Here is a 288,358-nt window from a genome sequence, read left to right on the forward strand (position 1 = left end):
GCAGTAGCTGCAAGGCAGGCTGGGAAAGCTAGTGCCTGGCCTTATCAGCCTGGACAGTGGGATATGATAAATGAGCACAGTTTTGTAAAATCATGGATATTCAATGATGCCAAACCTGAATCCCTGAAAAGGGTTAGTTGAGCTCATCATCTTCGGCGTAAGCAGCGAGGGTAGTAGGCTATTTTAGAAAGTGCTCTGCCCTTCATGCTTACAAATAAAAGTTTTCATCCTTATGTGTCAGTTTTCTGGAAAATTCATTGCATAGAACCTCTCATGCTCCAACAATTCCATTTCAATTAGGTGGTATTATTGTAAGTGACTAGCTTGTTCTACCAACTGGCCAATCATACCAAAGACATCCTGGTAAGTGACTGTAGATTTTTGAGCTTTGACAAATTTACGTGGTCTGGTTGATTCGTAAACAGTCTTAATGCATAGCTTTTAAGGCCTCTCTATTTTTTCCTTTCTCTTGATTTTTATAGCAGAGTAGAGAAAAAATGGACAAAAACTGAAATTTAAGTAATGCCCAGACAGTTTTGCTCTGGGCAGAGTACTGGTGGGATGAGACCCTCGAGACTCACGGTTTCAGAGAGTTTGGGGCTTATTCTTGAGCAGCTGAGTAAAATACATCCATTTTTCCTGTGATTCTTGGATCCCCATTATCAAGTTGACAGAACCGTTGTGTTTTAGAGAAGGAAGGCACTTCAGAAGTTCAGAAATAGTTATACTTTCTAAACGAGTGATTAATAGAACATTAACAATGCCTAATATTTATATAATCTTTAACATTTTTTCTTCCTATTGAGGAAACTGTGGCCCAGATGACTCATTTAAAGTCATAGGTCATTATTGGCACAAGATCATAGAGTGCATGGCCACACTGCTCTGCCCCTGTCTTGCTAGGATACTTAACAAGCATCACAGTTGTGGTGACTTCTCTGCCCTTTCTCTCATTTCCCTGTTGTGTTCTACTGGGAAATTCATTTAAGAAGCAGAAACACTATGACCCAAATCATATTTAATCATGAATCAGTGTCACAGTGGCCTCCTGGCAGGTGAAACTTCTTTGCTTCTAACGTTTACAAATGCACTGGCCGGAATAAATGAAGCTCGGACGGGCCCATACAATCACGTTTAGTTATCTTCTTGACCTCATCTTGGAAAATATTATAAAGCCATGTTTTCTAAGTATTGTGTACAAGGAACGTGTAGGATATAAGATTTCCATCAAAAAAGCACCCCAACCATCTTTAAACAATTGATGTTCAAATATGAACTGTCTGCTTAGGATCATAAATATTTACAAGGCTGACATTTGATTATTTTTTATGAAAGTAAAGAAAACACTTAAGCTGCCATTTTTGGAGAGGAATTTGCTTTTGCTTTTTGGAGATAAATGTGTGTGTGGTACCCTTTGTTACTGATGGTCTCATTGGTAACTTTTAGGAAACTTCCGTCTTGAGGCAGACACAAATGTCATCAGTGTCTTGGAAACGTGCTGGTTTAAGCTCCTTGAAGGTCAGCTGAATATATTACACATTTGCGTAGACCCTGCAGCACTTAGCACTCTATCTAGGTAGAAAAAATATTTGTTGAGCCCCTTCTATGGCCCAGGCCCCGTGCTGTGCTCTGGGAACAGCATTGAGTGAAACACATTCCCAAACTCTCAGACTTCAGGGACATCAGCCTCCAACTATGCCCCATGCAATTCCTTATCAAAGTCAACAAAGTAGTGAAAGCCATTTTCCTCTGGTCATAACTCCACTAGCAGCATATAGTATAGATGACTGAGATGGAGTTTTCATTATCATTATCATCAGGTGCATCACTGAGCGCTTATTATGCACCTTATTTCCTACAGCCACTCGATAATTCTACAAAGAAAGTACTGTCGGTTACATTCCCATCTTGCAGATCACGATCAGATACATAACTGTGCCAAAGTTACAGAGCTAGTAAACGGAAGAACTGAACTGAAACCCAGGTGGTCTGACTTCTAAGTCTATCGTTATTAGCTGCTGTACCACACTACCTCCCATTTTACCCACTGTATCCTCTATTCAACCATTGACTAGCTGCTCTTGTCAATATCTGGCCAAGTATTTGCATGCCTACTGTGTTTTCTTCTCTCCTTTGTGTTGTGTTTGGATGTTCAGTTGCAGAGGAGGCCGGGAGAAGGTTGGACAGGAGAGGTAGGTGAGAAACGGATCTCCTCAAGGCTCAGCTGGAGAAGCCTTGATCTAGAGATCGGCTTCTCCTTTGGATGGGACACAGCAATTTTAAAGGAGCATCATGATGAAGAATGAAAAACCGGGGGTGTGCTGGAACCAGCTGCTACTGGCTGGTTTCCCAACTCTGCATTCAGTAACTTCATGGTGGTAGTTTGAAATTGGCTGTGGTAGGAGTATTTGCACCATGGAAATCAGTAAACTCTGCAGATCCCCAGCACCCTGCCCCCAGCCAGTAGTTAAACATTTTACCAGCACACTCTTGGAGGACTGAAAGTCACCAAAAGTCAGTTTAGATTCAATTCCTTCCCAGTCAGCAGTCTATCGCTGCCCTGGAGCCTGGATCCCAGATCCCAGCCTCAGTTAACACCTGGGACCGCCAAGATTTCTTTTCCCCTTCTTAATCAGCTCTGCTCTCCTCTGCCTTCTGAAATTCCGTTCTGAAGGTGACTCCATCCTTCCCCATCTCCATCCCAATGCTTCAGCCCACTTCTGGACTCTCCTCTGGACTGTGGTAACACCTTCCTAACTTGTGCCTCTGGACTAAGTCTTGCCCTGTCTAGCAATTGTCAACCCCCTGCTTAACCAGTGCGCGGTGATCTTTCTAAAACACAAGTTTGGTCTATTGCTGGTCACCTCCTTTGAAAGGAAGACCTTAGCTTGTTGTTGAAGACGTTTCAGAATCTGTTTCTTCCCTTTCTATCCAGCTTCATCTTGGGCTGCTCCCTCTATTCCACCTTACATTTTAGTTCATGGAACTCTGCTGCTGGAAGGGGTCACTCTGAGTCCCCAGAGGATTTTGTGCAGACTCTGATAATCACAGTCATCCCATTATGTTGAAATTTGTGTATTCCTGTATCTTCCTCTGGTCCGTAGGGTCCTTAAGTGCCAGGAAGATGTCTGCCTCAACTTAGTCACTATGGTAAATACCTATTGATTTGTTTACTCATTACCACTCCTTCACCTTTTTTGGGAACTGCTCATCTCGTGTTTACTCCTACTGCATTTCTGTGGTTCTGTGCAGCAGCCTTTTTGAATCCCTAGCCAAAATGCTATAAGACCTTGGTTCAAGATGGACCAAGCAGCGTCTTCCCTGATATCTTGGAACTGGAAGACAGCGAGAGCAAAAGAGAGAGCAAAGGAAGGGAGAGCAAGCTCCCTTTCTTGATGCCTGGAATGTAAGATGTAAAAATGCGATAACTGCTGGCAGCCATATTCTGACGTGTCGATCAAGGTTACAGGGACCCAGTCTTCAGTGGAAGACACGACCTGCTGAAGTATAGCAAAGCATGGATGAGAGACTGGGAAAGAGGATTACTGGTTGTGTTCTGTTCTCGAGGCTGGACTGCCCTTAAAGTACTGTGATATCTCAGCATCTTTCCAGTAAAGAGCCCTGTTTGCTTAAGCTAGATTGGGTTGGAATTCTCTAGCAACCTCTATGAGGTAGACAGAATAACGCCTGTCTCAAGAAACCCACATCCTAATCCCCACAATCTATGAACAATTTACATTAATAGCAAAGGGGGATTGAAGATTAGTAGATCAAAGTTGCTAATCAACTGACTTTAAGATAGGGTGATTATCCTGGATTATATATGGACACAGTATAATCACAAGCACCCTTAAGAGTGGAAGAGGGAGGCAGCAAAGGAGGTCAGAGTGACGTGTTATGACAAGGGCTTGAATGGGTGTTGCCGACTTTGGAGGTGGAGGAAGGGGCACGAGGAAGGCAGGCGGCCCCTAGAAGCTGGAAAAGGCAATGGAACAGATTCTTCCCTGGAGCCTCCAGAGGGAGCGCAGGCCTGCAAGTCTTGAGTTTAGCCCAGGGAGACCCTTGCTGGACTTCTGATGCACAGAACTGTAAGACAACACACTTGTGCTGTTTTTTTTTTTTTTCTTTTTACTTTTTATTAAGATTATGATAGTTTACAACCTCGTGAAATTTCAGTTGTACATTATTGTTAGTCATGTTGTAGGTGCACCACTTCACCCTTTGTGGCCTCCCCTCACCCCCCCCTTTCCCCTGGTAACCACCCATCAGTTCTCTTTGTCTACATAGTTAACTTACACCTATGAGTGGAGTCATACAGAGTTCGTCTTTCTCTATCTGGCTTATTTCACTTAACATAATATCCTCAAGGTCCATCCATGTTGTTGTGAATGGGACTATTTTATCTTTTTTTATGGCTGAGTAGTATTCCATTGTGTATATATGCCATATTTTCTTTATCCAATCATCAGTTGGTGGACACTTAGGTTGCTTCCACATCTTGGCTATTGTAAATAATGCTGCAATGAACATAGGGTACATGGGACTTTTGGAATTGCTGATTTCAAGTTGTTTGGATAAATACCCAGTAGTGGGATGGCTGGGTCGTATGATATTTCTATTTTAATTTTTTGAGAAATCTCCATACTATTTTCCATAGTGGCTGCACCAGTTTGCATTCCCACCAGCAGTGTGTGAGGGTTCCTCTTTCTCCACAACTTCTCCAACATTTGTCACTTTTTGTTTTGGTTATTTTTGCCATTCTAACAGGTGTAAGGTGACATCTTAGTGTAGTTTTGATTTGCATTTCCCTGATGATTAGTGATGATGAGCATCTTTTCATGTGTCTATTGGCCACCCATATATCTTTTTTTGAGAAATGTCTGTTCGTGTCCCCTGCCCATTTTTTGATCGGGTGGTTTGATTTTTTGTTGTTGAGCTGTGTGAGTTCATTATATATTATGGAGATTAACCCTTTGTCAGATACATAACTTGTAAATATTTTTTCCCAATGAGTGGGTTGTTTTTTTGTTTCAATCCTGTTTTCCCTTGCCTTGAAGAAGCTCTTTAGTCTGATGAAGTCCCATTTGTTTATTCTTTCTATTGTTTCCCTTGTCTGAGAAGATCCTTTTGATACTGATGTCAAAGAGTGTACTGCCTATATTTTCTTCTAGAAGCCTTATGGTTTCAGGTCTAATCTTTAGGTCTTTGATCCATCTTGAGTTTATTTTTGTGAATGGTGAAAAAGAATGGTCAATTTTCATTCTTTTACATGTGGCTGTCCAGTTTTCCCAGCACCATTTGTTGAAAAGACTTTCTTTTCTCCATTGTATGCCCTCAGCTCCTTTGTTGAAGATTAGCTGTCCATAGATGTGTGGGTTTTTTTCTGGGCTTTCAATTCTGTTCCATTGATCTGTGCATCTGTTTTTGTACCAGTAGCATGCTGTTTTAATTACTGTAGCTTTGTAGCATGTTTTGAAGTCAGGGGTTGTGATGCCTCCAGCTTTGTTCTTTTTTCTCAGGATTGCTTTAGCAATTCGGGGTCTTTTGTTGCCTCATATGAATTTTAGGATCCTTTGTTCTATTTCTGTAAAGAATGTCATTGGGATTCTGATTGGGATAATGTTGAATCTGTAGATTGCTTTAGGTAGTATGGACATTTTAACTATGTTTATTCTTCCAACCCATGTGCACAGAATGTCTTTCCATCTCTTTATGTCGTCATCAATTTCTTTCAGGAAAGTCTTGTAGTTTTCGTTGTATAGGTCTTTCACTTCCTTGGTTAAATTTGCCCCAAGGTATTTTATTCTTTTTGTTGCGATTGTGAATGGGATTGTGTTCTTGAGTTCTTTTTCTGTTAGTTCATTGTTAGAGTCTAGAAATGCTACTGATTTATGTACGTTGACTTTATACCCTGCAACTTTGCTGTAGTTGTTGATTATTTCTAATAGTTTTCCAATAGATTCTTTGGGGTTTTCTATATATAAGATCATGTCATCTGCAAACAGCAAGAGTTTCGCTTCTTCATTGCCTGTTTGGATTCTTTTTATTTCTTTTTCCTGCCGAATTGCTCTGGCCAAAACCTCCAGTACTATATTGAATAAGAGTGGTGAGAGTGGACACCCTTGTCTTGTTCCTGTTCTCAGAGGGATGGCTTTCAGTTTTTGCCCTTTGAGTATGATGTTGGAGTGGGTTTGTCATCTGTGGCCTTTATTATGTTGAGGTACTTTCCTTCTATACCCATTTTATTGAGAGTTTTTACCATAAATTGATGTTGGATTTTCTCAAATGCTTTCTCTGCATCTATTGAGATGATCATGTAGTTTTTGTTTCTCATTTTATTAATGTAGTGTATCACGTTGATTGACTTGTGGATGTTGAACTATCATTGTGTCCCTGGTATAAATCCCACTTGATCGTGGTGTATAATCTTTTTAATGTATTGCTGTATTCGGTTTGCCAAAACTTTGTTGAGGATTTTTGCATCTATGTTCAGCAGTGAAACTGGCCCGTAGTTTTCCTTCTTTGTGTTGTCCTTGTCTGGTTTTGGGATCAGGGTGATGTTGGCTTCATAGAATATGTTAGGGAGTACTCCATCTTCCTCAATTTTCTGGAACAGTTTGTGAAGGATAGGTATTAAATCTTCTTTGAATGTTTGGTAGAATTCTCCAGAGAAGCTGTCTGGTCCTGGACTTTTATTTTTGGGGAGGGTTTTGATCACTGTTTCAACTTTTTCACTTGTGTTTCGTTTATTCAGATTCTCTATTTCTTCCTGCTTTAGTTTTGGGGAAGTTGTAAGAGTCTAAGAATTTATCCATTTCTTCTAGGTTGTCCAATTTGTTGGCATATAGTTTTTCATAGTATTCTATTATGATCTTTTGTATTTCTGCGGTATGTGTTGTGATTTCTCCTCTCTCATTTCTAATTTTATTTGAGTCTTCTCTCTTTTTTTCTTGGTGAGTCTGGCTAAGGGTTTGTTTATTTTTTCAAAGAACCAATTCTTTGTTTCATTGATCCTTTCTACTGTCTTTTTTGTTTCAATTTCATTTATTTCTGCTCTAATTTTTATTATTTCCCTCCTTCTGCTGACTTTGGGCTTTGTTTGTTCTTCTTTTTCAAATTCTGTTAGGTGTCATTTGATTACTTATCTGAGATTTTTCTTGTTTATTGAGGTGAGCCTGTATTGCAATGAATTTCCCTCTTGGGACCGCTTTTGTTGTGTCCCAAATGAGTTGATATGGCGTGTTTTCATTTTCATTTGTCTCCAGGTAGTATTTGATTTCTTCTTTAATTTCTTCAATGATCCATTGTTTGTTCAGTAGCATGTTGTTTAGTCTCCACATTTTTGCCCCTTTCCCATCTTTATTTTTGTAGTTGATTTCTAGTTTTGTAGCATTATGGTCAGAAAAGATGCTTGATATTATTTTAACACTCTTGAATTTGTTGAGGCTTGCTTTGTTTCCCAAGATATGGTCTATCTTTGGGAATGTTACATGTGCACCTGAGAAGAATGTGTAACCTGCTGTTTTTGGATGGAGTGTTCTATATATATCTATTAAGTCCATCTGGTCTAGTTTTTCATTTAACTCTGAAATTTCCTTGTTGACTTTCTGTCTGGATGATCTATCCATTGGTGTTAGTGGGGTATTGAGGTCCCCTACTATTATTGTATTGTTGATATCTCCTTTTAGTTTTGTTAATAGTTGCTTTACATACTTTGGTGCTCCTGTATTGGGTGCATATATATTTATAAGTGTTATGTCTTCATGGTGGAATGTCCCTTTTATCATTATAAACTGCCCCGCTATGTCTCTCTTTATCTGTTTTGCTTTGAAGTCTACTTTGTCTGATATAAGTATGGTGACACCTGCTTTCTTATGTTCCTTATTAGCTTGGAGTATCGTCTTCTATCCCTTCACTCTGAGTCTGTGTTTGTCTTTGGGGCTGAGGTGTATTTCCTGGAGGCAGCGTATTGTTGGTCTTGTTCTTTAATCCATCCTGCCACACTGTGTCTTTTGATTGGAGAGTTCAATCCATTTACATTTAGAGTGATTACTGAAATGTGGGGGCCTAATGCTGCCATTTTATCACTTGTTTTCCAGTTCTCTTGCATTTCCTTTGTTTCTCATCCCATGATTTTTGGACTACCAATTCAAGTAGGTAGTTTTCTATATTGGCTTTCTTCTTATATGTAATTTGTGTCTTTATTCTTGTTATTTGTTTAGTGGTTACCATGTGGTTTATATAAAACATCTCATAGTGCACCTACAACATGATTAACAATAATGTACAACTGAAATTTCACAAGGTTGTAAACTATCATAATCTTAATAAAAAATTAGAAAAAAACACAAAACATCTCATAGATGAGATAGTCCATTTTCTGATAGCCTCTTATTTCCTTCAATTAAGCCTTTCCATCCCATTCCTCTTCCCCTTGTAGGTGGTTATTGTCAGATTTTTTTTTTCCCCTTCCTTCTTGTGTTGTGAGTTTGTGGTTAAAACGACAAGATTGTATTTATTCTTCGTGTTTCCCTTCCTTTTATCTTTAATGTTATACTTAGCTTTTGCTAACCTGTTCTGATGGAGAGCTGCAACTTTCTGATTTTCTCTTTCTACTTATCTTCTTTGCTCTGGGTTTTGTAACCCCTTTCCTTTTTTTGTTTTTTCAGGTGTGAGGGTCTTCCTGAGCATTTCTTGTAGGGGAGGTCTTGTGGCGATGAACTCCCTTAACTTTTATTTATCTGGGAAAGTTTTTATTTCTCCATCATATTTGAAGGATATTTTCACTGGATAGAGTATTCTTGGCTAAAGTTTTTGTCCTTCAGAGTTTTGAATATATCATTCCACTCTCTTCTAGCCTGTAAGGTATCTGCTGAGAAATCTACTGACAGCCTTATGGGGGTTCCTTTGTAGGTTATTTTCTTCTGCCTTGTTGCCCTTAGTATTTTCTCTTTGTCGTTGCCTTTTGCAAGCTTCACTACTATATGCCTTGAGGTTGGTCTTTTTATATTGATAAAGTTTGGAGATCTATTAGCTTCTATCACATGGAGTTCCATCTCTCTCCCCAGGTTCTCCCCTGAGAAGTTCTCAGCCATTACTTCTTTGAACAGGCTTTCTGCCCCCTTCTCCTTCTCTTCTCCCTCTGGGATACCTATAATCCTTATGTTGCATTTCCTAATTGAGTCAGATATTTCTCGGAGAGTTTCTTTGTTTCTTTTTAGTCTTAGTTCTCTCTCTTCGTCTATCTGCAGCATTTCTATATTCCTATCTTCCAAATTGCTAATTCTTTCTTCCATATTATTGAACCTACTGTTCAGAGAGTCCAGATTTTTCTTAATCTCCTCCATTGTGCTCTTCATCTCTGACATTTTTGATTGGTTCTTCTTTATAGTATCAAGCTCTTTTGTGACATAGCTCCTGAACTCGTTGAGTTGTCTATCTGTATTCTCTTTTAACTCATTGAGTTTTTTAATGATGGCTATTTTGAATTCATTGTCATTTAGGTTATAGATTTCAGTATCTTCAGGATTGTTTTCTGGGTACTTGTCATTTTCCTTCTGTTCTGGAGATTTAATATATTTTTTCATACTGCTTTATGGCATGTATTTGTGCCTCCACATAGAGATAGAGTTTAGTTACTGCTTCCACTTGCTTCCTTTGGAGGGAGTGGACAGCGGCTATGTAATCTGCACTGACCAGGATCCCTGTCAGCTGTTGCTGACCAGATTTGGGCCCTTCCTCATGATCACAGTGGCCCTGTGGGGTCTCTCATCAGCTGTGGGGACAATTGCAACAGGGCCTCTGGTTGCTGGTGCCTACTGTCACAGACCACCTAGACACATTCCTCCCTTAGGGTCTGCATCAGTGTTATGGGCTTTCACAGCAGCCAGGAGCAGGTTCATCTAGACTCACAGCTCTGTCACCATCAGGGCCCACAAGGTCTCACTTGTTCACTATGGGCCGCAGCAGAGCTATGGGTATCTACTGCAGTCTGTGGTTAGCTCACCCAGCTGTGCTACTTCTGCCCCAGGGCCTTCCAGCCTTGTGATTGCCCAGCAGGGCCTCTCCACTAATGCTGCACAGAGGCTTTCCCTGTCACTACTGTGGGACCGTGGATTTTCCCCCTGGACCATGGTGCAGTCTCGCTGGGACTCCAACTTGCCACCGCCCACTCACATGGTCCCTCTGGGTCTCCCTTGCCCCCTCTGGGCCACAGCAGGACTTTGTGTGTTAGAGGTGGCTGGCAGATTGCTGTGCCAGCTAGGCTCCTTTTGCCCCAGGGCCTCCTAGCGTTCTGAATGCTAGGCAGGGCCTCTCCACTAAGGCTGAGGAGGGGCTTTCCCTGCAGCTGCTGTGGGACTGTGGATTTTCCCACTGGGCTAAGGAGCAATCGTGGGGGGGCTTAGGTAGAGCTGTAGTCACCTGTTTCCACTGTCGTGCTGCCGAAGTGTGAGCACACCCGCCCTTGGTGCCATGGCAATGTTATGAGCATATCAGCCGGTAGAAAGTCACTTGCAGGAACTAGGTTGTCTGAGGGTCAGAGAGTTTTCACCTATCTCCACCTCCTCCCTGGGGGATGTCCGTCCACCTTCCGATATATAGCAGCACGAGTCTCTCAGGGGTCCTGAGATGCTGTGTGGATATCCTTTGTCGACCAATGAATGTCCAATTAGTTGTAGTTCAAAGGGAGAGAGACAAAGAAAACTGCTCACTCCACCATGCTGCTCACATCACCCACTTGTGCTGTTTTAAGCTACCAAGTCTGTTACAGCAACAATAGAACATTCATACTCTCTAGCAACCTTACAATCACTGAGAACATCTCTACTCTCAACATCTCAAACTTTAAAATTCCTTTCTCTGTCCATTTTTACTCAGTGGTCTTAGCAAATTCCTTAACTATTTTCTACATTCTTCAGTCTCTGCCTCCACACACATGTATTTCATTTTCCTCCAAATTATGCAAATCTTCCAGCAGAGTTGCTGGAAAATGGAACAGTATCCCCAGTAGAGTAGCAATAGTAGACGTTGTTTTTACTATTATCGTTCCAAAGGGATTTCTTACCTCGACAGAACCTAGAAAAATGCTCCTCTCATGAGCAGCTCCTTAAATGAAAATGAAACGTTTGTGAAATGAAAAATTTGTGAATTGAAAGTATGCTGACAAAAACCCGAAGAACAATTCCTTATAATTTATGGCAAGTTTTAATTAAGGAAAACTTTAAAAATATTACTTAAAACTGGTCAAACCCCCATTTTTATTTAAAATTACAAAACAGCCTCAGCATTTATACCTATAGCCTGCTTATTTCTTTTTGAGAACTCAAATGTTTGATCTTTATCCTTCTTCTCTGGCTTTTCATCTTTAAATATAAAATATATTGGTTTCAGTCTTATGGTCTTTCGATGACAACCTGAAAACTATCTATATTTCTTAAAAGATAAAATGAACCCAACAGCACACACAAATTGTTTAATAAGGAAATGCTCCTAATTTATATTCAGCTGATCAAGTTGTGTGTCTTAAGACCTTCATATTGATTTTAATTTTATTTTCTTCAATATTTTAAATGAACAAGACACCCCATAGCTCAAGAGGTTTAGTAGCCATTCCTTCTCTGGAGTTTTTATTGCCTCCCCAAGTCTATCTATAAGATCTTTGTCATTAGTGTGGGACTGTCACATTAAGAGCTTGTGGGAACTCAGAATGTAATTAAATGTTGTAAACAGCAACTAAAGTTTTAAAGTGAAATGAGCATTTTGTTTACATTTAATTCAGAGCTCTGCGTGAGCATGCTACAAATGGGATTAGGTTAATTTGCCTGGGTTTTAATTAACAGACCACAGAAATGAATGTGCATATAGTGAAGTTTGTAGCCAGGCTTGGGAGCTGGAGCTCAAATCTCAGTTTGATGTAACTAGTGATCTTAAGCAAATGGCTTGACACTCCTTTTCTCTGTTATTTATTTTTTTTAATTGTGGAATGCTTAAAATATACAGAATAATAGAGCAAACTCACCACCCAGCTTTAACAAAGCTTAACATGTTGCCATATTTGCTATGGAGTTTTTTGGTAAGAAATAAAACATTTCACATCTATGTAAACAACATGTCTCCCCTCTTCTTCCATCCTGTTTCTCTCCTTCTCTCTAAAGAATAACTTGTGTCACATAGTTGGTGAGTGTCATTCTTATGCTTTAAATAATTAACCTTTCATGTTTTTAAACTTTGCACAAATAGTATCCTACTGAGCATATAGTTTTTCAACTTTCTTGTTTTATGTGACATTTTGTTTTGGAGGCTTATCCATGTGGATATAGCTCTTGTTCATTCATTTGAAATGCTTTGCCACTTTCTATTATGTAAATATATGATGGTTTGTTTTTCCATTCTCCTATCAGTGGCTTTGAAATTGTGTCCAGTTCTTCACTTTTAGAAACAATCCTGTGGCAGGCATTTTTATACATGAACTTGAGGGAGAGGTTTTCTAGATTAGACATGAAACTGTTAGGATTTAGCGCATATACATTGTGAAACTTCCCCAGTCTTGTCATGTTGCTCTCCAAAATGACTGGCACAGCAGCCATGTGGAAAAGCCCTGTTTCTCCGATTCGCACTGTTTCCATGGTCCCCAAGATCACTGCTTGGTTTGGCGATTTTCCAGAAGGACTTACAGAGCTCAGAAATAGTTTTGACTCATGGCTATGGCTTATTACAGTGAAAGAATACAAAACAGGATTAACAAATGCAAAAGGCACATGGGGTCAAGCCTGGGGAGACCAGGTGTGAGCTTCCAGAAGTCCTCTCCCAATGGAGTTGGACAGGACGGGCTTGTTCCTCGTCAACTAACTGCAGCAACACGTGTGAAGTGTTTTCTGCCCAGGGGAAGCTTATTTGAGCCTAAGGGTCTGGAGATTTTACTGGAGGTTGGTCATACTTACAGTATTGCCTGTGACTCACTGTAGTTACTGAAACTCCAGACCTGCAGAAGGAAAGTAGCTGTTTACCATAGATCATGCTGTCGCACGAATTATCTAAACAAGCCAGGACAGCATGGGTAAGGTGTATAAAATGCCCTTCTCAGGTAGTAGCATAAGGAATATTCCAATAGCCCAGGTCCCAGGAGCCAGCCAAGTGCCCTCCCGAGAATGTACAAGATTTGAGCAATTGAGCCTGTGGAGCTAATTTTTCTACACACTTGCCAACCGGATATTTCCATTTTAAACTTTTAGCAATTTGATGAGTATGAAATAGAATCTCACTAGTATTTTAATTTTCATTTTCTTGATTATAAGTGTGGCTGAGTTAGTTTCCTCGTCTGTGAATTGTGTGTTCCTATTCAGTACCCTTTTTTTCCATTAGGATTTTTGTCCTTTCCTTATTGACTTGCAATTCTTTCCACATTTTGAATATTAGTCCTCAGTTGGATGTGAGTTGCAAGTATCTTCGCCCCAGCTGTAAGTTGTCTTTCCTTTATGTTCCTAGGTTTTTAAAAGTTATTTTCTATGAACTAGTGTTTCATGTTATTGAATGATTTTTCCTCATTCATTGGTGTATTAGTTTCTTGTGGCTGCTGTGACAAATGACCACAAACTGGATCACTCAAAACAATAGAAATTTCTTCCCTCACAGCTCTAGAGGCCAGAAGTCTGAAATAAAGGTGTCAGCAGGATTGATTCCTTCTAGAGGCTGTAAGGGAGAATTCATTCCAGGCTCTCTTCTAGCTTCTGGTATCTGCCACAATCATTGACATTCCTTGGCTGGTAGCTGCATTGCTCCAATCATGGCATCTATCTTCATATCACCTTCTTCTCTGTCTCTGTGTGTCTCTTGTCTTATTGTTGAATTTAGGGCCCACCCAGACAATCCAGGATGATTTCCTCATCTCAAAATCCTTAACAATTATATATGCAAAGACACCTTTTCCAAATAAAGTAACATTCATAGGCTTGGGGATTAGGACAAGGATGTATCTCTTTGGGGGTGACCATGCAGCCCACTACAACTGAGATAATCCTATCATTCTCTCCTTTAATCTATTAATGTAGTAGATTATATTTACAGATAGTCTAATGCTGAACCATCCTTGCAGTCATAGGATTGATCCTAGTTGACCTTAATGTTTTAACAGTGTGTGTGTGCATATGCACGCATGCATGTGTGTGTGTATAATGGAGCCAAATTCAATTTCCTTATATTTTATTTAGCATTTTTGCATCTGTGTTCATAAAGAAGATTAGGCTATGATTTATTTTCTTGCCTAGTTTTGATTTCAAGGAGCCTTCCTTCTTTTTCTACTCCCTGGAATAGTTTGTGTAAGGCAGGGAAACATGGCTGTCAAACCCACTTGAATTTAGTAGGACTCAGTTTCCTCATAGGTCAAATGAGGATAATGCTGGTACCAACTCTGGGGATGGTTGAGAAGATTTAGTGAGATAAGGCTTGTGGTGAAGGGCTAGGCACACGGTGAGTACTCAGTATGGTTGGCTATTCATACTGAAGGTGACATCTGTTTTGAAGAACATGTGACTTTGCCATTGTTGATGCCTCCTGAAATTGTCCTCTCTTGAGATTTCTCTGATGTCAGCCCAAGCTCGCAGTGAGAGGCATCTGGTTTAGAGGAGAGAACACTGGACTAGAGTCAGAAAACCTGGCACAATCCTTTTTCACCTGGATAATTTTGATCAAAACACTTATCCCTTTTTTTTTCCTGCTTTTGGACAGTTTTCTTTTCTGTTTTCAAGCAGTTTTGTCTCTATTGCTCTTTGTATAGGATCAGCATGCGTATTAACAAAAAGTTCCAGAGAGATTCTCTTTTACAAAAATAGGTCTAAATCCCACAAAATGTTCCTGAGAGGCATTCCTGCTCTTTGCACCTTTGTCCATCCTCTTTCTGCCAGAAGAAAAAGGCTCATAAGTCACGTTGTCCGCCTCCACTCAATTCCATCCACTCAAGTAAAAGGACTTACCTTATCCGAAGGTGACAAGGAACTTTGTCCATTAGTGGACTGAGCAGATTTGATTTGTCTTTCAAAAGTGTTCAAGTTGATTAAGAACAATATTTAATGACTAATAGGAGTTACTGTTTATTGAGATCTTATGCCACTCCAGGCACCCTGTTGAGGTCACTACATGGATCCCACCAGCCCTCTGAGTTGGGTACCTTCTCATCTTCATTTTATTGGTTGGAACACCAACACTTGGAGGGATAAAATAACTTGCCCAAGGCCACAGAAATGTAGGCATTTATCTAATCGTTAAATTTATTCCCATACCCTGACCAGCCACAGACTCACGAAAGAGTAGCTGATGGAGATCCCAGAAGATCTCATTCAGAGAAGAGGAGACTAGGATCCCAGGGCATCTCTGAGCAGCCAGTGTGGTGAACTGGGGTCTGATCAGAGGGTGGCTGGAACAGAATGAGTTCCACTGGGTGAGTGACTTTTTTTTGTTTTTAAACAAAATATATGAAAACGTTCAAAGTTGAAAAGTTGCATTTGAGGTTATGATCATTTAATATATTCATGTTACTAAAACTGTTATGCTGGAAGTGGTTTCTTTTTGTGTTATAAAGGTTTAACTTTATATAAGCCAATGTGATTGTTACTCAATGTGATTTTTAACTCTTAAAAAAAAGGTGGAGATGTATACAATTGTTAACAATGCCATGAAGGCACTTCCTTTCTCCTAAGGCAAAGTAAATTTCTTATCAGAATATCTGGCTAGCCCTGTAATTTAAATTAAAGTAAAATTTTGGAGAAACAGCAAAAAAACCCCACAAAACTATTTACTGATTTCCATTTACTGTGTATCATTCACCTTGCAGAGCGCTCTTATATACATTAACTCTCTTGATCTGGGTGTCAGTGCTAAAGAAATATAGACAACTGAGCTCACCCAAAAGGATCACAAGTTCCGGTGATATGTCCCAAATAGTCATTGCTCTACTCAAAAAAAAAAAAAAAAAATGGAAGAAGCAGTGATAAAAAGATGAGCATACTCTCAGTAAAACATGAGGGAAGACCTGACCACAGCTAACTTGGTTAGAAATTGGACCCATACAGCGACAGCGATTGTGCAGCCTGCTCCAAAGGTCAACAGAACCTTTGCTGGTGTTTCCCAAAGCTCTGAGGACTGATTAATGGGCTTCATTAGCCAGTGTAATTGGGGGTTATGAGAGCTGCACCTTCTCCCCTGATGGGAGTGACAGGCACCAACTCAAATGCACGGAGCAGCCCTGTTATTAATGAGACTCACAAAAGTTTTAAGGCACTTTGAAAAATTACGACCCAAGTCTTATCTGGGTTGGTTAAAAGAGAAATGAAAACAAATAGAATTGTCAGATTGGGTAGCTCTTTACAACTGGTACATGAGAATTCAGAAAAAGACACTGTCTCAGTCACGAAGACTTTCCTGTTCAATTTCTTAACAATGGTGATGAGGAAAATAAATATGAAAGGAACGGCTGAGTAATGATGTATGCCACCTCGAAGCCATTTCATCACAGGGTGTCAGAATGTCGGGGAGCCTGGCAGAATTGCTTTTGGAAGGCAGTTCTTCAAGGAGCCAGGACATTTTTTTTTTTTTTGGATTTGTCTTTTTTTTTTTTTATTAAGGTTATGAAAGTTAACATCCTTGTGAAATTACGGTTGTACATCATTATTAGTCATGTTGTAGGTACACCACTTCACCCCTAGTGCCCTCCCCTCACCCTCCTTTCCCCTGGCAACCACTGATCAGTTCTCTTTGTCCATATGTTAACTACCACCTATGAGTGGAGTCATACAGAGTTCTTCTTTCTCTGTCTGGCTTATTTCACTCAACATAATACCCTCAAGGTCTATCCATGTTGTTGTGAATGGGACGACTTTGTCCTTTTTTATGGCTGAGTAGTATTCCATTGTATATATATACCACACCTTCTTTATCCAATCATCAGTTGCTGGGCACTTAGGGTGGTTCCACATCTTAAGGAGCCAGGACATTTTAATTAATATTTGTTTAAAATAGCACCTTGCACTTAACTAACCTAATTTCTGGGATCACGTCTTTGGCCTTTCAGAGAGACCTACTCAGAATTTCTTTGGGATCAATGCTACGATATATGTTCTGATCAGAGTTGGTCTCATAAGTGTTTGTTGAATGACTCTAAGATTTTGGAGGTTGTAGACCATGTCAGATTTGGTTCTATATTCCCATATGATTGAGAAAAGTTTGCTGAATGGAAACTTAGTCTAGATTGCTTTCTGTATCTGAGACAGGGCCTAGGCACTATATGGCATACAAAGATGCAGAAGATGTGGGTCTTGCCCTTAATGTCACATGACACTGCCATTTGGTTGGCTGGTTGGTCATGGCTGCCTGGAGTGCCGTGTTGAGAGAAACGTTGAGACCTACTCTGGGATCTAGTGGGAAAAACACTATAATCAAATATAACATCTGCCATGGGTGAGTGGGGAGGAAGATGGCACAGAGTGACATATTTTCATCACTGGTGCAAAAAGAGTAAATAAACATAGTACGCTATAGCAAGTGTCAAGGAGCATAGGAACTATGTAAATAATATAATCATGTGTTGCTTAACCACCGGGACACATTCTGAGAAATGCGTCATCATTGTGCAAACATCACAGAGTGCACTTACCCAAACCTAGATGGTATAGCCTGCTACACACCTAGCCTATGTGGTACTAATCTTATGGGACCACTGTGGTATATGTGGTCCATGGTTGACCAAAACGTGATATGCGGTGCATGGCTGTGCTCAGTGGTAGTTCCAATGAGGGTGCTAATACCTTCCACCTTCAGGGCCAGTGGTTGTCCTGGACTATTATGGACACCCTGCCTGCACGTCTTGGGAAAGAAGGCAAACACCATGGAGCGGCTCAGGTACACGTGACAGCAGCTGGTCTGTGGAGATGCTCCCGAGAGCCAGGCAGAATGACATTGTGGTCACCTTGTAACTGTCCATACACTCGCTTCCCAATGCTGGCAAGCCCCTACCCTCCTTGGTCTTTGGAAACTATATAGAATTTGTCACAGAAAAGCTTGCCTTTTAGAATCAGATGAAGAGGTTTTGTTTCTTATACCCAAAATGCAGCTTCGAGAAGGCCTTCAGGTTTGTTAATGTGGCCAGATTACAGACTGTGTGCACTGAAAAGCTTACCGTGCCATCGGCATATGAATTCATAATAAGACTGATGTTAAATCATAATATAATTAGTTTTTAAAAATGCCATGAGGCCTATATACATGCTGAAATTTAAGTGGCTTCTTGTTGGATTTTAAAATTTCTTCTCTCTCTCCCTGCTTTGCTGGTACCCTGGGTATGTACTTATTTTGCTCGTTGGATAATCCAGTCCCGGCTGTGACCCTCCCTCGCAGACAGGCAGGGGGGTGGCAGGACGAAGACCAGAGCTGTGTGGCATTCTTGTAGCCATGCCCATAGTTACTCCATGTTTTAGCTGTTCTAACTCCAGTCTCTGAAAAATATACTTTAAGTCTAAAAATTCTTACTGATGCTGTTCCCAATGTCTTTTTTGCTCTGCCCTCACAGAAGGCAAAGGGCTCTTTAGCAGAACTGACAGAACAGGATCAGAGGCCATGCTCAGCACCCAGGATGAGCTGTAATTCATCCTGACACCTCTGCTTCAGGAGAGTTGAGGCTGCCAGAGAGGGGCATCTCCTGGCTGGCCAGCAGGCTTCTTGGTGCTGCCCCCTCCCTGCATTAAAGCCATCTTGAGTCCTCATAGGGCCCTCAGCAGCCAGCCTGCTAGGTTGAAAGTAGGCATTGGGGAAATTCCTCGGCTCTAAATAATTCCAGTTGTAACACTCTGAAAAGACAGATTTCTCCCTGTAGGTATCAGCAAATATAAAAAGTTAGTTCCATCTGCCACCGCATCCTTGAATAAAGAGGTCATTAGTAGCCAGCACTTCTCACATGCACCCATGGAAGACCAGAATGTCTGTGATGTCAGGTGAATATTCATCCAGAGAAGAGAGGCTGGAGGGCTGGAGGGAGGTCCTCTGACTTCTTGTCTTCCCAAGTGATGTCAAAAAACCTGTCTTGGCTTATCTGTTCATTAAGAAAACTTGTGGCTGAGACACATTCGTTCTGACTATCAGGCTCAAAACACATTTCTTGCCTACGTCTTGCTCTAGGCTGGACATTGGGATTTCAAAGACAGCTTCTGTCCTAGCCAAGGCCCAGTCCGATAACGAGAAAGACACACAAACCAACAGGTATAACTCAGCATGATAAGGGCTGTCCTGGTGGAATATACCCTGGAGCCATCGTTTACTCTCTATCTTAATTCACAATCTATTCAACAGGAAGTCCTGATAAAATTCTCTGCTCAAAATCCTCTGATGTGTCCCTATTTCACTTGTTGTAAAAACCCAACGTCCTCAGAATGGCCAACCAGTCTGCCACACTTGGTCCCCGTGGCCTCTCTGATCACTGCATCTTGCTCACTTACTCTCCTCCAGCCAAACGAGTCTCCTGCCACTCTCTGTGGCTCAGCCTGGAATGTTCCTTCCTCACATGAGTAACTCCCCCTCCTCCCTCAACTTTGTGCTCAGATGTCACCTACTCAACGAGGTCTGCCCTGACTCCCTATTTTAAATTAGAAGGCTCCTCCCCATCCCCATGCTCCGGATCCCTGAGCATGATCTATGCTTTCCTGCTTAACTATCCGCTCTATTTTCCTCACGGCATTCCTCACTGTCCAGCATACCATATTTCATGTACCTATTATGTTTGCTGTCTGTGGATCCAAGTTGAAGTGCAACCTCCACATGGCAAGACTTTTGTCTGTTGGTGCCTGGGTGTATCCCAGGGCCTAGAATGGTGCTTGGCACATGGTAGACTCTCTGTGAATATTTCCTGGATGAATGAGTGATTGCATGAATGTGTTACCGAACTAGGTGCTTTTTCGCCCGCCGCCCAGAAAGCCAAACACTGAGACGACGAGATTGCAGCAGAGAGAGGGTTTAATCACAAGGCAGCCATGCGAGCAAGTGAGAGCATGAGTCTCAAATCCGCTTCTCCAAAAATAGGGGCTCAGGGATATTTATGGGATGGGGGAAGGAGGTCTGAAATGTGGAGGGAGGTGATTGGAGGAGAGATAATTGATGATCTGCGAAAGCGTAGTCGGACTTCATGCCTCTTCATAAGACCCATGTTCACAAAATGGCAGTGTTAGCATGATCTGAGGGTGGAATTTTTAGCCTCTTGACGTCAAAAGGTCGTCTATTGGATATTTGCATGATGAGGTGGTGGTCTCAACCGGCCTGGAGTGGGCAAAGGGGTTCTAATTCCTGAAAAACAGCTGGAACACCCATTACCATGGTGACCCAGGCTCCAGGAGATGTTACCTATAGGAGCCTAGTGGGAGTCAGACAGCATATTGCCTAAACAGCACAGTTAACAATGGGTGGGTTAAACAGCTAAAAGCTAAATCAGTAATTGCAAAAAGGAAAAAACCCTTTAGTTCCTAGCTACTTAATCATCAATGGCTAACTCTCTGCCAGTTTCCAATGAGCGCATGAATGAGTGCATAAATGCACACTTTGCTGTGGGAACAGGGAGTGACTATCACAAGGGACCGGTGTGGATGTCTGAAAGGTTTCAATCATGAGGCTGCGACTTCTGAGCTGGGGGTTGTACGGGCAGCTGGAGCGTGAGGGGGGAGAACAGGTGGGCTGCGTCTCGAGCAGTGGGAACAGCACTCAGTAAGGCACAGGGGCCTGAAAAGGAAAATTGAAGCGCACGCACTTGTTACCATGACAGTTTTGTGACATCTAAGTATGCCTGTCCTGCCACCTCTTTATCTTAAATGATGCGTTCTATTTTTCTAGATTCTGAAGTTTTGTAGGCTTCGTTGAATCTGGGTCAAAATTCCTTTGGTTTGCAATACTGCTCTGAAAAGCAAATTCTTATCAGGAGATTGAAATTTGAAACTCGAAAATGGGGGGTATTCTCACCCATTCCAGACAGATTCCTAAGGTATTTGAAAGCATAAATCGATACATCTAAACCTGTGTAGTTAGACACGCAGAGACTCAGATTTATTAGTATTGATTTTCACAGGGAAAGAGAATGAAAATGTCAGTTAAGATGGCTGGTTATTGGTAGATGTCTCCCCACCGCAACCTGATGTCGTTTAGGGAGCGGAAGCTGGTTGAATTTGACGATGTCCAGTCTGCATGTCCAAGGAAGGTGACAAGATGACGTATGAAGTGTTGGCTGGGTGTTTCACTCTATGGGACTCAAATATTGTAGATGAAATGATACCATCCAAATTTATTCAGAACTCTAAAGAAACAAATAAAAACTCAGGAATTCTATGCATGAGATTTAAAAAACAACAATAAAACCCAGTCAAGCTGGGGTGTGGCATAGTAGAAAAAGCACTAGATCTTGAGATCTACACCCAAAGTTAGAATCCTGGCTCCACCCCTGGGACCTTGACCACATTTCTGCACTTTTCTGAGTCCAGGTTGTCTCGGTTACAAACAGTGGGTGTGTTGTCTAAAAAGACCCCACACAGGCACTCAAAAATTGTTAGTGAAATCAGAATCTGAAAGTTATGATTCAGGCAGACACGCATGAACATTTTGTAAATAAAAAAGAAGCTAAATCTAGAAAATATTAGTCAACATGATGGAATGCAAAGATTACAGAAAGAGATGACAGTAACTAGAGAACACCATTTTATATTTTCTAATGTTATGGATGAAGTTAGTATTCATTACTACAACACTGATTCACTTGGGATTGAAAAGGGCTGCCATATGCCTGGCCATGGGAACAGAGTCATAATTCATTACTGTTAAAATAAAATCATTAGGATGACATATTGCCAACATAAGGAACACAGTCACAAAGCTCTAGAAAAATAAACAGTTCATGAGTGAGCTTCCATTGGTAGGAATGCTTGAGTGATTATGACATTGTGGCTCATTCTTTATCCTAAACTTGTCACCAGACATTGGATGAAGAAAATGAGAAGGGGAAAGGTTATATTTAGCAAGAAAAGACAGGAGCACTGTGCCCCTAACTGACCTGCTAGTCATAATCTCTTTGCTGCACAACTTGTCCTTATCTTTGGCTGACCACTATCCAAACTCCTTTTGGTATTTGAGGACTCCCCCACCTTCTGTGGCTTGGAAGGGGGCAGGGTCTACTGGGAGAGGATGACAGAGCCACATCCTCCCTCTTGAAGCCCCCAGTGACAGAGAATAATCTCTGGTTCCATCTGCTTCCCCGGGGTATGGGACAAAGCCATTCATGGCTGAACAGGGTTTGAGAAACATTTTTTTGGGTGCTTGGGGTGGGCAAGACACCTGTATTGACACGGAAGTGTGAAGCCCCATGCTGGATTTAGAGAATGAAGTACATTGGTTTCTGAGTGTGACTTGTAAGGGAATGATTGACAAGATTTGAGCATAAAAAGAGGTAGATAATGCAAATGAAAGTGCTTTGCAAACTGTAAAGTACTAGAAAAATGTTGGCTTTTTAAAATTTTCTATCTTCTAGGTTAATCTCCATACTATATAAAGAACTTACACAACTCAACAACAAAAAATCAAACAACCCAATCAAAAAATGGACAGGGGACATGAACATACATTTCTCCAAAGAAAATATACAGATGGCCAATAGGCACATGAGAAGATGCTCATCATCACTGATCATCAGGGAAATGCAAATCAAAACTACACTAAGATATCACCTTACACCTGTTAGAATGGCAAAAATAACCAAAACAAAGAGTAACAAATGTTAGAGAGGTTGTGGAGAAAAAGGAACCCTCATACACTGCTGGTGGGAATGCAAACTAGTGCAGCCACTATGGAAAACAGTGTGGAGATTTCTCAAAAAATTAAAAATAGAAATACCTTATGACCCAGCCATCCTACTATTAGGTATTTATCTAAAGAACTTGAAATCGGCAATTCCAAAAGTCCCATGCACCCCTATGCTCATCGCAGCATTATTCACAATAGCCAAGACGTGGAAGCAACCTAAGTGCCCATCAACCGATGATTGGATAAAGAAGATATGGCATATTTATACAATGTAATACTACTCAGCCATAAAAAAAGGATAAAATAGTCCCATTCACAAAAACATGGAAGGACCTTGAGGGTATTATGTTAAGCGAAATAAGCCAGATAGAGAAAGATGACTCTGTATGACTCCACTCACAGGTGGAAGTTAAACATGTAGACAAAGAGAACAGATTAGTGGTTACCAGGGGAAACGAGGGATGGGGGGTGGGCACAAAGAGTGAAGTGGTGCACCTACAACATGACTGACAATAATGTACAACTGAAATTTCACAAGGTTGTAAACTATCATAATCTCAATAAAAAGTTAAAAAAAAACATTTCTACCTTCTAGGGCTATTTATAGACTAAATGAGACGAGATGTGCCTGGAGTTGCTTTGTGGATGATGTCCAGTGCTGGTAAACATGCAGAATGGAGAACTTCCTCAGCTCAGAGGAGGATGGCCAATTGGTGCTGCTGTTTGGAGAGCCATTTGTCAGCCTTTAGAGAAAGTGAACACGCACAGACTCTACGACCCAGCAATTCCACTTCGAGGGAAATTTCCAACCTGCAAAAAGAGACTTGTATAAGGATGTTTATCGCAGCATCGTTTGTGACAACGAAGGGTTGGAAATAAGATAAATGACCAGCAGTAAGAGGAATTGATAAATATGGTAAATGCGTAAAATTGGACATCATACAGCAGTTAAAAATAATCATCTATCTACTGATCAAGCCCAATAAAAAGCCAACAGAAAAAAAAAAAGACAACTCAGTCACTTCACCAAATGGTCAATAAACAAACAAAAAGATTTTCAAGTTTATTGGCTATCAAGGAAATTCAAATTAAAGCCATATTTTATAGCTACAACATTGGTGCAAGTTTAATCCCGACCCTCTTGAGATTTTGAGAAGTTCAGAGCCGCTGGAACACTTACCCTCTGTTGGCGGGAAAGCCAATTGCTGACATCACTTTGGACAACAATTTGGCATCCTCTAGTGAAGTTGGAGACGTGCGTGCTCCTAACCCAGCAATTCCGCTTTGTGGCATGGAGAAACTCCTGCACAGATGTTTTAGAACTTTCATACCAGCTTTGCAATAGTAAAAAACTGGAAACATCCCGAATTTCTGAGGATGGGGAATAGACAAATAATGATGCATGGTTATAAAAATGCATATATAGCAGTTAAAGACATCTGCAGGAATGAATCTCACATACATAATGTTAAATTTTAAAAAATTGCATAAGAATACATATAATTCCATTTATGTAAAGTTTAAAAGCATGCAAAAGTAAACAACATATTATTTAGGAGTATATGACATATATTGCAAAATCAGTAATGAAAAGTAAGGAAATAATAAGCAAAAATTTGGGATATGGTTACCTATTGGGGGAGGGAGGTTGGTTGGATGGGGGGGCGCCTTGGGTTTCCATGGCAGCGGCAATATAACAGCAGGCTGTGCATCACAGGTGTTCATTTTACTGTTAATCTCAATGCTCCTTATATATATTAACATCAATAAATCTTAAACATGTAACACCGAGTGAAAAAAGTAAAAGGTCAAATGACACACCCAACACAATCCTGTTTGCAGAAGAAAAAAATAACACACACTAATAAAGTGTTGTTAAGGATGCCTCTAGATATAAAGTCGTACAGAGAGCTGTACATTAAATACTTGAGAGTGTGTACATATAGTGAGATGGGAATGGCATTAAGAATTTGGTGAATGGAAAAAAATAAATAAAATTTTGACATATTAAAGGTAAAAGTGGGGCTGTTTGTGGACTCTTGAGGATAATCTGTCACAAACTGACCTGAGGTGATTAGATTAACCACATCACTCTAATTCTATGCATCTGAAATCCCAAAGGAAAAGAAAGATTGCTTTGCAAACTAGAATAGTCAAAAGGGAGTGTTAATTCTTAAAAAGTGTTTTGCATGTTGGTGGGTTGAGGGTGACACCATGCGTGTATAAGCTATTTGTTCATTTGTCTTGAATCCTTAGTCATCAATCTGTCATAAACCGACATGCATACTTAATTTCCTTCTCATCTCTTTTAAGACAGCAGAGTTGATTCAAAACAGAGCTCTTTTCTTGGTTTTATTGTCAACAAAACCACCAGCATTAGGAGCCATGGTCTACGTTGGTTTTGCCTCCTCTTAGCACAATCCAACATTTTTCCAATTAAAATTTCTCTCAGATACGTCCGTTCTCTCTGTCATCTCAGACCCCCAGCCATCACACCCAAACTGCTGACTTGGCCTCTTTGCTGTTTACTCTGATTATAGCTGCTCTATTCCCAAATCAATCACTCTCAGTCTGGTCAAAGATTCAACATCACTATCTTCATTCTATAGAACTGTAGAATAATTTAATAATAACCAAAGGGATAAGGCAGGAAACTGGAAAAAACACATTATAACAATTAGAAAGAAAAAAATGTGTCCTTATTTTCAGAAGGTATTATTTATCCAGAAAACCCTGGGGAATTAATTGGAAAACTATTAGAATAGGACAATTCATTCAACGAGTGGGCCAGAGACAAAATAAATATCAAAGGCTTCCCTAGGTGCCAGCAATACATTAGTAAAGAAGCATGATGGGAGGGAAATGCCATTCATGATTTGCTGAGGATGCGAAGTTCCCTTGTCTGAGCCCAGAATGTCACAAGGTCTCTCATGAAAATAATCCCATCTACTTTGGGCCCTCAGCCTCTACCCCTGGGCTGGATCCCTTCCAAAGGACTTGGGGAGGGCAGATGCCATAGCAACTCCTCCACTGTCCTTGACATTTTTCTGACAACACTTAAGAGCTCAGCCGTGCGTCCACACAGAAACCTTTAATGTTCTCCCTCCCAATGCAGTTTCAGCTCCTCAGAATTGCATTTCCAGCCACTTCGCTGATTCAGTAAGGCTCTGTATTTGCATCACTAAAAGGTCCATTTGGCTGGTTTACCCAGGAAAATGGAACAGTCTCCTCAAATGGACTATTGAAATCTTCTCCTCCTGCCAGGCAGAATGACTTATTTAGAGCTCTCCAATGAAAGATTTGTTTTTCTTTTCTTTTTTTTTTTTAGCCTAAATGTTTCAAAAAGCAGTTGTTCTGGGCAAAATTCTCTATGATGATAGAAGCTTAAAAGTCATGGCTTCTGGGGGTAGGGGTTCAGTGGAGAGGGGCAAGAGAGGATTTTCTGGGGTGATGGAAGTGTTCTCCATTTTGTTTTGGGTGGTGGTTTCACAGGTGTATACAATTGTCCAAAACCACTGAGGAGAGCACTTTGGATCCGCACATTTTATTGCATGTAAATCATGCCTCAACTTAAAAATAGCCATAGTTCTCAAAAGTTAGGGTGCATCAGTATTGCTGCAGGCTTCCTAATAATGCAGACATTTAACTCCAGAGATTCAGAGTCAGTGGACCTTGGGTGGGGTCGAGGAAGCTGCGTTTTTCAGAAACACTTCCAGATAATTCTTTCACCGCCCTATGGGAAGCACTGACAGCCTCTGAGTCCCCACCCCAAGCATGATTCTTGACGTATAAGCCTCAGGTGCGCTGGCTTCATTTACTCACTGTATCCCTAAACCTGCTGGGCACCGATCCACCCAGAAGCTTCTATGGGTTTATTCTAAAGACACAGGCCTAGAGTCATTGGCCACCTCTACTCTGGGCAGAACAGAAGCACAGCCTTAGCTAAGTTAGAGGAACTGAGTTGTCTGCAGGAAAGATCATGTCGACTTGCCTTAAATTTCCAGAAAATGCTGAGGTCTCAGCAGGTGTCCCTCCGTCCTTCTATTCTCTGTTCTGGGATGACTTGTTACATAGTAACACATGACTAATAGAGAGCCCTAGTAGAATGGCTTGGGCTTCTGGGGATACACAGCCTTTAGTTTTACTTTACAAACTTTTCCTCTTCCCAAGACGTGTATGATTCCCCTAGAGGAGTGGGTTGAGAGTAACTTAACCCCTGTTTTTCCAAAGAACCCAAACATTATTTCATAGTTTCTGTGGGTCAGGAATTATTGAGCAGCGGAGATGGATGGTTCTGGCTTAGCGTCTTTCATGAGTCACAAGGCTGTATCAAGATGTCAGCCAGAGATGTAGTCATCTGAAGGCTTGACTGGGGCTGGAGGATTCACTGCCAAGATGGCGCACTCACAAGGCTGTTGGCAGGAGGCCTCACTTCCCCACTGTGTGGACCTCTCTCCAAGGTGCTTGAGTAAGCACAACATGGCAGCTGGCTTCCTCTTAGAGCAAGTGATCCAAGAGAGAACAGCAAAGAAAAAGCCATACTATCTTTGGTGACATAGTCTCGAAAGTCACGCACCATCACTTCCACCACGTTCTATTTGTTAGAGGTGAATTACTAAGTACAGCCCACACTCTCTAGGGGAGGTGAACTGGGCTTCGTTTCTTGAAGGGAAGAGTATCAAAGAATTTGTGGACATATTCGAAAACCAGCACCAGGATCTCATTCCCTCCTCCCTCCCCCACAAAGAGACAAAGAGAGAAATATAAAAGAGGAAGAAGTTTACCTACCGTTTAGAGAGGTAAACATCTGAATTAATTAGCCTTTATTTGCTACACTTGTTATAATATGAGTCAATAAACCCCCTTATTGTTAAAGACATTTTGAGTTAGGTTTTCTGTCCCCACAGCTGAAAAACCTCCTTTTGCTACAGAATGCAACTGGGGCTCATCGTGCAAGTGGCCAGGAAGGATGGAGGTCAGCGAGGCAAGACCCTGGTGCTCAGGAGAGGTGACCCCATCCCCAGCCCAAGGGAATGCATCATGATTCATCTAAATCCAGCTGTGGTAACTCCATTCCCCTTGTCAACTCGTTGGCTTAGGTCAGTGGTTCTCAAACTTGAGCAACAGAATCAGCCTCACCTCTGAATTTCTGATTCAGTAGGTCCAGGGTGGGCCAAGAAATTGCATTTCTAACAAGATCTCAGGTGCTGCTCTTGCTGCTGGTCTAAGGACCACACTTTGAGAACCACTCAATTGGGCCAATGAAATGATAGAGGGGGCAGTCTTCTTTGTAGCCCCTGGAGAAGACTTCCTAGATCTCAAAGAGATCCAGAAAAGAGGCAGGGTTTTGTTTGTTTGCTTGCTTCTGGATGTTAGTGTGTGCCAATGCGCTGCCAGGAGCCATCTTGTGACCGTGAAGGGGGTGAGCCAACAAGCTAAAGTTGGCAGAGCAGAAAGATGGTGAGAACCTGGGCCTGTGATGATGTCATGGAGTTTCTGAACTGACCAGCCCTGAAGCTTTTTCCAGGCAGACTTGTATTGTGAGATATTAAGTTTCCTTACTGATCAAGTCATAGGAGTTAGGTTTCCTGTTTTCCCAGCCAGAAAAAAAATCCCAAGCTCATGCATATACAAAATTTTAAGTTTATAATGCATCTTGACACACCATCTTCCAACAAGCTGTACCAATTTACACTCCCTCCAGTAGAGTGTCAGAGTGCTGGCTTCCCTACACCCTTGTCAACACTGGATAATAGCATTCTAAAAATCTGTACTAGTTTGACAGGTGAAAAATGATGTCCCGGTCTGAATTTTCATTTCCGTGATTGCTGGTGAGATTGAGGATGTTTTAATACTCATTCTTCTTGAGGCAGATGCAGCGTCGACAACAAGAGACTGAGCTATAAACATAATGTCTCTATGATAATCACCATTCATTACTTTTGCTTACTCAGGTGGGACTGAAAATATGTGGCTTAGGTTGTTAACTCTGATGCAAGCTTGGGGCCGATGTTGCACTTGGCAATAGCTGTGTTTGGGCAGAGGCTTCAAATCTGTTCCGATAACCAGCAAAAAGAAGAGCCCCATCCCCAAGTTTTATCTTCTCCCCTTTGGATCTTGTTAGCTTGAGAAATGTGCTTCTGTGGCTGCCATTTCTCTCCTCACCAAAGCAGTCAAGAGTACAAACTGTGCTGACAAAGGTTTTCTTTTGGACAATGCATTAAAAATTCATCCTAAAAGCAAGGGGAAATCCTCAGACACTTCATTGCTTCATAAAGCAAACTGCAGTGGGTGACTAAGGCCAGCACACGTCTGCTTGAAGATCATTACTGGCAGCAGGCGATTTGTATCCAACATTACTTCTAGCATCATATATTAGCGTGATTGAGCTTTAGAGACAGTATTTCTGACCGGGATAGTGGGGCCTGGAAGTTGATACAGTTTCTGCCAATTCTCCAAAACAAAACATTGTCAGGATTCTTGCTCAAAGTCTGTTCCTGTTGTAGTTTTTGCTATTTATGTTTGCAATTGGAGACAGCTTGATGAATAAAAAATTGCCTAAGAAATGTGGTTCTTTATCAGAGAGGCCAAGATGTCAGATTGAATATGCCACAGTGAGGGCATAAATTGTGTTTTCTGTATTAATCTCACACACACACACATACACACTGCCTGGCATGCTCTCAGTGCTCAAAACCATTCATTGAAGGAAGGAACGAAAGTACATGGGCTTATCTCTGGCCATTGCCATTCTCTTATTGATCTGTAGTATGATGAACTCTGTTATGGACACAACTGGAGTGAAGCTCCCTGGCTTGTCAAATAATTGAGTTCTTGAGATTTTTCCATATGCTATTGGATCTCTAGTCTAACAAAAAGAATGATATTGGGGTGTTCCCCCCCCCCCCCCCCCCACATCCCCCCGCCCCTTGTGAACAAAGCCTAGTTGGTGGGCTGTTTCAACAAAGCCCGTGGGATGCTGCTTACTGCTTTTATCATGATGGAGAACCTGGATATCACCTGTGCAAATCAAAAACCTCTGATGTGCTAAGACTTGTGGAGTGACTGTGTCTGTCATGGGTGACTCACATTGACCAAACACACAAAGGCTGAATTATAGAAGCAGAAGTCTTCATTAATTTACCCTGAAGAGTGTTATTGTGAAGGGGGACCAGACAATTGAATTGTGTGGCCAGAATGTCCTCTAGGTGAAGGCCCAATGAGAAGCGAAATGGTCATCAGAAAAGTAGTTTGTCAATAAGAAAGTTAAAGACAGACATGTCAGGAAGAGGAAGGTCATCTGTAGAGCATATAGATATGGGAGAGCATGTCGTGCTTGAAAAGCTAGTTATTCTGGTATTAGTGGTGAGTGAAGGGCCAGGATAGGAGAGCGGGAAATGAAGCTGAGAGACGTAGGCAGGGGCCAGATCCTGAATGAGGGTACTATCTGCAAAAATTGGGAGTTTCTTCCCTGCTCCTCCTCCCCACAGAAAGAAATTCCTTTATTTCTGTATTTTATTAAAGTGATACATGTTCATTACAAAAGGCATAGACAAGCAACAAGAACCAAAAATTACCAACCATGCCTTCCAACCAAAGATGACCAATCTGAAGCCTTGATACTTCTTCTTCTACGTATGAGCAATAAAATGCTATTTTCTAATTAACGTTTTCACTTAACAATATATCCCAAACATATTTTGTATGTCAATTTACAGATTTCTGCCACATCTCGTAAAATGATAGAAAGTATCCCTATGTATGTACTGACCAAAATGAATGGTGGTCATGTAAGTTATTATAACCTTTTCCTACTACAAATAATGCTGTGATAAATCACCTTTTGCATATATCTTTGGCATACAATTGCTGATTTCCAAGGACAAATTTCCATAAATGAGGTTGGTATGTCAAAAGGCAGGAACAGAGTTCAGACTTTGTGCCATTTCCAAACCTTTTCCAACATTTTCTCTGGAATCTCCTTGCAGCACAGAATATAAACACATTCCGAGAGCTGAGTCCAAAATGCTCATCAAGGTACAACGTTATTTTAAAGTCTTGGGTTTCAACTTAAAGTTTTATATAACTTTTGCAAATAACTCCTTGGTATACACACACTTAAAATTTTCCCTCTCCAATCTTTGAGTCGAATTGTAGCTTCAGGAAGACGTGCTGTGTTTATTCTGTAGCTTCCTGCCGCTCTTGGCACAACTCAGTCCCTGTTGGGGGTGGGGGGTGTAGCCCCATGTTAAAAGCCTGGTGAGGATGCTGAGGAGCCCCTGGAGGATTTCCACCGGGCAGCTATGTCATCAGGTGATCAGATGGGCAGGCAGAGGGAGGCATCGGAAGGCTCTGAGGCAGGAGGCTTGGGACTGGGATACTGACAGAGTGAAGGGGAGCTGTGCTGAGGCTGAGTTGGGGTGATGGTGGTGGAAGTAGAGAAGAGGGATGGAAAGAGGGAGATAGAATTGTCAGGCGCTGCCTAACTGGTTATGAAGGATGAGGGACAGTGAGGAATCTAGGATGACACGCACATTTCCTTTTAAAAAAAAAAAAATGTATGTTCCCTTTTTAATTTTTTTATTTTTTTTGGTGAGGAAGATTGTCACAGAGCTAACATCTGTGCCAGTCTTCCTCCTTTTTGTGTGTGGGAGGCTGCCACAGCATGGCTTGATGAGAAATGCGTAGGTCCACGCCCAGGATCCAAACCTGCAGACCCCAGGCCACCAAAGTGGAGCATGTGAACTTAACCACTACACCACCAGCCAGCCCCATATGTTTCCCTTTTCAATCTGACAAATGATCAAGTGTGAATGATATTCCCATCATGTTTCCTGTTTTGCTTTGACCAACAGAGAGCTCTAAGGTCGGTTAATGGTCAGTAACAGTGTTTGTATTACTTGTGGTGCTTGTCTTGGCTGGTTTTGACTGTCTGTTTCTAGAAGACATCTCTGCTGTACAACTGGAACCATGCAGTGATTAGTTGTAGGTAAATAATAAATAAATACGACGCGGCTCTTAATCTAGGCAAGTCCTTTCCACTGGTGACATGATCCCTAGAGGGAGAGGACCAAGGAAGCATTTAGCTTAAAGCCAGATGTACTGGGTGTGGAAGTGCTTGTGAACGGAATGGACAGACCCCTAATCTCAGATAAACTGGCATGACTTTTTAAAGTATTTAAACTTTTTTTTTCTGCTTTTCTCCCCAAATCCCCCCAGTACATAGTTGTATATATTTTAGTTGTGGGTCCTTCTAGTTGTGGAATGTGGGACTCCGCCTCAGCATGGCCTGACAAGCCGTACGATGTCCGTGCCCAGGATCTGAACCAGAGAAACCCTGGGCTTCCAAAGCGGAGAGCATGAACTTAACCACTGGGCCACAGGGCCAGCCCCTAAAGTATTTAAACTTTTAAAACTTAATTCAGCCAAGCAACTCTTTCCCCTGCCCACCCTGTATACTGTTACCAAATTGCCAGTTTTACTAACTTCTGACACTTTAAAATTTATCAGATAAACTCACTGGAAATCTGCATTTAGTCCTAATCTTATTTTATTTTAAAAAGAAACTTGGAATTGGTGTTCTGGAAGCTTTCAGATTTCTTTTGATTTGATTTGATTCTTGTGGGGTGGCCCTCTCATCTACTTGTGTCTTTTTAAACTTCATCTTTTCCTTTTCTCTTTTCTTTTCTTCACTCCTGCAGACAGAAAGGAAGGCCGCGGCTTGGCGCTGGGGTGCTGGAAGCCTGAGACTTGGGGAAGCGGCCGCTTGTCCTGAGGCAGGCACGGGAGCCTTATTCTTTGTTTCCTTTTATTAAAAAATGTTTTCTCCTTAATGTTATTCTGGATCTTATTTTCAAAATTGCAAAAAAGTAAATTGGATTTCCTCCAGTGAGCATAGAAAAAGACGACTCTCCTCCCTCCCGCCCCCCTCCCTTCCCCCCCTTCCCCCCCTTCCCCCCTCTTCCTCATTTCTCATGATGCCTGCAACGCTTGCCCTTTGATCTTTCACGTTTTCTGACCAGGAGACGGACTGCTCGATTTTTAAGAACACTGTGTGTGCCCCGAAGGAAAGGTCAGTCCCAGCCACTCAACCTTCTATGAGCTTCCCCATGACCGGCTGTGTTTTTTGCTGGGCTCCTTTGGGTAAGATTGTCGTGATACCTGAAATTGGCACTAGTCATGCCTGTTAATCCAAATGGGGAGAATCAGCTTATTATCTGTAAACATGCTCTCTGTGCCTGGTCCCCAAGGGTTAAAGAGGAGACTTTCTAGAAAATGTCGATCATTGCTCAGATGATCTACATACTGATGTATTGATAGCTACAAAGGAAGAACTTTTTATGCCTCTTAGAGGTTTCTGAGGAGCATGGACAGCAACGAAGGTGACATAAAGAGAAGGTTTTCGCTGTAAGCTTTGACCAAACTGAGGAAGTTAAAATTTCGTGAAAAAGTATTTGGAAATTACGCTATCTTTTGGGTCTTTCATAAAACTTAGTTACCTGACGTTGTGCTTCTATTGATTCAATTATGTGTCTCTCTGGGATGGAGAGACTAAACATATAATAAATGTAACAAATTTTTAAAAATTACCTGAAGTAGTCTGTCCTGGTTAGGACGGTATATACTTATTATAAGGGTCTCTGGAGTCATTCTGTTTATAAATTTATCTTCCAGTTATTTAATTCCTTAAAACCATAGAAAAACATCATGTAAACTGGTAAAGCTTCCTAAATATTGCCTTGTTACAATTAGTTCTTTTCATTAGTTACTTTAGTTATTTCACTTAGTTTATTCATTTAATTATTTAGTTATTTCATTAGTTATTTTCTGGATCAAGTGGAAATAATTAAATAATTATTTAACAATTTAAATAATCACTTCGAAGAAATTACTCCAGATTATTTTTTTAAAAAAACAAAAACCTCTGATTATTTGGACCATTCCCTGACCGAGCAAAAAGGATTCCAAGTTCATTCTGGAGAGCGAAGGCAGGCAAACCACTTGGTTTTCTTCTAGGCAGATCCCAGGCAAAAATAGATTTAGATTGTGTCTGTACCAGCACACTTTTTTTGCAGATGAAAAGGACCTACGTAAATACCGGTTCAAAGGAGTGAAAGCAGGGATGTTAGTTTGTTTCTGAGACAATCTCAGTGTGTTGAGTATCAATTGAACCCAAAGAAGGTGTCATTCATTGCCTGGTGGGAGGTTGAAGGAGAATAAGCCCCTGGAAAGTGACGGAGGAAGAGGCTGGTGACATTTCTTTGATTTTGTGGGAGTCTGGAGGTGGGAGTTATACCCAGGCATGCCCTGTTGTAGGCATTTGCCAGTTTACACTCTCATGTTGCAGTGACTCTCCAGCAAAACTAAGCATGGGCAAGTGTTATTATTAAAGCCAATTAAATCCCTCCGAATTGTGGCTTATCCTGGGCCTTATCTAACAGAATGATCATCATAAAGTCTGGAGAAAACAAATAGATGAGGATTAGGTAAGCAAGGAGTTCTACTGATTTTTTTTTTCGCTTTAAAATCAAGCCCTCTCACATCCCAGAATTATTGTCTCACTGCACTTTGAGTCTTAGTCGTACTGCGCAATTGCAGTCCCACCGTGTTCTTCGTGGAGAAGCAGGAACTGATTTTCTCGTCTGGTTCTTTCTTTGAATCACATTTGCCAAAGTAATTAAACAAGAGGTTAATGAACTCCGAATGCCCTGCTGCACCACGGTCCCAGCTTAGACAGGGAATAGCATAGTTTTTCTCTTTTTGCATCTCAATATGGCAAAATCACTGATATCTGAGGGATGGGCAGAGAGCAGATTAATTTTCCAGGCTCTAAACAATAACTACATAATGGTTTGAAACGAAAATGCAAGTTACATATCATCATTAAAACAAAAAAAAGGGAGACAATGAACCCAAAACCATCATCCATAAAAAAGTAATTTAAAATGTCCACTTAAAATATAGCCAGTTTGGGGAGGAAATGAGCAGGAAAAGGGTTTTGGAGCTAACACATTTTTGTTGTTGTTGAGGTATAATTGACATGCAACATTATATTAGTTTCAGGTATACAACAGAATGATTCGATGTTTGTATATATTGTGAAATGATCACCACAAGAAGTCTGGTTAACATCCATCACCATATATAGTTACAGAATTTTTTTATTGTGATGAGGACTTTTAGATCTACTCTCTTAGCAACTTTCTAATATACAATACAGTTTTATTAACTATAGTCACCATGCTGTATGGAGCAAACACATGAAAAAATTATGTCGTATCACATTATGTATATATATGTGCACGTGAGTATAAATGGATGCCTGGGTCACATATATGTCGTGCATATATACATATGTGTAAAGTTACATATATATTCGCAAAAATGAATTAAATGGAGGGAGTGGTTAACTAGATTAATTTTTATGATCCATGTAGCTTGTCAAATAATTCACTTGGCTGGATTATGGCATGGGGGAAGTTTTGAAATGGGTTGTTGGGTTCTGCTAAGCCTGTGATGTGGGTAATTTTATGTGTCAACTTGGCTAGGCCATAGTACCCAGTTATTTAATCAAACACTAAGTGTTGTTGTGAAAGTATTTTGTAGACATGTCATAAAGGAGGTTACCTTCCATAATGTGGGTGGGCCTCATCCAATCAGCTGAAGGTCTTAAGAGCGAAAACTGAGGTTTCCCAGAGAAAAGGTTCTGACTCAAGACTGCAGGATCGGGGCTGGCCCGGTGGTGCAGTAGTTAAGTTCGTACATCCTGCTTCAGCGGCCCAGGGTTCGTCTGTTTGGATCCCAGGTGTGAACCTCCACACCACTAGTCAAGCCATGCTGTGGTAGGCGTCCCACATATAAAGTAGAGGAAGATGGGCACAGATGTTAGCTCAGGGCCAATCTTCCTTAGCAAAAAGTGGAGGATTGGTGGCAGAAGTTAGCTCAGGGATAATCTTCCTCAAAAAAAAGAAAAAAAGAAAAGACCGCAGCATCGGTTCCTGCCTGAGTATCCAGCCTGCCGGCCCTATGAATCTCAGGCCTGCCAGGTGCCACCATCACAGAAGCCAATTCTTTAAAATAAACCTCTGCATATTCTATAAACACACGTATGTGTATTTATATCTCTCCTACTGGCTCTGTTTCTCTGGAGAGCCCTGGTTGATACAGTCTCAAGTAGGCTTCCATATACCGGATAGTTATAATCTTCCTTGTACATTTCCTGGTTTAAATCTGAATTTCCAACGACCTCACTTCATTCAAATTTAAATTATTTTAAGTTAATTTAAACATTAAAATATGGATGGAATTCTGAAGAAGGGTTTTATTAGGGGAGAAAGTAGCTGAGATAACACAATGAAAGTCCATACCGTACTTTTTCTTCAGAGGTCCAAATTTGGGGTTGGTTTTCTTCAAAGTTTACTTTCTGATATAGAAACGCAGAGCAGGCACTTCTGTGGTTATGTGGCTAAGGAGCTCTTAGACTTTCCATGCATAATATTCAAGGGAAATATGATGTGGTCAGTTTTCTTTCAAGAGAAAATAGTCAGGGGGTTCGACTTCTAGGGGTTTTGAATTCTTTGGTATGAGGCATTAAACAAAAACCTTTTCTCTACTCACAACTTTGACACCAAATGTGTGGGTTTTCCACACCAAGCAATTCTCCACTTCTCTGGGGACACCAAATGGGTGTCCCACAATTTAACTGAATTCTGGCATTAACTGCCCAACATTAGTGCAGACCCCACAGGTTAAGAGCTCAGTCCCACAGGACTGTCCCTCACTTCAGATGCCAATTGCAAATAGTGGGTCCCCAGGTTACCCACATTTCTGTCTGATTTGGCTACAAATTAGGAGTTCCCATGACCCCCTCCTAAGATTCAATAATTTGCTATAACTGCTCACAGAACCCAGGGAAAAACGATATTTACTATTACTGGTTTATAATAAAGGGTATTACAAAGGACACTAATGAACAGCCAGATGAAGAGGTACAGAGGGACAGGTCCAGAAGGGTCCCAAGTGCAGGAGCTTCTGTCCCTACAGAGTTTGGGGCACGCCACCCTCCCAGCAACTGGATGCATTTACCAGCCTGGAAGCTCTCCAAATGCCTTCATTTAGGGATTTTCATGGAGATTCCATTATATAGATGTGCTTGATGAAATCGACCATTGGTGATTAACTCAATCTCCAGCCCGTCTCCCTCCCTGGAGGTCAGGAGGTGAGGCTGAAAGTTCCAACCCCCTACTCACATGGTTGGTTCCTCTGGCGACCAGACCCCTTCCTGTAGTTACCAAACTCGTTCCTATAGCCCGTGACTCAGTACCTTCCAAGAGTTTTAGGAGCTCTGTGCTAGGAACCAGGGATGCAGACCAAATCTGTATTTCTTAGCATATGACTATATCACAGTGATAGTTTTAAATTTGCTACCACTACTAAAAAAAAAAAAAAATCTTACTAGAAGTGATCTGACTGAAGACTAGATGACATTTTAAATAAATGTGCTAATCACTGTCAGCAAGGGTCTGCCGTTGACCTTGCTGCAGACTTGCAGGTGAGGAGCTTGAGCAGGTCTGCAGCAACGGTCAGGGAGTCCTGGACACCCTACCCTCCCTTCTCCCCAGAGGAGGAGGGGCCCCTCTGGAGGGTGAGTTGGGAGAAGGACCAGGTGTCTCTTGGAATTGTCTGCCTGCAGGGAGGGTATGTTCCGCCTGCCCTGCCCTCTCCTGGGTGGTAAGGGGCCTCCACAATGCAGAAAGCAAGCAGTCGCTCTGGGCAGCCTGTGTCCTTCTAGAGTAAAGGATTAGGAGCCTCATAGGCACGGGAAAGCCACGCCATCCAGCCCAGCCTTCACAGTAAGACAGTGCAGCAGAGCTGACATTTTGACCCTGCCTGTTGGTTATCTGGGTCTTATTTCTCAATTAGTTCCTAACTCCAGAAGAGAAGAAAAGAAATGTCATCCATTAGCTCCCTGAAGGCCCAACAATATCGGCAGTTTTGAGCACTGCCTCAGACGGGGTTCTGACTAAGCAGAAACCAGCCTGGTTAATTGCAGCAGAAAAGGAATGTATGGGAAGGAGATCAGGAAGCAAAACAGGAAGGCTGGAAACCTACACTCAGGTTACAGCCTGGAACAGGGGGAGCTGGTCACCGCCTCTTCCAGCCTGGTTAGAGTCCCCTGATGCCCACTGGCCCAGAGGCCCAGGATTAGGCTGTTGCCCCTGGAGCTGGGATGCAACCACAGTCACCGGGAGGATGGACTCTGTTCTGCCTGCTCCTTTTCTGCTTCCCTCATTCCTGAATGGGACTGGGGCATCCAAGTGGGGAGTGGGTGAGCTTAAGTTCCCCTTCTGCTCCCTCAGGGACAGCGGGAGCAAGGGAGTAGCCTTTCGGGCTTGACTTCCGCAGCCCCAAAGGTCCTTGCATCCACCAATCCTCAAAGAAGAGCATTAGAAAAAATCAACAAAGGGGCTGGCCTGGTGGTATAGTGGTTAAGTTCATGTGGCCTGGGGTCTGCATGTTTGGATCCCGGATGCAGACCTGTACACCACTTGTCAAGCCAAGCTGCAGTGGTGTCCCAAATACTACAGGAAGATTGGCACAGATGTTAGCTCAGGGCCAATCTTCCTCTTAAAAAAAAAAAAAATCAATGGAGAGAAATCAGCAAACTTTCCCCACCAGGGCTGTGTTACTGCATTTAATCTCCATAGCTGCTATCATTACACCCATTTTACAGATTAAGACATTGAGCTTTAGACCAGTTATATACCTTACCAATGGCCACACAGCTAAAGACTGGATTTTTTTTTTAAAAAAAAAGGTAGATTCAAACCCAGATTTGTCTGAGGTCAAAGCTCAAGCACTGACCTGCTCCTCCACCCTCCCCTGTCATCTTCATTTTCATTTGGGATATTTAGAGAGACCCATTACTGTGATGACAGCCCCCCTGGTCTCGGGGTCTGCAGAACAATGTCAGACTCGAGCAGCTCATCCCCTAAAGGCTTTCCAACATTTTTTTTTAACTTGGCAACAGCATCTTCTCACCAGATATGTTACGTAATCTCTTAATGTTAACCTGAGGATGTGTGCACATTTTTTGGTTTTGGATTAAATGTGTTCTCTCCTCTTTGTTGCTGAGTTTTTGATGTTCACCCAATGCTAAGAGCTTGCCATTCAGTGCAGTGAGATGAGGTGATTAGAAACTAAATCAAAGTCTAACCGCATCCACCCCAGAAAATCTCATCATCGCAAGAAGGCTTCTCCCAGGCCCCGAAGCCCCTCCTTCTTGTCTTCTCCTGCTGTGCTTTTATTGCATGTCTGATAAATTCTGATCATGTCAGAAAGCTTGCAGGTCTGAAAACTTATTAGATGGAAAGAGTTTTGTTTAATTAATTCCCCTGAAAGATAAAATAGTGTTAATTGAAAAAAAACTCCTCATTCTGCATTTGCCTGATTTTGGCCCATCACTGTGTTTTTGGAATTGAGGACGACGCAGGTAAAGCCTGTGTGGGAGGCATCCGGGGCACAGGTTGCAAGGTTTACTCTCTGAGGAGGCCCGATGTATCACCCTCCCCACCTCTGAATGAAGAGGACGTGTCTGCCTGATCAAATGTTAGTATTTTCAGCCAGAAGGTGAGTGACTCCTCCGCCCACATCACCTGCTTAGTTTGGACCACTGAGCACAGCAATGACCGTTTCACAGAGCTGTGCCCCCATGGGGGTTCCAGAGAGCGTCGCCTTGCAGCTGTGCTTCTTGAAGCCGATTTCGCTGGCGAACTGCATCAGAATCCCTGGGTGTCTGTCAAAATGCAGATTCTGGGGCCCGCCCATACAGCTGAATCAAAATTCCTGCTTTTGCACAAGTTCCCAAGGAGATTTGATGCCCATGAGAGTTTCAGAATGAGTTCCACTCATCAGTCAGTAAAGCTCTTGTGGTTTCATCATCCAGCACATCTCTCTCCGACTGGGCTGAAATGTATTATTTTAGGGTAATTTTCCTGGGATATCAATGCTTAATGATGATTCCCCTTAAACATTTTCCCCTTTGAATGCAATTTCGTAGAGCCAGTTGAATGATCTGCGTTCACGTAATTATCTAGAAGTCAGCCTCCCATTCTCTCCTTGGAGATGGATGTGGGTGAGAAATTGTGAGGGAAAACCCGCTGCTCTCCATCTCCAGTGGCTGCCTTTCACATATGAGAGTTCTGCTGAATGCTCAGCACCTTGGTGTGGAGAGCGCACGCTCATTTTATTCCCATTGTGTGTGGATTGCGACGTCTTTTCTTTGCAAGCTCCTTTCGTTTCCTGTACGAGGCTGCCTAGTTTGAGCCTCCTTAGCACCTAAAAGCCCAAATCCTGCAGTTTGTATGTAATTCCCATATTCATTTAATATGAGATTCGATTTATTTCAATGTAATATGCATGTATTGTGTATCTACGATATGTAAGCATGCTAGGCTGGAAGGGAAGAGGATGGAATAGATACAAAGGTAACTAAAAGGAGGTCCTTGCTCTCTAGGAGCTGTGGACCAGCTGGGAGAGACATCATTCAACAGCTGCTTATAGTGCAAGGGAATATAGTGCAAGACAGCAGTGAGTAGAGGTACAAGCAACCCTGGAGGAGAGATTCATCCACAGAGGAGGGGAAGGCTGCCAGGAGGCAGGGTCATGGCTGCAAGATGAAAGGGAACAAGGGGTCCAGAAGTCTAATGGGACCACAAAGGGACAGCAGGAGGGATGACAAGTGTGGTAAGCACTCTGTGCTTAAAAGATGTCTGTTGGTATTTGTGTCACAGGTTTTAGCTTGTACCTTTGAAGCTAGTGGAGATCAATGGGCCTTGAAAAGCTCAGTACCTGGAACTCAAGTTTGTTAAACGGCCACCAGTCAGCCTGTGGCCAGCTGGTCTCAGATCTTCTCTCTCATTGTCGTCAGCAGCAAGCATGCTGCCCACAAACTCCAAGTGCCGACAAAGGGGGCGAGAAAAGCAATGCTCCCAAACCCGATTTAATCACACGCCAGCTTAACCCCGTCATTTGCCATAAACCAGACGAATTATCTAAAAATCACGTGACCCCCCGTCAAGCACTCTGTGAGCACCGCTTGGAGCCAGCGTGGCAGGCTGTGCTCTGGAGCTGCAGAAGCGACGTGGAGTCATTTCTGCCTCCAGAGCCTGGGGAGGCTGGAGTCACACCTGGTGACACCACACATGCCCTTCCAGTTACAAACAATGATGCCTGCAACCTCTAGTTGCTTGATGCTTGTCAGATGTCCTTTCCGCTTCCTGGGACTTATGTGCTCAGCTTTTTGTTGCGAAGTTTCTAGGTTTATTTTCTATCTCCTTTGTGGTTAAAAGGTTCATTAACAGAAGTGCAAATTCCATGATCCATGTAAATGGCGTGTTCATCTGGAAAGTAACCAAACCACACCAGACTGCATAGAAATCCATTTCTGCAAGCCCAGCAATGACACTGTCATGCGTTGGTTGGGGCTGGCTCTGTAAGTCTGCGATGTGTCTAACCTGTGCAAGGTAGACTACAGGTGCTCACCTTTGCCAGTGCCAAGCATTTTCAGACCTTACAATATGCTTGTTTTCATTAAGAATCCTTTGATTGCAAGCAACAGGGACCCAAGTAAAACTTATTCAAGTTAAAAATGAATGCAGGAACTAGGAATAGAAGTAAATCAACTCAACCTAATAAAGGTCATATATGAAAGGCTCACAGCGGACATCCTAGAAAATGGGGAAAGCTCGAAAGCTGTCCCTCTAAGATCAGGAACAAGATAAGTATGCCTGCTTTCACCATTTCTGTTCGACGTTGTACTAGGAGTCCTAACCAGTTCAATTAGCAAAATAAACAAATAAAAAGCATCTGGATTGGAAAGGAAAAATAAAATTATCTCTGTTTGCAGACAACATGAGCTTATATGTAGAAAACCCTAAGGACCACACACACACCTGTTAGAACTAATAAACACACTGAGCACAGTTACAGGATACAGAATCAACACATGAAAATCGGTTGAATTTCTATACATTTCCAATGAACAACCCTAAAAGGAAATTAAGAAAACAATTCCATTTACAATAGCATCAAAAAGAATAAAATACTTCGGAATAAACTTAACCAAGGAGGTGAAAGACACACTGAAAACTACAAAACTTTGTTGAAAGAAGTTAAGAGACACAAATAAAGGGAAAGACAACCCATGTTCATGGATTGGAAGACAATATTGTTAAGATGTCAGTACTCCCCAAAGAGATCCACAGATTCAATGCAATCTCTATGAAAATCCCAATGGTGGTTTCTTTTTGTTTTCTGCAGAAATAGAAAAATCCACCCTAAATTTTATATGGAATCTCAAGGGGCTTTGAAAAGCCAAAACAATCTTGAAGAAGAACAAAGTTGGAGATCTCACACATCCTTATTTAAACAAAAAAAGGTATTGATTTTTTTTTTTTTACAAAGCTATAGTAATCAAAATAGCACGGTACCGGCACAAAGACAGACATGCAGACCAATGCGATAGAACAGAGGCCAAAAATAAACCCTCACATACATAGTCAAATGATTTTCAACAAGGCCGCCAAGACCATGCAATGGGGGAAACTGTATACTCAAAGTGTACAGCGTACAGTGTACTGTACACTTAAAAATGATCAAGATGGTAAATTTTATGTTACATGTTTTTCACTACAATTAAAAACAAGCAAATGCAAAATTAATGCATTGGCTTATATGATACAGAATTCAGGGGTAGATCTGGGCTTTCAGATAATGGCCTTGGGGCTTTTTCTCTACCTCCAGCTCCACTTCCTCTGTGTTGCTTTTTCTCACACTAGCCCTTTCCACGTGGCAGTGAAACCTGTCAGTGGCATCTCTGAGCTTACATGGTCCTTGTGTCTTCCAATCTCAAGCATGTGAAATATCATAGGAAGACTCTGATTGGTTCTGTTTGGGTCACATGACATCCTTGTGACTGGTCACTGCGAGTGGGGAAAGCAGATCTGGGTCACCCCTACCACGAAGGAGGTGAGGCTGACCACAAGGCCACTGGAACTACAGAGCAGGAGAGAAAGGACGTTCTCCCACAAGAAGTGGTGTGGTCTAGATAACCTAAGCTCTCCGGAATGCTTGGGTTCTGTCTTCCAGAATAACAGGCACTTCCGCCGTTTGAGGAAGGGTGTGAGCACTTTGCCTGAGGTGTGGAGACCAGCATTCTTCCACCTCCACCACCCTCCTTTTTAAAGCAACTTCAGCCTGCCAGAGGGTCTCCAGGCTCACAGCACATCTGCTTCACAGACGAGAGGGGTTTCTACCGCAGGTTCCTGCACTCGCTTTGAAATCAGGTGTGGCTCTGAAGAGGGCAGGACAGGAGCGCTTCTGAGGGTCCAGCTGGTTTCTCAGCTTCAGTTCTGTTAACCTAATGCTACCCCAAGGGACACTGAATAATACCCTCCAGTCTTACACATAGCTGCTTAATTTCCATTTGGGAGATTTATGTGTGAGGTTGGGCACATTATCACTCTTGTGCGGGCGCTCTGCAGTGTTTGTGGATTAAGATTGATTACATGGGCAGCCACCTACACAAATTGCTTAAAAGTTGTTAATTTGTGGTTGGCATTAACACGTTAGATGGATGTCATGAGATACAAATCAGAAAGAACTATCAGCTCATTTCAGGGAGGATGGGGACACGGTGCTCCTAGCATTTCTGTGTGATGGAGCACCGACGGAAGGGTTTCTCTCAGTGTGGACCCCTCCACCACCTGCTCCCCAGGAACCTGAGGGATTGGTTTAACATGCAGATTCCTGAGACTGATCCAGATAAACTGAGTCAGACTCTCTGGGGATGGGACCCAGGAATCTGTATTTTTATCAAGCTCCCCAGTGGAGTGTGAGGGCCCTGCTGTGAAGTGTCCCTCTGCTGTCCTGTGGCTGTTTCACAGGATGGCAAATGCAAGAGGAGGCTTTCTGGTCACTAAGATATCTGTGCCTCACCAAGAAGTTGCTTTGCTGGGTGCACAGCCAGGCAATTGCGAAATCAAGGAGTGAGGAAGGACAGAGAGGTTCTTTAGTGGACAAGCAAACCTGACAACACGGGAGGACCTGGCCAGCACTGCTCAGTGTTAATTTTGTAGCTGATGGGTGACCAGAGGCTTGGACTCTGCTGTATCCTGGGGTCCTCCAATCAGGTCCAGGGGGCGGAGCCAGCAAGCCTGGCGTTCATTAGAGCTGTGAGGCTCAGGCCTGAGGGTGGAGCACGATCATCTGGAGGACTTGTTGAACCAGAGTCCTGGGCCCACCTCCAAAGATCTCAATTAGGTAAGTCTCTGGGGAGGGGCTGGAACAAAAGGCTGGGCCCGGGTGCGGGGTGGGGATGCGACTTCCTGTGAAGGGAACAGAGCTCTTGCTCTCAAACACGATGCCTCTTCCTTGGGTGGAATAAGGGAAGAAAACACCTTTGTCCTCTACCCCTAGATTCTCTGGCTAGGGCCCTGGAAATTGAACTGACAAGAGAAGATTAACAAGAGAAGAACAGAGTTTATAACATGTGCACTGTGCATCCATGTGGGAGAAACTCGGTGATGAGTAACTCAGAGGGGTGGTTAGAACTTGGGCTTATATAGCATCCTAGCAAAGAACAGCAAATGTGTAGAGAAGTGGCAAGATAAAGGAAAACGGTTTTAGGTTTCCAAGGGTGGTGTTGGGGAAGTGGGAGAATTCCACGCCCCCCCCACCAACTTCCCCTAAGGTTCTTATGGCTGGTCAAATAATTAAAAAGGCAAGTTAGCAGAAGAAAGTCAAACAAAGTTTAATAACATGTATACATGGGCGAAACTCAGGAAAAACTGAGTACCTCAGCCATCTGGCCAAGGCAGCCTGTTGAAATATCTTCAGCTACAGACAAGGAGGATGTTGGGGTAGTGATTTGGGATTTCAGAGGGGGAGAAATTTACGTGGAGATGGAACGCAAATGTTTGTTAAACAGGTTTTGCTGGGCCAAAAAATGGGTTTGTTGGTGTCTTTCTACCATACCTACTTTACATTTTCCTATAGCTATCATATGGTGTGAGCTCCTTCCTGGGACAGGCCTTCTGTGCTAAATTCTTTTAGGCAGTTTGAGGGAGGAAGGTCAAATGTTTTTCCTGAGTCTTCTGAGCCTTTATTGTCTCCAGTTTGAAATAATCCACATGCCAGAGTGGTGTATCTTGGGGCGGCCTGCCGAGAACCCCATCAGTGGGAAGCTGTGGGAAGGCAAATTTATGGGGAAACTGATACGAAATAAGGGTTATTAGTAAGGTTTGTTACGTAGCTTCTTCTTGGTGCCATCTTTGGGCTGATAAGAGTCTAGAGTTATTTCCCGTGATTAAGAGTCTGAGCCGCTTTTAGGCAAATGAGGGAGAAGGCAGAGAGTTTTTTGGCATTTGCTGCTTTCTCAATTGTCTTCCTCTCAAAAAAATCCTTCTGCCAAAGTGGCATATTCTGATCCCCTAGAGGGGCCTTGCTCACTCGCGCGCTCTGGCACCATCTGTGGGTTTTCTCTCTTGGATCTCCTTGTGGCTAGAAATGACCTGCTGTCTCTTCTTAAGCTGAGCATCTCTCCCTGTGTTCCTTGCTCCTTAAGGGGTTGTGTCTAGACTGGATTTCTGGAGCAGATGACATTAAAGGACATACCAGAGCTCATATTCTGCGTGGGTTTTAGACCTTGGAGAGATCTTAGCAATCATCTCCAGGGTCATGCTCCTGCACCGTTCAATCTTTTCTGTTGATTCCAGACATTGCTAATTGATCTCTGCATCCCCCCCACAAGGCTCAGATGCAGCCTCACAGTCCTTTTCAATACAACGCTGAGTTTTGATTGATTTAGAGTGAAGCTTGTTTATACCCTAGATCTAACAGAACTTTAGCTTTTACTTATGGAGATGTGGAGGCTCAGGGAGGGGAGGTGACTTGCTCAAGGTCAGAGCTAGGGCTAGGAATACCAGTACCCTGGCTCTAAGCCGAAGTTTTTTCTTACCTTAGTAAATGGTCAGTTTTTAAGAGTATTTTACAGAAATCTTGGAATTGGAGCATAAATTTTAATAGCTAAAATATAAATTGTATGGAATATAATCTTTTTCCTATATACCTGAAAATCTCTTAAGTATTATGGAAATTATAAAGAACTGAGTATGTAAATAGCCATTGTTAAGTGGTAAATCTAAACTATGACAACCCGTTAACTTCTAAGAATGATTGGCAGATTAGTAGATTTTGCACAATCTATGATTTAGGGTTGTAAACTGTGGTTCACTTATTTCTTTGAAAAAAGAGGAATGAGATAGCTTAATTTGCAAATACTCAAGTACCTGGCATTTGCAAAGAGTGGAGAATGTGTCACTTAGTTGAACCCCTATCTTCCACATCATTTGGATGTGCAAAAAGCACCTAATGAGTGTGCTTGCTGTTATTCCCATTGAATTTACAGCTCTCACATTGGGGAGCTGCGCTGTTGTAACCATTAACCAAAAGGATACAGTGTCATGACCAAAATGGCAAAATGGTTAAATCCAACATAGAAAGCAGAGGTCTTAGAGAGACCTCTCGTTCCTAACGCAGTCCCATGGGCTTCTGGTTCTCACTGAAGGCCGCTTTTTCTACTCTGGATCACTATTACACATCAGGAGGAAGAACTGAGAATAAACCCAGTGGAGGTTATTCCCACAGGAGGAGGCAGGAAGTTGTAGCTGAGAATCCTGCCATATGCTTACTGTCGGCTCCTCTGCCAGAAGCACAATTCTCCATCCTCGTTTCATCTCTTCCCCTCCACCTCCTTCTCTCTCTGTAGTTATTTCTTTGCCAAGCCCTCAAGCTAGATTAACTTATAGCTTTAATAATGTGGTGAGGAGGGGCTGGCCCCGTGGCTGAGTGGTTAAGTTCACGCGCTCCGCTGCAGGCGGCCCAGTGTTTCGTTGGTTCGAATCCTGGGCGCGGACATGGCACTGCTCATCAAACCACACTGAGGCAGCGTCCCACATGCCACAACTAGAAGGACCCACAACAAAGAATATACAACTATGTACCGGGGGGCTTTGGGGAGAAAAAATAAAAAATCTTTAAAAAAAAAAAAAAATAATAATGTGGTGAGGAACCTGGAGTTATTTTTCCCGGAGAAGGTGTATAAAGTAGGCTGCATAATTTCATCGGTGTTTCCCCAGAAGCAGCCCACCTGCTTGCTCATCATTGCTTTTGGAATTTCAGCCCATGCATTGAAAAAGTGCTTGGATTAATTTTAACTTCAGGGGCAAGTAGTCTATAAAATGCACGTGTGTTGCTTTTTGGTTGAAAGTGGTAAGAACAGGAGAAAACTAGAAAATGGGGTGGAAATGTTCTAGAAAATTAACTTAAAGTCAATCTGTTAAAAATTCTGTGGGACTATTAAGATACAGTTTCCCAAGGCAACTTCTGAATAAGAAAAAATAGAACAGATTCTATCAATTTGAAAAAAGAATCTTCTTGTTGAAGAAAACATAATTTCTGACTTTATTTTCATTTATTCTTAGCTTTCGAAAAAAAGGCCATATACATGGCATTATATGTATATGTATGAAATCCCTCAGTGTGTGTAAATATATATATATATATATACCCTGAGAGATCAACTGGGAAAAATTTGCAGGCCAGGACAATCAAGATCTTACAGATAGTCTGTTAGGATTTTAAATTCACATATTGAAGAGACATATTAATAAATGTAAGTGGATTCTTTATTTGGGCTTGAGGACATTGGAAAGAATTTTGAATGAACATTGTGATATGGAACCTCTCAATCAAATACGATCTAACAGGGATTGAGGTTATTTATCTTGATTTGGCTGAGTACTAACTCCTTTTCATCTCTGGTTGTGTTGGGAACAAGGTCGAAGGGTAACCACGTCCTTATGGGATATTTACAGTAACCTTCAGGTACAACCTTCATTCGGGAAACTGTACTTCTTCTGCTCTTTAGATTGAATTCAGACTTGCTCTGAACTGAGCACTCAATAGCCCCATAATGTATGAATTGGTTTATGCCTTACAAATTGCTTACCCATCTGTTATAGCCTTGGATCTTTCCGCAATTCTAATTCATGTGATGCAGCAGTTATGTTTTCTCTCCATGATACAGATGAGGAAACAGTGCTGCAGAGGACGTGGTAACTGTTCAGCATGAAGCAGCCATAGTGGCAAAGCTGGACACGGAATCCAGGGCATCACCACATTTGTTTGTTGGCATTGAGTATTGAGTGCATGCCCTAGGCAGGGCGCTGGGCTGGGCACAGGGGCCAAAGGCAACAGAAATAGTCCTTGGCTACAAGGAGCTCTCCACAAGAGAGAAGTTCACAGTTCACAAACCATATGAAACTATGGGATTAGGGAAGGTTTGCTGATTGATTCTGTCCAAGGGAAGCTGAAGGTCCCATAATACTCCCAGAGTGATCTCACAGCTGGGGGTTTTTGATGAGCGAGATGGATGGGGTGGGGAGTCAGAGGACAGAGGGCTAAGGAAGGGAGATGCAAGAAGACATGAATAGTCCAATGTGGCTCAACCCACAGCTTTGTGCCTTTCAAACACTTTTATTCATCAAAAGATGAAACCATTGTTGAAATCTGGGGGTTTTTTGTTGCCACTCCAAACGATACAATGAACTGGAAATCCCTAAGAATTGGAATTTCTTATTGACTACAGAAAGATTAATTCTGATGAGGCCAAGCTGTGCGGTTAGACTCCTAGCTCTTATTGACACTGTCAAGGAGGAAAGCTTGTCTCTTTGCAAAGTTTCAGTTCAGTTTTTGCATTATTTTCTTTGACATTAAAAGGTAAAATCAATCCAAGAAGAATATTGGCAAACTCAGCCTGTCCTTTTTATTAGTACATCAGTTTGAATAATATGTATTTACCGATTGTTTTGTGACAGGACCACAAAAAAGTTATAAATGATTATTTAAAATTGTAATGAAACCGTCATCCAGTTTTTTTGGTTCAATATCCCCTGAGCAGCAGGTGATAAAATTCAAAAGATGGGCGTACGCACTTTTTCTGGGCTCTGCTGGAATGATTAATGGTTTGGCCTTGATTTGAATTGGGAAAGTGGTAGAAGGCAAGATCAATGATGGGTGAACTTGGACTTCATGACTGTGGAACAATCGGTAAATTCAGCGCTGCTCTCTGAACATATATGAAGGCAGAGGGAGGTGGCAGAGAGTGAGGAAGGCATGGTTTGGGCGAGGGGCCCCCTACACGCAAATGGTGCTTGCTGTGACAATGTCTTCTAATTGTTCGATACTACTACATGAGCTCCTGGCCTTATTAGAAACTTCATTAATTTTTCTGGTTACAAAAGTATATATCCTCACTGTTAAATATTCACGTATTATGAAATGTCTGACTTGCGAAGTAAGAATTCACTGGAATTACGTCTCCTCTCCCTCATCTCAGAAAAAACACTAATAGTTGGGTATTCTTGCAATTGTTTCTGTGCTCATTCTACCACTTATTTATCTATTAACAGAGAAAAGATCAAGTAACGTATTTTGAGCTTGATTTCTAACTTAATATCCCTATGCATTAAAAAAAACCAAAACCAAACCTAGGTGGGCCTGGCCTGTTGCCCCTGTATCCGCTGTCTTCCAGTAAGGCCTCTTTCAGATGCCAAAATAGCATCCTTCCAGGATTAGTGTTTTCCTCACCTGGGGTCACTTAACAGCTCTGGGCGTGAGACGGGAAGCTCGCTCAGGGCTGGCTTTTTCTTGCTGTGTGTGCCTGGTGCGGGGGGGGGACCTTGCCTGAGCTTTTTCTGAGTCTTCCTGCTCAAGGAGACTGAATAGTGGAATCGATCAGAATATGCGTTCTGGAATTGGTGGCGTCCAAGTGTCTTAACCTCAGTAAGCCTCGGTTTCCCTGTCTGTAAATGGAGGTAACAATAACACATTATAAGAGTACATTATAAAATTGCACTTGTGAAGACTGAGAGAAATCCTTTCTGTAAAACGCTTAGCCCAGCGCCTGTGACCCTGCAAGCTCCCAGTAAATGACAGTCTATGCCCTCTCACTAGGTGCGCAGGCCCAGGAGGACAGGGACTGGCTGTCTCTTTCCTGCTATATCCTGAGTGCTGGGCCCACAGAAGATTCCCAATAAATGTCTGTTGAAGGGCTGAGTTCCCACTGGTTGCCTCCATTGACCCCACTGACCAGGGGTCCTTCAAGACCCCTTCAAGACCAGGCCAGTCCTTCAAGCTGGAAGGAGAATCCAGAAAGGAGTTGGAAGGTCAAAGAAAAGTTATTAACCAGCTCTCCGGAAGTACTAACCCGGGTGGAAGAGTCAGAGCTTGCAGACAAAAGCGGGAAGCTTCTATGCAGGTCCTGCTGGAGGAGGGCCACAAGGGGCTGGGGACAAATCTGTGGAAGTCTCTTCTCTCTGTCTGAGGTGGGCCTGCATGTGCTGTTGGTCAGTAAGTTGGCATCTGGGAAGAAGGCCAAGCTGGAACCCACTAGCACTTCAGCCTGTTTTCACCTTGCCTAACCATGACAACCTCCTGGAACTGATGGCTGTGTCTTGGCTCCCAGATGGCAGATCTTCGGCAGATTCCTCCTCTGGCCAACTCTCCACCAGATCCATAAACGTGGTCCCAGCTCAGCCCAGCTGACTCAGTTAATGAACCACTATCTGAATCTGCTTCCTTGTCTCTGTCAGAATAAAACACAGCACTTCAGACATGAAGCTGCTAATGAATCCTGTGGCTTTTTGCTGGGACATTCAGAATAGGTTCCAACCGCCAGCTATACTGTGCCAGATCTCTTTACCCCTGTGTGTGGAGGGGCCCATTGCCCAGGATGGATATGCACAGAGGTCCATTGTGTGGGGCCAACGTCTCCGAGTGTAATGATGCTGAAGCTGATTAGCTGTTGTAGCAGGCAAGGTCTTCTGGGATTTCTCTAGTCTATAATTGGCTTTTACTGTTGTGGGTTCTGTGAGTGTCAGAAATAATGAGGTGACATTTGGCTCTGACATGGCATCATTAGAGGACTGGTAATGCAGATTATGAACATGCATTCATATAAGGAAGAATAATAAATCAAGTGGAAAAGTGCTTGAGAAGTAATGAGGGTCATGTCCAAATATATACTCTTTTGATGGATATTAACGCCAGCAATTAATAATTCATGGGCCTGTCCCCAGGGGCTCATAGGCCCTCAGTGAAAATGTTTCTCAGGCCCTCGGAAAAACCCATGGGGAGGGTCTTCGTTAGGAAGTCTGAAGATCATTTGTGCCGGGGTTGGAGGGGATGGGGATGCTGGTTAGTCCATCAGGTGTGGGAGGCAGGGCGTCATGGCCGCGCTTTCCAAAGTAGAATTATCCTGAGCACAGTGTTATATGCCTCCACACGATTCCAGGGATATTTTAGTGTTTTTAAAAAATTATTTAGCAATTTGTAACAGTCGTTAAATTACTATGACTTATGAGTGAGTGGCATTTCCCTCCTAAGAAACACTGCGAGCTATATATTTACCACACTGAGGAACAAACCAATGCAAATGTTTGTCTCTGGCTGTAGAAGTCCTTTTCTCATGCCCAGGCTATTTATGAGAGTTTACACAGCTCTGCTCATTATCAACTTCAGAACTTTTAGCGCCATTGTTCATTGTCAGCAGGTAGGGAAGGGAAGGTGGGGAGCAATGTTTGTGGGTTGCCTGTTATGTTCCACCTTTTTCCTACAAATAGGTAGTTGGAATGTCAACCCAGATCTAGTAGTTTCAAACATCATATCTTTTACTTTAACTTCCCACCCCAAGCCAAGCTATTTAGCACCCCAATGACGGCCACATATCACATGCTTTTGGGGAAGGGTGGGATGTTTGCCAGTGCTGGCCCCTGCCTGTCCTTGTCTGCCACCATCTGTCCCAGCATATCTTTTTCTGTCTCTGTCTTTATCTTTGCCCACTTTATCTGAAACTCTCCCCTTAGCTAAAAAAATACATATATATTTTTTTAATATTGAAGGATAACATACATACAGAAAAGTGCCCAGATCATAAGCCCTCGGCTCAGAGAGTCTCATAAACTCCAATCAGCTCCCTCGAAGCCCCTTTATGTCCCTTCTAATCCCTGCCTCTCCCTGAGGACAGCCGTTCCCTGCGTTCTACAGCATAGATGCATTTGCCTGTTTTTGTAGTTTATGTGAATGGAATCGTAGCTTCTTTCACTCGACATTTTGTTTGTGAGGCTTATCCACCTGTGTGTAGTGGTAAACTGCCCGTTCTCACGGTGGGCACTATTTCATTGTATGGATATACTGCAGTTTATTTATCCATTCTGCTGTCAATGGGCATGGAATAGTTTCCAATTTGGGGCTGTTATAGAAAGTGCTCCTGGGAACATTCCAGAAGAAACATTCTGTTAAGCATATGTGCATATTTCTGTCGTGTGTAACATAGAAGAAGAAATGTTGGCTTCCCATTACTTTAATTGTAAATTTTACCCATCCTTCAACCATCTCAATCTTCGCTGAAATGAAAAGGGAGACTTACTGATGCTTAGGCCATAAACTCGAGTGTACAAGAAATATCAGTTTATTTTTTTTATTCAAACAATTTTTAGGTCCAAGTCCTCATATTACCAGGGTGGGGGAATCCCATACTAGCCATTTTGGTTGTGACCAGAGCCAGGAAAGGGAAAGGGTCTCTAGCCATGGTTTGTCCCTCTGCTGACCAGGTCGTCACTCAGACCAAAGGGTTGTTCTGTGCTATGCTTGGGGCACAGAGTTGTGGGAAGGCTGGGACCCTCAATGCCTCTGACCATACCCTTCAAGGTCCTCCCTGGGTCTGACTGTCTCTCCGCCGGGGTCCCGGATCCCTGCCGCTCTCCTTCCCATCTCAGGGGAATCTCTTCCTGGAAAGGAAGACCATCACCACGTCACGCTGCTTCCTGGAGCCCCTCTGCCTCTTCCTCAAACTCGGATCAATTTGGTGGGCTCAGGATTTGGGAAAACACAAGCCAAGAAGTATTTCAGGCTGGTTGCTCTTTGTCCTGGCATATTCCTCCCCTGAAGCAATGAAACACAGAATCTGCAACCTGCTTCACTGGGGAAAGGCCACAATTCAAGAGAAAGAAAGAGTCATCTCCAAGTGTCACAGTCTTTACTGGTTAACATGTTGGGAGGGTGGTGGCCAGGGGCACATGTGACATGTGCGGTCACACTTGACACAAGCTGCTGGCTTAAGGGGCCACCTGGCCATAGTGATTTCTCTTTTATGGGACTCTTGTGACCCCTGTTTGTCCTCTCCCAGGAAGTGGGGAAAGGGGTCTCTGGTGGAGAGAAGGGAAGCATGAGAGGCCAAGAGTGAAGAAAGGGGTGAATGGAGGCTGTTCGGGGCACATGGACACGGAGAGGTTCTCAGGGAGAAGACACAGCTGTTAAAATAGAAGTTTCCAATCCAGGACACATGCTAAAATGGCTGAAACATTGACAGAGCGAGAGCACCATGTCCTAAGAGACGCCAGCACACTCTCATGGTGGGAAAACACTCACCCTGCATAGATTTCCTGGGCCTTCTGGTACAAAGTACCACAGGCTGGGTGGCTTAAAGCAACAGAATGTATTTATCCTCTCACAGTTCCGGTGTCTGGAAGTGCGAAACCAAGGTGTCATTAGGGCTGGGCTCCCTCTGAAGGCTCCAGGGCAGAATCCTTCCTTGCCTCTCCCAGCTTCTCGTGGTTGCCAGCAGTCCTTGGTGTTCTTTGGTTTGTAGATGCATCACACCGATTTCTGCCTCTATCTTCACGTGGCTATCTTCCCTCTGTATGTGTCTGTGTTTTCTATTCTTTTAAGTATACTAGTCATTGGATTAGACCTCATTTTAACTAATTACATCTGCAAAGACACTATTTCCGAATAAGGTCATATATATATATATATATACAGTAAGGTATTGGCTCACGCGATTGTGGGATTATGGGTGCTGAGAAGTCTCACAATCTGCCATCTTCAAGCTACAGACCCGTGAAAGCTGGTGGTGTAGTTTGAAGGGCTGAGAGCTATGGGGCTGTTTATAGGGCCGTTGGTAAATTTGGTCCAAGTCTGAAGGCCTGAGAACCAGGAGCGCTGAGGGCAGGAAAAGATCAATACCCCAGTCTAAACAGTCAGGCAGAGGGAGGGTGAATCCAACTTTCCTCCCCCTTTTTGTTCTGTTCATGCCCTCAGTGGAGTGAATGATGCACCTGCATTGAGGAGGCCAGTCTGCTTTACTCAGTCCACCAAAGCAAGTGCTGAGGTCCCTCTCACAGACTCACCCAGGCCCAGTCAAGCTGACACATAAAATTCACCGTCACAGAGGCTATTTATAAAGATGTGGACAGGGTTAAGAGAAACACCAAGGGATAGTGCAGGACCCTGGAGATGACCCTACCATCAAGGCATGAGGGGCAGTTGCTGGAACCCAGAAACAGGAGCAGAAGCTAGAGGAGAGGGTCTCCCAACAGGAGCTGTAGCCTTTGGTAGAGGTACCCAGGCAAACTGCAGAGACCAGGAATGAGCCAAGGGACATAGATACTCCAGCTTTGCTTTCTTCACTCCCTCTGTGTCCTGAGAGTGCCTCTCTTGGCAGGACCCAGTGGAATTCCAGTGGATGCTGTCCACTGAGGGGCCTCCAGCACACAGTGCGGGGTGGAGGACGGAGGAGGGTCGAACTGGAGCGGTCAGTGGAAACTATCCGGATGTAAAGCTGAGGTTCCTCTGCTGGTGTGAGGGTGGGGTGAGGAGGGCTTGCCTTGCCAGCATCCCTGGCTGAGGAGGAACAAGCCCAGAGAGTGGGAGGAAGTCCATGCCCCTGAAAAAGCCCATTTGCAATGAATGAGCTACAGTTCATTACAGGGCAATCTCTGATGTTCAATCAGCAGAATGAGCTTTGCTCTTTCCGTGGAAGGAAAAGGAATCTAGACCTTTTTGGATGCAGACTTAAGAAAACACCAAAATCTTATAGTCACAACTGGTTTTGCCAAGAGTTGGGACAATCCTAGAACGGAGAGTGACAAAGACACTCAAAAGATAACTGCTATGATATTATATAAGTAATTCAAGCCGTTCTACCTCAGATTGGATCTAATAATTTAAATAGTTTAAATAGATATTGATTTAATTTAAATTATCCTGATAATTAACTGAAATTTTCTCCTCAAAGAATAGTTTCCCTTTTTTGTATAAAATATCTCGCTTATGAGAAATGGAATTAAATCAGATTTTTCAGTAACATGGCACATCATTTTATTTCCTTTTCGCCTTTTGACAAATGAACTCAAAGATGACATACATAGATGTATTTTTTTTTGCTCAGACATTTAAAATACATTTTTCCTTGTGTAAGTCAAACGAAAAATGACATATTAATTTGTGTAATGAGATTTATTGAGGTTTCTGGAGCTGTTAGGAGTTTTCAAATATGTACTTAAAAAGTGCTGGGTCATTTCTGTGATTTATTGTGAGGGAATGTAGAAATACAAGTTGAGGTGCCCATTAAGAGTAGATTTGAGTCCTATAATCTGGAAATTATTCAGTTCTTCATACTCCATAATATGTCACATTAGCTGGCAGTATAGAGCCATTACGATAGCAACATAGATTTGAGCAGTAATGGAAATACACTCACAGGAAAGGTAAAAGAACAAGATCCGCTTCTCACGGATCCTCGAGCCACTTGGAGCCAGCTAATGCTTTAGTAGTCTCCCTCATCCACGGTTTCAGTTATCCCTGGCCAACCAGGGCCTGAAAATATTAAATGAAAAATTCCAGAAATGAACAATTCATAAGTTTTAAATTGCATGTTGTTCTGAGTAGCGTGATGAAATCTTGCACCATCCTGCTCCCTCCACGCAGGACGTGAGTCAGCCCTCGCCCAGTGTGCCCAAGCTGTGCACGCTACCCATCTGTTAGTCACTGAGTAGCTGCCTGGGTTATCAGATCGACTGTCAGGGTTGGAAGCATCATTGTGCTTGTGTTCAAGTCACCCTTAGTTCATTTAATAATGGCCACAAGGTGGGAGAGTAGTGATGCTGGCAATTCAGGTATGCCGAAGAGAAGCCCTAAAGTGCTTTCTTTAAGTGGAAAGGTGAAAGTTCTTGACTTAAGAAGGACAGGAAAAACATTGTATGCTGAGGTTGCTAAGATCTATGGTAACTTTTATTACAACATATTGTTATAGTTGTTTTATTTTGTTACTAGTTACTGTTGTTAGTCTTTTACTCTGCCTAATTTATAAACTAAAAAACATAGTATATATAGGGCTCAATATTATCTGCAGCTTCAGGCATCCCCTGGGGGTTTTGGAATGTATCCCTCAGGGATAAGGAGGGTCTCCTGTATTGGCATATTTTTAAAAATTTGAATAATGAGATTATAAGATTTTTAAAATATTGGTTTCTGAGTACTACTTTAAAATACCATTTCTTATAAAATGTTTTAAAATGTAAGCATTCAAAATAGCCAGATGGGGCTATTTTTTTCCTCTTCCATTTTGAAGATAACTAGGGGGGGTTGTGAAATGTACATGGTAAAGAAGTCCCTAGTAGAGTGAGTCAGGGACACTCTCGTCTGCCCCTCTGGAGTTGGATGGATGCTATAAGGAATTGGCGGCTCCATCTATAGAAGGTGTGTGGGAACATAACACAGGGTGGAGTGTGAAGACTGATGAGTCTTTTGCTAGAATATGAACAGCGAGGAGAAAGAATTTTGTCCTGAGGGTAACTAAAGCTCTAATAGTCTGCTGGCTCTCAGTTCAGTTCAGTCTTCATCGTGTTGGTCATGGGAGCGCTGTTCCCCCAGCTGAGGTCTGCTGAGATGAATCTGCTTTTCCACGTTCTTTGTTGTGGATGAAGCAATGGGTAAAGCAATGCAGAAACTGACGAAGCACCCTGGGATAATTACGGATTCCTCACTCCCGGTACCTGGTTCCAAGACATCTAAAGAGTGGAGCTCTCGGGACCCAAACTCTGCTGGGTCTGGAGCACAAATTTAATAGCATAATACAATGGCTGGTTGGTTTAAAAAGAATCCTTGGTATTATGATATATTTTTTCTTTTTCCAGAGGATTTGAGGTAATAAAATATGTTGACTTCCTCCTGGAAGTAGGGAGCATCTAGGCAGTCGTTCATGACCTTAGATGCATGTTAGTGTCATCTAAAGACCTTTTGATAAATAAAAATCAACGCTCAGCCACCTCCCCAAACCTACTGAATGAGAATCACTTGGGAGAAAGGCTTGACTGTCCTGGACTGAGAAGGCGAGGTGGGGTGTCTCCCAGTCCTTTCCCTCAAGTCTAGGGTCCCCAAATTATTTCTCCATAATTCACCTTCTAACAAACTACTCCCAGGAGGCCAGCCTGTCTACAAAAAGAAACAGGTGATATGACTTTATCTGTTTGAGGATAAAGCCCACCAACTGAAAGCCAAGCTAGAAACAGTGCCTTGCTCCCACCCGTATTGCCACTGGGAGTTTCTTTTATCTGCTCTGGTCTTCCTTCCTTAGCTCTCCCACCTGTCTGACCTCTGGACCAGCTAATAAGCCATTAGAGTTGTAGGAAGAAAAACCTGACATTTATTCCAAAAAATTAGAATGAGGGGCAAAATGGATATAGTCTTTTGTAAATATGCCATTGAAAAAGAAGCTACCCAAAGCCCATTTGTTTACTGTCTGATAGAGGTCGTTCAGGTCAATGCTGGATGAGCCAGTATGAAGGCCAAGGGGCTCTAACGGAACTTTATGGGCATCAGTCTTTTCTTTCCAGTTGGATTTGACAAGTTGGAAAAGGGAAAGTGTGTCATAAACATAATGAGATTCTGAACATCCAAGTGTTTTTTGTGCAATTGTTTCTAAAAGGGAAATGTTTATTGCTTCCTTATCAACTCACTTGTGAGCTGACCATGCATAGCAGTTTCTGTGGGATAATGATTAACATGAGTCAAAAGCGTAAAGAATGTTCTGTTTTCAGATATTAGCACTTTGGCGGGCTTTGCCATTCTTGTATAATATTAATTTGTCTGTGTGTATTCAGGCAGGACAATGCCATTTCATAGTTTCAGCTTTCTTTTTATATAAAATCACACAAATCAGTTTCAGTATTTCAAACATAGCCAATTTTTCCTTTCATCTTTGGCTGTTTTTGAATTTAGAGTCTTCAGAGTGAAAGGTGTTTCCTTAATATAAATTTTCCTAAATTATTTCATGAAGTTGAGGGCCTAATATAATTTCTGAACTTCACACAATTAATCCATTCTTCCTACTGCTATACTAAGATTGAAGAGGTTTCAGTTACTTAAAGAAATGTTGTCATTTTAATGAGATGCATTGTCTCATACAAAGTTCCATCCTCCACAGGCTTCTCTACCATGTTTATGACTAAACTTATTGTGCTTATTTCAACTCTGACAGTGTTCTAAGGGTATATTCAATTCTGCCATTAACAATATACTGATTGATATGAGGGTTGTCTCCACTTATCTGATCACTCAATAAATATTTATTGAGCATTTATCAAGTGCCAGCTTCTGTTCTAGTCCAAGGTTCCTGCTTTCATGGAGTTTCCAGCAACGGAGCCTTGTGTAGCCACTTCTTGATACATGGTGATGTTTTGGGTATGGGGTGTCAGAGAGTATGAAGATTTTATACGTTGATGGGTCCTGCCAAAATACTATATATCTAACTCTAGATTGTGTCTTTTAAAAATTCTGAAATTTTGTTTCTATGCAGAAAGAGTCATTTCTTTCCCAGAATCCTCTCTCCTGTGGACCCAGGTGAAAGTGATTATATTTTAATCGGAAATGCTGGAAGAATCATTGAAGTCTTAATGGAAGAGATCTTTGGTCAAGGGAACACTGATGGAATTTCTCCCTTGTCTTTTGGCTCCTTTCCTTTCTCGGCAGACATAATGTAAACTATTCAAAGAACCATCATTCTGAGGCTTCCTCGGGCTCTGAAGTGTCTGGCGACTGATGGAGGTCTCCAATGAAACCTGACGTCTTTCCGCAACTCCCAGGGGAGGGAGGGATAGTTTAACAACTAGGGGTCCGTTGGCTTCTCAGCAGCAGTTTCACCTGGCTTTCCCAGGTTGTGTTGCGGGATAAGCCTGCTCTGGAAGCAGGAAAACAGCTTCAGAGGAAGATCTTGTTAGGAAATCTCCCTGGATAGACAGATAGACTATAGAGCATTAGTTTAAATCAGACCTGTGATTTCTGATGCAATGTCTTTATTTTGCTAAGTGGTCTCTGATTTCATGTATAACTGTTTTCAGTGCCTCTGGAAATAAAGCAGAGTAATTGTTGGAATCAACACCTACTATGAATACAAAGAAACCAGGGTGGGTTTAAGAATGTTGGCACCAGGTCCTCCATCAACCTGGGTCTCAGTTCTCTAATCCCTTTTTCTTAGGAGTTCCTGGGAACCTCTGCTCGGGGGTGAGAGTGATACTGGCTACAGAGAGAAGGGGGCATGTTATACGGGAGAAGACGGTCAAATGAATAGGAGCCCCAAAGTCAGAGTCTTGAGTTCAAATACCAGGATGGGCACTTACCAATTATGTGACTGTAGGCACATTACTACCTCCCCAGGTCTCAGTTTCCTCATCTGTAAAGCTGGGTAATAATACTGTACTCCACAGGGCTGTTGTGGGGCGTATCCAAATTCCTAGGCACACAATTGGCATTCAGATGTGGGTTTGGTTCACTATGTTTAGCTACAGGAGGACTGACTAGGCTAAGAGTAGAAAAGCTGAGAGACCTAAGTAGGTGATTTCCTCGGTGTATAATCCACAATGACACACACTGCTGGAGTCATACTGACCCAGGTCTGAAATGCTGGGCTACACTCTGGGCTATGATTTCCCCAATGTGGACTTTGGCCAAGTCATCTAACATCTCTGAGCCACTCATCTTCGGTCAGTCAAAAGGAGCTAATAATGGCAACCACATCTGAAGGGTGTTTATGAGAATTCAGTGAGAGAATACCCGGAGGGTGTTTTTCACTGAGCCTGGCATGCAGAGAGAGCTCAATAAATGGTAGCCATCATCCCTCAGCAACATTCTCATCATCATTGCTCTTACCCCCTTTTCTTTTTACTTCCTTCTGAATTACTTGAGTTTTAGTTGAACGGCTTCGTGCCCATTTGGCATAGTGAATGAGGAAAAAAGAGGTCCTTTTCTCTTTTGTTGACATCATGTCTCTCTCTTCAACCAGTGCCTGGAGAGGCAGCCAAACATGTTGAGTAATTTTCTCAGAAGAGACATTACCTGTGCTGAAATGGAAATCGTTATTCTTGGCAGAGGTCCTCCAACGTTCCCATGGACAGATCAACGCAAAGGACTTCAATGAACAGTTTAATATAAGTTGCTTGGGGAGCACTTTCAACTAGTATCAGTGAGGGGCAGGTCCATGCAGTTTGTTCACTCACTGTCCTTGTAGCTGCAGTGGTCGCCCTACTGAGATTATTCTATGACAAGTTGGATGACCAGTAACACTTTCCTTTACACAACCCCTAAGACAAGTGGTCTCCTCCTCCTCTTTGGTGCAGGATACTGGAATTTCAATAAGGGGGCATATGAACAAATACAAAGGCATGGTTTACTCATCATTCATTCATTCAACGAATGTTTACTGTGTACCTGTTATGTGCCAGGCACTGATGGAGGTCATGGGAATGCAATAATGAGGAAGAAATACGGTGCCTGCTGTATGGAGCCTACAGTGTAGTAAGTGGGAAACATGCATCAAATAATCTTACAATGAAACATTACAAAGGAAACAACAATAAGTGCTAAAGAGGAGAGGGACATGGTACCGGATGCCTGACCTATTCAGATCTACTATTCATGGCAAGGAGATCTGACCCATGTTCCAGGAACTGAGAAAAGGCCAGTTGGTGTGGCAGTGAGTGAGGAGGGCACAAGTCAAGATGAGTCTGAAGAGGAGGCACTCATATAGGCTGTGCAGAGCCCGGGAGGCATTGCCAAGAATTTCTATTTTTATTCCAATACCAATAGGAAACTGTTCCAAGGTTTTAAGTATGGGTGTTTGTGTATGTACAGATGTGTGTGTTACACGTGATTTGATTTCCATTTTGAAAGAACCTCTTGGCTGCAGTGTGGGAGGGGGCTGGGATGGAAATGGGGGCGCAGTTAGGAAACCAGTGAGAGATGGTGGAAAATTGGACTGAGATGGTGGTGGAAACACCTTGACCTTTGAATGCAGTTCAGGAGATAAACTTGACAAGATGTAGTTTAGGATTTAGAAATAGAGGTGGAAGGGTGACATTTAAGTTCCTGACTTGTAGGACAGGGTGGACAGCGAGCCATTCCCTGAGATGGGAAACACTGGGAAAGAATCAGGTGGCCAAGGGAGATGGGTGGAGATGGGGTGTGGAAAATCATGAGGTATTCCTTACAACACTGTCTGGGCCTTGCCTGTATGCATCCTGTAGCTCACCTCCACGCAAGGAAGAAGCTATTCTTGAATTTTGTGCCACCAGCACCTCTGGGAACAAGCTTTCAGATTTCTTCATTTAACACCACCTAGTTGCTACGTTTCCTTACTCATCAGGGAACTCAATTCAACCTTTGAAAGTAATGCGATTTTATCTAGATCAAGTGTAAGTCAATTTTACTCTCTCTTTGGTAATAAATAACCATATCAATAGCCACCATTCCTTGAAGGCCACTGTGCTAGGTGCTTAACATTTGCAACTTTACCTAAGCTTAGTTCTACGTCAGACCACCAGCAAACAATGAGCCTAGTTCTGGTTCAGTAGTCAAGGAATTAATTGATTAAACAGACACTCCTTGCCAGGAAACTACACTGCTATGCTTGGCCCTTGGGATATAAAGGAGAAAAGGACATGAATCTGTCCTTAGAGTGGGGTGAGGGAAGAAGGAAGAGACGTGGAAACAAATGAGTTGGTGCTGGGTTAGGTTATTACGTCAAGGGTCAGTACAGGAGACCTGTTTCCTTGGCAGGGAAGGTGGTTGGCTTGAAGAGGTCCCTATTCATTTCTTTTTTTCTTTTTTTACTTTCATATCAGTTTATTGAGGCAAGATGATTCGTTTAACAGAATGGAATATAGAACATCTATCAATATAACAGCATGGCTGTTTTGAAAAATTCTTTACAAATGCCATAGAATAATAATAATTACAACAGTTTGCAACTTCTCTGGTCATCAAACTATTCCAGGCTCTCTACTGAGCTTATTATCCTTCCTAAGCCTCATATAAACTCTATAATTTGGCTATTATTATGGTATTGTTATGAGGTGACTGAGACGCAAAGAATTAAGTGATTTTCCAAAACCATACAGCAAGTGGAAGGTGAAGTTCAGATTTAAACGCATGTCTGTCTGACCCTAAATCCCATGCTCCATTATTTGGGAAATTAATTACTCTGTTTCAAAAGAGGGAATAAAAGTTTGTTTTTTCCTTGATTAGTTATGCAGGATAATGCTACCACTTTCATCTCCCTAAATTCCACAGCAGTATGGGTAAGAATGTGAATATCATTGATGAATGTATCATTAATTAAAACAGATCTTTGATTACCTGGATCAGTTTTCTCTCTTCCAACAGTGGGAGTGTTAGGGGTGAGTGTGGGTTACAGGGGCTTCAGCATACCAAAGGAACAGGAATCCTTCAGTATCTTATTGAGATCTTTATTTCTTCATATGGCTTTGAGTTACTCTAGTGTCCTTTCAGTTTCACCCTGAAGGATTCCCTTGAGCATTTCTTGCAGGGCAGGTCTAGTGGTAACAAACTTCTTCACCTTTTACTTATCTGGGAATGTCTTAATTTCTCCCTCACTTTTGAAGGATCATTTTGCTGGATATAGGATTCTTGGTTGACAGGTTTTTAAAAAATTTTAGCACTTTGAATATATTGGCCCACTCCTTCTTGCCTCCATGTTTCTGATGAGAAATGTGCTGATAAACTTATTGAGAATCCCTTGTTTGTGATGATTCATGTCTCTTGCAGCTTTCTGGATTATACTTTTGTCTTCATCTTTTGAAAGTTTGATTACAGTGTGTCTCAGTGTGAGTCTCTTTGGGTTCATCTAACTTGAAGTTTGTGGAGCTTCTTGGTGTTTATATTCATGTTTTTGATCAAATTTGGGAAATTTTCATCCACTATTTCTTCACATATTCTCTCTGTCCCTTTCTCTGTCTCTCCTTCTGAGACTCCCACAGTGCGTATGTTGGTCCACTTGACGGTGTCCCACAGTCCCTTAGGTTCTGCTCACCTTCCTTCAGTCTTTTTCTTTCTGATCCTCAGACTTGATAATTTCCATTGTCCTATCTTCAAGTGCGCTGACTCTTCTGCCTACTAAAATCTGTTTTTAAATCCCTCTAGTGAATTTTTCATTTCAGTTATTGTACTTTTCAGCTACAGAATTCCTTTTTAGGTTTTCTATCTCTTTATTAATATTTCCCTTGTATTCATACATCATTTTCTTGACACTCTCCACATCTTTCTTCAGATCTTTGAGCATCTTTAAGACAGTTGTTTTAAAGTCTTTGTCTAGTAGGTCTGCCACCAGTTCTTTTTCAGGGACAGTTTCTGTTGGTTTATTTTTTTCCTTTGAATGGGCCATACTTTCCTGTTTCTTTGTATGCCTTGTGATGTTGTTGTTGTTGAAAACTAGACATTTGACTCTCGTAAGATGGTAACTCTGGAAATTAGATTCACTTCCTTCCCCCAGGGTTTACTGTTTTTTTGTTACTGTTTTGTTTTTGTTATTGTTATAATTTTATTGTTATTATTATTATTTTGGTTTATTGCTTTGTTTGTCATAGGCTTTCTCTATGCCAAGGATCAGCCTGAAGTGTAAACTTGAGGTCTTCTCAGTTATTTTCTGAGCCTGCACCTTTCCCAGGGCATGTGTGACCACATTTTCTAATTTTTCCTGTATATGCAGTTGCTTTTGAGTGTCTTAGTCTTCAATGTCTGGCTCCTAAAAGGAGAAAAAGAGAAAAACTAAGGGAGAAAAAGGGTACTGGCCATTTAAGTCCTCTGGAAGTTACTTCAGCCAGACGGGAGGGCTTGCAACAGTGAAAGGAGAGGCAACAACAATGGCTGCCCACCTCTTTGTCTGCACCTCTGTGACCAGAGCAATAGTCAGCAATTGGAGCACAGATCCCTGATATTTGGAGGACAGCTCCTTTTTGCCCACCCTGGCTCCTACAAGCTTGTGCAAGCTGCTCCAGGAAGAGGCGCACAGCTGCCTGCCATGTGGCTGAGAGGTAGGGGATGGGTAGCTGCTACTGAGCTGAAATCAACAGAAATTAACCACAATTTATTATTCAAGCCTTCCTTTGGAAGTAGCAAGCCTTCAACAGACTCGAGAGTTCCAAAATAGTTACATCAGACAGATTCTGCCAGTGCAATTGCTGTCTAGGTGGGGAGACAGATTCTTGGTGTTTCCTACTCTGCCGTTTTCCCTGTCCCTATTCATATTTATGATCATCTGACCTGAGGATGTGCCAACTCTACTCTGTTGCAACCAATTGGAGATTCACACCACTGTCCTTAAGTGACCATCCATGTGTCTCTTCCAGAAGCCTCGATAGCAGTTGCTGTGTGCTAGGCCACAGTTCCTGGCTTGAAGAAATGATTTGGCAAGGAGGACAGACATACCAAGACCTGGCTATTGGCAGAATGAAGTAATACAAGGAGTAGATTCTGGATTTCAGAGAAGAAGGGATTAACCTACAGGGAGGATTGGAGCAGGCTTCCTGGAGGAGGTGGTGCTTGCTTTGGGGCTTGAGGGATGAGTAAGAGTTCAGGAGGTAGAGAGGATGAGGGAAGGACATTTTGGGCACAGAAATAGAAGTCAACGTGGAGGGTATGTTTGGGGAAGGACAGATGGCTGGGAGCTGCTGGAATGCAGGGCACATGGACAGGGGAGTAGTGAGAAGAGGCAGATTAGAAAGGACCAGATAGTGGAGGCCCTCCTATGCTAAGGAGTTTGGATTTGATTCTGCTGATGGCCAGGGCGGTGACAGTTTTCTGAGAAAGGGAGTGGGAAGATAGTTCCCATAACTTAGAAAAAATGACTCAGATGGTAAGGTGAGGAATGGTTTGGAAAGGTGAGATTTTAGAGGCAAATTTAAACAGCTGTTATGGGTTGAATTGTGTCCCCAAAAAGTTATGTTAAAGCCCTAAGCCCCAGCACCTGTGAATGTGATCTTATTTAGAAATAGGATCTTTGCAAATGTGATCAAGTTAAGATGAGGTCATTAGAGTGGGTCCTAATCCAATGTGTCCCTGTAAAAAGAGAGAAATTTGGATGCAGAGACACACAGGGAGACGGCCACGTGACAAGGATGGAGCCAGAGATTGGAGCCATGCACCTGCCAGCCGAGGATTGTTGGCGACATGAGAAGCAAGCTGAGGGAAAGGCATGGAGTAGATTATCCCCAAAGCCTTTGAGCGACTACCTTCCTGCCAACGGCTTGATGTCAGACTCTGGCCTCCAGAGCTGCGAGAGAACCCATTTCTGTTGTTTTAGCCCCAGGTGGTGGCATTTGTTACAGCAGCCACAGGAAACTGATAGGCAGCCTTCAATAGTTCCTGAAAGCCAGCTAGTCTGGGATGCATCCTTAGAGTCTTCACAGAGAGGTGGTGTCCAACCAAAGGGAGAATTCAAAACTCAAACTTTCTTGGTCAAAGGAGGGTGTGAGGACCTTCAACAGCACAGGCAAGTCCTCATGAGCTGCGCTGCTGCCAGTGTGGGAGCCATGGTCACCTTCTGCGTCTGCAGAGTGGATGGAGCGGCTCTCAGGAGGGAGGCTGGGAGAGAGGGAGCAGCCAGACACAAGACAGCCACGCGCCCGCTGAAACCCCAGCTCACACCTGGAGCGCTAAGACTTGCAATGGAAACGGCAGAAGTTCTGACATCCTCCGGCTGCTTCTGAGACAATAGCCTGAGGGTTGGTCTCTCTGACAACTAAATTTGAGTCAGTTTGCCATTTGCCTCACATGGTGGGGCTGCTGGTGGAGGGAGAAGGAAGCTTCTCATCCTAGCTTTGGGTAAGCTGCTGCCTCCACCTGTCACTGGCTGCAGTGACAGGTTAAAAATGGAAGCGAGAACCTCACTCCATAATTAAAGCATGCAAATCAGAGCAACAAAGGGATGCCATTGTTCACCCATCAAATTGGAAAAAAATTAAATTGAGTGTTGTTGGGGGCAGCAGAGGAAGGTGGTGGGTGCCAGGCAATCTCAGAATGTTGGTGGGAGTGGCAATGTTTGCAGCCCCTTAGGAGGAAAATCTGGCAATGTCTGTCTAAATATGTAATGCACATACACGCTCCTAGACAGTGTAGGTAAGTTTCTATACTGGTACAAATTTACCCTATGGTTATGCTGCGCTGATTTATATGTGCAAGGATGCTCATTGTAGCACTGCTTGTAATGGAAAACAAATAGAAATAAAAAATAAAATAACTGGAAACCACTTGTGATAGTTAATTTTATGTATCAACCTGACTAGACTAAGGGATGCCCAGATAGCTGGTAAAACATTATTTCCGGGTGTGTCTGTGAGAGTGTTTCTGGAAGACAATAGCATTTGAATTGGTAGAGTGAGTAAAGATTGCCCTCACTGAGGCAGGCGGGCATTTCCCAATCCATTGAGGGCCTGAATAGAACAAAACGTGGAGGAAGGGTGAATTTGCTCTCTGCTTAAGCTGGGACATCCACCTTCTCCTGTCCTCAGACATTGGTGCTCCTGGTTCTTGGACCTTCGGTCTCAGACCAGGTCTTACACCATTGGCTCTCCTGGTTCTTAGGCCTTTGAATTTAGATTGGAAATACACTACTAGCTTTCCTGGGCCTCCAGCGTGCAGACAGCAGGTTATGGGACTTCTCTGTCTCCATAATCACACGAGCCAATCCTTTGTAATAAATCTCTTTCTACACATCTAGCTATCTATATATTCTATTGGTTCTCTTTCTATGGAGAACCCTGACTAATACACAACCTATTTTTCAGTAGGAGATGGAATAATTTTATTATTCACATCTATACAATGAATTACTAAAGTGAGTTGGGATACTTATTCTGACGCAACTGCTCTGCTGGATGGAGTGTAACTCACTCAGTACAATCACTTTGGGAAACTACTGTTAAGACCAAACAAATGCAGACCGTCTAACCCAGCAGGTCCACTCCTGCGTGTATAATCTACAGATACACATGTGATCACCAAAAGACGTGAGGATGTTTCTAACAGCTCTGTGTACAATAGCCCAACTAGAAACAATCCAAATATCTAAAAATTATAGATTGGATCAATAAAGTATGGCATAGCCATAAAATTGGAATACTATACAGCAATGAAAATGAAAAAAACTACTGCTCCAAGTAGCAACGTAGGTAAATCTCACAAACATAATGTTGAGTAAAAGAAGTCAGACAGAAAAGAGAGTGTAATAGTACATACTGCATGATTCCAGGTCTCTGAAGCTCGAAATCAGGCAACACTATGACAGAAGGCCGGGTGGGGGTGACATTTGTTGGGGGTAAGTAATGACTGGGATGAGGGATGAGGGAGCTTCTAGGGTACTGGTGGTATTCTATTTCTTGATATAGTGGTGATTACTTGAAGTATTCACTTGGAAAATCATCCAGCTCTACACCGATGATTTTGGCACTTTATATATGTAATACTTCAATTAAAAATTTACTTAAAAATATGCACAACTCAATAACAAAAAAGAACAAACAACCCAGTTCAAAAATGAGCCAAGAACTGGAATAGACATTTCTCTAAAGAAGACATGTAAATGTCCGGTACACACATGAACAGCTACTCAGTGCCACTAATCATGAGGGAGATGCAGATCAAAACCACACTGAGACACAACTTCACACACACTAGGACGGCTATTATCAAAAAATGGAAAATAGTGATTGTTGGTGAGGATGTGGAGAAATTGGAACTCTTGTACAATCCTGGTGGGAAGGTAAAATTGTGCAGCCACTGTAGAAAATGGTTTGGTGGTTCCTCAAAAGGTTAAACATAGAATTCTCATATGACCCAGCACTTCTGCTTCTAGGTATATGCCCAAAGAAATTAACAGCAAGAACTCAACAATACTTGTACACCAACAGCCAAAAGGTGGAAGCAACCCAAATGCCCACCGATGAATGAATGGATAAACGAAATGTGGTCTATCCACACAATGGAATATTAATCAGCCATAAAAATGAACGAAGTCCTGATAGATGCTACAGCATGGGTGAACCTTGACAACATTATGCTAAGTGAAATAGGCCAGACACAAGAGGATATATATTGTGTGATTCCACTTGCAGACAAATTTACAGAGATAGGAAGCAGGATGGAGGTTACCAGGAGCTGAGGGTAGGGAAGAACGGGGAGTGACCATTCAATGGGGATGGAGTCTCAGTTGGGGATGATGAAAAGTTTTGGAAGTGCATAGAGGTGATGGTTGCACATGGTTATACATTTAACATTGTGAGTGTACTTAACGTCACTGAATTGTACTCTTAAAATGGTAATTTTTATGTTACGTATATTTTACCACAATAAAAAAGTAAAATAAAGTATAAATAAAAAATAAAGATCGATGTGATATGAAATGGCCAATATACATTAAAGGCAAAATCAAGAACAGCATACATATATAACATAACCCTAATTGGATATTTTTAAAACATATGCAAATATATGCAGTTATACACATTGATATTTTACTGGCAGGAAATGTTGATGATGGTTATCTTTGCAGAGGACTGGAAATAGTGAGGAGAGTGAATGGTCCTTTTTTATTTTAACCCATTTTCTGTCTAGTTTGAGGTCTTCTTTCCGCACCCTGTGAATACCTTGTCTTTATTAAAATAATGGTAATACAATGTGGGAGGAGGGCAGCTGGAGGAAGTTCCCTTGGACTCATTTTCTCACATTTGCAGGCCAGTCCTCTGCGGAGGAGTCCTGAGCCCAGGGTGGGAAACAAGCCCAGCAGAGCCTCTGGCTCACATAACCCTGGTCTCTCCAGGGTCACATGACAGGGGGTCGGGGTGGGGGTCAGGCTGACAGCTGAAGTTACATCCTGATATAAGCAAAGCCTGTTAGCCTGGAGCTCCAGTTTATGGAGACCCAGTCCATTTCATTTTAAAGGCCAAATTATAGAATTATTCATCTTTGTTTTATGTAGTCATTTCGGTAATAGATAAAAGGGCACCATACATTTACTGAGCCACCTTCCCCAGGAGCGGGAGAGAGAGAGAGAGAGAGAGAGAAAACCAGTTATGTCTTTGAACAATCATCTGTTGTATATTTAATGCCTGCAAATCACTGATGCTAGCAGAGTCAAGTTTCCTGGAGGAAACACCGCACGTTCCTAGATGTGTTTTGGACTTTCCAGAGGTTTAATGGAGCTGTTTACATTAGGATCACTGTGAGGTGCAGTCAGCATTCCATCTAACCGGTGACAACTGTGACAACAGAGCAGGGCCCTGATGTCCCCTAACTGCTTTCTTGGTGGAAAACAAATTCCGTGGGCCTGAGCTGTTTGGTTCAAGGAACTGTTTGCTAAAGTGCATCATGACCTAGCAAGAAAGAAATCCCCCATTTTCCTAGAAATTCAAGGAACACGGTGTCAGTTGTGTTGAAGAAAAGGAGCTTTTCGAGGGTTTCACACTGTCAAGTGTCCCCAAGAGACGTGAGACAGACACCACTCCAAAACCTCAAGGACAGGGTGTTACTGAAACACCTGATCACTAAGAAGTTTCTAATTGATTCAAAAGTTTAATTTCCTTTTGGAGGAGCGTTGATGATTTTAAAAATTAAAATTTGATTAGGTAGGAAAAGAAGCAAGGTTTTCAACAGTAGATTTCAAAGCTGAGTTTGGAAAGGGCAAGAAAAATCTTTTTATCGCTTAAACAGAAACTCTTCATTAAACTCAATCAAGGGTATTTCCAAACATAATTTTGCCCGTGTTCTATGACACAGTAAATCTCTGGGGTATGACGGTGTAGCTTCCCTGAACGATCTCACTATAGAGTTAATTCCAGCAAGATCCTCCTGTAGACTCCAGCCTTAGTTCCATGGGATGCTTCGGTTATGATGGTTAATAAAAGAGCTGGCATCTGCTGAAAATCCAGGTTGCAGCCAACGCTTAGATGTGGGGCTTATTCTATTAGGAACGAGGTGCTTTTTCATTTCATTTGAGGAGGCATAAACTCCAAATAATTATCACTTCTCCAATTCCACTCGACAAAGAGGGGGTCTAAGCATCATTAATTCCTTTGGTGGATGCACTGTGGCACCAGCCCTGTGATGAGCATGTTTGGAATTCATCTGAATGTAACATGGCATCCTTGTCACTTAGCATTGGTTAATCTCCTCTCTCAAAATCAGAAGCCCCCGGGTACAATTTTTATGAAAACGTGTAACACCGAGGGAATGGACTCAGCATCTCCATTTGGGTGGAGACAGGAAGATGGCACAAACCAAATTTCTGTGATGCTGTGCATCTCAGTGGAAGCCCCAAGTGCAGCCTCAGAAGAGCAACATCCCATCCTTACGAATGAAGTCAGCATGAGATGGGAAGAAGGCGCTTGATAACTCGGGCTGGTGAGAGGGCAGACAGACGCTCCTGCTAACCAGGCCTCCCTGGCTTTCCTTGCTGGAGCTTTGATATCTGGAGTTGATCTTATCTATGAGGAGAATAACACAATGGGCCTATTAGCAAATATAAATTAGACTAATGTGCTAATGACTGTCTGCCAGTTCTTTTAGGAATTATACCAAGACAGACATAGTGTATCCTTTTTGTAGTAGAATAATCTGGAGGCAAATTATGATTCATTTTCATGTGCAGTTTCATCAACCATGAGGTTTCTTCCCCCTTATGCACCTGATAAGCTGTAATTTGCATCATTTCCTTGTTTTTATTAGCCTTGTTTTACTTTAGACTGAGCAGTTTTGTTTGTTCAACGACTCAACATTTTCCCAAGGAAGGAAGACGGAAGAGCAGACACTTCTGAGGTTTAGATCCACGGGCATCAAGACATGGATGAAGCCCATCATTCCCCGTCAGGCAGTCCCCTGAGATCATCCTTCTCCATCTTACCCCCGTACCTTTGCACATGCTGGTGTCCTGAACAGCCTGTCCTCACTTTGCACGCCTGGAAACTCTGCTCTTCTTTCAGATGTTTCCCCTGTGAAGCCTTCCCTGCTCTTCCTAGACATCGATTCATTCAGAACATGTTTGAAATTATGTAACAGGCACTTGCTGAGGCCCTGGGAATACCATGGCGGATAGAGCAGACCCAGCACCTGCCCTTCTGGAACTTAGAGTTTAGTGCAGGTGTAAGACAAAAAAAATAAGTACATAAATAAACACAAATGATTTAAAAGGTGGTCGGTTATACTAAGATAACCAGGGCTGGCCTGGTGGTGCAGTGGTTAAGTTCACACGTTCCACTTCTCGGCGGCCCGGGGTTCACCAGTTCGGATCCTGGGTGCGGACGTGGCACCGCTTGGCAAAAGCCATGCTGTGGTAGACGTCCCACATATAAAGTAGAGGAAGATGGGCACGGATGTTAGCTCAGGGCCAGTCTTCCTCAGCAAATAGAGGAGGATTGGCAGATGTTAGCTCAGGGCTAATCTGCTTCTTCAAAACGAGATAACCACATGCTAAGGGAGGAACTCATAGGTAAGGGAGTGAGAGGGGTGTCTCTTTGAGGAGGTGACTTGTAATCTGACCCTTGGAAGATGCCAGCCACCCAAGACCGGGGAAGAGCATTTCAGAACCTGTGACAGCAGGAGGAAGGAGCTTGGCAAGTTTGAGGACTGAGGGAAACCAGCAGGACTGGGGAGAGCACAGATTAAGAGCTCCCTGTCTGTGCCCTCAAACCTCTTGTGCATACTCCTGAAACAGGGTGTGTTAGAGTTCCCTAAGTCGGTGTCCGCACGTCTGTCTCCTGTCTCTGTGTTCTAATCTGCAGTGTGGTCATCTGCAGTGACCAGCTCTTGTTCCAGCCTGGGCACAGCAGGGACGCAGCACACTTCAGAACAGAGGAGTCAGTGACCCAGTGTCCTGTCTGTGCTGGGTACTCGTTATGTGCCTCCTTACAAGCTGTTACTTATAAAGGATGCCGTGGGGTTCGCAGATCCTCTGGGCGATGGCATCCATGGGCAGTGGTGCCACAGCTTCTGATTGCTGGGATCTTCTCTGGTACTCTCAGCAGGCACAGAAATGCCCAGACTGTGTTCCGTGGCTGGTGTGTTGACATTTCCACCCGCAATCCTTGCTCTAGTTGATTCTGGTTGCTTGGATAACTTTGCAGCAACTTTGGCTTCATGCTGGAAATGAATTCCATAGACAGTGATGTAGCGACATAGATATTGCAGGCTTCGGGGCCAGAACAGAAACACGAGATCATCAATCCAGGCTTCTCATTTTATGAGGACCAGAGGGTAAAGTGACTTCTCCAAGGTCACAGGATGAGGGAATGGCAGGAAGGAGACGAGCACCTGGAGCCCTAGGCTCCCAGCCCTTGCTACTTCCACTGTTCACCTGGTCTCCAATTAAGCCTCAACTCTCCGTGTTCCCCCTATATAAAGGGGCAGGAGAGCGGGGTGAGAGCACGGGCTCTGGAGTCAGGCTGCGTGGCTGCAGAGCCCAGCTTCACGGCCTATGCTTGACTGCAACATTGAGCAATGCCTCAGTTTCCCTACCTACAAAATGGATAACAGCTAAATTTATCATTTAGTGCAGTGATAAGTAAATAAAATAATGCATGCAAAGAACCTGGCCCTTAGTAAGAGTTTCATACATGTCAGCTGTTATTATCCTTTCTCCAAACACTATTCTGGAGACAGTCAGCACAGGCTCAGCACATATTTTCAACAATCCTTTCCTCTATTTATGCATTTGTTTTTTTTCTATTAGTTACTGAAAATGACATTTCAGCTAAAACCCAGAGATGAACTTTATTTCTCCATCTCTCCTGGGGCAAGTGTCTCTACTGCTGGAAAAATTATAAATCCCAAGCTATTGTTTCCTTATTACATTTTAGGAAACAACACACAATGCTTATGATGCTTCTTGCCTAACACCGACTGACAGTGTTGGCAGGAAGCTTATTATGATGAGAGAAGTTAATTATTCATGCACAAGCAATGCAAATAGCGTGGAGGAGAAGGAGCCTCTACGGGGAGAAAAATGGCTTGAACTGTGGTCTTGAAGATGAAATTATGACTAAGACTAGGGATTTACATGCATAAAATTCATCCTTGGAAAGAGAAATGGAGAAAATGCAACTGGAAATGAAAAAGTTCGAAAAGGCTTCAGTTGTCTAGATAAAACGCTAAGCCTTATATCTTATATTTATCAGGTGCTTGATAAGGGTTTAAAGGGATGGATAGATGGGTGGATAGTAGCGGCTCGATGGACAGATGGGGGACGGGGACAGGTGGTGGGGTGGACAGCCGGATGCGTAGGTGGACGGGTGGATTTTTGAGTGAGTAGATGGATGAACGGACAGATGGATGAAGGATGGATAGATGGAGATGTGGGTAGGTTGGTAGGTGTATTAAAACAAAAGGTTCACCTGATTTTTGACATTAACTCACCTGGAGCTCCACCATCCTGGCTGTGATACTGGCCAACATACCTTGTCAATTGCTGGAGTGACCTGCAAAGGAGGCTGGGATGACCATTGGGTCCCCACCTTCCCCCAGGAGAGAGAGCATCAGGCTTCCTCATGCTTCATGCCCCACGCCATGGTGTGTCTCAGTCATCACTAGACGTGCAGGCCTCCCGGGCGAACATCACCACAGTGACACTTCTGGCAAAACACTGTCATTTGACCCAGTTGTCCATCTCTCCTACCTTCCAAGCTTTGCCCCCGCACCATTTGGGGACTGGGGTTACCATCAGCAAAGTTCCGTACAGCATCAACCTCTTCTCCAAATGATTCTTCCCCCTTCTTCTACCAGCAGAATTAAGCTGTGCCCTGAGTATCTGCCTTCCCCTATAGCCCTCTCAGGAGTGGGCTATTGTTTTCACGCCACATTTCTTGGAGCCCAGAGAAGGGTTAGGTGCCTTCTTTCCTCCCATTGCTGGCTCTGCCCTCCTCTCTTCAATATTCCAGCTTCTCTCCAACACCACCCTCAAGCCACCGTAATCCGGGGCACCCTGGCTGCCCGTCATCACCATAATCATCTTCTGATTCCGGTTCTTCTCTTTATGCTCCCTCATTCATTGCAGGTTTTAGCATCTAATCATCACAGAGAACACTTGAATAGTATTTTTTATGCGCCAGACACTGTTCCAAGTGCTTGCTATACTAACTTATCTTCTCAACAACTCTCTAAGGTAAGTACTATAATTATCCCCATTTTAAAGATGGGGAAACTGGGGCACAGACAAAGAAATGTGTCCAAGGTGATGCATTGCTAGTAATTGGTGGAGCCAGGATTTGAACTCTGGTGGTCTTGCTCATTTTCTTATACTCTGACACTTTGGTCATAATTCTTACTGATTTCAACATCTTCTAGAGTAGTGCTGTCCAATAGACACTTCCATCACTCCTACTTGACTAGTGTCACCTACTTCAACAATTTTCAACATGATCCACACTTTCTAAGCATGTACCTTGCTGTGTTTTTACGGCCCAATACCCCTGATGTCCATACTTCTCGTCTAGCTTAGAGATGAGATGACCCATCACTACCATTATGCCTTACAGAGGTGTTTGACTGTGTAGGTAGTGACATTTAGGCCTTGGGGCCCCCACTTGCAGGGGTTCCATCCAAGGCCCTTGGAGAGATCCTAGGAAGGTCACAAGGTCACGTGCTATTGCAAAATGTGCAAAAGTGAGATATTAAACCGCAGTCAGTTAGAATAACTGTCTCTTTCTACTCAAACTTCCCCTGTGTTGCACGTCTTTTCATTGGGTAGGGTTGGAGCGGCCACATGCAGCGTTGGGATGTGACTAAGGGGAAGGTGAGTTGGGGATGCATCTATTTGGGGCCAGTGGGATAACATGTATCTACAGTTAGGATATTATAGCTGTCCTCCTGTAGAAGTGGCTTCCAGGAGTATTCCTACTGCCTGCTGTGCTGACTTACCCATCTGCAGGACACAAGAGGCCAAGGCCCAAGGTCATATCGAGACATGAGCATGTCCCATAGTAGTCTGCACCGGCGCATATAGTAATGAGGGAGAGCTAAGCTTTGAAATGTGTGGACCCAGAAGCTAGTCTGTGGGAATTGCTCACAGATGCCTTGGAAGAAGGAATGGCCCCAGTGATGCAACATTTACAATTATAAATACACTATGTACTTTAGGATGGGCACGATGTATAGCAGAATCTGTCAATCTTCTGTATTTGTAGCTTAAAACCTGTAGCAGTATTACAAACAGTAAGTATATCTGTATGAAGTCACGTGTTTTATTTCCCGAACTATCAATAGGAAAAAAAAAAAAGTCAATCAACCTTGTTAGAGGAAAGATTTAATTATCTTTCTAGTCTCCATATAGAAAATAACACAAAATTCTTGTCACATGACTAGGCAAAAAAAGGCAGGAAAGAAAGTAATATAAAGTTGTGTTGGGCAGCTAATTAATAGAAAATCATGTTATTTTTCTGGATTTTGCAATGTCTGTGGTGATGAGTTTTAAAATTTACTTATTATGATTTATTTTTTCATTCTAAAAAATATTCACTTTTGTATTTAATTTTATATTTGTGATTTTGTAAGCTTTTTCTTAAACAGGGCACCCCAAAGTGTTTACATTTCAGGCCCCCAAAATCTGGATTCTTCGTGATGCCAAAGCATAAATCTTAACTCTCTGGTCCCCCTCCTCCCTTCTTCACACAATATCCCAGCCCGAGTTAAACCAGACCCCCTGTTTGCTGACGCTGAAGCATCCGAATGTGGCTGGAAGAAGATATATAACTGAGATGGTGGTTTCTGATCTCTAAATGGGCACCCGGCACAGCTCCAGCGCATGCTCTGTGTTCTCGGTAAAGCCACCGTCCCACGCTTCTGGATGACTCTGACACACCTTCGCTTTCCTCAAACCTCCAGCACTTTCCCCTGCCCACTTCCTTAGCTGACGATCTCTGTTCTTATCTCACTGAGGTTAGATGAGAACCGCCCCTCTTCCTGCATCTCCCACCCCGTCTCCTCTGTACTCTTCTCTCTCCCCACCTCTCCCTCCTGGTCACAGTGGAACTGTGAGTGTTGCTCTCTGAGGCAGCCCCTCCACCTGGGCATCAGCCCCTCCACCTGGGCACCAGCCCCATCCCTTCCGGAAGATGCAAAGATCCGTGAGAGTGACAGGTGCTGTGGGCATCCCATTCCCCTTAGCCCACCCTGGAGGCCACCGGGGACAGTTCTTTTCCATGTCAACAGCCTCCTGGCTCTCTGCCCAAGGGTGTCACTTGGCGAGGGGTGTGGGGCCGATCTGGAAGGGCCCAGCAGCCTTCAGTCAATAGGGGATGGGAGCGGATGGGTAAATGCTCCAGCGTCCTCACCCTCCCTGGAGAAATTCTGATTCTCAGAGTCCCCAGCTGGACTGATCCCCGTGTCCATAGGAGTTAATGCCACTCTATGACCTTTCTTCCCTTCCTGGTCTCACTGTCTCATGCCCTTACTGTGTTTCTTGGGATCCACTTCCCCAGTAAACTGCTTTTACCTAAATCTCTGCTTAGGGTCTCAGTCTTCAAGCTGGATCCCAAACCCACCGGGTTCTTATCTACCCGAGTACTTATCTCCTGTACCACCACCGCCTCAGTCCGAACTGCCTCCACCTTGCAACTGTAACACTGTTTTAGCCTCTCACTTTCTCCCTATTTGCTTCCACGTTCACCCCACGGAGTCTATTCTACACAGAGCAGCCAGAGTGGTCTTGATCTTTAAGCGCATGATTCCTATCATGTGAGTCCCCTGCTAAAATCGTTGGACAATTGCCTATCAAACGTAGATAAAGTGCAAGCAAGTCATCACGGCCGCTTCCATCTCATGCCCTCTCCCCCTCACCTGAGCTCGGTTCTCACGAGTCTTGGCTCTTGAATAGGCCAAGCTCGCTCCTGCCCCAGACCCTCCGCTTCAGATCCTCCGCCTCCAGGCCCTCCTATGGCTCACCCTCTGCATGAATTAAATCTCCACTCAGGTGTTACCTCCTTAGAAACGTCATCCCTCTGCGATAGAAGGAATAATGGTCCCTAAAGATGGAACATCCTAATCCCCAGAACCTGTGAACATTTCCTTTATGTGGCACAGAGAGACTTCTGTAATTAAATTAAGGATCTTGAGATGGAGCTATCCTGAGTTATTTGGGTGTGCCAATGTAATCACAATATGTAATCCTTATAAGAGGGAGGCAGGAGGATCAGGGTGAGAAAAGGCAATATAATGAGACAGAAAGAGAGAGAGACAGGAAAACGCTAGCTTCCTTTGTTTGAAGATGGAGCATGGGGTCAGGAGCCAAGGAATACAGTCAGCCTCTGGAAGCTAGAAAAGCAAGGAAATGGATTCTCCCTTAGAGCCTCGGGATGGAATACAGCTCAGCCAACATCTTGATTTTAGGGCTTCTGCCTCACAGAAATGTAAGAGAACAAATTTGTGTTCGTTTAAGCCGACGTGTGTGATAATTCGTTACAGCAGCAATGGAAACTAGCACACCCTCCATGAATGTTTGCCCTGTGCTTTCTCCCCAGCACTGATCACAATCTGATCAGCGACACTTACGATTTCTTTGTTTACTTGCTTGTTCCCTGTGACCCCCATGGGAACGTAAGCTGCAGGAGGGCAAGGACTCTGTGCTGGTCACCACTCTACTCCCAGGAGCTGGTCTGAGGCTTTGCACAGTCTGCGTGGTCATACGAGTGGTTCTGCCGATCCGAGGCCTGACACTACCTGTTGAATGCATGATGAAGACTGTTACCATTATTACCCACATTACCATCAAAACTTTCTTACTTTACCTACAGACAGACTGCGGTCCCTCCCTCAGCTGCACCTGCATTTGAGTGGTTTTTCTCCCCAGCAGTGGTATGTTTGCCCTAAAACATCCCTACCTGCCACCTGATCTCATGGGATCAATGGCACTGGCTTGGGTCTTTTGCTTGCCAGGACCCATTCAGGTTACCCCCTGGAATAGGGATGATTATAAGTATACTTCCCAGTTACAAAGACAAATCGGTGGTAGGATTGGGCCTCCTAGGGAGACCAGGAAGCCATTTGGGTTCCACTGTCATTCTCGAGGTCACTAGAGGTCCCCCACTCGAAGTGGCCATTCATCACTCTCTTTTCTGGGAGTTCAACCCTCATAGTATCAACGCTTTATGCCTATTTTTGCTACTAGGGTGAATTTCTTCTGTCCTATCGTTTCTGCTTCCTCACAGCTCCTGTGCCGCTCCTGGTTCCTCCACCTTATGTTTACTACGCTTTGCCTCTCAGAGAGGAGTAGATGCTTGATTTGCATACACCAAGTTGGTACCTTGTTGTTGCCAACAATGAAGGAAATGCAGGTTTTGTAGGTTTGCAATGTAAATTCCTCTTGATCAAATTAACACATAAGTTAGCGCGGCTGTGAACTGAACACCCAGCAGTTTACATTGGGAGTCAGAAATTTACCAAGTCATTTCCTCATTAAAGGAGAAATCACCTTGAACAGCCACCACAGGCTTGGTGAAATTAGCATTTTAAAACAATTACACACATTCTTTCATCTTTTATGCTGTTATAGACGTTAATGGAGTAAACATAGATTGGAAAAAAGTTAGTAAAATATGAAAGGGAGAAATTAGGCAGACTGCTAATCCTTTAGCAGAATTAAACACAGATGCCTCAAAGGTATTTCTGGGCTGGTTTACAGAAAATAGCTAAATAATTAATTCACTTTATGTAGCCTCTTGTGGCAGCAAATGCCGCGTCTCTTTAAAATGTTCTAACATTTGTTTCTGAGTTTCTCTGGAAAGTTACACGAGGAAGGGCTTTTAGGTGGCAGTGTCCAAATTCTCCAAAACATTTTCGCCCTGTCTGAGGAGAGAAAACTGTCTTGGTGGACTGGACGGCAAGCCCTGGCTGTCGGGGGGCGTGCAAGGTCAAGGAGGAGGGAGCAGATTGCCATCACTCTGGCTTCTTGGGGGAAACCTCTCCCAGTGACAGAAGCAGGAAGATGTGTTGAGTCTGTGAAACTGTCAGCTTGGTTCTGGAAATGTGGGTCCTTAGGTGGGGAACTAAAAGAGTCATCAAAAGCAATCCTGGGGAGCGTGTGGGGCCCCATGCCTGAACTGAATCATTTACTTGGCGCAATGCATTCATACATCAACAATGTTTCTTAGCACCTTTTGTGGACCTGGTGCTGTGCTGGGTGCGGGGGTGATTTGGTGGTCAGCACGCCAGACCTGGGCCCTGCCCTTTGGGGCCTGCCTTCTAATGGGATAATAACTGAACACGAAGACACGTTTTGAGAAGGGCTGAGGAAAAAACTGTGTTATGATGGAGATCAGCAGAGGAGACCTACTTGTTGTATTTAAGTTGAAACCTGGAGATGAGATGGGCAAAGGGGAGATGTGGGGCCATTTCTAGTGGAGGGATGGATTTGAGTAGGGGATGGGGAGAGCTCAGTGCCTTCCAGGTGCTGGGGAAGGTCGGTGTGGCTGGGGTAGAGCAGCCAAGGAAGGGAGAGTGTAGGGGAAGAAAAACTTTTCCTCTACCCTCTTAGGTTCAGTGGCTGGGGCCTGTGAATTTAGCTGACAAAAAACAGATTAACAGGAGAAAAAGAATACAAATTTTGTTAATATTTTATGTGCACAGAAGTTTACAGGAAAGAAGTGAAACTCAAAGAACTGGTTAGACTTGGGACCTTATATACCATTTTAACAAAAGAAAGGGGGTGTGTGTTAAATAAATGGCAAGAAAGTGACTAGGAAATATATGAGGGGAACTCATGGAAGATAAAGGTTATTTTAGTAAAATGTGTTTATGCAGATTCATCTTGGTACTGACTCTATCTCTGGTGATAAGGGTTGTACTCCTCTTCCTGGTATGGGAGAGGGGGGCACCTTCGCAAAGGGAAGTTTATGCCCTGCTTTTAGGCAGAAAATGAGGGGTAAGAGAACTCTTCCTGCATCTGTTGATTTTCAAATCCTTCAGCTCAGAATAATCCTTGTTCCAAAGTGGCCTACTTTGAGGTGGGATATCCTGATCCTCTTCAAGATGCACAGATGGTGGGGGCAGAGGGTAGAGGCCATACCATGGAGGGTTTGTGGGCCATGGTAAGGTCTTTGGGTTTTATTAAAGATTTGATGGGAGGGGCCATGGGAGGGTTTTAAGCAAGGGAGTGACATAATCTCATTTACATTTTAAAAATTTGCTCTGGTGTCTTTGTGGAGAATAATCATCCGGCTCCTCTCTGCTTGGGAAGTAAGCTTGGACACGGGGTGTCTCTCCTCCCATAAATGGAAGCTAGTGTGAAGTCAGCCAGTCAGCAGAGAGCAGTGGGGGTCCATGGGGGGCGGCCTCTGCCCATGGCTGCTAGAGGCATAAGCTGGGCAGGGTGCCCACTGCAGTGACCACTGCTGAAACCAAGTCCAGAGGAAACTCAGAAGGAGGGAAGAAGTCAGGTGTTACCACAGGGCGGACTCTGCCTTAGCCCTCTGCTGGTATGCTTCCAGTCACCCTACTGGAGAGAGAGCCATAGGTCAGGTGACTACCATGGGGTCACAGAGAGCACCAGCGGCTCTGGAAGAGGTGAAGGGAAAATAGCTTCCCTCAGTTCTCGACATTAGGAGCCCAGGGGAAAAACGCTGAGGCCAAAATGATGGAGACCTACAGCGAGAGGGCAGCGGTAGCCCTCCCACCTGACGGACCAGCGCCATGGCCAACTCACCATCTGTATCCAATACTCCACCCCCCACTCCCAGTCCTGAGGGAGAAGGGGAAATGGCTGCTAGAACAAGGCAGGAGTAGTGTGGAGAGTGGACGTTGGGACTACTGATCTCTGTTAGAAGCCAGAGGCTCCACTCTGAATCAGAGAATGCACCGGAAGTCTGAGGGCCTCCCCACGGCAAAGGGGTTAGTTTACACCTTTGAAGGGGGAGCCCAAGGGCAAGACTTTGAATAAAAGTACAAAGGAAGAGCAGAGCAGAATCACCCGCCCAACTCCCCTGCCGCAGGGGCAGCTCTGCTTACTCCTTTCCCTTCTCAGGAAACCAGAAATAAAGAGAGGACACAGCATTTTCAGTCCTCAAACTGAATCTCTAAGGGGAAAGTAAACAGGTCTCAAGAAAGATTAGAAAAGGGTTATGGATGGTTTACTTGCTCTATGGTGAAAGGCAAGATCTTAATCGTTCCGAGTAAATGAAAAGAAACAACATGGAAAACTATGTAAAAACACTAGAGAAGAGATAAATGGAGGGAAGGACAGAGCTTGCAAAAGAAGGAAGAGAAAGAGGTAAAAGACAATTCCAGCAAATGCTTTGCTAAACAGAAGAACTTAATGAAACAAGAGCTTAAAGAAGAGATGAAAAATATTAGCAGATATTAGATAATATATAAGGAAGATCTTGAACTTAAACAAAATAACGAAACAGCAAGAAAGAGAATAGACATGGCTGGAAACTAAAGGAGGAAGCTAGAATAAAAGGCAGAGGTAATCATAATGAATGCAGAGGACAAAACCAAAGGCATTAAAACAGAATGATCCAACTCGAGGATAACTGGTGTCCTTGACAGAGAATCCAACACATGGAACAGAAAGAATATTCAAAGATATATTGTACAAAACCCTCTTTTCCTAAAATAGAGGCTCTCCTGATCAAAAGGCAGTATTGAGATCATTGTATCATTTTTTATTGCTGAACAAGAAGGATACAGAATGATCAATACTAAGATACATCCCAATAAAGATAATAATATGCAAAAGGAAAGAAAATGTTCTTCAGGTATCTAAGGGGCACAGCAGGTCACATTTGAGGGTGGAGCTTGGGCAGGAACAGATAAATGGGGACAAGGTGCAGAAGAGCCAGTGATGAGCGCTGAACTCATGGTGACACACAGAAAGAGCCAGCCTGCGCACCACAGCTGCACAAGGCAAATGTCATAAACCTTTAAAACGTCGTCAATACCATGACAACAACAAGAATAACAATATTGCAAATTAAAATTAGGGCTGTATTTATGTGGAGAGATGAGAGGAAGGATAAATAAATGTTTTCATTCATAGGGTTCAGTAGATCTATCAAATATTAGTAAGTCAACTAACAGAGAGGTTCAAGCATATCAGAGATGTATAAATATTACCAGTTGAAGAACTGAAAGCACATGAAGAAAACTTTTCAAACAGAAGGAAAAGCAATGTTCTCTAAATAAGATTGAGAAAAGACAACCCACATAACCAGAGAAAGCACCGAAAATTTAAAAAGAAACACAAAGACAAAAGAAGATGACAGAATGAGGCAAAACGTACAGTCATGCATTCCTTAGTAACAGGGATGTGTTCTGAGAAATGCATCGTTAGATGATTTCATCATTGTGCGAACATCATAGAGTGTACTCACACAAACCTAGACGGTATAGCCTACTCACCCCTAGGCTACATGGTACTAATCTTATGTGATCACCATCATAAATACAGTCTGTTGTTGACTGAAATGTCATTGTGTGGTGCATGATGGTACCTGTAACTATGAAAGAGTTAGTCACGTTCACCAAAATAAGAAGACTTCAGTCTCCAGTTTTTAAGAGTTCAAATTCTGAATGAAAAACATTCAAAACAAGCAGTTTGATAAAGTTAAAAGCAAAGGGCTGGACAAAGACATATTAAGCAAATATTAACAAACGGTAATAAGATCACACAAGGTTGAATACAAGGCCAAGGATTAAAATAAAGCAAAAGTGGCACTTTAATGTGATAAAGGATATTATCCACAATGAGACCATAGTGATCATCTGTGTAGATCTTCAGATTCTGGGGTAAACAGAATAATGGCCCCCCAAAGATATCCATGTACAATTCCTGGAACCTTTAATTATGTGACCATGACAAAAGGGACTTTATGTATGTGTTTAAGTGGAGGATCTTGAGATGGGAGATTATCCTGGATTGTCCAAGTGGGCCCAATGTAATCACCAGGGTCCTCATAAGTGAAGGAGGGAAGCAGGGGAGTCAGAGAGTGAGATATGATGATGAAGCTGAAGTCAGAGAAATGCAACTTCTGACTTTGACGATGGAAGAGATAACTAGCCACGGAATGTGGGCAGCCTCTGGAAGCAAGGAAGGTAAGAAGATCGATTCTCCCCAGAGTCACCAGAAGAAATGTAGCCCTCCCAACACCTTGATTTTAGCCCAGTGAGTCTTCTGACCTCCAGAACTGTAAGAGATACATTGTATTCTTCAAGCCACTAAGTTTGTGGTAATTTGCTACAACAGCAACAGGGAGCTAATACATGTACCAAATAACAAAGCGTCAAATTATGTAAAGAATAAAGGGCAAGGAATACAGGGAGAAATACAGAGAAACATAAAAGAGACTTTCACTTACTCCTGTTAACATAGCAAATTGGCCCATAGATTGCTAGCTGCTCTTCAGAATCTGTGCTCTCATCTTCTTCCCAAGTACACGACTAGACTACATTTCCCAGCTTCCTTTGTAGCTAGATATGGCCATGTGACTGGGTTCCAGCTAATGTGATATAAGACATTTCTGGGCCAAGACTTTTAAGAAGCTCACTCTCCCTCCTCTTCTGCCAAGAAGATGATGAGCCCTTGGGAGATGGAGGAGCCTCAAGTGAAAGGAGCTGAGTCCTCGAATCTCTGCCTGGAGGAGAAGCACTTTATGACCAGGACATTTTATGATCGTGAGAAATAAACTTCTAGTTCACTTGAGACCTTGTATATTTGATACAGTAGTCTAGTTTAGGAATTAGGTAATATAGAAAAGAATATATTTAAGAACTTAAAAGATCTGATAATTATAATTGATAAGGTCAATCTAATATACCCCTTATTTTCAAGTAGTCTTTTCACATTTACAAAAATTGACCAGATAATAGGTCATGGAAAACATCTCCATAAATTCGATTAAGTCAAAAGTATAAGGCTACTTTTTCTAACCACTATGCAGTAAAACAAAAGTAACAGACAAAAAAATAGGCCTTCTCTTTTCTTCCCAATCTGAGCACCTTCATAAAAAAAGAAGAGATTTCTTAAATTACCGTTTTATCTTTCTTTTCGTACTTTTCAAATACATATTTGAAATTTCTTACTTGATTCTTATATTATTTCTTAGGGATTGGGGCAAAACTGTATGGGCAGAAATCAGATTGGGTATTGCCAGGACCTGGGGCTGGAGGAAGGAGACGACTTACAAAAAGGCATGAGGAAAGTTTTTGGGGTGATGAAAATGTCCTGTGTCTCAGTTGTAGTGATGGATGCATGGTCTCATCCAAACTCTCTAAACTATATACCCAAAAAAGGTGAATTTTACTGTATGTAAATTATACCTTAATAAACTTGAATTTAAAAAAAAAAGTAAATTGAGGTTTTATGGGCCATAAAAGAATGCACTATTTTCTTCTTCTTTTTTTGTATCTAAACCACACTAATAAATGTTATTTCAAATGCCAGTTTGAAGGGAGATGTGCACTGAATCATCCCGTTTCAATCTGGCTGTGTCATACTGGGAATTTCCACGGCAAGTTGGAAAATCATCCATTATATCAAGATCCATGAGGACGCTGCAGTGTCAATATCCGGGCTCTACTGCAAAATCCTCACGTCAGGGAACATCTGGTTGTTCTCTGGTTTGAAGAGAGAGGCAAATCACGTCTGCGGAAACACATTGCAAATGCGAGCTTCAGCAGAAGGAGAGAAACCCTTCAGGGCACATCGGGAGACTGGCGCCAGCGCCAAGTTCTGCATCCACCTCCTTTCTGTAAGCCATGTCAGTGTGCAGGAGGCTGTCCCTGAAAAGCAATCGTCCTGGTGCTTGTTATCTAGAACTTTCTAAAAGTGGACCATTTTACTTTAGAAGAGAATGTCAACGAGGGTTGAAATAAAGTTTCAACCAATATTTAGCAAATATGACTTCTCTCTCTCCCCTGGCCCATTTGAATACAATATGGACCCAATATGAGGACGCCACAATAGTAGTCAGTGCTTTGAAGGGCCCTGTTCTGATGCAATGGAAATGGTGTGAGGTGGCATTCTAGACCTTCCATTGCCCGGGCCCTGCTGGCCTCTCCAGTGCCATCTCCTCCCAGTGCCACATCAATCATTGCCCATGCTTGAGCAAGCCCATCTGCTCCTTTCAAATCCCCATGCATTCATTCATGCTTTTCCCTTTGCTTCCTCATCTTTCTCTGCCTAGATACTCTTACTCATCCCTCTGTCTCCTCCAGGAAGCCTTCCCAGAATCTCCTGACTAAGCTAAAAAACTCTAACTTTTGTATTTATAGCTCCCTGTGCATATGACTCTCTTTATCACTCACCAGATGCTGTTGAAATTGTGCGCCCATGTCAATCTCCTAAACTGGACTAGAAGTTCCAAGAAGGCGAGGTCTCTGTGTCATTGGCCTTCATCCTCCAGGCCTTAACTACAGGGAATGGCTCTCATCAGGGGCTCGAAGACCTGGCTGAACTGAAAGGGGAAGTGCTTCCCTCCTCGCTCCCACATTCATTGCTCTCTTCCTCTCTCCTTGCTGATCACGTAGGCTGGGCACAGAGTACCAGGTGCGGGTCACAGATGTTGCTGAGACAGGAGAGGAGGGCCGGGGTCAGGACACCAAGGGAGGGGCAATAATTAAGACATCATTTTATTTAGGCAACTAAAAATTCAACCAACCAAAAATGATTTTGCCTTCCCCTATGTTAAACTAATCTAGTTCAGAATCTGGGAAAGAAAACCAAAACCACATGGCCAATTCAGCACGCACAGCAGAGAGAGGAGCGATTCCAGCGGAAAGCTTCATCTTATTACCAGGTAAGGCTGTGAACGCGCCCGTATCTCATGTGTAGATCAGCTGAGTTTCTTTCCTCCTGAGCTGTGAGACTAAGGGGTTGAGGAGGACACTTTACCTTGCTTCCCTGTGAGGGAAAAGAAGACTGTGCACAAGGAAAATGAAACTACACTGATGTGTCTAAGGCAGGCCCAAAGTCAAATGGTGGACACACAGGCAGGTGTCCTGACCCCTGGACGAAGCTCAAATGCCGAGTCAGGAATAAGCCAGAAGTTAGAATCCGAGAGCCACTGCCCCGAGGGAATGACGAGGCAAATCTGGGCAAGCTAGAAATTCTAGGACGGCGGCCCAGATCAAGCTGTGTGGCCGGTAGGGTTTCCGCTGGGTGGGGCCTCTTGGAGCCCCGTGGGATACTCCCAGGGGGACTTCTGTTTATAGTGATGGCACACGCTCTTTTACCTTTCTCTTTCAATGTGAAGTTTTTGATTTTTAAAAAAATCACAGCAATATGTGACTATATTTTCATTATTAAAATTCAAACATTTCAGATTGTGTAAAGTCAGAATCTTCTTTCTTCTCTCCCTCCTCCTAGGAAATCACGGATAAAAATTTGCTAAATGTTTTTTCAAAACATTCCCAACATTTCAAAACATGCGTTTATATCTGTTGTGTTACGTGTGTGTGTTGTGTGCATACGTGCACAGCTTCAGTTTCTTTTCTTTTTAAAATATATAGATAGGATCGCTCTGTACATAGTAAAGTGATCGCTTTGTTTCACTTGGCGCTATGTCTTATAGCTGTTTACAAGCCATTGCATCTTGATCAAAATCATTTAAAAAAATTGTTTCAGAATATTGCACACAATATGGTAGTACCAAAATGTATTTAATCCATTTCTCTTTTTTTTCTTTTTGAGGAAGATTAGCCCTGAGCTAACATCTGCTACCAATCCTCCTCTTTTTGCTGAGGAAGATTGGCCCTGAGCTAACATCCATGCCCATCTTCCTCTACTTTATATGTGGGACACCTACCACAGCATGGCTTGATGACTGGTGTTAGGTCCGCACCTGGGATCTGAACCAGCGAACCCTAGGCCGCTGAAGCGGAGTGTGAGTACTTAACTGCCACACCTCCTGGCTGGCCCCTAATCCATTGCCCTATTGATAAACATTTGTTTTCTTATTGTTCTATTTTGGGTTGTTTCAATAGCTACCTTTCTTCTACACATTCCTCTCTAAAGATATGCAAGTATATTGGTAGGAAAGAGTTCATAGTGAAACTGCTGTGTGGAAAAGTGGATATGTTTCACAGTCTGCACGTTGTTTATAGATAGCACGCATCCTGCAAATTGGCTTCCAAAAAGCTTTCTGCTCCTGCCTCGGTACGTACCCTGCCTGCTTCTCCACAGCATCACAGAGACGTGATTCCGACCCTGAGCTCTGACGCTGTGTTCAGCCTGTCTGCTGTGTTTCCAGTGTCACCACTAGATTATCTGATGAATGACCCTCTTCTCCCACTAACTCCCACTCGCACTCCACACTGTCACTTCAATGTGTCACTTCCACAGGCAGGTGTCCCCGACGCTCTGTGCTAGCTTTGATCTCTCAATCAGGTGCTCGCATCCTGGCCTGCACTTCTTTGCACTTCCGTAGGGGTTAAATAATTATTTGTTTAACGCTTGCCTTCCACCCTAGACGCTAAGCTCCACTCATTCGTTCATTCTCATATTTATTCATTCCTTCCTTCGAAACGCTGACTGACAGATCGAGTGCCAGTCTAGCGTAGAGGTTGGGAGCCCAGATGCTGGAATCATACTTCCTGGTTCAAAAACCAACTTCGTCTCTTATGAACTCTGTGACCAAGTGACGCAACCTCTCTATGCCTCTATTGTACGTACTTCATAGGCTTGGAGGGGTGAGTAATTGGAAGATCACACATAAAACACTCCAGAGGGCAGGCGTGTAGTAAGCGCTAGGTAAATTTTATCTACTATGTCTTATGCCAGGCAGTGTGCCAGGTGCTGGGGATCCAGCAGGGAAAAAGATAAAGAACTATCAAAAGATCAGGATAATTTCACGTCAGTTCTTAAGGAAATGAATGCAGGGTGAGGTAGGAAGGGGAGACTCCTGTATGATAATGTGGTCTGGGGAGGCCTCCCTGTAATGGGGTCTTGTGAACTGAGCCTAGAGGGATAGCAGAGGCACGAGTTCTACGAAGAGTTGGGAGAAGAGCATTTTAGGCAGAGGAAACAAGTGCAAATGTCCTGGGGTAGGAACATAGTGTGTAAGAACAGAGCCCATGTGATGGGAGAATGGAGAGCAAAGGTGAGAGGTCAATCGCAGGTCCTGTTCACCATGGTGTCCCAGTGCCCAGTATAGAGCATATCACTGGGTAGGTAGCCAACAAAGTCATCCAATAAATGATTGAGTGATGAATGGTTGAATTAGTGAAGAAAGGAAGGGATGATTTAAAAGAGTTGGAGGCTTTCTTCTGCTCTCAGGTACCATCTGCCCATTTTCATTCACTCCAGCCTTCTGGAGGAGAAGCGGATGAGCATGGTCTTTGGCATTTTCACCAGTTAGAGGGTGGGAGAGGTGAGTAGATATCTTAGTCTGGGTAGGATTTGAAGGCCCCTCAGATCTCTCATGGCACCTACAGACGGCTGTTCCTGCCAAGAAACTGAGATCTATCTAGAAGGAATTTTTGTGGATCACGTGCACAGTAAAGGTATTTCAATGAGGCAAGCCTGGAAGGGTTTTTGCGAAAACCTCCCATTTCCAATAGTGACGTCATTTGCCCTACAGCGAAATGCAGCACTCAGAGTTCAACCACCCGCGTTGCTTATTGTTCCAAGATGGCCGGCGGTTTCTGCCCACTGACTGGGTCCTGACGCTGAGTGTCCACCCATGCACGAACACGTGTGGCCCAGTGCCCACAAAGGGACCCACTCTACAAACTTCGCACTGGTCTAACCCTCTGGTTTGGTGTGATTGCCTAAGGCAGCAGAATAGTAAGATTTACTATCCATGGAAAAGAGAAATGAAGTCCAAGTCAGCAGAAACATAAGATGTGGAACCTGGTGAGCCGGGATAGAACAAAGCTACCAGCATTGGTTTAGCACTTTAGCTTTTCCAAACTGTTTCAAGCGTAGACTGTCTTATTTGTTCTCATGACCACCCTCAAATCAGAAACCTAGCTTACTGGTGGCAGTGATCCTGGGCCAATTTGGTATTCTATCATAAATTACAATGCATTGGACAATCCAACCTTCAGAGCCACTTTATTTGTCTAGGTAGTTTTAGGGGACAATTGAACATATCCATATTTATCTATTTATAAGAGAAGCCCATTTTATAAAAAATATATTCCCTTCTTCACTCACATATTCAAAACCTGTTTTGAACCAACTGCATGCCAGGGCAAAGTTTTCGATTTTCACAAATCCTGAACTCGTGGGATGAAAATGAAAGAGGCTTCCCCGTTCATATTTCCCAGCCTTCAGAGTCTTTTTATCCTGTGGCTGGCTTCACGGGAGGAGCCCTCCAAAGAAAGTACACCCCCTGGGGCTGAGCTGGCCTTTTTGTTTCATGAAATCATTTACACCAGGGTGATCTTGTTCATGAAACTTTCCAAAGTTGAAGGGCAAGGTTGCCATGGCAACTAGTGTAAATGGACAACTCCTGTGACTGTGATGAGCTGCTGCCTGGAATGTTCCTCCCACTGGAGGCTGCCTCTGCATCTTAGGACTTTCTCCTAAAAGCAACAGGGAGCCTCTGGGGGTTTCTAAGTCAGAGGGGCAGGCTTGGCTCTGCTTTTGGAGCTGGGAAGGATAGCTGGCAGGCTTCTGTCCTAATGAAAATGAATCATGATGCAAGCCTGGGTGAGGAAGTGTGGCCAGGAATGGAGAGCAGTGGGTGCATTGGGAGGTAGAATTACGAGGACTTGGTGTTTGTTAGCTATGGGTGGGAGATGAAGCAGCTTTTCAAATGCAGAGGAGTCAAGATGACTCCCCGATTTCTTGCTTGTACAACAGGATGGAGAAGGGTGCCTTGAATCCGAGATGTTGCATAAACGAGGAGGAATGAGTTTGTGGGACAAAAGGCAGAGTTGAACTCTGCACACATGGAGTGTGAGGAGTCTGCAGGAGGAGTCAAGCTGGATGTCCCGGAGCTCACACCAGGCCAGCAAGCCCCAAGGAAGAATGTGCTTCTCCAGTGAGTCTGGAGTCAGCTGGTCTGTGCTTGCATCTCAGCCACACGCCTTACTAACCATATCACTCATGGTTCTGTAGATGAGCACTGAAGCCCAGGGGCACATGAGTGGATGAGACAGTCTAGTGCGGGAGACATATAGTGAACATGTGACCAGGATGTGACTAGCTCCCATTTTGAGAAATGGATGCAAAGAAGTCGGAGTGTTTCACAGTGGCTGGTGTGGGTGAGTAGGTGGTGGTGTGACATTACACAGGGTGGTGAGGGATGACATTTAAAATCAAGTCGGAAGAATGACAGACCTTGGGCAAGTGACATAGTCCCCTGGAGCCTCGGGTTCAGCATCTGCAGGTGGGAATGACGGTGCTTTCTTTACTGATCACATGATACCATCCATCAAAGCAACTTTAAGCTCCATAAATAGCAGGAAACAGTGGAGGAGTGGGAAGGTTTGGGCTCTGTCCCAAAGTCCTTGATGGCACCAGAAAGAGAGAAGGGCATTTACTGACTGCCTAGTAGTTTCCTTAGAATCAGAGGCCCTGGCTTGGTGAAGGGGTCAGGCCTCCCACTCAGACTCTGGTCCCAAACTCCATGGCATCAAGGACTGAGGGCTTGCCGGAAGGAGGGCGGGGGCGGAGGTCTTGGCTGCACTTCGCTTTATGGCCACTAGAGGGCTCACAGATCACAAACTTTTCCTCCAATAACTCTCCTATGTTCTTTTTTGACAGTTTCATTGAACGGGACCGTCCCGTCACTTCACGTTGGAAATTACTATTTAATTATGCAAGATCGTCAGACAATTATAAGCTCTTCTATAATAGCTAAACATTAATTTTAGCATCTTAATTTTATAAATGTTTAAATGTGTTTCTCATGCAGAGCTATTCAAATGCAGATGATTAAATCAAATGATTGCGTTTATAATTTTCTGGAGGTTTTTCCTTTGAAATTAAATTTCCCCATTAAAAGTTTCCTTTTGCTGTCACCCTCAATCAGCTGTTGAGTTCACGTTCACGGTGGTAATTGTCCTCTCCCCACCGTATGCTTGTTTGTGCCTTGGTTTCAGCTGCTAGATTCATTAGGCACCAGGCATGTGCAGAGAGTCCTGCTTAATGATTTATTGTTTGACCCTCCAGTGTGGAGCTGGAAATAAGCAAAAAGATGAATCTACAATAATGGGAGTTTTGGGAGCTGGGCAAAGCGCATCATTGTGTGATAGAGTTCACGCTGAGATTTTCACATCGCCACAAACATGGGCGGAGACATTGGGATGCAGCTCCAGCCTTTGCTCGGAAGGAAAAAAAAATTCCCTAGTCGTGGTGGCTCCTTCTGTTGAGAGGAGGTCAGTAGACGGTCATGAACTTGCCCCTCTAGAGAATACTTTCCCGCTGTTCCTCTGAGCACGGGTCATGCGAAGAGCGGTGTGCTCAAGGTGGTCATCAGGCAGAGAGGTTTCCAGCCCACTGACTCTGAGAGCAGTCAGTCATCGTCACTGGCCACCACACATCCATCACTTGTAATAAGAACCTCGTCATCTGGATGGGATTGGGACCTCAAGGTCTTAGAGCCCTCGCGAGTAGAGGGAGCCTTTTCACAAGGCTGAGGATGCTGACCTCAAGGAAGACGACTTTGAGGGTGGATGTCTTTAAAGCTAAACCATCTCATGAAAGAGGCACATTGGTTCCCCTCTATTTTGGATGTCTTGCCAGTGGTTTTAATTCTTCTGTATCCAGGCTAACTGGTCCTCAGCTCTGTCGCCCTGGCACAGGGGCATATTTGTTCAAGTTGGCCTCAGTAGCTGTCATAGCTGTCGTGGATGTGGGAGGAGCAGGGAGGGCATCCTGCATTCCTGTGAATCTTGGTGGCAGAGAGGATTCTGCCAGAGATTCTAGAAGCTGAACGAAACCTTGTCCCTGGCCCAGACTCAACCAATCTGATGCCTCTACCTGAGGTTGTGACACACCAGTGAAGGGACACTGAGAAGTAACTCCCAGCCAATGGTAGCTGAGTCAGGGACAGGGCACAGTCTAGGGTCCAAGGACAGTGTCCTATTGAGATTGTCCTTAAGATATGACCACCGTGTATTTTCTGCTGCTTGGATCGCGATCATTCTTGCTTATTTTTGTTTTTTGAGTCTGGTTCTTTGTCTTTTCTGTTGATATGATAAAATCCATCCAAAGAATTGCTTTTTAAGTCGGCTGACTTCGGTTTCTGTTCTTTACACCCAAGACCCTTGTTGTAGCTACTACAGAGCAGCTCATCTGCATTTCTCAGTTCGTCTTTTCTCATCCGAGATTGAGTTTTCTTTTTCTGCATCTGCTGTGGGACCCACATTTCACCCTTTTTTTGTCTCTTGCAAATCATTTCCAGAAGCCAAAACCACAACACTTTCCCAGCACTCAATGAGCCTCCCGGCCAACATCCACTCCCCGCCTGTCCCTGGATAGCTGTTCATCCTCAGGCCTCCATACTTCCTCTTTCTAGAAACACAGCGCTTGGGAGGTGGATTTTCAAATAAGAGGCCCTGGGTTCCACTCTAGCCTCTGCTATTTACTTCTGTGGTATTTTGGGCCCAATTTTTAATTTCTTTGTATCTCAAATTTCTCATCTGAAAAATGGGCATCCTAATATCTAGCTCCTACAGTTGTGCTGGGAATTAAATTCATGAAGACATGTAGAGTGCCTAGGAATAGTGAGGGCTCCATAACAATAGCTATTATTATCATTGCCTTGTGGATTTGTTATGAGGATTAACTGAGGTGATGGATGTAACATGTTCAGCATAGTTCCTGGCACATAGTAGGTGCTCAGTGGTGGTTAACTACTATCCTCCTCCATTTAATGGCCTCTCTCATCCTTCAGATCTGGTTCAAGTCACCTCTGTGCGAAATGTCCTGACCTTACTTGCTATTCGTTGATTTAGCCCAAAGGAGCGAGAGGGAAGAAAAATGAAGAGATGAAGCTTTGGGTTAGAAATTCAGAGGAGTTAGAAAAAGAACCTGCCCATCACCTCGCGCTCCCTTCTGCCGATGGCATTTCCATTTGGACAGCCCTGTGATTCCAGTGGAATGGGAAAAATCAATTAGCGGGTACTCGTTATTGTAAGATCAAACCCCTGTCCTTGGTGAGCACGCTGGTTTTCTGGGGTTTGTGTTTGTTTCTCTGATTCCTTCTTGCTTATTGTCATTTTGTTTCCTTCTCTCTCATTTGGTTTGAGTACAGTTTTGGTTGGAAAATTCCAGCCTGTGTCGGAGGATGTGAGGGAAAGGTTTGTGTCCAGGGACAGGAGAGAAGCACATTTTCAAGGCCAGGCCATGGTGACCGCAGGAGGGCTAGATGCAGGGCCTGGGGAGGGCTGGGATGGGAAAGAGCTGGGATGGGCCTGGAAACGGTCCCACTCGCCTTCCTCATCCCTGCCCCGTCCACCCTGTTCGCCTTGCTACCCGGGCCCTCCCCTCTCCATTCTCTTCAAACACTTCCTTGGCTGGAGGACACTCTGGCTGGAAGTGTCTATTGAAATATCATCTCTACATTCTAGGGATCTTCAAAGCCAGGAATGTTGATGCTCTAGGCTAATAGTGGGCCAGTGGGAGGAAGAGTTGGGGCCAGCAGGCACGGATTTTGAGCAAGATGGCTTCGGTCTGCAACCTTTGCCTGGATACCCTCTGAGCTGCTGAGTTAGAACGCCTCTTCTGTCTTAGAATTCCCACCTGTGACTTATACACAATCCTTTCCATTTTTAAAAATATTCCTTATCAAATGCTATTGTGCCCATAAAGATAATAACAGTTGTAATACCAGCACAAACATATCTTAAGCATTTGTCATATTCTGTGCACTGTCAACATTCTGGATGTGTTTCTCTCTTTCAATCCAGGTCACACCCTATATATTAGCTCTTTTTTTTAAAGTTTACATTAGGTCTTATTATTCTCTTTTTGCAGATAAGGAAACTGAAGTTTAGAGAGGAAAAATGACTTGCCCAAGGCCACGCAGACAGATTTGATCCCAGCTAATCTCTTGGAAATCTAATTCATGGCAAGGAATTGACATAAAATTTTTACTATGGTATGTACTATATTTGGTTATTTTTTCTAGATCAGTTTTCTCAAATTTGGAGGGCTTGTTAAAACACAGACTACTGGGCCTTATTCCACATCTAAATTCAGTAGCTCTGGGGTGGGCAGAGCCTGTGCATTTCAAACAAGTTTTCAGGTGATGCTGCTGCTGGTCCAGAGACCACATGCTGAGAACCACGGTTCCAGACCGGCAGCACTAATGATGGTGTGTTGACTGGAAAGATTCAACTATAAAGACTTTGTCAATTTAGACTCAACTTGTAGAGATTTTCCGATCACATGACTAGGGGTAAGATGCCAATTTGCACAAAAATGATGAGGTCTTTGCAGTGAATCAGTAACACACATGGTTATCAAGAAGAGGTTTATGGGGCCGGCCCCACGGCGGAGTGGTTAAGTTTGCGTGCTCCACTTCAGCAGCCCAGGGTTTTTCCAGTTCGGATCCTGGGCACAGACCTAGCACCGCTCATCAAGCCATGCTGAGGCAGCGTCCCACACAGCAGAACCAGAAGGACCTACAACTGGAATATACAACTATGTACTGGGGGGCGTTGGGGAGAAGAAGAAGAAGAAAAAAGAAAAAAAAGGAAGATTGGACACAGATGTTAGTTCAGCTGTCAATTTTTTTTTTTTAAAAAAAGAAGAGGTTTACACTGTGAGAAAACAAACCACCCTTTGGCACTCAAAGGTGTGCTAAGGACAAAGCGATACTTTATCCACAGGTTGTTTCCCTAAGAGGAATCGCAAATTCTGCCCTTTGTGTCATTAAATAACATTGACCCACAAAATAAGAAAGTTCCTCATTTTATAGTTCTCTTTCAGTTCCAATTATGTCAATGAGAAAGCTTCCGTTTTGTGCTATTTCCTTTAAGACCTCTCAAAAATGCTCTTTCAACAAAGAGAGCGTAAGTCTCAGCACAGGACAGAGTAACCAAAATTTAACACACTGTTTCTTTTTATTGATGTGCTTTATTTTCCCATTAATGCATATGTACCGTATTTAAACAGCTCGGCACAAATTATGAAGACAGACCGCCTTGGCTTGAGTGGACTCTGCCATGTACCAGCTGTGTGACTGTGGGCAAAGTTCTGAACCTCTCTGTGCTTCAGTTGCCCCAGTTTTAAATGAGGATAAAAATAGTCTCTGCTTCAATACTGTTATAAGGACGAAATGAGCTAATTTTTATAAAGCACTTAGAAGATTGTCTTCAACAGAGAAGGTGCTGTATAAGTACTTGTAAATATATAAATGAGTAAATAATTCACAGAGGTATGAAAAGTATTGTCTTAAGGCAATTAAAGGGCAGAGAGGGCTCCTGGACACCTGAGGCTACCCTGCCTGCTCTGCCCGTGCCAGACGTTGCCGATCCCTGACGTCATGTCCCCCACCTAGCTTTCCCCTGGCCGCAGCCCTCAAGGCATCCGCAAGCCATTGCTGAGACTTAGCACTCCAGACAAACAGCCATTTGCCAACCCTGGTCCAACCACTCCGCCGGACCTGAGATGGGGCCTCAGGTTGACTGAGGTGTGGACCGGCAGCAGCTCTGGTCAGAGGGACCCCCCTGGGGGTGAGGCCAGTCAAGGTCGCTGAAGGTCGGCAGTTGAGGTTCTGGCACCAGATTGGCCATGACTTTTTGTCCTTGTTCACTAAGGGTCCCGAGGGAGCAGTGCTCCACTGTCCCCTCCAAAGCCAACCAATGGGAGTATCTAAGGATATTGGAAGTGGAGATGTTGGGCCGTGAGGCACATGGTATGGGGCACCTGGGGTGGGAGTGGGGGCCGTGGAGTCAGGCCCTGGGCCCAGGTGTCAGCTCCTCCCTAGCCAGCCTTTTGACACGCAACCCTACTGACCAAAATCAAGCTTCGTCTTATCCAGCATCTTGCCTCAGTCAGGCCTTCCCTCAGTTACCAGGGACCTTATTTAATAAGAAACAGATCCAGGCCCAGCATTCCCAGAGATTCTGATTCAGGGGGCATCTGCATCTTTAATAAGCGTATTTGTGATTCTGATACAGACAGTTCGTGGAACACACGGAAATTCTGCTTCCGTCTCTTTTTAAAGGGGGATGTTCCTTTGTTTTTATTGTTTTAGAATCTTCTGTGTAATTCTTTGCTGGCACAAAAGTCCCTTTTGAAAGGAAGAAAATGAAAAAATGCTGCCAGATAGATGTGACTGATGGCATTAAAATGAAGAATGAATTTTAATGTGTAGAGAGCTTCAAAAACACCATCACTTTCCTCGTTTGACCTTTTCATTCATTGCATATTATGAAATATTATATAAATTTTGCTCTTAGGTTATTAGCAGAAAAGTTATGTGTGCCTAAAATCTTTAGTTAAAAAAAATCAGAGCTTTTATTATTCTGTATTGAAAAGTTCAACCCAATGTGAGCTCTCTTGCCAAATTTTTGAAATAGGAAGCCTGAAGTGTTAGGGTATTATAACCTAGTTTTGTTTTACTTTTTTCCACCAATTTCTTTTTTTGAATTTTCTTTTTTCACCCATTTTGCCCAACCCTCACCCCCTGCCTCTGATAACCACCAATCTGTTCTCTATATCTGTGAGCTTGGTTTGTTTTTTTGCTTTTTTGTTTTTTTCAGATTCCACATATAAGAGAAATCATATAGTATTTGTCTTTCTCTGTCTGACTTATTTCACTCAGCATAATGCCCTCGAGGTGCATCCATGTTGTTGCAAACAGCAAGATTTCATTCCTTTTTATGGCTGAATGATATTCCATTGTATATATGTTATGATTTCTTTGTCAATTCATCTATCCATGGACACTTAGGCTGTTTCCATATCTTGGCTATTGTAAATAATACTGCAATGAACATGGGGGTGCAGAAATATTTTTCAAATAGTGTTTTTGTTTTCTTCAGATAAATACCCAGAAGTGAATTGCTGGATTGTATGGTAGTTCCGGTTTTAATTTTTTGAGGACCCTCCATATGTACTGTTTTCCATAGTCCCCCAACTTCTTACATCCAGTGGAGTCTACCTCCTGCTGCTTCCAAGCTAAAAGAAGTCAGTTGGCAAGGAAGAACACCTTGTCAGCCACAGAAAAGAGGAGGTGAAGATGCAGATGAGAATTAAAATGGTAAACAATACGAGCCTAGAGGGATGCTGTGCGTCATTGCTGTGCTTGGTTCTTTGGTTGATGTAAAGACATCAAGATGGGAAATTCTTCCAGCAGGGGATTTTTTTTTATTGTGGTAAAACATAGATAACGTAAAATTTACTGTTCAAACCATTTTTAAGTGTACAGGTTTGTGGCACTAAGTACATTCACATCGTCGTACAACGGTCACCACCATCCACCTCCAGAACAATTTTATCTTCCCAAACTGAAACTCCATACCCATTAAACACTCATTTCCCATTGTCCCCTCCCCCTAGCTCCTGGCAACCACACTCCTACTCTCTGTCTCTGCAAATTTGACTATTCCAGGCACCTCAGGTAAGTGGAATCACACAAGACTTGTTATTTTGTTGCTTATTTCACTCAGCATCATTTCCTCAGGGTTCATCCACGTTGTAGCATGTGTCAGCATTTCCTTCTTTTTAAGGCTGAAGAATATTCCATTGTATGTTTAGACCGGTTTTTGTTTATCCACTCATCCATCAGTGGACATTTGGGTTGCTTCCATGGTTTAGCTATTGTGAGTAATGCTGCCATGAACATTGGTGTACAAGTCCTCCAGCAGGGCATTTTAATAATAAAAAGCAATGACCGTGTCTCACCTCCTCCTGCCAAGTCTGGTCTGATATTCCAGAGCTGGCAAGGGACTGCCTGTTGCTTGAGTGACACTCAACAGATGCGCTGAGTGAATGGCTAAACTCCCAGAATCACTGGCCAATCTCTTCAAAATTTCTCTCGAGGCTGATTTTCTCATGCAGTCCATCAACTTAGAAGTTCTCACTTTTTCCTCTACAAGGAGACACTGAACAAATCCTGTAGACAGAGTTAATTTTTTAATTGAGGAAGACCTAAAAATTCCATCAGATGATTTGAAACCACAGAAAATAATGATAATGCTCATAACGATGATGGGGATGGAAATGATATGATGTCAGCTTCAAGCTTTTGCATTAAATGTTGCTCCCCGTCTGCATGTTGCATTTGCTTTGTTTACACTGTGCAATTGCAGAGTTAGCTAAACCATGGAGGAGCAGAAGAGAACACCTGGTGAATTTTGTTTGATGTTCAAGTGAGAGGCATTTGCTGCTTCTAATTGTCTGACAGACTGATAATGTTGTGGATACGAGAGTCACTGGGTAGCAGTGACCTGCAGCACAGAGTCCGGGCTGGTTTCTGAGCAACTTGTAGGAATTTTCCCCTCCAAATGCCAATTAATCTATGGGAACAAGAAGCCAGATGAGAATCGTAGTAGTGTATACCTCCTATCTCCAAGGCTGTGTCTTAAGGGAATGGTTATCAACCTATTCCCTTTGAAGGGTGGTTTTTCAAAGTTGTAGAGCTCTCTGGAGTGCTGGTGGGTGGTCAGACCAGAGCACCTGCTTTAAAGGATACTTTTTCCTTCCGGTCCTGCCCTGTTCAGGATGCTGCAGCCTCGCTCCTCCCTTTAAAACTGGCTGGCAGAAGCCCTCCCAGGCGGCACATCCCAGGAGGCTGGGCTGTTTTCAAATTCAGTTTTTGCAAAGGGCTTTGAAGATAAGAGGAGGTGCCTTCTCTTCATGTTGCTCTCCTCATAATTTAATCTGGTCTTGCGACCTCTCCCTAAACCCAGCCTTCTGCCTGCAGGATCCCTGGAGCTGTCAGCTGAGAGGATGCAGTGCCAGGTGTGGCTTTGCTAATCCTCCAAGAGGCTGCACAGCCTTCCTCCCAGAATGATCCCATTGGCCCTTCAACCATTTCTCCTCCTCAGCTCTGAGCTCACATAGCTGGCTTCGAGCTTCTGTAACGAGGAACCTAACACCTTTACCCAGCTCTGCCAGGGTACAGGTAACCCTGATCATAGAAATAGACTCTTCTGAAGTGCAAACCTGGACATCACTCAGGATTCTTGTTGGAAGTCTTTCCGAAACCACGTGCATCCTTACCTTCCTTTTAAAAGAGGAGGTGCTGGCCAGAACTGAACCTTTATGTGATTACGCGTGTTGGGTATTCATCACGAGGCTGAGCGGTACCACAGTGAGACTGCTTCTGTCGCCCCGAATGCTGACACGCAGCTGCCGCATGTCTCTCCGGCATTTTCTGTTTCTAATCTGCCATGGGATAGAAAATAGAATAACCAATTAGTTAACACTACGCATGAAAATGAATAAGACTGAAATTTGATGGAGTGATAAAGGGCAAAGACTTTGAAGGCAGATAGCTCTGGGTTCGAGAACTGAATCTATAGTTTATTGGATGACATCACAGGCTAGCTATATAATTTCTCCAAGCCTCTGCTTCCCCATCTGTAAAATGGGGATGGGAAGAGTACCTGTTTCATGGGGCTGGTGTGAGGATAGCAGCAGGTGTTGCAGGCAAGGTGTCTGGCACACTAAACTAAGCTGTTATTAAAATCGATGGAGAAAGGGTGGGGGCTAGCAGATACAGCTCATGCCCCAGCCATACCCCTAGGTATCCACATCTCTTGCGTAACGGTATCCCACCTCCAGCTGCAAACACCTGCAGCTTTTTGCTGAGGGCTCTCTCTGGTCATCTACATCTGCTTAGCTGGAGTTGAGCGAAGGCCAGAAATGCCCAGAAATATTCCCTTGGCTTCCCAGGAGTGACTTTCAACTACCGACAGACAGTAGTTGGTGGATGAGAACGTGGCTCCTGGGCGGGGGTGCAGGCAGGTGGGGGTGACTCTGAGACCCTCTCTGTGGAGGTCCCCAGCAGGACTACCCACAGTGGTCACCTGCTGGATAAGGCTCTCGGCCCTTCCCTGACTCATTTTCTCACTCTCCTCCAGGGCTTCCGGCAGTCACTTCCTAAATAAGCTATGAGCGTCAGACCCTCATCTTGGGGTTGGCCTCTGGAAGAACCCAGACTCAGTGTTGTTGTGACTGATGGATGCTGCCTGTTTTCCTCCAGCATCCCATTTACTTCTAATTGTTGTTTGGATTGCATGAAACATAAAAACATTCTGTCTTCACCCAGGTACATAGTCACAAATTCTAACAATGGATTTTTAGGAGCTCACTTTGCAATCACGGTATATATTCTTCAGTTAAACTTCCAGAAGCATGAGAGATGGGGAGCAATTGTTTTCAGAACTGAGTCATTAACAGGAACTAATAACCACTTGTTGGGGGAGGTCATCAAGAGGATGTGACTGCCGGTTGACCTGTGTACTGGACCCGGGCAATCAGAGGTTCCTCACCTCACCGCTGGCCTTGGGATGTATGTTCGGCCCACGGTGCCCACAGTGGGAGCCGTTTTCTAGGACACAGCCTCGAGAGAGCAATGTATTTTTGGGACCATCAGGGCAGCACAGATGACTGAAAACAGCTAGGGCCTCCATCTAAACTTCTAAGGTTCTGAAGGGCCGAAGCGGAGATCTACTCATCTTGCAGCACCCAAGACAAGCCTCATAAGTAGGTTCCTTTGCTTATTAAACCTGCCACCCACCAATCAGGAGTGGCTGCCTGTTTCTTCAGTCTCTCCTCGTCCTCTGTGAATGGGGGCCAGTTTCAGATTTTGCCCACGAAGCTCCCACGGTTTCAAACCAACACCACTTCCATTCTAGAAATCTTGGTCAAGCAAGAAGCAGCAGAACCTTTCTAGAAAAGCAGAACCAGCCTCCAGCATGCAGTACTATCTTGACGGGACAGCTGCAAAATTTGCATGGTGTGAATGCCTGTACATTCACCTGTCGTTGCACAGCTGACTCTTTCAATGGGACAAGGGCATGCACTGGGCAGACAGTGGTGTCCTCATTTGTGCATTTGATGCAATGAAATGTGCAGAGGCCAGAATGTTTTAAAGCAACCAGCGCAGAGTGGAATAGTCCTAATCACCAGCACCTTCCTGTGAAGGTCAGACCTACGCAGAGAGGGAAGATGAGTTTTTCCCAAAGTTTGCACAGAAATGAGCTTATAAGGCTGCACCAGTTCACGCGCTGGCAGTCTTGGATGTGTTAAGATTTAGCATGCCACTCAGGTACGGGATGTTCTTTTTTATTACAGTTTTTGAAGTGGTTAAAATATATTTTAAAACAACACCCATTTGACTACAACCCTTGAAGCAGAGCCAGGTTTGAAACCAGCACACTCTGGCACGCAGCCTGCAGAAATGCCAGCCTCTTCCTCCTTCAGTGTGTAATACCTGCTGCTCCCTTTCCCAAGCGCTGGCCACGTGCCATGAGTGGTACTCAGCGCTTACATGCGTCATCTCACTGGGCGCCCCAAATGCTCCACGAGGCACCTATAATTACCATCACCATTTTATAGAGACGAAGCACAGAGAGGTTGGATTGCTCGCCCAAAGTTGCACAGTGAAGGAGGGACAGAGCTGGGGTTCAAACGCAGGTCTCTCTGACTCCAAAGGCTTCAAGACCACATCCCTGATGGGCCTAATTGCAAAGTGCATGCTCTTCCTCCTTCACTTCACAAATTTATTAACTGTTCCTAGTGGCACAGATGAGGAAAGACTGAAGCGGGGGGGGGGGGGGCTTAATCCTCTTGGAATAGAGTGTCTTTTTGTCTACACAATGCTGGTAGGACTCGGTAAAAACTGGTGAAGAATCATGTACAATCATGTTCCCTATTTTAAAAACAAGCTGTTCGATGTGTAGAATATACAGCATCTGTCTCCCACAGAGGTCCAACGTCCCCAGATTTTTATCTTGTTACCAATAATTCCTTGGAACTGTAAGTGTGTGCAATAAAAACAGTGTACTTGTCGCTCGCGCAGGTCTCCCTCCTGTGGGGGGTTTCAGTTAGTGACCAGGGGCCGATCCACTCACCTGCTCACCACCTCCCCAGGGCACCTGCTGTGGAGATGGCTCTTAGTGACTAAAGGGATAGTTGGCTGCCCTACCTGGTGGGCCCACTGAGACCTTGGCTTATTGTTAATCACCTGCTTCAACTCCGGGACAAAACTGAAGACAATCTTCCAGGTTGTTGACATCTCCATTTTGCTTTTTCTCCGTGTAGATTAAAGATGATGTTGGTGTTTAGATCTAATGATGAGGATCTTGAAAGGGAGGGAGGACTGTTGCCTTACTACCTGGACAAAGGTTGGGAAGAGGAGAGACATGGCACCCATTCTCATTAACACCCTTTGCATAGAGATGGGGAAAACATCTTGTGAATATCACTTATTACTCAAGTGTCAGAACATCTTGTGTCCTGGAAAGTTATAAAACAGACCTGAGAATTGAATAAGGAGATGAACTTCTGGTAAAAGGGGAAAGGGCCAGCTTTGTCCTGGTGACATCACTCTCTCCTGCTGTCCACCACTGACAATTCCTGGTCAGGCAGACGATCACTACAGGCCAAGGAGGGAGTGAGTCACTCCGGAATGGAATTTTATTCTGCCGTTGATGGATGCACAGAACAGCCACTCTCAACTATTCGTCCAGAGTCTGTACCATGTAATAAGCACTTAGTCATTAGCTCCTTGCTCTGTGGGTGTTGATCTTGCTTTCCTAATTAAACCCTGTAGCCTCTATACCTTCTGGGTCTCCCACATATCCCTCAACAGCACTTGGCCCATGGTAGATATTTGGCAAACACTCTGTGATTGATATAAGAGATTTTAATGATTCAATCAGGTCTCAATGACAGAAAATCCCAAGCAAACTGTCTTAAACAAAACAGGGAATGTAGTAGCTTATATTACTGGGAAGTCCGAGTCTTACTTGCTTCAGGCATAGCTTGTCTCAGGGCCTCACACAATGTTAATGGGTCTGATTTCTCCAAATCTCCTCTCTGCTCTCCTTAATTTTCAGCATCTGTGTAAAGACAAGATGCCAGCTTCTGAGAGTCAAATAAAAATTTTGTACCCTCTTATCAGAAAAATAAACACATACCCCAAACTTTACAAACAATTTATGAGGGTTTTATGCAGCCCCTAAAATCTCAACATTCTACATATATCATGATTAGAGAACTCCACAGCTTTGGGAGTGATATTTGGAGAAGCTGGTTAGTAGAAAGTCAGACAAGGTAAGCTTTACTTCCAGGAGGGAGGCAGTTTTAAATTCCGTGTCTTAAAAGACTGCACATCTACAGGGCAATAGCTTTGGAAATCCAGAGGCTGTGCTGTTGGTCACCAGCAGTGCTGTTAGGGGGCCCCTGTGTCAAAGTGTACGTATCCGTCACTGCTCTAATCACATTGTCCCCTGCAATAGACCCTTTTCAATGTCTTTGAGGGAGAATAAAGAGTGGCAAGACTTTTTCAGAAGTTGGGCTCAAGGTGCCATCTTAATGTATATATCAACTTGCAAAACTCATCAATGTCACCTGCACCTTGCTAGAAAGCAACATGTGTTGTGTGCTTTAAGATCAAGAGGCAAATGGACTTTCAGAAAGGTGGGTTAGCAGGAACAGGCACAGCTGCTGGATGGAGGTGTGGACCCAATTCTTCCCTGAAATCCTTGTTTGGACAAAGGAAGAGATGAGCAAAACAAAATCAGGTAATACCATATTTAGAAGATTCTACCAATGCTTGAGTCTCACTCATTTATTTGTTCATATGACAAATAATATTTACCTAGCACCTACTCTGTGCCAGGTATTTTTCTAGGGGAAGACTTGCCCTTTAGTCCTGCTCTGCAACTGACCATCTAAGTGGTCTGGGTGAGCCATGTAACTGCTTGAGCTTTATCTTCCCAAAAAGATGGATATAACAACAACGACAACAACAACAACAAGAATAATACATTCTCTTCTACATGAGCTCCCAGCGAGGATCAAAGGAGGTAATGTGTGAAAGAGTGTGCTGTAAACAGCAAATTGACATTTGAAAGAGAAGACATCATTGTTAATAAACAGCCTAAGGTATGACTCCACTTGGGAGAATTTGCTCTTTAAAAAGGGATCTTTGAAGAGGAAAGACCTTCATTGCTACACGAACGAAGCTATAACAGTGAAATGATAGCTTTAGCAAGGGGGACGAGCGTAAGAGGCGCTGCCCAACTCTCCATCAACTGTGCTGCACCTCCTCCTGGGGCCCCTGCAGGGCGGGCTCTGCAGACGACTTCATTGCCAGAATCGTGGTTATGGCCTGGAGCATCCTGATTCACAAAGGAGAACATTTTTCTTTTCGTTGGTGGAAATTTTTTACAGCACTCATAAGGCAAGAGGTGGTGCTGAGGAAAAAGGACTGACCAGATGAACAGCCTGGTGTCCTTTGGGGATGGGAAGATGTAGGTGGGGAGATGTGTGGAGCTGTCCTTGCCTTCTTCTGAAGGTCAAAAGGCGACCCACACATGATGATACCAGGAGGAAGATTTCTGGCTATGAAGGCTAAGAACTTGAAAACAAATGAAGAGTTGTCCCAAAAGAATGGGCTGGAAGGATCGAGCTCACAAGTCAGATGGCATCAGTGCTCAGGGAAACAACTTTTACTGTTATCTGAGGGCCTCCTCGCAGAGAGCATTTGAGCATCTTCCAAATATTTCCTGGAAGCGACCTTTCAGTTTGGGTCTTTGAAAGACAACAACAGCATTTTCTGCTGAGTGCGTCTGACCCCGTGGCAGGCAGAACACTTGGACAAATTGACGACTTGGTATGGTTTGCTTGGGAGATCCCATGGAGAATTTCCTTCAAATCTTGTGACCTATTTTTTTCTTTTGTTCTTCCTCTTTTTTTAAAAAATTGAGATATAACTTGCACACAATGAAATACACAGACTAAAGGTATACAGTTGGATGGATGCTGACAAATGCATGAACCCATGTAACCAGCATCTCAATTAAGGACAGAATATTTCTAATACCTCAGAAAGTTCTCTTGGGCCACTTTCTCATCTCCACCCAGAGGTAACCACCTTTTCGCTTTCTGTCACCATAGCCTAGTTTTGCCTCTTCTAGAAGCTCATATAAATGGAATCATATGGTATGCTCTCTTTTATGTCTGTTTTCTTTTGCTCAAAGTTATGCTTTTGAGATTTATTCATGTGTTTGCATGCATTAATAGCTCGTGCTTTTCTATTATTGAGTAGTATTCCATTGTAGAAATACTCCACAATTTATCTATTCTTCTGTTAACGAACATTTGGGTTGTTTCCAATATTTTGTTATTATGAATAAAGCTGCTATAAACATTTGTACGAGTCCCTTAGTGTTGGGAAGCACAGAGTAGGACCCCAAAGAGATGGGTGGAGAAAAAGAAAAGAATCGAGTGGACCCACACAAATTGTCAGTTTTTGACAAAGCTGTCAAGGCAATTCAATGCCTTGAAATTGAATACTCCAGAAAAGAGAGTATTCTGAAGAAATGATGCTGGAGCAACTGGATATCCTATGAAAAGAAGAACCTCAGCTTCTACTTCATGCCACATGCAAAAATTGATTTGAGATGTAACATACACCTAAATATAAAAGCTAATATTACAAAGCTTCTAGAAGAAAATGTAGGAGAAAAGCTGCACAAATGTGGAGTAGGCAAAGATTTCTTAGGACCAAAAGGAACAACCGTAAAGGAGGAAATTGATAAATTGGACTTCATCAAAATTAAACATGTGTGCTCTCCAAAAGGCACTGTTAAGAAAAGGCAAAGCTAAGGCACAAATGGAGAGAAGATGTTCTTAATATGCATAACTAACAAAGGACTAGGATTCAGAATATATTAAAAATTCCTTCCAATCAATAATGAAAAACAAAAATCCAATTTTAAAAATAGGCAACAGACATGCATAGGTACTTCACAAAAAAGATGAAAGAATGGCCACAACGCACATGGAAAGATGCTCAACATCATCAGCCATCTGGGAAACATAAATAAAAATCACAATAAGATTTCACCCAAGATGCAGCTGGGTGCCATAAAAAGAGCACTGGACTGTGAATGATGGACTTGGGTTCGAGTCCCACGCCTGGTCCTCCTCTGCCTCCCTGGGGGTCTCGGCAAGGCCCTGGACTTCTGACAAGGGAAGGAGCACAACAAGCTGTGCACTAAGTACAAAGCCTTCTTAATCTTTATTTTTTTTCTTTTTTACTAATGTTGCAGTATTCTAATTTGTGCCACGTCATCTCTGACAATGAGAATCCTGTTGGTGGCTCCCACAAGTAGATTTCTCTGGACGAAGTGAAAGAAGTGATGCTCTGACTTTTCATAGGGTGAATTTGAAAATAATAGACAAAATCCTGCTAGGAAAGAAAGTTCCTACCTTAAAGCTTTCTAAGATATGAAGTAGCATTTTCCCCTGAAGCCTTCACTAATTCATACGTTTTCTCCTTTGAGGGCATAACAACGACTCTAAAGATATGAAAGGGTTAAATCACTTTCATTGTGCTTCACGTCTTTCCCGGAAGGAAGTAGGAGAATTAACTTTTATTATGTGGAATTTGGCTTAATAGCACTTCACTGCTGGATCTACAGTGCTATATCCTCAGAGGTCTTATAAATATTACTACTTGAAAGAAGGTAAAAGAACTGAGAATACTTAGCTTGGAAAAGAGAAGTCCCTCCACCTCACCCCTCCATCTCCATCTCTCTCTCTCTCTTTCCAGTTGTCAAAAAGTTAAAGGGCTATAATTTGGAAGGATAGGCATTAAATTTATTCTGTGTGGTCCATGAAGCACAATTCAGACCCATAGATGTAGGCTACAGGCAAGTCTCTTTCTACTCAAACAACAATAGATCTTTCCAGAAATGGAATGAGCAGTGAGTTCGTTCCTTGGAGGTGTTCAAGAAGACAGATATGCATTGAGACCATTATGGAAGATGTTCATGGACCAAGTTGAACTTGACGATGCCTTCTGAAATTCCTCTTGGACCCTTGGGTATTTTAGGCACATCAGCAAGTTTGTACCGGGCGACCACAGCCGGAAGCCGGGATGTGCGGGTTTCTGTAGGTAAGGGCCACCACGCTGGCTGCCTGTTGCCAGGTCATACTCTTAGAACAGCCAGGTAGGTGTCACTGAGATCCTAAATATAACTTTTGGAAATGAGATTACAAGAAACTGTCGCAAAGTTGGGTCCTCCAAAGGTGGCTTCAGTTTTTGGAAATAGCCAAGTCTAGTCAATATGAAATCATCATCCTGAACAATACTGTTTGGGGATTAAAAAAAAAAAATCCAACAGCAGAGGTATGGCTCCGGGGGGGTAAGGGTGGTTTTCTCTGCATGCCCATAAGCTCAATATGAAATATGAGAGATTTTCCCAAAGTGGTGCTTTGAAAATGTGTGCAGCCACAAAAGCACTGGGAGAAGCTGTACTCATTTGAGTGTCTGCATCTAAAGTGATTTTTCAAAGATCAGCCTCACTCTGTACAGTCACGGTGCTCGTCATGTCTAGGCAAGGAATGAGAGAGTGTTTCTGAGGCTGCTAGAACCTCTGACCCGTGCGTGCTTCCCTAGAGAACACACCACATTCCATGGGAGTCTCAGGAAGACCCAGCAGGGGCTGCCAAGCTGGGCACCTGGTGCTCTGGCTGGACTTCTTTATCTAACCTGTTTCTACTTCTTCAGGCCCTTGTCATTTATCTGCTGGGGGAGCAACACGGCACTTTCGGAGGGCTCTGTTATTTGGCTCACGTTCACAGCTGGACAGCTGCTGAAGCCAGCTATGTCCAAACCCTGCAGGTGGCTTCCTGCTTTGTGGGATTTGTGACACCGAGGATGCTGTCTCCAGTCCCTTTCAGGGGAAACAGAGCCTGTCTGCCCTTCAAGAGGGACCTGCCTTAAATTATAAATTCTTCTCTTAGAGACAGCCCACGCAATATCCTGATCCAGCTTTAGATAATGAATGAGGCTAGAGCTTTCCCTTGACAGCTGACGTTGATAAATGGGAAAGGAGATCATTAGGGCTGTGACAGAGTAGCTAAAAGGAGTGAAGAAGAAAGAGACTGGGCAGCTGAGGATGGGCCTCAGGGTGACATCACAGCTTTGTTTAAAGGAAGTCCTGCAAATCTGTATTGACAAAGGCAGAAGCGGGGCAGCCTTATCATGGGGGACCCAGAATAACCGTTTCACTGGTGAAAGATCCTGTGGTTGAACAAGAACTCAGGGAGGCACGCTAGTTGTCTTCAGTCTGCACAGTTGTGGCATGGAAGGGGGTATCCTCGCCCTTAACTGTCTGCTCCGCATAAAACATCTTCTCTACTCCAAGGCATCTGCCCTCTATTTTACGGGTTCACCTTTCCTGTTCTCAGCTTAGGGGCTGTGGGTGAAGGTTCCACTTCCAGCTTAGGAATGAAGCCTGTGACCCAGGCCTGAAACAATCAACCCATCATGATTCCCTGGCCACAGTGATTGGTTCAGGGCTGGGCAGTGCCAGCTGACATTCAATGACACTTTGGCTGGGAGTGTTGGGATCAAGGTAGAGGTCTCTCCCACCAGATTTGACTCTGAGGGCAGGCAAAGCTGGAATTCTTGCAGCCATCTTGCAACTGCCAGGAATCTGAGACTGAAGGCAGAGCAGAAAGGTGGAAAGAACCAAGTCCTGATGATGTTGCTTGGACCCTGAGTCCAGCTGTGCCTGAAGCCTGATCTTACCTTGGACTTTTCAATTCCTTTTTCTTAAATAAGTTTGGGTTGAGCCATCTGCTGCTCGCCACCACAGAAATTTCAACTGTATCAGTTCTGTGCAGCTGGTGGGCAGGGGTGGAAGGAGGTGGGGCAGGACTAACACATGGATAAAAGTTGCAGGATGGTGTGTTGAAATTCCCTGTAACGAAGAGCTTTCAACAGGAGTTTCAAAGTCACTTCTTAATGACTACAGTAATGAAGTCACATGCCCTGTCAAACTCCCTCTCTAGGTATCTCTAATACAAGCAAGAAATGATAAACTTAATGTGGCACAAAGACTCTAATTCTATGATCTTAATAACAGACCCTGGTGGGCAGGACATCCACAGCTAGGTCCCCAGCACAAACTTAACCTTGGTTTGCCCCTCTGCTCTGAGAGTGAGTTCAACCCATTATGCTGTCTAAACCCCTTCCCATCTTCCACCTCCTGCACCTATGCTCTGCCCTTTCCCAGACTTTCCTCCATTTCTGCCTTCTTACTTTGCCTTACAAGAGCTCATTCTCCTCTACAAGGCCACCCCAGACCAAACGAATGACTCCAGCTTCTGACCTCTGAGAGATCCGGTTTTCCGAAACACTTCTTTGGACTTATCAATACTGCTGTCCATCGTTCCGTCATGTTTCTTCATGATTCTTTGGTTTCCCATCTTCTTGAGGGCACATACAGACGATGAGTCCTAGCACCCAGGGCACAGCTTTGCGCAGGCTGTGCTCAGTTGCTGCTCATGGTAAGTGATGTTTTAATGTCAAGGGCTCTTGTTAGTACCCCCTTCTGAAATATGGACACCTGACAGTCTCCAACCTAGGGATTAGAGTCCACCAGGTGGACTATGGGCTCTCCTACACCCCTTTCTCAACCCATGGGAGGACAGTTGCATCCAGGGTAGTTGCAGGGCCCAAGACACAGAGGAGACAGACCCACACCTCCTCCCTCCAAGCCTTCCCATTCCACCCACATCTGACACCCCACTGCCTGATGAGATATAGTCATTCATTCATTCACCAAATACTCACCAGGCACAGTGTGCCAGGCAGCAGGTATACAGTGATGAGCAAACCAGAGCAGTTGCTGTCTGTGGTGCTTCCAGCATGGAGTCCCTTCCACACAGAGCCAGGATAGTTCCTCCTCTGCCTGCCTCTCTTCCTAGACCCTGAGCTGTCTTGGCTCAGGAATCTTGGACTGCTACATGTCCCTTTGGAAGTAGGGTCTGTCTGCCCTTTGCTGAGAGAAGCCCTCCTCCTAAGATCTTCTTTCTACCTACCCCGTTTTGTCCAAGACTGAGCTATGGCTCCTCATTCCCAGAAACTACCTTCTAATTCCCCCTGCTGACAAAACCCAGGAGAGATCTGGGCTCCCCAGGGACAACCTAATGGTCACGGTTAATGGGAATTTTGCACCTTGAATGTCCATTTGGTTTAAATTAGTAAAGCTGAGAAGTTCAAATTCTGAGAAATATAGACAATCCTGACAGGTGATGGGAAAGCAAAGCCAAGCCCTGGCTGGGCTCTGGCTTGAGGTCATGACCCCAAGGTCACCGGTGAGGGTCCAGCCTTGGGCTCTGAACCCTGAGGAGGATGAGGCTCCTGGCTCTAAGGCCCTACCCGCAGCCTGGCCGCCTCAGGCGCTGATGACTGAACGCTGTGTCAGGCACGAACGACCTGATCCCCTCCGCGAGCAGGGACCGTGCCAGTCTCTTTTTTCACATTTCACACCGCAGCAGTCCAAAGCTGCGGGGGCTGGGAGGGATCCCGTCCCCAGGGGCCACCTGGCGCTGGTGGCATGGCGGGGAGCCAATCTCGCCTTTGCCCTCAGTCTGTGCCAGGACTCTGGAGCCTGATTGACACTTCCCGAGGGCAAAGCGAAGCCTGCGAGTGATCTCGGGGGAACGGCCTAAAAAAAAACGACTTTCAGGTTGGAAAGGTGGAGGGAGGACAGAAACGGGGGGGGGGGGACGCTGCTCGGCAAGAACAGAGGGTGTGAGGGCGGCCTGGAGTCTAAGAGAATCCCCGAAGCGCTCCTCCACTACAAGCCCACGTGCGTGTGGCAGCAAGCGAGAGACCGGAGGCCGAGCGAGGAGACGCGGAGGGGCCGCGGGCAGAGCCCCAGCGAGCGCGCTGCCCGGGCGCCGAGCCCGGGGGCCGCCCACTGGCGGGGGGCGGGGAGCGGGGAGCGCGCAGGGAGGCGCGGCGGCGGCGGGGCTTCCCCGGGCTTCCCCTCCCCGCGCCGTGGGCGCCCGGCTCGGGTCCAGGGCGCGGGGGCGGCGCCGGCGCGAGGGAGCCGGGAGTCCCGATGCGCCCCCGGCTGGGCGCCGGGACGCGGGGCCGGGAGCGTGGGGAGCGGCCGGCGCGGCGTCCGGGAGCCCCGGGGCCGGAGGCGGGAGGTTTGGGCTGAGCCCTCCCCGCCGCCAGCCCGCCCCAGCCCGGCGCCCCGCCTCCCGCCCCCGCCCGCGGCTGGAGCGCGCCTCCCTCGCCGCCCCGGGTCTGGCGAGCCGGCGCCAGCGGAGCTGCGGGAGCCGCGGAGAGCACCAGGCGCCGCCACCGCGGGAGCTGCTCCGGCCGCACCATGCGGGAGCTGGCCATCGAGATCGGGGTCCGAGCCCTGCTCTTTGGGGTCTTCGTGTAAGTAGTGGCGCGCCGCGGGCGGGGACGCATGGACGCGGGGACCCACGGACCGATCGTCTCTGTGCCCCAACTTTGTTTGCGCCACCGCGTCCCGCTGGGGCCTGGATTCGAGGTCTCCTACCTGCCCAGTGCCCGGGATGTGTCCTGCGGGACCAAGAGAGACCCCCCCTCGATCCCCTTCCGGGACCCTGGGCACGACGGGACCTGCGCGCGCCGGGCTGAGACCTGCTCCCGCCACCCCCATCGTGCCGGGGAGCGGGTCCGGCAGTCGCTCGGGTCCCCTCGCCTGCGGCTTTCGTCCGCTCCGCACTACCTGCCCGGGGATTCAAGGCTGCTCCCTGGACGCGGACGCGCACCCTGGGGAAGTTTCTCTTTGTGTGATCTTCGAGCCCGCTGTTTGCAATCTTTGCCTCTGGTCCCATCTCCCATTGCCCACCCCTGCCTAGGCCAGGGCCAGGCTCGGTCTCCTGCCGTGTCTCTGGCTTTGGCGCCGGGGGTCCTGGTGAGCGTTTTCCCAGGAGGCATTTGCGGTACTTCTCCAGCTGGAAAACTGTTGCTGCGGAGGCTCTGGAAGTCGGGGTGGGGTGGGGGGCGCAGCCTGGGATGTGGGCTCCATACGCCCTGGAGCTCTGCGCGGAATCCATGTCCGCTTGGGGTGCAGGCGGAGACTGTATGGGGGCAGCAGCGAAATGCCCCGGGCTCTGAGCGGCTGGTACCTGGAAATAGCGATCTTGGAAAGAGGAGGGGGCCCTGGCGCAGCTTCTTTCAAAGATGTCTGAGCCCCAGGGCGCCCCGGGGACCCGCTGCCCACCTGCCTCCCACGGCCCCAAGCAGCAAGGAGCTGTGGCGTCTCTGTCATTCAGATCCAAACCCAGAACACCAGCTTAGACCCACTCCACAGCCCCCTGTGATCTGTCACCTAGGCGCCCACACCTCCACTTTTCCCTCCGTTAGCCGGTCAGGTTTTCTCTCCCCCTCTGCCCATGGCTGTTTTCAGACACATGTAAAATATTAAAGTTGCATGAACTTGCTGGATTCGCCGGTTTTTTTTTTTTGTCTTTTTGAAAAGCCCACTGAGCCGTTCCAAACAGGAGGCCCCTCTCTGGATTTCTGCCCCAAATCCGGAGTCATTGATGGCAGGTGGGAGGCTGTGAGATGACTTCTGTTCCGTGCAGCCAGGATGCACACATGGAAAGAAATGCCCTTTCTTGCATGTTTTCTTTGCTAGGGATTAAATTCATCCAGAGTATTTATTCACGCCATCAGAAAGGGCCGTCATCTCCCCCAGATGCAGGCAAGCCCCCTCTCCCAGCTTTGACTAAACACTAGTGTTATTCAGTGGGAAGAAGGAACGAGAACAACTTGAGTTGGGTCTTGATGCATTTGGGAAAACAGAAAACACTTTCCCCGCTGCTCACGCTATTTCTCTGCGTTTAGAATATAGGTTAAAACTAGTGATTGCCGTGTGATCAGATGGGGTCTGTTTTCAGTTGGCAGATAGGCCAAGCCACATTAATTATTATGTGATAGAAATGATAAAATAGTGTTCAGTGTGTCGTAGAATTTGACGTTTGTGGGGTGAGCGTTTCTGTGAGTAATGCTGAAATACAGTGGGGGAGGCTCTTAGGCTGCCTGGTTTGATTGCTGCTGGGAATTGTCAGATAAAAAAAGGGTCCAAAAGTATGTAAATATTTATACTGTTTTCCAATTTCGCTTCAACTATCCCTGCAAACATTTACAAGATGTTTACAAATATATAATGGTCTGTGCAGTGGATTTGAAAATCTGACAATTACCGTTCTCTGTGCTTCTTGCTTCCTCTAAGGATGTTGTATAAAAACCAGACGGGTAGTTTATATTCTTTTCTCCAAACTTCCCCTTTGTGTTAATTACTTAATTGGGGATCTGCTGTCACCCAAAGAGAAATGCTTGGGCATTGATGGCATTTTTGGATGATTTCCTGCTTTCATATCAAATTGGGAATATTAACAGTATGTCCAACTTGTGGCTCTTTTACCGGCAAAGACCAGCCTTGGTATCAGTGCGAGACTCCCTGCGTGGGAATTTTGGATGCCCAGAGGCAGATAACGACTTCTCCAAGGACCGCTGGGAGCGCGGAGATACAGATGACCGTTTGTTTTCTCAGATAAGCTTCTGGCGAGATGACAGAGGCTGACTTTTCCGGGAAATTTTTGCCAGCACTGATGTGATGGCAAGATTCAGTGGCTTGTACCCACCTCTGCCCATGAAGCTGGTGGTCTCAGCAGCAGGGCACCCCCTGGGCAGGTGTAGAAAGTCCCTCTGGACAAGCTGAATCCCGTTTCTTTGCTGCTGGGTCCAACATAACTGACATAATTCATCATGAGGTTCTGCTTGGTATTTCTACCCTATTTCTCAGGATAAGAGAATAGTCTTTTTGGGGGGAGTTACTTTACTTCTTTGCAAACTTGTGCCTCTGGGGGAGCATCAGCTGTGGATGCACCTGTTCTCTGACCACATTTGCTCTGCATGAAGGCAGGAATCCCACCACCCGATGCCCATATGCTCCCTTAGGTTCAAAGTTAGGGCTAACGAAATGCATTTTGGACCCATAGGTAGTAGGGATGTAAGCTTTCCTTTGCTGTCTTAAGGAACCAGTTCTCTATTTGTAGACCAGATTTGGTGCTGAGGTTTTCTGATTCAGGATTCCAAGAGGATGCTCTCCCAGCAACCCCCATAGGTCACCCAAGAGGTGCTCCATACCTTTTGGACAATTCTACCTAAGAAGCTCAAATCACTGGGAGGAAAGTTAGTAATGAGTAATGCAAATCAGGGCTGGCACATAAAGTTTAACCTGACAGGAAATAAATTGGTTAGAGGAACCCAGTGTTTAGGAAGAATCAAAGTACCGTGTGTAGCTGTGAGGTTGCATTTAGCGCTGTGAAGCCTGTGGGCCCAGAGGCCCCTTTGCTCTTCCTTCTGGACTGTAGGCAGAGCAGGGAGAGGAGCGCCAGTGTGCTTCCTCCATCCTGCTGCCACCCAAGGCTCCGTCAGAGATTCTGTGGGCCTTTCTGCAAATGCCAAGCCAGCGCTGGACCTTGTTGAGCAAGCGCATGGAAAGAAGGTGGCCTGTCACAGCCCCACAGATGGATGGTATATTACTACTACGTTACTTCCACTTTCACTATTATCCCAATACGATAGCTACCAGGTATTGAGAGCTTACTTGCTATGTGCCAGGCACTAATGAAGATGATCACATATACCATTTAACCCTTATACGCACCCGATGGAGGGGGGATATTGATATTTCTGCTCATGGATGAAGAAACTGAAGCATGGACAGATTAAGGAAATGTCCAAGTCACCAGGCTAATGAGGGCAGATCTCAGATCTAAATCTAGATGCTCTGACTGTCATCTGGACTCTCGTTCACCTTGCTGTACTCCTTTAGAAAAAAATAGCAGCCAGCGTTGGTCAGCCGAGGGCTTACTGTATGCCAAAGGTATTCTGTGGGATTTCTCCTTTAGTCCTTGTCTCACTTGAGGGTGCACTCTTCATTCTCTTCACAAATAAAGAAACCAAGGTGTGAAAAGGTCAAGTAACTTGCCTGAAGGTACTCAGCTAGCAGGAGGTGTCACCTGGATTCAAACAGGCAATCCACCCCCTGTCCCAAAGCCACCAGCCACTGAGATGGAATGTGTCCTGCCAGGCTTCCAGACTAGAATGAAAGTGACCACATCCTAGAAGTGATCCCCTTATGTGACCTCCCCAGAAGCAAAAGCACGGCCTGGAGTAATGTGTGGGAAGAGATGTCACTCTAGTTCTCAAGTCAGACTCTTAGGATGACACCTCAACAGTGGAGGTGGCAGTTGTGGCTCACGTTCCCTGAGAGATGGGATTAGGGCATGCTCCAGACTTTGAGGGGTCTTTCTTAGGTCTTTGGAGCCCAGAGGGCAAGATGTGGTGAGTAAATTGCTGGTAGGAGCATAAGTGATAGTATTAAAGAACGAGTGGCATGCTCCTTTCTCTCGCAGCTGTTGGCCATTGCCCTCCACAACATCTGTTAAATTGGAAAACCCTTTATTTACAGCATTGTGGAAATGACCCTGGAAATAGGATGAGGATCTGAAATGCTGACTCGGGGAAGGTGATCTGCCTATTTCACTTGTGAGGCTGGGGTCCTCAGCTCCTCCCTCCATCCATCCGTCCCTCCCTCCCTCCTTCTCTCTCTCTCCCTGCCTGTGGCTCCTGGAGGCTCCATGCCTGGGATGTCCCTCCAGGGGCTGTGGGTCTGCTCAGGATGCCGGGCTGCTCAGGTAACAGATTTGCCTCACTGTAGATCAGTCCAGCATCCTTGGTTGAGCTTCCTATGCAGGCGGCCTGTGCCAGGTGCTGGGGATGATCGGAGAAGGAAAACTGGGGGCCTCCACGGAGCTCACAGTCTGGCAGAGCAAGCACACAGTGCACCATTATTTGCTGTCTTACCCCATGCCATCACTGGTTTTGAAAGTTTTGCCTCCAAACATTTCTTTTTCATCATTCATCCAGTTGACAGATGCTTGTTTGCGGCACCTTCTAGGTGCCTGTGCTTGTAGGAGTTCTTTCCCTTCATTAGTGAACTTCGGTTGGTGCAATTCCAAACAGACTCAGGGAGCCTTGCTGCTTTAGCTGGTCCAGGTGACTTGCTTGAGGGCGCTGGCTGTCAGGTCGATGTTTGGAATAGTGACAGTAACTAACATCTTTCATTATTGCCCCTAGGATTCCAGTCTAGGACTCCAGGTTGGGGACAGTAGTTGGAGCATAGTGCTCCATTTTACTGAGAAGGAGGGGTTAATTAGTCCTGGGAGGGATGAGAAGGAGGAGACAGGTGCCAGGGAAGCCTGCCCAGAGCTGACAGCTCACCTGAGTCTTGAGCATTCAATGGCAGGTATAGAGGGCCTGGCCCGAGGACATTCCTGCAGATGGAGTGTCCTAGAGCAAAATCCTGGAGGCCCGGAGGCACATTTTGGGTGGGAATCAGGTCACCAGGTGTGACTTCAGCAGAGAGTGTGGGTTTTGGGAGGGGGTGGTAAGAGTGGCAGGAAATGAGCATGGGACAGGAATGTGGAAGCTCTCAGTGCCCTGCTGGGAAGCCTGCCCGCTCCCTTGGAGGCACTAACTGGGGAGCCCAGGAGATTTGGAACAAAAAATCACAGTGATCAGATACTTGCCCAGCAGTGTATAATGTACTCCCGTGTAATGGAAGACGATGGGCTTTGGAGATTGACAGGTCTGTGTTTGGGTTTTGACTCTGTGATTAACTAGCAAGTTGCCTGAAATCTCTGAACCTGAGTTTCTCCATGTGGGAAATACTTAACTTCATTGGGTTTTATTAGATAAGGTGCTTTAGGTGCCTGTGGTATATATAGCAAAAATTAGGTGTCTTCTCTGCACCCGTGACTCCCTCTTCATATACGTAGTGTCTAAGAATGTCGGTGTAGCGAAGTCGTCGTGACCATAGTCTTTGGCATCAGGTTGCTGGGCACTGAATCCTGGCTTTGCTACTTTTCAGCTGTGTGAGCTTTTTGGGAAAGCATTTATCCAGCTTAAGTCCTTCTTTCCCTATCTGTTCGATGGGAATGTTAACAGTATCCATGAATGTAAGGCTGGTGAGTAGAGTATTCAGCTCATTGTGGGTGCTCAGCAAATGGTCATGTTATTATCTTTTTATTGAGATGAGTCCACAATGTACACTAAAGAGAAAAGCCACAGTAGCTAATGATACTTTATGATTTACTACAAGATTTCAATAAAAGAATAAACTCCTTTAAATATATTGCAAATGATTCCTTTTAGCCCCCAAAGTGAGGTATGTACCTTGCCGTGAGTTCGTTCCCTGAGCCGTACCTGCACAGAGCAGCGTGGATGGCTCGCTGTCTGATGGAGGGGCTGATCGCAGCCCTGCAGTGTCTCAGTGGTGACTTCAACTGCTGGCCGTTTACAACAGTGATTCTGGGACATCGAATCAAAAGTGTTATCAGCTTAACTCCGTTAGATAATGTAGATGGAAAATGCTGTGTTCGCATCATTTTCTTCTGAGTCTGTTCGTCATACAGAGTTCCGTTGGAAGCCTGGTACAGGGAGTTCTTGTCATCAGACACCCGTTCTGCCCCGATTGGTTCATGCTGGACCAAGTGTGCCCAGTTCTTCTCCCCTCCCTGGAAAGGCTTCTGCCTTGTCATCTGATAAATGGAGCATCCTTCTGTTTGAAATATTATTTGCCGCTGTAAAATGAGTTGACTGCACCCAGAATTCTGAACATTGATGATGTTTTTCCACAGGAAGATAAATGCTTATAACCCTACAAAAGGAGATGGTTAGTTTTATAAGTTGTGGCTAAAGTTATCTCAATTACTTATAAAGATTATGCCTTTTATGACCCACACAAGGCTCATAAAAGCTCCCAGCCTCTATTTTTCTCTGATAGTGTTTTTAAATATGAAAATCATCTTAGTAATATTGCTTCTGTAAAAATTATAACATTGGTGTTCTGTGGATGAATTAGAGACGCTGGTTCACAGTGAGGAGGTGAATTCATACCGGACCATGCCCGCCAGCGTGTCCTCCTCATTCAGCTAAAGGCTCAAAGGTGTTAAGGAGGGGCTTGGAGATGCCCGGGACGGGCGAGCAGGAAGCTGAGACTGTGGGGCGGCTTCATCACAGTCTTTCAGTGTGTGACTGTGAAAAATTGTCCCGCAGACGTGAGGGACTAGCTGTTATTCTGTCTCCACTGAAGACAAGGGAAGAAGAAACGGGGTCAGAATCTGCTGGAGCATTTAGGTTGGTTTTCAGAAAGGTAGCAGTCTGCCAATCGATGCCAGATGTTTCTTTCTGCTCTACCAGCGGGTTTTAAAAATCTGTTTTTATTGAAGGATTCTTTTGAATCAAATGAAATTGCTATTTGACTATTTTGACCTACAAAAACGGGAATTTAGTTTAAACTAAAAATAACGTACACAAAGTGTACGATTCATAACGGTACAACTGCCCAGAATACCCTCTCCCTGCCAGTCCCCCTCCACCACCCCTGAGGGTCTCCCCCACCCTGACTTCTAACACCATTTTTGAACTCTGTGTAGACGGAATCGTGCAGTGTGCACTCCTGTGTGTGTCAGTGGAATCATACAGTGTGCTGTCGTGTGTGTGACTTTTTGTTCGGTGTTTTTTTGAGATTCATCCGTGTTGGGCACAGTTGTAGTTTGTTAATTGTCACTGTTGTAGAGCATTTCGTTGTGTGATTGTACCTCTTTAATTACTCATTTTACTCTTTATCGATGTTTGGATTATTTACTGCTTTTGCCTATTAAGCAAAATACTGCTATTGTTTTCTAGTGAACATATTTTGAATTTCTGTTGAGTATAAACCTAGGAGTGGAAATGCTGGGTTATTCATCTGAGGTTTTTAAAGAAGGATTTGGCTTCTCTTTGTCCAGCTATAATTCTGAAAGAGAGGTCTAGTCTGTATGCTGCTTTAATCCGGATCTGTTGAACAGCTACTTTGTGTAAAGCGGCGGTGGGCCTGGCGAATGACTCGAGGAAGCCCAGAGCTGGGTCTGCACGCTGCAGGAGGGCGGGTCGGGTGGCACCGCGGTCCACTTGTGCGCACTGACTGCTGAGTGTAAAGAGGTGCCCTGGCTTCCTCCTCTGTAAGATCGAAACTACAATGTCACCTCCAGGGGGGCTGTAAAGATGAAGGGCTGTAATGTGTGACAGGTGCCTAGTTCAAAGCTGGCACATAGTGGGCATCAAAGTACTGCCCTTTCCTTCCTTCCTCTCCCTTCCCTCTGGTGGGGAGGTGGAGATCTGGATCAATCAGAAGATTCCTAATTTCACAATGTAATAACAATGCGAGTGCAGTTCTCAGTACCACAGGAGAGCTGAGTCTTGAACTAGGATTTAGAAAGTTGGGGGAAGGCATTCTAAATAGTTGTCCAAGAAGCCTCTGGGAAAAAGAAATGGCCAATGTGTATATATGGGTAGGTATCTTTTAATTGACCTATGCCTCCACCTTGGGTCTAGGTAAGAAGGGAGGTGGAGGAAGGAAAGGAGACAAGCTTTAACACTCGGTCCGTGACAGCTTTGTACCAGGCAGCTGTCACACGTTCAACGATTTAATCTTTGTAACCCACCAGGAGGTGATATTGGCGTCCTCGTTTACAGAGTTAAGAGTTAATGCTCCTCATATACAAAGAGCTCTTACCAATCAATAAGAAAAGAGAAGAGCTCTTCAAAAGAAAAATGGGCAGTGGATAGGAACAGGGAACTAATAAATACAAGTAACTTCAAAACACCTTTAAATGGGTGATTTCCATAGAGATGCAATATATGCATCTGAAAACGACGAAATAACATTAAGTGTAGATTTGCACAAGCTTTTTCTGTGCTGTAGTGAAGGACTGTGCAGCCATTGAAATTAGTTATATAGATAACCGGTGACTTGGGAAGATATCCATAAACTGTTGTTGAGAGATGAAAAGCAGGTTACAAAAGTGAGATAATGCTACTTTCATGTGGTAAGGTAATAAAATCAGTTTGTGTCTGTGTCTGTAAGAAAAATAGCCATAAAGATACACAGTGACATCTTAATGGTTATTTCAGGCTGATGGGATTATATAATATTTGCCTTTTTCTTTATGCTGTTTATTGTTAAGTTATCTTACAGTAAACATTTATTACTTTCATATCTAATCAGAAAAATCAATATAGATGTTTCCCGTTATGGGGGGAAAAAAGGGAAGCTAATGAAATATCCTTAGTTAGAACTCTTGATGATTCTTTTGTGATTGCTTTAGAAATATCTGAAGTGGGAATGTGTTAAAAATCAATCTTTCTATGTTTTATATCAACTAACATTTAAAGAAAAGTCAGGAAGTAAGGATTAACACCCAGGATGCGCAGGGTTTTGGTGAAACAGACACGATGAGACGCTGCAGGTGGAATTGTAAATGGACACAACCCTTTCGAAGAGCAATATTGCAGCGCAAAAAAGCTGCAAAATTATTCCTGCCCTTTGGCTTAGAATCTTTTGAAAAAAATCTGTTGAAGCGCTAATGTAAGAGATGCCAAAATCCTCATGTATAAAAATGTTCATTGCAATTTTCCATACAAAGCAAACATATTTGTCAAATCAAAATAAAAACTCAAATGGCCATTTGAACAATGGTTTGATGAATTATGGACACAAAGAGAATATTATATAGCCGCTAAAATAATCCTTTTGAAAATCATGAAGAAACATGGTGAATTTTGTGATGTAATAGTTAAGGAAAAAAGCACTATACCACAATATATCTCAGAATTACAACTGTTTGAAATATGTCTGATGTGGGCAAATATTAGAAAGAATTACACAAAAGTGAATGTGATGGGAATGAATGTTTCCCCTCACTTAAAAATTTTTTGAAGATTATGAAATAATTGTAAAAAATAAAATAATACAAAAAATACGTTTTCCTAAACTCCTTCGCTTTTCTCTGCCAATTCCATTGCCTTCACTTTTTTGAAGTTGAACTTTTAAACGCACACACATATATAACTAAGAACACATTTTATCTACAGTTTAAAATTTTTTACTTATCTTGGTGGTGTTTTCTCTCTATACATCTACTTGATTCTTTTTACTGGTTGTGTGGTGTTCCGTTGTAGTAACCTACTCATGGATTTTAGGGTGTTTTCATTTATTGCTATAACAAGCAATATTGCAAGTCTGCATGCATTGCAGTGCACTTGTTCAAGTATTGCTGTCGTAAACTTTTGCAAATGACATTTCTTGGTCAAAGGCCACATGTATTTTAAATTCTGATGGACACTGTCCAACTGTTTACCCAAAGGCCTATACATACATTCTACCAACAGTGTGTGAAGGTGTCTGTTTTTTGACGTCACTGCCAATAATGGATGTTATTAATGTTTTATATTTATATCATGGGAGGGAATATAACATTTATATCTCTTCACTTGTGTATTGGTAATTTGTGGGGTTTTTTTTTAGTGAAATAACTGTCATTTCCCTTTATCCTTGCTTTTATTGGATCTTTAAATTTGTCTTATTGACGTGTAGGAGTGCTTTATGCTTTATAGATATTAAGCTTTTCTTTCATATGTTGCAAATTTTTTTTCATGTCTGTGGTTGACTTTCAGGTTTCTTTGCAATTTCTATTATTGTGCATGCTTTAGTTTTTATGTAGTTAAATCTATCAATCATTTTCTTTATGGTTTCGTAGTTTTTGTCCTATTTAGAAAGTCCTTTCTCATCTAAAACAGAAATATTCTTCTGTATTGCCTACCGTTTTATGCTTTCATTTTTAAATTTCAATTCTTTAACATATTAGAAATTTATTTTTTAATTTATGGAGTTTGGTAGAGAATTTAACTTTTTTCTTGCATATGGTTTGTCAATTATGAAATAGACATTTTCTCGGTGATGCCTTTATTAGATACAAATTTCCATAAGTCCGTGGGGTTGCAAGTGGATTCTCTTCTGATGATCTGTTTGCCTGTTGTGGCTTAATGTAAAGGTTTTGTAGTATATTTAACTATCTGGGGGGAAATGGCCCCTTCTCCCTGCGAATGGGGTATATATAGCTCACTGGTTAAGCCTGCAGGCTCCAGAGCCAGGAGGCCTGGGTTCGAAGCACAAATGTGCTCTTTACCAGTGATGTGAACAGGGCAGGTTGCTTTATCTCTGCTCTTCGCTTGCCTAGTCTTAAATATGGGGATAATGTACATAATGATAGTGCTAAAATAGTTTCATTACATTGAGATCAGAGACTGTGGCTTGTGTGATTTCCATGTTTTATAGTTTGTTATGATTTTTCTGTATGGCCACATACATAGTTAGTTTTTTGTAAATTTATATAGCTTGAACATAATGAATAGTTGTTGTTTGGTGGGTACAAAGCTCTAAATATAATAAAGCAAGTTAGCTGTGCTATTTAAATCCTCTATAGTCTCGTTCTTTTAAATTCACTCGTTTTAACTGGTCCTTTTTAATGTGAAGATATGCTAGCTCTGTCAAACTAGGGTAATTAAGGCATTCGCTTTTTTTTTTTGAGACAACTAATATTTATCATTTGCTGCCAACTTATTCTCTGTTTTCTTTTTGTGGTACTGCATTTTGATGTATTTTTTTCCTCTTTTTACTTTTTTGCTTTTAGCTGAATAGCTCAAGTTTTCTTTGCTACCATCCTTTTTTCCATTAGTGATTCAGAAGTCAAAATTTCTGTCTCCATTTCTAGTTAGTGTTCCTAAGTTTTATCTCCTTCTGGCAAACCTTTTATCTTTATGAAGTTTCCATCTTTGTGTTAATGTTCCTTATCTTGAAGTCTGCTTTATCTAATATTAATAGATAGCTACATTATCTTTCTTGAAACTAAAGTCTGAACAGAATATATTTTTCAATCCTTTTATTTTCAACCTATCTGTATTTTTATGTTTAATATATGTCTCTTGTAAACAGCATTTAGTTGTGCCTTTTAATTTTAGCCAAGTGGCCAATCTCTGCTATTTAATTGGAGTGATTAAACCATTTATAGTTAATGCAACTATTGATATGGTTGGGTTAAATCTGCCGCCATGTTATTTGTTTTCTATTTGTCTCATCTGTTCTTTGTCCCTCTTTTTCTGTCTTCTTTTAGATTAATCAAATACTTGTTAGTTTTATGTTTTATCTTCTTTATTATATTTTTTGCTACACCTCTTAAAAAATTTCTTTAGGGAGCCGGCCCCATGGCGGAGTGGTTGGGTTCGCGTGCTCCACTTTGGCGGCCCAGGGTTTCACCAGTTTGGATCCTGGGTGCGGACATGGCACCACTCATCAGGCCACGCTGAGGTGGCATCCCACATGCCACAACTATAAGGACCCACAACTAAAAATACACAACTATGTACCGGGGGGCTTTGGGGAGAAAAAAGGAAAAATAAAATCTTTTGAAAAAATTTTTTTTAGTAGTTTCTCTGGAGATTACAATATGCATTTTTTACTTATCACCATTAAGTCAATATTACACCATTTCACAAACAATGTAAAAATCTTATGACAGCATAATTTCACTTCTTCCCTCATGCCATTGGTACATTGTCATAGATTTCACTTCTACATGTAAGGTCCATAGAACATTTAAATTATTTTTGTCTTAAGCAATCAATACAATTTTACAGAAATTAAATTTTAAAAAAATATTTACCCACGCATTTGCTGTTTCCAGTGCTCTTTCCTTTTAGGATTCTATCCCTTCCGCCTGAAGAACTTCCTTTAGCTTTTCTTAATAGTACAGGTTTGATAGAAATGAATTGTCTTGGCTTTTGTTTTATTGGAATTGTCCTTATTTTATCTTTATTTTTTAATTTAATTTAATTTTTTTGAGGAAGATTAGCCCTGAGCTAACTTCTGCCAATCCTCCTCTTTTTGCTGAGGAAGACTGGCCCTGAGCTAACATCCATGCCCATCTTCCTCTACTTTATATGTGGGACGCCTACCACAGCATGGCTTGCCAAGCAGTGCCATGTCTGCACCCGGGATCTGAACCAGCAAACCCTGGGCCACTGAGAAGCGGAACGTGCGCACTTAACTGCTGCACCACCGAGCTGGCCTCTGTCTTTATTTTTTTATTTATTTATTTTTTTATTAATGTTATGATAGATTACAACCTTGTGAGATTTCAGTTGTACATTTTTGTTAGTCATGTTGTGGGTACACCACTTCCCCCTCTGTGCCCTCCCCCCACCCCCCCTTTTCCCTGGTAACCACCGATCAGATCTCCTTATCAATATGCTAATTTCCACCTATGAGTGGAGTCATATAGAGTTCGTCTTTCTCTGACTGGCTTATTTCGCTTAACATAATACCCTCGAGGTCCATCCACGTTGTTGTGAATGGGCCGATTTTGTCTTTTTTTATGGCTGAGTAGTATTCCATTGTGTATATATACCACATCTTCTTTATCCAATCATCAGTTTCTGGGCATGTAGGCTGGTTGCACGTCTTGGCTATTGTAAATAATGCTGCGATGAACATAGGGGTGCAACGGACTCTTGAGATTTCTGATATCAGGTTCTTAGGATAGATACCCAGTAATGGGATGGCTGGGTCATAGGGTATTTCTATTTTTAACTTTTTGAGAAATCTCCATACTGTTTTCCATAGTGGCTGTATCAGTTTGCATTCCCACCAACAGTGTATGAGGGTTCCTTTTTCTCCACAACCTCTCCAACATTTGTCGCTCTTGGTTTTGGATGTTTTTGCCAATCTAACGGGTGTAAGGTGATATCTTAGTGTAGTTTTGATTTGCATTTCCCTGATGATTAGCGATGATGAACATCTTTTCATGTGTCTATTGGCCATATTCATATCTTCTTTTGAGAAATGTCTGTTCATGTCCTCTGCCCATTTTTTGATCGGGTTGTTTGTTTTTTTGTTGTTAAGCAGTGTGAGTTCTTTGTATATTATGGAGATTAACCCTTTGTCGGATAAGTGGCTTGTAAATATTTTTTCCCAATTAGTGAGCTGTTTTTTTGTTTCAATCCTGTTTTCCCTTGCCTTGAAGAAGCTCTTTAGTCTGATGAAGTCCCATTTGTTTATTCTTTCTATTGTTTCCCTCAACTGAGGAGTTACAGTGTCCGAAAAGATTCTTTTGAAACTGATGTCAAAGAGTGTACTGCCTATATTCTCTTCCAAAAGACTTATTGTCTCAGGCCTAATCTTTAGGTCTTTGATCCATTTTGAGTTTATTTTGGTGTGTGGTGAAAAAGACTGGTCAATTTTCAATCTTTTGCATGTAGCTGTCCAGTTTTCCCAGCACCATTTGTTGAAGAGACTTTCTTTTCTCCATTGTAGGCCCTCTGCTCCTTTGTCGAAGATTAGCTGTCCATAGATGTGTGGTTTTATCTCTGGGCTTTCAATTCTGTTCCATTGATCTGTGGACCTGTTTTTGTACCAGTACCATGCTGTTTTGATCACTGTAGCTTTGTAGTATGTTTTGAAATCGGGGATTGTGATTCCGCCGGCTTTGTTTTTCTTGCTCAGGATTGCTTTAGCAATTCGCGGTCTTTTGTTGCCCCATATGAATTTTAGGATTGTTTGTTCAATTTCTGTGAAGAATGTTCTTGGGATTCTGATTGGGATAGCATTGAATCTGTATATTGCTTTAGGTAGTATGGACATTTTAACTATGTTTATTCTTCCAATCCATGTGCAAGGAATGTCTTTCCATCTCTTTATGTCATTGTCAATTTCTTTCAAGAAAGTCTTGTAGTTTTCATTGTATAGATCCTTCACTTCCTTGGTTAAGTTTATCCCAAGGTATTTTATTCTTTTCGTTGTGATTGTGAATGGGATTGAGTTCTTGAGTTCTTTTTCTGTTAGTTCATTGTTAGTGTATAGAAATGCTACTGATTTATGCGCGTTAATTTTATACCCTGCTACTTTGCTGTAGTTGTTGATTATTTCTAATAGTTTTTCTGTGGATTCTTTGGGGTTTTCTATATATAAGATCATGTCGTCTGCAAACAACGAGAGTTTTACTTCTTCGTTACCTATTTGGATTCCTTTTATTTCTTTTTCATGCCGAATTGCTCTGGCCAGCACCTCCAGTACTGTGTTGAATAGGAGTGGTGAAAGTGGGCACCCTTGTCTTGTTCCTGTCCTCAGAGAGATGGCTTTCAGTTTTTGTCCATTGAGTATGATGTTGGCTGTGGGTCTATCATATATGGCCTTTATTATGTTGAGGTACTTTCCTTCAATACCCATTTTACTGAGGGTTTTTATCATAAATGGGTGTTGGATCTTGTCGAATGCTTTCTCTGCATCTATTGAGATGATCATGTGGTTTTTGTTTTTCATTTTGTTGATGTAGTGTATCACGTTGATTGACTTGCGGATGTTGAACCATCCCTGTGTCCCTGGTATAAATCCCACTTGATCATGGTGTATAATCTTTTTGATGTATTGCTGTATTCGGTTTGCCAGAATTTTGTTGAGGATTTTTGCATCTATGTTCATCAGTGATATCGGCCTGTAGTTCTCCTTCTTTGTGTTGTCCTTGTCAGGTTTGGGGATCAGAGTGATGTTGGCTTCATAGAATGTGTTAGGGAGTTCTCCATCTTTCTCAATTTTCTGGAACAGTTTGAGGAGAATAGGTATTAAGTCTTCTTTGAATGTTTGGTAGAATTCTCCAGAGAAGCCATCTGGTCCTGGACTCTTATTTTTGGGGAGGTTTTTGATTACCGTTTCTATTTCCTTACTTGTGATTGGCCTATTCAGATTCTCCATTTCTTCCTGATTCAGTTTGGGGAGATTGTAGGAGTCTAGGAATTTGTCCATTTCTTCCAGGTTGTTCAATTTGTTGGCATATAGTTTTTCATAGTATTCTCTTATGATCTCTTGTATTTCATTGGTATCTGTTGTGATTTCTCCTCTGTCATTCCTAATTTTATTAATTTGCGATTTCTCTCTTCTTTTCTTGGTGAGTCTGGCTAGGGGTTTGTCTATTTTGTTAATTCTTTCGAAGAACCAACTCTTTGTTTCATTGATCCTTTCTATTGTCTTTTTTGTTTCAATATCGTTTATTTCTGCTCTTATTTTTATTATTTCCCTCCTTCTACTGACTCTGGGCTTTGTTTGTTCTTCTTTTTCTAGTTCTGTTAGGTGTCGTTTGAGGTTGCTTATGTGAGCTTTTTCTTGTTTAGTGAGGTGAGCCTGTATTGCGATGAATTTCCCTCTTAGGACTGCTTTTGCTGCATCCCAAATGGTTTGGTATGTCGTGTTCTCATTTTCATTAGTCTCCAGATAAAATTTGATTTCTTCTTTAATTTCTTCAATGATCCATTGTTTGTTGAGAAGCGTGTTGTTTAGTCTCCACATTTTTGCACCTTTCTCTGCTTTTTTCTTGTAGTTGATTTCTAGTTTAATAGCATTGTGATCAGAAAAGATGCTTGATATTATTTCAACTCTCTTGTGTTTATTGATGTTTGCTTTGGTTCCCAAAATATGGTCAATCCTTGAGAATGTTCCATGTGCACTTGAGAAGAATGTGTAACCTGCTGTTTTTGGATGAAGTGTTCTATATATATCTATTAAGTCCATCTGGTCTAATTTTTCATTTAATTCTATTATTTCCTTGTTGATTTTCTGTCTGGATGTTCTGTCCATTGGTGTGTTGAGGTCCCCTACTATTATTGTATTGTTGTTGATGTCTTCTTTTAGTTCTATTAAGAGTTGCTTTACAAATTTTGGTGCTCCTGTGTTGGGTGCGTATATATTTATAAGTGTTATGTCTTCTTGGTGGAGAGTCCCTTTTATCATTATATACTGTCCCTCTTTATCTGTTTTGCTTTGAAATCTACCTTGTCTGATATTAGTATAGCGACACCTGCTTTCTTTTGTTCATTATTAGCTTGGAGTATTGTTCTCCATCCCTTCACTCTGAGTCTGTGTTTGTCTTTGGGGCTGAGGTGTGTTTCCTGGAGGCAGCATATTGTTGGATCTTGTTCTTTGATCCATCCTGCCACTCTGTGTCTTTTGATTGGGGAGTTCAATCCATTTACATTTAGAGTGATTATTGAGATGTGGGGGCCTACCACTACCATTTTGTGTCTTGTTTTCCGGTTTTCTTCAGTTTCCTTTGTTTCTCGTCCCATGGTTTAATCTGTTCTGATGTAGAGCTGCTACTCTCTGTTGTTGTCCTTCTACTTATCTCCTCTGCTCTTGGTTTTGTAGCCCCTTTCCTTTTTTGGATTTTTCAGGAACGAGGGTTTTCCTGAGGATTTCCTGAAGAGGAGGTTTTGTGGCAATGAACTCCCTTAATTTTTGTTTATCTGGGAAAGTTTTTATTTCTCCATCGTATTTGAAGGATATTTTCGCTGGGTAGAGAATTCTCGGCTGTAGATTTTTGTCCTTCAGAGTTTTGAATATATCATTCCACTCTCTTCTAGCCTGTAAAGTTTCTGCTGAGAAATCTGCTGATAGCCTGATGGGGGTTCCTTTGTAGGTTAGTTTCTTTTGCCTGGCTGTCCTTAGTATTTTCTCCTTGTCGTTGACTTTTGCTAGCTTCACTACTATATGCCATGGAGTTGGTCTTCTTGCATTCATAAAGTTTGGAGATCTATTGGCTTCTGTCACCTGAAGATCCATCTCTCTCACCAGATTTGGGAAGTTCTCAGCCATTATTTCTTTGAATAGGCTTTCTGCCCCTTTCTCCTTCTCTTCTCCCTCTGGTATACCTGTAATCCTTACGTTGCATCTCCTAATTGTGTCTGATAATTCTCGGAGAGTTTCTTCATTTCTTTTTAGTCTTGCTTCTCTCTCCTCCTCTGCCTGCAGCAATTCTGTATTGCCATCTTCCAAATTGCTAATTCTTTCCTCCATATTATCGGCCCTACTGTTCAGAGCATCTAGATTTTTCTTAATCTCCTCTATTGTGTTCTTCATTTCCAATATTTCTGTTTGGTTCTTCTTTACCGTATCAAACTCTTTTGTGACATAGCTCCTGAACTCGTTGAGTTGTCGGTCAGAATTCTCTCTTAACTCATTGAGAATTTTAATGATGGCTGTTTTGAAGTCATCATCATTTAGGTTATATATCTCATTTTCTTTAGGATTGTTTTCTGTGTATTTGTTACTTTCTTTCTGTTCTGGAGATTTAATGTATTTTTTCATATTGCTTGATGTTGTTGATTTGTGCCTCCGCATGGAGATAGAGTTTAGTTGCTCCTTTCACTTGTTTCAGCTGCTGCAGTGGGGGAGCAGCTGTTTATACTGCACCAACCAGGAACCCTGTCTGCAGTTGCTAACTGGGCCTGGGCCCCTCCTCGTAGCCACAGTGGCCCTTTGGATTCCCTCCTCTGCCGTGGGGGCCGTCACAGGGGGGCTTCAGGCTGCTGGTGCCTACTGTTGCAGCCCACCTAGATGTGCTCTCTCCTTGAGGTCTGCAATGGTGTTATGGGCTTTTCCAGCGGCCAGGGGTGGGATCACTTATGTTTGTCACTCCGTTGCTGTCGGCACCCACAAAATCTCACTTGTCCTCTATGGGTCGCAGGAGAGCTATTGGCATCTTCTACAGTCTGTGGTTAGTTCACCTAGCTATGCTGCTTTTGCCTTGTGGCTGGCGGCTGGGTGCCTTCTACTGGTGCTGTGCAGAGGCTTTCCCTAAGGCTGCTGTGAGCCTGTAGGGTTTCCCCCTAGGCTACGAAGCTGGGACTCTGGAACTCACCCCAGCCCCAGTCCTCTCCGAGATCTCCAGCTATCCCTAGTCCCACAGGGCGGGCAATGGCAGCTGGGGGTCGCCCCGCCCTCTGGGATTCTCCCTGGGCCTCTCCCGGAGCCGTGAATGCTGGGCGTGGCCCCTCTGCTAATGGCAGACAGAGAGCTTTGTCTGCTGCCCGGGCGGAACTCCGAGGCTTCCCCTCCGGGTCGCAGAGCCGGCCTTTGAAACTTCCCCCAGCCCCGGTCCTCTCCGAGATCTCCGGCAATCCCTACTCCCACGGGGCGGGCAACGGCAGCTGGGAGACCTCTGTACCCTCAGCGACTCTCTCTGGGACCCTCTGGGTGCCGCGAACACCAGGCGGGGTCTCCCCGCTAATGGCGGGGAGAGACTCTCCCCGCGGGCTCAGGTGTGCAACTCCAAAGTTTCCCTCTGCGTTTAGGAGTAATTGCAGGGGGTTTAGGTAAGGTTCTGGTCACCTGTTTCCACCGTCGCTCCTCTGTTGTGTGCTCGCTCCTGCCCTAGATGTGTGTAGATCCTCTGGGGGCGTCCGTTGGAAGAAAGCCGCTTGTGGGTACTAGGCTGCTCGGTCGGGGTCGGAGAGTTTTCACCTATTTCCACATCCTCTCGGAGGAAAGTCCGTCCGCCTTCTGATGTATAGTCGCGTGGGTATCTCAGACGTCCTGAGATGCTGTCTGGATATCCTTTGTCAAGCGATAAGTGTCCAAATAATTGTAGACTCGAAGGGGGAGAGACAAAGAGGACTACTCACGGCGCCATCTTGAGAAGATATTCCCCTGTCTTTATTTTTGAAAGATATTTTTGTTGGATATAGAATTTGAGGTTGACAGTTTTCTTTCAGCACTTGAGAGATATCTTTGAATTGTATTGTGGATCCCATTATTTCCGATGAGAAGTCAGCTGCCTCTGGTATTGTTGCTTCCCTGAATGTCATGCGTTTTTCCCTTTGGCTGCTTTTAAGACTTTCTCTATCTTTGGTTTCAGCAGTTTGACTATGATGTATCTAGGTTTGTCTCATTTGTATTTTTTCTGCTTGGGTTCATGGAGAGTTTTGGAGGTATGGTTTGATGCCTTTCATCAATTAAATATTCTTAAAACATTATTTTTTTAAATATTTATTCTGCCCCATCCTCTCTTTCTTCTCCTTTTGGTTCTTCAATTACACATGTGTTGGAAGCTTGATGGTGTTCCACAAGTCCTGGATTCTCTGTTCTGTTTTTTTTCAATCCTTTTCCTCCCTGTGGATCAGTTTAAGATAATTTCTATTGACTTGTCTTAAAATTCACTTATTCTTTATTCTACTTTGTCTATTCTGATGGTAAGCCCATGCAATAAGTGTTTTATTTCAGATGTTCATTTTTTCAGCTCTAGAATTTCCATTTGGTTATTTTTTTTTTTTTAGAGTTTCAGTTTCTCTGTTATGTTTTCCACCTGTTCATCCATTCTCTTCATCTTTCCTTGTAATCTCTTAACATATTTATAATAGAAAGTTCTTTTCTGCTAGTTCCAACATCGGAGTGTTTTTTTTCTGTTGATTATGGGTCACATTTTCCTGCTTCCTTGCACGTATAGTAATATTTTATTGTATATTTGACATGGTGAATCATACATTGGGGAGATTCTGGATTGCTCTCGTCCTCTAGAGAGTGTTGTGTTTCGTTCTTGTGTGCAGTTAGTGACTAGTGTGCTGCTGGGTCCCCTCAGTCCTTCCAAGGCTGGATCTGGGGTGTGCTTGGGTGAGTCTCATTTGGCTTTGCCTGTGATCTTAGGTGCAAACTTTAGTCCTGGGATGTGCTTTTCACTCCTATGGTTTGGCCCTCCTGAGGTTTCAGTAGAAAGTCTGACTTGGAGAAATCAACTCCACACTCTTATCTCCTAGCCTTGGCTAGCCGCTGGAATCTCTGCTTCACTCTTCAACTGTGGCCATTACTTTCCATTGGAGTCTTGTCTTGTACAGCCAATGCTCTGAAGGAAATTTGTACACAGAATTTTGGGTTTCCCTCCTCTGGGTACCCTCCTTTCCAGGAAGGTTTCTCCTTTGTTGTATTATCCATTATTTTATTCCCATCTGCTTTATCTTTTTCATAATTTTCCCCTTATTCTGCTTTGCTTATGGTACTCCTGAGGCTCTTCAGCCTGGCTGTGGATTTGTTTATGTGTTTGTTCTCTTCAGTGGTGTTTTGAGAGGGAAGAGAGACAAAAGGCATGTGTTCAGTCAGCCATCTTGAACTAGATTTCTCTTTGGAAAGATTTTTCAAAATTCTTTTGACTCAATGTTTACATTTTTTAATGTAATAAATGTAATTATAAAATTATATTTTAAAAAATCCATTGATTCTTACTTTCGCCCATGAATATTGTTATGGTTTTCTGAGTCATCATTCAAGTGGTGTCTTCTTTGCCTATCTAAAATCCTACCTGTTTTTTAAGACTTGGCTCAGAATTTGCTTTTCTGTGATATCTTGTCTAAGCATATCAGCCCTGAGTAAATGCATATAATACTGGCGACAGTTATGTAGATGTCTCACATTTATCTCATTTTTTTAAATGATGAAATACTGGGTTCCTGAATGTGTTGTGCTTTAATTTAGTCCTGTGGACCAGTGAAAAGATTTTCAATCATGTAATGAGAACATACTCAATTGGATTTTAAAAATATGAATGTTATTTATGAAAAATCACACGAAACAGAGATACTTTGCTTTGCTTTTTCCTGACACAAAATATCCTTTTCTTGTTTGCTAAAAGTAGCCAACTATGGTTGTTTGGCTCCAGGGATGATGATGATGATAATGATGATATAAAGATATTGATAGTAATAACTAACATTTTGAGCACTTAATATATGCCAGGTGGTGTCTTATGGCAATTTTCTCCTTAAATCTTCAAATAACCCTATGAGGTAGTAATTTTATAATTCTTCATATTTTTGGATGAGAAATGCAAGACTTAGAGAGGTTAAAGAAGTCAGCTAGTTTCACAGAGTTAATAAGTGAGATGAGAATACTCTCAGTGAAAAATTTAAATTGAGTGTTTTATGTGTTGGAACAATTTCCAGCAGACTTGGGTAAGGAGGGAAGGGAGGGGACTGGGAGTGAGGCTCTCTGATAATTAAATGACCCCAAAACCCTCAGTGAAATCATGGACATGAAGGGGATTGACACACACTGAGCAAATGGAACCTTGACATTTTACCAGAAGGCACCACAGAGTGAATTATATTCCACCCAGTGTCTGACCTGGGAGAGTCTCTAGGCATTGTCTCATCTGTCTCCCCTTCCTTTTTTTTTTTTTTTTCCAGAGAACCTTCCTCAGATCCTTCTTGTTCAGCAGCAGAGCTGAGCCCAGAACCTCAGTCTCTTGACCCCACAGGCTGCTGTAGCATGTGACCTCCTCTGCCCCTAATAACGTGTAGGTTCTGCACCTTTGGGATGTCCTTTCCCCATCCTGTTAGGATCACTTGACTGCAGCTGTGTTTCGAGACAGCCTCTGTGGGGCAGTCAGCCCGGAGAGCTACTTTTTATCAAAACTCACTGTTGCTCAAAAGGAAGTCATTTGACCGACATCTTCCCATTTTTCCCCATCACTTCCAGTTATAAGGTGAATAAGTTGTGGAAATCTAATGTACAGCATGGTGATTGTAATTAACAATACTATATTGTTTATTTGAAAGTTACTAAGAGAGTAAATCTGGAGTGTTCTCATCACAAAAAAGACATAGTGGTTATGTGACATGACGGACGTTAACACCGTGGTGGTAATCATTTTGCAATATGTGTGTATCGAACTAACGCACTGTGCACCTTCAATACGCACAATGTCAATTATATCTCAATAAAACTAGAAAAAAAGGAAGTCCTGAGAGTTCCCTTCTGTGTATTTGTCACCCTTCTGTGGGACGTGTGAGAGAGATGTGTCTGTAGGCCCAGAGAACATGAGGTGACTAGTGGGCCATGCTTGGGGTGGTATCCTCTCCTCCTCGTGGTCACCCCAGGTTTCCTGTGGACTTTTTTAAGTATCAGGAAAAGGGCTGGAACCTGAGGTTCAGGCTGGATGTTTCTGGATGTGTTTTCTTGACCGAGTCCAGCTTTAAAAACTGGAGGGCACCACCTGTCACGCTGAGAATGCCTGTACTTTGGGCAGAATATCTGTGGATGGTGACACATCACTTTCTTTGGCCCAGTTCCCTTGTCCTGGGGGCAGAAGTGGATGACATCTGGGGGCAGAGTCCACTCCCCTCGTGTAAGATAGTATAGAAATCCCCTCCATTTCTTCCCTCCTGCAGCCTCAGATGTTTCCCAGACTGTGCCAATGCAAGGTCCTGTGCCAGGCTCTGGGGACACAAGAATAATGCCACACGCCTGCCTCACTGCCCCAGGTCACGTTGCCAGCGGACAGCAGCATCCTTGGAGTTGGCATTACAGCCATAGTTCTGGCATAGGGAACTGCCAGTGCAGGAGGATTTGCCCAGAGTTATGGGGGCACAGTGCGGTTGGGGGCTTGGGTGGGGAGAATGACAGTGCTCAGAGCTGGGAGACAGATGGAGTGGAGGACGTGAGGAAGCAGCCTCGCCTGGGGCCAGTGGTTCCCTCCTTGCTGTGGGCCCTGTTGCTGGCTCTCCAGCCCCGGAATCTGTCCTTGGAACTGCTTTTCCAGAGTAATAGCAGTTTCCTCTTCTTTTTTTTGAGCGCTTACTCTCTGCCAGGTGAGGTTCTTATCCTTTGTGTGCTGTTAGCTCCTTACCTCCTCACAACACCGCCATGACATAGGGGCTGCTGTTTTTCTCATTTTACTGATGGGGAACTGAAGTGTAGAGAGGGGAGTGATCTGTCCGTGGTCATTTGCCGGTAGGTGGCAGAGGTGGAATTGGAGTCCAGGCCTGCCTGGCTCCCAAAAAACCTCTTTGTTCCCATTGCTCTGTTGCTGCAGTTGGGTGGGGATATCTTTGTCCCGAGCCACCCACACACTGGCCTCCTGCCCGCTGTGCCTGGCATGGCTGTTGGTCATAAACCCGTAGGCAGATGTGGTCGAGTCTAGTGCTGAGGGCCCCAGGGTGTGGAGCTAGACTGCCCGGCATCAATTTCTGCTTCCACCTCTGCTTGGGTTACTTTAATCTCTCCTTCCTCAGTTTACTAATCTGCAAAGTGGGGATAAAAACAGTACCTTCTGGAAACTGTCAGGAATAAATGCTGGCAGAGCGGTGCCTGGCTGGCAGGGAGCATGCCACAAATGTAAGCCGTTATCATCAAATTTGTTGGTGCTCATCTTGAAATTTCCCTGCCCTTCTTCTTGCCCCATCTCTAGAGAAGAATGTCTCTTTCTGGGCCCTTTTCCCAATGGTCCTCTTGTCCCCTTGACCTTGTCTTACCTGGGCGAGCTACTTGTTTGTAAAAATGCTCTGTCTTGGGTCACTGTAACGGTTGTTTCTTTCTTGAACCAGTGGAACCTCTCTTGGATGTCAGCAGGCATTGTTGGGGACCAGTGCCTGCCTTAGAACAGCCAGCTCGAAAAGCATCGAGAGCCCCGGACGGAGCTGGATTAATTATCTGTGTACTTTATGCCTAAAGTGTGAATCACGGTTTTCATTTTCCTCTCAAGAATGTGAGCCGCCTGCTTTGAATTCATCCAGGATAACAGTGTTTTAAAAAAATCTCCCTACTGCTGTGTCAGCACTCAGAATTACTGCCTGAGGGTTTTCTTTTTCCTTCTCAGAGAATCTAAAGGTGTGTTGAGTCATTTTTAGATTAAATTTAATTATTTCAAATTTGGACAAAAAGAAGAAAAGAACTTTGTGAAGATTGTGCTCCAGAAATTTCATTTTTTGTTTCTGAGGTTTTTTGAGAATCACTGTGGGTTTGTCTGCTGGCTGTGCTAGAAATCATGAGGCCTGGCCTCCAAGAGGAAATCAGAAAGCAGGTCTTGCTCTGGCCTGAGCCGGGTTCGATTTCACACTGAATGGAGTCAGGTCCTAAGTACAAATCAATGTCAGATATAAATAAGCCCAGGTATAATTTCGCTGTGTGGCCTTGGGTTATGAAAGCATTTGCCCTGCTCCACTGTGAGCTTCTTGAGAGGACGGGCCTTGACTTTTGTGTTTACCGCTGTCCCTCCTGCCCCCGATGTGTGCCTGGTGCACAGTAGGTGCTCAGGAAATATGGCGTGAATAAAGCAGCTGTAGTGAGCTGACTTCAGATCACACTTCGCCCACTGGAGGGAAGAGCTCTTCCAGCTGGGATCGCCCTGGCCTGCATACAGGAGACAGAGGTCAAGGCTTGTCCCTCAGATGTACAGAGACGCTCAGAGGACAAGTTGTGGGAGGGCATGGGGCACCCAAGGAGAACGGTTTTTCTTCCCCAGGAAGGAATGTGATGAGGAAAAGGCCAGGAGCTGTATTGAGCTACCCTGTGGGTTTGCGACTCTGTCAGCTCCCCGGAAAGGAAAGGGTGACCCCTGGCCCTCCCCTATTGGGCTCTGTCATTTAGAGGCTGTGCGGGGAGGTGGCAGAGGTGACAGTGGGGTAGTGATGTCGTGTGTGTGTGTTTGATTAAATGTCCAGACATGCTTGTGGTTTGCCAGGTCTCCTTGCCCCTCAGGGCCCGTGCCCACAGCCGACTGTCCACAACCTTCTGGTCTGGGCTCCTTCGTGGAGTCAGGCCCGCTTCCCCAGGTGTGGACCCCACGCTCCGTTGCTGCGCGTGCCTTTCCAGGGCGTGAGCTGTTTCCTGTGTCTGCTTTACTTAATAGCTGAAGCTCAGCTCTTCCAGAACTGCAGCTTTAAAACAAGTTCTCCTCACTAGAATTCTTTCCTTTTATTCTAAATAAGCGATTTTTAAGAATTGTGAAACAAATATAGGCTTGATGCAGGAAACTTATATAATACAAAGAGAAAAACAGAAAGAAAATGAAGTTATTTATGATACCACTACACAGAAAACCACAGTTAACATTTTAGTTTGTATTCTATTAGTCTTTTTCCCCCTTTCTGCCATAATACATAATATTTTTTTCCTCACAAAAGGTATGCCTTGTCTGAAATAAAATTTTCCATCCTCCCTTTTTCGCTTGGCGTCACACCCTCAATATCTTCCTATGCCAATAAATATTCTTCCCCAACTTGCTTTTTTAAAAGCTGTGAAGGGTAGTAGAATATGCTGCCCCAAAACACGCCACATGTCACTTTGGCCTAAGGATTTTTTTTTTGAGGAAGATTAGCCCTGAGCTAACTACTGCCAATCCTCCTCTTTTTGCTGAGGAAGACTGGCCCTGAGCTAACATCCATGCTCATCTTCCTCTACTTTATACGTGGGACGCCTACCACAGCATGGCTTTTTGCCAAGTGGTGCCATGTCCGCACCTGGGATCCAAACCGGCGGACCCCGGGCAGCTGAGAAGTGGAACATGCACACTTAACCGCTGCGCCACCGGGCCGGCCCCCTACGGTTATTTTGAGCTGAAGGAAACTGAGCGGAGGGAGATGCAGGCAAGGTCCACCTCCTCTTTGCCTAAAAGTGGGGCATAAGTTTTCAAGAGTGTCCCTCCTCCCCTCTCTACCAGGGAGGATGGAAGTTGGTCCCTGGAGACAACTTCTGACCCTGTTAGCCTGGAGATGGCACCAGAGGAATCTACATAACAGACTTTACTAACTGGCTTTTATGTACCTTTAGTTTTGTCTCATATGTTGAGCTTCCCACAGTTTGCAGCCCGGGGAAGCCTCAGCTCCTTTCATTTACCTTGTCAACGCTCCACAGATTTGTTGTTCTTTCTTGGGGATGCTACATAAGCTGGAGTTCCAAGCCACTGCTTTGAGTTACTCATTTTTCCTTGAGTATCTCCCGTGTATACATGAAGTATACATGTTAATGATTTTGTGTTTGTTTTTCTCTTGTTAATCTGTCTTTTGTTATAGGGGTTTCAGCCAAGAACTCAGAAGGATAGAGGGAAGTTATTTTTTCCTCTCCTACAGCTGCAACACAGTCCATTAATGAAGGCGGATAGTTTAATATAATCTCTCTCCTGGTGTTAGATGTTAGTAGGCTGTCTCTGGTTTTTAGGTGATGAAGACAACACTGTGTTGAACATCCTACCTCATGTGTTGCTGGGCACGTCTCTGATTATATTCTTAAGATTAATTCCTGGTTGAGGAATTTCTGGATCAAAGCATTTTTTTCCCTCTATTTTTGCCAAATTGTCCTCCAGAAAGCTTGTACCAACTTATGTTCCTCCTCGCCATGCCTGATCTGGCTGGTTCTCCTCATCATTTCCACCTCACATGTCCCTTGCTGGAGAAACTTTTACTGAACATTCTGTCCAATGTCCCTGCCGCACCCTGCTGCGTTATCATATTACCCTATTTTTGGATAGCATTTAACTTGAAATGGTGCTATCCGTTATTTATTGGCATCCCTGTTTATTGTCTGTCACCACTCAGCAGGCTGTAAGCTCTCTGAGCACAAGGACCTTGCTTTTGCGGTTGTCACTGTCAAGCAGTGCCTTTCTACCACCCTTTCCACCACACCTGTGCATCTTGGTGTATAGGACAAGTTTGCTGAATGACTAAATGTTTACCCACACTGTCAATGACACTCATGTTATCATGCTATCATAACATGTTATCATAACATATATATATCATAACATAACATATTATGTTATCATAACAAGTTAAAAAACTTGTTATCTTTATTCTAAAATAAAGGATGCCAAACATAATTTAATCTATTGCTGGCAACCAGTGACCCTCAGGTAGTCCTGTCATTTCTTTTGGTGTCCTGAGGTGTGAGGCCCTTTCCCATGCACTAACTGGGGGTTTTAGTTATGGTGGTTTGTCTCTTGTGGTTTAATTTTTTCCTTCTTCTTGAAAAGCTGTAGACTCTATGCTTACTTAAAGCAAGTCGGGTTTTCACTTTCACTTTGCAGCTGCTAATCTGCCAAGGCCTTGAAAGGAGATAGTCACCCTATTAGAATTGTGCGTAAACTAAGAGTGAATAGGTTTAGTTTAAGGGTCTGAATAGCTCCCCTGTGTTTAAGTTCTTGACTGTTCTGCGTGCCCAGAGGCTTCTCTGATTGCTGGCTGGTTCTCAGGGAGGGATGGTGTGGATGGTTGAGTTCTGGATGAGTGCGGTGTTACAGTTCTTGTTACTGAGTTAGTGCCCCCATTGTGCAACAGAAGAATGTCTTCTGGCTGATATGGTAGTCGGAGGTTGAACAAGTAGGCATCCAGAGACCACCGGCAATGGCTGTGCATCTGGGGCCTAGCCGGGGGTTGCTGTCAAGGGCCGTGTCTCAGGACTCGGAATCTGACCTCCTCTGTTCAAGGTTTTTATCAGCAACTTGGATAAAGACATAGAAAGCAGGCTTATCAAATTTGTGAATGACACAAAACCGGGATGGAAGTCTAATATGTAGGATAATAGAATCAAGATTCATAAAAATCTTGGCAGGAATGATGGGTCTGAAACTAACAAGGTAAACCCTAACAGGATTACATGTGAAGTCCTCAGCTCCCTTCAGCAGAGCCAGCAGCAGCTGCCTGTGATGGGAGATGAGTGTACAAAGGCCTGGCTCGAAGGCAGTTTGTGTACAAAAGACCTAGTAAGGCCTGCGGGCTTCCTAGATACTAATTTTTAGAGTTAATAAGCCTTATATACTATTAACGCAGTAGGACCTCCAGATCTAAAGGATGGGAAACTGTGTCATAGCACTTCCTTCCTGGAGCACTTCTCCCAGCGTCCTTCTTCCCACACCACTCCCAACTTATGGTGCTTTTCAGGTCCCAGCTGGGCTCTTACTTTGTCTGGGCAGCTTCCCCTGAGCCTGCAAGATGGAGTGAGTTATGCTCTCCTGCGTGCTCAGACAGTACCCCGTCTCCCCCATTACACTGCTCACTAAACTGAGTGCTGTTGTCTATCTGATTGTCCACCTTCCACTTGGGACCAAGGACTCCCAGAAGGCAGGCACTGTATCTGCCTAGTTAGATGCTCTGTCCCGAGCATTGACACCGTGGCCGGCACACAACAGGTGCCCAGTGGATGCCCTGGTTGGAGTTATGTCCATGCTCAGAGTATGAGGTAGGCTTCCGAACCCCACACTATTGGATCTTGAATCCCTGTTGCCACCAGGCGGTGACAGGTTTGCAGACCTTGTCCTGAGGGGAACAGGTGATGGAACTGTGGATGCTTAGCCAGACTATGCCCAGGTGTGGACCACCGAGGAAGGAGGATGTGGACCATCCTGGCGATTCCAGGGCAGCACACGGGATGGCAGGATGAAGGGATGGTTCGGTTCCTTGAGTGGAAGAGTTTTAAACCCACTGGAACTGTCCAGCCACATGGGACTGCTTGCTTGGTGGGAGTCACCCATTAACTGCAAATGCTGAATTGTGGAGAGATTTTTAAATTGGAAGCGGAGGTGTTGAAAGCTAATGACAATAACACAACATCAACCCCTCACCCTTCCTGGGCCCTCCCCGGGCTCCAGGCACTTTGCATAATTGAGTCCTCATGGCCTGCCTGCGGGGGTTTTGTGCTCCTCTTATCACTATTGGGCTCATCAGGACTCTGAGGCTTGTTTCATGTCACCCAGCTAGTAAGTAGCTGATAACTAAAGTCTGTTCTCAGTCCGTGGACCATTGATGCTGTGATTCTCCTGTCTCGAGGTTTAGCAACATCTTCTCCAGTATCTGGTAAGTGTAGGAATTAAGTGGCCGTGGATTTGGATTTGTGCCTGCCTTGCAGAGTCCCTTTCTGTCTTCTGCTTCATCAGTGTTCTCGAGTCGGCAGCTCGCCCTTCACCACCTCAGTGTGTGACCCGCTCTGGTACCCTCCCCCATCTCCTGGGAGAGCAAGTGGCCAAGCTCCTCCCCGTTGTTAACACGCAGACATTGGCCTGCTGCAGACCTTGGGGCAGTGTGGGGTGATGGGAAGACCTCCCAGGCTGGAAGTCCAATGACCTGCGTTTGAGTCCCTGCTGCCACTTACTGGCTGTGGGCCTCCAGTCTGATCACTTAGCCTCTCTGAGCCTCAGCTGTGGAATATAGACTTCGTCTCCAGTTCTGTAGACCATGTGACACAGGGGACCACTTGACAAAAGATGGCCAGTGTTCCCGTCTGCTTTTAGGTCCTCAGCTGTGTCGCTTGTGGCTGAGGCTGTGAGCAATCTGTTGTCTGGATACACTGAGCATTTCCACGAAGACCAATTACTAGAATTTGCACCCAGTGTGCATAGCTCTTGGCGCTTTCTCTGCTGTTAGATGTCAGAGCGGAGGGAAGGGAGAGAATCACATCGTCAAACCCTCCTGGCCTCAGCCTCATGCTGCCGCGAGGGCTCCGTATCATCCTGCCTGCGCTTGCCTTCGCAGTTGTCTGGGGCGGGGGGGGGGGGGGGGGGTGTTACCCCTCAAGGTGTAATTTGTTTTTTTACAACTCTTCTTTAGCCAGAAATATGATTATAGGCCACTTATTAGAGGGAATATCAGTAAATATGTGAGTGGGTTTTTTTCTCTGAAATTATAGAAAGCGATTGCTCATTCCTCAGCACGTTCTTTTGAGCACCTGTTCCACATCAGCCGGAACTCTCGACCCTGGGATACGGCAGTGGACACTCAGATGAAGGCCTTGTCCTCGTGGAGCCTGCGTTCAAATCCGGCGAGAAAGACTGGAAATAAGTACACAGGTGAAAATATAGTCTGTGGGATAGTGAAGAACAGTAGAAAACAAATATGCTTGAGGAGCAGAGGGAGGGCTGGTTTGGGGTGGGGTGTTGCTATTTTATGTGGAAATGTTCCAGAAAACCTGGCTGACTAGATGCTATCTGAGCAGAGACCTCAAGGAAGTGAGGAGTGAGTTGTTCAGGAGTCTGGGGACGAACGTTCCAGGCAGAGGGAACAGCAAGGAGAAGGTTCCTGACATGGGGGCATGTTGGCAAGTTCACGGGACCTCAGGGAGGCCAGTGGCCAGAACAGAGAGAGAGAATAGTGGGGACAACAGCAGCATGAGTCCACGGGGTGGTAGATTCTGGGCCCTGGGTCCAGCTGCCTGTGCGTGTCCTCACCGTTAGAGACCACCGTGGTCTCCCACCAAGACTCGCTCGGAGTGGGTGAGTGACACATGCAGCATCACAGCTCCAAGTGAGAGCCAAGAATCTAACCTACAGCCACATGGCACCGCAGTCCTGGTACCTCCCACCGTTCTGGCCTGGTGGGGACCCCCAGGCTCCCTCTTCCCACGTGGAATCAGTCTGCTGAGTCCCCCACCCCCTGCCTGGAGGACTCAGGCCCTGCAGAGGTGTCCACTGGCACCTCCCCTCCCCCATGGCGTGCTCCCTGCCAGGGTTTCAGCCTCATCCGCATGGAATCTCTCTGGGAAGAGCCTCGTCCCACTATGGAATTGAGATAAATAAGAAATTATTGTTGGAGGACAGGACATGGAGTCAGTGGTGGCCTCCATTAGCAGAGGCAGGCGAGGGTGCCAAGTGGCCCTTTTGAGGGCCCTGTGGGTGGCTTTGAGAGGTGAGCTGGAGTGGTCTGCCCACGTGCAGACAGTGGAGCTGAGAATGCCATCCCCTGAGGAGTCTCAGGAGGACTAAGTTAATGCGTGTAAAGCACTCAGAACACGCAGGCATGCCGGGAGTCCTCGGTCAGTGGCCACTGTGGTCCCCACTATGGGCCTGGCACTGCTCTGTGAGACATGGAGCTTCCAGCCTGGCCGGGGTGGGGTAGGGGCTCAGCAGCAGGGAGAAAATATCTGTGTGGTAGTAGGTGCCACATGGGAAATGTAAAAATTGTGATGGAATAGTGACTGAGCAGATAGAACCATTGTTAATGTTTTTGGGCTTTTCTTCTTGTCTCGTTTTTTCCCTGTGCATGTTTGCGTGTAATGTAAATAACAGCAGCAAAAATGTGGGAGAGCACAGGATTTTCCTTTCACATGACAGTGTGTTATCACAAGCAATCAATCACCGTAAATGGCCAGTGTGTGGTAGAATAGTGTCCCCCAGAGATGTCCACATCCTGATCCCTGGAACCCGTGAATATGTTACTTTGCATAGCAGAGCGAGTTAAGGTTGCAGATGCAATTAAGGTTGCTAATCAGCTGGCCTTGAGATGGGGAGATTATTCTTGATTATTCAGAGTGAATCTAATTACATGAGTCCTTGAAAGTGGCAGAAGAGGCAGAAGAGAGGGTCCAGGGATTGAATGTGGCAGGACTTGACCCACTGTTGCTGCTGCTTTGACAATGAATGGGCCACAAGCCAAGGAATGAGAGTGGCCTCTAGAAGCTGGACGAGGCAAGGAAGTGGATTCTCTGCTAGAGCTCACAGAAGGGCATGCAGCCTCGCTAGCCCTTTGATCTTAGGCCAGTAAGATCTGCATCAGATGTTTGACCTCCTTGCAGTCATTCGTTATTGTAGCCATAGGAAACGAGTACAGCCGGTTTTAAGCCTGTGCCTTCTCCCTAGACGGTTAGCTCTCTGAAGGCAGGGCTCTGCCTTGTTCACTCTGGATCCCAGGGCCTGGCACAGCCTTTGGGCTCAGCAAATGTTTACTAAACTCTTTGCACCTGCTTGGGAGTTGTGCCTCCAAATTAGGGCTGGAGTGCTGTCCACTTTGTCTGTCCTCCCCAAACTCAAACCTCAGTCTTGATGTTGCCCTTTGGGACTGGCCTCCAAGGCTTAGGGACCTGCTGCCAGCCCAGCCCAGGCCAGGTGGCACAGACGGAGAGAACACTGCCTGCTGGCTTAGCTCACAGTGAGTGGGGGCCCGTTTACAAGGGCGTCCCTGTAAAGTAGTTCATGGGTGCAACTCGAAACATGCACATGTTTTTTGATGGCAGATACAATGGATTCCTTGTCACATTTTTTAAAGGACCATTACTAATTCATTTATCAGGGAAATAAATGAGGTAAAGACAGAATCAAAGAGAAAATCCAGATAAAAGGGAAAAGAACAGGACAAGTGAAAAGAAGAAGAGATGTCTCCCATTGACCTTGCAAGCGGCCACCTGCCTTCCTGTCTTTGTGAGGTGTCTCCAGCGCAGGGTGCCCCACCCTGGGTTCCCAGAGGTTCTGATTTAAGGGGTCTGTGGCAGGGCGAGGGCAGTGATAGTTTAAAAGGTCCTCCAGTGAATGTAATATGCAGCCAGGGTTGAGAGCCACCACTCCAGGGCATTGCTGCTCTGCTCTGTCGTCACATTAGAAGCTCTCCAAACCCTTCAGGTCATTAAATAGTATTGCCTAGAGGCCACCCAAGCATTTTACAAATGGAGAAACTGAGGTTTAGAGATGCAGGTGTCATCTTCGAGGTCACCAGGTGCTTGGTGGTTCAGTTGAGACCAGGGTCTCCATCCGCGGACTTCTTCATAGATCTCACCGGTGCTGCCAACAGCCTCAAATCAGGTTGGCCCCACCAGCTTCCATCTGTGACTGGCTTTCTTTCGGTTTCTTTAAAGTCATCTTGCTTCTTCCCAAAGGCTGCTTTAAAAGATCAGCTGATGCTTTGATGTGAACATGGACCCCTCTGTCTCCACCTTTCCCTTCCTGAGGCAGGACCACTTAGTAGGAGCCGGGTTCTGGAGCCACTCAGCTGTAGCTCTGAGATCTGGCTGCACTAATACTTATGGGCTCTCAGAGCCTCAGTTCCTCCATCTGTACAATGAGGGTGATACCACTAATACTCCATAGGGGTTGTGAGGTTGGATAGACCTCTAGGGCATTGAAAGTGCCCAGAACAGTGTGTGGCCCATGAATGCCAGATGTGACAAATGATAGTATTGTTTTAAGTTACTCTTGATAGAGGGAGGAGAATGGGAGGTCAAGTGTCAGCCGGTAACAAACATTGATGGATGCGGTTTTCGGTTTTCGCTGTTGCTTTTCGGCTTGCTTTGGAAGGTGCCTGGTGGTGGTCAGCAGTGTGCACTTGTTGGCCAGCCAGGGAGGGGATCCGCTCTTGGAGATGGTAATTGTGAATTTCCAAGTGAGTGTAGGGAGTGAGGAGCTGGCTAGCTTTGGAGCGGAGGCTTGTTGGGCGTTTGCCTCTTGTTTATGTTATTCATCTTGAGGTCAGCCAAAGGAGGCATCTCCTTCGGGGCCCAGGCTCCTGGGACAGAGCTGAGCTCGTCATTCACTGTAGGATTCAGAAGGGATCTGCTGCCTTCGCCTTCATGTCCCCATTACATAAAAATTTCCCATGCAGGTAATTGCAGAATGGGATAACAAAGAGCATAATAGGGGAATGTAATTGTGGATAAATCAGCTTGAATACACTCTTTCCCAAATTCCATTGTCCAGATTTGCAGCGCTGTGCAGAATCTTGAGAGCCCATTTAGACCTTCTAGTAATGACTGGATTCTGGGGAAGTCTCTCTGACAAATCTAGCAGGTCAGCCAACAGATTGAGCATGGCGAGGATAACTTTTCTGCTTCTGATTTTTATTTCAGAGACAGCTGGGGAGTTTTGTTGTGTTTTTAAAGAAAGCAATTACGGGAACAAGGGGGAAGGTCCCGACTCTTCTGCTGATGGGGCATATAGTGCGTTAGAAGCACCTTTGGTATTTTACAAGGGGACTGTTCCAATTGGTAACATTGCCAGTTGCACTGGGTACTGATTCCTTTGAAGATACATGGCACCATTTATAAAATAACAAATTACAGCACTTTAGGAAAACATTTAAGGTAGAGAAGCAACCGTTGATTTATTTAGCAGCATACTATTAGCCTCCTTTTACAAGCATTACTTGACCTTTAAACTCAGTGTCTTTTTTTCTTTTTCCAGCTGTATTGAGATATAATTGATATATAAGATTGTGTAAGTTTAAGGTGTGCAACATGTTCATTTGACACACTTATATGCTGAGAAATGATTATCACCATAGCATTAGCTAACACCTGCATCATGTCATATAATTAATATTTCTTTTTTTGTGGTGAGAACTTGTAAGATCTACTCTCTTAGCAAATTTCAAGCTTATGATACAGTATTTTTTTCTGTCTGTCTGACTTTTTGCACTTAGCATAATGACCTCAGGGTCCATCCATGGTGTTGCAAATGGCAAGATGTCCTTCTTTCTTGCGGCTGAATAATATTCTGTTGTATTATATACCACCCTTCTTTATATCCATTCATTCGTTGACAGGCGCTTAGGTTGTTTCTCCATCTCGGCTGTTGTGAATAATGCTGCAATAAACATTGCAGCTGTCTTTTTGGTATCCTGTTTTCATTTCCTTTGGAGATATAAAGTGAGATTGGTGGATCTTAGGGTAGTTCTATTTTTAACACTTTGAGGAGCCTCCATACCATTTTCCATAGTGGCTGTACCAATTACCTTCCCACCAACAGTGCAAAAGGGTTCCCTTTTCTCTACATCCTCACCAACACTTGTCTCTTGTCTTTTTGATGATAGCCATCCTAACAGATGTGAGGTGATATCTCATTGTGGTTTTGATTTGCATTTCCTAAACTCAGTTTCTTTGGAAGATTCCAGTAAGCAGCTCGATCCAGAGAGTGCAGCCATGCCAATGGGCAGCCATTGCTTGGTCCTTGACTCAGGAGCTGACCATCGTTGGGGCCACAGACACCAGCAAGAGATGTCTCCAGCTGTCCAAGGTCCAGCCCAGGTCACAGGCCTGAGTCTCAATTTGACTTTGCATTGAGGAGTTCAGCGTTTTCAGTGCATGTGGCCAGTGATGCTCACAGCCAGCAAAAATCTTTTGGGGCAAAGTGAGAGCTCCTTACCTGCTTAAAAACCACAGGCCTGGGGCCAGCCCAGTGGCGCAGTGGTTAAGTTTGCACGTTCTGCTTTGGCGGCCAGGAGTTTGCCTGTTCAGATCCCGGGTGTGGACCTGTGCACCACTTGTCAAGCCATTCTGTGGCAGGTGTCCCATATATAAAATAGAGGAAGATGGGCGCGGATGTTAGCTCAGGGCCAGTCTTCCTCAGCAAAAAGAGGAGGTTTGGTGGTAGATGTTAGCTGAGGGCTAATTTTCCTCAAAAGAAAAAAACAAAAACCCACAGGCCTGGCCATGCCTCGGGGTAGAGGGGAGACTTCCTCCTTCTCTAGAACTCGCCACAAGCAGGCTGGAGTGCTGTGGGAGGCTGTATCCCAGCATGTTCTCTCATTCTTAGACATCTTCAGCTCTGCCCAGGGCCCTGCCACCAGCCTCTCATCTGATCACGGCTGTCCCCAGCCCTTGGCCTTAGAGCTGTGGCTGTTCCTTCTCGTGCATCCATCTCTTCTCACCTACCAGTCCCACTGAAGACCATTCTAGGAGAACGTGGCCTTCTCCCTCCACAGGGAAAAAGAGGTCATGGGGAGAGTATCAGGGCCTTCGTTCAGGCCAGGACTTTGCTGATTTCTGCCAGGGGAAGTGAGGTTAAGAAAGGCCTGGTGCCGCCCTGTGCTGCCCTCTCACACCAGGGGCATTCAGATGAGCTTATAAGGGAGAAAGATCTCAAAGAATCTTTACAGGCCCCTGTTTCGGAAGGAGTGCTCTCTGGCTGGTGTATATTCATTAAAATTCAGCTCAGAGGTGCCTTTGAGTTAAGATCTGTCTTCACTCTTTTTTCCCCCGAGTGTTGAGGGCACTGTCTTCTGCCCCACATCTCTGCTCAGTGGTGTGTCCTGGGATCTTGCTGTGGCCTGGTCCAGGCATGAGCATGTAGAATATCCCAGATTTAACACCTAAGCTCTGGCTAAATTCCTAAATATGCCTCTTTAATCCAAGAATGGACGGTTCACTGGGCATTTGAGAGTGAAAGATTAATTGGAGCCTGAGGTCTGTTAGCAAAGAAATAGACACTTTCCTCCCTTTTCCGTTTTTCTCTAGTGTTTTCTTTGCAGTGGCTTTCATTTGCCTGGTGCTCAGATGCAGCCAAGTGGTCCCTGCACCAAACATCATTTCCTGTGGGGAATGTGTCTAGCCAGGGGATGTTCAATCCTGGGGGGCTCTGTGCTGCTGGCCTGGCTGGGAGAGGGGGCCCAGCTTGTGCTGGGGTGTGGGCCAGGCTCTGGGCATCCCTGGCAGCCAGTGGAGGCGGATTCCATGGGTTTCCCCGAGTCCCAGAGGCAGCTTAGCTCTGCCCGTAGTCACCTGCCACCACAGCGCTCACTTCCACCGGCCTCTCATCACCGTGGTTATTAGGCACCTGCTTTCTGAGGCATCCAGTCTGGGCAGCACCCGAGCCAGGGGGCGAGCTCCTCATCCCCCAGGCTCTGGGACACCTTTATCCGGGGCTTTTTCAGGGATGTGCAGGTGTGTGGGTTTCCAAAGGCTGCTCCTCTGTGAATGACCTGACGTCTTCCCATTTCTCTGCTTCCTCCTGTTTCTGTTTTTCCTGCCCTCCTTTCTTCTTCCTGACTTTGTTTTCATTACTCTTCCCATTATCACTTTACTAAAATCCAGTCAAAGCTGATAATACTTTCCAAGGCTATCTGTTGTCTTGGCTCATAAAACACTGAATTTTGTAGGATCTTTCTAGCCAGTGAGTGAACTCGTTAAAAAAAAACACTTTCTGTTGTGGAAATTTTCAAATACCCTCCACCAGTTATAGCACTTTTATTTCATGCCCTGCTCCCCTCTCCCCCTCTTTTGGTGGAGTGTTTTAAAGCAAATCCCAGACATCGCATGATTTCTTATGTAAATACTTCAAAAAGTAACTAAGAAAAACCAAACCGAACAAAACTCAATGCCTGCCCCACCGCCCCCAGTGCCCCCAAAGCACATGCCATTTGTAACACCCAGTGAAAGTAGCACTGATGTTTTTGAATCAGGATCCAGATAAGGTCCATACATTGTTACTTGGTGTGCAAATATTTTAGGGGTGACTTTTTTTATTTGGACTTTTTCAGTTATTAGTAGTATCAGTGCTGGTTGCCGAGTGCCTCTTGTGGGCCCTGAGGATAATCCCAAGTCCTCGCTGCCTCCCACAGGGTGTTCTGCCCATTTTACAGATGGGAGGGGACTCAGCAGCTTGCCCCCAGGTCACGAAGCCCCGACTGGACCCGCAGTGTCAGTGTTGCAGCCTGAGTTTACATAGACTAGAATTTTCTATTTGAGTGTAGGCAATTAAAACATCTTCAGTCTTCTGTTGTTGACTTCCAAAGGGAAGGCACCCTCTGTGGAAATGTTTGGAAGTCGTTGCTCTAAACGTTTGGACTTCTAGGGTGTCGCATAGGGTTCCTGAATATCGTGCTTCTGCAAAATACACAGAAAATTTGAAAATTGATATTCCATTTGGTTGTTTTGTCTCTTCAGACTCATGCAGTATGGAACATTCCCTCTTGCTTTATTCCTGGACTTGTCTCTTTGTTTCCTTGAGGGTGTCTGACTTGGTCCTCTGCCCTGTATTTCCTATAAGCTGGAACTTGGGTCCAAAGGCTTGATTAGGTTCAGAGAACACGTGTTGGGGAAGAATGCTTCACGGGGTGCTGTGAACTTCATTTAAGATGTGTCAGGGTATGCAAGGGTCTGTGGTCCCAGTATGGGTGACCACAGGCAGGGGATGCAGGTTAGTGCCATGTTTCTGAAAGCTCAGAGTTGGTGCAAGCAGGTAGAGGCTTCCCATTGGTAGCTTTGCTTTGTCCATGCAGCCTGTTCCTGGACCTCTCTCCTCCTTCCTGGGAGCTGGATAGATTGCAACATCTCCAGGCTTGGCCCACACCTTTCCACAACTGTCCTAACACTCACCCCATCCTGCCCCATCGTGTTTAGGAGGGCATAGCCATGGACTACATGTTTTAATCGCCTCCTCTTCATCCCACTGGCAAGGGAGGGATTCCTGCCCTGGGGTTATGGGGATGGCCCTACGTGACATCCGACATTGGATGGACGAGATCAACAGGAGATTATTAGTCACATGTACACATAGCCCAGGGAAAGAGGACGCCACATGCTGTGCAGGGCCACAGGGGAGCAGAGTGAACAAGCAGGGTCTGTGAGAGGAATGCTTTGTAGTATCAAGAGGGTGGGCTGCCCTCTGGTTCCCACAGGAGGATGTAATTGGTTTGTTAGAATAATTCTGTGGGTTGGCAGGGACCTGAAACTCAAAACTCAGAGATAAGCAAGTACTGTACCTGGTCCCCTAGGTAAGGAGGGTTGTTTGGTTGAGGGACCTCACCTGAGGGAGCAGAGTGGGGAGGGGGTGTTGTGGTTAGGCCATTCGAATTCCTTCTGCTTTCAGATGTCAAGGCAGGACATCATCTTGGTCCTTAATTTTACCTTTCTGCTGCAGGACGACAACACACAAAACACTCACTCCATGCGGGCACCCCTTAAGCACTTTCTTCATATCACCCTCTGAGATAGGTCCTGTTATCAGCATCACTTTACAGGTGAGGAAACTGAGGCCCAGGGAGGTGAAGTGCCTTGTCCAAGGTCACACAGCTGGTGAGGGGTGAGTGGACATAGAACCCAGGTGCCCCTCCAGAGTCTGTGCCCACACAGTCGACAAGGGCATGAGAATTGGAGTGGGGAGAGGAGGCTGTGCTTCCTGGCCCGGCCTCTGCCCTGGCAGCAGTCAGGCTTGCTAAGCCTCAGTCTTTTCATCTAATGTGAGGCTTATGGCAGCGCAAGAGGGACTGTCTCCAAGAGAAGGTTGGTGACTCCAGGCGCTGTTCCCTATCTGGTCCAGGACTGGTCCGCTGGATGCTGTTCTCCCCGATCCAGGTGATCCAGGTGAGGGGCAGGTGGCTTTGATTAAGTCCCGAATGACTTCCCCGAATGACAGGGAGGAGGGAGTCGGTGCGAGCAACTTCTCGGGATCTTCGTTTCTTTCCTCCTCCTTCTCTGCGTGTCCTTTCTTTCCTTTCCTCCTTCACAGCAAACGTCAAACTGCTCTCTTCGAAGATCTGGTCTCAGTCTTCACACTGAGTGAGAGTTGAGAGCAACATGTTGCATTTCCCAAGAGCAAGGCTATATTTCTAATTGTGGAAAATTTCATCTCTTATTAAAGTAATTGCAGATGCCATTACACTGGTGTGAGAGGCGTGTGTGTGTGTGTGTGTGTGTGTGTGTGTGTGTATTTGCATGTTCCTTGACCTCCTTAGGATTCAGCGCATGCTGAGGAGGTCGTGGAACAGTGGGCAGTCTGTGGCACATCCAACTATGCAGACTTAGGCAAGACACCTTGCGTCCTGTAGCCTCAGTGCCCTCTTCTCTAACATGGGAATAACAGTCATTTTTACCTCATGGCGTTCTTATGATGATGAAAGGAAGTGATGTTAGAAAGCTCCAGGGAAAGGCCTTGGCACAGGTGGCTCCAAACATGATAACTAGTTATTGTTATTATCACGGTTACCCTTGTCTGTGGGGTGGCCAGCCACCCTGACTCAGGGTAAGGCCTGCCTGGAGGCAGGTCGCTGGTTCACTGGCTCACAGAGATATAGTCGTATGTCACTTAGCGATGGGGATATGTTCTGAGAAGTGCATCCTTAGGCGATTGTGTCATTGTGTGAACATCATAGAGTGCACTTACACAAGCCTAGGTGGTACAGCCCACTACACACCTAAGCTGTATGGTGCTAATCTTATGGGACCACCGTTGTACATGTGGTCCATCATTGACTGAAGCATTGTTACGTGGTGCATGACTGTAATTCATCAATATGTTCTTCCAATGGCCCGTCCCCAGGACTAAGGGAAAATCCAACGTGCTCCTCCCTGCCCGCTCTGCCAACCACATCCGACGCCCATGTGTAAGTGTTTTCCCTCTTGCACGGCAGAGGTCCGCTAGAGTGGAAAAGTTAATAGGACAGTGAAGAAATGGGCTTTCCTTGCTACTCCTGCCTGGAAAGCTGCTTTATCATGTTTTGTTTTTCCTCCTTCACATCGCAAGGTTCAAAAGTGACTTTCTGGGCTATTGTTTGCTCGGAGAATGGCTAGATGATGCATGGTGGTTGTTGACATTCTCCTGTCCGATCCCCTTCCCGCAACACGCAACCTCGCTGCCCCCCGGGTGGGGCATAGAGAGGGTGGGGAAGCCCTCTCAGACCCGGTCATTGTGTCATCGGCGTCATTCATGTTCACCTTTGCAAGAAGAGCAGGCACCTTTGATGGAGGCCTTCAGCGCCCCAGGCACTGTGCCAGATCCTAACATTTAGTACTGTCAGTGACAGCAGTCTTATTACTGTTCTTGGAAGTATGGCCATCCTGGGGGGCGGGAGGGTGATATAAAGTCTCAGAGAAGTTAGGTAACTTTTCTCAAGCCATCCAGCTGGCAAATGCCAGAGCAAGGATTTAAACCGAGTCAAATGGTCTGATTCAGTTCATATTTCAGGATAATCTTGTGTTATTTACGATAGAGGAAAGGAGGTAGAAATCCGTGTCTAGTATGTGACTAAGTGTTAACCTGTCTCGAAAAAGTGTGTTGTCAAGGTACATGAGTTAAAGGTCGTTGACAAATCTATGGAATCTTGTAGAAGATGGTGGGGAATTCTGGGGCTTTGAGAACTTGACTTTGAATTAGAAGAGGCGTCAGTGTCCCTTGTTCAGGGACTTGCTGTTCCTGCTAGTGTGATGTCGAGATCAGCCATTCTGCTGGGTTCCCAACTTTGGGCTGAATCTGTTGCCGCATTCAGCATGTGAACAGTGGTAGATACACACCCTGGACCATCCCTAGGGGAACGGGGTCCTCACAGGTGGCTGTGGGTTAGAGGCCATCTCATGGGTACAATGGCTGAGGCACCCAAAATCAGACGTCTCCGCAGAGCAGAGTAGGGTGGCACTCTGTGTAGACAGCGTGCTGCTACCTATGGCTAAAGACCTCAACATCCCATTCCCCAGTCGGGTGGGACTTAGGGTCCCTTGACTGTCATCACCACGAGAGTGGGGGCCATGTGTGTTTTATTCCCCAGAGTTCAGATGACAGTACCTGGCACAGTGCAGGCACTCAGTAAGTGTTTGTCGAATGAATAAACAGTAGACAAAGATGATCGTCTACTGTCTGTCCCCTGCTCTGCTCCTTCTGGTATAAGCAGATATGTATCCCAGGCTGCATAAAGTCAGGTTGGGCTATGAAAACAGGACTAGCCATGAGAGAGAGGGAGAGAGAGAGAGAGTGTGTGTGTCCACGTGCGCATGAGCATATGTGAGTGTGGTGTGTATCTGTCACTACTCCAAATGCCACCCCAGCTGGCCATAGTCTCAGGGTCCTCTGAGAGGTGAGGTCATGTTCTTATTGGATGCCAGGCTGGTCAAAGGCCTGCAGAGCCCCGGGGTGCAGGGTGTGCCCCTCGAATTGGATCCACTGATCGGAGGTGCAGATTCAGGTGAGCAAGGCAGGGAGGCGGCCGTGGTTTTCCCATGAAGGAGTGACTGGCAGCCAAGGGCCACCAGAGGGAAAAGGGAAGCATTCAGAGGTTTTCACCTGTTGTGTTTGACTTTGGCTTCACTTCCACGCTCGTTTTCTGCCTGCTTTTCATTCTGGGTCCACATCAGCTGCCTTTGCCTCTTTCTATTTCAGCAAGTTTTAGTGGATTCTCTCTGTATCTCAGAAAATTGCCTGCCTTTGCTTACCTTCTGCTCAGTTAAGTTTGGGCTTGATGTATGTGCGCGCCTGTGTGTGTGTTTATGAGATAAGTAGGTAAGAATCTGGTCTAAGGAGGATCTAGGCATCTATACTATGCATGAACTGTGCATGAATTAAAGAGAGAATTTCTCAGCGTGAAATTGGCGTAACATCTTAGAATTTTCATAGTATATGTTTTCTGAGTTCTCCAAACTGTATCATCAGAAAACTAAGGAGAAAACAAGTCACACTGTCCCTACTTTGCCCAGGAGAAATTAGGGTACAGTTAGATGAAGATAATTGTCCAATTCAGACAGCAAAGAAATTGAAAAAGCGCATCTTGGGTCAAAATCCAACAGCAAGTTACCTGACTTTGGACAGTTGCAATTTTCGCGAAAGAAAATTATATGTTTGGTTTGAGAGTAACTCTGTGCTTTTCACATCGAAGCATTTGGACCGAGGCAGTTTAGACGTTTTATTTTTAGCTTTGAATTCCTGTTCAAGTGCAGTGATGTTCACAATAGTTAAATTCAGCGACTGCTTCTAATGGGGCAGGAAGTTAGCTATTTTGAGGCTAGATCGGTAGTGCCTGCTAAGTCAGAGTTTATTGATGGCGATGAAGAAAATATTGCTGTCCTACCTATGCGGTCTCATTAAGTAGACTTTTTGCTTTGAAACGGATTAGTAAATGACAGCTTCTGACGTGTCAGATTTCCACGCCTCCGTCTCACAGAGAGCTCTTCCCTTCTCTTTATCTTTGGCCATCAAGCCTGAGGAAGTCTTGGGCATCTGGGCCACTTGTAAGCATATGGTGATATGAAATGGATAACTGGGGTGTTTATCCACAAACTGGGAGTGCTGAGGACCCCGAGTTATGTTGATCGTCACACCAGTTCTTCTGTCCTTCATGAGTCTCTGCACAGATGGGTGGTACCATTCACAGCGAGGGTGGGTTTGATCCTCATCCTCGGAGAGTGAGGAGCTCTGCCCTGATGGATCCGTCGCAACCTCTTTGGGCATTGAGACGTTTTTATCTGCCTTGTATTTATTGGAAATGAAAGTAAACTAAATGGTTTTACACACCTCCCCCTGGTCAAAGAGTTGCTGCACTTTCTCCAGCCTTTTCATGAAAACTCTGGGTCCTCCCGCCCGCCTGGAATGTGCTGACGCTTGCCGGAGTTTTAAGGCGGTGGAGCTGTTTTCTTTTACACGGAATGGCCCCGGATGGCTGCGCTTTTTTAGTTGTCCTTTGTGTTTTTCATCTTTTCTTTTCTGCTTTTTCCCATGACACAAGTGGTTCTCGAGGTGATTTTAGGGGCTATGCAAAGTGAGTTTAGATTGTACGTGGGTGTGATCCCCTAACTCCTCAGGCGTGGAGAGGACATGCTCACCGCCTGCCACTTGTCGTCGTCCTTCCAGCTGTGTGGGAAGGTCCTGTTGACCCTCACCGAGAGCACAGGGCTCTGCTCAGAGGCCACAGCATCGAGGTAGAATTGAACAGCACTCTTGTTTTCATCGATGTTGACGTTTACCAGCTGTTTGTGGAGGGAATGCCGACTGTATAATTAAACAGTGACATGAGGTTTCTTCTAGCATAGACTGAGTTTAGCTTACAAAGTCTAAAGAAAAGTCATAGTACAAGTGGAGGGAGGATAAGGCGAAATTGGCCAAGTTGGTTCTTAAATGGCTGAAGCTGAGAAACCCTGGCTTTCCCTGAGAGCTGTGTCTCCAGCTGTAGTGCTCACAGGAATCCCCTGGGGATCTTGTTAAAAATGAAGATTCTGGTTCAGTAGATCTGAGCTAGAGCCCAACATTCTGCATTTTTTTAATCTTTTTTTTTTTTTTTTTTTTGGTGAGGAAGATTGGCCCTCAGCAAACACCTGTTGCCTTTCTTCCTCTTTTTGCTTGAGGAAGATTGTCCTGGAGCTAACATCTGTGCCAGTCTTCCTCTGTTTTGTATGTGGGATGCCACCACAGCATGGCTTGATGAGCTGTGCGTAGATCTGTGTCCGGGATCTGAACCCACAAACCCCAGGCCCCTGAAGCAGAGCATGCAAACCCAACCACTATGCCACCAGGCCAGCCTCAGATTCTGCATTTGTAAGAAGCTTCCTGGTGATGCTGACACCCTGGTCTCTTGCAACTCAAGGTTTGATCCGTGGTCAGCAGCATCAGCAGCACCAGCAGCACCGGGAAGCTTGCTGGAGATGCCAGTCCTCAGGCCCCTCCTTGCATCTGCTGTGTCTGCAGACACGAGACCCCCAGCTGGTTCCTGGGCACGCTGACGTTTGGGAAGTGCTGATCTGACACCCTGCTCGGAGTCCTCATTGCATCATGAGCCCTGGGAATAGGCAGTTGGAGGCCGCACCTGAACTCCTCACCTGGAAGCAGGTTTCTGTTTCCTAGTTTCCAAACTTCCAAAGAGCTCGTAGAAAGACATTTCTAGGCCTGTCACGTGCTCTCTTGGGAACACCCTTTAATGTCTCCAGAGCTTTCCATTTCCCCGCGTGCCTGCCTCCACCCTCATTTGCGTTTTGAGACCCATGTCATCTGTGTAGCTGCCTCGTGGTCTGGATTCTCAGGCAGGAGCTGGTGGCTGGAGAAGGGACATCTATCTCTCTTGCTACTGCTGCTCCCAGGGGATATAATTTGCTTGATAGATGTGTCCTGGCTGCAGCCGTTCGGGCTGGGGTGAGGAATTGTGCAAGAGGCTGGGTACACGAGGCTTTAAAAAATGGTCCTGAGGATAGTAAGGCCTGGGAGACGAACAGGTGAGGAAGGGCCGTGCTCAGTTCCTGCCCTGCTGCCGGCTGTATGGGGAAGCAATGGGAATCCAGGCTCTGGGGTCGGAGAGTGGGGGCTGTTACGACCATCACCGTGATGACACTCTGGGTGGCAGGTTGTATTTTAAAGGCGGCTGCAGCCACGTCTCTCATCTTACTTGCTTTTCTGTCATGGGACCTTGCCTCACCCCTGCCGAGATGTGGAGGCGGTTCCCCTCTCTTGAGTCTGGGCCGACCTATGACTCATTTGTAATCAAGAGAAGTTGGTGGGCATGAAACCAGGAGCCTTCTGAGGCTAAGTCAGAAAAGCCATTCAGCTTCTCCTGGTTCTCTCGGGACACCATTCTGGGTGCGGCCAGCAGCCGTGAAGAGTTGGGACTGCCCTGAGACCACAGAGCTGGAGAGGCGTGGGGGTGCTCCAGGGGGCGGCTCTGGCTGAGCCCCCAGCTGACAGCCGGCATCAGCCGCCTGCCAGGAGAGTGACCATCTTGGTGTCCAGCCCAGTCAAGCCTTCAGAGGACCACAGTCCGGGCCCACGGCTGACTGCTGTGACCACACGAGGGATTTAAATGAGAACTGCCTTCTCCATTTCCTGATCCACAAAATCACGAGCGGAATAAAACGGGTGTTTGAAGTCATTCAATTTCAGGTAATTTGTTATGCAGCCCTAGTAACTGGAGTATTCTGGAAGCTTCGGTTTTCGCAAGTAGGTTACACATTCTTAAAACCATCATTCAAGAAAAATTCATTTTACTCTGTTTTATTTAAAATGTTTTAAAATCACTTGGGAGCAATGAGTAGGTTGTCACAAATCAAGCAAAAAATAAGCCTGAAAACTGTCTAGAAAACACTTGCAGGTGGAGCGAGAGCAAAACGATAATGGTGATGAAACAGGAGTTCTGTTCATGCTCTGTTGGGTACTTTATACCATTCTTTCCTTTAATTTTTGTCCCCACTCTGTAAGCTGTGCCCATTTTACAGATGGGGAGATTGAGGCTCAGAGATGTTAAGGAACTCACCAAGAGCCACACAGCCAGAGCTGGGATTTGAACGAGATGGGCCTGACTCCGGAGCCTGTCCTGCAGCAGATGGGAGGATGCTTAATGGGGACAGTTAAGTCACCAGCCTCCTCGACTTGGGGACCAGGGTGCAGGACCCCTGGGGATCATCTGGTTCAATTCTGGGGACTCAGGGCTCTTCGGGATCACCCCGGGAGTGTTTTAAAATCCATGTGACCAGGCCCTGTCCATACCGAGACTGTAGGTCTGGGGTGGTGTGCTCTCCAGATGGTTCTGACCCATCTCAGTTGATGCCTCTGACTTCGTCCAACCTCCCATGTTGCAGGTAAGGACGCTGAGGCCTGGTGAGGAGAAGAGGCTTGTTCTGAGACACAGAGCAGCATAACGGCAGAGCTGGGCAGAGAGGAGGTTGCCCAGTGCCCAGACAGCATGCTCCCCGTGCCTCGTTTTGGAGGAGGTGTGGAGGGCCCTTAGCAGAAGTCACTTGCATACCAGTGAAGGCATCTCACTGTGCTTACAATAAGGTTCTGCAATAGAGATGTTCCAGGTTCAGGGCTGGGGAAGAGTTGACCTGGTCAAATGCTGATGCTGGCATTGTGTGGGTTCATTCACTCATCCAGCGAATGTTTCCCAAGTGACTCTCCTGTGCCAGGCAGAGGCACCAGGCACAGTGCTGAGCAAAACAGGCATGGGCCAGCACCACTTTCTTCTGGAAGTTACATTGATATATGAACAGAGTTTTAGGACTTAAACCTCAGTTAGGGGACAGAGAGAGAAAAGGGAGGGAGTGATGGAGGGGGAGAGGGAGAGAGAGAGAGAAGAAGTAGGGAGGGAGAGAAAGAGGGAAAGGAGGAGGGAGAGATGTATATATAGAGAAAAGAGGTTGAATTTTAGGTCTCTTTGAGATGCATGCTAGAATGCAGTGTGAGGCTGATCAAATTGAGAATATTCTCTGTGGCAGCTGTTCAGAGTCCCACATAGACAGCACGTTCTGCAGTCACCAAGAGTCCCATCCCCCTGGGCTCTGAGGACACAGGCCTGAGCGGGCACTGCCCTCCGCACCCTCACAGTGTAGCTGGACCTGCAAACAGCTGACCGTCATATGAAGTCCCAAGTCTAGAATAGAACCCAAGGCTGTGAGACTCCTGATTTTGTCCAGGGGCTGAGACGACTTCAGGGTGACCTGCCATCCAATTTGCCCAGGACTGAGGGGTCTTCTGGGACACAGGACTTTCAGTGCTAAAACTGGGAGAATCCTGTCCAAACCAGGACTGTCGGTGACCCTGGATGGTTTCCTGTGGGAGGAGATGGTTGACCTGCTCCTCCCCATCCTCCCAGTCTCTTCATCCTGGTTAATGGTGCCCCTTTTCCCGGAAGCCCAAGCCAGAGCCTTGGAATCAGCTTTGCCCACCCCCACCTCCCACCTGCGCGCTCTTCCATCCTGTCCTGCCCCTTTCTTCACTCTGCAGGCATCTCTTGCTGGGACAGCTGCCATAACCCCCCTAACTGTCTCCACCTTCCCTTCTCTGCTCCCGTTCCCTATCCTCACCACTACCTTGAACTGGAAATCTCGTCTCACACTTCTCTGCAGAATCCCTCATTGGCTCAAAAGCCAATTTCCTTTACCTGGCGCTTAAGCCCCGAATCACTGGCCCCCTTGCCATCTCCAGCCACATCTCTAGCCATTTTGAACCGAGTGCACCCAGTGGAGAGTTGGGCTGGTGAGCTGGGAGGTGGCCTGATGGCTGAGAGCTGACAAAGCAAACCGCACCCCTGCCGTCTCTGTCCCTCTTCCGCCAGTTTTTCTCTTGGTAGTGATTGCTTTTCATCTGCCTGGGCTACGGGGGTTCCCAGGGTGTGAGAGGAATCGAGAGGGTGATGAGATGGTGAGGTGGATGCGTAAAGCTGTGTGGTTTCTTGGTAGCAGCCCCAGGATGTACCTCATTCCCCTTTTCCCTTCCTTCCTTCCCTCCTCTGCATTTCTCTCCCGTCCCCATCTTCTGTCTTCTCTTGGAAGCTGTTCTTTCTCACTCTGCCCCCTAGTGGTGGCGAGGATGGCAGGGCGCTGTCCAGGTAACACGCAGGGAAGAACAGGCCAGTTCCCCCTGTGGAGCCGGCTGCTCCCTCCCCTTTGCTCCAACTCAAGCCTGTTTTGTTCCCAGACACCGTGCTCCTGGCCTTGCCTGGCCCCAGTCCGAGCCACTGTTCTGCACTTCAGCTTCCAGTTCACTTTGGAAGCCCAAGTCCTTAGGGTCTTTGTAGCTCAGCCTCACAGCTCTTCTCTTAGGCCCAGAATTGGTCCTTGCTGGCAGGTGGTGAAAGAAGATTCTACAAAGGCTCAGTAATTCTTTGGATCTTTCCCAGTTGGAACTGGCTGAGAACCATGGGCAGGGGCAGCCCGTTCTGCCCGTCCCCTCCGGCAGAGGCTGATTCTCCACCTGAGGGCGTGCAGGAGGGACCTTCTGGGGAACTATGGGCAACCGCCTTGTGCTCAGCCCTCATGCACCTTTCTTTGTTTTGTTTCAGTTTTACAGAGTTTCTGGATCCGTTCCAGAGAGTCATCCAGCCGGAAGAGATCTGGCTCTATAAAAATCCTCTGGTGCAATCAGACAACATCCCCACCCGCCTCATGTTTGTAAGTACCGTGATTTCATGGCTGATTTGACCACTCTCCCAAGTATGAACCAAGTGGGTTTTCCTTTCTGCTTTTCTAACCCCTGCTGAAGACGGCGAGCAGCCTGAAAGGAAGAGAAGGTGAGCGGCCCATCACATTAAAATTCAGTTTGAGATCATGGCGGGTGCTGCCTGGTCATGTGGGAAGTAGTAATTGCCCGACAGTTTGGAAAGAGAAGGGCCCTGCTTCCCTGAGCCATGCACAGTTGTTTCTGAGTGTTTACAGGAAAGGAAGACAAGAACTTCCCGCGCCCTCTCCTTTTAGGATAAGCCTCGGTTTTGCCAAACTCGGGCTCCGTAGATAGTTCTGTTAACCTCTCTTCTGGTTTCAGCTGCTCAGCTGTTGATCACTGATGAGATCACTGTATGACTCCACCCTGGATAGCGTCTCATGTCTCTGCTTCTAGAATAAATGGACAAGCTCCTAAAGGGCTGGAGGATATATTGGGATTATTTTTACCTCTCCACCCTGCCCCATGGCAGTGGCAACCTTTTACACTTCACTTCCTCTGTGCCAAACACTTTGCTGACAGCTTAAGAAAGGATTATCTCATTTGGTCCCACCCTGCATCCCAGCGAGGAAGATGTCGTTGTTGTCCACCTTTTGCAGGTGCAGAACTGCATCCTAGAGAGATGAGGGAACTTGCCCAAAGCCAGACAGCTAGAGTCAAAATTCACGTCCAAGCAGCCAGCTTTGAGCCCTGCTCTTAGCCAGGAGGCTGCCCTGTAATTTGGGAGCCAAGTGTCCAGGACTCCTTGCTGGTGCTAATTGACTTCTGGAGAATTGCCATCAGGCCTTTCTGTAGCAGAGGAAATAAACTCCCCCTGTTAGGGAACAGTAATGTAGCTTTTGGATGGGCAACCTTGTAGCTCAGAGGTTCTTCCTGTTGACCAGCCATTGTGTCTCATGCCTCTGGGAACTTGAATGACTGTTCGAGAGCTTTCATAGGGCACAGGAGGAATATATTTGCATTTTGAAAGCAATCCTCTGATTTTGTGGAGGAAATCTTGTTAATTAGACATGACTGGAAAGATCCTTTTGTCTTCAAACATCCTGAAATGCCCAGAACACTACATGAGCACTGAAGTATTATTTTAATTGCTTTTTAATAATTACTTTTCTGCTGGAAAATAAACTGGATTTTTGTAAATCTCAAGAGAGTTGAAAAATTAGGGTGTTTGTGAGTAGGGCATTACCTATCAGTTGAGTATTAAAATCAGACCTTTTCCATTTCTGTAAATCTTCTATGAATCCTAGAAATAAAGGAACCAACGTGTGACTAGCTAGTTTACTCCATGGTTTTAACAGAGGGAAGCTTCTATTTATCACTTATGCCCTTTCCTCAAAGATGTCACATTTCAGATGCTGTAAAACACAATTTGGAGATGAATGTTCATATAGGATATTGGGAGAAATTTGTGGCCATGTCCTAGATTTGCGAACAATGGATTGTTTTGAAGTCTAGATACAAACGCTACAAATAGTCTGGCCGCAGACGCAAATAGGATGGAGCGATTTGCATGTTGGCAGTGGTGGGAGGAGGCTGGGAGGGAGTCATTCAATGCTGTGATTCCAGAGAATAGAAGGGTGTATTCAGCCACAAATCCTGGTTCATACCCTCTAATTTCCTAATGAAATGAGTTCAACCTTTTGTTTTGTTAACAGTAGTTGATAAATTTCATTCATTTGGCCACAAGATTTAGTGTGATTCCCTACCAACAAGAGGAAAGTGGTAGATACATTTAGAATACCTGTAACAAGCATGAAAAATACTGCTACCACGTAAATTAGATTTGTTCTCCTGGGTTTTATTAAGAGTTTAATATAAGATATCATTTACCTGCTTTTGATCCTTTAAAACCTTCAGGTGTTTATAAAAGAACTTAAAATAGAACATATATTTTCACTGTTTTTAAAAATAGCTTGGTTTCTGTAGAAAGCTCAAATTTCATTATTTAATGAATAAATAAAATCCTGGGGTCTCTTTTACTTTTGGTCGGAATGTTTTAATCTAGAGGCAAGTTTTCTAAATTTCTAACCAATGTATTTCAAAGGCAGCTGCTGTTAACCCAGGTGTTTCTTTATGGGGAAATGAGTGCCTCTGGAGTTGTGTGTGTGTGTGTGCATGTGTTTTTTAGAGGAGCCACTTGGTCAAATGTCGCAAAAATAGTATCAGAATAATGGTTACGGGATTGAGTTAAGTGCAGAGTAAATGGTATGGTGTCTCCAGGAAACCCCAAACTCGCATTTTTCCTGTCTTTGGTACCGTCAGCTGAGGGGACTGTGTCTGTTAACATGGAAGTTGGGTGTGGTTGGACTGTTGGATTTTGAGAGCTTGTTTCCCTTCATGACTCTGGCTTCTCGTTGACCAGAGAGACGGGAGAGATGGGCTGAGAGGGCATTTTCACATGCACTGAGTCTTGACTTAACATTTCTCGGATGTTCCCAAGCCATCAGCTGCCTGTATGGGGGAGAGTGTCCGCTTATTCAAAAGAGATCGTGGTTCCTTTCTGAGCATGAGGCGTTTATCATGGTGTCTTTGAAAACCGACTTTTTGAGGTAGGAAGACTCAGTCGGTTTGAGTGTGGCTTCTTAGTGCGCTGAGGGAACACTTCTAGGAGCCTGCTGTGGGGAAGGCAAGCGGTAGGAGCTGCAGCGAGAGGAGGTCAGACTGGACTGGGGCACGCCCTCAGGGACCCTGCGGGCTCTGGAGGGAGATGGTACCCTAAAGCAAAATAGAATCTGGAAAGGGCAGAGGAAAGGCTCAGGTCAGCTTTTAGGGAGTTTCGTCATCATCATCATCATCATTGTCATCCTCACAGTAGTAACAACAACAACAGCCAACATCTCTTGAGGACGGGAACGGTGCTCATCACTTTGTAAGCAGTGTCTCAGAGAATCCTTTTCAGCATCCTTTGAAGTCGGCACTTTTGTTATCCCATAATTTCAGTGGAGAAAATGAAACTGTCTTGAGATCAAACAACTTATCCAAGGTTATACCACCATCAGTGGCTGGACCAGGATCTGAACGCCTGCTACCAGAGTACAGACCCTCATGGAGCCATTCCACTGTGATGACTCATGTGACACGGAGAGGTGGTGAGTAGTGGTTCACACACAGAAGAGCAGGAGTGTGAAGGCACAGACCTGGGAGAGCAAGGTCCACATGGGTGCAGTGACTAGGAGTTTGTTTGGAGCATCTGTGTGGTGGAGGGGGCTGAGGGAGGCAGGGAGAGAAGCAGACTGTGGACGGCTTCAGACTAGTTAATTATTACTTAATTCAACAGACAGTTAAGAAGCACCTGCCTTGACCCAGGCGTGGTGCGGAGAGTGGAGGTACAAAGCTGAATAAGCTATGGTTTCTGGTCTAGTGGGGTGCACAGATATGAACCCCGGTCAGATGATTCAGCATCCCGGGAAAGCCCTTAAAGAATAGACAAGACTCAAGAAGGGAACTGAAGAATGGCGGATGTGCCCCAGTTTCTCTCTGTGACTTGAGAAAAAAAATCTGCCCAAGACCTCTCCTTTGCCCTGGCCTCTTTTTGCTCTGGCCGTGATATGTCCAGAAGATTTATTTTCGTAGAACTTTACTGATATTGTGTTGATTTGATAACAGAGTTTCCTATTCTGGAATAAGATGCTTCTAAGGAAGACAGAAATAAAGTCAGTTTGGGGGGAGATGGGAAGGAGAAGAGACAAAGCTGGCTCGTGACAGACAGTTTAATTTCTAGACTCTTCGGGAAGTCTGAGACAGCTCTCTTCTTCAAGACGGGCTGTAATTGTTACCCGTGGCGGGGCCTTTTCCAAGTGTCTGTGTGTCCTGAGTTGTCTTTATAATGACTTTGCAGCACACTTTTCCATCAAATGCCGGAAATTAAGGCACTTGGGTCTGTTGTTTTGTCTGATGTGAACGAACCCCAGTGACAGGCTCATCTCTGACTAGCATCCTGACATCCGGTACTCTCGCGTGGGCCCCTTTTGGCTGTTAAAAGTCCTGGGCATATTCATGCCCTTCCCTTCACATATGCTGCTCCCACTTTGTCCGTCCCCAGGAGCATCCTTGCAGCACAGTGCCATGTGTCAGCCCCCAGGGTGGCCCACCTTTGGGTCCCAATGGCTGTGGATCGGCGGCACTTCCCGTGTTGGTTTCATCGGTGGATGCAGAAGGCAGGGCTCTGGCAGAGACGTTGGTCATGTAGGGCATGGGCGAGGGCCCTGGGTGAAATAGGCTCCTCCTTGTCCCCGACCTCCTTCCTGCCTGCAAAGGTGCCCACAACTTAGACCTAAGGGCACAGGTGGGCTGAACTGAAAACGCTTTATTGCCGTATGTCTGGTCACAGGATCCTGGTACACCTTTACTAGTTTGGGTCATTTGTTAACAGTTTTGCCTGGAAATAATGGCCTGGTAGCCAACAACCAGCATTTACTGATGCTCACTCTCCAGTGGACGCCATGGGGGCAGTCAGCACAGGCTTCAGAGGGGGCTGCCTCGGATCAGCTCCCGGCTGTGCCTCCTGCCAGCCGTGTGAATTGGGAGCGTCGTCTACCCTCTCAGAGCCTCGGTTCCCTATCTGCAAAGGGGGCGCTTTGACAACACTTCCCTCCCCCTCGCGGGGTGTTGAGAGTGTTAAACGGGGCGGTCGACTGATCACACTTTCTCAATGTGAGGTAGGTAAGAAGCATTCAATAGCTGTTAAAGAATTTGAGTCCTAGTGACAATACTTTGCTGCAGGTCTTGTTATACCCATTTAATAGATGAGGAAACTGAGGCTCAAAGGTGAGGAGGTTAAGTGACCTCTCTGGTAAGCGTCAGAGCTGGGGCTTGAACGTCGCTCTCCTTAATCTGAATCAGTTCCACACATTTTCCTCTACAAAGCTCTGGCCTCCCGGCCTGTGGAATAGCATCATGCAAACCATGCCACGTACCAGATCCTGCTTAACGATTTATATATATCATCCTGATTTGTGTAGTACAATTAATTAGTAGTTTACAAAATGTCCTTAAAACAAAGTCTATCTTGGCCTCAGTTTCCCCGTCTGTAAGATGAGGCTGTCAGGCTGAGGTGATCCCTGCGGTTCAGGACCCCAGCCCGGGAGGCGGGGGTGTTCACTGACCTCTCTGAGCTCGGCTTTGTTGTCTGTCCAAGGAGGATGATGTTTCCATTTAATGATGTTTACAGAGTAGTTAGGGGGTTAGACAAATGTGAGGAAGGCCCCTAACACACAGGAGGTGCATCATCTGTGACAGCTGCCGCTGACATCCTGTGACTTTCCAGGCCCCTGGAAACAAGTGTGCTTACTTCCTCCTCCAGCTCCAGAGAAAAGGCATTTGCCATGTTTTGTTAACACATCTAGCTTTCTGTGGTGAGAACTGCTGTATCACTGGGGTTAAAAGTGTAGACCTTGATTTAAACAGCCCAGGTGCAAATCCCCACTTTACCACTTATTAGCTGCTCGACTTGTAGCAGGTTGCTTAACCTCTCTGTGCCTTAGTTGCCTATCCATTAAGTAAGAAGCCTACTTCATAGAGTTGCTGCGAGGATTCAATGAGTTAATTGGCGTGAAGTGCCTGGAACAGATCATGGTCCTTAGGAAGTTCTCAGAACGTGTCGGCCTCTGCTGTCTAACCTACCTGTGTGCATTCAGCAGCCCTGTGCTCGTGACTGGGGAGGAAAACTCAAGCACAGAGAGGGTTCGCTATGTTCCCACATCCTGCAGCAGTGATTGGCTGGAATTCTTTGTTCTGGTCTCTCTCGGGTTCCATTTAATAAGCGCTAACCGTTCACTGTCTACACTGGGCTCGTACCCAGGAATTGCAAACTTTTTTTTTAAAGCCGTGGAAACATTAACCTAAGTGAAAACAATACCAGGGGAAATTTTGTGCCTTTTGTTCCTTCATCTGCACAGCCGTTTGGAGGTGGAAGTAACCGCTCCCCACCTCCGTGTCTGTGTCCGTTGTGGGCTCGGGCAGCGGGACAGTGACTCTGGTCACAACGTGGAAGGGGTGTGTGCTGGCTTTAATTCAGTCCGGTTTGCTGAGCGCAAGTGGGGCCTTCATCTCTCTTCGTTCTTTTTGCTCAGTTCACTGGTGCTTTTGCCCAGGAGGAAGTTGTTTTCCTAATGTGTTGGATTCTGGGGTTCATCTCGCAATTCCAACTTCCACTTGAAAAATATTTGTAAAAATGAGGGCAGATGATAAGTGTAAATACGTCTCTATCGGTCCCGATTTGAGGACTGTGCTGCCCATGGATATGGCAGATACGTTTTCAGGAAGAAGAAATGAGACTGGAGCCCAGATGCCATTAGGGTGAGAGGAGGAGAGAAAGACGGTCACACAGTGACATGCAGACATTTCTGTTGCAGCCGCCTGGGTGGGGGCTGTGGCTCTTTGTCTAGTGGCTGCGTTCCCTCGCTGGTGAAGCTTAGGAGGTGCGGAGCCGTGGCCCCTCCTGGATGCTCAGCATTGGCCCAGGAGGAAATTTGTCAGTGGTTCGAAGAAACAGACATTGTGCATCTGCCTAGGAAAGTCCTAAAATGGGTTAAATTAAGCGCAGTTTTGTTGGGCAAGTCAGGGTGGGTGTCTAATTAGGAGCAGGATTGCTGAGGCAGCGAGCAGTGCTACCAGAGACCCCCTTGGCCATCAAGCTGCGAGCCTGGAGCCCCGGTGCAGCTCTCATGCCTTCTCCAGCTCCCACTCCTGGGCTTTGAGCCGTGGGTCTCCTGTATGGTGTCCCCATCTCCTTTCGTTGCACATTCCTGCTCTGAATCTCCAGTCGGCAGCCTTTGGAGCCTAGGGAGAAAATCTTCCCCACTTGTGTTTGTTTCTGGGGTTTCATTTCCCTAACCCTAGAGTACATAATCTGGGATTGTCTTGTAAGGTTTTCTTCAGTTCTCTGTTGTTCTCATATTTAAGGTTTGACTGTTGGGGAGGTCTTTGCAGCTCTGGTCACTGTTCAATGAGTTGCTTTATTTTATTTGGGAGCACGTGGCTGGGTTTATGGTGCCTAAAGTGAGAGGAAACGAGCAGCTTAGGAGTCTTTGACTTGACCATAACTTTGGACTTAAGCAAGCAGGGATTTCAGTCATGACTCTTGAAACACCGAATGTGTGAGTCAAAACTCTGACACGGGGTTTTTCGGTCACCAGCATCAGTGTCATCTGAGATGCTTGTTACAAAAGGTAGGTTCCCAGACCTGTCCTGTAAGTGTACTGAGGGACTCAGCGTTGTCACAAACCCTGCAGTCAGTCAGGTGTGAGAGCCACCCAGTGGTTTTGGAAACTTTCACGGACTTAAACTCGAACTATTAACTCACGAGTGAGGGTGTCTTTTCGAGTTGCCTCTGGGGAAGTTCTCTGCCTGTCTGCTTCAGTTCTGAATCTGTTCTCTTAGCTGTGCCACAGTCTTCTGAATACCCTGCATGGCAACAAAACTTGTTTGTTTAGCCAAGCCGTTCAGGGCCATCGTTGATAAGGAGGCTCATCAAGCTGGGTTACTGCCACTTGTGGTCAGAGAGAAACCGCCAGTAAGAGAGGGGTTTTCTCCTGTCTCATGAACTGTCTCTGAAGACAGTTCCCCAAGAGGAGTCCCCAAGGTGTTTTGAACTCTTGCAGTCTGGTTGTAGCAAGTGTGTAGAGCATCTTTGATTTGAAAGACTGTGTTCATTTGGATGAATTCTGTTCTTATAAAAGTATCTAAGACCATTGTTTAGTCCTGTGAGGAGGCCCCTCTCCAAAATGGGCCACTGTATTCAAGCACAGGTGGAGCTTTCCAGAAGCGAGGGCACTACTTGTCAGTAGTTATCACTCCCCACCCTTCTCACCATCGTCTGCGAGGCCAGTTGTGGATTGGTGAGATATTTGGTCTCTTCTGATTTTGTTATCCTGAGACGTTATAATCATAAAGAGGTAACATAAATACCTTTTTCCTGGTTGTTGGAATGTTGAAAACAACTTACTAAATACAAAATCCTGCATAAAGTCTAGAAATGGGAGACAGAACACCTGGTCTCCGGAGCCTGACCTTGCTACGCATCAGCTGTGTGTCCTCGGGCACATGATTTAGTCCTCGAGCCTGGCGAAGATAGCCACAGAGTCGCAGTGAAGATTTAAGAGACTCCAGTGCCTGATGGTACCTAAGCGTGGTTCCTGTCTCATAGATGGTTTTGTGATGAGTGTTGCTTGCATCTGGGTCTCACCAACTTGCTTCCTTAACCACTTAATGTGCATCCATGTGCTTTGGATCAGGGGAGGAAAGGGGATGGAGCAAGGGAAGAGAAGAGACTCCATGTAGAATGGTTAACATTCGCTTTGTGGAGGAAATGAATATTCAACAACAGAACACCTAAAGGGAATGAATCGATTGACTCTGATTGAGTCCCCTGTGCTCCCGTGTTGCCACAAAGCTGGGGATGGGAGGCCAAGTGTTCCTCCAGCCTTTTGCAGGGGAGGACATGAGGGGTCACTGGCAAAAATGAGTCTTCATAATTATAGACTATTCTTTTCTGTTTAAAAAGCCGCCACTTTAAATGTGGCTCTCAGCAATTACAAAGCAATTATAACTCACACTCAGCCCTCCAATTTTTCAAGTCTACAGTCTCTAAGTGTAGACATTAATCCTCCTTCTTTGTCTGAGGTCAGGAGGTCAGTAAGATCATTCAACTAGTGAGTCTAAATGAAGCCAACAGGAACTAATTATCAATCAGCTCTCAGATAGCAAACTGCTATCCTCATAAGGGATTATTTGTTATTTCTTCCAGGCAATTTCTTTCCTCACACCCCTGGCTGTTATTTGTGTGGTGAAAATTATCCGGCGAACAGACAAGACTGAAATTAAGGAAGCCTTCTTAGGTAGAGTATTCACAGTTCCTGCTTTAGGGGATGGGGCTGAATTTAATTAGATCACTAGATTTTAAAAATCTCAGTTGCACCCAACTGATTTTTCTCTTGGTCAAATTAAGCTTGGGAGAAACAAGACAAGATAAACTTGAAGCCTTAAGAGGAGTCAATGCGCAGATAAGCACCTTATCTTCCATGGCAGCCCGTTGTCGCTGTCCGTTGTGCTGAATTTGAACATCAGTGCTGTAGCCACATTGGAGATCTGTGTGGCTCAGGCTCAGAGGCAGGGTAACTCTTGGTAATAGGGCATCGCGAATCTGAAACTTTGTCACCACTAACTGTCCGATCCCACATTGGTGGCTAATAGGCCCACATTACAAGCAATTCAGAAACGGACCGCAGACTCCCAGACCAATCACCACTGGCTAGAGGCAAAGATCGGCAAAAGCGTGTGTAAAATAACATAGAAATTGGAGGCAAGCTCCATAGCTCATCTATAGTCTGGGGACCTTTTGGCAGTTAAGCAATTGTTATTGTGTAAAGAGTGCTACAATCTTTGCCATTGATTATAACACCATTGTTTCAATTCCCCCCAGGCAAAGCCATATCTGCGTGTGACACGAGTTTGACATTTTTAGGATTAAACTTATTTTTCTGATCTTCACATTAATAAAATGGTTGAGTAAATGACAGTATTAAGAGGTAGCCAAAACTATTTGGCTTGTTTAGCAAACAAATAAACTACCTGGTAGGTAGATTTTCAGCTTTTACATCATTAGGAAAACTGAATTCGGTTTATTTTTTGACATTGCACATAAAAGTCACCTAAAACTTCACATAAGTTGTATTGTTGGTATGTGGTATGGACTTACCATTCAGTTAGGCAGTAAATCTGGAAATATGAGATTCCTAACTAAAGGGTATGTTGGTTAATTATTGGGCTTTGAGGAAATGAAACTGTAGCACTTTCTGGTCCTCCCTTTTCTTGGTGAGGGAGTGGGGCCGAGGGTGAAAGCTAGGGTGTGCAGAGCACTTAGAGGCTTTCTGCTTTGAAGCAGGACAGAGAACGTTTCTTACACAACTCGGCTTTCGTTAGGCCCTGTCTAGTTGAAAAGAACAGAATCCCTCTCAAATTAGCTCATAAATTAGGGGTTTAGTTGGAGGGCTATAACAAGCATTCTCACCAACACCAAGAATAGGGGGGAGAAAGGACAGAGGGGCCTCCTGGGGATTGGAATAGGGAGCCCGGCCACCACGGGGGGAGATGGCCCTCTTGGCTCATGGCTGCTCCTCTCTGTACTGTGCCCTCTCTCCTCTCCTCATGCTTCCTGCCTCAATCTCCTGTCTGGACATTGTTTCTGCTGCCCCCTACCTCTGGGCTTGCATGGTGGGCGTTCCTGCCCCACACCTGGATGACCGTTCAGCTCCAGTGCCCACCACCGAGTTGCACTGCATCTCCTGGTCCAGACTTCCCAGGCAGAGACTGTGGCTCGACTCATTTCTCAAGCCTGGATACAAAAGTCATGAGTCTCTGGCCAACCTGTGGATGCCTTCCCTGAAGTCACATGTGTAGCCCAGGCTGCTCATCTGTGTTCTAGGGGTTTTGCAGTCACATGGTCTCAGACTCCTCAGCTGAGATGGTGGAAAGGTCAGTTTTTCCAAGAAGGGCATAGGTACCCTCCCACACGTGGCCCAAGCAGCCAGGGCAGTGTTTGGACAGATATCACTGTGGTTCCCAAAATGTCCTGTTGGGCGCCCTTTCAGTTGGCCTGGAAATCCCTTTGCCTCACCTTTTATTCCAGTCACTCCCCTGGCACGGAGTCCCAAGATAAGTGTTTGTGATGAGAACTGTCTTTTATGGTTATAGTTATAATTTACTGCCGGCTTGTGGAGTCGGGCTCTGGTTACGGCAGTAAGTAGCTCCGAGTTACTCTCTCTAGACCTCCTCCTGCTCAGCTAAATCTTCCTTAGGGTGACATGTCAAAATGGCACACCATACCCTGCCTCCTATACGTTAACAGAGAAGGCAGAGCTACTGGGTGTTCTGTTGCCTAAATAAATGAGAGCCTGCCTTGTAAAAACGATGGGGAGCCTCCCATTGTACACAGCTTTTTTCCTTTTTTTTTCTTTAAATCACTGCTTTTAGAAAGCCGTGGAAGTAGGTGTTGGGGAGGGATCTTTAAAAACCAAGGACAGAAAACCAGGTATATCTGCTTTCCAATGGTGTCTGGAATTCAAGACTTTCTCAGTGAGAGTGGCTTAGTGCTCAGGTCCCTTCTTTACTTAGACATCTTCAGCAGACTTGGACCCCAAGAGCTCCCCTTAGCTGCATGTCCATAGCAGCCATCTTTGCACGTCTGCTGTTGGACCAGAGGGCTGAGGCTTGCTTCATGCAGCATCAGGCTGTCAGAGATTTAGGCTTCAGAACGGCCAGGTCTGTACCATAGAGAACCCCGTTAGGGAAGAGCTGCAGTGCTAAATTCCCAACAAAAGTAACAGCAAAAACGCTCTAATCTGATGGGACGCTTATGAGCAATAGTGTCCTCAGTACAGGCCACTCGCAGGCCAACTCACACAACACATGGCTTTAATTTCTTTATCAGACAGAGTCTGGTTTGTGTTTCTGACTCTTCTCTCAAACCCGCAGTGCTGTGGGGTGCTATAAACACAGCCCTTATGAACCAGACCCCCTGAGTTATTGTTAATCACCAAGCGCTCCTGATTGGCCATTCATTTCCTGCTCGGCCAGCCTCTCCTGCATCTGATCACAGCCAGCCTTCTCTCTGGTATCAGTGAGAGGCCCCCATATTAGTCCCCTGGGGGTTGTGCTATTCAGATGAAAATAATAATTGGTTCCGTTTACTTCCAGAATGCTGAGATGACTTCTCCCATAAATATTGTCACTCCAGATCCCCAATCTTTTCTGTCTCCTTCAGGCTTTTGGATCAGAGAGTGAAGTTGCCAGCTGTTGGTGGTTACATCACATCCACACATTTTCTAGCTCAGCTCCTTGAAGCTTTTCAAAGAACTGCTCTGTGCTACAATAAGCCCAGCCGGTGCAGAGGCTGGGGACGTGTATGGTGTCCTGGATCGGTGTAGCAGTCTGTGAAGGTCCCCAAGGGATTTGGGAGATCAGCTAGTCATGCTTGTTCTTGAAGACCTCCTCCATGCTAAGGCACGCTAGGACTAGGATAAGAAGGAGCCCAGCCCCATTGGGAAAACACAGCAGTGAGCCTGCTGGACCAGCCCTAACAGGAAAAGAGCCCAGTCATTTCAGGGCAGTCTCACAGCCTGTTAATTGGCTGCGGAGAGAATACAGCAGTGAAGATAGCCCGGGGCATTTTCCATCCCCTCCGCAAAGGAGACCTCTCAGCAATGTTCTGAGCTTGCAAGAGAGAAGGGGAGCCAGCATTTTAGGAAGGGTCTGTGCGTGCAGAATGTAATCAGAGGATCTCTCTGAGTTCCCCCAAGCTTGGTTCCGATCTGTACACCCCAGCTGTAGGCTTGGTGTTTTAATGGTGGTGCCATGCTGCCAACTCATGCTCTGCTCTCCACCCCAGTGGCCTATCCCTTCTTTGCTGCCACACTCAGATATGGCCAGTCATTTCCCATCTCACACTTAGGTGATTGGTTTCCCTTTGACAGAGGTGTTCATTTGAACTGGTCCCTCCCATTCTCTCTGCTTCCCACGACTTGTTAAAAGCAGGTGGGCTTTGTCTCCATCACTAGGCTGTGCCTCTGGTGACTGTGTTGGTCAGTCCACGGTACTTTCCACTTATAAAACAACACATTTGTCTCCCTTGATGACCATGAATAGCTCTAGGCATCTCCTTCCTGAAAATCTCCCACCACTGCTATTTTCTTACATAAATCTCAGCTGTTACTGGAGAGTTAATATTTGCCAAAGGGAAATGGTAACTCACATGCTTTAGTATTCAACAAAACAATGGAATGGGGCATCAACAGGTTTTTATTGCTTGTGCAAGGCGTTTGACCTTCCATCACATTGACTTGCCTTTTGTGCAGTCTTGATAAACACAGGAGAGGGGTGTGAGTTCCTTGCGGAGAAAGCTCTGTGACTCATGTCACCTGCATCCTTTGGATGATCTGTACTTCATTTCTCAAAGCCCTTCCAGGTTGCTTGGAGAAAGTCCCCATGCTGTATATTTTAAAATAAGGTATTTCAGAAGCTCCTATGGTTTTGGTGGCAAAAAGCACCACCTGGGCAAGTCTCAAAACCCAGCTAGGCATTGGGACCCTTCACCTTCTCGGAAACAATGATTTGTTTGATAACAGATAGACAGCTGTCAGCCGGTGATGGGTCGGTCAACGAGGAGATAATTGCCGAGTGGGAATATTCTGCCCCACAGTAGGATCCTGGCAGCTGCTCTGATTAGAATTGTCTGAGCCGGTTGCCAGAAAGAAATTAGAAAGTTACATTTCTTGCTACCAATAAAAGAAATTCCACTTACTGTAGTATTAAATCTGTTCATATCAGGCCAGAACATGATCGATGGGCTCCTCTGCAGTATTGAAAGTTTCAGTCAAGGAGGAGAAAGAAATTTCATGTCATAGAGGCTTGGAATTTTATGAGTCACTTGCCAAAGTCCTGTCCTAATTATATTTGACTCTAGCCACCCAAACGTTTCCTCTGTTTTTTAAAGTATTGGTTCATGTGGTCATAAGTGAAATAGTATTATAATGTAACAGTGATGATGATGATGATGATTTTGATTTGAGAGACAGCTGGTTATTTTCTGTCTGTTGGTTTTCTTTTGTAGCGGTGTCCTTGGCTCTTGCTTTGAATGGAGTCTGCACAAACACTATTAAATTAATAGTGGGAAGGTAAGTTCCACAAAGAAACAAATGGTGCCTTAGACACTTGAGGTCATCTATATAGGAACCTTAGCCACAGGACACTGGATGGGACAGGTTTGAGCTCTTCTGGTTTTCCCTTAAATTGTTGTCCTTCTGGGGTTTCTGTCCTCAGCATAGATCTTTCCTCTCCTTTGAATTACGAACTCACTATTTCAGAAAGCAGGAGATCCATAGTAAAGAAATATTCACAGACCATACTTTCCTGTGGGCCAAGGCCCACTGCTGGCATTTCTGGGTCCACCCACTGCTGTCCCAGGGCTTCCCCAGGCACCCACTCACTTGTCAGTTTTGGCCTCCACAAAATAAATAAGATTACTTATTTATTGTTCTCTCCGGGATAAGAAGTATGGATTGGCAGTTGAGCTTTGGCTTCTGGCACATTTCTCTTACCACCCCCTGGGAAATGATTTCTGTTCCCCATTTATCTTGCTTTCTCCCCTGACTGCACTGGCAGTGAGCTAGTCTCTGTAAAGACGAACAGTCAAAAGACCTGAATTTGAGCCCTGACTTTGGCCCTGGCTAACTGTTGGCCTTGCACAGGTTAGCTCCGCTCCCAGAACCTCAGCATTTACTGATTCTCTCCTTGGTGCAGGGTGCTGGTCAGGCACCGAGGGGGCAGAAGACGGATCCAGCTCGGGCGGTACATGAACTGGTACCGCCAGGTTCTTCCAACTTCCCGTGCTTAGAGTTGCTGTGGGCCCCTGATAAAATGCTCATTCTCAGGCCTTGTCCCCTGTGAGGTTCTGGTTCAGGAGGTGAATAGCCACACCTGGAGAAATGTTAGCTGAGTAGGAGAGAGACAGCACACCAGCACTTCTGATAGATTATTGATATTGATGATTGATATGTTATAGCTATTGAGAGATCATTATTGGGCCTAGATCCCAAACCTGGGAGGACCAGTGAGTGAGTGTATGTGAACTGTGACCAGATATGTGCAGAAAAGGGGCCTTGTGTTTACAGCATTAGTGTGTTTACCATGGCAGGCATTCAGCAAGTATTAGTTGAATTAATGTGAAATGATCAACCATCACACATCTCTGTGAGAATCCTCACTTGAGTGAGGTGGAAAAGCATGGGGTGAAGCGTGTAGGTGCAAGAATCCAATGGCTGGGGTTCAGAGCTCGTCTTTGCCACTTACTGGTTGTGTGTGACCTTGGGCAGGAGTGTCATCTCTCCAAGCCTTCATTTTCGCATCCGTAAAATGAAGAAAGTTCCAGGCTCTGCCTCAGGCTTGTCATAAGAATCATCTGACATGATGCATGTGCAGTGCTGAGCACTGTGTCTGGTACCCAGTAAGTACTCAATAAATGTTGGCTGTGGTTGCAGCAGGAGGCTCGACTTCCAGGCCAGCTTCTACCTCACTTCCCTCTAGAGGTCTCTCTCCCATGACCTGGATCAGAGACGCTAACCTGGGTGACCGTGTGCTCTGCATCATGGAGCGGAGCTTTCTAATCCTCTCAGTGAGGTTAAGTGAGACCTGCTATTTGAAGAAGGCAACTGGCCATCCCAATGCAAGGGATAGGGACGTGAGGAACCTGGAGTCTTGGATCCTGGGAGCAGCCTCTGAATGGCGGAGCCATAGATAGAGGCAGGAACTACCTTTTACTCTGCTGGCACCATGCTTACGTGCCTCCTATAAGTCATCTCGTGTAACCCTCAGGACCTCACCTTTGGGTAGGTATTGATCTCCCCCTACTACAGATGTGGAAGCTGAGATTGGGGAAGGCTACATGACCTTCCCAAGGTCAAACAACTCATAAGTGGCAGAGCGGGAGTTCCAACTCAGATCTTTCTGACCCCGAAGCCTGAGACTTTCCCAAGACCACCATGTCTAGAGAGCTCCAGAGGGGTCTCCGGTGTTGATGGCAGAAGAAGGAGCTGGGGAAGCCGGGAATGGTGGGGGTCAGTTTGGGGTTCATTTGTGACGGCAGCATTTTATATTGAAAATGTCCATGGTGTCTTTTGTAGACCTCGCCCCGATTTCTTTTACCGCTGCTTTCCAGATGGAGTGATGAACTCAGAAATGCACTGCACAGGTGACCCCGATCTGGTGTCCGAGGGCCGCAAAAGCTTCCCCAGCATCCATTCCTCCTGTAAGTTCAGTGGCAGGGACACTCTTTAATTCCCTGGTCATGTTTCCTGATCACTTTCTTTGTGAATCTGGGTGGAGAGAAGAGTGTTGGGGCATGAAAGTTGAGCACAGTTCACTTTTCTTCACTGTGGGTGGTCGGCGTGGAAACAAGATATTCAACAGGAAGTAATAAGCCTACAGATGAGGCTCTGGAGTTTACAAAACATTGTGTGTGTTGCTTTTGTGAGCTTGGCAGAGTGTAACGTGACACTTTACTCTCTGGCTATACGATTCATGAACTTGACAGTGGAAGGAATTTACCATGTTCCTGAGACCTTCTGCTTTGAGGTCAGTGTTCTCTCTAGTTTATTCCTTCAGTGAAGGTATTAGATGTGTGTGTGTTTACCAATATATGGCGTATATGTATACATATTTACACACACACACACACACCCAACATATAGTCTGATTATAGATATATGAGTGGGGACCTGCCTTAAAGCAAAGACTAAATAAAATGAATCAGGTGCAGTGTGGTGGAGTGGAAAGAACACAGGTCTTTGAAGTGTGAGAAGTCCTGGCTCTGCCAGGTATTAGCTCTGTGACTTAATCTCTGTGTGCCTCAGTTCCTGCTTTGTGAAATGGGATGATAATGCCTCCATTATTGGTTGGAGTGAGGGTTAAGACAGGCGATGATGATCACTGACATTTCTGGAAAGTCCGCCATGCCAAAATGCTTAGGTGCATTATCTTATTTACTCTCCTCAATACATGTGAAGTACTTAGTATAGTGCTTTAAATGAACAGTAGTTATCCATATTATTATCTATCACTAGGGCTGAATTTTCTAGAGCATCCTAGCTCATATCTCCCTTCATTTCATCAATGTCGATCGAATGACTTGGGTGCCAGGCCCTCTGACAGCTGTTGGGGACACCAAGATAAATAATACACAGCTCCTCTCCGGGGCAGTCCACAAGCAGTGGCAGACTGGATGTTTGGGTTGGTGATTCCAGGATAATTGGAGAAGAACCATGGTCCCAGTCACTGCTTGGGAGAGAACAGGCTGCTTTCGTGTTTCAAAGTCCTTGATTCCCCACAGGTCTATCATTATTTACCTTTGGCAAGCCTGGTACCTTAATCTTTTCTGGTTTTTTCTAAATGCCTAAGACTCACCCTGATAGTGGCTGGATCAAGGCATAACTGGACACCTTTTCCTGCAGAGCGGTTGATGGACATTTTGTTCAGAGCCATTAGAGACTAGGGCCTGTCAACAACATATGGGGTGCCAGGCACTCTAAGTGAATTACTGTCAACCCGCGCATCAGCCCTGCCAGGTCAGGTTGTCCCCATTTTATACACAGGGACAGTGAGGCTCAGACTCAGTAACTCGTTCAAGGACACTTAGCTGACCTTCACACCAGCCTCTAACATGATAGTCTCTTGGGCTTTTGGTGATTAAATACAACAAAATATTCACAGTTCACGTTCATTTAAATAAGTAACTCATTTTCCCCTCTAGTTTGTTGGAGGCTATAGTATGTTGAATAGTGACCCCCCTGAAAGATACGTCCTGGTCCACGCCCAGAGAACCTGGGAACGTGACCTTATTTGGTAAAAGGTCCTTTTTTTGCAGAGGAAGATTCTCCTTGAGCTAACATCTGTTGCCAATCTTCTTCTTTTTTGCTGAGGAAGATTCGCCCTGAGCTCACACCTGTGCCAGTCTTCCTCCACTTTATATGTGGGTTGCTTCCACAGCATGGCCACCGACAAGTGGTGTAGGTCTGTGCCTAGGAAGTGAACCCGGGCTGCTGAAGTGGAGAGTGTCAAACTTAACCACTAGGCCATGGGGCTGGCCCCTAAAACGGTCTTTGCAGATGTAATTCATTTAAGGATCCCAAGATGAGATCATCCTAGATTTAGAGTGGGCCTAAATCCCATGACAAATGTCTTTATAAGAGAGGGGCAGAGGACTATTTAAGACAGAGGCCCAGGGTAGAAGGCCACGTGAAGACGGAGGCAGAGATTGATGTAATGCAGCCACAAGCCAAGAAGCACCTGGAGCCACTAGAAGCTGGAAGAGGTAAGGAAGGATCCTTCAGAGGGAGCCTGGCCCTGCTGACATCTTGGTTTTGGACTTCTGGCCTCCACAACTGTGAGAGAATAAATGTCTTTTGTTTTCAGCCACCGAGGTTGTGGCACTTTGTTACAGCAGCCTTAGGAAGCGAAGACAGAGACGTAGATTGAACACTTATTGGTTAGCGGAAAGGAATTGGCTTTAGAGTCATGGGGGAGATTGTGAGAAAGCACGTTCCTGTGCGTGTGCTTCTTTAAAATGCCATCTGAGGGTGATGTGGCAGGAGGCACAGCAATGCCTAAAGATGTGGGTTCAAGCTTCTAGGCCTTAGCAGTGCCTGTTAGTTAAGGCGGAACATCCATTTGGAGTCACTTCCTCCCGGGGTTTGTTTTTCCTCTCTGAAGTCATGTTTTCAGCGAGTGTCTGTTTTGGAGGACTTGTAGGTGCCAGCTGGAGGAATGCCTGCTCTGTTGACTTATGGTCTCCTTATAGTGAGGGCTTCCGCTGCTGGCGTTGTTTAGCGGGACATGGAAGAGTGTTCCCCTGGGTCGGCTCCCCTCGGCTCTCCCTCTCTATCCTTGCAGGGTCACTCAGGTTCTCCATTGTTTTAGGGCATTTCTGTCCTCCCAAAGACTAGGCGCTGAGCTTTAAGGAGCTTCAAATATTAAAAGCAGTAAGAAGTGAAACCCTATGGGAAACCATTCCTCCTGGCTTTCCAATGGCTGACTGCGGACTGCAGCCCCGTTAGTGTCTACGGTTACGTTTGAGCTGGGGAGGGAAATAGGTCTCCTGTGAACAGCTCAAGCTGAAAGACCGCTTGACCACAGAGAGGAGAGACCAGGCCCCACGAAAATGTTTATTTTAGATGCACACCCTCACTATCTAATGCTTTTTCTGACAGGGCTGCCCGCCAGCTGCCTTGTCAAATGAGTGGCTGATGTCCCGTCTGTTCTAGACAAGCTTTGTGATAGAGGCTCTTACTATCTTTTGTTTAAGATGCTATTTAAAATGTTACAAATTTTTACTACTTGGGAGACACTGGATCCTACCCAGCCTCTAGGCTTTGGTGATGCTATTTTCATCTGCTCTCTTTCTCTCTTTTTTTCTTTTTGAGGAAGATTAGTCCTGAGCTAATATCCACCACCAATCCTCCTATTTTTGCTGATGAAGATTGGCCCTGAGCTAACATCCATGCCCATCCTTCTGTATTTTATATGTGAGATGCCTGCCACAGCATGGCTTGATAAGTGGTGCCTAGGTCGGTGCCCAGGATCCGAACCTGTGAACCCCAAGCCACCAAAGCGGAGCACGCAAACTTAACCTCTACGCCACCCAGCCGGCCCCTCTTTCTCTTTTTTGTGATGCGTCAGTGATTGCTTCACTGCCATATCCACTTAGAAAAACCATCAGTGCTGTTTTCTGGATTTCTTATTGTAGCTGATAGGAAGCCTAGTGGTTGCTGTGTCTCTTGGCTCCTCAGAAGAGGCAGTGGACCTCAGAGGGGTGACCTCAGTGGACTCCCATTTTAATACATACACTCTTTCTCCCTTCAATAAAATCAGTTTTGTAGGCTGCACTTGAGTGACTAACCGGCCCTCGTGGTTGAGTGGTTAAGATTCGGTGCTGTCACCACTGTGGTCTCGGTTCGTTTCCTAGTCAGGGAAACGCACCACACATTTGTCAGTTGTCACACTGTGGTGGCTGCCGGTTGCAGTGAAGCTGAAAGCTATGCCACCTGTATTTCGTATACCAGCAGGGTCACCCGTGGTGGACAGGTTTCAGCGGAGCTTCCAGACTAAGACAGACTAAGAAGAAGGACCTGGCCACCCACTTCCAAAAAAATTGGCTTTGAATACCCTATGAATAGCAGTGGAGCATTGTCTGATGTAGCGCCAGAGGGTGAGAGGATGGCACAAAAAGACCAGGCAGGGTTCCACTCTGCTGTCCACAGGGGCACTAGGAGTCGGAATCAGCTCCACGGCACTAACAACAACAACTTGAGTGAGTGGACGCAGGCGTTCTGGACCGAGGGACCTGCTAAGACTACTTCCCCATGCTAGGTCAACGTGGGTTTGCTGCTGCTCTGTTTACAGGTAATTGGTGACTGGAAGGTGGTCAATGTCCACATATCATCCTGCAGAACACTTGGTTCACTTTGAACTTAAGAACAGATATTGATTTCTTTTGGAAATAAAAGGTCTTATTCTTAATTTATGATAAGTTGTCAAACAGCACACCCCTGAAGTGCTTTTGTGGCAAACTTGCAAACAGCAGGTCCCCGTGGCAGCCGTCAGTGGGACTTGCTCTGTAAGGCAGCTGGAGCCACTCTTGATTGGAAAAACAGAGATCACAATTTTGAAGAGTGAGCGATTTCCTTTGGTGTTACCAAAAACTTGAGATTTAAAGTGGAGAAAGGCCATGTAGCTTAAGGCAGGGATACTCTGAAAAGGCAATTGTCTTTCATCATATAATATCGACTTTTGATTGGGTATTGATTCAACTTCCAGAAAGAGGATAGATTTCAGAAAGAAAAATAGAAAAAACAAATCATTAATGCCAAGTCAAGCTATGAAGAAACTTCTTTCCAGTAAAAATGGTGGGAATGAAGAAGGCAATGCTGTTGTCTTGGGGTGGGCAAATAACAGCACGTGGGCCAGTTTTTGTAAAGTTTTATTGGAACACAGAGATGCCCATTCAGTTACATATTGTCTATAGAGGCTTGCACTCTATAATGACAGAGTTGAGTAGTTGCAAAAGAGACATGGCTCACAAAACTGAAAACGTTGCCCATGCTCCTACAGGGGCTGGAGTGAGCGAGGGATGAAGAGCCAGAGCACAGGGGATTTTTAGGGCAGTGAAACTATCCTGTATGGTACTATAATGATGGATACATGTCCTTATACATTTGTCCAAACCCATAGAATGTACACCACCAAGGGTGAACCCTAATGTAAACTATGGACTTTGTGTGATTATGATGTGTCAATGTAGGCTCATCGATTGTAGCAAATGCTGGAAGATGCTGATAGTGAGGGAGACTATGCCTGTGTGGGGGCAGGAGGTATATGAGAAATCTCTGCACCTTCTTGATTTTGCTGTGAACCTAAAACTGCTCTAAAAGACTAAAGTCTAAACAAAAAGCATTACTAAAATAAGACCAGTGCACTTGAAATGTGCACAAAGATATTTCGTTTTTAAACAACTCCTTTGCAGTATAAAAACGGGGCATTTATAGGAAAGTCAGTGTTTGTGGGATACACTTTGTAAACGACAGACAATATTTAAAAGCTATTTATGTGGCTGCTGCTGATTTAACAGATTCGTCTGGAGCACCCACTGTTGTATAGATACTGGGCTAGCACTTGCGAAGGTACAGGATGATCAGGCGTGGCCTGTGTCCTGTTTAGGGCGAGGACAAAGGCCAGGTGCTTTAACACAGTGTTCTGGGACTGGGGAGCTGAGAATTCCAGTCGGGGGACGGGGGATGCCTCTGGGAGGCAATCGCTTTCTCCTGTGTTTCCCAGGAGAGTACATACGAGCTACACGTTTTGAGATAGTTATGTTTGAAGTGTCTTCATTCTGTGCTGTAGCTGGGTGTGGAATTCTAGGTTGAAAGTCGTTTCCATGCAGGACTGTAGTTTCCAGGGTGCTTGAGACAAGCTGATGGCATTCCCTTCCTTTGCCTTGTTTCTCTCTCTCTGGAACCTCTGAGGATCCTTTCTCTGTCTCTGGTCTTCTGAAGTTTCACAGTGACGTGCCTTACTGGGATTCCTGTTCTGTATTTATTGTTCTGGTCACTCAGTGGGTCCTTTTATTCTGGAACTTCGTGTCCCTCCCTGTGTATTCCCTGTTTCTTGTGTGTGGATCCTGTGTCAGGCAGGTGTTGACTCTCCCAGATTGATCTTTTTATTTCCCATTGTTTCTCTCTTTGTCTTTTTTGTTCATCTCTCTGGAAGGCTTTTTAAATGTTATTTACCAACCCTTTTATCATTTTTTTATTAATTTTATGTTTTTAATTTCCAAGAGCTTTTTCCAGAACTCTGATTTTTAAAAAAATTCACGTCCCGTTCTTTTTTTCATGGGTACACAATATCTGTTTCCTCTTTTCGTTTGCAGGTTTCATCTGCTCCTTGCTGTCTCTTTATCTGCGTGTGTTTTGTGCCTACCTTTCCTTAAATATCTGGTCATCTTCTGCTGGATGTTCTTTTTTAAGGTTGAAGCGCTAAAGCCCAGTAACTGGGCTTCACCGGAGGGTGAATGAGGAGGGAGCTGAGTTTTCGCTGGTTGACTCTGAGTGTTAGCATCTGGCCTTTACTTTGAGCTGTTCCATTCCCCAGGCTCTTGCCTAGTGTAGTGAGCCTGGCTTTCTGGGAGCTGCGCACAGGGGCTTGGGTTCTCACAGGTCACTTTGCAGACTTTCCCTTAATCTCCCTGTTTTCAGTCTGATTGTTCAGCCCTGCCCTTTACTTGCCTGCTTTTCCCGAGTGCAGAGCCTCGGATGGTTAAAGCTTCTGTTTTCTTCAGGAGTCGGGGAGGTGGCAGTTTCCTGGTTTTCAGGATGGGGTGGGGACCTGAAGAGTTTGACTGCTCATTACGGGGACTTTCCACCCGCTTCCCTGTTTCCAGCTCCCATCTCAGCCCTGCCTCCTGCAGTGCCTGGTGCCTCAGTTCCAAGCTTTGCAGGGCCCTGTGTGGTAAATGAGCAGCTGCCCTCAGCACCACCCTCTGCTGGCCTGCAGACTCGCCTTTCCTCGGCTCTGTGAGTCAGCATCCGCTCTGCCACCTGCTTTCCGTCTTCATACGTTGTGGTGTGGAGTTGAGGTGCTTCTAGTTCCATTTAAGAAAGAATGTGTGTTCCCGTTTGTATTAGTCAGCGTTCTCCAGACAACCAGACCCTATAAAGTGTATAGAGAGAGGGGGAGAGGGAGGAGAGGGGGAGAAACGAGAAGGACGAGAGAGGGGGAGAGGGCAAGGAATATTTATTTTAAGGAATTGGCTCATGTGATTGTGGGGGCTGGCAAGTCTGAAATTTGTAGGGCAGGCCGGCAGGCTGGGAGCTCAGGCAGGATCTCTCTGTTGCAGTCTTGAGGTAGAAGTCCTTTTTGGGAGACCTCTGTCTGCTCTTCAGGCTTTCAGGTGATCGGATGAGACCCACCCATGTTATGGAGGGTGAACTCCTTTACTTAAAGTCAACTGATTGTAAATACTCATCACACCTAAAAAATACCTTTGCAGCAAGTTCTAGACTGGTATTTGACCAAACAGCTGGGTGCCATGACCTAGCCATGTTGGCACACAAAATTAGCCATCGCAGGGTTGTCCCCTCCTTCCACTATCATTTAAAAATCAGAAATACCATCATAAGGCTCTAATTCCTTCGTTGCAGAGGTCCCATGTGTTAGAGGGTTCTTGTTCAGCCTCTGTGTTGCTTTGATGACAGAGTCCTTGAAAGGGGAGTATACTTGCTGAGGGTCTCTGCAGGCTGAGTGTGTGGAAGTTTGCTTTCGCTGAACGCATCTAAATGGGTTTTAACGGATTGAGAAATTATTGCAAGATATTGTCTATGCTAACTAGCCAGGTTTAACTCCATCAAGCATGAATATTCAGTATTACAAACCAGCTGGTTCTTAGAGTGGTTAGGTATAATTTTGCATAAAGCAGCTTGCAACAAGAGAGCAGAAGAAATTGCGAGATTTGTTTGTTTTGCATCATTTAATGAAACGAAATTGCTATCCAAGAGTTTTGCTGGTAGATGGGAAGCTTGAAAAATGCCACCTTCTTCTTCTTCTTTTGAAAATGGTATAAAAAGGCATGAGGCACTTCGTTGGTTCAACCAGGACAAACTAGTGGTGCTTTGTCTGAGGTCAGCTCAATTTGCATGGGTTCTCTCGTAACTTAGAAATGAAAGCTTCCAGGTTCGATCTCTTGTCAAAGGACATTGTCAGACTTGGCAAGAGCCCCTCATAGCTTTTTTCCTGAATTTGTATTTTCCTACATCTCAGACTTCTGACAATTTCAGAGGTTCTAGGAAGCACCTGCACTGTTTCCCATCTTCCTCATCCCAGTGAACACTCCCCTGAATACTAGAAACTTGCTTTGGAGATGCCAAACCCCTGGAGGGAAGGATGGCTTTAAGCAGAATCAGACCTCTTTGTAGGATGGTATGTTTCAGTCTGTTTTTCATTATCACCTCCTCTTCCTTTTTCTAGACTTTTTTCCCCCTGATTGCTTGTCTCTACCATGGAATTTTAATGCCACAGATACACTGTCAATCTGTTGATGTGCTGTGGCCCTTTCAAGGACCACAAACGATGGTAAAATCAGAGATTTTCTCGTCTCCCCCAGAACCAGTTTTCTTGCCCTTGGGGGCGATATTGTCTTGGTTGAGAATGCACGTTCTAGGGCAGTAGTTCTCAATGGGCAATTTTGCCCCCAGGGGACCTTTAGCAGTCTCTGGAGACAGTTTTGGTTGTCACAAGTTGGAGAAGGTGCTACTAGCATCTATGGTCTTTAGAGGCCAGAGATGCTGCTAAACATCCTTCACTGCACGGAACAGCCCCACAACAAAGAATTATCCAGCCCAAGATCTCAATAGTGTCCAGGCGGAGAAACCCTGTTTTAGGGTAATAGGCAAATATACGGGAGAAATTGATCACTCACATGTTAAATTTATCCCCTCTCCAAATTCCTGGTCTGAATAAATAGAATATTTTTAGAAATGGATATTGTTTAATTAATTCGAAATACTTTCTCTCAAAGACTTGTCTCGCTATTTGATTTCTATGAAAAAAAAAGATCAGGTCAGATTAAAGGTTATAATTCAAGCCTAATGGCTTTTTCTTTCTTTCTTTTTTAACTTTTTATTATAAAAATTTCAGACATATAAAAGAAAACAGAAATCTAATGAATACCCATGCTCCATTCTAGCTTCCTAATTTTCTTTGTCCATTTCCTACCACCATTCAATAATGATGATGAATTTTTTAATAACATTTTGGGGTAAAATTTACGTTGAAATGCATAAATCATTGCCATTCAGTTCTGATAAATAGACATACTATGTAACTCATATTCCTGTCACAATACAGAATATTTCCATAACCCCAGAAAGTTCCTTTATGTCCATTTCCAGTCGATCTTCATCCCCTCAGGACAGACACTGTGGGTTGTTTTTAACTTTAGTTTAGTTTTTAGTTTTGTCAGTTTGTTGTTTTTGCGTCTGGCAGCTTTTGTTCAGTATAATGTCTTGAAATTCTTCATGTTTTTACGAGTATCAGTAATTTGTTCTTTTTTATTGCTGAAATGTATTTCGTTGTAGTGAATTTATCCCACAAATTGTTTATCCATTCTCCTTTTGATAAACATTTGGATTGTTTTCAGTTCTTTCAATTGTCAATAAAGCTGCTATGAACATGTGTGTGCAATTATTTTCCTGGACTGTATTGCTCTTTATCTTGGATAAAAATCTGTAAGGGCATTGCTGGGTTAGATATTTGTTTAAAAAGTTAGGTATGTGTTTAGTGTTAGAAGAAATGGCCAATCATTTTTACAAAATGCTTGTGTCAGTTTCCATTCCCACTGGCAGTGTATGAAAATTCCAGGTAATCTGTGTCTTCACCAACATTTGGTGTTATCAGTCTCTTTAGTCGTTTTGGTGCATGTGCAGTGGTATCTCATTGTAGTTTTAATTTGTATTTCCCTGATGACTAATGATGTGTACGTTTTCATGTTCATATGGCTGTTGACATATCTTCCTCGGTGCAGTGTCTGTTCAAGTCCTTTGCCTAAGTTTTTTTTGTGTGTGTGTCTATTTATGATTAATTGGTGCAGCTTCCTCATCTTCTTTTTACAAACCTTTTGCCAAATAAATGTTTTGTGAATATTTTCTCCCATCAGTGGCTTGCCTATTTATTTTCTTAATGGTGTCTTTTGATGAGCAGTAATTTTAAATTTTGATTAAATCTAATTTATCACTTTTTTTGTTTTGTGGTTATTGCTTTCTGTGTCCTATTTAAGAAATCTTTTTCCACCCTCCAGTTGCAAAGACATCTTCATGTGTTTTCTGCAAAAACTTTATGGGTTTTGTTTTATATTTAGGCTTTTCTCAAACTGACTTTTGTCCATTGTGTGAGGTAGAGTTGGAAGTTCATATTTTTCTGTATTCATCTCCATTTTTTCAGCACCATGTGTTGAAAAGACTCTCCTTTCACCATCTGATATCTTTGGTGCCTTTGGAAAAATTAATCGACTGTATAAGTGTGGGTCTTTTTCTGCACTCTGTATACTGGTCATTAATCTGTGTGCCTCTCCTTACGCCAGGACCACACTCTATTGATTGCTGTAGCTTTGTGGTAGGTCTCGAAGTCAGGGAGTTTGAGTCCTTCATTTTGTTTTATTTTCTCAAGGTTGTTTTGACAATTATAGGTCTCTGGGGCTGGGGTCAGGCATGGTGGGAGGTTCTCTCTGAGTGACACCCATGCTTCAGGACTTGGGCATTGCGGGAAGGGGAGCACAGTAGCCTCTGGTCTTCCTGGAGGGTGAGAAATGCTGACAGCCTCCCCCTCCCAGGAAGATACCATTGCCCTTGGCTAGGAGCTGGGGGAAGTGGGCAAGGGAGCCCTGTGCTCTGGTCTGCACCATCCCCCCCGGAATGCTTTCCATCATGGTGGGCTGGGAGGGAGGAAGGAAGGAATGGGTCAGGGTTCGAATTCCATAGACTCTCACACTGTTCTTACCGAGTTTTAGTATATTTTCTTAAATAAACATTTCTTCATTTGCTATATGATCTTGGGACCCTTTGCAGAGACTTAAAAAAATTTTTTTTTGAATAATTTTCCCCAGTTTTGCTTGGGAGTGGGTCCACGTAGCTCCTCACATTACCATTCTGGAAGTGGAATTCCCTTATGTCAGTTTTGATAAGTTTTGTGTTTTAAAATTAATTTGTACATTTCCTCTCAGTCGTTGAATTTATTAGCATAAAGTTGTTTACTATATTCCCATGTTGACTTTTTGATGTCTGTAAGATCAGTAGTGATAGCCCCTGTTCCACTTCTGTTAGAGTAATTTATGTTTTCTCTTCTTTTTTCTTGATTAAGTTTACTTGGACTTTAGCAATTTTACTGATCTTTTCAAAAAACCAACTTTGTTTTTGTTCATTTTCTCTATTTTTTTGTCTTTTTTTCTACTTCATTTATTTTGGTTCTTTTTTTTTTTTTTTTAAAGATTGGCACCTGAGCTAACAGCTGTTACCAATCTTTTTTTTGTTTTTCTGCTTTATCTCCCCAAATCCCCCCTGGTGCATAGTTGTATATCTTAGTCACACATCCTTCTAGTTGTGGCATGTGGGACGCCGCCTCAACATGGTCTGACAAGCGGTGCCATGTCCGTGCTCAGGATCCGAACCAGTGAAACCCTGGGCCGCCACAGCGAAGCGCGAGAACTTAACCACTTGGCCCCGGGGCCAGCCCCTGATTTTGGTTCTTATCTATATTACTTTCTTGTTTGTAACTTGTGTTTCATTTACTTATAATTTTCTAGCTTCTTAAGTTGGAAATTTAAATCATAGTTTTTTAAAGTCTTTTTTCTTTTCTAATGTAAGCATTTAAAGCTATAAATTTCCCATAAGTCCTGCTTTAGCTGTACCCCACAAAATTTGATATATTGTATTTTTATTTTATTATGTTCTAATTTCTCTCATGATTTATTATTGGGGTTAATTTGTAACTTCCCTTTTGATTTCTTCTTTGATCTATAGATTCTTGAGAAGTGGGTTATTATTTCTTTTTTACTAATGAGAGAAACTCTAGTTTCTTTTCCTTTTTCTTTGTGGTGAGGAAGATTGGCCCTGAGCTAACATCTGTTGCCAATCTTCCTCTTTTTTTTTTTCTCCCCAAGGCCCCAGTACATGGTTGTATATCCTAGTTGTAGGTCCTTCTAGTTCTTCCATCTGAGATGCTGCCTCAGCGTGGCTTGATGAGTGGTGCTGGGCCTGTGCCCAGGATCTGAACTGGTGAACCCGGGCCACTGAAGTGGAGTGTGCAAACTTAAGCACTACACCACTGGGCCTGCCCTGAGAAGTGGGTTTTTCACTTTCAAAATATTTAAGGCTGTTCTAGCTATCTTAATGTTATGAATTTTTAATTGAGTTTTATTGTGAATAGAAAACACTATACAAAATTTCAATCTTTTGAAATTTATAGAGATTTGTTTTATTCCCTAGTATATACTTTATCTCAGAGGATGTTCCATGCACACCTGGAGACGTATTCTGCATTTGTGGGGTGTGGCATTCCATATATGGCAAGTAAGTTAAGATGGGGTCATTCAGGGATTCTCGATCCTTGCTTTTTTTTCTCTTTGCCTCCTTTGTTCTATCAATTACTGAGAGTAGGGTTTGATCATCTTCAACTATGATTATAGGTTTGCTTGTTTCTCCTTTTAGTTTTGCTGGGTTTTGCTTCGTATATTTTGGAGCTCTTTTCACAGGCATAGGTGCATCTATGATTGTGATATATTTTGATCTTCGTATTTTGACCCTTTTGTCATTATGAAATGCCCTCTGCTCCTCATTTCATCTCTTCCCATTTCATGTAATAGCTTCTTGTGGATGTGAGGCTCCTAGGCCCCTCAATTGTGAAACATTTTCATAATGGCTCTTGCTCGTGGTCCTTGGTGATGAAATGGACTTGCAATGTAAATCATTGGATGGACAGCTATTTTGTGAGGGTTCCTTTTATCACTGTTTCAAACCATTGACTTTTAACACACCCTTCCAAATTTAGGCCCAGAAATCATTCAATATTAGATTTGTTCCAAATAGAAATTCCAATTCATGACCCAACACTGTTCCACAATGCCCTCCTCTGGAAATTGTTCCAGTCCTGAGGTGGGTGCCCGTCCTCAGCTGTGCCCTGCCATAGAAATACTATGTTTTGAGTTTAGAACCACCAGTCCCTTTCTCTGTGTTTTCTCAGATTCATATCTACTGCTCATATCCTTAGAACCAGTATGTTTTCTTTCCCCTTTTGAATAGGACTCATAAACATATGTAGATTATTCTCATGGGGGTCTCCACAGCAAACATTTCATTCCAGGCTTGCTTCCTTATGCCTCCCAATGGGTATGGGAGCCATCTCTCCCGCCTCTGTTGGCATCTACTTGGGAAATGCAAAGTCATTTGAATGTTAAGTGGAGCCAACTTAATTAGGAAGTTAAGTCTGCTGAAGGAAAATTAAACAGATCGTTCTACGCCAAGTTTGTGCAGTCTTTGGATGATTCAAACCAACGCTTCTTTCCTTCCATCAGCCTCTGGGGTCTGCTAATTAGCACTAAATACCACCTTCCTTCTGTGCCAGCAGGGGATTTAGCACTGAGGGTATAGAAGTAGGTAAGCATTTCAAGCCTTGAAGAGTATGACATTCTAGAATGATGACGTTAGGCCACTCCACAGGTTAAAACTCTTCAGTGGCTTCCAGCGCATCCGGTCTCTTTCACGGTCTTCAGGCCTTTGCATGCTCTGGCCCCTGCTGCCTCTTCCACCTCAAGTCCTGCTCCCTTGCAACTCCACATCTTCCTACATTCCAGCCACACTGTCCTTTTGAGAGTAATGCAAACAGCTATTGTTTGTTGAACACGTAAAATGTGTCAGGAACTGTGTTAAGGGCCTTAAAGGACTTCTCACTCAATCCTCACAACATACCTGTGACGTCGGTGCTATTATTCGTCCTCTTGTCCAGATGAGGAAACTGAGGGTTAGGATAATAATCTACCCCAACGTCGCACAGCCTACATGTCACAGAGCTGGCATTTATACTCAGATCGTCTGACTTCAGAACCCAAACTCTTGATGTCCGAGCCTAACTCTCGACAGGTCCCTCAACAAGAGATATGCTTATTCTTTGCCTCCTTGGCCTTTGAATTTGCCCTTCTCCCAGACTTCTCGAATGCTGTCAGAACCCTGCCCATATTCCTTCAGCTCTTACTGTGTCATGCACACCAATTTCCAACTACCAGCACCTGCTTCTCTCTCTCAGGGCCTCTGCTGGCTGCCAGAACCCACTCTGCCTTTGCTCATGGTGGACTGGACGTGTGGGGAATGAACGCCTACCCCACCCACTAGCGCAGCCCTCAGCCAATAAGGAGGGGGGTTGGTGTATCAATACCGCAGTCCCTGGCCCCTCAGGTGGGACAGGTCTGAGGTGTGTATTTTATAGTGTCTTCTGGGTTTCTCCAGCAGGATTGAACTCCAGCTGCCCACAGAGGTAACTTGCTTGATGTCACATGCTTCCCATCCCTCTCTCACTTCCCCACTGGTACTTCCTGGGATTATCTTCCTAAGAAACTGCTTGCACTCAAATCCATCTCAGAGTCTCATTCCGAAGGAAGCGAAACTAAGACATTACCGTTGCTAACTCTGCTTGTTTCTTGAGCTTCGGCCTAAATGTGGCCTTATTAAAGAAGTTGGCCTAAATGCCCTGAATTCTCCTCTCATTATTCTTTGTCATAGCACTTGGTTGAGTCTGTAATCATCCTGGTTGTTTACTGGTTCTTCTGCTTCCATCGTCAGTGCTCAGCTCCCTGAGGGCAGGGACCATGACTGTCCCCAGCACTGATGTGTTACCTGTGCCTAGCACAGCAAATGAATGGCTCATTCTAGGTGCTTTAAAATGTTTATTGAACTAATTGACGTGTTGGTTTAATTGAGTAAAGACTTAACTGAAGCCACATTTATGCTGTAAATCTGTGTTCAGGACCCTAGATTTGCCGTTGATGCTGAGTTCTCAGAACACCTCATGCTTTCCTTTGTTTAGAGCAAGAGAGAGAGCCGAGCTGTCAGGGCAGTGAGGTCGGCTTTCCTGCTAAAGAGCGGTGTGATCTGGTGGCAGACCCCTGGACTGCTCAGTCTTCTCTCTGACTCTTAGAAGATGAAGGGATTTGGTTGGTGTGGGGTTTCCTAACTCACTGTGAGCTATGAAATTCTGTGGTCTCTTTCAGCCTCGTGTCATCAGCTTTCTAAGAGGGTTTAAAAATACCTACCAAGGAGTTGTTGTGAGAATTGAAAGGGAGAAAGGCTGTGGAGCCCCCTGCACTGCATCAAGCACATAGTAGGTGCTCTGTGCATGCTGGATGCCCTCTGTGCCTCCCCCAGCAGAGTGGGGGATCCTGGTACCGACTAGAAAGACCAGCAGGACGCTGTGAGTTAGTTTCTGCCTGGAAGCCTGGGGTGGGAGCTGGGGACTGGGGGCTCGTGGGAGGAGAGACGAACTCGCGTGGTTACACTCCATGAGTCTTTTGGGGTTTTTTTGTAAGCAGACATTTTCAGAAGTAAAGAGTTCTTTGGGAGCCTCTTTGTGCTTATTTCTACCCATAAATGGATTCAATTTTAAGCCGTAGGTTGTTGTCTCTCATAGGATTATCTCCCTCAGTTTTCTGCGTCATGAGAAACTACAATTTTCCATCAAAAAGAAAGGGAGGAAGGAAGGAGGAAGAACCCCCTGCTTTCCTTATGGTTTCCTTACTAAGTAGGTGCTGGGTACAACTTGACATCCTTGAACACCTCCAGCACTCCCGCCAGCCTCTCCAGGTCCCATGATGATTAGTAACCTTGTACAAAGTATGGCTCATATTTTTGTCCTTTACTAATGTGGCCTTTTGGTCAAAGGTTTGAATATTTTGGCCTGAGTACTATTTACTTCACCTTACAAATAAAACAAGATCCCATTTATTTTCTTTCAAAATTATTCCCTTCCGGAAAAGCAGAAAGTGACCGGCATTTGCTGACTGCTTGAGCGAGGGAGCCTAATGAACGACTGCCTGTTTCCCCCGTGGCCTGATCTGCCAGCCAAGTTGTCTCCTCCTGTTGTTGAGCTTTAGCTGCTAAACAAGTGAGGTGTTGCCACCTGTTTCACCATTTGGCTTTGTTATCTTAGGTAAAACTCCAGATACTCTGTAAGTGCTTTAAAAAGTATTCATTTACTCATTTTTTTAGTGATTCCATCATTTATTCAACATATATTTATTGGATACCTACTATGAGCCAGGTCTATGTGTTGCACAGGAGGAGACAATGGTGAGTAAGACAGACACAGTCCTGTCCTAGTAGAGTTTACAGGGTCGGGCCACTGTGAGCTGTATGGTGCCTTATGCCAGTTAGGAAAAGGTGAGCAGACAGCAGGTGTTCCTTCTCAGCTGGGCACCCTTGGGCAGCGAGTATTCTGAACAACCATTCTTGGCAGCCCTGATGGACAACAATGGACATTAAACAAATAATTACACAAATAGTCATTTAATTACAAGAAAAAAAAGAAAGGGTTTACAAAACCTTGAGGAAGGAGATAAATAGGCAGACAAAATCAGAAAATTGCCACTCTTTATCAGAACAAGTTAGCAAATACTTAATTATAAAATTAAAGATAAAGAGAAGGAAAACATAAAAAATAACTATAATGTCATCATTTTAACCACAAACTCACCACACAAGATGGAATAAGTTGTGACAACAATAACTTAGAAGAAGAGGAAAGGGACAAAATTGGCTTAGACTAAGGAAATAAGAGGCTTCAGAAAATGGACTCTATGAGATTTTTTATACAAGCCTCGTGGTAACCAATAAACAAATAAGAACAGAGACACAAATGATAAATAAAGAGAAAACTGAAAAAACCTTCCTAGAGAACTACCAAACTGAATTGGTAGTCCTAAATACACAAGATGAGAAACAAGGGAAATACAGAACAACCAGAAAATGAGTGATAAAATGGCAGTATTAAGCCCTCCTATATCAATAATCACTCTAAATGTAAAAGGATTGAATTCTCCAATGAAAAGACAAAGAGCGGCTGGATGGATTAAAAAGTAAGACCCAACAATATGCTGCCTACAGGAAACACATCTCAGCTCTAAAGACAAACACAGGCTCAGAGTGAAAGGCTGGAAGATGATACTCCAAGCAAATGGCAAACAAAAGAAAGCAAATATTGCCATCAGACAAAGCAGACTTGAAGATAAAACAGGGAATAAGAGAGAAAGAGGGGCAGTATATAATGATAAAAGGGACACTCCACTAAGAAGACATAACACTCATAAATATATATGCACCCAACACAGGAGCACCAAAGTACATAAGGCAACTATTAGCAAACATAAAAGGAGATTTAACAACAACACAACAATAGTAGGGGACCTTAACACCCCACTTACGTCAATGGATAGATCATCCAGACAGAACATCGACAAGGAAATAGTGGAATTAAATGAAAAACTAGACCAGATGGACTTAATAGATATATAGAGAACACTCCATCCAAAACCAGCAAATTACACATTCTTCTCAAGTGGGCATGGAACATTCTCAAGGATAGATCATATGTTGGGAAAGAAGGCAAGAATCAATAAATTTAAGAAGACTGAAATCATAACAAGCATCTTTTCTGACCATAATGTTCTGAAACTAGAAATCAACTACAAGAAAAGAGCTAGAAAAGTGACAAATATGTGGAGACTAAACAAAATGCTACTGAACAACCAATGGGTATTGAAAAAATTAAAGGAGAAATCAAAAAATATCTGGAGACAAATGAACATGAAAATACACCATATCAACTCATATGGGATGTAGCAAAAGCAGTCCTGAGAGGGAAATTCACAGCAACACAGGCCCACCATAACAAACAAGAAAAATCTCAAATAAACAATCTTAAACTACACCTAACGGAATTAGGAAAAGAAGAACAAACAAAGCTAAAAGTCAGCAGAAGGAGAGAAATAATAAAAATTAGAGCAGAAATAAATTAAATTGAAACAAACAAAAAAACCATAGAATCAATGAAACTAAGAGCTGGTTTTTGAGAAGATAAACAAAATTGACAAGCACTTAGCCAGACTCAGTAAGAAAAAAAAAGATGGAAGGCTCAAATAAATAAAATTGGAAGTGAAAGAGGAGAAATTACAATGGATACCACAGAGATACAAAAGAATATAAGAGAATACTATGAAAAACTGTATGCCAACAAATTGGACAATCTAGAAGAAATGGGTAAATTCTTAAATGCATAAAACTTCCCAAAACTTAATCCAGACGAAATAGAGAATCTGAATAGACAAATCACAAGGAAAGAGATTGAAATGGTAATCAAAAACCTCCCCAAAAATAAAAGTCAAGCACCAGATGGCTTCTCTGGAGAATTCTACCAAACATTCAAAGAAGATTTAATACCTGTCCCTCTCAAATTATTCCAAAATGTTGAAGAATATGGAACACTTCCTAACACATTTTATGAGGCCAACATCACCTTGATCCCAAAGCCTGACAAGGAGAACACAAAGAAGGAAAATTACAAGCCAATATTGCTGATGAACATAGATGCAAAAATCCTCAACAACATATTGGCAAACCAAATACAGCAATACATTAAAGGGATCCTAAACCATAATCAGGTGGGATTTATACCAGGGACACAGGGATTATTCAACATCCACAAATCAATCAATGAGATATACCACATTAACAAAATGAGGAATAAAAACCACATGATCATATCAGTAGATGCAGAGAAAGCATTTGACAAGATTCAACTGCCATTTATGATAAAAACTCTCAGTAAATAGAAGGAAAGTACTTCAACATAATAAAGGCCATATATGACAAACCCACAGCCAACATCATTTTCAATGGGGAAAAACTGAACACCATCCCTCTGAAAACAGGAACAAGACAAGGATGCCCACTCTCACCACTCTTATTCAACATAGTACTGGTGGTTTTGGCCAGAGCAATTAGGCAAGAAAAAGAAGTAAAAGGAATCTGAAGAGGCAATGAAGCAGTGAAACTCTCATTGTTTGCAGATGACATGATTTTATGTATAGAAAACTAAAGAATCCATCAGAACACTATTAGAGATAATCAACAACTACAACAAAGTTGCAGGGTAGAAAATCAACTTAGAAAAATCAGTTGCATTTCTATACTCTGATATTGAACTAACAGAGAACTCAGGAATATAATCCCATTTACAATTGTAACAAAAAGAAAATATCTAGGAATAAATTTAATCAAGGATATGAAAGACCTATACAATGAAAACTATAAGACATCATTGAAAGAAATCGATGATGACATAAAGAAATGGAAAGATATTCCATGCACATGGATTGGAAGAATAAATATAGTTAAAATGTCCACATTACCTAAAGCAATCTACAGATTCAATGCAATCCCAATCAGAATTCCAATGACATTCTTCATGGAGATAGAACAAAGAATCCTAAAATTCATATTGGGCAAGAAAAGACCCTGAATAGTTAAAGCAATCCTGAGAAAAAAGAAAAAAGCTGGAGGTATCACACTCCCTGATTTCAAAATATACTGCAAAGCTATAGAAATCAAAACAGCCTGGAACTGGTGCAGAAACAGGCACACAGATCAATGGAACAGAATTGAAAGTCCAGAAATAAAACCACACATCTAATGACAGCTAATCTTCAGCAAAAGCACTAAGAACATAGAATGGAGAAAGGAAAGTCTCTTCAATAAATGATACTGGGAAAACTGGACAGCCACATGCAAGAGATTGAAAGTAGACCCTTATTTTTCACCATACACAAAAAATTAACTCAAAGTGAATCAAAGACTTGAGGTAAGACCTGAAACTATAAAACTCCTAGAAGAAAAAATGGGCAGTACACTCTTTGACATTGGTCTTAGAAGGATCATTTTGAATACAATGTCTAGTCAGGCAAGAGAAACAAAAGAAAAAATAAACACGTGGGAGTTGATCAGACTAAAGAACTTCTGCAAGGCAAAGGAAACCAGGAACAAAATGAAAAGACAACCCACCAACTGAAATAAAATATTTGCAAATCATATGTCTGACAAGGGGTTAATCTTCAAAATATATGAAGAACTCATACAACTCAACAACAAAAAAACAAACAAACTGATCAAAAAATGGGCAGAGGATATGAACAGACATTTTTGGAAGAAGATGTAGAGATGGCCAGTAGGCACATAGTTTAACATCAACAATAGTTCAATATCTCTAATCATCAGGGAAATGCAAACCAAAACTACTCTAAGTTACCACCTTACACCTGTTAGAATGGCTATACTCACCAAGACCAAAAATGACAAATGTTGGAGAGGATGTGGAGAAAAGGGAACCCTCATACACTGCTGATGGAAATGCAAACTGGTGTAGCCACCATGGAAAACAGTATGGAGATTTCTCAAAAAATTAAAAATAGAAATACCACATGACCCAGCCATCCCACTACTGGATATTTATCCAAAGAACTTGAAATCAACAATTCAAAGAGACTTATGCACCCCTATGTTCATTGCAGCATTATTCACAATAGCCAAGATGTGGAAGCAACCCAAGTGCCCATCAACTGATGATTGGATAAAGAAAATGTAGTGTATATGTATACACAATGGAATACTACTCAGCCATGAAAAAGGACAGAATCGTCCCATTGGAAACAACATGGATGGACCTTATGGGTATTAAGTAAAACAAAATAAGTCAGACAGAGAAAGGCACACACCCTATGATTTCATGCATGTGTGGAAGATAAACTAACATATGGACGAACAGAACAGATTAGTGGTTACCAGAGGGGAATAGAGTTGGGGGGGGGTGAGCATAAGGGTTAAAGGGGCACATTTATATGGTGACTAACAAATAATAATGTACAACTGAAATTTCACAATGTTATAAACTATTTGACGTCAATAAAATTAAAAAAGAAAGAACCCATGTGAAATAGAAAAGACTGATGCACAAAGATAATGGAAAGGAAAATTACTTTTCTCCATTTTCTCAAATGAGTCACTCAGTAAGAACAAGTTCTGAAATTAGTATTTAGTTAAACCCTAGGATTTCTTGACTGAGAGGAAATAAATGCCTTTTAAAGAAATGTCTAGAAATTAGAGAGCAAATCATAACCCTAGGAGGACTTATTATCAAATAAATGGAAATGGCATGGTTTTGATCAAACACAGCATTTCATAAGCTTGCAAGTGACATTTCCTATCCTCATCAATCATAACTTTTGAAGTGAAAGTTGAAAATTGTGCATTTTTTTAAAAAAATAAACAATTGGTAATTTGGAGGAGAAACCCAGTAGGAGAATGATTGATATCAGTAAGTCAAAAAAGAGCCACGTTCATTTAGACTTGGCCAAAGTGTTGCTTTCTGTAATTTCCATCAACAATAGCAGTAGTATAGTGTGACCCTTCTTGGCTATGTGAAAAAACCGGGGGACATACCTTCCTTTTTTTCAGCTGCGTGACCCCCCCAGTTTCAAGAGGTACCATACCTTTCTAAAGGCAGGCTGTTCAAGTGCTGCTAATAGGATCCTGAATTGTTTGCTCATGGAAACTTCTTGGTTGAGTGGCAAGTTCATAGGTGTTGGAATCAGAAGGACATGAGTGCGAATCCAGAATAGCTTTTGTGTGTGTGTGTGTGTGTGTGTGTGTGTGACTTTAGTAATTGCTTAATTTCTCTAAGCTTTGCTTTTCTCATCTTTGAAGTGGACATAATAAATATTCCATAATATTGTGAGGATTATGTTATTGAACTTTCAGATTATGCTGATATTTTCATTTGTTTTAGTCACAGGCTGCTGAATTTCCTAAGAGTAATGAGTACCTAGGGATCAGACGGTTGGCGTTAGATCTTGGGGACTGATGGAGATGTTGACAGTTGTTTGGAATACCACAACTTTTAGGCAGAGGACTTCCAGTTCCAGCCATGAGGGAGAAACTGGTATTGGACTTCCCTTTATTGTTACTATTTAAGATTCATAAAATTGATAAACTCCTAGCAAGACTGATCAAGGGAAAAACAGAGGGAACATACAAATGACTGACATCAGGAAAGAAGGAAGGGCTACTCCTAAAGATCCTGAGTACATTAAAGGGACAGTAAGGACATTTTGTGAACAATTTTATGCCAATGAATTCAACAGTGTACACAGAATGGTAAAATTCCTTGAAAACCGCTGCTCACCAAAACTAATAAAGATGAAATACAAATCTAATTTCTAATGAAAAACCTGTGTGGAAAGAAATCTCCAGGCTTAGATGGTTTCACTGGGATCTTCCCTCAAACATTGAAGGAAGAAATAATACCAATCTTAGACAAAACTTTCAAAAGAATAGAGGTGGAGAAAACACTTACCACCTGCTTCTATAAGACTGTACACATAAGATTGTAGAATAATTCTGATAACAACGTCTGACAAAGATGTTGCAGAGAATAAAATTCAAATGACTTAACCGTGTTCCACAAAGCACTGTGGAACTCTAGCCCCTGCCTCATCTCAAGCTGTGCTCCAGTCCAACCACACTGACCTTCTGACAGTTCCTGGTTGTGTCAAGCTCTCCTTTGAGGCCTCCGTTGCTGTTCCCGACCTTAGACATTCTCTCTAATGCTTTTTGTATATCTAGCTCCTCATTTTTCAGATTTATGTAACGTAGTCGCTCCCCTGGTCCCATCAACCATTCTCTCTTCCAAAAGCCTGTTTTTTCCTTTCCTAACACTTCATAATTTGGAATTATTTCTACATCTAGATTCCAGGAGGCCAGAAACCAACTCTGTCTCCTTGTCCCCCAGAGCTGAGCATGATAGTTGGCTAGGCACATAGCAGGAACTGAATAAATATTTGTTGGATTGATGGCTTCATAATGAAACGCTCAACCTTATAGCCCCGGGTGTGGTGTTGGTGCTGATAGTTGTTTTGAATCAATGTGTGTATATGTTTGTGTGTCCTGTGAAGTCCGCACATTATTTTAAATCCACGCAGGCCAGATTCTTGTTCATTGACGAAAACTTGCATTATCGTAGGGGAGAGTCATCTTTTTTTAAGCTCAGGTATTTGGCTGCATATAGTTAGAGGACCTTTCACTGAATCGCAGCTTCTTTTTCTAACGGCTGAAACACTGAAGCCAAAATCAGGGCAATACAGTGTCATCCCTCCTCTGGGTAGAAAGTGGGAATCTGATTTGATTGCAAGGTTTTAACATTTTCCTTCCTCATTCTATCACCACTGGCCATCAAAGAGTGTCTTGGGAAGTCTCAGGAACTTTGTCATCTCCTGCCTTCCAAATGCACATTCTTTTGTGCTCCTTCTCAGGAAAGTGGTCTGGCTGGTGTGCCAGATGGACTGTTTTGACTGAATTGACAAGTGGCTGCTGATTTTTCTTTTTGACTGAGCTGACTGAATCCATGACCTACTTTAGCACTGCAGAACAGCAGCTAGCTTTCACCTTTGAGCCTTGTTGCCCTAAAGCTGTGGGCTCGCATCAGTGATCTCAAAGGCATTCAGCTATGCTGATTTCTAGATCTCTTCAAGGAGCTGAGAGATAAGGACTGGAGCTGATGGAATCGATGCAGGAAAAAGCCTGTGAAAGCTGCAATGAAGGGAGTTGGGACCTATCGCTAAAATTCTCTTCTCCTGATAATTGATCCAGTTTAAACAGAGCTCCATTGAATTTGAGAGGGGCACAGACATTGGGGTTCTCAACATCTGAGTTATTGTCATCTGATTCTTCACGGTTATGAGATTCCACAGGGGCACTAACGTCAGCAGGCCAGGAAGAAAATAGATAGTAATAAATTGACTATCTCTAAAATGAACCTACTCTCCAACATTTCTTCTTGCTCCAGGTGGGGGGCCTTTCATCCTTGTTCAGTTCTTACAGATTATTGAGTGTTTTAATATGACAGTACGATGCAAACACATTGCAAGTCGATTAAGTAAAACTGCACGTCTTGAGAAAGCTGCAGGATTTCATGAAGTCAATGAACGTGATGTTGCAAAACTGCTGGGTTGGCCAGCTAGACCAGTTAACAATTACAAAGGAGCAGATCCACTGGGATGAGGTCAGTAGGGTTGCTTTAGAATTGAGTGATTTGAATATCAAAGGATTATGAGATGTAATTAAGGAAAAATGATGAATACTACTAATATTTCTGTTAAAAAAAATGATCCTGGTGATTTTGAGGGAAAAGCGTTGTATTGCATTGCTACATTCTTTTATTTTCAAGATAATGTTGAAAGCAATCAAAACTTGATTTATTCTGTGTTCTGAAAATTAGCTTAGTTGCAATTATAACCCATATTGTGTTACATATAAGATAAAATAAATTTATTTTCGTAATTTTTCGGTTAATTTTTTGAGTTGGAATCTCAACAGAAACTTGTTTTCACTATTGAATGTGAAACGTTGCTCTCTGTGTTGAGTAGGTTCACTTTAAGTAACGTTTTGCTGTCAGTGAGATTGTCTGTCCCTGAGTCACCTGGATTCCATGTACATGGTGCCTCCTGATGTCCGCGGGTGTCTGAGACCCCTGGAGAATCACAAAGAGGCGAAGAGACAGGTCTGAGAGGACAGTGCAGTGGCCTGAGTTGCAGCCCAGACTTGGCCATTCCCCTCAGCGTCCCCAGCACCTACCTGCCCCAGATCCATGTCAGCAGGCCCTGCCTGCCCACTGTGGGCAGCATATGCCTTGCCTGCCCCCAAATCTTCATTTAGGAAGTTTTGGGAATGCTGACAATTTCCCAGAGGCTGTTAGTTAACTGAGTGCCAGATTTGGGGAGTGGGGAGTGGAAGATAATGGAGAATAGTACCAGTAATCGAGAAAGGAACCCAAAACACCCAAAACAAGCAGAACCCAAATAGCAAAGAACTTACGTTTGCCTCTAGAGAAGAAAAGGGAAACCCTGGCTCCATGGAAGAACTTTTACTCCCATAGTTAGATTGAAAAAAATCGTCTTTGCGTGGTGGTTGACCTGAATAACGTAGAAGCTTCCAAATGGTGGGCTGGCCACAACTGTTTTTTTTTCCTTAGTGTTTGAGTCACATTTTAGATTTTCCTTGCATTGTGCACAGGGCACGTGAAACTGCTTAGGTAAAAAGAGCTTCCACTGCTCATCATTGTCACGAGGACTTTATTTGGCGCCTCGCTTTGCAATCTCTTTCGCCCAAGTCATCCAGGAAGACTTTGGACAGAAATAAGACCAGGAGCTCCTGGTCAGGTTGGCATTGGTGTTCTTTTAGTTTAGTTGTTCAGTCAGCTACCAAAACTCCAAAATAGCCAGCCCTGCATGGCTCAACCTAAGTTCTTCAGTGTGGCTTTGGCAAATGCCTTACTAAAATTAAGACCCACTGAGAGTGTCACCATGCAAGGCAGGAAGAGCGTGGGACTTGAGGGGTCTGACCAGCCTAGTGCCTGTTTGAATGAATGAGTGAATGTAATCTTGAGTCTTATATCTGTCACTTCCAGCAGTGACCTTGAGCAGGTCATTTGACGTCTCATTTATTCACCCAACAGACATTTATTGATTGCTTCCTGGATTCCAGGCGCTAAATTCAGTGTTGAGGCTACAAAGATGAATAAGACAGCATTTGTCCTCGAGGAACTCTGGTCTAGTAAGGAAGTCAAGACTCCAGAGGAGGGATTCTTCCAGGAGGATGGCTGGCTCTCTATACTGTGAGACCAAACTGTGGGCAGGTTATCTCCTGACCTCTTGTTTTTGCAGGGTAGTGGCTTGTGCGACTAACTCCTTCTCCCCTCCCTGCCTTAGGAAGATGGCGCGCGTTAGGCAGTCACACACTCCATGCTATGACTATTGCCCCAGACTGACATGAGACTTTTCAGTCTTTAATTTCCAGAATACTAACTTCTTTTTTCAGCCTCTTTTTAAAAAAACAAAAAAAACCAAATCAGGATATTTCCCTGTCATCAGGCTTCTGGCACCTTTCCTGTTGTCCATGTTTTTGCAAAGATTCCTGAAAGTAATCTGTGATCACATGGGCAAGGGCTCTTTGTTTCCTGGGGAGTAATCGTTCTCTTTCTCATGCTGGAAATCACAGTGGGCGGGGGGCAGTTCAACTGTTTCTGCCCCAAGCATCTGTTTGTGGATGCAAACAAATGTGTTCAAATTTCATGGGCATCAAATGGTATGGACATGAGTATAAAATGTAAGCTTGCCATTTGCAATAGAAAGGACGCAGAGAGAGTTCAGTCTCCCATTGAGTATGCCGAACTCAACACAAGTAAGAGGCTTACTGACTATATGCATCTAATATTGACTGAGCCTTCACCATATGCCAGGCATGCCCCATGTGTTCTACACGTGTTGTCTTATTTAATTCTCAGGAAAACCCTATGAGGTAGATATTCTTTCTAATCCCATCTTGCAGATGAGAACCAGAGGGTTAAGTGTTTTGCCCAGGGTCACACAGCTAGTAAGTAGTGAAGCTAGGACTCAAACCCAGGCACTTAGATGCCGCTTTGCACAGATATCTACCTATCTTATATTTAGTTCAAGATGTTAGTGAAGAAGTCTCCACTTGATGATTCATGCATGAAGTAGCTGTTTTCTTCCCTGGAAACTTCCTAACAAAAGTATTTTATTTTGCATTCCTGTTTGTGGGGCATGCTTCATTACTAATTATTTTCAAAGAAAATAAATATTCCGAGTCCTGGTTTAGCATATTTCTGAGCCTGTGCGAATCATGCAAAACATCATAACAAATGACCCTGAGTTGCAGGTGTGTATTGCAATGAACAGGAGAACAGGGGTGAAGTCTGTCTTTTCATCCTTAAGAAATAACCACATTAGAAAACAAAATAGCAAGGAAGCTTGAAATGTGTGCTGGTGTAAGATCTGTAACAGGCAGCCTGGCTGGTTTCATTTGGTCTGCATCTATTCCGATCACAAGCCCGGAGTGCTCCCTGGGCTCTCTCTTGCTGAATCAATGTTTTCAGAATTCTCAGTGGCTTGAATTTTGTAATCTGAGAAATCAATCAAGTGCCTCAGGAGAATGCCATGTCCTATTCTACTTGGAACCTCCAAACGCCTCTTGTAATTAAGCATTAGTTGGAGTTCATTGCACTTGAATAATGAGGTGACGTTCGGGTAGGCTGCCTTGGTTGTTTTTTCTTGAGGAGCATTGCTTCTGTTTTCTGGTGAAACAAATCACTGTCGTCATAAAAATGCAATTTAAAGCCTCCATAATTATGATACTTAACGTCTCCTGAAACCAAATCCAGTATGATATGTTCATTAGTGTGCTGCTCGAGCGGGCACACGTAGCCTTGACGGGCACGGTGCCTGCCCTGTGAGGATGGAGCTTTAGAAGCGAAGCTTTACAGGGAAAGGAGACCAGCTTGTGAGAGCTAAACTTGTGCTTTTTGCAAGTGGACTGACTTGCTTGATGACCAAATGAATCACTGAATCGTCCCTGTGATGGGGCAAACAGTTCGGTGGCTGGTTCTAATTCTGCATTTTCTCCTGGGCCATAAAATTTTCTTGGTGCCCTGCTGTTGTTTGACAAGAATAATTAGTTAACAGTGAAATACATGTACAAAATCATACATAAAAAGTATCTTTATGGATTTATATAATAATATTATTATTAAGTAATAATATTAATAAATATTAAATAATAGCAGAAAAAAGACCCTGATGTACCCACCACTTGGATTAAGAAAGAGAATTTAACTATACCCTTAGAAATCCTGTAGAACCTTTCCTGGTGGCTTATTGCTTTCTATGCCACTGTAAACATTATCTTGAAATTTATTTATTTGTTTGTTTTTTCTTTGTGAGGAAGATTGGCCCTGAGCTAACACCTGTTGCCATTCCTCCTCTTTTTGCTTGAGGAAGATTGTCCCTGAGCTAACATCTGTGCCAGTCTTCCTCCATTTTGTACGTGGGTCACCGCTGCAGCACAGCTTGATGAGTGGTGTAGGTCTGCACCAGGGATCTGAACCTGCGAACCCCAGGCTACTGAAGTGGAGCGCACCAAACTTAACCACTGTGCCACCAGCCTGGCCCCTTGAAATTTAAAAAAATAATTTATCTGCTTTTCTAGGTAGTTTTACACACACACACACACACACACTTCTAAACAATATATTGCTTAGTTTCACCTGTTTTTGAACTTTACATAAATGAAGTCATATGGAATATATTTTTGTAAGTTTCTACTTTTACTCACCATTGTTTTTGAGGACCTTCTATTTTATTTATGTATGTAGTTCTGTTACCACCTACAAACATAGGTTCCTTGCCCGCCACACAAGAGGGGCCAAATAAAAACTGGAAAGCCAGGCTTATTGCAAGGAAAGTGTTATTTCAGATGCTATCAACCAGAAGAGAGTGAGCCCTCAAATTTGTCTTGTTTCGTCTCGTCTCCCCAAGAGAGCGGAGGCAAGGGGTTTTAAAGGTTTGTGAGGAATGTGGCTGCTTGTAGATGGTGGGGGAGTCAGTGGCTTTGCTGGTCGGAGCTTTCCCACCAGCCTGCGTTCAGCCTTGGCATGCTGCTTGCAGGGAGGAGGAGGAGATGATAAAGAGTCCAGGTGGGCGACCTTGGATGTTTGTCTCCAGGGCGAGAGTGGATTCTGGAGCCAGGGAGCCAGAGAGTAAGCAGGGAGAGAGTGCTTTGGTTTTAACCCCATATATGCTGGGTTTAATGTAGGGGAACTGATATCAGGGCAGGGGTCAATTCATTTTCTGTGCTGTATGGCATTCTAAGGCATGACTATACCACAATTTTAAAAAATCAATCTGCTATTAATGGATATGTGGGTCATCTCCAGTTTGGACCAATTATGAACACCGTTGCCATGAAGTCCTGGTGCACTTACTGCAAAAATAATTCTCAGATGTATAGCTGGCAGTAAGATTTCTGGGGCATTTGTTCATCTTCGACTGTAAGAAATAATACCAAGCTGGTTTTACCCTCTCACCAGCAAGTTGTAAGTGTTCCCATTGCCCACGGCCCTGCCAGCACTTGGCATTGTCAGAATTTAGTTTTTGCCAGTCCAGGGGTGTAATGGCAGCCCCTGGAGGTTGTGATATATTCTTCCTGAGGACTAATGAGCTGGACCATCTTCTCATTGGTTTAATGGAATTTAGGTTTCCTCTTTCTGTGACATTACTGTTCAGGGCTTTTGCCTATTTTTCAATTAGTTTGTCTGCTTTTATCTCATTGATATCATTCTGGATATTAGTTCTTTGTTGGTTATATGAGCAGCAAACATCTTCTCCCTCTCTGTGCTTATCTTTATCTTTGTTTTTGCCTCCCATGGTTTGTGAATTCATTCTTTCTTTCATTTATTTAGTCATTCATTTTAATAGTTGTTTTATCATTACAGAAGCAGTACATGCATACTATAGAAATTTAGGATATACAGAGAAGCAAACTTTTTTTTTTAAAGAACTTTATATTCCTACTGCTTGACAGGTCACCAGCATTAACACCTTAGTGCGTATTCTCCTGGGTTGGACATTTGTGTGTGCGTGTGTGTGTGTGTAATCAAAATGAAGCTCAGTTGACAATTTCCACCTTCGCACTTGAGTAAATTTCCGTCTCCTGGCACATGCAGACCCTCTTCAGATTTCCCCAGTTGACCACCGATAGCCTTTACAGCTGCGGTCAAACCTGTATCCACTCCAGGGTTTATTATGTATTTGGACAAACCAAGTTCTCAGTTTTATCAATTCATTCCTTTATGGATAGTACTTTTTGTGTCTTTTCACAGACATATCTCCCAACTCCAAGACTGTGTCATCTTCTAATTGCTCTTAGTTTTCTTTCTCTTTTAGGTCTATGTTCCATCTGGAATTGATTCCTGGGTATGGTGTATAGTATATAGTAGCGGTCCAATTTCACTTTTTGCATATGGATACCCATCTTCCCCAGCACTGTTTATTGATCTACACGGATCTACAACACAACCTCTGCCCATCTTGTGTCCACTCCACGCGAGGATGGGTCTTTTTCTTGTCTGTCTCTATTCTGATCCATGTGTCTATTTGCTTATTCTGTACCAGTGCTGCAGTGTTCAAATCATTATAGCTTTATAATAACTTTTGAGATTTAGTAGACAAATCCCCATGTTGGTCAGGATTGGTCGGTTTGTCTTTGAGTATAAATCTCAGTGGCTTAAAATGAAAAAGGGTTGTTTCTTGCTTATGCTACCTGTAGAATTGTTGTCAGTCAGGGTTCCAGACAGACAGAGGCTTTGTTGCCATCTTAACATGTGCTTCCCCAGGGGAGAAGAGAGCATCAGCTCTTAAAGCTTCCTCCCAGAAGGGACACGGGTCAGTTCTACTCATATCTCATTGGCAGAACTAGTCACACGCCCACACCTAATTTCAAGAGTGTAGGGGAATGTAATTCGTGTGTAACTGGAAGTAGAGGATTGTCTCCCATGTCTCCAACCTGTTCTCCTCCAGTAGCGTTTGGCTGTTCTCAGCCCTTTGTTCTTCCACATGCTGGCCAAGTTCCATGAAAATCTCTCTTGAGATTTTGATTGGCATTTTGTTGAATCAGTTGGATTTGGCATTTTATCATGGTTCAATTTGGGGAGAAATGATGTCTTCCTATCCAAATGCATGGTACATTTGTCTAGTTAGGTCTTAATTTCTTTTCATCATTTTATACTTCTCTGTTTGAAGGACTTGCACATTATTTATTAGACTAATTCTTAAGTAATCTATATTCTTATTGCTATTGTAGATTTTATTTTTTAAATTACATTTTCTAGCTCATTGTTTTCTGGTGTCCAGAAATGCAGTGATTTTGGTATATTGATTTTTTTAATGCAGAAATTTTGCTAAACTCTCCTAGTGATTCTAATTATTTATCTGTAGATTATTTTGGGTTTTCTACATAGAAAATCATATCACTTTTCAATTCTTAAGCCTTTTATTTAGTTTTCTTATCTTACTCCATTGGCTAGGCCCTCCCAGACAGTGTTCTAGAAGTGGGGATAGCAGGCATCCATGTTTTGTTGCTGTTATAAAGGGAGTGCTTTCAACATTTCACCATGAAGTATGACTTTTTTGGGTAGACATTCTTTATCAGATTCCTTCTATTTCTAGTTTGCTAAGAACAAATTTTGAATTTTGTTCATCTAACCGATTGGTATTTTTCCCTTTAATGTGTTAATATGGTGATTTATAGTAATCACTTTTTTAAAATATTAAACCAGCGTTAATTCCTGAACTTAAACCGCCCTGGTTAAGGTGTATTCCCCTTTTTACTTAGTGCTAGATTTGGTTGATAATATTCTGTTTAAGACTTTTGTAAATATGTTTTGAGTGATATTGGTTGATTGTTCTCGTTTCTTGTACTGCACTTGTCTGGTTTTGTAATCACTGTTACCAAAACCAGACAGAAGTACAAAAAAGAAGTACAAGACTTAGAAAATCCACCAGAATTGTTGGAAACCTTAATATTCATTTTGGTGACTGATAGATCAAATATAAATGGGAAAATATATGTTTCATAAAATGAATGTTCCCTCATCTTAAATTCTCTGTCGAGTCTCTGTAAGATGATTTATTTCCTTTTGGGATGTCTGGCAAATAGATGCGTAAAATATTTTCATCCTAGATTTTAAAATACTGAATCAGTTTACTTAGGGATGTAAAACTCTTGGGTTTAAATTTTTTTCTTGAGATACTTTTTATATTTTTACACTTTTTTTAGAACTTAGTCCTTTCACATAAACTTTCAAATGTGTTGACATAAAGTATTTGATAATATCTGTTTGTTTTCAATTTAATATCTGCATTATTCATTGCTGACATGTGCCTTCTCTGTCTCGGAAAAGTTTTCCTTGTTAATCTCTCCTGAGGTTAAGCTGTTTTATTAGTCTTTTCAAAGAGCCAACTGTTGCTGTGATCCGCTTTACTTTTCATTATTTCTTTTGTTATCTTTATTACTTCCCTCTTGAACTTTGAATTTATTTGGCTATTCTTTTTAACTTATTAAGTTAACTGAAATGCATTGCTCACTAATGCAATTCTTTTTCTAATTTAAGGGATTTAGGCTATAAATTTTCCTATAAATGTTACTTTAGCTACATTCCATAAGTTTTAATGCATATTGTTTCCATTAAATTAACTTTTGAAGATTTTCTAATTTTCCTCTTTTCTTCTGTGACTCATGTTGTTTAGAAGAGCTTTTTAAAAAGTTCCTAAACATATGATATTTTTCTTGTTATATTTTTTAAGTGATTTATAATTTAATTGCATTGTGGTCAGATAATGTGTTCTGTAAAAACGACCAGTCCTTTCATCTTGAGGCTAGTTTTGAGGCTTAGCTTTTGGTCAGTTTTCATAACTGTTCCAGATGGCTTTAAAAGAATGTGAATTTTAAAATTATTGGACACAAAGTTCTGTATGTCCATTAGACCAAGCTTGTTCATTGTGCTGTTCAAATCTTATATATCCTGTCTAATTTTTCTGCTTATGCTTTATTTATCAATTATAAAATTATCTATTAAAATTTTCCACTATTGTAGATGTCGTAGTTCTGTGATCTTTGTAATTTTGTCCATTCTTATTGTATATTTTGAAGTGTGTAAATGTAGTTTAGAATTGTCATACTTCCTATTATACCTTCTACAACCTTTATAATTAAATCATGACCGTCTTTATTTCTAATGCTGCTTTTTACTATAAAGAACATCTGACTTTAATATTGAAACCAGCTTTCTATTGGTTAATATTTGCCTCTTACATCTTTTTCTGTCCCGTGACTGTTTGTGCTCCATGTTTTATGTATGTGTTTTTTCAACTTTTAGCTGAGGAGCTAATTTCAATTATATTTGTTGTCATTGTTCCTATATTAGGATGTATTTATATCATTCGTTATGTACTGTTTTCTCCTTCCTTCTTATATTATTTTCATGTTGATTCCATTGTTTTCCTCTTTTTATTTGGAAGTTCAAGCTTCTAATTTAACACGCATAGTTAACAAAGTCTCAATTAATATCTTGATTTTTTTCTTCTGAGCAATATAAAGACATTAAGTGCTTTAGCTCTGATAAATGCATCCTATCTTATCTGGTAGTTTTGTCTGGCATTTTAATTCCAGCCTGCATCTTCCTCTTTCTCCCCCAACGAAACTGCCAACCTGTGCATAGTGTAACCCAAACACATGCTGATACGTGTGCTTACTGTTCCCTTTTGTGTCTCAGCCTTTCTACCTTCTGCCTAAAATATGTCCTTTAAATTTCCTTCTTTGATACTCCTGTAGTAAATGCTCTGTTTTTGATTTTTCTAAATTTTCTTTATTTGACCTCGTTCTTGGAATATAGCATTACTAAATATGGAATTCTAACTTGACAGTTACTGTCTCTCTGAACTTTGAAGATACCATTTCACTGTCTTGGAGCTTTGCTTTTTTGGTGTTTTTGAAGTCAATTGTAAGTCTTACTGCTGCTTCTGTGTTGGTATTCTATTCTTCCTGTCTGGATGATTTAATCTTGCTTTTTCTTTTGTGTCATAAAGTTTTATTGTTATATATCTGAGTGTGATTTCCTTTTACATATCGTGTATGAGATTCTAAATCTCACATTTGTGTCTTTCAGCATTCTTAAGATAACCAGATAACCCCAGCCATTATCTCTTTGAACGTTTCTTCTTCTCCATTCTATTATCTCCTCTAATTTTGAGCCCTAATTAGACATTTGTTAGACTTTCTCAGCAGGTTTTCCATGTCGCTTAATCTTTCCTTCAAGTCCCACCCTACCCTTGTCTATCTATCTATATATTTTTCTTCTAACTGCATTCTGGAAAAATTTTCAATCTATCTTCCAATTTACTAATTCTCTATTCAGCTTTGTCTCATGTGCTATTTAATCTATCTATTGAGTTTTTAAGTTCAATTAGTCTATTTTTTATTTATAGAAACTCTATTTGGTCTGCCTCATTATTTTTATAATGCTTATTCTCCATCTTTATTTTTATGCTTCTCTATAATTTCCCTAAACATATTGCAAATAATTATTTTTATTCTATGCCTCATAATATCTAAAGTTGTTGTAAGTCAGATTTTCCTGTGTATGCCCCCTGAAATTTTTGTCTTTTGAGTTTTGTTACTGTGGGCTTTTAATTTTGCCTAGAACTTTATTTGGGGAAATATTTTGATGTCTTTGTTGAAGTTGAATTCCTCCAGAGAGGAGTTCTGCCCGTTACCTGGGGCACTCCAGGGCCATCCAAAATTAATTCTCCACCTAAGTGTTTTGGAGACCATATGAGAAGACCACATGGATCGGACAGCACAAACCTATGAGAGTCATCTCATGGGTATGAAATCTCTCCACACAGCACAAAGATGGAGACAGGCAAGTTTCCTAGCTGTTTTCCTCTGAAGACCAGGCTTCCTTTCTTACTTACTCTTAAGCCTTTGGGATCCAAGGATTACTCCAGGGTCCCTTATTATGTTTTCCACCTTGGCCACACCTGAGACTTTGTCTCTTTGCCTCTGCACCCCATGGAGACCTCAGAGTGGAAGCTCAAGGTCTACAGGTTCTGCAGACACACTCAGGGCACAGTCTGGCTTTGCTGTTTCCTTGTGTTTAAGCTCCTTGCTTTCCCTTCATTTTGGGAAACTTTGCTTTCATTAATTCTTCTCTTGGTGTCAACTCAAGGATATGTTTAAAAGATTGTTTGCTTGTTTTTATATTTCATCCAACATTTAATTATTTTAATCAGGATGTAGAGTCTGCCACACTGCTGGAAACAAAGTCTTGGGTTTGGGAATTATTAGGTATTTCTGTACTAGAAAATGGGACCACACTTGGGCTTCGAAGCAGGTGATCTGGGTTCAAGACTAGCTCCTACCTTCTGTATTTCTGCATATCTGTTTCCTCATTTTCACTAACAGCTCCTTTCAATTGTGTGTTGAATTTCTGTTTACAAAGTACTTTCACAAATATCCTGTCTTTTGAGAGTTGGGTGAGGTAGATGTTGTTGTCCCCCTTTGGAAAAGAGAGAAGACCAATGAAGGGGGTACCACTCTGACCTGGAACTCAAGTTGTCTAATACGGAGAAGAGTTTAATTTTTGTGACAATGCCATCTTAGATTAAGTGATTTAAAAGAAGCCAACAGGTGGGTTTCCCCTTGTTGCTTGGGGCACATCACTGCTTGGACACTGTCTTGAAGAAGATTCTGAGCCCAAGGCTGGCTTCTTGGTGGATCCCTTGATCAATTAGCAGTGTCTGCCAAGATCGCAGGAGATGAAAATGCCACGTATTTGCTCTCTCAAATTTAAATGGCCCTCCTAACTTAAAAAACAATCCACAATTCTCATATGAACTTAAAACAAGTGTTTTTCGAATTTGGATACTGTACATAACAGAGAGAGACAGCCTTTGCATACGTCAAATAAATGAGGTTCTCGTCCTATTTATGGTCAGCATCCTTAGGGTGTACATGAGAGATGAGCAGGGAGGGTCTTTGGTGGTGGGAGTTTGTTGTCAGCAAAACCAGGACATGAGGGGAGCTTGGGAAGCCAGCTCATCAGCTACCCAGTCACTTGGGGCTTCAGCCCCGAGACTGGGAGGTGCTGCAGTTTTCTTCAGTAACCAAAAAAGTGAGCTAGCCTGGCTCAGGACAGTGAAGTGAAGTCAGCATGCCTTCCCCCTTCCCACTCGTGCAGTCCCAAAGAGATCTGAGTGGGCCATGTTGTCAGCACCCGTCACAGACTGCCTCTTCGGTCAGCATATGAGCCAAACGCCTCAGGGATGGCGCATCTTAATGCCCAGCCCATTTATGTTCTTTAGAAAACCCCGGTCTTTCCTCCTGTGTTTCTCCTCTACTCTCAACTACTATCACATTCCCAGCACTTCTGACACCAGGTGTGGGGGGCAGTTTCCCATATCAAGCAATTCTCTGCGACACCAGCTGGGAGTCCTACAGTTTAACTCAATTCTGACACTGTCTACCTGGAGATAGCCTCAGAGCCCACAGGTTAAGGGCTCAGGCCCATAAGACTGCTCTCTTCCATTTCACATGCCAGTCACAAGTCCAGGTTGTCACCTGTGCTTCTGACCTATCGGCTATAAATCTAAGATTCCCATGACCCCCTCCTTGGATTCGATTAATTTCCTAGAGGGACTCAGAGAACTCAGGGAAGCACTTACTTACCATTACCAGTTTATTAAAGGATATGATACAGGATACAGATGAATAGCCGGATGAAGAGATTCGTGAGGTCTGGGTGAGGGTGAGGTCTGGGAGGGTCCTGAGTGCAGGAGCTTCTGTCCCCATGGAATTGGGGTCGCCCTCCCAGTAGGTGGATGTTTTCAACCTGGAAGCTCTCTGAACCCTGTACTTTTGGGATTTTTCTGGAGGCTTCCTCACGAAGGCATGATCGATCATTAGCTCAGTTCCCAGCCCCTCTCCCCTCTGTGGAGAATGGTGAGCGGGGACTTCAAATGCCAAGCTTCTAATCATGGCTTGGTCTCTCTAATGACCAGCCCCCATCCAGGAGCCCACCTAGAGTCACCTGAATAGAACAAAAGATGCTCCTCATGCTCTTATCACTGAGGAAAGTACAGGGCTCTCAGGAGCTCTGTGCCAGGAACTGGGGGCAGAGACCAACACATATATTTTCCATTATCTCACACCTGCCCTTCCTGTGTGGGCTGAGATCCCCTATCAAAGCTTCTAGGGGCGGGTTAGAGGGTTGTTTTTCCCTAACAAATCATACTGCAGGTGGTCGAACATCCCCCAGGAGGCGGGCTCAGTCGAGGCCACTTACTAAGAGGAGAGCTAGGCAGTAGCAGTCATTAAGACTTCCAGGGCTTCTCGTGAAGTCCCTGCACCCCATGTAGAGGCTAATTAGATGAGCACATTGGGCAAATTCATGACTCCTGCCCGTTCAGTGGTTTCTCAAACCTGTGCATTACTAGTCAGATTTCCCCATCAAATTTATGTTCCGCTAAGGCCTTTGCGGGTAAAATAAAATTATTTTTCATTAAAATGTTATCTTTATCTGAATCCTGTGCAGGCTTTTATCAGCTCCCCTAATGGTATTATGGAAAAAAGTAATTTCTCCCTTTTGAAGTCTTATTCTTATATTTATGCTTCAGATCACTGTGGCGGATAATCAAGACTGAAAAAAGCAAACGTTGTCCCGGGGATTTAGACCTTCTGTAGATGAGTTTGTTCTGATATGCAAAACCACTTCCTATCGTTGTGACTGTTTATCGCTTTCTCTAGGGCGAGGAGTAACATTTATGATTCCTAATAAGAATTTTTCATCGAGCAGTGTGGGGTATGTGGAGGGAGCCAGAGTGGCTTCTGTCATTTAAAAATGCTTAATCTTCCTCAGCTGATGCTTCCCGGGTCCCAGGATTGTGCCTCCGGGGGCTGACAAAAGGACTGCCACCTTCTTCTCCCGAAGCCAGTTTCTTCTCTACTGCTCATGCTTCCTCTGCACTTTGGTGCATTGTGCCTGAGTTGGTTCTTTTTTTTCAGAACAAAATCCTCTTTGAAGATGCAAACTGGGGTTATGCAAGGAGTTCACGGTCTGCTTTTCACTGTGTGCATTTCCTGCCTCTGACATTTGCTTTTAGAGTAATTATGAGCTTTTTTGGGTCCATTTTCTTTTTACCCATTGCTCATTCTCAAACAAGGCTGTATAATAATTTCCATCAGGAGATGGAAATCTCATCTGGCTCAGGTAGCGTAACTATCACCCTGCCTAGAAACAGGAGGTTGGAGGACATGACCTTTCATGGTTATATACATCTTTTTGTCCCCGAGGTCTGTGGCCTGTTGCCAGAGTACTTAGTCAGGTTCAGTTATGTTTATTAAATGAATAAATGGTCTCTACCACATATGTATTCATTCAGTCACTGTGTATTGGGGACTTCTCTTGCCAGGCACTGTGCTGGGTCCTAGGGCATGTCCTGATAAGCACATGCCTGCAAGGGGTATAAAAACAAATAGGCAGTTAGCAGTTGTATAAGTACAATTATGCTGAGAAAATCTGTGATTTTTTTTTATCCATTTAGAAATAATTCCCAGTTTCTTTCTTTTTTTTTTTGAAGAAGAAGATTAGCCCTGAGCTAACTACTGCCAGTCCTCCTCTTTTTTGCTGAGGAAGCCTGGCCCTGAGCTAACATTGTGCCCATCTTCCTCTACTTTATACGTGGGATGCCTACCACAGCATGGTGTGCCAAGCAGTGCCATGTCCGCACCCGGGATCCGAACCGGCAAACCCCGGGCCGCTGAGAAGCGGAACGTGCGAACTTAACCGCTGCGCCACCGGACCAGCTCCCCCCCAGTTTCTTAAGGGCTGCATTAACCCTTCCGTAAATAATTTGACCTGTCTGAGCCTCCACTTCTCATCCATAAAATCGGCCTAATATATATGTCACTGTGTTGTTCTGGGGATGAAGTGAAGCCAGGTATCGAAAGCTCCTGGCACAGATGGAGGCCATCTACACCTGATCTTCTTGCTGTCCTTCCCATGGAACACTCCTGGTTCCTGCTCCAGTTGGCACACTTGCTTCTTTCCTTCTTTTCTAGTTCAATGAAACATCACTCCCCTGTCCATCCTTCCCTTTCTATAGCTTTACCTTATCTGAGAACTCCAGGAGCATCTCCCGCTGTTCCCTGGAGGCTAGCCCAGATGTCTGGCAGGTGGCTGTCAGTCCCTGGAGAATAGCCCTGTTCTGAAGGCTCCCAGAACATTCTAGGGTCACCCTTGTAGGAAGAGCCCAGAGAAATGTGATTGTGTGTGTGTGAAAGAGAGACAGAGAGAGACCGTGTATACGTCTGGAGGGTGGGATGTGGTAAGGAAGACTTCAGCATATGCCCCAGCTCACTTCCCTCTGAGACGTTATTCTGAGCCACTGTTGTTCCAAGCCTGACTCCAGCCCTTCTCCATTGAGTGAATCCCTACTCTCTTATGTGAAATCTTCCCTGATTATCAGGTCTCCAGCCTGATGCGTCCTCATTCAATATGTACGTTTATTGAGCATCTGGTGATATCAGGCACAGGGTGTACAGCCCCTGCTCTCAGAGCTTAGAATCTAGTAGAAGGGAGATAGACGCGAACAATCACTTAAACAAAAAGAGTAGTGTTAAGTGTTATGAAGGGCAGGTACAAAGTACAATGAGAGCCTGTTACACCTACTGGTGGGGCCAAGGAGGACCTCTGAAGAAGTGGCGTTTAAACTGAGACTTGAAGGGTGCTTAGGAGTTAGCTGGGCAGAGAAGGAATGCTCATCTCTCTGTTTCCTTAGAGCCCCCAAGAGTACACATCGTCTGGTCCAGCTTTCATATTATCCTATTGTTCCTTCATTTCATTAGTTTCTTTATTCACTTGTATTTATTGAGCGCCAGTGAAGAGCCTGGCAATGTTCTTGATGTGGAGCACATAATGGCATCAGACACAAACACCATCTTGGTCATAGTGCCATTCTGGTGCCCCAGAGCTCACATCCTTGTTCCCTTTGTTTGTGCTTTTGCGTTGTTTCCTCTTCCGTATTCTCAGATTCACTTTGGCGAGGCAGCATGGTTTTCAGAAAGAGCATCAGCAGGGAAAGTGGAGGGACGGGAAGAGAGATCAGACCTTCACCGAGGGCCTAGTGTGTGCCATGCACTTTGTCTAGTGCGTCATGGACCCTCTATCACTGGTCCTCCCACTCACTCTGTTGGATAGCTGTTGGCTTGTCCATTTTATAGATGGGGTTTCAGAAGTTAAGCACCTTTCCCTAACTCACGTAGATAGGAGGTGGTGGGGTCAGGATGCATACCTGGTCCACCTAGCTGTACTACAGGAGCACTTCTTGCCTGTGCTTAGATTATCGCTCCACCTCTGACTAGCTGTAGGCTCTCGATTCATTTCACGTATCTGGGGTTGTATCCACTAGGTCCGCTTTGCTATCTGGCCTCCTTCAGTGGGCCGAGATGGTTCTCTCCACCCCTCAGGATTAGATAGTCAAGGGGTGTTAGCTTCAACAGCCGCAGCCTCACCTGACTTCCCCGAGGTACTTAAGATCCATCTGATCTCCTTTGTCCCAGAAGATGGCTTTCAGCATCTCACCAGAACACCAGTTCTTGTTAAATCTTAAGGCTGATGGTGCTAGAGTAGGTAATTCCACCCCAGGCTGTTGGCCGCTCTGATGGTGCCTAGAATCCCAGCGGCTCTGCTGCAGGGCTGAAGGAATTTAACCCCTGGGTTCCAGATAACTGAGGTAGTCTTAAACCCCCTTTCCTCTCTGTCCTCCAGGCTCCAGTCTTATCTCCTCCGTGGAGCTTCCCTTGTTACTCCAGTTTTCCTCTCCCAAATAAAACCCCTCCAGGGCAGGAACTGGTTTTTATGCATCTTCCCATCAGTAGGGTTCAGCAAAGGCCCTGGCTTGAGAGATGCCATTAATAATAGGTGCTGAGTGAATGAATGAAGGAATGGATGACAATAGCATACCATTGGGCCGAGTCCTTCCTTCATTCAACATGTATTTGGGCACCTACTATGTGCTAATCAGTGTGTGAGACTTTACAAGTACAAGGTTGAAGAAGGCAGCGTAAGTCCTGCCATCATGGAGTTTACAGTCCAGTGGGACCTGTGTTTGCCTGGCTACACATGTGCAAAGAAATGGAATTATGTATAGATACTTACTACAATAAATCGGGACCCAGATTCTTTCCCCTAAATTAGCTGGTTGAATTAAGGGTACTTTTGAAGTTGTTGAATTAGAGTGATTATGATGATCTTTTGTCGTGAAAAATTTTTAAAGAAATCGTTGGTTTGAGATTCAGAAGATTTCAAGGATTTTGAGAATTCTCTTCATTCTAGCAAAGATAGATTTTTGTCTCTTACATCCGAGCAAAACAATGTCGTTGCTGCTGGATTAGAGAGAAGGTGAGATTTTTAAAAAATCGCTGTGGGTACTGGGTCTATTCCGTAATTTTCATCATAATTTTCCCTTGAAATTGTAACTCTGGTTGGGTAGCTAAATCAAATGTTAATGATCTTCTGTTGATAACTTCATGATGAATAAATAACTGTCTTTCCTTAAGCTCAGCTGAATGGTTTAGGCTGTCGTTTCACTGTGGACTCACATTCTCTCTAAGATTTATAGCAATCTTTTTTTGACCTTTCTTTGAAAGTGAAATCTCTTAATCAATATATGAGAATAGAAGTGGATATAGCTTGTCATAAGAAACAAAACAGAACAAGCATCTTAGCTAGGCTGAACTAGGAAGTTGAAACTATGTATGAGAAACTAGTCATATTAAGGGACATTAAGATAGGTTCCAACATGGCGACACTTCTTTCTGAGGAGTCCTAGGCGAAAAGCTCTGTGATGGGTCACTTAGCACAGGAGTGGTCTCCTGACTGTCTGCCGCTCTCACGTGAAAACTTCAGACCTTCTGCAGGGGGAGATGAGAACGTGTCTCCACTAGCTCCTCTCACTGAGTCCTCAAGTTTATTCATTTTACCAGCTAAGATCAATTTACATCTACTGCGCACCTCGGGGGCTGCAGAATTAGAAGAGCCTGAGAACCTGGCTCGAGAATTCTCTCTCAGGGAGCATGCAGTTATGTAACTAGAGAGCTGCAGATGGCGAGGGTAGACCTAGTGAAGGCTTTTCTTCAGAATGGAGCTTTCCAGAGCTGAGACTGCACAACAGCGGCTGCTGCAGCTGGCAGGGTAGGTGAGTGCTCACTCGGTGCTAAGCACCAGCTAAGCGTTTCACAGGTCCTCATTCACTAATCCTCCAGATGACCTGGGAGTCAAGTGCTATGAACCCTATGGTACAGATGAGGAAACTGAGGCCCCGAGAGGTAAGCTCACATGGGTGTAAGTGGCAGAGCTGAGCGCCATGTGCACCCGGTTGGCTTCAAAAGCCCGGGCTCTTCATCAGCACACAGTAGCCCCTTCTGTTGAATGGATTATTTGGCTCCCAAATCCCTTGGGTAACTTAATTTGGGTTTTTTCCTGCATAACTTAATTTACTGTTGCTATTGGTTTAAACAAAATCACGCCAAACTCATCAAGCGCGTCTTTGCTCTAGTGTGGAGAGGAGGGGATGGATTGACATGTAATTTTCAGCTCGGGCTTACGGGGCCATTTAAACAGCAGGCCATTTGTACTGGAAGGCAGGACTTGAGTGAGCTCTCAAATTGGCAGCCCGCAGGTGAGTTTCATTTGATCTGACTGTTACTTTTTGATTAGTTAATATTTAAAAATGGAGACATTTCCCATAAATATCAGGATTTCCCTCTCCTGTCAGGAGATCAAAATTTCCGGGAGCACAGAGCCCACGTTTCCACATGGCAGACAGCAGCTGGGGCAGAGGCAAGGCTGTATCTTTAAACAGGCGAGTGTTCCCCAGTTTACCCCAGTCCTCACCACTCCCAGCTGTCTGCCAACAGTGAGGCCAGGTATTGGTTACCATTTGTCATTACAAATGAACCATTGATTTTTTTTCCAGAAAGTGAAATATTTCTTGGATCTGAATGTCCAGCAACAGCAGAGTAATAGAAGATAGACTGAGGGTATTCTGTTGCAAAAAAGTTGACCCTAACATCCAACTATTTGCTTATGTTCCCTATCTGCCCCGCCCCCACGGGCATGATGTGGTGGCCCCTTATGGTTCAGCCTCTCATTTTACAGAGCAAACCAAGACCCAGAGAGAGAAAGTGACTTGCCTAAGATCATCCATTCAGTTAATGACAGAGCCAAGATGGGAACCCGGATCCCTGACTCCCAACAGCACACTCCTATTTGTAAGGGGTCTGCAGGTACTGACCAGGAATGCCTGTTCCCATGGCCGTAGTTTTGGATGGTCTTTTGGAGATGCACACCCTTCAGCATTAGGATCTATTCAACCACCTGGTATTATCCTTCTCCCTCTGGGAGAAGAAAATAACTCTTTGAGCATCCTAAAATGGAAAATTTGTACACTTTACCTCATTAGGGCACAGTTCCCTTTTCAGTGCCAGAAATGATCAACTTGTCTGGGGAAATTTATTATAATTAGCGAAAGTGAAAAATACAACATGAAGAGCAAGTTCCGTCCCCCTGATTCTTATCTCATTTGTTCTTAAAGCATTCTTTTTTTGGTGCCAATTTTCTTACTTCTTGTCATCATTGGGGTCCAAAGGTCTTCCACTTGGTTTAAAAGCCAACTGGGGAGGAAAGACAATCCACACGTTATTTCACCTCAGCCAGCTCAGTAAATAGACCTTTCTTTGCAAAGGGAGAGTTATAAACCTATGGCAACTCATCTGTGTACCCAGAGAGAAGAATCAGTGATTGCTTTTCAGAATCACCAGGCAGACAGATATCCCTGTTCATGGGACTCGCCTGGCATCACCTCCTGGGCCAGCAACTTATATTGTGATGCTTGCTTCTCTACTCTCAATGACGATAGCCACGGGAGCATTGAAACTGCCAGAAACAGGGTGGGGAAACTGTGGTTTTTCATCTGCTTCCTAGTTTAGAGGCTCCAAGAATATCTTTGCTTTTCACAGCCAGATTGACATATAAATATTTACAATCAGCTACTTCCAGCCAAGAAAACCTGCTGCAGGCTCTTAAAGGAAGGGGCATATTCTCTTCCCCACAAATCACTGTGAGGGCTTTCATGCGTGTGTGTGTGTGTTTCAAACTCTGGAGAGCAAATAAATGACTTCTGAGCTCCTGAGACAGGTAGACCCTCAGCATCCTCTCAGCCCACTGGCTTGGGGTTTTCTAATCCTATTTCTGTTGTTAATAATATTAGAAAAATATGAATAAATTTATCCAGTTTTATAATCCCCGTCTTTCAAAATGTCCAGTGCCCTGCTCCATCTTTGAATGCTCAGTTCTAGTTTCATTTCTTACTTGTGCTGGAAGCAAGGGCTGTGTTTTAGGGGAAAGACAACAGTCACTGGAATGAACATCATCTCACTTGTTCTACACTAGCATAAAAGGTTTTACAGCCCCTCGGTGTCTCAAATGCATGTTTCTTTGAGAAGAGAATAGGATACTGTTTGGCTAGAGTTGGAAAGCATTTCTTTAAAAACCTTCCTGTTGGGGCCAGCCCGGTGGCACAGTGGTTAAGTTTGCACATTCCACTTTGGCGGCCTGGGGTTCGCTGGTTTGGATCCCGGGTGTGGACATGGCACCGCTTGGCACACCATGCTGTGGTAGGCATCCCACATGTAAAGTAGAGGAAGATGGGCATGGATGTTAGCTCAGGGCCAGTCTTCCTCAGCAAAAAGAGGATTGGCAGCAGTTAGCTCAGGGATAATCTTCCTAAAAAAAAAAAAAAAACCTTCCTGTTTTGGGAGCTGGCCCCATGGCCCAAGTGGTTAAGTTCACGTGTTCCATTCTGGCGGACTGGGGTTCTCTGGTTTGGATCCTGGGCACAGACCTGCACACTGCTCATCAAGCCATGCTGTGGCGGCATCCCACATAGAAGAACTAGAAGGACTTACTAGGATCTACAACTATGTACCAGGGCTTTGGGGAGAAAAAATAATAAAAGAGGAAGATTGGTAACAGCTGTTAGCTCAGGGCCAGTCTGCCTCATCAAAAAACATACCCTAAAAAACAAACAAATAAAAACCTTCCTGTTTTCTTTTTCCCCAAGTTGAATTTGAATCCGTGTTCCAGGATCTCAGAGCTGGAAGGCTCACAAGAGATTGCATCCATGTCCCAAACCCCTAACTTCGCAGGAGGAAGTGGCAAAAAACTATGGGATCATATGAATTCAATATGGTTTGGTAGGGCGTAAAGTACCAGGTAGTATTTGGAAAAACAGGAATGCAACGCACCATGCTGTCCACAGCTCAGAGGTGCCTCCCGGGCCAGAGAGAAGTACTTCAGAAGCCAAAGGACGTTCTGCTGGCTTGATAACTGTGTAAATGTCAATGAGAAAGTGACAAGCGTAAGGTTTAGCATGAAATTGGGGCCTGTCGTGCCACCTAGAAAAGAGAGAGCACATAGCACTGCTTTAAAAATACTGCCCGGAGGCCTGATAGAATGTGTCAGAGGAGACTGGCTGCTGCCGGATGCCACAGGATCCACGCTGTGGAACTCAGCCTTTGAAGGTCTCTTTGAATCCCTCCTCCTTTTCAAAGAAGCACACGCTTCAGCGTTTTGGAGAGCTGCAGCATGGGTCCCACAGTGTGGGAAAGAGTGCCTCTTACCTGCTTTCCAAAGAATGAGCCACAGCTGTTGGTGCCTAAGCTGGCCACGCTCACGGCCCTGGGGGGCAAGGAGGTGATCAGATGCAGGCTGAGGCTCTGGCCTCAAACCACTTGTCCCAGGTCCTGACCTTGTCCATCTTGTGAATGTGCCCAGAGGCTCAAGCAGCATTGGATGCTGAGCTGGGACTTTTCTGTCTTAAAGTCTCCAAACAATTTTTTTTATGGTGACGCATACGAATTCCAGCTCAACATCCACCTGTGCTCATTGACATTTTTTTCCTGTTTCTTTTCGTAAGAGACGCCAGTTTGGCAACACCCAGGGCTGCCTCTCCTCTGATCCAAATCTTGGAGACTCATCTATCACCCTACCAAGCCCAGCACAGTTCTTTTGTGCTCCGTGATGCTTCACTGTAATTAGGTGGCTAGGTTTGCTAAGCCGTCTGATTTGGATGAAGTCCGTCACTCCCCTCACAAGAGCTCAGGATGAGGCCGGTACCCACCAAGCCAACTGTCCAGCCTCCCCCTCCCACTCTGACCTCAGGGGAGAGTGTCAGTGAATAGAAGGAACAGAACAAAGTGGGTGAGGATGGGAAATTAAGAACCTGTTGTGTTGCCAGGATGGGGGCCCTATGGGGCCACTTTGGAGTAATGCCCTGTGAATTGCTTAATACCCTTCATCAGAGCAAACAGTCTAGAATAGGCCCGAGCAATGCACTGTTGCACATAGTCTTACTTTAATCAGAATATTCAATACATGTTGGCCCTGCTTTTTTGTTTATTTGAGTGCTAATCACTATTCAAAAATGTTGAAGTCCTTCATTTTTATTCCTGGGATAAACCTGGCTTAATATTCTGTCATAAAAAACAAAACAAAACAATTGTTGCCTGGTTTAATTTGGTTCCTGAAAAAGTTCTGCTTTGGTATAAGCTTGTTTTCATACCTGGGGGATCCCTTTTAAGAGGACATATTATTGAGCTGGCCCAGTGGCTTAGTGGTTAAGTTCTCACGCTCCACATTGGCAGCCCAGGGTTTGCAGGTTTGGATCCTGGGCACGGACCTAGCACCGCTCATCAAGCCACACTGTGGCGGTGTCCCACATAAAATAGAGGAAGATTGGCACAGAGGATAGCTCAGCAACAATCTTCCTCAAGCGAAAAGAGAAAGATTGGCAACAGATCTTAGCTCAGGGCCAATCTTCCTCAAAAAAAAAGAAGAAATATTATTATCAGAGATAACTTGTTAAGGGTGGAAGTTATTCATTTTTCTGTGCTATAGCCATGATTATCTTGAACCTACAATTTGGGGTCCTGCTTTTTTCACTTAACATTTTGTCCTAAGTATTGTCCATATTGCTAAATAATCACAGTAATTTTCATGGTTGCATCATAGTTCATTGAATGGGAATATCACAGTTTGCTTATCGTCAGGGAGAGGGAAATGTTCCCCTTACCACCCTAGAGTTCTTCTCGCTGGACTAATAAAAAAACGCAAGACAGATTAACAGGAGAAAAACCAATTTAATATGTATGCACAGGAGATCATAATAATGATGCTCAGAGAAATGACCAAGGCAGGCAGCTTTTATATCTCTTTACACAAAGAAGCGATAAATTTGTGAGGATTTGACAAGACAAAGAAATTTAGGTTTGGGCACTTAATTAGTAAAGAATCTAAAGAACTCTAAGCAATATTTGGGCTTGGGGTAGTAAATTAGCAAAAAGTAACAAGACTTGTTTATACAGGCTTCTCAGCCCTGAATTCCTTAGTCTGGTGATAAGGATGTCTCTCTATCTCCTGGTGTGGGGAGGGTACCTTTCACAAGGAAGATTTATTTCCTGCTTTCAAGGGGAACAGAGAGAGGAGGGGCAAAATGCCCTTTTTGCAATGGCTGCTTCTCACGTAACTTTAATTCAAAATAATCAATATGCCATTGTGTTATATTTTTGTCTGGGGCCCAACATTATCTATGCCTCTGTATTAATCACTTTCCATAATTATAAATAAATTTGAGCAGAATATCTTCTAGATTTCTCTGTATTTTTGTATTATTTCCTTAAGATGGACTCAGAGATATCTTATAAAGAGGATGAGTGTGTTTTAGCCCAGGTCTTCGTAGACTTTAGCGTACACACAGGTCACCTGTGGGTCTTGTGAAACATAGGTTCTAACTCAGTAGGCCTGGGGTGGCTGGAGGTTCTGAATTTGTAACAAGCGCAGTGATGCTGAGGCTGCTGCTCAGGCCTCAGGCAGTCTCATAGAGTCATTGGTACTGGCATTTACAGTTTTCACAAGATCTGTTTTACCAAGTCATTATGTGGGCTGGTTACGTAGGAGTTCTGCCCCTCAGGGGTATTTTCTGATGAAGAGGAAAGTTTTGATTAGGCTGCTGTCCAGAGAAGGTGGGAGCTGTGGCACTCGCCTTCAACAAAAGTGTCTCAGCTCAGTCCTGGCTGCCATTGGAATCACCTGGGGAGTTCACACACACACACTCACATGCACACACATACACACACCAGGGCCCACTTCAGACCAATAGACCAGTAAAAACAGAATGTCTAGCAGTGGGACCTGGCTACCAGTATTTTTTAAAGTTTCCCAGGGTTTAAAGGTGACTCTGTGTAGCCAGGGTTGAGGACCATTGTTCTAAACGCACAGAAGACCCATCTTAAATCTCACTGAGTTCCAACTGTTTTAAACCTGACTGGATAAAAAGCTTGGGGCTTATATATGCTATACCCAACTCCACACTTTTGACAATGGATTTAGCACAGCCATGTCTTTGCAATTCTAAAAGTCAATAACCCTACTTTCTAAGACAAAACAAGGAATTTGTCAGCAGTGGCTTCTCCGTTAAACTCACTCCTCTATTGCATTTGCTGGTCCCATCTTACTGAAGGCCACCAAGCCAGAAATCCCTTAATTTCCCTCACCTTTCAAATCTTAGCTGTCATCACAGTCTTTTGTATGCACTTTTTCCTTATAGAACTCAACACCTTCTATTAAAATTATCTGTTAGCATAGCCATGTTCTTCAACCAGACCATGAGCCCCTTCAGGCCTGAGACAGCATCTAATGCATCTTTTTATTCCTCCCACCTAGAACAACACCTGTCTAGTACACAGTAGATACCCACTAAATCATTGTCAAATGAATGAAATAGAATAGATTTTGATCACACACAAGACTGGAAGGTCATTATCATTGTTGAAAGATTCATACCAGCGTGGTTCTAGCAAGAGCACAGATTGCCTGGATGGTGTCTGGTGCCAACATGGTCTTGGCCCTGAAGGTATGCAAGATGGCAGACAGAATGTTCAGGATACCCTGTGTCGCTGCCACTTACCACCTACTAGAATAACACCTGCTGTTTCTCTTTGGCAGTTGCCTTTTCGGGCCTTGGCTTTACGACGTTCTACTTGGCTGGCAAGCTGCACTGCTTCACCGAGAGTGGGCGGGGGAAGAGCTGGCGGCTCTGTGCCGCCATCTTGCCCCTGTACTGTGCCATGATGATCGCCCTGTCCCGCATGTGCGATTACAAGCATCACTGGCAAGGTGAGTCCCTGCCCTGGGCCTGCCCAGTCCTCAAGGTAGTCTGCCACCCTCCTGCAGGGATGGCTGTAGAAATGCACCAATTCAGGGAGAAGTAAGCACCTACTGTCAGAAACCAGAGGAGGCCGAAATGACAGATTGGACACAGTTTTAAAGAAAATATGCCTGTTCAAGTGAGTTCTGGCCTTCACACTGCCCTTGCTGGGGACAGAAGTGGAGCTCCTCCTCCTCCTTCGTGCTCAAGTAGACTACTCAGGTCCTGCCAGGATGGCAGGTCCTTGGCCTTGGACTCAAATGTGACTTCCCTGCTGGATCACTTGCCTCAGCCCTCAGACTTGGTGCCAAGTAGTTTTTGGCTCCTTTCATATCTCACATCCATCCCACAAGGACATATTTCTTACCTCGGATGCACATCCAATGGATGTATCCAGCCCAGGCATCCATGCCAGTGATGTTCTGAGCAGCCGCTGCAAGGCTGGGGGGAGGCTTACTTATATGTATGAGTCCTGGGGTATCTGGGAAAAGTCAAAATAACACAAAACAAGTCAGGGGTTTGTTCCTGGAATAAAACTAGACCATGCTGTGTCCCTCTGCAGATCAGCCGCAGCTCACAGCCTGCCTGAACGACCAGCAGCACCTGCCACAGGAAACAGGGTGACGACCACGGGGTGTGGCCTCCAGGAGTGCAGGGTCTGGGCAATCCTCAGGTCCCCTTGATCAGGCCACCCTGAGCTAGGAGTCGGACTCTTGGGGGTGGGTCTGGGGTGGTGGCCAGGAGTCTGCGTTGACAAGCAAGTCTGTTATTTCTGATGAAGTCTGAGAAGCAGTGGTGAAGAGCTCCACTGAGTCCGCTTTAAGCAAACAAACTGAATTACGTGTGCCTGAATCCAGCATCCCTGGACGAGTGGTCCTCCCCGAGCAGTCCGTGCCGCACCTCCTCTTCCTTTCCTGCTCTCTAGCTGCCACCAGGCCCTGCTCCCCTTCTCCCTCTTTTCTGTCTCTGTGGCCAGCTGCCTGTGGGACCACCGCTTCTCACCCCTTCCCAGCTGTTTGTTCTAGTGGGAGTGAGGCAGCAGATGAGGCCAGAAGTGAGGGAACTCTGAGCTGGGGGCGCCTTCTCCCCATTTTCTCCGGGGCCCTCCTGCTCCTCCCAGTGTCTCCCCAGCTTCTTCTGCCCCTTCCCAGCCTCACTTCCACCCTCCACATCCTGGGGCTTATGCTCTGGGCTCATGAGCTCCAGCAGCATCTTTGACCTGGGTGGGTAAAGGGTGCAGGGGAAAGAGAGGCTGGTGCATGGTCCGAACAGGTGGGAGCGTCCAGTGCTGTGATGTCAGGGGCTTTGAGGCCCTCCTGATGGGGGCGGTCAGGAGAGCGCCACAAGGCTGGGCCCTGAGCCCTTCCTTGTTCTCTCTTTTTCTCAAAAGTTGTCTTGGATGAAGTTCTGGATAATATGAAGCTCCATCATGAGAGGGAAGCAGGGAGAGGCACTGAACCAAGAGCACAAGGGCGTACCCGTTCACCTGGGAACTGGGAGTATGTTCCCACAGAATCATTTTGCTCATATATGGCTAGGGTGTTTCCCCATGAAGAATATCATGGGCTGGATGGAGTTTTATGGACTGCTTCTCACTTATCCCCCGTGAACTGCAGTTTCTTCTTCCGAGCACAATAATCCCCAAGTATTTCACAAAGCTGTTTCAGAGACTGAATGAAATAATGGATCTGAAGATAGTTTGTAAATGAAAACATATTACCCAAATGCAAATTGATATTGTTGCTTAGTGCATTGTTTCTAAAGAAGGATGTGTTGTGTTTCCCAAACAACTGATTTAGAGGCAGACACGTTTTTGGAACACGATCTGTTTGTAAGCTGTAAATTCCTGGTTTTCACTTCTATTCAGCCACTTTGGATTTGGGAAATGATTAGGGTTTCAGAATTGGGTGGGTTTTTGCTTTATCTTAGAAGGCAGGAAGAGCCTTTGCGTATGGATCTTGCCCTGAAAACCTAAGACATGAGGTTGGCCTCTCTTAAATGCTCTGGGTCATTACCTAGCTGAGGCTGGTACATCCGAAAGAATGAAGACTCCCAGCTCTTGGCTTTAAGGAAATGGTAGACTCGTGATGCAGCTGCACCCAAGGCCTACTGGCTGCCGGGCTTCAGACCCGCCCTGTCCAACTGGCACAGAGAGGAACTTGGAGCAGTAGAGAGAGAATATTAATGCTTTGTGGGCTGACGAGAAAGCAAAGCAAGAGAATTTATGATCAGTGATGGTTAGAGCCATACTCGGGGGGCAAACCAAAACTGGGTCATGGTAGACTTCTGCAGCCCAAACTGAATGTGCATTGGTTGGTACATTGATGTGGCCCGAGTTCCAGTTCAGCTGTGCCATCATCTGTTCAATTTGTATGCCTGCACTCAGCCAGGAGAGCAGCGCGCCTTTCCTTGGATCCTCTGATGGGCTCTGAGTCAGGCTCATTGTGCCTCAGTTGGCCTTTTGTGCAGCCATCTGTCCCTGTCTACACCAGTGTTCTAAACAGAGGGTGACTGTGCCTCCTAGAAGGCATTTAGCAACGTCTGGAGACATCTTTTTGGTTTTCACAACTGGGGATGGTCATAGTGGTGGTGCTACTGGTACCTAGTGGGTAGAGGCCAGGGATGCTGCTAACCATCTTGCAGTGTACACCTCTCCCATCACAGAGACGTTTCCAGCTTCAGATGTCCACTGCTGAAGTGGAGAAACCCTGATCCACACCATACCTCAGCTCTATGTGTCTTTCCCTTATTACATCTTAAAAAGCAGCAATGTTCAATGAGTGGAAAATTTTGTTCATTCAACACTTGCTTATTAAGGGAGTAATTGAGAGGCCTCCAAGGTTTCCAGCTTGGAGAGGGGATGGACAGTGAGGCCTTTGACCACTGTGTAGGTGGGTGTTTGTGGCAGGATGCCTGATTGAGGTAAATGAGTTGTTGCTTTTCCTTGGTGGACTGAGCTGCCCAGTGACCGTGGGCGGGACCATCCATCATGATGAGAATTCCCATGAAGCATAGGCGTCAGCAACACTGAGCCCCTCTCACTTTAGACTTTAGTTAACAGCATTAATATTAGGAGATTTTTATGACTCCATTTCAATTTTGGTTTAAGCAACTGTGCCTAATGTGGGAGTACATTTGATTACTTGATTACATATTCATATCCAATAAATAGCCCATAATCTCAAATTGCTCTGTCCATTATCATGGTTGTTTTCTGTCATCATCACCCTTCTGGTCTTTTCTGTCTTTTCAGTTCCAATCCAAATATGTAAGTCTGTTGTTTTATTAAACGAGGAAAATGGAGGACACAGGCCGTGACATGGAGGGGCATATGAAACATTTAGCACAACTTCTCCAGAAATGATGGATACTAAATCTGTACATGGCTCAGGTTCTCCATGTCTTTGTGACACACTGGTTTTTGGGTCAACTGGAAGCTGGGGAGTTTCATGGATGATGCTCATTGCAAAGCCCAGTGCTTCCCAGAGAGGCTTACGTGTATAATTAACCATGTGTTTTCCAGCCTTAAAACTTGCAGAATTCCCATGCTAGGGAAACATATTTAGAGAAAACAAATGCGGAGAAATAAGAAGCATCTCATTGAAGCAGCTCTTGCCTCTACTCTCAGTCTTGTGTGTTTATGGCTTCCAGTCAGTGGAGAGCTACAGCTTGGAGGGGCAAAAATGTATTGCTTGTTGCCCTAGTGGACCTAATAACAAGCTCCCTCTGCTCTTCAAATCCCTGAATATGGATCCAGGCTTTTCTCATGTGAATCCAGCTTCAGGGGTAACCTTCTAACCAATAATGGTTTCTCTAATCATAGGTCATTTTAAGCAGCCCCGGGTCCCTGTGTGGTGTTTCATTATAAGAAAGAGCATCTCCCTCTGAAAGTAATCCAGGAAAACTGGTCTTAAGGGAGGAAACAGTCATTTGTTCCTACCCAAGCAGAGGTTGGAAAGCGTCCCTGTCAGTCATGGACACCATATTTAACTGGGCTGAAGTTTTCAAGATGGCGGCCATGCCTTTGCCATGTTTCCCTGACTGGGCTATGAAGGCTTTGTGATTTGCAATGAATTTACTGGTATGTAGTTACCAGAGTTCAGGAGATGATCAGCCTACAGATGGAGTGGTTCTTGGGGTGGGGTAGGAGGGGATGGGGGAGGGGGAGGGGCACCATGCAGGTACGTGGGCCACACAAGACTTCTGGCCTCTGAAAAGCTAGTGGGAAATTGCTCCGTCCTCTCTCTCCCCCTCCTCTCTTCCCCCTCCCCACCAAACACACCGTTGAGGGACACACACTGCTAACCAAGCCTCTCCTGGGCTGTCAGAAACAATCTGTAGATTTTCTAAATGAAGTGACTTGAAAAGGAGTCCTTGGAACTATATTATTGTTCCCAGCCTTGCATGGAACAAAAGCCCTGAGATTCTCCCTCTGATATTCTCAGTCCTGAGTGAACTGATCTAACCTCATTTTCCCTCCTCAGTTGGCTGCCTGATGTCACGGGGCTGACACTCACATTTATCATCAGCTGCGGACTGCTGCCTAGGGGTCTGGGAACGTCTGAGCCTTGGCAGCCGTAGGAGTCCACCCATCTGCCTTCCTGCCACCGTGTCTTCCAGCTGTCTGCAGCCTCAGGCCACCCCTCTGTCCCATCAGAACCCACTGGATGGGGAGCTCTGGGCCTCAAGAGAGGCTTTCTGAGTCAGGCGGTCTGCCCTCTCTCTGCCTCAGCGTTAGCTCTCTGCGCACCATTGCTTAGTTCCCAGGGGAGACGGACACTGGCTGCTCCCAAGGCTCGTTTTACTCCAGGGAAGCCTTCTTCCCTCTGCCTTCTGTGATTTCCTCTGGTTTCTCTGGTTGTCTCTATGTTCAAAATATTTCCAGAATTCAACTTCCTCTTCCCACTGTGGTCCCAACCACCATCGTCTGTTCCTGGATTACGGCTGAAGCCTCCGTACCAGTCTTCTGCCTTCCTCCTTTGCCCCTCACACCACAGCCAGAGTGAGCTGTTAAATCATTGAGCCAGCACGTGCCGCTCCTTGCTAAAAGCCCGGGTGGCTCCCGGTTGCATTCGGTGTCAAAGCCCAGGTCCTGCATTGGCCTATAAGATTTGGCCCTTCAGTTCCTGCCTGTTTGATGGTATTTTATAACTACCTGCCCTCCTTGCTTATGCTGGTTCCATCCCAGTGGCCCTGGGGCTGCTTGCTGCTCAAGATCCTGCCAGGCCCATCCCACCTCAGGGATTTCCCTGTGCCTGGAAGGCCCTTGTCTCAGGTGTGGGTGTGTCTTGTTCCCTTTCTTCCTCTTAATCATGGCTCAAGTGTCACCTTCTCAGTGAGGACATCTTGTGATGACCACTCCATTTAAATTGCAGCCCATCCCCCACACCCCCTATGGCTCTCACCTTCTCATTTACCTCCATCTGACAAGCTAAGTGATTTGTACATATTCATTATTGCCTGTCCCTAGGCACTGGAACAAGAGTCAGCAAACTTTTTCTGTAAAGGGTCAGGTAGTAAATATCTCAGGCTTTATGTGGGCGTTCAAGTCTGTGTTGCAACTGCTCGACTTGGCTGTAGTAGCAAGAAAGGAGCTGTAGACAGTGTGTAAATGAATAGTTCACAGAGTTTGCTGGACTCTGCACTAGAATGTAATTTCCGTGTGGACAGGGAGTTTTGTCTCTCTTGTTGGCATGGCATATAGTAGGTACTTACGTTGGTGTCCTAAGGCTGCTGTGACAAAGTTCCACAAACCGGGTGGCTTAGAACAGCAGAAATTGTCTCACGGTTCTGGAGGCCACAAGTCCCGAATCCAGGTTTCGGCAGGGCCACACTCCCACTGACACCTGCAGGGGAAGCTTCTTCCTCACCTCTTCCGGTTTCTAGTAGCCCCACGTGTTCCTTGCCTTGTGGCAGCATAATTCCAATCTCTCCTCCTTCTTCACATGATGTTTTCCTTGTGTTTCCTCACTTCAGCTTCCCTCTGTGTGTCTCTGTGTCCAACTTTCCGCCTTTTATAAGGACACCAGTCAGATTAGGGCCCACCCTAATGACTCCATTTTAAGTATAGACTGTGTTTCCAAATATGGTCAAATTCTGAGGTTCTGGGGCTTAGGACTTCAACACATCTTTTTGGTGGGGACACATCAACTCATAACAGTGCTTGATGAATAAGTGTTGAGCAAATGAATGAATGATTTTGACTAAATCATGTTCCTTTCTTACTAGTATCATTTTTTTCTTTACACTGGTTTTACTAAAATTCACCTTATTCTCTGCAAGTTCTTTCCCTCTAAAAATGAACAAAAACAAGGTGGACTTGAAACATTCATTCATTGTGTCTCTTGTGCCTGTGTGCCAAACATGTTCTCTGATGGAGGCACAGTATTGAGGAAGACAGACGTGGTGGCAGCCCTTCCAGCTTCCAGAGTACCCGCTAGATGTGCATCCTCCATGCTATATAAGTTCCTTTATAGAAACTCGAAGTCATAAAAACAGGAAGCTTCACTAATAGTGGAATAAAAAGAATGGGAATACTCACTCGGGGTTGCTGAATTTGCCAGGGTTAATTTTTACCCTGGTATCTTGGGTCACAGAGCCCAAGGCGTACAAGGTCCCAAGTCAAGCCACTTCAGTGATGCTGGATGTTGCCATGGTGACAGGGAGGGATGTGTTCCTTCCTGGGACCTGACAGCACATCTTCAAAAGCCTTTCTCCTTGTTTGTGCCAGAGCAGATGAGCATGGCCAGTATCTCCTGGCACCTCTGTGCCAGATCCTGTGGGGTCCTTTTCTGTCCTTTGACCTCATGCAAAGAGGGTGGGTCATGCCCATTTCACACGTACGGACTCAAAGCCAGGTTGCCTGAATCAAAGTCTAGGCTTCTTTCCATTGCCAATGGAGCCCATCTGGTGTTGGTCCCCCCACTTTTAAAAATAGCTTTGTTGAGGTATAATTCCTAACTCATAATTCATAAATTCTCTCTTTTAAATACAATTCAATGGTTTTTAGTATATTCAGAGTTGTGCAACTATCTAATTCCAAAATATATCATCACCCCGAAAAGAAACCCATGTCCCCCTTCCCCCAGCCCCTGGCAGCCACTAATCTACTTTCTTTCTCCATGGGTTTGCTTATTCTGGACGTTGCACATACATGGGATTGCGCAATATGTGGCCTTTTGTGGCTGGTGATGTCGATTCTTTAGTGCATCTTCTAAATGTTGTTCAGTGTATCTCAGTTCAGCAAACATTTACTGAATAATAACTGCTGGGCTCTGAGGAAACGAGGATGAGTGAGGCAGTCACGGGGGCTCAACATCGAGGGCTAGGTGTGGGCCAAAAAGAGGGCACAGACGGTAGTCCAGAGAGCCAGGGGGGCCCCTGGTCCATGCTGAGGGCTCCACAGAGCCCTCGAGGACATGGAAGACCTTCTTCTCCAGCCCACGCCAGAAGCCTGGTCAACTTACGTCCTACAGAATTGTAAAGACTCCAGCTGTCTAGTAAAAGATGGGCCTGCCTTCAGTTTCTCAGATTTTCCAAGCGAGTCCCATCCTTCCTCTGCTGGAAGACTGCAGGAACTTTCCCTGCCTCCACTTCCCGCTTCCTCTGGCTCACACCTGCTCATCCTGCAGGGCTGGCCCATGGGTCATGTCCTCAGGGAAACTGCCCTGGTCCAGACCGGCCAGGCCCCTCTGCTGGGTGGTCTCACAGCTCCGCACTCCTCCTCCAGGGCACGTATCACAGCTGCAGCTCACTGATAAGGCCGGCACTGTTTAGGACTGTGGACTTTGCTGTTTTGTGTAGTCTTGTGCCCCAGGACCCCGCATCGTGCCTGACATGTGATCCCTGTGCAGCACTGTGTGTGGAAGGAATAGCATCAATACGGAGTGAGGACACTGCAGTGTTTCGTATTCCAGGGACACTGAGATCCCTGTATTCCGTTTTTGCACCCTTCAGTCCCATGCTGCTGCCCTTGGGGTGAGGTCAACCCCTAGTGGTGTTTCCCTAATAAAGGCTTGCTTGTCCCCTGCCTGCTATTCTGTCAGCACACGCCCTGCAGGATATGTTTGATTTCATCAAAACCACAGTAGCCCCTGGATGGCACTTGATGACAATCTCCCTCATAAAGTCAGTCATTTTGGGGTCTTATTCTCCACCTTTGTAATAAACCAAGCCCTGAATGACTTTACTGGGAAGGTGGCTTGGTCAGACCTTTCTCTGCCCTGGTTACTTCTGATGACTCTGGTGGGACCTGTAATACACTTTTTCCTCTTCCATTCAGTGGGAAAGCAGCACTACCAGGAATCCAGGAATCCGGTCCGTCGCTTGCTGCTACATCAGTAAGCCTGGGGAATGGACACTTGGAATGATTTGATGTCTTTTGGTCAAAGATGCACCTAAGGAGGGGCTGGCCCCGTGGCCGAGTGGTTAAGTTCGCGCGCTCCGCTGCAGGCAGCCCAGTGTTTCGTTGGTTCGAATCCTGGGCGTGGACATAGCACTGCTCATCAGACCACGCTGAGGCAGGGTCCCACATGCCACAACTAGAAGGACCCACAACAAAGAATATGCAACTATGTACTGGGGGGCTTTGGGGAGAAAAAGGGGGAAAAAATAAAATCTTTAAAAAAAAAAAGATGCACCTAAGGAAATGCCATGTCACAGAAAACAGAAAGTCAAATGGCATTATTGGTAGGTTTTGCTGTCTGATCTGTTCAATAGTCAGTGGTTCAAATGCACAAAGCCTGGATCATTTCAGATGGTAATAAAGATAACGCCCCATGGGCTGTTCTCTGGGGTTAGAAAAGAAAAAACAATAGTGCAACTCTCAGACCTTGAACTAGAAAAAGCCCTGGCCGGTTTTCTAGGCTCCTGGCCAAAGGCTATGTGAGGAGCTTCTCCGTTTGCGGAACTGGATTTAATCACATTCATTAAGCCTTGTGACCCCAGCCAACAATTCATGGTACATATTACTTTCTGATTTCTTGGGTGACAGGTGTTTTTTATGTTCATTAGAAGTTTATCTAAAATGCCGTGAAAGTTTGGCCATGCTAAAGAGCTTAGAGCTCTAGACTGCGGAGTTGCTCTGTGAGGAGATGGATAGGAAGGGATTAGAAAGCCCCCAGGAGTTCTGGAGAGGAACAGAATAAGAATAACAGTGATGGACAGTATTTTTTCAGACACTATTTTAAGGTCCTATTTTGTGGCACGCTCTGTGACATAATCTTTAGAAGCATGGTCTCCTTAAGTCATTGTCACAACTTAATGAGGTGGATATTGTGATCCCTGTTTGAGAGCTAGGGAAACTGAGGCTCAGAGGGGCAGTGGCTTGCCTTGGCAGGGGCTGCAGTTGCAGTGTCTTCACCTGAGGATTCCTCAGCCCAGAAGATTCTTGGGTAGGGGGTGAGAGTTGGTGCTGGATACCTTACCAAGGCCCCAGGTGCCTGTGCTGTGAGCTGGGATGGGCTCCTGGGTTAACTGCTGTCTCCCACTTGGTCCTCCCCTCCCCTCCTTCCTGGTGGCTCCTCACCAGGGCTGAGCAGCCACTAATATGTTTTCCTCGCCTTTCTGCCTGCCGGATGGCGGCCAAGCAGTCTCACTGTGTCTGAGCAACTGTGGAGAAGCAGCAGCCACAATTTATTCAGTCTTTCCGTTTCACCACTTAGAATGATTTTGTTTCTAAGTGGGGTTTTTTTCCCACTGAAGATATGACTTACTTTCTAATTATGCCTTAGCAGAGTTTCCAAATAATCTGAATGCTAGGTCTCACTAGGCTGACCTGGGGGACCAGATTCCTGGAACGCTTCCATGGGAAGGCCTCTTGGCTGCTGCACACTCGTTCAGTGCTTTCAGGTTACTGAGGAGGAGCCCGGAGCCAGCACACACACAAGACAGCAACCAGGATCTAGCCCCGAGAGAGTGTACATGTAGTCATTCATCCATTTCCCTCAACCAGCTTAATTCTGTGTGAGCAAGTTGTTGTTCCAGATGTTGAGGAATCAACAGCCAACAAGACAAGCACAGCCCCTGCCCTCGTGGAGTTTAGAGTCCAATGTTGAACATTAGAGAACCACACAGGTTGGCATTATTTGCCATTCCGATTGCACGTGGAGGGTGGGCAGCAACTCAAGTGTGTATCTAGGAGACTTGGTCTGGTCTGGCGGTCACGTGAGGCCTCGGTGCACATGACGTTAAGTTCCGAAGGATGAATAGAAATTGAAAAGGGGAGGAGGAGAAGGGAAGGGACTCCAGGATTGGGACAGCATGTCTAGAAAGAGGAAGAAGAGGGAAGAAGCAGGCGTCTTTGAGGAACAGAAGGGGCGACAGCAGCTGCAGCAGAGTGAGAGAGGGGGAAGTGGCTGGGAGGCTTGGCAGGACCCAGTGTGTGGCCTTGAAGCCCACAGGGACTTTGTTAATTCCCTCTGAGCAGCGGGAAAGACTTTAATCAGGAGGAGGACCTCCTCTATCTGCACTTAAAAAACATCACTAGCTGCTGTGTCCACACTGCAATCTCCAGAGCAGCGCTGGGATACTTGGTCTGCACACAGTGGACGTTCATGCTGCCATCACAGAAATGCCTGTGTCCTTTATCTGCTTTGCTGCTGTATATAAATAAAATTATATGCCCTAAACTACTAAATTTATTTAAAAGAGCTTAAAGCTATTTATTATAGAACTTTTTAATGTTTTACTATTAGCCTAGTAAAAATGCTGAAGGTGGAAGCAATTCTTCAAACAATAATAAGATACCAAAATATTGTCCCCTTCCTCAAAAATTATCCCAGTCTATCTAGATGTAGCCAGGATAGCTATAGCAGGGCCACAACAAGACTGAGAAGTGGGTGCACATATCTAAGCAGTGAACAGTTTGTTTTCTTGGAAGGTACATTTCCTCCAAATTTCCCTGCAAGACACACAAGAGAATCAGCTTGTGATTTACACTGAGGTCAATACACAGTGTGTTGCTCCCTGGGAAGTGTTTGGGAACTTACCACCCGAGCACTGATCGGTTAAGGGAAGCTGTCGCCCCTTATCTGGACCCAGGTGGACTGCCCTTCAGTCGTGGCCTGCTGCATTCTGAAAGCTGGGACATCAGAAAGCCCGGAATAACCTGCCAGGGTTCGAGCACAGCCCTGCAGAGCAGCCCAGGCGCAGAATCAGGACACCAGTGTTCAGTTCCATTCTGTCACTAACAAGGGGTGCAGATGTAGAGAGTGCCATTGGCCTCTCTGAGCCTGAGTTTCTTCTGTAAAATGGGGCTGGTGCCATAGGAGGCATGTGTGACCCGAGACGATAATAAATGTGGAAGTGGAAACTCCCAAGTGGAGAAAGACAGGTCAGCATGGCAGCGACCTTCCTAAGAGTTCAGAGTTTGTTAGGGGAGGTTTTCCGCTGTGTTAGGATCTTTTTGCAAGAATAAACCATAGACACCATTTAAGAGCATGTGCACACACACACACTAAATGAGGCTTGTTGGGGTGGGCTGCTTTCATGGGGTCTCTATTGGGCACCAGCTGAATGCGCTCTTTGGCAGGGGGCTGCCCTGCAGTAGATGGGCCTGTTTGCCTGCAGCTGGCCCCTCCCGTCTCGTCCGCCTCCCTCATGCCCTCCAGCTTAGTGAGATCTGCCGCTTATCGGAGGGATTGGACCTCTCCCACCAGAGGTCTGTTGAGTTTGCCAATCCTGAAGTATCATAAAATGTTTTAATCACTTTTCTGTGACCCAGAAGGTTCATTTCTTCCCTGGGAAATCACTTACTGCCAGGCAGGGACCGGCACGCCCACTGGGTTTCTGTAGTGCACCAGCAATGTTGCAGGACTCCAGCGGCAACTTGCTACAGGAAAAGAAATCACAACCCGACGGTACTTAGAGCCTATAGAGATGGCTGGAATCCTTCCACAATTTAGAATTGATTTTAAAAATCAAGAATGCAAATCCGAGTTGATGCAATGCTCAGGTGCGTATTAAAGAAGTAAAGAGAAGAGAGAATCAAGTACACATTTAAAAGGGATGTTTAAGTTCTAGAAATGATGAGTTTGCAGAGGCCACCAAGATTTATACATGCAGCATGATTTCTCTCTCCTTTAATCTTTCACTGGGTCCCATAAGCAAACCAGTCACTGGAGCAGGTGGGGAAAGTGCTTTCTAGAAAACATAACTGGCAACAGTTGAATGAATCATGATGCATTTCTCCCGTTTTGCTCTTTCCTGTCTAGATTCTTTTGTTGGTGGAGTCATTGGCCTCATTTTTGCATACATTTGCTACAGACAGCACTACCCGCCTCTGGCCAACACAGCTTGTCACAAACCATACGTCAGTCTCCGAGTCCCGACCTCGCTGAAGAAGGATGAGAGGCCCACAGCTGACAGCCCTCCCAGCATGCCTCTGGAGGGGATCACCGAAGGCCCCGTATGACCCGTGTCTCAGGCGGATGGACATTGAGCCCAGGGCACGCTCTTCCACCCCGCCATCATAACATGATAGAAGAGGTTTTCCGTAGTGTGTTTCTCATCAATTGTTTCTCAAAGTTATCCTTCTGCTTCCATTTTGCCGACGGTGTTCCTGCTACCTTGAATGTCTCCTTTCAACTTTCTTGACTCTGCAAAGGAAGGACACAGGAACAGGCTCTGAGAGACGTGTGGAAGGAGGCTGCAAGGGTGGGGTGGGTGCAGCTTGGTCGATTCTTCCATCTGAAATGTTTACTCTAGCAGCCGCCTTCCTATGTGTTCATGGTCGTGAAGCATAATAAAGCTCCCCCGGAAGACATGGTGTTGGCTGTCCAGGGCAGCAAGTCACTGGGGGACACAGTGGGTTCCACAGCCTAGGCCAGGGTGGGGAGCCAGCCCAAAGCCAGCTCTGCCGTAGTCATTCCAGGACCTGAGCTTGGAAGCATAGGGTCTGGAGCTTTCTGAACCGTCCGCTTATCACAGCACATGTCTCTGAAACGGAGCTGAAGCTGCAGCCACCGCGTTAGCGTGTCCAGGGCTTTTGGAACCCTTGAATTTAGAAGGAAGTGAGATGAACAACTTCATACATAGGCTTCCACCACATACACTGAAAATAAAGACGCCTGCTGTGGGTATGGGGAGGAGGTCCCTGCAGTTGTCTGAGGGCTGGTGGGCACCATATCCTTTCAAGAGAGTGACCCTGGAGGGAAGAAGCAGCGTCAGGGTAGGAGTTTTTCCCTTTTAGGGTCCAGGTTTTCAGGGCTCTGCTATAAGAGTTCAAGTGGCAGCGTGCTCCCATTCCTGTCTAGCAAGAAGCTTTTCAGCATAACAGGGCTCTGAAAGGAGGTGCAGGAGCAGGATGAGATTGCCCTCGTCTCTAGCTCAGCCCTTTGCATTGTTTAAATGCCAGTCGAGAAACCTTTGTAGTCTGAGTCTAGAGCCCATCGCTCCTTGGCCAGCTTGTTCTTTTCAAAGCCGCGAGCGTTCCCTCTGTTCGGTTCTGATCACATGCACCATGTGGGTCTGCGGATTCCTGGGCCTGCTGTGAAGGGAGGCATCTTTGATGTCTAAAGGCTGTCACTTTCCAGCAGTTAGTGTAACAGGCTGCATGTGGAAAGACTCAAGTGGCTGTAGAAGTTGTGGCCTGAGCAGCTCTGTGCTGGGCGTGCCGGTTAGAACCATCAGGATGCCTTTGATCAGCCATCTCGGCTGCGGGCTCCGTGCTGGAGTGCAGGCACCACCTTGGAAAGACCTTGTCAAGTGAGCCCCAGTGCAGCCCTGCCCTGTGGAGCTGCGCTCCTTGCAGACCAGCATCAGCACAGAGCCATGGGTTGACCGTCCTGTTGTAGGGGAGGGGAGGGGAAGGCTTGACTTGACTTCCATCCAAAGTCGGATTATTGATTTTTTTAAAGTTACAGCAGTTACGCTCACAAGCAACTTTGAAAACAAATGTGAGATTTTGTTGTTGTTGAGGAAGATGAGCCCTGAGCTAACATCTGTGCCAAGCTTCCTCTATTTTGTATGCAGGATGCCACTGCAGCGTGGCTCGATAAGCAGTGCGTAGGTCCGCACACAGAATCTGAACTCGTGAACCCCAGGCCGTCAAAGCAGAGCGAACTTAACCACTACGCCACTGGGTCAGCCCCAAATGTGAGGTATTTTAAAAACTAAATCCTAGCAATTCATAAGACATAATTTTAAATCTAGAGCTAAAATTCATATAAAATTAGAAAGTTAAACAATGTTCTGATTTAATGAAAAATCCTGTAATTGTCAAAAATAAAGTAAAAAATAAAAATGCAGGAAAGGAGTCCTTTGCTACTGTTAAAAAAAAACCCAAACCTGATGTAGCCCATATACTTGTTTGATTCTAGTTTTAGCCAAGCTCTGCAAGAGCAGGCAGGAGGACAAAGAGAGCATTACACTTCAGTTAGTGGTGACTTAAAATTCTGGACCATGAAATGTAAATTTAATATAAATACATTTAAAGATAAATGGGAGAACTCTGAAAAGTAACAAAGAACAGAGTATTGTTAATGCTGATAGTTAAACCGAAAGTCCTAAGACAGGCCACGTAAAAGTTTTTGTTAAATTGTAATTAAAATTACAAAGGATGTAATAACGTGAAGCTATGGCAGGATTCTTAGGAGCCATAATTAACAGTATAAGCCAATTCACAAAGGCAAGTGTTTTTGTGGATCCATATATTTTAATTTCATGCTCTATCAATGTGAAGGAAATGTAACACCGTAACGCCCTAATAAAATGGCCATGAATGAGGGCATTTGTCCCTCAGCCCCTGATCTTTTTTGGATGTGAGGGCTTACTAATTCAGTCTCTTTGGCAAAGCGTGTTGCACATGGTGCAAATAGTCAGAGCCCACCCTGGAAGCTGTGGTCTGCAAGACCTTTCTACCTTCACTGAGTGAACCTGCTCAGAGTCAAATTAGAACTCAGCAGGCACAAGGTCAAATACCTCAAGGGACTAGGAAAGGAATGACAGTCAATGAGGCAGGTCAGGGACATTAGGGAATGGTGGAGACTGTGGAGAAACTAAAGAGTACACACCCCAGGTCAAAGGTACTGACCCTCTTTGGTTCCAGGTTGTAAGTGCCAGGTAGGAAGGAAAGCCTAGTGTTGCCAGATCTTCTGATTGTTCAAGAGAAGTCAAGGATCTGCATTTTTATGTAAATTGCTTGATTTTACATTGGGCAACTATTCCCTTTGAGATGCTGTAGGATACGAGGAATAAAACACCCAACTGAAAGCAGCTTGACCAACATGGTATCAAAGGCCCCCAGCCTTTTCCATCCTCATGCTCCACCATCTTCAGTGTGTCAGTGATACTCCCCTCATGGTCACAAGGCGGCTGCAGTCTCCTGTGAAATCATGTCCTCATCCAATCATGCTGAAGCACAGGAAGAAAGGAGCCCAGTCGTGTGACAAGTTAACTCCACTTGTGAATTTTTCTTTATTAAGAGAGAAAATGTTTCTCAGGACCCCTGAGAAAAATTCCCTTTACCTACGTTGGCTAGAACTATGTCACATGGCCGTCCTCTGAAACAAGGGCAGCTTGGAAGAGTGAGTACCCAGCATTTTCAGCCTCTTTGTACGAGATGGATTCTGCCCGCATGGGAATTGTGTAGACGATGGCTGTTGGGTTGACAACGAGCAATGTGTATGACAACACCTAACTTAATTAGGCACAGAGGTCAAATAGAAGTGTAGAGCAGGCTGTCTGCAGTCTCCCTTACAGATCGCATAGCTTTGCGGTGGGCGAGAATTTGAGCAAAAGAGCTGGCCCTTCCATGGATCTGTGGTAGCGCCATTGAATTGCCCTGCTCCCAAAGAGCTCTTCTGACTGAAGCCATGGAACTTGTTGTCTAGGCATGCTCCATCGCCTGGAGCCTTCTGGGACATCCTTGCCCCTGACTCTACCTCCTTCAGGACCCTGCCTTTCTTAACTCTTCATTTCCACACCCCTCACTTGAGCGCAAACAACACATTCCACTCTCTCCAGTGCAGCATCGGTGGGTCAGGTCTGCAGCTCTCTGCTTTCTGTTTACATCTGGACTTGACCCCCACCCTGGGAAGCTCTCCCTTTACTGGGAAAATCCCCCCACATGGGTCGGGCCCCAGGGGCCGTGACTAGCAACTGCCCTGCCCCGTCCCCACCCAGGCTGACTGGTCAGAAGGGAGACACCTGTCTTAGGTAAGCCCGTCTCAGCCTCACTCCTGGAGGCTCAGACAGAACTGAGCTACCCTCTTGGCAGCCTCTTCAGGGAGATGAACATGAGCCCCCACTTCCAGGGACCCCAGACCCAGAGCCCCTTCTTTCCTGCCTGCCTCGGTCCTGTGAGCCACCCGGAACCTGCCAGCATGCACTTTTTTGTTGTTCGCTAGAGTGTTTTCTGTTGCTTACGACCCAAACTACATCTAAAGAGGAAGTTTCATTTCATCAGTCGCAGCTGCCCAGACGCAAAGCGATGGTTTCCAAGTTCACCGAGCATTGTGCTGATGACACCGGGCTTCAAAATTCCACTCCCAACTTTCCAAACCGACCTCTCCCAAAGGTGAGCCTGTCCATCATGCAAACTGCAGCTGGAAATTGCAGAGAATTCCTGGCAGGTAGCAATCGAAACTGGAATGTTCCTCAGGTCTCTAGTAGTCCGTGAGTCCCAACTCCGGTGCACACACGGAATGCCTTGCGCTGCAGCTGAGACAAGAGCGGCTGGACCCTGTGCTTTGATCTTGCCCCCCCCCCCCCCCCACTTCCAAACAAACAAAACAAAAAACACATTTCTAAGTTTTAAGGAGTGAAATGCCAATTCCAGTGTAAACTTTGCCATGAATTTTAAAGATGCGGTGCCTCTCTGGGGAGGATATTTTCCCTCGTAGGTGTGTTTGTGTTTAGCCTTAGAACTTGGATGGGCAGGGCTGGCTCTCCTCATCACATCTCTTGCTTGGGGACAGGATGACCCTACTCTTGTCAAGCAGAACTGGTAACATATTAGAAAATGACCTTGATCACCCCTGGCTATAACCTTCCTGGTGCAAAGGAATCCAGTCTAAATTAGGCTTAAAAATCCAACGTGGGGGCCGGCTCAGTGGCGCAGCGCTTAAGTTTGCACGTTCCGCTTCTCGGCAGCCCGGGGTTCGCTGGTTCGGATCCCGGGTGCGGACATGGCACTCCTTGGCACGCCAGGCTATGGTAGGCATCCCACGTATAAAGTAGAGGAAGGTGCACACGATGTTAACTCAGGGCCAGGCTTCCTCAGCAAAAAAGAGGAGGACTGGCAGTAGTTAGCTCAGGGCTAATCTTCCTCAAAAAAAAAAAAAAAAAAACCAATGTGATTTGCATGATTGCTACTCTGGGGAGTAGAGGAAATGTAGAACTTTAGAAGAAATTCTTCCGTGACGGGAGAGGAAAAGAAGAGATGACCTTATACTGGTGTTTCTCAAAGGGCGTTTCACAGAACTGGTCTGGCTTTGTGAAAATACGATACAATATGATACGATACGTACCATCCCATACAATTCAGGTGTGGTTAACATGTTCTAATTCCCCTCTTAGAGATCCAAAATGTGCAAAAGCATATGAAAGGCTCTGAAAAGTCCTGCACTAAAGAAACTGATGCTGAATCAGCCCCTTTTCATTCTCGATGACCCCTTTTCGTCCCAGTGCTTGCTGTGATGCTGCTGTGACCACCTGCTAGTGGATTTCTGCAAATGAGTACAAACAATAGTGCTCCCAGGGATGACGTAAGTGACACCTTCACACAGTGGATGCTGTGTGATGGGGGAGCCTGGTGCTGGCCCCTCAGCTCTGAGGCAGCCCCTCTTCTTGCTCTGTCCTGGGAAGTTCCTGGACAGATACAGACCATAGTCATGGACGCCCCTGGGCAGCTCACACACTGTGATGCTGGGCACTTGCTTTTGTCTCTTCTGATTTTTGTGCTCCTGCTTTTGTCCACATACTGGTGCTTAGCATCAAGAGACACCTACCCTTCTAGGCACTGCAGGGTGAGTGGGAAGCACTCAGAATGGGGCCAGGCAGCCCTGCTGAGAGCTCTGCTGTTTAACCTTGAGCAAATGGCTTCAGCCCCATGAGCCTCTGTATCTGCATCTGCAAAATGGGAATAACACCAACCTCATAGGACCTTGTAGGGTGGCTTAGTGATCAAGAAGGTGAGCTGTCGGCCATGGCAGCTGTAGTTACTGCAGGATTCCTGGGGCATCTGAGGCATGTGGAGGGAAAGCACTGGTGTTTAGAACTCCTGAGGAAGAAAGCTTATTCTAACCCAAGCGAGCAGAGCTTCGAGGCCCCACTGTGCTGGGGTCAAGTATCACAGCCCTGACCGGATTACGGTCCCTCTACTAACGGCCGCTGCCCCCAGCGGGCCCTCTTAGGGAGCCCGAGTCCTCGCTACAAGAAGATGGAATTCATATCATAGCAAAATTCACTCTGTTGGTTTTTATACAAATAAATATCTCTGAGAGGTGCTCAGAATGAGTCAGAAGTCACTGCAGCCACCAGCTGAGCGGCAGACGAGGGCCCAGGGGCTGCAGAGACAGGGCGGGGAAGGCTGTGTCTGGTGTGGCAGGGAGGGCCAGGCCTTGAGGAGTCTCTGGGAGGGAAGCGGGCCGGGCAGGGGCAGGGAGACCCTCCGGCAGCCCAAGGAAGAGAGACGGCAGACCCCACGGGCACTGGAATTATCGGAGAAAAGTGTGGAATTAGAAATCCCATGGGAAACTCAAAGGCTTGTGAACTTCTTAAGGATGGCAGAGTGTTCTGGTTCACGTGGAAACAATTCGGGCAAAATGGTGCTTGACCTGTGCTTTAGATGCAGAGGATGATCCTGAGCTGGAGAGGTGACGTGTGCAGAGAGGGCAGGGCTGGCTTCAGTGAAAGGGACTTGCAGGAAATGGTCAGCCTGGCAGTACTGTGAAATGGGAGTCGGATACCCCTTTACATGCTGGTGCGTACACACACACACGAGACTGTCTGACGGTGAGTCAGTTTTATTCGCCTCACCTGGGCCTCCCACGGCCGACTTTGTAGAACATTCTGATCTTCAGCTGGTCATCCAGAAAGACCCTTGAACTCACGGCTCAACTGCCGATGGCTCAAAGGAGGAAACTGAGGCCAAAGCAGGGGCTACCTTTCGAGGCTGACCTGCTGAACAAGCACGGTCACCACAGTGGACTAAGTGCCACGCACAGGAGGGCTCCGCACAGACTCTGGGCCGTGCTTGGCTGGGACACCTCCTCTAGCAAGTGACAAATGCTTTTGAAGACTCAGTGTCCTCATAGACCAGATTGCTTTTGTGAGGAGTAGATGAGGATGGTGTATACAGAAAGTGCTTAGCACAGGGCTTGGTCTGTGCTAAGTGCTCAATAAGTGCCAGCTGTTGTTTCACCGTGACCTGTCACTGTGTTGTGCAGCGTGGGAGGTCCACACGGTGGATTTTCCAGGGAAGTGGTGTCAGAGCCTTCCTCACATAGTGAGCTTTTGGGTTAGAATCTTTGACAGCTGAATTCTGTCCTTCCTCCCTATGCTCCCCCCACAAAGGTCGCTTCCGGGAAGTTAACCTTCGCTTGAAGAACGCAGTGCATGACTTGAAAAGCACTTAATAAACTGTGCCAGGTGTAATAATGGGGTCATTCACACGATTTCCACCACTTTAGGGATGAACCAATGGGGTCAGAGAAGGCAAGCCACCTTTCCAAGGCCACACAGCTTGCAGAAGGAAGACCCCGACATGGAGGCCTGTGTGCCCACAGAGCTGAGCTTTCTGTGGCTCTGCCGAAGCACAAATAGGGCTGCAGTTGTGGGGCACTTTTGCCGTCTCCTGCCTCAATGGCAGGAGGAAGGGCGGGGCTCCTGATACCCAGACCCTTCAGGTTCCGGGAGGAGCAGAAAAAACAGAGATGGGCTGGAGGCCACAGGACGACCCCCAGGGCTAGGCTGGCAAGTGCTCTTCCCTCAGGAGCCTCCAAATTGCCAAAAGGACTTCCAGAGGGGCTGACTGCAGGCCCATGACCCGAGAGAGGGGGGAACTGGGGTCTCACAGCCCTAAGAGCTGAGCCAGGACGCCTCAGCGCAGAAGTTGGGGCTCTTGAGTGTCTAGTCCAGCCTAAAACCTCCACCTGGACAAAGCCCCCGGCTGGTGACACCTGCCCACTGCTGTGCCTGGGCTGCTGTCCTCTCTCCCCAGGTGGTCCGTCTGCCTGGTGACTGTTCCTCAGACAAACCCGACCTGCTTTCCCCTGAGCCTCTGGCCGCTGACTGTCCAGTAGCCTCAGCGTGGGGGACGATCATGGAAGCCAGAGGGAACTCTCAGGCGGGCCTGGAGGACCTTGTGCCACATAACCAGAAGCCACATGACCAGGGACCACACGACAAGGGAGGAGTGGGGCAGGAGTGGTTTGAGACCACAGGCTGCTCTGGAAGATGCCCTGAGCTGAGAGGGTAAGGAATGACACTGATGGCTACCACTTCCTGAGAGCTCACTCTGTGTCCAGGGCTGCCCCAGGCACCTTCCCTGTGTCCTCTCAGCCACGCTCAGAACAGCTTTGTGGGAAAGGCCCTATCGCTACCCCTCAGTGTACAGGTGAGAAAAAGGGCACAGAGAGGTCCAGAAACTTGAAAAAATCACACAGCAACTGAGCGAGGGAACTAGGATTTGAACCTGACAATCTCTCCCCAGAGCCGACACATTTAACCACTACACATGGTTCTGGCCTGCGGCAAATTTGTTTCTCCTTCTCCATGCCGGGGCAGCTGATTCCCAAGTCTTTCCCAAGTTCTTGTCAGCTGCTCACTGTGCAGGTACTTGTTGGGGCAGAGAAAGAAAGTTGAAGTTGTTGTCCATCTAAATTTTTACCTTCGAAAATATTGCTGAGCTCTCTCTCTTCTATCATCTCCTCTCCAGTTTCCTTCATCCAGATGGCTGGTCCAGGACTTCACTATCATTGTCGTGGAGGTTCAGGAGGGAGCAGCGTAGGCACGAAGGCTGAGCTGCTGTGTGTCACTGCAGTTGCCACTTTATCTCTTAAATTTAATGAGGGGTCCGTCCACTCCAAGCTGTGTGCCCCTGAGCAGGGACATCCTCCCTTGGACGCTTCTGTGTCCCCAGACTAGAGCGGCCCCCGGCACACAGCGGAGGCTTGTCAGCATGATGCATGAACTGTTGAACATTATGAAGTGGAGAATAGAGCCTCGCTCTTCACCTCGTCTCCTTCTTCATGATCTGTGGTTCACTGGACTCTCATCGACAGACTTTTATTCTGGAAGCAGAGGCCACGTTCCTAGGACAGTAATGTGCAGGGAAAATGGAACCTGGGAAATCACTAGAGGGTGGAGATTTGGGGAGAAGTGGGGGCGTGGGGGACACACAGCCCAAGCGGAGGATCCAAGCTGAGGTTGGGGAGCCCAGGGGGAGCTTTCCAGGCTGCAGTGGATGGGCCCTGGCCCGAGAGCTGCCAGCCCGCGGGATACTGCCTCTGCTGTTGGAGCACAACCGGGCTGCCTGAAACTTTCCATACTGTGCTAATGGGCAAAACAACACCCAGGCAGCCATCCCAGGCATCCTCAGGGAGGAGGTGAAGTCCTGCCTCAGGGACGCCCTGAGGGTACCCCTCACTCCCCAGGCAGTCACCCAAGCCTCCAGCCTGGGGGTCGTCCACTCCCCCCAACCCCACCCGGGCCTGCTTAGGGCCCCTCTCTGATAGCCCCCTTAGGCAGAAGTCCCCGTCTGCTGCAAAAGCATTGGTCCCCAAGGGTAGCCTGCTGTGTCCTCAGCAGGTAACCTGTGCACCTGGCATGGAGAAGTGACTCAGCGTATCTGGATGGGTGCAGAGAGGCATGGTGTTCAAGGTTCCCCCAGCCCAGTGGCTTCAGGTGAAGACAGAGCCTGTGTCTGATCCTGGTTCAGCTGTGCATTGTGGTGGGATGGGGCATGGTGAGTGGGGGTGTGGTGGGAGGGGGTGTTGGTGGTGGGGATAAGTCCTGCTGTTCTCTCTGTCCAGGTGTTCAGGTTACCTGCACGTGGGCGGGGGGGTTCCTTGTTCATCTTGTTTCTGAACCAAGGTGGGTTTGCCCCCCGGCTAGTTAAAATCAGACTCTCCACCAGCAGGAGTTGTCACACAAAGGAGAACTCATTTGCAGCAAATAGGAGGCCACCGGAATCATTTCTAAAGTCAGGGCTCTCCTGGAGCGCAGGAAAGCAGGGGTCTTTTATCTGGATGGGGACTGAGTATTCAAAAGGGAGAGGTGGGCACGCGCTTGCACAGGCCGGGCAGCCTCTCTTCGTGCATCTGCGAGGGCGCTGCTCCTATGGTGGGGCTCGGTCTGGGTCAGGGTGGCTGGTGATGCATCTCTTAACATGACAACAACAGAGAAAACAACTTGGAGAAACAGACGCTTCTGCAACCTCCCTTGAGTCCCTTGGGTAATTAGTTGGTGACAATCTGATGACCCATTCCTAGGTGCTCATGAGTTAGACTGGGGGAGGGGGACTGGGAATCTGTGCAGTGGATCTCAGGCACCTATGGCTGGGAGCCCCTGCTTCTGCCTCCCTTTCTCCCCGAGGGACAGAATGGGGAGAAGACCATTGTACAGGGCTGTTCTTGGGGTGTCCTCCACCCTGGGAGGAAGGGATCTCGGAAATGATCGTGTTGTTTTGTTTTTGGTTGATATTTCACAGTCAGTGCTGTGGGACCACGATCCACTCATCTGCTTAAGCCAGAATCCTAGACGTCTCCCTCCGTGGTTTTTTTTCGCCTGATTCCCTTCATCCGCTCCATCCGTAACTCCTCTTGGTCCTACCTTCAAAACACACCTCACACCTACCCACTGCCCCCAGCCCTGCTGTTGCCACCGAGTCCAAGCTGCCACCCTCTCTCACCTCAGAAACTGTGATGCCTCCTGCCTGTGTTGCTCCGTCCACCTCTGCCCCTAATCCAGGGTCCACTCAGGAGCCAAAGTATGCGCGTGTGCGTGCGTGTGTGTATGGGTGTGTGTGTTTTATTAAGGTATTGTTTATGTAGAATAAACTTCAGCTATTTTAAGTGTCCAGCTTTTTGAATTTGGATCGTTGATGCTGTCGTGTAACCACCACCACAATCACGATACAGAACAGCTCCCTCATCCTAGAAGTTTGCCTGTGCTCCTCTGCCCCCCATGCCCTCCTCCCATCCCTGGCCCCGGGAGACTGTGGATCTGCTTTCTGTTGCTAAGGTCTTACCTTTTTTGGAACGTTAGATAAATACAATCACACAGTATCTGGCCTTCTGTTTCTGACTTCCATCTGGTTTTGAGATGTCTCCACCTCATTGTCTCTCCTCTAGGCTCCGCCCCCCTTTGCTCGCGGTGCCTCCTCTCTGTGCCTTAAACTAGCTGAGCGGTGTCTGCCCTCTGCCCCTGCAGCTCTGCCTCAGCTCCTCCCGGCCTGGCTCTGTCTCCTCTTCCGGTCTCAGCTCAGATGCCCCCTCCTCAGAGCTGCCCTCGCTGTGTGGTCCTCCTCTCCTCTTCTCACAGTCCCCTCTACCACCACAATTACATAATTATTTTTCTCTCCTATTTTCCTATTAAATTCCTTCATGTCACAGTTACATTATTCCTATATTCTTACGGATTGAATTGTGTCCCTCAAAATTCCTTTGCTGAAGTCCTAACACCCAGGCCCTCAGAAAGTGACCTTATTTGGAGCTAGGGTCTTTATACACGGGTAATCAAGTTACAAGGAGGTTATTAGGGTGAGCCTGATCCACTATGACTGTCGTCCTTATCAGAGGGTTGCATTTGGAGACAGACTCAGTGGGAAGGCTGTGTGGAGACGGCTGCATACAAAGCAGGGAGAGAGGCCTGGGACAGATGCTCCCTCACAGCCCTCAGAAGAACCAGCACCTGCCGACACTCGCACTTCTTGCTCCAGAACTTTGAGACGGTGAATTTCCTTCGTTTAACCCCCCAATTTGTAGTTACTGCAGCCTAGCAAACCAATACGTTTTCTTTTCTTACTGTCCTCACCAGAGTGTAGGTCTCACAGGAGCAGAGATCCCTCTGTCTCATTCAGATCTGCCCCCAGGGCCTGGCACACAGGGGCCCTTCCTGTGTTGCTGAATTAATCAATGGGCACAGCATCTTATTTTTTTTCTCACCATTATCCCTGTAAATTTGGCTCAGCAAGTTTAGGTGACCTACTGAAGGTGACACAGCTAAAAGAGAGAGAATTCCTGATTCTTGGTCCTGTGTCATTCTAACTGCTCCACAGTTCCCCGAGTGCTTTCTTGAGTAAGATAAAACCTGGAAATAAAATCTACTATGCTTCCCTTCTCAGAGGGTATGGAATGCTTGTTCTCCTGAGAGTGCTTCAGAAGGTTCAAAGGTATCTGTGGTAAGAGAAGCAAAAATAGCAACAACATGTCAACCAAGCCCAGATACCTGAAGGAGGATATTTACATTAAACAAACCAACTAGCTTAACAAAAGCCTACTTTTCTTCTTTTTTTTTAGAAGTAGGTTTTTGTTGGTATTTTTTTTTAAGGTTTGCTTTTTGGTGAGGAAGATTGGCCCTGAGCTAAAATCTGTTGCCAATCTTCGTCTTTTTTTTTCTCTCTCTCCAAAGCCTCAGCACATACCTGTATAGCCTAGTTGTAGGTCATTCTAGTTCCTCTATGTGGGACGCCACCACAACATGGCTTGATGAGCAGTGCGTAGGTCCACACCCAGGACCCAGAACCAGCGAACTCCAGGCTGCCAAAGCAGGGCACACAAACTTAACCACTCGGCCATGGGCCGGCCCCAAAAGCCTTCTTTTCTTAACCTAAATATTGACCATCACACTAATTTTTAAAGCAAACACCCCAATCCATCCTCATATGATATAATTTATTACAATTTAATTTATAAAGATCTTTCAAGAAGCTGCCCATTGCTCACATAGAGCTGCAGGTCTATTCATTAAAACATACCTGCAAACCAAGAGGCATTTGCCAGACAGGCCAGAAAAGGAGAGGCTGGGGTAGCTTTTAATTTGACATGGAAGGGCTATGAGAGCCAATTCAGACCCCGAGTGCTTGTGGAGCAGCGTGGGGGGATGCGGGCAGGCGGGGAGAGCAGACGTGTCTCTTCTTTAAGTAGCTGAGCCTCCAAGCAGGTTGGCAATAACATCGCCTATTAAATGAAATTATCTTTTCCCCAGATGCCTAAGCGGTACAGCTGCTGCTTTAATGCAAAATCAGTTAAGTTTGGGGAATGATAGACAGAACCTTTCATTTGCAGTTCAGCACTGGTGTGTTCTAACTCGCAGTTTTCTTTTTAGTGGTTCCTTCTCTGTCTCTCTGTCCTTCTGTGTCTTTTCTGGGTCTCTGTGTACCGCTGTGTGTCTGTGGCTTCCACGCTCACTTCTCCCTTTCCGCCAGCGTGTCTGCCTCTCGGTGTGTCTGTCTCTGTCTCTCTTGTCGTAGTGTAGTGTCTGGCCGCCTGCGCTGGTGGGTGCTGAGTTTGGCAGGCGGCAGCAGGACTTCATCAGCCTCCCCCAAGCTGAGAGCTGGGCTCTTTTGTGGAACAAAAGAGCGCTGTGAAGAGGGAAGAATCCCCTTAAGTGTGCGAATGCTATCTCGTTATCCTGGGACTGGAGAGAAGAACCTCTCAAACTCTGTGATTTCAGTAAGAAAGACCTTTGCAATCTTTATGGTTATCTTCACATTTGTGTCTTTTTTCCAACAGCTAAAAGATAAGTAAATGGTGCTGAATGCTCACTGGCTGGTACATGAAGGGTAGGATGATTTATTGAGCTGTTAGTTTGGGTTCTGTCTTTGCTGCTGAAGGAGAACCAAAAAGGATGAGGGCCTTTGCTGTCCTGTTCTCTGGGTTTCTCTCGGCCCCAGGCCCTGAGAACCTGCTTTTCTTGAAGGCCTGTTGCTGTGGAGATGGTGCTGGGTGTTCCAAGGGGGCAGGGAGGTTCCTTCTAGGGGTGAGGGGGGGCGCAGGGAACACAAGTCTGCGTGTCAAGCTCTGGAGCTCATGGAGCACACACTTGGAGGGGACAGAGAACTGAGATGGTCTCAACTCGGGGAAGAGGAGATCCCAGGTAATGTGGGAGGGAGCAGAGGTTTGGCTGTGTGGTCTACCTAGAGAGGAGGGACCCCCATGCCTCAGAGCCCCCAATTCAACAAAGACTGATGGATACAATAGGGGCAAGAAGGTAGCAGAATCTGTACCTGAGGAATCGCCCAGGTTTGGGCTGCAAGTGGATTGGCAAAGAGCAGAGCAACCATGGGGCTCCCTCAGTGATCTCCTCCGGGTAAGACCCCCGGGCCTTTCCACCATGCTGGGTAGGGACAAGCCCTCAGTTCACCAAGTCTGAATTCCTTATCAGGCCAGTGGGATGGGAGTGGGAACTCGGAGTCAAAGTTAATTTGATTTGAGGAAAATCCATTAACATGACACATCTTGCCCATTTAAGTTTATCATGTTCAGGTCTCACCCAGACTTCAGTGGAAGGTGTGTGCTCAGTGGCATTGCACAGGTAGGTGACTTTTTCGCTCTTCAGAATATTGTCCCTTACTCCCCAAATATTTTGTTAGCTCATTCCCATGTTTTGGTTGAAAAAGTGTAGCTGAGTAAGAGTGACAGCTCTAGAATTCCTCAGATCTTAGCTCAAACACAGATTTATAACCCAGCTCTGCCATGTGGCCTTGGGCAAGGAGCCTAGATTCCTTTACTCTGTTTATTCTTCTGTAAAATGGTGATAATGACAGTATTCACCTGAGGAATTACTATGAGAATTAAATAAATTGAGGCATGTAAAGCACTGAGAAAATGTGCTTGGCAGTTGACAAGTTGGAGAAATACTGGCTCTTCTTTTCACTATTTCTTGGTGACTAATTTTGAAGGAAGGGACTACTGGTGATCACCCACCATGAAGCTTTGAACTAGATGGCTTCTGAAGGCCTGTCCTTCTCTAAATCCCATGGACATGCATCTCTCATTTGGCTTAGTCTCTTCTCTACCTGTACCTAACACTGGGCAAAAGCCATGATTACACATTGGACTGACAATGCAGTGGCTTTTTAAGAGAAATACCTGGGGTTCACAGAAGACCAACCAACAATTTGAGTCATGTCAGGGTTTGGGTTGTGTACATGGCAGCATTCTTGGCACAGTTCGCAAACACATCTTCCCTACATTGGAACCCTGGGCCCTCCAGCAGATATTGAAACTCACCCCAGAGAGCAAGTGATTATCCTGACAAACTAAAAAGAAGAAGAAAAGTGGACATTGAAACAAAGAAGTTGGCTTATCAAACTCAGAGAAAAGAATTTGCTGGAGGGTGCTGGTCTTAGCAAAGCCTTTCACTTGCATCAACTCTGAGTCTCTGTTGAGATGGGCATATTAGAGGGCCTTTTGGCTACCTGACATTTTGGTTCCTTGGGAGGTATGAGGGCATCAGCTTCAAACAGGCCTAGAGCTTGAGAGTGAGCTATACGAACAGAACTTCAACCCCTTTGAGATGGATTCCTCAAGCACTACTAGGTAGTGCATCCAAGATAGCTGTGTGACCCTGGACAAGCCTTAGTCTTCTCATCTGTAAAATGACAATGATACTTGCCCTACTTAACTGACAGGTGGTTATCAGGCCTGCAGAGGAGGGGAAAAAATCTTTCCCTTCTACCCTTCTTGGTTCTCGGCTGGGGCTCTGTAACAAAACACTGCTTAACAAGAGAAAAACAAGTTTACTTACATATGTATCATACATATAACACGTAGAAGTACCCAGAAACGAGTAACTCAAAGAGGTGGCTTAGAATTCAGGCTTATGTAGCATCTTCAACAAAAAATAATACATTTGTAGAGAAGAAATGACAGGACCAAGAAAGGCAATTTTAGGCTTCCAAGGGCAGCAAACTGTGGGAAGGTAAATATATGGGAAAGTGATGATAGTCAAGGCTAGTTGGTAAAGTTTTTATGTAGACTCCTCTGGTATTGTCTCCAGACTGACAAGGGTCTAAAATTGTCTCCAGTGATCAACGTCTGTCCTCCCTGATAGAGATGGGGGAGGGATACCTTCATGAAATTATACTCCACTTTTAGGGAAAATAGGGGGAGAGCAGAACTTTTATCTTCTTTTTTCGTGTCTGCTTATTCTCAATTGCCTTCAGCTCAAAATAACCCTTATGCCAAAGTGTCCTATTTTGGGGTGATATATTCTGATTTCCTTCAGGCTAATATGAGACAATGAGTATGAAAGCTTAGGAATCTGACCAGAAAGGATTTCATGTTCTCTCTCTTACTTAGCCCTTCTATCTGCAAACAGGCATTTGTGGAATGAATGGTTAGATTAGGAGTGGAGTGGGTAGTCATGAAGCAGACTATGGAGGTTCAAATGACGCCTTAGGCAGTGCCAGCCAGGGCTATGCTCAATAGCCAAGCCTAGTCTCCTCCACTTGACGCTGATCTGCAGCCTGGGAGTGAGAAGGCCTTTTTGCTTTGTAAACATCACTCTACATTCTTTCATCAGTTAAAATTGCCATATGGTGGGGACTTGCCTCCAGGGAACTTCTGCTCAGAGAGAGAATTACTACCAGTCAGTAGAAGTGACTAACAGAGTTCTAGAAAGAAGAGGCCATTTTGTGGCCTCTTAAATGAATTTGCCGGCTCTTCTCTGCTCTCTGTGACTTTGAGAACAATCTCTCCCAGTTGTCTAAGATTAAGAGTCACAGAACACTTGGGAGAGACATCAACATAATCAACAAACTTAGAAATGATGATCCCTGGCACTTCTAATAAAACAGTAAATAGCAAAGAAATGGTGACAACTTTACAAGTTCACACTGGAAACTTATAAATAATGAGTCATAATAGTGGTGACTATTAAGGGTCAGTAAAGAAAACATGGAAACTTACAAGCTGTCCCAAGTAACTAAAGGCAATCACTATATATTTCAAACATTAGCAGTCTGACTGACTACTGATGAGGACAAGTTCATTTCTAACTGTCCTGGATAATCTCAAGCTTTTGTCCTCAGACAAGACCAAGTTGGGAGCATAATTCTTCAACAATGGCCATGGTCAAAATGGTGGCTGGAAAGAGCAGAACTCTAATTGGTTACAGAATCCCCAGAATGTGTGGGTTCATTTGGGATGATGGCAAATAAAGCCACCTTTAGTGTTGTATTTAGGAGTCCCTGACCACCCATAAACTTTGCCCCAGTCCCTTTAATCAATTTTGTTGCCTTGAGGTGGTTATCTACTTTTGCTTTCTGTCTTGCACCCTTTCCCCTTGATAGCATTCAACCCTTGGAGGAACTACTCATTCTTCCCACTGTGCAAGTGGTAAATGTGGGGCTGACTCCACCTCACTTCAGAGGTGAGCATGTGACCTAGCCTGGCCAATCAGAATATCACATCCCTCTGACCTTAGTGATTGGTTGAGGGATGGACATGTGGCCCACAGAAGACCAATCAGAGCTGCTGCGACTCAATTCCAGGACTTCTGCAGGAACCATTGAAAAAGAGAAGCAATGGGGTTGCTGGGAGGATGTTATAAGAACCTGGAACAGCTGTAGCCATCTTAGCAGCAGAAGAGAAGCATCTGCTGTGGGTGTAGCCCATGCAGAGGAAATCAGAGCCAAAAGATGGAGAGAGTGTAACTAATGACATTGTCTGGGCCTCTGGACCCAGCTGTGCCGGAATCTAGCCCTGCCTCTGGCTTTTCAGTTACTTGAGCCAATGAATTCCCTTTTCTTCCTTTGTCAGATTTAGTTCCACTTTGCATCTCATGCAACTAAACAAAATGGATACTGCTTTCAGCAAGGGCCAAAGTGAGTTCAAGTCCTAAAACATGGGCAGTGGCCACTTCCTTCCCTCCCACTCATCTCCTTTCTTTTGAGTGAGAGTCTGTCTGAGCCTTGCATTTCTTTTATGAGTTTCATTTGCTCGTGGTCCCTTCTCTAGCTCACCTGCAGCCCTGGAGCCAGCCATGGCACCCCATTGATCCAGCTGATACTTGGAACCTGGAGAGTGGAACTTTGTGTTATTTGACTTTCTCCCTCATTAGCGCACTGTTTTTCTGCCTTGGGTGATGCAGAATGAATACAAAGCAATGCAGTGTGCTGGTTGGAATTCCACCGCCTTCCTTCATCAGTCTGAGTGTGTATACACAGCTGGGCTGTAACTTCCATTTCTGTCTAATGGCTCTGAGCCACAATTTCACCCTATTATTGACACCCAGTATGTCATTTTGGAAAATGTAGGGATGTGGTTGTCAATTTCTCCAAATATGTGTATATAAATAAATAAATGCACATTTAAATCCACTCTTACTTTGATGTCATCTGAGGGGAAAATGTTCTCTTTGTGGTTTGTTTCCCATAGAAACAAAAAGAAAGTAGGTTAATACACCATCAATATCATAAGCAATAATGAAACATTCTATATTCCATTTGCAAATTATTTTTACAGTTGCAATGTTAATTTTTCCTAAAGGATTGTCATCGTTGCATCTCTCATGAAGGACATATCCCCCTGCAGGCAGGTGGGGAGTTTCTAGGATCCCAGTTTATGCACGAAAAGAGAAGCACTGCAACTTCACAAGCAAAGGAGTCACGAAGCTCGGTGTGCACTCAGAGGCCTTGTCTGCACATTGCATGATCATGTAGAGACTTAGGACACTTATCAGAAAGCCTCGTGTTCGTGGAATACTTTTTCTTCTATCACCTGCTACATTGGACCAAAAAGTTTGTCATCGGAATTCAGCCGAGTGATTGTCTTGACTCTCAACTATATTTTGTGCTCAGAAGTTGTGCAGTGAAATGAAAGTTGAGGCCTGAGTCTGGTAGATATTGACATTCTGGAAAAAAGAAGACCCAAAGCAAACTTGTCATTATGCTGCCTTGTGTAAATAGGATCCAATATTCTATTTTTATGCAGCAAGACAGCAACCCTTATCAGGAGCAGATTTGAGCCTAGTACTTCCAGAGAGACAGTGGGGAATGCTGGAGGCGTGTGGTAGTGTTTCTGAACAATGCTCAAATTGTATGTTTTTTAATAAAAAGAAAAGAAGGATGAATGGATGGAGGGAGTGGAGGGAGGGAGGTAAAAGAGAAAGGAGGGAGGAAAGGGGAGAAGGAAAGAAGAAAGGAAGGAAAGAAGAAAGGAAGAGAGGAAGGAAGGAAGAATGGAGGGAAAAAAGCAGAGAAAAGGGGGGGAAAAAGAAAAAGAAACAAAGAGGGTCAGAATTATATTCCCATATTATTGGCTAGAGGGGAGGACACTGGAGGGTGACAGGGCTTGGGGAGTGGCTGCAGGGGTTGGACCACAGAAGGACACATCAAGAGCCATCTTTTGAAAACTCAAGTAGACTTGTTTCTTGTATGGCAGAAGGAAGAATTAGAACCAATAAGTAAGACAGAGACTTCAGTTCAATTTTAAGAACTTCCTTAATAGAGAAATGGGCTCCCAAGTGAGGTAGTGAGTTCCCTATCTGGAGATGTACAAGCAAAGATGAGACACATATAGGGTGTGTTGACAAGGGAATTCACACATTGAGGACAATGTTAGACTAGCTAACTACTGAGAGTCTATGTTTCCTGTTTGACTCTTAGAAATTAAGAAGTGATCTTAATAGAATACCTAAAAGAAGCTCAAAGTATTTGGGAACAAATAACTCTTAGAGAGAGTTCGTAGGAGGAAACAACCATGGCAGCAACAACAGAACACACACCAAGTAATGCTTTGCGGTAACGAGGAGGTGATTGCTTCCCTCCAAACACCCCACAGGGAACAATAGGAGGGAAAAGTTAAATCACGGGCATTTCCCCTCATTATCCAGTAACTAACTTGAGTTGCCTTTCTAATTAGCCCTGAGCTGTCAGCTCTGGAGAGCTCTCAGAACCTAGTGAGGTGGTCATAAAAGTCACTCAGTCCCAAATTGTGCATGGTCATTGTTGCCAGAACACTGCCACCCACACAACGACGTGAGTAAGAGGCATGGCAGAAGCCACTTAAACTCCAGGACGTGTAGCATAATAACATTTGGAGCTATTGCATTTCAGTTGGCCCTGCAATTCAGCTGGCCCAGCATATTCTAAAAGTGGACAAACATCTTTTTTATGGTTAGAGACTCCCTGTCACACTCAAATCTACACATCAAGAGCCTTGTGTGTATGTGTGTGTGGTGGGGGTGGGGGTAACATTTAAAATAAAGGCTTAAATTTGAATTGATCACATTTTTTATGAAGCTAAGCAAAATTTAAGTTTATAAACTACCAATTAGAAGCCTAGATGGACACAATTTCCTTCTCCCACTTGTTCTTAGCACGCTGTATTCTATGGACATGGTGACTGTCACTTTCTGCAGGCTGTTCTAGGTAGCTACTTGTGAAATCATAGTTATTGAACGTTGGGTCACTTTTTAATGTGCTCATTAAAGGAAAGAAATAATTTGGCATAATTCCCCAAGAATAACTAAGAATAATTCCCCAAGAATAATAGAAAACCAAGGTATCTTCCAAAAAGAGTCTCACTTTTGCATTTCCCTACTTTCATATTCTGAGAGCTTGCTAATATTTATTATGTGGATTCTCATTCATTGGCTTTGAAATCACTATAGGCCTGAGGATGCGGAAGTAGAGATGGGAGACAATTTTATAAAACCCAGAGAAGCTGAAAAGGAAATGGGCACCTCACCTCCCTGGAAGGAATTTATCTGGTATTTATTATTCTCATGTGCCATGGATGAGCAGATTTTTTAATCTCAACTGAGCAAGCCCAGCCTTTGGCAATTCCAAGGCAGAGGCTGTCAGCTGGCCTCTGAGGATTTTTTGTGAATGTTTGGTTAATTAGATGTCAAGCACATCAGATGGTATTATAAACAAGAGTGGCTTTGTATTCAAAGAGTCTGACAGGGGTAAAATCAATTACTAATTATGAGAGGAAGAATGTGGATACGAGACAAAAATACACCTAAGGATTTAGTTTCTTCCTCTCTGTTTCTCTTGTTCTAGGTCCCCATTTCTTGCTTCTTGGCATGTTTAGTAATTTTTAATTGTATGCTGGACACTGTAAATTTCGTCTTGTTGAGCATCTGGATTTTGTTGCCTTCCTTTAAAGAGAGTTGGACTTTGCTCTGGCAGGCAGTTAAATTATTTGAAGACCAAATTGAGCCTATGGAGGCTTCTTTTTAAGTTTTATTCTAAAGTAGCCTTTATTCTGGGCTAGGTTAGCCCTACTACAAAGGTGCGACCCTTGTAAAATCTCTACTAAACACCTTCAATATTCACTGTGGTCTCTCCACTCTGACAGGCTAGAACTAAAACATCTCCTCGCCCTGTGTGAGCTCTGGGAGTTGTTCCGCTCACAGCTCACAGCTCACAGGTTGTTGTTCTTTACCCAGTCCTGTGGAGTTTCACTCTAAAAATGCATGGCTTAGTATTCAGCCAGAGCCTCAAAGGGCCACCTCTGCAGACTTCTGGGTATCTTGCTTTGAGTAGTTCCTTCCCCACTAATGCTCTACACTATGAAGCTGCCTCAGTCTCTGAACTCTGATCTCTGTCTCTTCAGTTCAGCTAGACTGTGGTGTTCTGCTTGGGCTGTCTCTCGCTGCACTGAGATCTGGAAAGTGCTTCCAGGCAGAAAGTCAAGATGATTATAGAACTCATCTTGTTCATTTCTCTTCTCTAGGGCTCACAGTCTTGTGCTGCCTATTGTCCAATGTCTGAAAATAGTTGTTTCATATATTCTGTTTGGTTTTCTAGTAGTTAATGGTGGAAAGACAAGTCTAATCCCAGTTTCTCTGTCATAGCTAAAAGTGGAAGCTCTTGGTTTCCTAGTCTCTCAATGCATTTGTTGCACTGTGTCTGCTGCCAACAGTTCACCAACAATAAACAGGTGAATGGAAATAGGACAAGGAGGTTGGAGTTGGGGAGGAGACTGTAATTTAATGGGAAGACATTCATATAAATAAGTCCACTATAGGGGAGAATGGCAGAGATGCACAGGCTGACCATGTCCTGATCTTCTCTGTCCAGGCCCTACACTAATACTCATCTAACCTAGGTTAAAAAAGACTTCCCTTTTCTCATTATCAATATCGACCCACCCTTGTCCCAGTCATGCTTTTCTGAGGAGTGACAACAGGTGCCAATTTTGAACTAATAAACCAATTTGGACTATGTTTTTTCTCTGTCCCCAGGATCCTGGGCCCTTAGACTAGACAGGATGCACATGAAAGATGATGCTTTCATGTGGCAGAGAAGGGCAGTGGGGGAGCCTGGTGTTAGTAAGGGCTTTTCTTAGGCTATACTCCTTCCCCAACCTCCAATCAGTAAGACCCCATCTGTCCTCTATGCCCACCTATATTCTAGACTTCAAGCTCACCTCCAGCCTGTCCCCACTGTAATCTTGTTCTATCATGTGTTCCAAGATTCTTGCTGAGATATACTGCTGACAAGATTTCTTGCCAGCACATATTTTGCTCCTGGACCTGATTCCCACTCAAGTCAGAGGATGGATCAGTGGAGCACACTGTTTGACTTGCATAAGCTGGGACAGGAACTTGAAAATGGTTTGGTAGAGAATAAAGAGAAGTTTGCTCAAAGGATGAAAACAAGCCTGAGGAAATGCCACAGAGAAGTAAAAGCAATAAATATTAACTATAGTCAAATGGAATTGCACGGTGACTACTAGTTGTTTGTAGTTTCAGTAAGGGTGTTGGAATTAAATCTTTTTAAAGAAGGTAAAAGCCAGGTTCCGTCTCTGGGTTGCATTTACAATTCTCAAGGTCGATTGAAGAGGGTTGCAGAATTTTCACATTAAAAGAGTTTGCCAAAGGCTTTCCCTGGGGAAAATCATCCTGGGGTGATGCCTGTATTGACACAAGGTCTGGAACCCAGCTAATGTGGTCTACAGATATGTCTGCCTTGAGTTTGAAACCATGGAAGAAACAGAAAAGATCTCATAGTTTTTCTTTGTATACCATATACCACCCAAAGAGAAAGAAGCCTTATTAATATAGAATTTGTAGCAGTTAACTTGGTTTTAGCAACTCTGACTTTCAGAATATTGATTTAATAAGCCCGATAGGGTCCTCCTAGGTGCTGTATCTGCATTCTTGGCTCCTTCTAAAGACATTATGGTGGTCCCAGGAGAGTGTCTGAACCTGCCCTCTGCGAGGAGGAGTAGATGCAGGTCAATAAATTACTTCGATGCCAGGCGTGAAGGCTCTGTGTGAGCTGATTCCTGACTGCAGTTTTTCCTCCCTAAGAAGCTGGTTAAAACACATACTACCACCACCACTACCACCAATAACAACAAGAAAGAGTCTCAATTTCTGTGGCTGAAAAAATAGTTTGGTTCTATTGGACTCCTCTTTTCCCCAGAAGTGGAAGCTCTGGTATGCCCCAGACCATCAGGACCGGTCCACACTGCCCTGTAGAAATATCCACTTCTTTCCTCAGGGTCTTCGTGGTTGAGGGCTGGGATGCTGCCTGTGCACTTGTTCTGTTGCTCAAAGCACATCCTCTGAAACCATGCCTTTATCATTTCATTTCTTCGGAAGGTGTTGCCCTGTTCTAACGTGCCCTTCAGGATGCTAGTTGCTGGTTGGGAGGCGTGGTGGAGGCTGCTGTTGTGCTGTCTGTTTTCCAGCATGACACATCTGCATCTGTACATTTTTCTGTAGGCTGTTCCAATGAGAGGGGCTTTTATTAAATCAACTTTTTTGAGGTATAATTTACGCTGATAAAATGCACAGGTTTTAAGTATGTGGTTTGATGAGTTTTGACAAATGTATACATCTATCTAAGCACTCTAATAAAGAACAGAAATAGAACATTTCATCATCAAGAAAGCTACTTGTACCTCTTTATAGCCAATCCCTATCCTGTAGGCAACCAAGAATCCAATTTTTATTAAGTTTTGCCAGCTTTAGAACTTGACATAAATGGAATCATTTAACATGTGTTCTTTCCTGCCTGGCTTCTTTGCTCAACACGTCTGTGAGGGCCCTCTGTGGTGTTGTGTGTATCATCACTTCTTTTGTTGCTATAACTTTCTATGGTTGATTATATTCCATTGTATGACTACATTACAATGTATTTATCCACTCACTTGTTTGTGGACATTTGGGATGTTTCCAGGTTTTGACTATAAATTAAGCTGCTATGAACATTTGTGTTTAGGTTTTTCTGTTGACAGACAGTTTTATTTTTCTTGGCTAAGTTGGGTAAAATTGTTGGATCATGGGATATGCATGTTTGACTTTATGAAAAACCTTTGAAATTGATTTCTAAACTGTTTGTATTGTTTTACGTTCCTACTGCTGGTATTTAAGAATTCCAGTTCCTTCTTATCCTTAGCAACATTTGGTCCTGTCAGTCATTTTAAATTTTAGCCGTTCTAGCAGGTGTGTATTTGCATACGATTGTGCTGTTAATTTGTACTTCAGCATCATGACTAATGATACTGAGCATTTTCTTCTGTATTTATTGGCCATTCTTGTATGTTTGTGTATGTTTTTGTGTGTGCATGCACGTATTTGCATGCGTGAAATGCATTTGTGTTGTCGATATTTTGCCTATTTTTAATTGTGTTATCTTCTTGAGTTGTAGGAATTCTTTACATATTTTGGTTATGTGTCCTTTTGCATACATACGTATTGCAAATCTCTTCCAGTCTGTTATTTGCCTTTTCATTTTCTTAACAGTGTACATCAAAGAATAGAAATTTTTAATTCTAATGAACTGAATTCATCAGTTTTTGTCCTTTATGGTAGGTACATTTTGTATTCTAAGGTGGCAAAATTTTCCTCTCATATTTTCTCCTAGAAGTTTTGGGTTTTGTTCTTATATTTAAATGATCCATTTTGAGTAACTTTTTGTTTAAAGCAAAGATATTATGTATTGTGGGTTTTATAACATATATAGGAGAAAAATGTGACACAATAGCACATATAACAAACAGGGGTTAGAGAGATGGAATTATATGGTTCTTAGGTTATACCTGAAGTGGTATAATGCTATCTGGGTAACCTGTGGTGAGTTAGAGGTTCATACTTTAAATCTTAGAGAAACTACTTAAAAAAAGAGATATAACTGATAAGCCAATAGAGAAGATAAAATTGAATACAAAAAATATGCGGTTAATAGAAAAGAAGGCAGGAAAACCAGAAACAAAGAACAAAGACCACATTGCACAAGTAGAAAACAAAAGCAAGACGTAGATTTAAATCTGACCATATCTATACTTACATTAAATGTAAATGGTCTAGGGGCTGGCCCGGTGAGGTAGTGGTTAAGTTCTTGTGCTCTGCTTTGGTGGCCCGGGGTTCATGGGTTCACATCCCAGGCACAGACTTACATACCTCTCATCAAGCCATGCTGTGGTGGTGTCCCACGTACAAAATAGAGGATGATTGCCACAGATGTTAGCTCAGGGACACTCTTCCTCAAAAGAAAAAAAAGTAAATGGTCTAAACATTCAAATTAAAAAGCAAAGCCTGTCAGAATGGATTAAAAAAAAGATTCAATTTTATGCTATCTACAAGAAATTCTCTTTAAGTATAAAGGCAGATGGATTAAAAGTAAAGGATAAAAAAATATATACCATACAAACAACAGTTATAAGAAAGCTGGAGCATCTGTATTAAACAGACTAATGATGAAAGGGTTACTTTGTCAGGAAGACATATAAATCTTAAATGTGTAAGCACCTAATAACAAAATTTCAAAAATACATTGAGCAAAAACTCACAGAACTGAATGAAGAAATAGGTCTGCAAATGTCATTAGAGATTTTAGCACTCCTCTCTCAATAATTCTTAGAACCAGTAGACAAAAACCGAAAAATAGTTAAGGATAAAGAAGATTTGAATAACACTATCAATCAACTGCCTCCATCAGAGATGCGTTTCAGCACAGGGCCTGCAGGGAGAGAGGGCAGGAACACATTGCATTGCCCCTCCGTGACATCTCCATTTGCTATGTCTGGCCAGCAAGGCCCAAGTGGGTCATGTAAACTGTAGGCAATGAGGGGCCGTGGTACAGACAGCATGAGCCTTCCAAAGCATTAGCAGCCCATTCTTCAGTGCACCCCCGAGACCACACCACAAGACGGACCCAGCATTGCCAGACCTTCTGATTTTTCAAGAGATACCAGTAATCTGGCTTTTAAGTAAAATCTCTCGATTCTTACATATTGGCACTACTTTAAACTTTTTAATAAAACGCTGTGAGAGCTCCTCCCCCTCCCATTCATTCTATGCAGAGCAGCCTAATTGACCTTCCTGAGCACTGCTCATAGCGCCCCCTTGCTCAGGAGGGATGGGTGCCCCAGCCTCTCTCCCTTTCTCTCCCACTGCCCCCCTGTACACACTCTGCATGCTTCTCCCCTCCTCTTCTATCCTCTTCATTTATGATGCACCCGCTATCTTTGCCCAACCTGTTCTTTCCTCCCAGAACACCCTCCACCCTCTCTGCTGTCGAAACCGCACCTCTAGGACTAGCCCGAAGGACACATTTTATACCCTTTTTTAGGGGTTCTAAATTTCTGCCAACGCCACTCCCAGGCAGTGCTCTTCCCTTATGCTGGGCAGTTGCCTGGAAATCTCTCTGTGACCTGTTATCACCCCCAGCCCAGGAGATAGGCAGGTGCCCATTCTGTTACCTGAGGTATCCTGATTAGGAAATTTGCCCTTCCCTGGGCTTCTCCTTCCCTAAGCCATGTTTGTTTAATCACTCAGCCCACGGGGCATGTACACCCCCTTCATAATTATAGCCTCTCTCCCTCTGTTCTCTAAAATAATACTTTCTCCATTTCCATCCTCCTCCCAAACACAAAGCAACACCCCCCATTCATCTTCCAAAATAGCAATTCTTTGGAAAGTGTTTTAAAACCAGTCCTCCCCCCTGTCTTCCCCAGCCTACTCCTCTCTCTTCTCCTCCTCTCTCCTCTTTTCAAATATAGCCAATGGACTCTCTTCTTTAGTTTTTCTTCCAAATATCTCTATCCCTACTTTTTCCCAAAAGAGGAGCCATTGTCTCTTTCTGGAATGCAATTCAAAGTAACTTGTGTCCTTTCCTGTCTTCCCCTTAACTAGTCATCAACTTAGGTGTTCAACCAACTTCTAATAGTAGGTCATGATAATAACCTAAAATTTGTCCTGTGCTTACTGCGTGCCAGGTGCCGTCTCATTTCATTTATAACCTCGTGAAATAGATATATTTACTATTCCTGTTGCACAGAAGGAACTATTGAGAAATCATCTGTCTAAAGTTGTACAAGTAGGAAATGGCAGAGACACGATTCAAATCCAAATCCACGTTAATCCAACTCCAAAGCCAGCGTTTGATGCCATTCCCCATGTCGCCATGTCACCAGTTACCATATGTGTTCATTTCCTGTAGTTGCCATAACACCTTTCCATAAACGGGGTGGCTTAAAGCAACCGAGATTTATTCTCTCACAGCCTGGAGGCCAGAAGTCCAAAATCAAGGTGTTGGCAGGGTTGGTTCTGAGGAGAATTTGTTCCATCCTTCTCTCCTAGCTTCTGGTGGCTGCTGGCCATCCGTGGTGGTCCTTGGTTTGTAGACTCATTTCCTCTGTCTTCAAATCGTCTTCTCTGTGTTTTTACTCCCTTTCTCTTCTCTTATGAGGATACTCGACATGGGACTTAGGATCAACCCTAATCCAGGATGATCTCTTCTTGAGATCCTTAACTTAATTACTTTTGAAAGACCTTTTTCCCAAATAAGGTCACATCATAGGTTTCGGGTAGATATATCCTTGGAGGGAGCTATAGGGGGGAGACCTTTAACCCATGTAAATGAGAAATCAGCATAAGGCACGTGGTCACCTGCTGTTTCCAGTCCAGGCTGCAGAACTCTTGTGCCAAATGCAAATTCAATTTATTGCCTCACCTTAACAATATCCAAAGAGATTCCTTTTAATTCCACGATTTTGTGAGGATAACAGAAGGAATCATTGAAAATGAATTTCACATTGTAGAATGACCTGCATATACACACACATTAACTTAAGCAGACATGTAGCAAATTTTAAATGCTAAGCAAACTTAATTAGATTAACGAGTCTGGGTGGCCATCCCTACCAATGGAAACCTCAGTCTGAAGTGTTGGGGTTCTGCCTCCACTTTGGCCTGGATCACTTTCTTCCTTCATTCTCTTGGTCCAAGATCTCCTATCATCTCTGCTCAATCACAAACCCAACCCTGGCTGGTCCCTTCCTGGCATCACATCTTCCACCCTCACTGCAGAGCTGTCGGAGCTCCAGGCTTCGAGTCACTCATCTTAACAACACTCACCCTGTGGAGTACTTTTCCATGCCATTGTCACTGCAGCACCAGTGACTGATTCCCAAACCCCTGCCGTGGAAGTAAGAGCCAGAGGTGCACTCTGGGCCTCTGTGCTGCTGATATAATGCCCTCTGCCACATGCCACAGCAGCCAGAGGGGGGTTATGGCCCACTGGGGACATCACAGGAGATGAATCCCTCCCCAGTTACGTGTTGCTGCTGGATTGATTTTTACAGTTTAATTATAGCTGTAGTTAGTGCCTTATGGATTGTTACAGAGTCCCGCAGAAACATCTGTGAAGTTTGGCTTCAGAACAGAGGAGTCAGCAGCCTGGGCTGTATTATGAGGTTTTGTCCCCAAAAAGTGCCACAACCGGCGCTTTGTGGACAGAAAAACTGCAGAGGAATCTTGTGGAGGGGTTATCTCTAGACCCCATCACCTCCCAGGCAGTGTGGATTTCTAGAGCTTGAAGTGCCCATAGGGGACCTGCTGAAGGCTGCAGAAGCCTCTGTGAGTTTGCAGGAGCCAGGCAGAGCCAAGAAGGAGGGAGAGATTCAGCACTGAGATCCACAAGTAAGAGCCTACCAGGCTTAAAACGCTGAAAGACTCCTGGACTAGTGGGGATGGTCCCCGGGACCCAGCGCTCCGTGTAACCCAGCCACCAGTGAGTTAACACCGGGCCCAGCAGGGGCCTCCAGGCACCTGTTCTGATAAGCTGGTGCATTGGAGTTGCTTCCTAAATATTTGAGTATCACCCCTGAAGGGCAGAAAAGACAGGCCAGTGAAACTCCAGTTCCCTGGGCAGGGGGAAGAACTGCCATGGGGTTGCAGCCCGAAGCCCAGGGAGGAGCAACATGTCAGTGGTGGTTTGTGAGCTTGTGTGCCATTTGCTGTAGCTTCTGTTAAACTTGTGGTGAGTTTGGTCAGGATTCTGGTTGGGGAATGTAAGAGGGGCTGAGCCCTGAGCCAAGGCAAAGCCGATCTGAAAGAGTAAGGAGAGAAGCACGTGCTTGGGACAGATGCCCCTGTGCTGAGGTTCCAGGAGGTCAGTGGGCTCAGAGACCCGGAGGTCTGCTCATCCTGGGGAGGGATGTGTTCCAGCTGGTGAGTCCAGGGGCAGGTGGGTGCAGCCAGGCTCACCAGGGCAGACAGGCAAAATACACCTTGTTGTTCCACCTTCAGTGTGTGGATCGTCCAGAGGAGGGAGGGGGTCACATTTAGCCGTGCTTTCTTATAGGGACAGGAGAACCCTCTGAGGGTCAGGGAGACTGAGCAGTGACTTCTTGGAATGCTCTCTCTTCTCCTGGACAGCCTGCCCTTTTCACCAGAGGACTTGTTTCTGCCCCAGAGGTCTCCACTGTCAACAACTTTTTGCCCAGGGTTAGGCTTCGCTGTGCTTCTGCTCTGTGACAATGCAGGCCAGGCATAAGGCTGCAAAGATGAGTCAGACACTGGCCTTGGTTTTGAACCAATCCCAGTCTAGCAGTGGGCATCGATACGTTCTTCTCCAGGGACATTTCCTGTGTGGTCAAGTGCGCTCCATTCCTCCTGCCCCGTCCATCTGTCATGTGAAGGGTTATCTCTTCTTTGTCTTGTACCGGCCTGCAAACTGGATTGTGCTCCTTCCCCAAAATGTGTGTTAGATTTTTCCGTTTGACAGTCAAGCTCCCTGAAGAGCTGTAACTTCTCCCTTCTCATCCCACGTTTTCTATCTAAATTAGAGGCTGAATGATTTCCTCACAGTTATCCTTCCAGAATTCCCTGGACCTCAGTTTTCAATGTGTAAAACTGAAGGAGTTGGGCTGGATGCATTTAGCATCTGACATTCTAGTCATTCGTTAATCTTGTTAATAGAAGCTAACCCGCAAGCACTTATATGTACGTTCTAAAGAGGCCTCTTCCTCCAGGACAGAGCCCTATTCCACGGCTCCTGGCTTGGCCAGCAGAGCAACCGCTAGAGTTTACCTCTTCCTTACACCTTTGGCCAGGTGCCCTTGTGCAGTGAATAACCTGTCCAACCATACATGGCAGTCTCGTTTTCCAAGTACCAGCAGGATATGCAATTGCAAAGAACAAGTAGACAATAGTCGTAGTCTTTGTTCAGAAAAATAATTCTCAAACAGGAGTGATTTTGCCCTCCTCCCCCAGGGGACATCTAGCAATATCTGGAGGCATTTTTAGTTGTCACAAAGGAAGGATGGAGTGAGAGGGTGGTGGGGGTGCTACTGGCATCCAGTGGCTGCTAAACATCCTACAATTCACAGGCCAGCCCTACGAAAAAGAATTATTCAGCCTCGAACATCAATAGTGCTGAGGTTGAGAGACCGTGGTTCAGAATGTTAGCCTTATTAATTATTAGACATTGCGTAAACAAAAATAAGTACTTATTCAGGAAGTGGTAGCAAAAGTTTAAATCAGGAGTGATTCAACAGCTCTTTCTGAACAATGCGTTTGAACCCGTCTCTTTCTGTGCCTCTCTGAGCCACATGTCTGCCTGTGGCAGTCCTTCACCTTTGGTGAGAAGACTAAATTTTCATTTGGGAAAACAAAGAAAAGCCTGAAACTTATAGGCCCTAAGGTGAGCTCCTTCAGTCTTTGTTTCTTGTATCTTTCCAAACTTATAGAAACCCCTTGCTAAATTGCAGGTTAGATTTAAAGAAAATTTTTAAATTAATAGCTAGATTTTATGCTGTGAACTCAGCTATAAATTAACCTACAATTGAATCTACAGTTTGAATAGTCACTCTACACAAAAGCACCAGATAAAATGTTGCCTTAGCTTACATAGTAATTGAAAAGTTGTTGACATTCAAAAAATACTGAAGAATGGCAGTATTTGGTGCTTTATTATTGAATTGCATGTCTACATAAACAGAAATGTGGATTAAGTAGAACTCTCATTTATGAAATGGAAATCAGGTTGACTCTTCACTTGTTTTGTTCCAGTTGGTCTTGACTTGAAGAGATTTGAGAATCAGATTCTACTTAGATGTAGAAAGATACAGCTGACAATGAGAACAAGGCAGATAGTGCGAGCTACCTGCTGGCAGGAATTTCTGTTTTGTTCGATGTTGTATCAGCACTTAGAACCTGACCTGACATATGGTAGATGCTCAATGAGTGTTAGCAGGACAAATGACAAAGTGGATTAATTAACAAATCTGTCATTATTTTTTTAACAGTTGCCTGTTAAAAGGGCATTTGGGTTGTCCCAAGATTTTGCGATTATAACATTGTGAATTGCTTCCTACACTCATTTCCCCGAGAGCTGGAGCATTCAGACCATTGCCCTCTAAGCTTATTTAGTGGATTAATGGGGAAGAGTGGATGAGAAAGGAGAAGAGTTATTTGCGTAGCACAAAATGGTGTTAAAAAGCCTAGTGAAGGCTCAAGAGCCAGAGGACATGCACTTCTTCCACTCGTCTTTTGTGTTTAGCTTGGGGGTGGCCCCTTCCAAGAATCCCCTGCAGCCCCCACCACCTTTCATGCCCTTTGCACCCATAGATCCTTCTCTGGTTGTACATACCACCCCTAAGTGGAGCTCTTGGATTGTTGGCCAGTCTTTTCCATCTAAACAATTGCTCTTCGTGAAGCCAAAGTTTGTGACTTATTGCAAACCACAGGCTTTGGTGCCTGGAAAAGGCACATTGTTTCATTCAAACTGAAGGTTATTAACATGTTTACTATGTGCCAGTCACTGTGCTAAGTGTTGGAAGTTGCATAAATGCACACCGTCCCTTCCCTAAGTGACACGTGCAGTCTAGATGAGACCTGTTACAGTTGTTAAAAGTTACCTAGTAAAAATTCAGCTTCTGTCAAATATCCAATAAGTGACTGAGAACAGAGACTTGTTCTGGGAAATCATGAAACGTGTATTAAAAGAACACACAAGAACTGGATCAAGAAGAAAAGTTTTAACGACAAATGACAAATGGTATAAAGTGCAATTTACACTGTTTTGCAGCCATGATCCAGATTAAAGACCACCCAAGATAATAATTTACTAAGTAAAACTTAAGGTAATAAGCTTGGTCGTTAGAGATTGTGGCATTGTAAATCAATTTATGCTTCAATTTTACATTTTCCTTTAACCAACTTCAGCTGAAACCAGCGGGATCAACCTCTCTCTCACACGTCTCCGTTTGGCTTCCACAATTCATTCCTGACTGCACTTTGGAACAATCGCGTTGTTACCGAAAGTTCAGTCTCTGAACCCGATGCCAATCCAAATAAGGAGAACAGAACCTTGAGTGGAAAGGAAAGGCTTTACTTTCTTTGCCAGGCAGAGAGAGCAAAGCAACGGCTACTACCTTAAGAATTGTTAGCTCCCCGTTAAGAAACGAGTAGGAGTTTTTATTTGGGGTTTTAGGTAGGGGAGGGGGCCCATGGCCTTCTTGTTCAGCATTTTCCCATCTGCCTGCATTTGGGACTGCCTCCAAGGGGTGGGGAGACAAAGGATTCCGTAGATGGATGTCCTTGGCTGTTTATCTCCATGGTGGATGGCAGACTCTGGGAAGCTTCAGTTTCTTGATGGTTTCTGGACTTAGTTTCTCTGTAAAAGAATTTCAAGGACCTGTGATTAGCCACAACTTTAGTGGGAGCCCAGCCTGAGGCCATCTGGACTTTAACAATTTGTAACTTCTACTTGGTTGTAAAGCTCAGGGAGTCAGAGGTTAAAGAAACAAATATTTACATATGAGTATAACCAAAGAAGCAGGCAGCTGGGAAAGTGTGCTTTTAGCTTTAACCCATTGATGCTGGGTTCACTGTGGGGGAACCAATATCAGGGCTGCTATTAACAGCCCCGCCGGAGGGCGATGAGGAAGGTGAAAATGGGCAAAAGGAATGAATTGAGAAATAAATGCTCACACACATTTGAAAATAAAATGTTCAACAACTGCACAGAATACCTGATATTTAACTTCCCTGGTGAATGCCCCCAAGGAATCCGACAAGCTCTTCTAGATATTTAGGCCACGTCAGGAATCAGGAAGTTTCTCGTAAAAGCTGAAACAAACCTGGTGTAGTGATAGAGAAGAAAAGAATTTCAGAGAAGGGGGAAGATGGGGGCTTTGAAGTCAGACAAGGAGGTGAGGCTGGCACGGGTAGAAATGAACAACCACTGGGCAGAGCCGATGGTCATCCAGGCAGGGAACTCAGAGGCACCTGCCTCAGTCTGCGTTTCCTGGGAAGGCTGCCTGGAGGAAGAGGCATTTGTTGTATAGAGTTTTCCTCTTATGAGGGAACTGATTCTTGATTTATAAAGCATGCCATGAAAACATTGCTCAGTCAGAGCTCAGTGCCTTCCCACGGAATATTTCACTAGATATGCTTGTTTCAATTGATAATTATGACGGTCATGAAAACGCGCCTCTCCGATCTCCAACGGCGAAGACCATAATTAGCAATGGTCCCGGCTGAAGTCTATCACCTGATTTGTATCATGCTTCCCTCACATTGTCCTTAGCCAATGATTGAGCTTGGTAGGAATTCTAAGGGAGGCCTGTTCCTGGGAGACATAATATTCCTCAACAGGAGACTTCAGCTCCGGGGCTCCCTATTGACCTGGCCAAACATTTCTTAGAACAGTTCCGCAGTCGAAGACTCTTCCTAGCCTGCTGCTTCCTGCCCTCCATCCTCCCCACGGTTGGACCTGCATAGCGAGCTGACGGCTCTTCCAGCTTCCTCAGCTCCATCCCTATTTTCTCTCATAGGCATCTTTCCCAATAAATCTCTTACACATCTAATCCCATCTTGGTATCTACTTCCCAGAGGACATGAACTAACAGGATAATACACTTTATTAAAATAGTTTTGTTTGCATTTGATTGTGCATAAATGGGAGGTAGTGAGGTAAGGTGGGAAAAGCTTAATTAGGAATTAAGTGTAGTCTGAAGGCCTGAGTTCCCAGCCCCTCCCTGGCTCCTTCCAGCTCGCTGCTCTTGAACAAGATATTTAGCCTTGCTCCCTGGCTAAGCCTCAGTTTCTATATCACAAGCATAGAAATAATAAATTACCTACTTCATAGAGTTGTTGTCAGGATTAAAAGGATCATGAATGCAAGATTTCAGTTCACATAACAGCTATAAATAGGTGCTATTTACTGAGAACTTTCTATGTGCTTTATATTACTTGCTTAATCCTCATTATTTCCATATGAAGTGTGTACTTTTGACCCCAACTACTGATAAGAAAACCAAAGCACAGAGGGGCTAAGAGACAGAGCCGGAATTTGAACCCCGGCTCTTTAACTACACTCCATGTTCTTCCCCAAATAGTATGTGCTCAGGGCATGCTTGCTATGGTTGCATCATTAAATTCTGCAGATTTTTCCACTTTCCACCCCTGTGACCTTGACAAGGGTCCTCATTAGGGAGTTGAAATGAGACAGGGTATGTACAATGCCTGGCACCATGCCTGTGCTCACTGAATTTTAGCTATTATTCTAATTATTTCTATTATTAGCTTTGGATTGTCAATTCCTCTTTCCTTGCAGCACCACAGTGAAGGAGCAGTGGGTAGCATGTCCCTAGCTTTCAGATGGGGTGTCTTCTAAGTGGGAACTGAAATGGACCAGGAAGGAGCTGAGTTATAAATGTTCTTCCAAGTTATAAACACTCCTACAGCAGTGAGAAATCAGTTATGATATTTCATTATACCCTTACAAGCCTGCATCCCTTTATAGGAACTTTGTTCTTACTCTTTCCTCTCTGACTCAATCCATTGCCTGTCCAGGGCCATCAATAATAAATGTCCCTGCAGGCGCTAAAGGACATTAAAGACAAGTGGTGATGGATCAGAGTGCTGGTGGAGCTCTGGGTGTAGACTGGGTCCAAGGCCACGTGGTCAACCTACAACCAGGCGGGAACTGGGGTCAAGTCCACAGACAGTAGTTGCTGGGGAGCCCACATGAGTGCGTGGCAGCCTCATCTTTGTGTGCTTGTTATAGCACAAACGAATACATGTACTGTGGCCTTGTGTGCCTGGCATCTAGCTATTTTAGGAAGAAAGTACGTGCAAAGTCTTTAGCAAGTCCTTTTAGAAAGATACCAGAGAATGTGGTCTACCGAAGTGGGATCATATTTCAAAAAAGAGGAAGACATGGGATCCAGGAAGCAGTCTCCAATGCAGGAGAGAGGTGAAGGGAGTCCTGAGGATGCTGATGCAAGGAAATCCCAGGACTATTGCTGGATGCAGAGTACACAGGGCCCCCAGTCCAACCTGGAGCACGGCTGACGGCTCTGGGAGAGAGCTTCCTTGGGAAGATGAATGTGAAAGAGAATTGAATGTGTCTGGACTTCTTGGGAGGATGTTTAGACAATTGTCTATGAGTTTGATCTTAAATTAGTGATAAGAACATAGTGTACTATGTAGACTTTTTAAAAATAGAAAGGATAATGTCAACTCCAGGGAAAAAACAAAGCTATGAGTTAGTTATGGTATAAAATCACAATATTGCAAACACTGGCTATTGATCCATCCAAACCACAATAAAACTCCATTGGGAGGATAGGAGAGGGAAGGGCACACATGGGCAGTGGGACTAAAGTCTTATCTTCTCTAATGTAAAGTCAGTAAAAAAAATGCCCATAGCTGAAAAATCAAAAGACAGCAATTCAACTATGCTCTTTAAAGACATGGAGGCAAAAGTGAAAATTCTCAGCTGAAGTGGCTGCCTTCAGATGAACTAGAAGTGGTGGTGGGAGGGGGAGGGTGTAAGGCTTTCCACAACAAATCTCGAAAACAGTTTGACTCTTTACCCTATGTGTTTCCCTTGACGAAAACAAACAAAAAATACAATACAATATAATACAAAACTTCAGCTGAAGAGCCAGCTTTTCAAAAAGGAAAGTCTGACCCCAAAAGTCTGACTACATGCTGTTCTCTGGTGTTCTCTCTCTGTGAGGGACATTAAAAGCTATAAATCTCATCTTGGGTTTTCTGGTTGGTCTCCCTGGTAAGATTTTAAGCTACTTGATCCCAGAGACGATGCCCTATTTGGCTCCGCATGCCCAGCCCCTACACAGGACCTGGCACACAGTTGGTGGTCCATTGATGCTCACTGAATGCATGTATGAATGAAGGATGTCCAGCCAGAAAGGGGCACAGGGCAGCAGTGAGGCAGAGGAGCAAGGGCTCCGAGCTGCTGGAGGGCATTCCAGAAGGCCTTACAGAGGAAGTGATGTTTAACAAGTGTCCAAGCAGGGGCTGGTGAATGGGCGAGGGAGAAGAGGTGACCCAGGCAGGTGGAGCAGCTGTGCAGAGGCCTGAGGTGTGAGTACACACGTGGATGTGTGTGTGCATGCACACGCTCAGAGAGAATGGAGTGGTCCAAAATGAGTCTGTGCTGGTGGACTGAGGTCAGCAGAGCTTTGTAGGCCACTTCATGGCTCCTAGAGGCCACTTAGCCTCTTCATGCCTGAAGATCAGGGATTCCCAAAGCTGATTCCTTATCAGAATCACTAGGGGAGCGTTTTTGACATACGCATCCCTGGGCCCCACCCCAAGAGATGGTTAGCCACAGCTCGGGGTTGAGACCCTGGAAACTGTGTTTGTCAGAAGATGTTCCCAATGGCAGAGGATGAGCCAGGCTTGGAGACAGGGGGAGTATCCTAGTTCATTTGGGCTGCTGTAACAAATATACCATAGACTGGACGGCTTAAATGACGAACATTTATCTCTCACAGTTCTGGCAGCTAGGAAAGTCCAAGGTCAAGTTATCAAGGTGCTGGCAGATCCCATGTCAGATAAGGGCCTGCTTCTTGGTTTGCAGGTGCCATCTTCTCCTTGTATCCCACATGACAGAGAGCAGAGAGAGAGGAAGCAAGCTCTCTGGTCTCTTCTTATAAGGGCACTAATCCCGTTCAGGAGGGCTCCACCCATCTCCCAATACCATCACCTTGGGGTTAGGCTTCTAGATATGAATCTGGGGGGACACACATTCGTCCAGAGGAGGGAGGAAGTTGAGCAGGGCCAAATCTGGGCTTTAGAATCAAGAACCACGTTGGAGACCTTTCCTGAAATCCAAAGTTGACATAGTTTAACCAGTTTGAATCAGAACAAGATGAATAACACCTTCGTGATGATTTAAAACACAAACACTACAAAAGAGTTACTTTGTGGGCCCTTCATCATTACCAAGACTACCGTGTTATTGCTGAAACGAGGTGATTTAAATATGGAAAATTAAGATTGATTTCAGATGACCTACTTTTGTTATTGGAATTTAATAGGTTCTCTAATTTTCTTTCTTCTGTAAATTAGCAACAGTGAAGTCTTAAGGTAAGCTAGTGTATTTCATATCTAATATGTGGCATTGACATTATTCAAAATATTCAATTTTATTGAGGGAAGATGCTTTAAAAATACCCTAAGGATATGCCATTCCCTGAATATGCATAGTTTGATTCCTATCCTGATGTTGATTTGTTTCAGTCTTATCTTACTTTAAAATCAACCAATATCCCAATATCCACTGAGTTCCTACTCTGTGCAGGGTCTAGATTTGGGAAGCAGGGAGTTTAATTGCTGTAGGGAATAGAAGAAAATCTGAGCCCTGAGCCCTCTTCAAAAGGAGTTTACAATCTGGCTGTGGAGATAAGACTAAAACACATGACAAAATTACTAATGATCCACTCTATCCACTTAGTGCTATATGCTAAGATCAAGTGAGTGGTACAGAGGACACAAGCTATAGGACTTCAGAAGAGGGGGAGAGGGCTGTGGGCTCAGCTAGTCAGGGAAGGCTTCAGTGAGGAGGTGTGATATGGACTGGCCTTGAAAGGTGGGTGAGATTTCAACATGAGTCCAGATGGGGGAAGATGTAGACATGTTCAGGAGATAGCGCAAGATCAAAGTCCTACCTTGGGAATCACTGTAGATGAGACTGGACAAGATGTTTAAGGGGTGCCCATGGAGGACCCTGAATGCCAAGGTTGAAAAGAGCAGGCAGTAGGGAGGGGCTGATGACTTGTGATTGGGTCAGAGGAGAGGCAGATGAATGGAGGTATGTTGAATGGATTAGGAAAGCATGAGAGCAGTTAGGAAGCTGTTGTGACAGGGTAATTCCAGGGGGATGAGATTCTGAGTTAGACCACAGGATCCTGATTGATAAGAAAGAGAGGTGGCTGGAAACCTTGCAATGAATAGGTCAGCAGGCTCTCTAACAAGCTACGATCAACAGAAGGAAGAGACGTGGCAGCCCCACACTGAGGTTTTGAACGGGAGTCGTTGGGTGAATGATGGTGTTGCTGGCAGAAGAAGGAAAGTCAGATGGGATGCTGGTTTGGAAGAAAGATTTTCATTGCAAGCATGTTGAGTGTGAGCTGACAGCAGAAGGAAGTGCAGACAAGCAGCTGGAGACATGGGACTTTGTCTAGCAGAAAATTTGAGACTGGAGTCTTCCCCAAAGAGGTGAGAGCTGAAGTTGAAGAGTGGAGAAGGTTCTTTCATTCATTCAACATCTATTTGGTCACTACCTATTAGGTGCCAGGCACTTCCGGAGGTGCTGGGGATACGGAGGAGAGCAAAGCAGATACGTCCTTTGTGGAATTTGTATTTCATTGTGGGAAGCTGACCTTAAACCAGCAATTTTACAGAGATCTGGAAGAAGGAAGCTGAAAGAGAGGGATCAAGCGGAGAGTATTTCATTTTTAGGGGGTGGGGAAAGAAAGCAGTATTGTGGAAACCAGGATTCTTCTGAGCTGTAACCCAGAGGAGAGGAGTCCAAGAAAGTAAAAACTCACTGTCATCTGCCCAGGGTCTTTCTGGGACCCTGCTAGTTGTCCCATGTGCTTGTATTTTTAGGCAGCGCTGCGCAATCACAGAGAACACGCAATCACAGAGGCAGCTGCCAGCCTGGCTCTCCCCAGAGTCGCTTGTGACCTTAGATTGTGAATTCACTTAGGAAGCTGTGAGACTGATGTCTCCACGTGGGCTGCCTACAAGAGACAAGAAAAAAATCACTGAATAGCAAGCACTCAGTATCAGCCTCATTTATTTGAAGGGAACCAATGATGCAGTTGGAAAATGGATCAATTAATGGTGTTCCCCATATCAGTTCCTCACGGGGTCCAATGATTCCTTCAGAGAAGCTGGGAATGTTTTATGATGAAAGCCGGGCTCATGTTCCCATCAGCTAAATGAGGCCTCTCATCACATGGTTCCTCTTGGATGAAGAGCGAGTAATGTTGATGTGACCGAAACATATGCATCGACTGGTTAATCATGATGGCAGAGAGCTGAGATCCTCGTCTGAATTTCGCATGAAACTAGAACAGTGATAGGAACTGGTGGTGGATTGCAGCTCTCCCCTTAGCACAGCGGGCCGTCAGCAGGCGCATGGGGCACGCTCTGCAGTACAAGAAGAGGTATTCTCAGGGACTTCGGAGTCCCCTCTGCCTCTCTGCAGCCTGTGTGTCAGAATCCCGCACACTCTCTCATGGGGCACTTGGCCCACAGTAACACAATGATTTCTTTACTTGCCTGGCTTCCCTCCTGGTCTTGGTATTCTTGAGGTCAGGGACTGTGTGTTATCAAACCCCACATCTTCACTACTTAGTAGAGTACCTGGCACAGAGCGCAGGTGCTCACCAGATGTCTGGAGGATGTACGAGCCCCGCTGGATGCCTTGCATGGGTGAGAGGAGGGGTGTGGAGGCAGCTACGGGTCCTGTTGAGTAGTCAGACCTACCAAAGGGATCCTGGAGAGTAAGGGACCAGTACTTCTCAGCCCACCGGGAGGAACAGATGAGAAAGAATGTGCACACGTAGAGGGAAATCTCAAATGCTGTGCAGCCTTGGGATAGCTCAGCTTCTAAAGTCCTGCTGGGGAAGGAGTAGAGAGTCTGGGAAGTGAATGGGCTCAGCCGTGCGTGGAGACTGCTGAGTGTATCAGGACCAAGCAGCGTGCACAGCCCAGGGACACTAGGGGCGGCCCAGGAGACTCCAGGTCTCTCTATAACTTTCCTCTTATTTATTACTCAAACGCCCTCTGCCTTCCACAATGCTAAAATAGCCTTGCCTAAGCTGTGTGCTTGCCTCCCCCTACGCTTAGGTCAGGCTCCTGAGTTGCAGGAGATCAGTGAGACTGGAGACCCTGGTGAGAAGCAGCAGCTGTGGGGGCCATGTGAATGGAAGGAGCAGGCCATTTTTGGCAGTAGAGCTAGAGAAGCTGGAGAAGACTAAAAGGACAATAGGGGAGAGGGCTGGGGGCTGGGGCGAAGGTCTGCCTCGGGCTTGAGAGCAGGGACGCCACACAGGAGACCCAGAGGACTGAGGCAAAGCACAACGTTTCATGTCAGGGATTTAGCAGAAAAGAACAAACAGAACCAAATGCCCTCTTCCCAAAGATATCTTCCCTTCTGTGCCTTGGGCTCAGCAAAGAATCAGCCGAATTTGCTGGGCCTTCTGCATTCACTTTGAGGCACCCCACATCTCTCATTAAATAATGTAGTATGTTGATGTATTCACTATTGTGCGTAAGAAGGCAAAGATGTGGATGCTGTAGATTTTAGAAGGTTATTATAAAGGTTGATATTTAAAAACAAAACGAAGGATTCCTATGTAACAGTATAGTGATGTATAGTTTGCATTCTTTGCTTCCAAGTATTAGAAACCAATTTAATTTAACACAAAAGCAGGTATGGGGTAGGAGTTCATTTCCATTGGAAGAAAGGAACTGAAGGACAGTGGGACAAACAGCCTTGAGAAGGACAAAGCCCATGGCCCAGCTCCAGGGCTCTGGGACCAGGAACTCAGGAGCTCTCTTTTGAGGGTGCTGCCCACAGAAGGACAGCTTCAGTTGGCTTCCTGTTTGTATAATTTTGCCACCAAGATAGGACAGAGAGCTGGTAGCCTGGCTCAGATTATGTGTCCCTTTCTTAGTCATTGACATCATCCAGGGAAGAGGTCACTGTGATTGGCAGTGCCCCAGCCCACATCAGAGGACTGTTCTCCCAGGGAGAGCTGCGGGAAGAGTGAGGGGATGTCGGGAGGAAGCTACAGTCTTGGAGGCCTGGGTATGAAACCCAGATCTGCATCAGGTCTCAGGCTGGCCATCCCTACGATGGGAACGCTAACCGTCCAGAGGTTCTATGTGAAGATTATGTGGAAATAGTGCCTGTGAAATGTCTGTTACCGCTCCTGGCATGAAAAGTACCCCAAAATGGTAGGTTTTAATCATAAGATAAAAATTGCCATAAACTTCAATTTGATCGAACTCTCCATTTCATGAGATTTCTGGCAAATTTGGCTTTAGCTTTTTAACTTGTTTTAATTCCTAAAATTTAATTGTAGCTTCCAAATCACACCAGGGATCACAAATAGACCATTTTAAGATTCTTTGAAGTCAAAATGTTTAAGCTGGTGAAAAGATAAATTATCCTCATAGTCTAGTTGTTGTTAAGTGATTTACACAAAAAGCTTAGTCTGGGGGTCCGGCCACTCCTGGACCCCAGCCTCCAGGTGTGGCTCTTCCATTCTTCTGCTGGTGACTTCAAGCAAATCACATCCCCTCCAAGGGGGTCAGTTTCTTCATCTGTAAGAAGGGGTTTGGATGCTGAGGGGTCTGGACTGGCTGGCCTCAAATAACGATGAATGTCTCTATGCCACTTTCAGGATGAAGAGTTCTTGGAGGTCGAGCATGACATTTGATTCTTCAAGGGTAAGACTCAATCACTGCGTAAACTTTATATAACCTTGACAACCCACCACTCATCAATGAGAAACAGCTGGCATCTTGCATGCGGATTAGTGCCATTCTTCTTCATAAATCTGCATACACGACAGCCTCTCTCAGTCCCATGGAAAAGAACTGAGGCAGGAAGAAGCCGAGCGTGACTCGGCCCCAGAGAAATCTGTCTGAAGTAATTAGCTTTCTGTGCATACCCTCATCAGGAAACGAGGCAAAGCTCTTCACCTTCCCCTCGTAAAAAGTCATAATAGGCTCATTCACAACTGGATCTGTTTCATTTTCCAGCGTGGAGGGCATGTAGCATCTAACTTCCTGTTCTCTGTCAGAATTAAGTTTACCCTTGTAGTTTTGCATGTTCTCAACTTGATTTAATTGTGCTGGTGAACGGTAGTGTGAATTTGCCCTTGGAGACTAGCAATACATAATTCACACAGCTCGTGGAATGCCCTGGTGGGATAGACTTCCTCCTTAGGGATCCTTGACACCCGAAAGCTTCATCCAATTTCTTACCATTATTGTTTGCAGACATTTCCTGCTCCCCTCCTTAGGGTCGTAGATTTGGGGGCTGCACGGGATCTTAGAGATAATCCACTCCTTTATTAATGCAAGTTAATTGAATTCCAGAGGTTGAGTGAATTACTCAAGGTCGCAGGGCTCAGAATTCAGGTTTCCTGACACCCCTCCAGAGCCCTTTATACTTCACAGGTCTGCCAAGAAGGAAGATTGCAGGAGGTTCTTTTATTACCTCGGGTGTCATTTTATGAGCAGTGACAAAGAGCCAGAGAGGAGTGGACAGAGAAGGGAAGGGGTGGGAGAGAGGGAGGGCAGCATTATAAAGTGAGATGCGGGTTGTAAATTACAATAGGGAAGTCAGCAATATATTATGAAGGCTCTTTGTAAAACCCTTGCCCAAAACAGCAGTGTGGGGTGAAGATGATTTCAGCTACAGCTTTCTTGAATTTCTGCAAAATGCATTTTCTATCTGCCTCTGAATCCCTGCCAGACATTTCTAGGCCCCTGTGTTTAGAACTAGATAGCAAGGCGCTAGGTTGAACATCCTAACAGAGAGGTGTTCTGCCTCTCCTGGGCTGGCGTGTGGGTTTGTCACACAGCCTGGAAGGACCACCACAGCCAACCTCTGATCTAGCCCTTTAAGGAAGGGGGATAGAAGAGGGCTGGCCTGTCTCCACCGGGTCCTGCCCGTGGGCCCCAGCCCAATGGGGACTACTTTTGAGAGGGAGAGCGAAGGAAGAAAACAAAGCCAAGTCCTCCTTCTGTTCCCCAGAACTGTGGGGCTTTGCACACTTCAAGGGTCCTGATGGAGCGCCAATAGCTTCCCAGCCGTAGGAATCTCGCCGCCCAGGCAAGATCTGGTTCCCTTTCCTTCTCCTCATTTAGGGATTTAGTTTAGGGATCCTGGGCACCTGAAATCAAATTGACACCACTGGTTATTATGCATTCTTTTGCAGTGACTACCTCTGGTTTGTTCTACAGCATCGAATATTAGCATGCTGTGAAATTTCAAAGGTTTTGAGTCTATAAAGAACACACCGCTGACAACCAGACCAGATGGGCTCATTTGCACCACAGGGATGTCATCTGTAGCCAACCCCCCATCCCTCAGATGGTGCCCCAAACATCCCCCAACTCAAAAAAATAAATAAATAAAATGGCCTTCACCTCTCCCCTGCCCCAGAGAAGGCCCTTCTGGGCTGCTGTCCTTGAGCCACCCAAGGCAGAGAGAGAGTTTGGGGTGAGCTCCAGGACAAAACTGTAGTAAGAGGATTCAGGATCTCTCCACCTGCCCTCAGCCAATGGTTTACTTTTCCCCCAATGACTCCCCATACAAATAGAAGTTCTTACAGCAAAGGACTGCCTGGTGTTGGGAGCTGCACAGCCCCATAGTTTTCTTTGGTCATCCTGGCCGTGAAAGGTGGCCCCAAAATTTGCTTTGGTCATCCTGGATCTCTAAGCCAACCATGGAAGGTTGGAGGGAGGAGGAGGGAAGGCAAATGAGAGTGCTGCTTGGGTGGTGGGACTCCTTAGCCAGTGAAGGGTTTGGAAATTTGAGAACTCTGATCATCTCCTGCTGGCTTAGGGGCAGCAGAGAATTTCTCTCTGGGGTCAGGCACTGGAAGCCATCCTTCGTGAGCTGCTTGTGGTCACTGGCTGTCTGTTCAGCACAATGTGGCTCTTTTTCCTGGGGGCTTTCTCTCTCTTAGGGGCTGCAGAGGAGCCCAGGCTTACAGAAGGAGCCAATTACTTTTACTTTTTGCAAAATATAAACTTTTACAACCCATACAAATGCTTACATACTTAAAACATTCAAGAAACACTTGTAATCAAACTCTTTATACTTGAATACGCGATTCCTACTAGTACACAGTTTGAAACCTCACTTTAAATAAAACAATTTGTTTATAATGATCAAGCCTGCTAATGGGAAGGTGGGCAACACAGCCAGGGGAGGCCCAGCCAGCCCTGCGAGGAGATTTCCATTACTGACACCATGGAGACAAGAATCGTCTACACAGAGGGGGCTGTTTTCTTCTTCCCATCCCTCCTGACCACAGCCCCGGGCACTCCATGGCCCACTCCTGGGCCGGCACGGCCTGATGGAGAGGCATCAGAGTCTGGAGTCCCGTAGACTGGAGGTGAATCTACTCACTGTCTGTGTAACCTTGGGCGGGTCACTGACTCTTCCTGAACTTCAGTTTCCTCCTTTACAAAGTAGGAGCAATATATGTGCTTTGCAGCATTGGGGGGATGAAATGAGATGAAGGGTATTCTGTCAGGCAAAGAGACCAAGTTTGATGATCAGCATGTCTTATTGAAATTTAGTAAGCAGGATTGGCAGACTTCTTCTGTAAAGGGCCAGACAGCAAACATTTTAGACTTTGCAGACCATGTCATCTGTATCACGGCTACTCAACTCAGCCTTGAAGGGAAAGTAGACACTAGTCAAACTGTACTCTGTGGCCGGGTTTCCCTGGGCTCTCAGCACGAAATATGGCTTTGGGGTGATGGGGATGTAAGAGTTCTTCCTGACACAATCATCAGATGCTCATCCTAAGTGTATTTAACGGAATAGTGTTTGTTCTATAAAAGTTTAAAAGCTATAAAACAAAAACAAAACAGTTTTTCTCCTCTTAGCACACTCTTCCATACCTTGGCTCTTTCTAGTCTAAACAAGACAGAGGAAGTGTCCCATATGATGAGGGCGTCAGATAAGTCCAACTCCCACCAAGGAGGATGCTCATGCTGTGTGCATGAGATGTACAGCAGCCCTGGGCACCTGGGAGCCATGAGGAAATCAGCAAATATGTGCACAACTGGGTTGTTTGCATCAGGGTTTCCCGTGTTTGTTATAGAGAAGATGTTTTCGGCAAAGTAAACAAGGACACATTAGTTCAAAAAATGTTACTCTATTATTCTGTATTCTCAAATTTTCTAAGATAAGCATGTTATAATCAGAAATAGAAACAAGCATTATTTTAAAATCAAGATCCTTGATTTCATACCTATATCTATTATGAGCTGTAACGTTTCCCATCTTTTATTGCCCAAATGAGAAAAACCAACAGGGTTACTTAAAAATCATTAGCATCATTACCTTTTACTTGACAATAGAAGATGTAATAAGAGCAAATCCTTCCTGAGTTGGGACTAGTTCGTCCATTATTCATTCAGTCAATAATTATTGCGTGCCTGCTGTGTGCCAGACACTGGACTAGATGCTGTAGCAGTGAACAGGATCACCAGGCCCCACCCACAAAGAGCTTATGTCTCTTGGAGAGGCAGACACTAAACGTAATTACACAATGATTATTTTTTTAATGAAAAAAATTTTAATTCATTGCCATATAATTGACATGCAATAAATTGCACATATTTAAAGTGTTGATCTGATAAAATTTTACACACATATACACTTGTGACACCATCACCACAATCAAGATAGTGAACATATCCATCACCTCCAAAGGTTTCCTCTTGTCCCTTTATAATCCATCCCGCCTGCCTCTCCTCTTGTCCCCATCCCCAAGCAACCGCTAATCCACTTTTTGTCACCATGGATTAGTTTGCATTTTCTAGGACTTCATAGAAATGTTATCAAACAGTAGTACTCTTTCTTGTCCAGGTTATTTCACTCAGTAAAATTATTTTGAGCTTCATCAATGCTTTTGAATATATCAATAATTCATTCCTTTTTATTACTGAGTAGTATTCCATTGTGTGGACATACTACAATTTGTTTATTGTTTCACCTTTGCAGGCATTTGGATTGTCTCCAGTTTTGAGCTATTCCTAATAAAGCTGCTATGAATATTCATGCACAAATCTTTGTATAGAGATATGCTTTCGTTTCTCTTGGGTGAATACCTGAAGTGGAATAGTTGTATCACACGATAGGTGTATGGTTAACTTTTTAAGATATGGTCTGTTTTTCAAAGTAGTTGTACTCTTTCTACACCCCCACCAGCTGTACGTGAGAGTTCTGGTTCCTCCACATCCTTGTCAACACTTGGTATGGTCAGTTTTTAAAGTTTTAGCCATTTTAATAGATGTGTCATGGTTTCTGATTGTGGTTTCAACTTGCATTTCCCTAATGACTAATAAATACAATGATGATTTAATTGTGGTTGTGAGAGACTTGAGGGAAAAACTCAAGTGGTATAAGGTTGTGTGCTTGAGGAACAAACCAAAAGTTACCACTGGATAACTTTTCTCTGCAATACTCATTATCATCAGTTCCCAGAGTCCCTCACATGTCTTTCCAGTGGGTTTAGTCTTTGGACGAATTTCACAGTTAGTCGGGAATAATTTGACATTTGGCTACTCTCTTTTATACAATCTATGATCTCCATTTGGACGTGGATAAGCCTGAATATTTCTCTAAACTGAGCCGTTTCCAGCTTAGTGAGTTTGTGGGTGTTTGGTAAATGACCAAGTTTTCTTGTCCCCAACCCTGCCTCTCATTTTCCACTTGTTTCAAACTTTCCCAAGGAAGGAATGCTCAGAGTCTTTTTCTTAAGCCTGCACAAGGACCAGGGTGAAATCTTGCCATTGTGTCATAATGTTGATAACATAACAGGATCACTGGCTCAAAGAGATAGCTGAAGGCTAGTGAGGAATATAAAATTTGAGTCATAACTCAGGAAAAGACAAGAAGGGACAGAGAGATGGCTTATCCTGCCGGGTGCCTGCCTCACAAAGTGGCTCTGCTCCCCTGCGGTGCGGGACCGAGCCTGCTTATAAGCGGGAGCAGGGTGTGATGGTTCGTTCTGTGAGCTGGAAAGACAAGGAGCCAGATTGCTTAGCATCCAGGGTCTTCCCTTGCTCCTGAAGTGAGTTTCCTGTAGCTCCGTAAGAAGAAGGAAGGAAAAATACAAACGGCCATATAGCAGAAAGCTGACCCTTCACTAGTTTCTGCCTCATCTTTACAGTCTCTTATTCCTTGGTCAAAATGAAAATCCCACTTCCCATTTTTTCAGATATTTACAATATCTTCCTACTTGTGGTCAAATGAAAATTTAAAAGAAAGAGAAACAAGAACAAAAACGAAAATAAGTCCCTTGAGGATGTTTGCAGGAAGAGTGAAGACATTGAGTGTTCCCAAGTGCCATTCCCAGCTGCCTCTTGGCAATAAAAAAAGGGATTCAGCACCTGGGAACTCAAAGCCCTTGTTTGTAGAGTTTCCATTCCTAGCCTTTCCTCTGTACCAAGCAGTTTAGCTCTTGACAATGCATCACTTTGTGCCTTCTCTGCTCTCCCTAGCCAAACTCCCCTGTCTCTCGTACCCCCAGAGTATCCAGGACAGCCCCGTGTTTATTGGCTTTCTAGGGTTAGAATCCTTTTTCCCTGATCTAACCTTGCAACTTCTTTCTTATGCATAAGAAGATTCTACTACAAGTATTTATTTTTAAAGTTATAAATCGAAATTGATTTTATTTGGAAATTGCTGATGAATTTTGCAAAATGACTTGAGATAACATGGCATCTGGGGATGAGACCAGTTTCTCCTGGAGACAGGAGTAGGTTGGCCCAGTTTGGGCTTGGTTGGGGTTCATCACTGGTCTCACTGACTGTGGCCAGGGAGGAACGGGGAGATGTGACACAAACTTGACCGCAGGGCTCACCTTAGTGAGTCCTTGAAGAACGGGGAAGAAAAAATAGTGGACCCCAAAACATGGCTTCTATATGCAGAGAAAGTCAAACGTCCCCCAGATTCTCAGGAAGCTAACGGGGCAGGCCCTCCACTCCCTCTTTTGGTTTTATCTGAAAATCAGCTTTGTTATACATCAGACAATTTATTTCCCTAACTTCTCCCCCAGTTCTTTATTTGTGATGTTTTAGGGGTTTTTGGTGGTCTCCACTTTCCAAATAAGACTACCTCACCTACCAAATTGAAACCAACGCTAGCCTAGGATTGCAACTTGTGCTGCTGGCATTATCCTGGTTGCCATAAACGTTTATTGAGTGACATGTAAAAATTCCATGAAAATATCTCAGTGCTAAGCACCTATGAACATCATCTCTTTTAATTCTCACATGCCCTATGAGATAGATACGGTCATTATCCCAATATCATGGATGGGGTTTAGTTACTTGCCCAAATCAGACAACTGGTAAGAGGCAGAACAAAACTTCTACCCCAAATTCATCTAGCACCAAAATATAGGCTTTGAAGCACCGTGCTGTGGCACCTCTCATGGCTTTCTGATGATTTCTTTATGGATCTCTTGCATCCTAATAAGCCAGATGTCTTTCTTTGTTTGGCTGTGACAATTGTTTGCAGCAAATTTATCACACGTGGCTTCAATGGACTTTTCTAGTTCTTTCTCCTCTGCCTTAAGCATTGTTTGTCTCTGGACCATCATCCTACTCCTAGAAAGATTTTGCAAATCATGTGACAGTCCTTGCCCAATGTCCAAAGGAAACAAAAATAAGAGAATATACCCCAGACTGCTCTCTAACACTCTGATAATAACCTGTGGCAGGAAACACGGACTCTAAGTGGACCCCATCTCAAGCAATTCTCTGGTGCAACCAACTCAGAAAATTAGATTATACTGTCCTCGCTATGCAGTAATCTTTTTAAAAAAAATTTAATATCAAGTGGAAAGGTTTCATTTCTATCTTGATTTGTGTTGCAAGTGGCTTTATTTGATTATTTGCCATCATCTTTATTGACATAGCTTTAAAAGTTTTAGTGTCATTTTGGGGACGTAGTTTGGAATTTGATATAATACAACTTTCTCTGTCCAAAGAGAAACTGCAATTATTCGGATGTGTTAATGTATCTCCCGTCATTTTATATTACTAGGACTATTCATGAGTAAGCTATCAACATCCAGACAGGATACGTTAAATTCTGCTCAGGAGAAAGCTGTGCAAGGGTCAAACAGACAATTAAGATCTTGTCTGTTCTTAAAAAGGATGGTGTTTACTTCCCCACCACAAGAAAGACTCCAGATGGAAACCGAAATTTACAAAAGATGAAACGGCTCCCTGGTTCATTTTTTCAAGGCTGAAGTTTAGCTCTCATTAAGTCTTAAAATGTTCGGAAGATGCTTGTTCAGATCTCTCAAAGATTTATGATCCTACAGCTAATGTCTGACTTCCTCTCCCCCAAATCTGGGAGAAGTGAGTGTATATTTTCTCTGCTGAAGCATTTACAATGGGTAATTGCTTTCACGCCAGGCATTTTTATGAAATCAAATAATAAACAGGGTCTTAAATTCTTTGTTTCCCTCAAGTTTCATGAGCTTAAGAGAATTTCTGTTGAGAATTTTCTTCCTTATGCTGCAACTTTAATAACTCCATTAAAGCTCTTGCTTTTTTTCCCTGATGCCCAGCTGTGTATATTTGGGTGTGGAATGTAATTTTCTCTGGCCATAACTAAGAAGAAGCTTCTTAAAATGTTTAATTTCTTCTAAAATGTGAAACACAAACAAGTTTCTTCGCGGAAAAGAATGGTCATGTATTGACTAACTTGGGGGTCTGTAGACTTCTTCCATGAAGGGTTAGATGATAAATATTTTGGGCTTTGCGGGCCACACAGTCTCTGTGGCATCAAATTTACCCATATAGTGTGGAAGCAGCCAAAGACAAGACTAACCAAGTGAGGATGGGTGTATTCCAATAAAACTGCATTTATGGACGTTGAAATTTGAATTTTTGTATAATTTTTACATGTCATAAAATATTATTACTATTTTGCTTTTTCCCCAACCCTTTGAAAATGTAGAAACCATTATTTGTCATTGGGCCATACGAAAAACTGGGAGAAGGCCAGATTCGGCCAAGGGCAGTAGTTTACTGACTACTGACTATAGAAGAGAAAAATATTTAGAAATATTGAAAACAAGGACTTTTGCAAGTTTTAGGGGAAACGATAGCTTACATTTAATCATGTCCCAAGCAAGGCCTCAAAAGTCTTGACCATAAGCAGTTCTTGAAAGTTCTCTCTGAGGATCACTGAAAACTGAGGAGGAGCTGACTCAAGGTTGCTGGTGTTTCTGTTCTGCAGAAACACTAAGTATTTCTTGATCTGTGAAATGCAGAGATTTAATATTTCTCAAAGGATTCCTAGGAAAAAGTGTAAGCTCCTTCCCAGCAAGGCGTTATCCTTCTCATGAGCACAGCTCAGCTCAGTGAGAAAAGGTCAGTGAGTGAAAGTGCTCAGATCTCCTTAGAAACACACTGTAAAATATGGTGGCTGCCAGCTCCTGTGTCCATTTCAATTTAGATTTAAGTTAATTAAGTGAAGTTTAAGATTCAGTTCCTCATTTGCATGGGCCACATTCAAGTGCTCCGTGACCGCATGTATTGGATAATGTGGATGTAGATTTCCATCATCATAGAAAGTTCTCTTGGACAGAGCTTCTCAGAACATAGGAACACTTTTCTTCCCTCTACTGTCGCAGGTAAGCAACTTCATCATGAAAGTGTGAGTTCTGTAATCTATCCATCCTTTGGAAATATTCTAAAATACGATTAAGAAGATGGTCACACTCTAAGATGGGAGCAGCATTGTGGGACAGTCATTGAATCGTTTGGAATCCTCACATAAAAACAGATAAAAGAAACTAAATACTAAGCCACAAACTGATGGGTCAGATTTACAAAAACACTAGGTGATAAGGCATCCTCCCCAAACCCCATAATACAAGTGGGTGAGGACAAACGTCCAACAGCTGTAAGAACTGTGTGTGTGGAAGGAGGTGGAAGGGGTCATGTCACAAGGATTCATCAGCCAAATGGGATAGGCTCTCACGTGCCGTTGATGGCACAGTTGTTTTCAATAATCATAATAACTGCAATGAATTAAAACCCCTCAAATATATTTTATGTCCTTGTTGTTTGTAATAATAGTTTTTAAAAAAACCCAATATTCAACTTCATGGACTTTCATTATCCTGAAAATTGGTAAATAAAGGGAATGGTTTTAACAAGTCCTCCCGGTGATTCTGAGGCAAGCTCTAGTTTGAAACCACTAGGCTACGCCCAACAGCCTTGTCCTCCAATGTGTCAAAGACACACACCTGTGACGGAATGACAGCGTGTGGAGCGACCATGCTGTTGGATTGAATTCACCTGTCCAGAGAGGCCTTCTGGCCTGCCCTCCCAGGACAGTGAGTTCCAGAGGGAGAGCAAATGCAGGTATGGGCTATTTTTCAAGTTATGGCTGTCTGGTAGGTCCTCTCTGCCCTGTAGTGTGATGTAAGGAGGTGATGAGTATTGCTTTAGAGCAGGCAGATTTTCAACTCGAAGCTGGTTCCATTACTGAACCTTAATGAATCTTAATGGTAACATTTCTGAAGTCTGTATGTAGATTTAATACGCAGAAACTATCCTTTCAGAAAAACTAAACAACAACAACGAACCGTGAATCTGTGCTCATTTGAGTTCTTAGAACACGGCCATCTCTGAGCCCCCTAGGTGGTAACACAGCGGAAGCTCAGGCCTCACGGGCTTAGGGTCTTAACCAAGAAAGCCGTTTCTTCCTTATTTGTAAATGCTGGGGCAGGTTTTATGCAACCTTCATCTGAGCAGGGTGTAGTGGAAAAGTCTGAAAATTGCCATTTTTCTTTCAAAGTTCCTTTTGGAAGACCTGGCTCAAAAACCAAGCAGCTTCATTCTATTTGACTATTTGCAAAGGGAAATATTTGAAACATGATGCCAGGGAAGGAATGTAATTGTGCCCCTGGGTTTGCCTTGGCTCCCTGTAGTGATCCAGTAGAGAGGACTGGATGTGCTCTGTGGACCATGCGCTGGGAAGGCCTGGGCCTCGTGCTGTCTCTCCAGGACTGGGAGAGATTTGCCTTGATCCCTCAGGAGTCAGGAACTCTTCTGGGTCACAGCTCTCCTGCCCCAGCCTTAGCCTGAGCCTGAGCACA

The 288,358-nt window shown here is 44.6% G+C and overlaps 1 protein-coding gene across 1 annotated transcript; it reads left to right on the forward strand.

Annotated features, from left to right (window-relative positions):
• The first annotated feature begins 111,164 nt into the window (after positions 1 to 111,164).
• On the forward strand, positions 111,165 to 236,964 carry PLPP4 (phospholipid phosphatase 4). The gene is made up of 7 exons (XM_046654215.1): positions 111,165 to 111,371; positions 159,435 to 159,543; positions 168,339 to 168,429; positions 173,199 to 173,262; positions 175,267 to 175,391; positions 223,802 to 223,972; positions 236,216 to 236,964. The coding sequence occupies exons 1-7, from the start codon at positions 111,316 to 111,318 to the stop codon at positions 236,413 to 236,415; spliced, it is 816 nt and encodes a 271-aa protein (XP_046510171.1). The 5' UTR covers positions 111,165 to 111,315; the 3' UTR covers positions 236,416 to 236,964.
• The last annotated feature ends 51,394 nt before the right edge of the window (positions 236,965 to 288,358 follow it).

This window comes from Equus quagga, chromosome 2 (assembly GCF_021613505.1).
Source record: "Equus quagga isolate Etosha38 chromosome 2, UCLA_HA_Equagga_1.0, whole genome shotgun sequence".
Lineage (NCBI taxonomy): Eukaryota > Metazoa > Chordata > Mammalia > Perissodactyla > Equidae > Equus > Equus quagga.

Excerpts from the sequence above, each read along its gene's own strand:
- PLPP4 (XM_046654215.1), top strand. The coding sequence starts at position 111,316 with ATGCGGGAGCTGGCCATCGAGATCGGGGTCCGAGCCCTGCTCTTTGGG. Across the intron at positions 168,430-173,198 it reads AATTAAGGAAGCCTTCTTAG|CGGTGTCCTTGGCTCTTGCT; the intron begins GTAGAGTATTCA and ends TTTCTTTTGTAG. Across the intron at positions 223,973-236,215 it reads TTACAAGCATCACTGGCAAG|ATTCTTTTGTTGGTGGAGTC; the intron begins GTGAGTCCCTGC and ends TTTCCTGTCTAG.